Below are 246970 nucleotides of genomic sequence, written 5' to 3' on the forward strand. Positions count from 1 at the left end.
CAAACCCAAAGACTCTTAGTCTTAAACTGATGTTATAAAGACCACTTTATGATAGTGTTAGAATATAGCTAAGCTCTATAATAACACAGGAGGAGTTGGCCTTCTCCACTCCCTTGATTCTTTGGCTATCCAGATGTAGTAAGTTATTTTTTTGATGCTGATACTTTGTCTCATAGTCCCATGAGGTCTTCTGCAGACATTAATAGATCTCTCTCTCTCTCTCTCTCTCTCTCTCTCTCTCTCTCTCTATGCTCATCCCTCTTTTTTCCCCAAAATTTTATGCAATTGAAAATCATTTAGCAACAATCATGTATACTCAAGTACGAGTGTCTTTGTTTTTTTTTTTTTTGGGGGGGGTGGGGGGTAATATGACTTAGCTTTTCTTGGAACCCTTGTGCTTTGCCTACTAAAAGAAGAGTTCAAGCTTGTTAAAATAGGGAATCCCTTGCATTAGGAAACATACCATAAGCATGAAATTTGAAAGCTCAAAAGCATTAGAGAGGAGCTTACCACAAGGGCAACCCTGTATAGCATATTAAAAGCAACTTCATCATACCTCCACCACAAAGGTAGTCTTGCCAACTCCATTGACTTCCATTCTCCTCTTTAATTATTTTTTATTGTTATTCATTTCCTTCCATTCTTGCAAGACCTAAAGGATACATGTGTAGGGAAAAACAATAATGAGTGCAAACCTTCTTGGGACATTGATAGCAAACATTGATTTCTATGAATGAAAACAGATGTCGACTATGAGAGGCATGAAGCTACATGTCTTTCAAAAAAATTGCTTGGCAATCAAGCACGAGCAATATTGAAGCACATTTAGAGATATCTTGCCTCAATTTTCTTTTTTGATTCACTCCTCTATGCCTAAGAAAATGAAGCGATACAATCATGGAAGCATATGTTGACCACATGGTTGGTATAATGGGAGATGATGTGCATGGTCACACAATTGCCCCTCAAGGCATGGGTTTCACTATCATTGCAAGATCTTAGTGGATTGTACACTTTTGCTTCATTTTGGCAACTCTGTTTTGCTTAGTAGCTCCCAAAGGAATATGAAAATTTGCTAACATACATAAATATCCTCAAACACAACTTCAAAAATGGGTTCATTCATTGTAGTAGTAGAAGAATTTTCTTAAGCCTCACTTAACTCACTCTCCAATTGCCAACATGACAAAAAATACCATACAATAGCACTTGACAATAATAAACCTGTTTCACTCGTGTATTGAAAACCAATATCAACTCAATATCACACTCTATAAGGCCTTAGCTGCTATGGTATTTCCTAGCAATCAAGAGAACTTTTTTTAAAATACAAGTAACACATCTCCTTGCATTCCATGCACTAATGTGGTAGCTTCCTATGCAAATTGCTTTATTTTCATATGTAATAGTTCCTATCTCTTTTAGCACTACAAGTCTTATTCTTCTTGTAGTTTAGACAAGGGAGTGAGTTGAACACCATATGGCTATTGTATGGTAATGGGTTATTGACCACCACATTAAAAAATAGATAAAGCCATCATCTATGGACTTCTCTAGTTTGGACAAGTGAACCACCTCACATAATTGCTATTGAGACCATAATGTCAATGTAGGTCTAGCAAAAACACCAAGATGCGAACATGCCCTTTATTAAACACCAACATATAGTAACAACAACTATCCATTAATTTGGGTGAGAAATAGAAAGGGAAAAAGTTCCAGTAGTTTTATAGAATCAAAGCTTAATAATTTAATATACATTTGATTGGAAAGATAGAGAAAATGTGAGATTTAACTTTAGATGATACACATGCATTTTTTTGTAAATTTTCAAATGGTAGCACTATCTAGAAAACCCTCCTACAAAGCCTAAATGATTGAACAAAGTTTGATAATTCAAATCAAATAAATAAAAATTCAAAAAAATCAAGAGCATAAACTAAAATAAACTTTATTGTGTAGCATAGTCTTCCTTATGTTAGTCAAAGAAAGAGTCTTCATACATTTGTTTTTACTCCGTGAAGTCAATAAGAATTGTCCATCAATGGTTGTTGCAAAATCAAAGAAGAAATCCTTTGTAATACTTCACAAAGCCTATATAATGTAGTGACTTACATAGTTGGACTGGTATGGATGACTCCCATATTTTAAGGAGTTGCTTGCCAAAAGGGTGTGTTCTGGCTCCTCCCACTCACTAGGTGGCTCCTCAATTTATCACCTTGTTCATAAGAGTAATTCGAGGTAGTGGGGGCTGAGGACCCAAGATGGGTGGAGGCAATGGGAGGTTCTGAGCCCTATATTACCCTTGATTGGTCAGAGGGGCTTCTTGAATGGTCAACTGCCCCTAATTGGGTGGATTTGGTGGTGTGGGCAAGGTCAGGGGTAGCCTTTGTTGGTACATTGACTGGGGGATAACCTTTGGGTAGCAACATTGGGATGTTTCATGATCTCCCCATCAAGCACAATGGGCACAATAGAGTGATGGCCTAGCCTTAAGGTAGGGACGGGGGACACTCATCAGTCAAATAGTTGCCGATGTAGATGCCACACCACATGTTGTCTCCTCTTGAATATAGCTGAGGAGTGCTTAAACCTTCCCTCATCAATCCCCCCTTGAGTTGTTGGAATAACTGATTCAAAAAGTTAGTGGCAAACTCCTCAATATTTATGCCCTTGGTGGGCAGAGTTCTCTCCTTAGCTTCACCCACACCACCAACTTTACTATTTTGGGACACATCGGATGATGCCACGTGTGTCTTTTCTACTTGGACATTCTCTTTCATATTATCCCCTAGGTGTATCACCATCTTGCTACATATCTCAAAGGATGTGGGGTTCATGGCAAAGAGATGGCCATGGAGTTTGGAGTCCCACAACCCTATAAGGAAGTGTGGCAAGAGTTGTGCATCGTTCATCCTTTCATGTGGGTCACACCTAGAATTTAGGTGCTTGATCCGAGCAATATGTCATGAAGGGACTTTGTCTTCTTCTGCTTAACTTCATATAGCTAGTTGATAGGGCTACATTGGGGACCGTTGGGGATGAACCCCACTATAAATGACTTTCTGAGCATATCCCAATTGTTTTTCTCTTCAAGGTTTAGTACCCTATACCACTTTCCTCCCTTGCCATCAAGGCTCAATCCAAAATTTTCTCAAACCTGTCCACATGGGACACTAGATCACCTTGTCCCAAGAATTTGGTTATAACTTTTGAGCCCACTTGTGCCACATCATCATCTTCTTCTTCATCTTCACCATTTCTTCTCTTTCTTCCCAAATCTTGCTAAAGCTTGTTCTCCCTTAGTTCTCTGCCATTCTCCAAGCCCTTCTTGCCGGAGATACCCCTCGTCTGGGCGAACCTCCACCTGTAAGCAATTGAAAAAAAAACGTCTCTGCTGGCTGCCATTCTCCAAATAGTGCATTTTTCCGTTATTCTTCTATTGCAAAATACTCCTTGCTTGCTATGCCATTGCTTGAGCCCTCTTAGGAGTAGATGGGCGACTTTAAGAAGAACATTTTGAGTCATTTTTCAGCTCATTTGGTTTAGTAACAAAGGAGAAATCGTCAAAACTCAAGTTCAGACTGCAGCAACTCCCCTGGGCAAAACAGCATGCCATTTCGCACAACCTCTGTGATGGATCTTCTCTGGTATATGAGCTTTCTTTTGCTTTAGAAAGCTATCTTTTCTTTGCTTTGAAGAGTGAGATACAAGCCCTCCAAGTTCAGGCCTTTGTTTTGGACAGTTTTGACAAGGTTATGAGTGTGATGCTATATTAGATGCTACTTTAGCATTTCTAAGGTTTTAAAGTTTTGAAAAGCATTAGTACAACTATGGCTACAACTTTCTTTTAAGTTGCTATACCTGGATTTGCTTGGAATACTTTCATTTAGTCACCTCTATGAAGCATGCAAGTGAAAACATCATTGATTTGTAGTATGGATTTTGGTTGCAAGCATTTGCTACTCTAAATGCTTGTTTTTTGAAGCTCTTCAACTCTTTCTTGCCTTGTAAGAGAGTAGACACTGCCCATTCTAGGTTAGACCCTCTCATGGCTACCACCTTGAATATGGATAAGTTCAATGGTAAGGGTTTCCACACATGGCAGATGAAGGTCAAGTTTGCATTAATGAGGGAAAACCTCTGGGGGCTTGTCAAACCGGCTTCAACTTCTTCTTCAACAGCCTCCAATGCTAGAGAATCCTCAAATCTGACACACCCGGCAAGAGATCCTGCTAGAGAGGAGAAAGCCTATGGCATCATTGCTCTTGCCTTAGGAGATGACTATATTCATCACATCTTTGACTTAGAGTCTCCTTCAGAAGCTTGGCAGAAGCTTGACATTATTTTTGGTGCTAGCTCTCACATCTCAAAATTGTCACTTAAGATTGCTTTCTTTGAATTGAAGATGGTTAGTGGCACTCCTTTGGCTACCCATGTCAATTACATGTGGAGTCTCATGACTCAACTTGCTTCTATCAACTCTCCTATCACTACAGATGATGCTATGGCAGTGTTGCTCAAGAGTATGCCTGAAGATTATGATCATGTTGTTATCACTTTGAAAAATCTTCCTAATCCTAATCTTGAAGGTCTTATCGCTGCTCTTCAAGAAGAAGAAAGGCACATGGAACTCCAGAAAGGCAATGACATAGCCTATGCCATAAAAATCTAGAAGGGCAAGTTTTCACCTTGCAATCATTGTGGGAAGACTAATCACCTCTCAAAAGACTGCTTCAAGATCAATCCATGCAAACAGTGTGGCAAAAACACTCATCATGAAAAGTTTTGTAGAGCCAAAAAGGAAGCAACTTCAAAGTCAAAAAATGCCAATCTACTTTCAGTTGATGTGCGTCCACAAGATGAGGCATCCTATGAAGATTATGCTTTTTGAATCATCTCCATGTATGCTCCAGATCTCTCTTTTTTGTTGAGTCAAGATACTCAGCCCGGATAGTCCTCCAAAATGAATGAAATAAACTATTGTGTGTTTTGTAAACACCTCTGGTCACCATATGATGTAGGCCATGTGTATGTGTTTTTGCTCCATGGTACTTCCTGTAGACATTGTGTGCATGTACATGCAGGGGAGATAACCATTGGAAGGTCTTTTGTATCCCTTTTGTTTACCTTACACCCATGGGAACCCTTGCTAGCTTGAGATCCTAGGCATTGATAGATCCATGACCACCATGAGATGGCATGTGACACCTTGTGCTAGCTGTATCCTTGACATAGCCTGAGGCATTCCCTTGAGGGGGGGTATGTTGGGATATCTCAAGGTGTATGCCCCAAGCACACCTTGGTTTCTATGTGTGTGTGCTAGAGTGTTGGTAAACTGAAAGGAAAGCAAAGAGTGGACACAAACTCAGAATACTTGCATTATGGAATGAAGAAGAGTGAGGCCCTTAAGTAGGCACCTCATACATGCTCACTGACATCACTGATGACTTCAGAGCTCCACAATCATCTCCTCAATCTGCTCCTAGATTCTCTCAATCATCCTATGTGGCTTTCCACCACCTAACTGTCCTTGTGGGCACCTAATTGTGCCTCTAGCACTCACACATAGAAACCAAGGTGTGCCTGAGGCATACACCTTGAGATATCCCATCAAACCCCCCCTCAAGGGAATGCCTCAGGCTATGTCAAGGATACATCTAGTCTCATAGTTTCTCATGCCATCTCGTGGTCAAGGATAAATCTATGGCTAGGTTCACATGCTAGCAAGGTTTCCCTTGGGTGTAAGGTAAACAAAAGGGATACAAAAAGACCTTCCAATGGTTATCTCCCCTGCATGTACATGCACACAATGTCTACAGGAGATACCATGGAGCAAAACATACACATGGCCTACATCATAAGGTGACCAGAGGTGTTTACAAAACACACAAAACACAATAGTTTATTTCATTCATTTTGGAGGACTATCCAGGCTGAGTACCTTGACATAAAAAGAGAGATCTGGAGTATACATAGAGATGATTTAAAATGCATAATCTTCATGGGATGCCTCATCTTGTGGAGGCAAAATATCCATGTCAAGGCAAGGTCTTACCACATGGGCAGTGTCTAGTGCCTTATAAGACGGTACTATGATAGAACAAGTGGATCTGAAAATCATATCCTTCAAGAGAACAATTATTTTATCATCTCCATAGTTGTGTAGAGAAGCATATCTTAGGTATCTGACCTTCATCTTTTTCTTGTACTTGGAGTCAAATAAAAGTGCCATGAGAGGGTAGATCTCTGGCTTTGTAGTTGCTTCCTTTTTGGCAACCATTGTTTTGGCAATCTTCAACAAGGAAGTCAGGTTGGCATTTTCATCCTTTGTAGCATAACAAGGCATTGCTTTATGTTTTGGCTTTTCACATATTTTGCATAAGCAAGCCATGAGAGGGTCTAACCCAGATATTGGGCAGTGTCTTCTCTCTTACAGGGCTTAGAATAACAACTGAAATGCTTCAAAATATAAGCATTTAATGTAGCAAAGTCTTGTGACCAAATTTCAATCAATGATGCTTTCACTTACATGCTTTACGGAGATGGCTAAGATGAAAGCTTTTCAATCAAAACTAGGTATAGCAATTCAAAGCAAAACTGAAGCCACACTTGCATTGATGTTATTGAAAGTTTCAAAAAACCAAAAATGCTAGAATAGCATCTTATGTAGCATCTTCTTCAAAAACTTGTCAAAACTGTCAAAACCGAAAGACTGAACTTGGAGGGCTTGTAGCTTACTCTTCAAAGCAAAGGAAGAGGGGCTTTCTGAAGCAAAAGAAAGCTCACATAAAGATGAACTTTTGGTGTAGAGGTCTAAGGCGATTTCGCGCGACTTTGCTAGCTGGAGTGTCTTCAAAAACGATTGGTTTTTCTCTGTTTTTACCTTGAATATGCAGCCATTGCTGCTCAGATTTCAACAGCAGCTTGCTCTCAGTGTCCTCCAACACGGGCTGAAAGGAATTTGTAGATAGATAGGTACACAGGCGGAATTGCACGGATTTTCGTCGATCAATGTAAGTGATGGCATTTCACGTACAGTCGCAATTTCCTAGAAAGCTTGCAGCTGGAAGTTTGCCCATACTAGAGGAGTTTGCAGCTCAGAGGGTTGGGCAATGGTCGTTTGTAGGCAGAGAACCAAGCTCTCAAAGATTTTGGGAAGAAGGAGAAAAATGGGGAAGAAGAAGATGAAGAAGAAGAAGATGATGTGGTAGAAATGGGCTCAAGGGGGATCAAAGGGCTCTGATACCATGTTGGTAAACTAAAAGGAAAGCAAAGAGTGGACACAAACTCAGAATACTTGCATTATGGAATGAAGAAGAGTGAGGTCCTTAAGTAGGCACCTCATACATGCTCATTGACATCACTGATGACTTCAGAGCTCCACAATCATCTCCTCAATCTGCTCCTAGATTCTCTCAATCATCCTATGTGGCTTTCCACCACCTAACTGTGCTTGTGGGCACCTAACTATGCCTCTAGCACTCACACATAGAAACCAAGGTGTGCCTGAGGCATACACCTTGAGATATCCCATCATAGAGGCACAATTAGGTGCCCATAAGCATTGTTAGGTGGTGGTAGAAGCCACATAGGATGATTGAGAGAATCTAGGAGTAGATTGAGGAGATGATTGTGGAGCTTAAAGGTCATCAGTGATGTCAGTGATCATGTAAGAGGTGCATACTTAAGGACCTCACCTTTCTTCATTCCATAAGCAATAATTCTGAGTTTGTGTTCACTTCATGCTTTCCTTTTAGTTTACCAACAGTTAAGCCATCCTCACCCAGACACTTTTGGGTTGGGAGAGCCTTGAGGGCTTCCCAGAGCTCCTCATCTATGAAAGGCTCCTCCAGTCTGCTACATATGTCCTACGAGACTACTGTCAGAACTTGTCCCAAACTACCTCTCAGGCCACAAGACTAGCTAGGGTCATCCTCTCCATCTGAAAGAGCTAGCTGTAAAAATTTGTGTTCAGGTCTAAAATCTCATGTGGGTCTGTGTGCATGATGCCCTGTGAATCATGAAGATGCTGCAACTGTGTGCCTATCGATCGGGGCCCACTGGTTTGATAAAATTTCTTCGTTATCCTGTCCCCTTGCTGCACCCATTGGGCCCGGGAGGAAGAGAACTCAGCTCGCCGAATCTCCGTGTCTTGAAGCTCAATGCGAGCACTCTCGAACCTGTCCTTAAGCCACTAAGAACCTGGGTCCTGCTCCCTAAGCTACTCTATGAAGGCGAGGTCTCTCCTAAAAGCCCACTCATGCTCCTAAAGAGTCCTCCTCCAGCTAAGGGCATGAGCCTGCAACTCCTCACTGCTCCTTTGAATCGCATTGGCCACCCATGTAGCCTAGCCCTCACATGGTGTCGTCTCTGACTGCTTCCAAATCCCTGCTATGACCTGCTGGATCTCCTCGTCCTGCAAGAGGACCTTTGGAATGCAGACCCCCTTCTGGGGGAGAGTTTGGTAGGGCTGATCTAAGTGAAGTACTATTGGAGAGTGGTATGACATCGTGGTACCTATCAAAATCTCAGTAGAGCCACCTTTTTGTAGTCCTTAGTCCCCAACATAGAACCGCTCTAGTCTCTCGAGTAGTTCATTATGTCTCCTCTATCTGAAGGAGAAGAGGAGGCTGCCAGGTGTCTTGTTGAAATCTGGCCCTCTCCATGGTTCTCTGCCACCACTAATCATGAAAATGAACTACTCCCAGGTGCTATGCTTTGCTGCTGGCATCTCTGAGAAGGAGGCACCACCCTACTTGTCTTCCTCAATCTCCAAGTTGTTGAAGTCCCCTCCAACAATCCAGGAGTCTACATTCGGAAGACATTCTGATAGCCTCCTCCAAAAGGTTGAGCAGTGTTGTCTTCGCGCGTGAAGCTCAGCTAAAAGTTCACCTCCACACCATGGGCGTGCCAAAGGTCCATTCCCTGTGGCCCCATCCACTCGTCCATCATACATGAAATCTGATCTCCCATAATGGCATCAAACACCTCTGGAGACCACTTCTCCAACCCTATGGAGGTGAACTAGAATCTCCAAACAGGGTGTGTTTGAGAGCCCACTGCATTGATCAAACCCCCCTTTCGGGGTTGTAGGACCATGAGCATTACCTCTAGTGGTAGAGGATACGAGTCCAGAATCTCGAGATAGTTCCAGGGTCCTAACCTCCAGAAGTCTCGTGGTAAGGGATGCCGAGGCTAGAGGTTGGGAGCTGCTAGTTGGGAGGACGAGCCCCGTCCCTCTGGATCCCTCCCCGGATGGATCGGCTACTGCGATGAGGAGGTAGAAGGGGGCATCGTCTTACCCTTGCCCAAGGGCATCAAGGTGGAAGAACCTGCTCGGAGGTGGAGAGAGGGGAGCGGAGGGTGGAGGGAGGGGGGCGAGTGGTGAGAGTGATCATAGCAGGAGGGGCTGGGGGGGGGAGGGGGTAGGGGGAACCCTTGCCGGGGGGGGGAGTGGAAAGGAAGAGGGAGAGGGATCTGGAGGGGCAGGGGGAGGATAGGGACGACCGCATGCCCCCCCTACTATTGATCAAGCTCGCCAGGGCTCTAGATCCGCTCCTCTGAAGTCGATGTTGGGCTAGCATCGCATCTGGAGCTCTTGGGGCTCACTGCTGATGCAAGGGTGACTGCAAAGGCTGGGGGCCTCCAAAACGAGAGGATCCTCTGGCTGGGCAATGGCCCCTTCCGCTGGGGGATGTGGCTCCTACTTTTCCTCCTCAAGGGCCTTTGGGTCAACCCTATCCCTCTCTCTGCATTTGGCCCTCTGCTTGCGGCGCTTGCATGCTTGTTTGCTTGGTTTCTTTTTCTTTCTAACCTAGGTCCGATCCCCTTCATTGGGGGTAACCCAGGTGGTCTGAGACCCTTGCTGCTCCTACCTGAGAGGGTGTTGGACTCGGGCCTACTGACTCTGCCTACTCTATGGGGGTGGGGGGAACTCGACCATGGCCACAAGGGCAATCTCTGGCTAAGTGACCCATTAGTCTGCAATGAAGGCACTGGCCTGGTAACCCAGAAATCTTCACTCGCTGGCGAAGTGTACCCCCTTCAAGAGTCTCTAGAAGAATCAACTCGAGAGGGACTCTGGGTTCTTAACCACTAATCTGATCCTAGGGACCCGGTCATCAGCTACCATTACTGCAATCGAATCTAGTAGAGACTCGAGCACGATGCCAAATGCCCGACGAATGGAGGGGAAGATGGCTCTGTACTCCTTTGGGAGCCCTGGGAAGCAAAGCGTAACCGGGAAGCGGGGAACATGGTGTGTTGTGTCCATGTCCTCCACTGTAAAGCCATGGTACCAAAGAAAGAGGTACACCAAATGGGGGCCAAGGAGGATGGGGCTCTGCTCCACAAGTGTCAAGGCTATATCGGGGGAGCTCAGCTAGATGAGGAAGATGCCTCTTCCATAGATGGTGACCTCTTGAATGTGGTCACCCCTAATGCCAAGCTCGCCACAAGGATCCACTCTTGCACCTGTCTCCTTGTAGGCGTGGCCCACATTTTTGCCCACGAGCGCCTTGTCCTAGAGGGACTGAACTGCCTACTATACCTGCTGCTTGTCAGCTGGGGAAAGAAGAACCTTAACAGCTATGGGATTCGAGGGTGCTGCCATAGAGCCCCTCTAGCCAACCACCAAGGTTTTTCTTTTGCCTTAACAAGCACAAATGCTCCCACTATAGGTAGGAAGAAGAAAAAAGGGGAAGGGTGAGGAAGGGCTTCAAAGGGGGAGGCGGAGACGAGGTGGGGTGAAGGAGGGAGCAAGGACAGAAGTGGAAGAAGGATGAGGGCAAGGAGGGTGAGTGGGGACGGGGTAAGGCGTAAGAGGAGGGGGGACGAGAATGCGAGGAGGGAGAGAAGGAGGAAGATAGAAGAAGAGAAGAAGGGAAGGAGAGGGCAAGAGAGTGGAAAGGAGGTGGGGGAGGGGAGCCAGTAGGGGAGAGGGGGAGGAAGGCGGAAGAGGTGGGGGAAGCCAAGGTGGAGGCGACGGGAGGCAAAGTTGGTAGAGGGAGACGAGGTGATGGGAGGCAGAGGAGTAGAGCAAACGGGGCTGGCGAGGACGCAACGAGTGGAGGGTGGAGGAAGTAGAGGCAGGGAGGGCGAGGGGCTGCAGAGAGGGTGGAAGGGGCAGGCAGGGCAAGGCAACGGGGCAACTAGGGGGGCACGATGGCTCTCAGTAGCTCACAGGCAATGCAACAATAGCTCCATGGTGGTGCTGTAGTAGCTCTCCTTGTACCTTCATGAAGACTGCCTTTTAGCCTACACTTATGGGAAAATGGGTGCCCTGGAGGAGAGGTTTTATGCCTTGATGGAAGTGAGGGATTATGCCTCGACAAAGAAAGGGCTTACATTTTCCCTACAAACAATACAACACCTCAGGCTCTAATATAATGTTGGAGGATTAAGGGAAGAGTCATGGAGTGCACAGAGATGGCTAACTATATACTGTGTTGTATTGCAATGAAACCAAATATATACATGTTTGACCCTTAGGGTTAGGGGTTTGTCCCTGTACCCTATGTCAATGGTGAAATGTACACCATTCTCAACAAACATGAAATGCTAAGCTTAGATCAACACTAGAAAGGTAAGGATAAGATGGGATGAACCATGGTATATGCTAGTGGATCAAGTAGTTAGAATGTAAATAGTACCATAGCTTAAAAAATTTCACCAATCTATATAGTGGCACTCAATTGGCACACATACATAGAGAAAGTAAGCTACCACTATGGGGTTTATGCCCTCAATTGCTATAGTGGGGCTTATGCTAAGCCTATCAATCTATGATGCTCCCTCTCAAAACAAACTATTTTGTAAAGCACAATTCAACCTACATGGGTATGTGAGGAGTATTGTGTAGGTAGTCTTTGTGTTGTATGGACTCATGAAAATTGCTACTTTGGATGGACTAAGAGGCTAGAGAGGAGTTTGAATCCATCTTTGAATAGACAATGTGGAAGCCATAGATCTCAAAATACACTAAACATCTCAAAGCAAAGTGCTCCTTTAAATCAACCTCCTATAAGCTTCACAAAGTGCAGATGTAGCACTCTCCAAGGGTGCCCTTAGCCCATCTAGTGTCAATTCATAATCAGTGTGATGAAATGAGGAATCCATGTGTAACCAAGAGGATCAATGAAACTCCTTAGATATTTGTAAATAATGTTCTTTAAAAAGGCTGAGCTTCATGGGAATCTTGCTAGATGCTAACTAGGTGCAGTATATGTATAGCTATATGAGAGCCTCCCAGATGACTTAGTTTGCCTCATAATAACTAAGCAAAATGACAAATCCTAGAACTAAAGGACAAGGATAATCAAAACATAGTCCACATTCTTTTCAATTCAAAAGTAGTTTACATTTTGTTCATTCAAGCTACAAATGGCTGTGAAGACTATATGATTTCATTTGTCTCTCCCGAAGAATAATTGCTAAGACAAATTTGCTTTGATAAGCTACCTAATAGGGCAACTCAACACTTTAAAACAGAAATAATTTATCACAATATCAACAAGCTACACTATAGAACAAAACTTAACAAGGAAAAATTTGTATGTCATTAATACAACAAGAACATAGTCTGGATGTATACAAAACATACCCAAACTCATCTTTTCAAAATAGAACATATGGTTCAATTTCAATCTCACGATGATAATGACAAGATTGCAAACCATAAACCTTATCATGCATTACAAGAACTAGCTACTATGACATCCCCACCAATGTTATTAGTGTCCAACAATGGGTATAGACCATAGTATAACATATGCTCTGACACATACATATCCACAAATGCAAACATACTTGAGCACCAATTGATACAAAGGTCTTTGTATTGAGTTTCTATCAAACCTTTGGAGGTGAATTGAAAACCTAAACTATGACAAAGGCTAACAATGAAGGAGAAGGCTAGAAAAAAGTATTCCACATTAGATGCAACCAAAAGAGTTCTTAGGTATATTTGTGGTACATGGAACTATAGCTTTAGACATAATAGATCCATGAGCTTAGACCTCTTTGAATGACAAAAGGTGTACCAATGCTTTCTCCTTAAGACTAGGCTCTATTTCCTTGTCGTGGCAAAATAGAAAGCAATCAATACTAGCATTATCTCCTACTAAAGCAAAATACAAAGGATCTAGCAACGTTACATGTGAGGCATTATTGTTTGAAACATTACTCCCAAAACTTGAGATTCTATAGGGTGGTCCTACACACTTTATTTTAATAATGTGAGCAATATTCCATTGGCAAAGAACTTAGTGTCCATGCCTCCACAAAGCACATTGAAGTGCATATTGATCTTGTTCGTGTTTCAACCCAAGAACAAGTTGTAGAAATCTTTAGCTAAAAATGCTTGTGAAGGATCTATGATTTCATTAATTCTCCCCAAACAAGCAATTCTAAGTGAAATCTTAGACAATCTAGCTCATAGTGCAACCCACCACTTAACATAGAAATAATTTATCGCAATATCAGCATGCCGCAACATGGAAGAAAACTTCACAAGGAAGATCTTGCATGTAAACATATGCTCTCGTACAAATATATCCACACGACCATAAATTCTTGAGCATCCATTTATACAATGGTCTTCAGGTCGAGTTTTTACTAGCACTCCAAAGGTAAAGTACGGGATCAACCATGACAAAGGCTAGTACTAAAAAAGAAGGCTGATAAAATAGTACTCCACGTTCTCTTTTTATCAAGATAAAATACCTCTTGAAGACTATATGTCCCCCCAAGCGAGAATTTGTAGGAAAAGAAATGCTTTGACAATTAGCTTATAGCGAAATGCACCACTAGAGATAGAAATAATGTATTGCGTGGATGAAAACTTCACAAGGCGAAATTGCATGTCCAATATGATAGAAATCGTACATACATACATGCACACACACATACATACACACACAAATGCATGCATGCATACATACATACTTACATACTTGCATTCATACATAATACACACATGCGTGCGCAAGCACAAAAAAGCAAACAAACAAACATATATACATACTGACATTCCATCCTTGTTTAGGATCAGGAGCCCGACCGACTGGGGTCACAGTGGCCTTGGTTAGACACAAAGCTATGACCAGGAGATGTACCAGGACTACACCCTTGAGGGGGAGACAACATTCTATTGCTGACCTCATGCCTCCACTTCCACATCCTCATCCATCGTGATGTCATGTTGATGACGATGATGATGATGGCTATGATGATGCCAACGATGATGTTGAGATTGATATATATAGTTGGGATATGACTATGTTGTACTTAGGATTTAGTACTGCCATTTTGCATTTTTTGCATTCTGCATTGGTGTGGATGCTCGTTTAGTAGCTCCACTTTCACAACTCATTGTATTAGGTTTTTCACACTCTCATAGACCCATCGGTCTTCTGAAGGCTCTAATACACTTTCTTTCTTTCTTCTCTCTCTCTCTCTCTCTCTCTCTCTCTCTCAAGAAAGAAATATATATTAATGTTTGCAGGAGGCCTCACGGGCCTATGGGACAAAGTACGAAATCAAGTAACTCATACAAACCATTGTGGGCTGTGGGAAAGGGCTCACTAAGGCCCTTGCTGAGTACTAAAATGCTATACTAGTACAAAATAGCAAAAAAAGTAGCAAAATAGCATGAGAGTGGCATGAAGATATCAAGTGCTCAGAGCTAGAATCCCAAGTGCATGAACCGGCTCCACGTATCCAAGCTCCATGATGGCTCTCTAATGGGATGCAAAGAGCTTATGTATTTGCATTTGTCGGGATGTCTCCTGTGGTGGTGGAGGACGTGGTCTCCTTGATCTCTTGTCAAGGGTGATGCCTCGCCTCGGTTGATCTCCCTTAAGGAGAGCTGAAATAGGTCAGACATCGATCGTGTGTGCTTTGGTCACTTGTCGCATCATGTACGATCTCTGTGCCCCTTGTCTAGTAGTGCTATGTTGGCTCCCTCCACTAATCCATATATCTCTCATGTCGGCTAGCTCCTCCTCCTTTATCCCATAGTGCCCTGGGGCTGAGTCAAATGCATAAATTCGTGACTTGTCTCTGCGCTCGATCTACCTCGATAACTTGTGGTGCAGTGGTCCCATTCTCCTACTCTCTAATATGTCATAGTAGTATCTCTCTGTGTTGTCACATCTCCATCAGGTAGAGCCCAATACAGACCTAGTCCTGGAAATCAGTCGTGAGAGTGGGCCAAAGCCAACACGGTGGGCAGTCGCTCTCATGTGTCTCAGTGTAGAAGACCATGTCTCTATCAATGTATGTCTCCGAGAAACCACCTGGATTAGACCAGAGTGTGCCATTGCAATTTCACACTACAATTCTCAGTCCACTTTGTGTCCCTTTGGCCTGACACCATCATAATTCACCCTCTTCTTTCTCTTCCTTTTCTTCCTTCTCCCCCTGGTCCTGATCTCCTCTCCCTCAGATGATCACCCTACCATCTCTATCCCATTTCCCTGCTTCTCTCGCTACCATGATGTGTACCATACCTTCCCTCTGATGTTCCTGCTGTAGAAGGGTAAGGTCATCGTCTAGGTAGATCCGGGTTCCTTTCAAGGTCACCCTTGTGCTCATGAGGGTCTTCCTATCCATGGATGTTCGAAGTTTCATCACAAGTGGCCTTGTGGGTGCATCGGGCTTACCAACTCTCCAAGATGTCTCACATGTCAAGTTCACACCCATTTTGGTTGAATAAAGCATTTGCATCTACCATAGGAGTATCTCCTACTGTGAGGCCTTGGACAAAGACATTTAGGGCTTTACTGTTTCTCCTTTTATCCTCCTCTAGAGCATTTGAAATGAACTCTTTCTTGGGGACAGTAGTACCTTTATTGACCACATCACTCCATTCCAAGATTACAGCCTCTCCTTTCTTGATTTTCTGGGTGAATTCAGCATGTTTATCCTCTATAGTGTCTTGCAAGAATGCCAAGTCTTTTTTGAGTTTTTCATTCTTAGATTTCAGTTCATTTATGATCTTTCATCCTTCTTCTAATGCCCCCTTTGCCCCTGTGAACTGCTTCATTTGTTCCCTAATGATGTTCAGCTCCTCGTGTAGGGATGGCTTAAACTCCCTTTCATCCCCATGTGTGTTTGCTTTCAATTTTGCATTCTCGTCTTGAAGACTAATCACCTAAGCTTCCAAGCTCTCTATCTTGGATGTATGATAACTATTTTTCATGTCCATATCCCGCATCATATCCATCTGCATTTTCCCAATTTGTTTTGCCCATTTTGCATGCATTTCTTCTTGCCATCCCTTCATGTCGTCATTCATTTGAGCACATATGTTTGAAAGCTCATCTTCTTGTATTCTTCCAGTTTCTTTTGTAGGCCTTGAATTTCAGTATCTTGTAGCTTACATACCTCTTTGATAGTAGATAGGCATGCTTTGACATTCCCATCCTCTACTTTCTGCCCTTTGGTCCAAATTACACTGTATTTTCTTTCCTTGTCCCCTTTGGTTTTTTGATTGGGTGAGATTTCCATGGCCTCTTCTTTTTCTTTGATTTTTATTGATTTTTTTTTGCTCTTTGGAATGCCCACACACCTAAGGGCTGCCCATAGCAAGTCTTTCTTGATTTGATTCTTGGTTTTTGCAAGTCAGGAGCTGGTTGGAGCAAATTTATAGGGATGGAGTCAAGGCATGAGGGTTGTAAGGGCTGTGAACCCTGTCTTGGTCAGAGACCTCGTCCTGGCTAGATAGGGACTGGTGGCAGTCCCTTGACATTGGCGAGCCTAGAGTAGCCTTGAGCTTAGACACTAGGTATGGGGGGAGCCTAGTAGCATGTGCAGCCTGCACAAGCTCTTATGGCCTGCATTGCTATTACTGACTTCTAAGGGAGGCGTAACAGATGGCAGGGGTGGCACAGCAGCCCCAGGTGTCCTGCAATAGTTGGCGGTGGGCTTTTTGCGACGACATCAGCAGCCCTTGGAAGGACCCCTCGACGTGGAAAGTATCCAGGAGACCTGCAAGTAGCGCACAAGCCATGGATAGCGAGGCTACACACATGACACGATGGCTTAGGCCAGTGCACAACCCATAGCCCACAAAGGGTTAGGTAGAATGCACGACAAGGAAGCCTGAGGGTGGCGCAGCATGATGAGGGGCCTGAGGGTGGCGCAACATGAGCAGTGAGGAGGGGCTTGAGGTAGAGAGGCTGAGGAGGTGGAGAGGTTGAGCGATGGGTGAAGGTGGAGAGGCTGAGAGAGAGAGAGAGAGAGAGAGAGAGAGAGAGAGGAGAATCAAGCATACCCAAAAAGGTCCTCTAAGAATACAACACATTTCAATTCAATCATAGTCACTCACAATGGCAAAAGCTATAAGCTCCATCACACATAGGTAGGACTAGCTACTATAACATCCCCACCAATGACATCACGTCCCAACAATGGGTGTAGACCATAGTCTAAACATATGAATCTAACACATACATATCTACATACCCAACTTGAGCACCCATTTATACACACACATAAAAGCATGTTTAGACCATAGTCTAAACATATGACTCTAGCTAGGATGCGTCAATTTTACGAGCAAAAACCTATGAGCAGGTTTATCTGAGTGTGTTTTTCAAGAGATTTAAAAAATTGTATTTTTTTAGGAAACATGGTTTTTACACTTTTATTTTACTAGAAACTAGATCCCTTTATCATAAAAATATATAGACTAGTCACTCATTCATTTTTACATAACATAAATTTTCTTATTCATAGACATTCTTTTGTACCCCTGTTATCACCTTAAAAAAGTGTTGAAAAATAACTCCTTTAAGAAACATCCCTCATAATCACTCTCACTGTAATAATATTATACATATATAATTACTTATTAAACAGTTTTATATCATATGGAAATATCTTTTTATTGTTTTTATAGCATAAATAACAAGATATTTATGGACATCTTTCTAAAGAAGTTTAAATTACTATAAATAAGTATTAACTTGGGCTTATATATCACTCTCATAAAATACATGTAATGTTTAATACTATATATGCAAGATTTTCTAAAATCTAACCCCATTGCTGTGCTCAAATGGGGTTTTCCGATCAATTTGAGTGGCTAAATGACTATATTTGGACATTGGATGTGAAAGTTATTCGCTTTTAAAAGTGCCATCCACGATAGTTTTGCCAGCGAAACTACCTTGGAAGACCTACTTCAAAGGGGTTTCACTGGCGAAACTACCTTGATGGTTTGCTTCAATTAGTTTTCTTTGGAAAAGCCCTTTCATGAAGATAGGTTGAGAGAGGCTTTTCAATGTCACCTCCTATTAGGTAAAAGTTATAAGAAGGATCATAAGGGGATTTTCATAGAGAAGTCTACTCTACATGTGGGTTTCTTCAAAAGCCATCCCATTATGTTCTCACCATTCCCAAAGATTCATGTAAATATTTGTGTATAAAATAGGCATTGAAATAATACTTTGCATATTTCTAAGTGAAACTATGTTTTCTTCCGATCCATTTTTGCCATATTTTTGCATAGTTGGAAGCTTTTTTTTTCCTTCGCTCGGATGCTCGGAAGATTTTGCTCAGAAAATGCTCGTCCCCCTCTAGCACATACATATCTCCATACCCAACTTGAGCTTCCATTTACACATAAAAACTCCTTTAAATGGATCACTAATGCACACTCACAAATTTTCTCAAAAATTAAGGAGATAATCACTCTAGCACTTAGTGTATGTTCTCTTCCATTACTGCAAGATCCAACATCCATACAAGAAGCAATACTTAGGGATTATGGTGCTAACATAAACTATTCTAGGTAATACATATGATATATGACATTTCTATTAAACCACTACCTAAAATCTATTTATATTTTATTGCAAGCATTGGAAAATAATGTGACAACATACCATTTAAAGGGGAATTCATCCTTGCAATAGTACTCAGGAAAGTCATTACTATTACACCTCCATTTATAGGAAGCTTGGAGAAAGTCTAAACCAAAGAATGATTGCTTTTTTGACTTAAATCTACTCATTGCCATTACCAAATGTTACTTCAAAATATGCATGTATAACTATCTAACCTAAGACTTTGTACATCCCTATGGGACTAGCTTGTTTCCCAATACGGTGTAGCTTATATTGCTTTTGGTTTTAGTGCAATTTATTGAGAAGTTAAAGAGAATTCAAGATCTAGAGATGATAGAAAATTTTAGATATTTAGATACATAGATGAGATAAGGATGATCACTGTCCTTGATGCCTTTTTTTTTCTAAATAACTCCCAAACTTTCTCAAATGGAAATACCCCATTAGTTCTATCCTATCTAGTGCCTTGAAATAAAGAAAACAAATTTGAATTCTACTAGTTTTGTATATGGACCATTGTGGGAACTAAAGCCTCCTTTTTTAGTATAATGTCTACTATCACGAACTCAAGTTATCGTTTCCTTAGTAAGACTAGATCTTACAAGATTAGTACACTTGAATATAAATTCTGCTAGTGTATTCATGTTGATCCCTAGATCATTTGTTTGAAAGTCATACTATCTCAAGATATGTCTAGCTTACACATTGGTAGTAGAATCTTTGATGCATTTATGAAGACGACTAATTATAAATTCAAGGAGAAGGGATTCAAATAGTTATATAGCATAATGATTATCACAATTTCATTGAAAGAGGCTTCCATGCATGAAAGGGTTGAGATTTCTAGGATATGACATTAGCTTTAAAAGTTTGCCTCCCTTGATTAGTCTATGGAAACATATCCATTCCTATGGCAATATGAGGGGCTATTGGACCTCCTTGCCTTTAAAAATGAATGTGACCTATTGTGGATTTGAATATGGATAAGTGGGATCTCACACACATGCACACGAGCATGCACACATATGCACACACCACATACACACATACACATGGGTAGTTCACTTATCCTTTGATTTATATGCACTTTGATTAACATTGAAGAGAAGAAGGTTGCTTGGATACTTGCCCTAAGCTTTGAGTTTATTTGTTTAGGATTCACAAGTTGCAAGATACATGTTTTGCATTCAATTGTTCTAGGCTCCAAATTCACTTATTTTGAGTAGTACTATATTCACTTAGGTTCTATATTCTCTTGTTCTATATTTGAGTATTGGTTTCTAGATTTTATTATTTACAGTAGTACTATATTCACTTATTTTGAGTAGTACTATATTCACTTAGGTTCTATATTCTCTTGTTCTATATTTTGAGTATTGGATTCTAGATTTTATTATTTGGTTCTAAACTAACTTGTTCTAGGTTCAAGGCTCAATTATTTTGGGTTCTGAGCTCACTTATTTTGGGTTCACTTGTTTTCAGTCCTATTAATTGTTTTAGGTTTTGAACTCTAGGTCCATGTTTTGGGTTCACTTATACCAAGTATAGAGTTTACTTGTTTTCCATGTTTTGGGTTTACTTCTTCCAGATTCCAAGTTCTAAGTTCACTTGTTTTGACAACAAATCTTTGGTTCACTTGTTCCAGGTTTTGGGTTTAATTATTCCACTATTTTTATTCTTGGTCCAAGGCTCCATGTTCCTTGCTCCAATTTTGGGGATAACTTGATTCATATTCCTAGTTCTATTATATTGGATTTAATGAATTTGGGTTTTTTGGGTTCCTTAATTATGCAATAGTTTAAATGCAACATCACACTATAGTAAGGTTAATGCCGTGAGATGTTGCAATATAACATGGTGGGCACTACAATAATTCACCTAACCCTAACATTGATAGATAGCATTTAATGCTTCCAGCCATGTACCCACATTGCGATAAAAATTTCGCTCCGACATTGCAATAGATTTAGCACAGTGCCCATAGCATTAGCTAATGTAGTGCACGGGACGATGACCACAATGTAGTGCACATTGTGATAAATCTAATGTGATACCATGGAGATAGACATAATGCTAGGTTGTGCAGATTTAAAAAATGTAGTTCCAACAAACCAAACGTTGCAGTATCATCATCATGACATGTTGCATTATAACGCAGCACCATCGTATTATTCATAATGTAGCATCCAGTTAGATTCTTGTAGGGCTCCTGAATGATCACCTATACTGGCTAATTGTCTTACTTGTGATCACCTATGCTGACTAATTGTCTTACTTACATGCACCTTAACCTAAACCAAAAGACAACACTTCTGAAAAACATCTTATTTGGCCAAGTGCCCATCTTAACATCAGTTTAATCCATGAATTCAAACTTAGCATACACTCTGTACACTAACCACCTCAAGCTAACAACCTAAGCTCAGAGGATTCCATGAGCTTCAATAGAGAGATGGGTGAAAACCCAAATCTTAGGGCCTCTATGGCTGTCAATTATAGTTTGGTCCTATCCCATGCCCCCATTCCTTCTACCACAACCTTGCAGCAGCTGAGATAAACTTTTTACAAAATGATGGGAAGGTTTGGGTTGTTTGCCGCTCATATGATAGACCCATTTGCCAAGAAATCCAAAGTGCTAATGGAGCCATAGGGCCCACCAACATTTCTACTAGGATTCTAGTAGAGTGCCACATGTTATATTGAGAGATATCCCATATACACTTGGTATTCTAGTGTGTGTCTATCATGTCGATGATTGTAATTGTGTGTCACATCAACACGTAATGGAGTCTACATCAAGCTTATCAATGTGAGTCCTTTCAATACAGTACTTCCATTTCATTTCTATTTCATTTCATTATGTTTCCATTTGAGTATTATCTTCTCTCTCCCTCTGCCTCTCCACAGTGTTCCTTCATGTGGTATCAGAGCCATTTTTCCTCCTCTCTTACTTTCTTCCTCCACCTTTCTTCTCCTAGTCCTTTCCCTCTTGCTCCTTGCTCTTCCAAGGGATTAAGGTGAGGGAGGCCAAGAAAGAAGATCTCCTCTCCCTCTTTCCTCTTGGAAGGCAGCCCTTCTTCCCACAACCTTAGCTTCTTCATGTTGGCATTCCCTCCCACAACCCTCTCCACAAGCCTCTCCATCATTTTGGAGTTGTTTTGTGGGGCTGTTTTAGATTTTTGCTGCATTATCAACCTCAACTTTGTTGCTATCAACCTCGAGATTTTTGCCTTGGGATTGCTGCCATCAACTCACATTGCTACCCATGGAATTTCCACCTATTGCTACTGCTATTCATGCCTCAATAATTTTGCCATTTGCCTCAACGTCAACATGAGCTGTTGCCTACACTATTCTAGCTAGTTCGATGCCTTCTCTTTGCCATTTTTTGCCTTGACTACAAGCTCAGCTGTTGCTACAGCCCATACTATTCTAGCCTTTGCTCTGAGATGGCACTTCAGCTCGTATTGCTATGAAAAGTTTTTTTGGCAAAAACTTTCCAACTTGGCAAACCAAGCTGAGGCTTCTGCTTATGAAGGAAGGTGTGTGGAAGGTGGTTAATGGCAAGTCAAGAAACCTAAATTTGATGAAAAGAAAATTCTAGCATGGGAAAATCTCAATGACAAAGCTCTTTCTATCATTGATTTGGGTTTGTCTGATCACGTTATTCATCACTTGGATTTTGATGACACTACACATGAATTGTGGGACAAGTTAAAGCGCTTATTTGGTAACAAAATCATCAATTCTAAAGTATTTCTCAGACATGAATTCGTTAAGCTCCATATGAAGCATGAAGATTCTCTTAATGCTCATTTGAGTTATATGGAATCCCTCATCACTTGACTTGCTGCTTTGTACACCCTTGTTGGGAAAGATGATCATGTGGTTGTCCTCCTTTCCACGAGTGAGGATATTCCTCAGTATCATGATATCATACCAGCATTTCATGTAGCATGGGATATGTCCTTTGATGAAATGGTTGCAATGCTTCTCAATCATGAATGAAGGCACATAGATGTCCATAGGATAAGGCATTATATTCCAAGGGTAAAAAGCCATTCAAACCTTTCAGGTGTACGTATGGTAAGAAGCTTGGCCATATAGACGACTGTTGTTTTTAGAAGCTTGCCAAACAAAAATTCACCGAGCATGCTAACTTGGCTGCATCTACCACTAGTGAAGAAGAAGAAGAAGACACTCTGACTCCAACTTTTGCTCTCATTGCTCATCTCCCAAATCTATCTTTCCCTCAAGAGATAGATGAGGATGATGAATATGTCTCCTAAAATATGTCCATGAGCTTGATGTAAATGGGTATTCTGCCCTAGGTAGTCCCCCAAAAAATTTAATGTAATAATCTCTTTAAATTAACAAAAGTTCTCAACCTTGGATAGTCCTCCTACAATGATATTTTTCTATTTATGGTGTGTGGCTCCATGTCACCCTATTTTAGAGCCAGGAGGGGGATGCATTGTGGGAGCCATGTATTGGCTTTGATAGAGTCTCTTTATGGCCGAGTTCTAGGATGTTGGTGTATTCCTAGACCTATGCTCTAGTCATGTAGCCATGCTAAGACATTAGCCTCTGAGCCATGTTCAGTCTCAAGCCATCATTGTCATGTTCTATTCTTGGTTCCATTCCAGTAGTCCCTCACCTTTCCTTCATGGGGGGTGTTAGAACATAAAGTCAAGTTGAGTGTGTTTTAGTGTGTCATACTAGGAGTTATAGTAGAGTGCCAAATGTCATATTGGGAGATATCCCATATACACTTTGGTATTCTAGTGTGTCTCTATCCTATCTCTATCCTATATATGATTGTACTTGTCTGTCACATCAAACACATCAAGGAGTCTACATCAAGATTATCAATGTGAGTCCTTTCATTTTGGTACTTTCGTTTCATTTCTATCTCCTTTCATTATGTTTCCATTTGAGTATTATCTTCTCTCTCCCTATCCTACCTTCTCTCTCTCCCACTCCCTCTCCACCATGTTCCTTCATTGGGAACTGCTCAAAATTGAAAGACTAGTTTGATAGTAGAATAAATCATAGAAAAATCAAGGAGATGGAAAATCAAAATAAGAGATTGGCAAAATTTGCATCTAAGTCCAAGAAAGAGATCAAGAGGGTTGGCTTTATGAATATTTTACTACGATCTCATAATGTTTTCCTAGCATTCAACTATGTCACAACCACTTTTTCAAAGAAAGTTACTTTTGCTTCTCCTTCTCTATGGATGCCTTTAATTCGTACTTCTCTCCAATGAAATGTGGTCTCTGAGATACTCGTGGGTCCCTACGTTGATCTACAATGCATCCATGTAGAGTAAGGTTTTTGTGGGGAGTCCCAACAAATAGCCAATTTGGTTGTCTATATAAGCATCTTTCCCAATTCAATTTGAGGCCCAGATTATGTAGTAGCTTAACATGTTTGTCTCCTATGATGTAGAAACATTTATTCTAGTTTTATTCATCATGGCATCCCTACACTTTTGGATCCAATGGAAGCTTCTACTGAGAGTTTACAACAACAAGCAGAGATAGTCAAAGACCAAAGAAGAGAAAATCACTTGATTAGAAATGATTTTTGATCAAAAATGCACCTTGAGGGGGATCATGAACAAGCATGATGATTGTTCATGAGTAGATATGGCTTTCTTCTTACTCCCTTTGTTTTCAATATTTTGGTTCTTGCTTGTTCAATAGAAATTACAAATTGTATAAATAAACTAGTGGTCATGAACTTATTATGAGTCCTTTAATAAAATCAATCCTCACAATAACTCAAAATACGTATACTATCATTTGATTATTCTTATTATTCAATACTAAAACTTGCCCACATCTTAAGAAAGGTAATTTTTGAAAAGGTAAAATTTGCACATTTATATGTCATATATATAGTATGCATACATATTACAAGCTTTACATTTAATAGGTTTTGTAGCATATGGGAACTTGAAATCATCAAACAAGTATGCTTGGTTATGAAGTAGGCCTATGGGGTATTTGATCGATTGCATCTTCTATCGCAAAGCTAGTAGAAGTAATTAATGCATCATGAGAATTTCTCTCATATGTATAAAGCCAACATGACCCAAAAGATCTCCAATGCCAAAAGCATACGTAATACCCTGGAAAGGAATTCATCTATCTACATAAATTAGGGAATAAATCTTCTTGATTTCTCTTGCCAACATTAAAATATGCATAAGAGTCATGAAAGATATTAGTCACATAGTTATCAATCCAAGATGAGAAAAGGGGTTACGTATAGGGTTCGTGTTCTTAGAGATATAGGGTCAATGTTTTGACTTGGACAAGGTTGATGTTTTGACTTAGAAAAGTATTTTGCCAACATTGAGTTAGAAAATTCAAACACTAACCCATAACCATGTGTTATAGTATTTCTGGCTATATTTTTTACTTTTAACCTATAATAAACATAGGGCTTTCTTGTTGAAGCAAATATATTAAAGTGATAAATTGTGTGGTTTCACTGACATTGATTGCGCATGAAGAAGCCGCTCATAAGACTATTGTTAAGGATGATAAAACTATAAACCCTAGGTTTGATAACTTATGAATGTCAAATCTATAGTTTATTATACGTGTGATCATTTAAGTGATACTTTTAAGAATAAAATAATTGTTGTGTACCAATAATCAAAATTATATGTACTCATAGTTTATTTAAGTAATAAAATCCAAACATGATACTTCTTGGTACATATAGTTTACTGATATTTGGATGGGGGGAAAAAATGTGTGATTGATACCATGTTGCTAAGCAAGAGGGGAACCCATGATTGTTCAGTAGCAAGCTTTTAGCTTATAAAATTACTTTGTAATATTGCATCTATGAATGATAATAAATATTTGATATTCTAGGTAATGTTTTGTATGTGTTTTCTAGTAACTAGAGAAGTACATATTGGACCATTACTAGCTACTAATGCATTGAGTTAATGATTCAAAGAAAAATCTGTGAAATATGATTAAACAATATTGTACATATATTTTTTAGCTGGGCATAAATTAATATATTTATTATTTGCCTTGTGATATTTTAAGCTCATAGAGCTATGTTGAGAAATCCATCAAATTGTGGAAAAGGGATACGTCTAGATGTACTATTATTATTGGCTCTTTGCTTTTTGGAATATACAATTATAAATACTCTAGATGCGAAGCATGGACCACCATCTGACGGGGGTAGATTAGACCCCATGCTGCGCCGCTTTCTTCTCTCTCCCTTATGCGCACAGTTTCTTTGTTCATGCTTTTTGTATCAATACTTGAAATTGGGTATGGTTTAATTTCCATGTTTCAAGAAAGGGTATCAAATCCTGGATTACGCTCTAGGCCTATTGGGAAGGAGATTTGAATTTAAAATTTATGCTAACCCTACAAAGAGGGTATTTGCACTATGCAGCCTCAGCCTCCATGTCAAACATGGCTCAAAAGGCATCATCATTCCGTTATGCTAGCATTTTGGGGCTTGAACCTGATAGAGGAAGAATCAAGCTATCAATGCAATTTGTAAGAATCTCCCTACAGTCTATCTACAAAGGTCAAATATCTTATTTTTTATGTCACTATCTAGCAAGCAAGTCGCACCTTGTAGACTAGGAACTAGACTATTATAGTAGTTTACATCATATTCGAACAACTTGAACATAGCAACTGCATCAAGCTCACTTCTTTACATAAATCATCTCCACAGCATTCATGCTTCACTACTTAGTCTAAACATTTTGGAAGTTGTATATTGTTTTTGCACTTTATGATGTCTGAGCCTATACTTGCCCATAATAGCAGTAGGAGTTTGGGTAAAAGATGGAGGGCCATCAAAATATTTTGGCGGTAACATAATATTGTTGATTTCTATAGATCCTTGAATTCTACGGGGTGAGAGCTATACTGGTCTATAAAATTGTATGACAAGATGATATGAGAATTTGCTCTTACTCAAAAAATAAATAAAATCATTCATTATAGCATACCACCCTTCAATGAGGATTACCAAAAAGCGAGCAGAGAAAATCAAGCAGTGCCAAATAAGTGAGCAAGATTAAATAGGTTTCGAGCAAGCGAGCCCCTCATCCAGTATCTTATTCCTCTCAATATCATTGGAACAATTGATGTGATCATAAGTAAATCAAACATATTCCAATAATGAAGGCATGTTTGAAACTCACAAATTAACTTCTCTTTCATCCTCATACTATCACATTTGGGTCATTGGGGAGAGGTGAGACACAACAATACATAAAATTTATGATAAAAAAAGGAAACACTACTCAAATTGAACATCCACACATCAAGATAATGATAGATCACAAGGTAGAATATATGATTGAAAATATGTAAACATGATCATGTGCTACATATACATATCATGTCTTCCATGCTTGCAGAAGATCATCTATACATTTGATCCAAAAACATGAAAGCAAAACCAACTATGTCAAAAGAAAAAAAACACATTTTCATCATAAGGATTAATTTTGCTTAGTGAAAATACCTATGTAATATGGACAATATCATGCTTTGAAAAACTTAGGGAGACAAACAAGGATTTTATCCTTCCATACTTCTATTATGACCAATGTCTGAATGATAGTTCTATTAGAACTAGAATCGAATGCATCTAAACCACTATGTTGATTGCTCATCCAATATCCTATATACTATTATGTTAAACTTAATACATGACCACATACTCAAGCACAAGAGGAGCATGATTCAAGTGAAATAATTGGCAAAGAAATTCTGTAGATAGTATCATGCTACATCTAACGGAAAATATGCATAACGGAAAATATGCACTAGGCATTAACACACTTCTATTTCCACCCCTATAAGCAAACTCATATCCCGTAGTATGAAAAAATTTAAGGAAAACATTGCACTTAATGCATCAATTAAGCCAGTGGCCACTCATCAGGCACAATCGAACAATCATCATAGGGTCTAGTCAAGCAAGTTGAAGGAAAAAACCAAATATCTATTTGGATCCATGTCATGGTGTATCCACCAACCATGAGTAGCAAAAGAACCTATGGAAAAAGGAAACTCGGGATTATGCCACTCTACCATGATCAATTCCATGCTATAAATAAGGGAATACATAGTCGTTTTAGGGTACTTTAAGAATACATAGTCCTTACCACTAAAAAGGGATCCAATGCTATCTATTTGTATTCATAAAATCTTTATGAACATTATCATGTTCAATATAAGGATAGGAGCTAGCTCAATGGGTCTTAAACAAATATAAATACTATTCGAATTTTAATCTTATGCAAAAGATTTTTTTTAAATACACAGTAAAACTTGAATATACATACAGATTGGAATCAGTTCACCATTATAAGTATGTATTTAATAATTAAGTTGAAAATATTCCCTTAAAAAAGGGTAATAGCTCAATCAACATATCCAAAATTTACAAGAACTCATTCATACCATTAGAATGTTTTCATCACTTGTCATAAGTACTAACCTTAATTAGCGTTATGTATTTGGGTCAGAATAGTTTTTAGTATAGGATATAATGGAGTAATATATTTATGTAATATCTAGTGAGATCATAGTTTCTAATATAGGATAAAATGGAGCATAGAATAACATTGTCATTCAAAAATGATAATATACCTTCTTTGACCAAATACAAGTATTGAGAATTCGTAAAAAAAGTTCGTCATAAAATGCAATATAATGCGCCCATAATGCGAATGTGAGAAAGGGAATAATTTAACTATGAAATCAGGGATCAAAGTAGGAAATGGTCTTCTATGCACACATGTATGCTAAAGGTCCATCTAATACAATATTGGAAATTGATGTGAGCATGAGTGTATGCATCCATTGGTGATGTATATGAGTGTATGCATCCATCCATGATGTATATTATTGTACGAATACATGGTGCTTTATGCCTTAAATTATTTGTAGTGCAATTAATCACAACAATGTTGTAAATTTTTATAGAAAAATGCCATAACATTTTCATGTTGCAAAACACACCCCAAAAAAATTGGCATTTGTAGCTTTAATCCAAGCATTTCCTACAAACAATCGACTGCACTAACCTAAGCCAATTTTTTTAACATGACAGAAAATGCTACATCAACACTATCGTGATGGTAGGATGGGAGGAGGGAGCTGCAGAAGGAGGATCGAAGGAGAACCGAGAGGAGGGAGCAATAGGAGGAGCATGGAAGGCATCATGTGGGGGGGGGGGGGGGGGGGGGCACGGCCATTTCTCTACTTCTGTGCATAGATGTTGCATGGAAGAGATGTTGGGAAATGTTGCTAGTGCTTGGAGGAAGGAGAAAGAGGATGGAGGATGAAGGAGGCAGAAGAAGAGCGGGCGAGCAGGAGCACACGGGTGAGAAGGGGGTGCTAGTGGGTGGGAGGAAGAAGGTAGAGCTTGCCATCTAAGCGGGCAGGGATAGAGTAGAGCAGGAAGGAGAGGGAGTCGAGACCTGAGCGGTAGATGGAGCACACCTATTTTATAGAGAGGGAGGAGGGGCCGAGAGAGGGTGCACAGGGGAGAATCCACACAAGGGTGAGGAGGAGAAAGAGGGGGGTACACAGAGAGGGTGAGAGAGGGCGCACAAGGAGGTTAGGGTGGAACGCTGTAGAGGAGAGAGGGGACTGTAGAAGCTCACAAGAGAGGAGGTGGGAGGCTGAATGATTGAAACGTGGGCCCCAAGTAATGCAAGGGTGCCTACAAAGACATGAGGGGCGGTTGAAATAGAGGAGGAAAGCTAAAATTAGCAAAGGAGCTGAATATGGTAGCAAGAAGGATAAAAATCGCTACATTGATGCCAAATTAGCAAGAGATCACTAAACATAGCGAGTGATCACCAATTTTAGCAAGTGTCAAAAAATAATAAGCATTACTCCAAGACGTGATAGGTGACCATGGTATACCCAGGGTGACAAGGGTGTCATGGGAGTGACTAGATTGTTAGAGGAGAACCATTGACAAGGAAGTGACTAATTTGAACATGGTGGAAGGGGGTGACAAGGTTATCATTGGAATGAAGAGGTGACAAGGTTGTCACTGAGATGACGAGGTTATCACTAAGATGACGAGGTGATGAGGTTGTCATTGGGATGACCAAGTGACGAGGTTATCACTGCTATTATTACGAGGTAACAAGGTTGCCATTGGGATAATGAGGTAATAAGGTTGTCACTGGGATGACAAGGTGATGAGGTTGTCATAGGGATGGCCAAATGACAAGAGTGTCCATGGTAAAATGGGGTGACAAGGTTGTCACAGGCAAGACCAAGTCACCAAGTGATCATGGAGACACTAGGTGGCAAGGTGGTCATTGGAAGACCAAGGGACAAGAGTGTCCATGGGGTAATGGGGTGACAAGAGTGAAAAGGTAAAGCAGTTGCCAATGAGATAAACCGGTAACAAGAGTGAACATGGTGAAGTAGGGTGATAAGAATGGACATGGTGAAGCTGGGTGACAAGAGTGAACATGGTGAAGTAGGGTGACAAGAGTGAACATGGTGAAGCAGGGTGACAAGGTTGTCACTGGAATGACCCAGTGACAAGAGTGAACATGGTGACAATGTTGTCACTAGAATAAATGGGGTGATAAGAGAGAACATGATGAAGCAGGGTGGACATGGTGAAGCAGGGTGACAAGAGTGAACTTGGTGAAGCAAGGTGACCATAGTGGATATGGAGTGGACATGATGAAGCAGGGTGACAAGAGTGAACATGGTGAAGTAGGGTGACAAGGTTGTGACCCAGTGACAAGAGTTAACATGGTGAAGTAGGGTGACGACGTTGTCACTAGAATAACCGAGTGACGAGTGATCATGCTGAAGTAGGGTGCCAAATTTGTCACTGTGATAAACCAGAGTGTGAGAGCAGGGTGAAAGGGGATGGAGTGGGTGATAAGAGTGTTCATGGTGAAGCGGGGTGACAAGGTTATCACTAGAATGACCCAATGACAAGACTGATCAGGGTGAAGCAGGGTGACAAGAGCGAACACGGTGAAGCAGGGTGACAAGGTTGTCATTGTGATAACCAGAGTGAAGAGAGTGAAGAACGAGTGAATAGGGTGAAAGGGAATGACAAGGTTGTCACCTTGGAACCAAGGTGATCAAGGTGACAAGGGTAAACAAGTTGAAAAGGATGAGAAGATTATCATCATATGACCAAAGTGAAGGAGAAAATAGCACCCTTAAAAAAAGAAAAAAAAAGAGAGATACAAGAATCACCATAAGAGATATGCTTACTGAAAATAATACTTCCATACCCTTGATCCATTTATGAGTGCTACCAACCTTTTTCCTTCCAAGGTGGCCAAGTAGACACCACCACTTGGAATAATTTTGGTGATGTAGAATGGACCTGTCCACCCACTAATGAACTTAGGCTTATGCTTCAGGAACATATTAGAATGTAACAAGACTAAGTCACCAACTTTGAACTCCCTCTTTCTGAGGTTCCTGCAGGCCGACGATGTTCGTCCAAGGCTTGAAGATCCCATAATTGCTCAAGCGTGCATGCTTCCAAGTTTATCATCCATCTTTGCCATAACCCCAGTAGTCTTCATGTGGAATTCATAGGACATAATTGCCTCTAGGCTGTAAACTAGTTGAAATCATGAGTATCGAGTGCTCACCTTGTGTGTTGTCCTACAAGCAAAAAGAGCAGTTGGTAGTAGAATATCCCAATCCACCAAGGAATGGAGACATAAATGAGCCACAATATGAGACATGGTCTGATTGGAGCTCTTAGCCAAGCCATTGGCTGGAGGGTAGTATGAACTAGATATTTTGTGAATGATTTGTAGTTGGGTGATGAGGTTAGCCAATGATATCATTGAGAAAATGGGTACCTCTATCACTCATCAATTCCATAGGAAATCCAAACCTAGAGATGATTTGATCATACAAGAATGAGGCCACAACTTGAGTGGTACATGTCTTCACAGCCTTAGCCTCCACCCACTTAGTGCCATAGTCTGAAGCAATTAGGGCGTACTTGCCCTCTTCAAGTGGTAGGAGAGATGGGTCCAACAAAATCCAATACCCATATATAGAAGGGTGGTATAGGGTTGGATGACTGAAGGGGAAGGCACTCCCATCGGATAGGCCTTAGTTTACCTCTTTGACATTAGTCGTAGTGGTGCACATGAGCATAGTAGTCTTGGAACAACTTTGGCCACCACAACCCAGAGCGCATTATCTTTCTAGAATTGGCCTCTGGCGGCATCACCCCCCATTCTTGAGTGAGCCTCTTCAAGGATGGCTTGTTCTTCATGAGGGAGCATGCACTGCCTCAAGATGTGGTCTTTCCCTAGCTTGCATAGCTGTCTCGCAATCAGTTTGAAACGAGCAACCTCAACAATATGCCTCCGGTTTTGTGCTGGGGTTAGCCCTTTGGGGAACTCACCTGTAGACAACAAATGTACAATGTTTGCATACCATGGTGGGAAGCAGTCCACCACAAACAGGCACTCATCTTTTAGTACTGTGACACCAAACAAAGGAGGCCTGCATCTAGAAGGACATCATCAACTCCTGTGGTTGCTTCGCTTGAAGAGATCTGTGACAAATGATCTCTAGGTTGATGCAATCGTCTTGCTCTCACTAGGATGTCAAAGTCAAACTCTTGAAAACAAAGTATGCACTTAATCAATCCCCCTCTAAGCGTGCGTTTGTTTAGCAAGTAGTAGAGGGCTTGATGGTCAGTAATGATAATAAACTTACTGCCCAAGAGATAGTGCCGGTACTTTGCCATGGCATAGACCATGCCCAAGCCCTTGCATTCGGTGGTGCTATAGATTCTTTCTGCTCTGTTGACTTGCTTGCTTGCAGAATACATAGGTCTAATTTGTGCTCTTCCTCCGGTTGGGACAATATCGTGTCAATTGCTAGCCCACTTACATCTACATGTAGATGGAAAATGGCATCCCATTGAGGTTGCCACAAGATGGGTGTCTTCACTAGTTGGTCCTTGAGATTGTCAAACGTCAGTTGTTTAGGTGGGGACCAGATGAAAGACTATTTCTGGCAAAGGAGTTCCGTTAGTGCCACCGCTATGTCGGCATAGAACCGAATGAATCTTCTATAATAATCCATGTGTCCCAAAAAGGACTTGACTTCTTAGGGTGTGTGAGGAATAGGCAAGGTCCAGTATCACCTCCACCTTCATTGGGTCCATGACCATTCCCACCTCAACCAAGACAATGTGGCCAAGGAGAACACAAGGTGAGGAAGAAGCATTTGTCAAGATTTAAGCACAACCTAACTTCTTTGTACTTGTCAAAACGTTTTCTGCCCCTCGGGCCTTCAAGCAGAGCCGAAGCAAAGCCTTCATGCCTTCATTCATAGAGCCAACGGTTTCACTCCCCCTCAACTTACTGATGTGATCTGTTTAAACAATAGGTTCGAGGTGAGATGCATTCTTACCATTGAACGTCGAGAAGTCATCCAAGAATACCTCAAGAAACTTTTCGATGTTTCCTGTAAGAGTTTGGTGACAAGACATTGCTCCTCCTCCACCCCTGCTTCTTCTTCAAAAGTGCCCATTGCTCCTCCTCCACCCCTGCTTCTTCTTCAAAATCCTCTTCCCCAAGATTCACCGGTCGGTGACAAGTCCTACAAATTACCATGTCTATTTCTAGGGATGTGGATTCCAAAAGCAACCGAACTTCATCATTTGACCGATCTTGAACGGCCCTTGTTGCTGATTGTAACCATGGTCTACCGAGAAGTAGAGGATATGTCTTGCCACCTTCCGTCATATCAAGGATGATAAAATTGAATAGGAATGTAACTCCCCCAATCTTCATGTGAACACCTTTGACCACCCCATCTTCACCTTGTGTTAATCTGCCATGTGTAGTTGAAAATGAATGTCAGTTGACAATTTTAGACCCAATTGTTAGAGCATACCTCTCGACATGATATTCATGGCTGCTCCATCACCCAAGAAGACATCTTTAAGCTCCACCCCATTGATTTCCACCATGAGGTTGGGACTTTGTTCATACGTGAGGGCAACATAGCTGAGAAATTATCTAGTGTTACCCTGTCTTGAACCAGTACTGTCTGGTGTGGGCCTGCCCTAAACAGATCCCCTTTGGTGACCTTTTGGCATGCGATTCAAGAATGCAATAGTCTAATGCTTGATTTGTGGAGACAAAAGACAAAGTTGTCATAGGGTGATGTAAATTGTGAAGCACATATTTTGACATGGATTGAACGAAGTAACCTATAAGCTTCCTTGGCTGAGTACTCTTATATGATAGTAGCCATCTCTTTTTAACAGATCCTTCAACATTGACAATTTCAAATCTCCTCCATTTTTAACAGATCCTTCAACATTGACATTTTCAAATCTCCTCCATTTTAGAGCAACAAGACTGTCTTACCTCATTTCATTTGGATAGACATGAAATTGCCTCTTCTTCAACTTCAAACTACAATGCTTGCATGTGCCACAAATGCATTCAATGTAGTGCCACTGACGGCTGCCCTTTGGACAAACCACTCGGTCCCACATATAGCTTAGGCTACCAAACTCGACCTTTCTTGTGACACGTGAAGAGGATCTAGGTGACCTACAGACTATGCATTCATCGGGGAGATAGGGGCATTGATTCCCATGGAGCAATGCTTCAACATGACTAGATCTCAAATCATTTATAGCTTGCCGGGCCAGGTCAAAGTCTGTGTGTTTTGCAACAATAAACATTCATGTCTTTGAGTTTCCTGATGTACCAGGGCTTACAATACTCAAAGCTCCTATGTTCAATTGAAATGTCAGGATTCTAATCCATAAACTGAAAATACAACTCCATCTGCTGACCCAACATGCGAGAACAATAGTACACAGAGCCCTCTTTTTCTACTACTATGAGGAAAACAAAACAAAACACAGTACATGCTAAAACGTGGTCTAATTAAACTAATTAACCTACAGGAGAACAAAAGAATTTCAACCCCTGGACTGGTTTAATACAATCACATATAATGAATCTAATAATTAAACTAATCAAGCTACTAGCAAAATAAAATAATTTCAACCTTAGTGCTGGTTTAGAAAAGTCACAATTTCAACTATCGGATTGATTTAGGACAGTCACAATTTCAACCACTAGGCTCGTTTAGGACACGGTCACAATTTCAACCACTGAGCTAGTTTGGGACAGTCACAATTTCAACTACCAGGTTGGTTTGGTCTAATGGTCATAACTTCATAATCAGACAATAACAAGTATATTGCTTTTCATTTCTAAATTTCACAATTAAAAAATAACAATACATTGCTTTTCATTTTTGAATTTCACAATTAGAGAAGACAATATAATACATTACTTTTCATTTCTTTATTTTTGTTCAACCACAATTTCAATCAGTAACTATTATTTAACTTGAACTACCACCGGACTGGTTTAAGACAATTACATTAGGTCCAAGCCATCCTAGTCTAGAAATTAAGTGGTATATGATTCGAACAATAGAAAATTAAATTTAACTAATTTAAGTATTAAGAAACACAGTAATTTCAACCATTGGACTGGTCAACAACTAATGTTTAGGACAATCACATAACTGGTGTATGAGGTGAACCACTTTCTATTCAACCACGCTAGTTTAGGACAATCACATAACTGGTGTATGAGGTGAACCACTTTCTATTCAACCACGCTAGTTCAGATTAATCAGATAATTGGTGTTTGAGCTGAATCAACCACTGTTGCATGATGTCCCAACCACCGGGATGGTTTATGACAATAATAATATATTGTTGTTCTGTTGCGAAATATATTGCTATTAATATTCGTTCAACCATGCCGGTTCATAACAATCACATTATTGGTGTTTGAGCTGAATCAGCTATGGTTACATGATGTTCCAACCATCGGGCTAGTTTATGATAATCACATTAAGTCTGAGCCAGCTCGGATTAGAAATAAACAAGTAAACTATCACAAAACTTAATCACAAACAACCACCGGGTTGGTTGAGGCAACCACTGACCTATGTTGTTGAAGCATATGTATGATGTGTTCGTCAAATATCTTGAGTCCCTTCCACTTTCTACAGATTTCCTTACTTGGATAAACTCTTATACTTTCATGCCAAAACATTGTCTCTAGCAATGACTTCGACACTTAGGCTCTCTTTTTCTTGCGTTCTATTGAAGCCCACAGACTTCTCGGATCAAGATGCCCGTGCATTGCACTCTATATTCAACTGCTGGAGCCACATTGGTCCTTCTGATTGACAACATCTTTAACATTGTGTGCCCAAGCCATATCTCTTTTATTTTAGGGAACACCAACATAGCTAATATCACCCTCGTTATAGCTAGTTGATATAAGTTATGCAAATGTTTTACTTTTTGTAGGCCATTTCTCACGTTAACGAGCATTGCCTCTTACGCGTGCATCTCTTGAGGTGTGGGTGGGATTATCACTCTACAAACTTTAAGGTACAGGCTAAAGCTTGTGAAGACTCAAGACTAGTATTCACCTGAATGACCTAATGTTGCTGTCTCAAATGCTCCCACCAATAATGACACCACAGCTTGTGTTCTTCACTCCAATGGCATTGATTGAATACATGCATTTGCAACTGCTTCCTACTGTTGCTCTGCAAAGAATCTTCTTTCTTGTCATTGTTTCTCCATTTTCAAATGTTGCAAAAGTGTCTTCCATTGCCGTTTCGATACCGTGCCATTGCTTTCCTCAACTTCAATCCATTCCTTGTGCCTTGACCAAGCTTTTCAACTTTCCTGTCTCGCAGTCTCTATCTGCTTCTCTTGCAAGTCATGGAGAGCTTTATGTTGTCGTTGACACCATGGCGACGATCAGTGAGCCGCCAAAATAGACCTTCTAGAATAGAGAGAAGTTAGCTTGTGAGGCGAGCAAAGAATAAAAGACAACTTACCCGAAAGATGACATTGCCAAACCAAAGTTTTCACAAGTTCACGTCGAGGTGTGTGCGGGTTGCAAGGTAGCGATAGGCAAGTACCTAATATTCCAAGATTTGATGGAGGTGTGAATTCAAAATTCATAAGAGTAGCGAAATTTTCAGTCGCTAGTCTTTCCTGCTCATGCAATACATGTCAGCAGAATTGGATATTCCAAACAAGTGCAATGTGCTTCAAAACACAACTAGGCCAAAGAGCATACTATCGGGTTTGATATTGTGTATTATGAAATACAATAACCTTGGGCATGCTTATGAGCCATATAGCAAGCAAATGCATGGAAAAAGAAACAATTCAAATTTGTAAATAGTATTGGATTTATTAAAAGATCTTTGTACATGCACAAGTTGCACATTTTCTAATTCTTTCATTCTACGGTGAATCTAGATATCAATATTAACTATTAATGTTTTCAGACAACTATGAAGTAGTCCCACTAGTCCGAATTCAAAATTTTCAACTGTTTTGGATTTCAACAAATAAAAAAAAAGTTATGGAGCGTGTCCTCAAATGGGTGGTGCATAATTTTAGCACAACATTGGAGATCCATTAACCCATACCTAATGTTCTCATTTAGGTGTGTCCTTGGGTTGAGAAGAAGCTCACATAGTGTACTTTTGAACGATTACTTGGTTGCATGTATGTACATAACAAAATTTTGATGTTTTTAAATAAATTGCTATATCCTATACTCTTTAGGATGCATGCTTCACATGCAACATAGCACTTGTAATGCTTTAAGGATCTTGTTCATGATCATTATTCCATAATTTTTTAGTCCCATGTTTAAGTTTGGAATGTGTACTACAACTTGAAGACAAAGTTATCCAAATTCTATTGAGCAATGCATAAGTTATGGGTCATGCAAGATACATATTTCATCTCCCTTTCCATCTACACCTATGCTGCCTTTTCCATCACCTCCTTCATTCCCTATTACCTACTCATCCATGACTTCAACTCCGTCCCTCTCTTTCCCAACTGCTCTCCCATCCTCTTTAACCCCCACATCTTCTATGTTCTCACCCTTTCCCTCTGCAACATCGAGGCCCTCCGCATATGCAATACCATCTGTGTACACTTCCTCTATGTCTACATCAGTAGTGACTTGCCCATTGTCATCCTTCGTAGGAGGTGTTGTCGGTGTTGTCTCCTCTTCTCGAGCACCCACACTCATTATGGCTCCATTGGGACTCCCTCCAACTCTTGCATCTGCTTCAGCCTTTGAGGTGGGAATGGCCATTTTCAGTCCTGCAAACAGAGCTAGACTCCTCAAGTTACTCAACAAGGTCCACAAGAAGACTCAAAAGTGCAAAGGCCACCACCTCCATGAGGATGCGAAAGCTCATGTGAGGAAATTCCTCATAGCATGTAGAGCTAAAGTTGTGGAGAATGAGCATGCCTTCCTACACATCTTCCCTCATCATTGGAGGATGTTGCTAATGTATGGTATAGTTAATTTTCCCATGACCACTTACAGACTTGGACAAACGTAAGGGAGGAATTCTTATGCACTTTCAAGTTGGAAAAATTCAAACATATGATTGTCCAGGAGTTGTCCACCACTAATACGATGAAGCCTGGCGAAAGTATCTCGGAGATGGACATAAGGATGAGGATCCCGGCCGTGAAGATGTCTGTGTCACCCAATGATGTTGTCATGAAGGGGTGGTTTTTGAAGGCGTTACCTTGCACCATTGCTATAACGCTGGTCAAGAAACTCCTTGAGCATGCCTCACTACAAGACTTCTTGAGGGAAGCGGAGAAGATGGAATGGTCCCAGGTAAGTTCACCTCAACACCACACACTCAGACTGCCCAACTTTCGAGAGAAGAGGGCTCACAAGCATGGTAGCAACTCAAGAAGGAGTTAGAAGAAATCAAAGAAGGTTTGAAAGACAGAACAAGGGTGGATGGGCAGTCACCCTTTGAAGCTCAAATAAGAAGTAGTTTCGGGTGCACCGACTGCAAGGTTCCCATCGAAGCATAAGGTACCCACTCCGACCTCCTTTTGCACATTTTGTGAAATCATGGACATGATGCCTCTGAGTGCAGGTATCTTAAGGGGTTGAGGAAGCTTCTATCGGAGTATCCAACTGGGGAACCTCTGGTGGCTACAATCAACAGAGTTGCACCGACTACTTCGGGGCCAGTACCCCTAGTTTCAGCCCCTATGAAGGCACCTGAACCACCTAACCCTCCCCTTCTAGCCCCTTAACCTACGAAATGCCTCCCTCAACCGAGGAACGTGGGTCCGAGGTTCTTGCTTGCTCTTTTGGAGCAGATTGTTGGTGGCCACCTGCCAAACCAGCGGCTCCATCATGATCTGGCAGTTGTCTGTGATGTAGGCTACCAGGGTGTTTGTCAGGCACTTGGAGGAGGTAGATGAGTCTCCAGATTTGATCTAAGCTATGCATTTTCCTCGAGCAGTATCTCCCCTTGTGCGACTTTCTCCTTGAGGCGCGCATTCTGTTGCTCAAGCGCCTCAATCCAGCCTTGGTCTACCTAATGTTGCATGCCCGCTGCTGTGACATGTTGCTGTAGCTTCTGTACAGCCTGTTGCATGTTAACATTCTTCGTAGCAATGGACACCATAATGTGCTGGACCTTGTTTGTAAGGTCATTCTGACACACTGCAATATAGTCTGTCTAGAGCTCTGTGCGTGTCTGTTGCAGTTGAACGTGCATCTGAAGGAGTTCATCACATAAACTGTCCTTACTTCCTCGGCAGCTAGGTCACTTTTCGCCCTACGCAAATTGGTTGTTTGCTCCTTGGAAAATTTGATCACCTCCTCCCTGTACCTGGCTTGTAAAAATAACTTACATTCCAACACCTGGGGAGGAATCCAGTGGTTGGCAAAATAATCCAAGGATTGTGCTACGTAGACCATATTATCCCTCAGTACTTGCTGCCACTAACTCTCTATGACTATGCAATCTTAATGTTCATCTTTATTCAGTAGCGAGTCGAGAGGAAATGGATATATGGGCCCAAGGCGCTGAAGGTGAGTAGGAAGTGGAGACAAGGTAAGAGGATTGAGTGCTGAGCTAACTCCTTATTGCTCGGCTTTGTGCACGAGATAGTCACTTTTGGTGGTTCCCGATCCACTCTGTCCTCACCCGTCATTTCCCTTTGCATTAGGGATACCCGACTGGCTGTTGTGTTCTTGCTCCTTGGGGGTGCCCTTCTCGCTATCCCCCCCTGCATTAGCTTGCTCAGAGGTGTCCTTGTTACCATTCCCCTCTGGCTTCTTGTCTCCATGTTGTCCATTCGTGTGGCTATCCGTTTGCTCCTCGCAAGCTCCTAGCTCTTGTTGTTCCTCCCCTTTATCCTGGTGTTGGTCTTCGCCTTTGTCCTTCTATTGGTCTTCTCCCAATCCTTGTTCCCGTTTCCCTCCTTTGTCCTGCTCGGCTTCTCCCCTTCCCTATTCCTTTTCCTCTCCTTTGTCCTACTTGGCGTCTCCTTAATCCCGTTCCTTTCTCTCATCCTGCTCCTCCTGTTGTCCATTACCTTGCTCGGCTTGCCTCGGTTCATCTTGTCCACCTGCTCCCAAAGTTCATTCCCCTCCCATTGGTAGTGTGCCTAGCTAAGACACTCTCCCAGATGGAGCATACATAACTGGGAGCCGAGCTTACAATGGGTTTGCCCCTTGTTGACGGTTTGGAGCTGGTTCTCAAAAGCCTTTTCAAATATTGTGAACTAGTCCACATGGGGCTAGTCCTCTACTGCCATAATGAGCCGAGCACATACCCAACACTCTTCTTGAGCCGGATGAACTGGAACAAAAATCGACAGGTCATCTTTTCGGCCTTCATCTTTCGATTTGTTGATGAGGTAGCCCTGTGAAGATAAGTAACTATTTCCCTCAAAGAGCGCATCTCAGCTTTTAACATATGCCATCTTCTTGGGGTCAAACCGCTGCTTCATTTGGAGCAGCTCTAAAGTAATCATGACATGCGTGTCGTTAATGACGAGACTGTGATCATCCTCATCATATGAATCCAAGATCTCCTTAGCCATCTCCTCCTCATAGACATCCTTCCACTTGAGAATGCGATTCGCCACAAGAATACCAATGAAAACATCATCAGAGAATTCTTCAAGGGTGCACAGGAGAAATGCGAGAGCTACGCTTCTGCTTCAGACGGGTCTGATGATCTGCCATCACGATAAAGATGACAAACCTACACACAAAGAGAGAAGGTTGTGAAGGAAGTCACAGGTGAGTGATAGATTGGCTTGATGAGGACAAGAAGCTCAAAGGGATGGAGGGAGGCAAAGGGATGGAGGGAGGCGAAGGAACAAGAGCACAGAGTATTTGGGAGGTAGCTATTGAAGACAATGAAGATAACGATTGCGTATACTGAATTTGCAATTGGTATCGGTTTTGATCAGTGGAGCTTCTAATCAACTGTAGTCGTTTAGAATCTACAACTGCAGTGCCCATCAAATTAGTAGTTGCATGGATCTCCCTTACTTTAGCATGATATCTCAGCATTAATGAGTCCTTCAGGTTAATCATGCCATGTGGTGACACATGATGCATTTAGTTAAATTAAACAGCTAGCTGACATGCTTGCTTGTGAAAAATTCACCAAGGCATTGTCAACAGAGTGTTTTATCTCCAAGTTCTCTATGTGTGAAGAACTCGTTGCTTGGTATGGCTTAACTTTGCTTCCATTGTACAACTCGGAAAACACATTGCCTTCCAAGTCTGCGGGTTGCATCATTCCATTGTCATGAACTTCCACCAACCGATAGGGTCCATTCCATCCCAGCTTAAAATATGTTCTAATAGGCCCCAACTTAGGAGTATAAGTAATACTAGCAACCTTCTTCAAATGCTTAGGCACAATATGTCGATCATGCTAGTCTTTCCTTCTGCACTGTATCACCATCTGTGACCAAGCAACTCGGAGACATATCTAATCCAGGTGGCTTAGCAATCCAATTTTCCTTGATTGCTTTTGGCTCACCCAAATGATGCTCGATAGCTACTTGAAGATTCGAAACCGCAAATTCTAAGGGAACAATTGCTTCCAGGCCAAAATCCATACGAAAAGGTGCAAGGTGCGTAAAATCCGTTTTGTAAGCCCACAAAGTAGAATACAACTTGATGTCCCATTCACCTTTAGTAGATTGTATTGTCTTTGTGAGGATAAGCTTCAATGTTTTGTTAAATGACTCGGGTTCACCATTACCGCGAGCATAATAAGCATGAAAACTGTGTGCATGATTTTGAAATTTTCATTTTTAAGTACTTACATCATACCAGTGAGATAATATGCACCTTGATCACTGACAAGTTGGAGAGGACATCCATACCGGTAGATAATATTTGCATAGACAAGTTTAGTTGTTGTCCGAGCCGAATTATCTTCAAGTACCTTAGCTTCTGCCCACTTCGTAGCAACGAGTATATACTTCTTTTGAGTGAACTTTGAGGGTTTGAAGGGCCCAACAAAATCCAAACCCCAACATTGAAAGGCTTCCGAGCACCTGGTGGGTTGCAAAGGCATAGATTTTTTAGCCAATAATCGTCCAGTGCGTTGGCACCCATCGCATTGCATACATCTAGTTTGAGCATCTTCGAACAATGTCTCTCACCGCAAACCTACTTGTAAGACTTTTTGAGTAGTTAACTCACCTTGAAAGTGCCCTCTTGACAAGCCCGAGTGAGCCTCTTGCAACAACAACACTGTATGGTCATGAGGTAGCACCCATCAGCAAAAATTCCATCTGCACACTATCGGTATAGCTGTCCACCAATCAAAGTATATTTCTAAGCCTTAAGAGCTAATTGCTTGTGCTTATCTCGAGGCATATTTTCAAGGAATATGCCTTGAGTCAAATATTTGACCAAGTCAATAACTCATTCGCACAATAATCAATTGCAAACAAATAAGCATTTGGTAGTTCCATGTCAACTCCTTGCGGTTACTAGTAACAAGGACAAACATCAGTATCCACATGGGCCTTACTTGGTTTATGAATAATCTTGAAGTTAAACTCCGACAACAGCAGCATCCAACAAACAAGCTGTCCTTGAATGACAGTTTTATTGATGAGCCTTAACTTCTGCACACTGAAAACCATTCCTAGAGCTTCTCGTTCGGTGGTTCAAAGAGATACCCACTTTTTTGCATCTCCGAAAAACATTCTCAAGATATCCCAAGTGATCAATCTCTAAGGAATACATGCAAAAATCATCCAAGTAAATTGCAATAAATTTAGTGAGGTAATCTTTGAAGGTTTCCACCATAAACTTTTGAAAAGTGGATGGGGCATTCCTCAATCCAAACGGCATCACTTTAGTCGCACAAGCAACCCATTCTTAATAAAAGCATCTTTGCTTGATCTTCGAGAGTCACGAAAATCTGAGTATACCCACTACATCCATCCATAATGAGTACATCTCATGGCCTACAACCTGATTTAAAATTCCATCAGTAAAAGGTATGGGAAATGGATCTGAAACTAGCTGAGCATTTAATTTTTGATAATCCACACAGCTTGGAGTTTGCCATTTTTCTTAGGCACAACTACAATACAAAAAGCCAATCACTTCGGTCTATGGCATATATAAATCCAGCTTGTAAGAGTTGATCCAACTCGGCCTTGACTTGCTTGGCATAGTTGGGATTCATCCTATACCTTTGCTGTGGAATTGGCTTAGCATCTAGAACTAAAGGTATATTGTGCTGACATAGTTCATGAGGAACTCCTCTTAGATCTCTAAAATCCATACAAACCCATCCTTGTACCTGACAAATAGGTCCCTTGTCAGTCCGAGTTACTTGGTAAACAAGTTGGCACTTACCACTACCACTGTTGGGTGCTCTTATGTTCCCAAATTCAACTCTTATGTAGGTTTTGGAACTAACTGTTCACTTTTGAGATGCTTGATTGTTATTGATTCTTCAGCAATCTCTCGTTCTCCCTGAATGTTTTCTATATAATTGCTCAAAAAAAGAACCTACTGTGTGGCAATCTATTCATCGCACAATTTCTGCTTGATATCAACAGCTACTTGAAAAATGCCTATCTCACCCACATGCAGGATATGCAACTCCATTAACCAAGATTCAACGTCTTGCGGAAATGGATCTTGAACTTCTAGATTCCTGGGACGACGATAATCGGAACCGTTCGAGGATTGGTCGGTATACACACTTCTTGACCTTCTGTCTTGATGGTCATCTTGTCTATACCCCAATCATGGAGTAAGTTTGCACTTTTCAGCCAAGGTCTCCCCAATAGAATTGGATAGGCATGTTGCTCCATAGTGATCACAATAAAAGTAATTGTATAATAAATGCCACCTATCGAGATGACCACATCTCGTAGCATACCCTTAGAATCAATTGGTCGTTGTTCTACCATACACACTTGGAATGGCAATGGTTTATATGACTTGAACTTCAGTCTTTGGGTAATTTCTTCAGAAATGATGTTCATTCGTGATCCTCCATCCACTATTACATCTCGTATAGTCCGCTTCTTAATCTTGATAATGATGACTTAACTTCTTCGTCCACAACCAGTGTATCAATCACGAGCATGGTGGCTAAGATTTGAACTTCCTTGGGTCGCTCGAAGGACTCCTTGATCTGCTGAACAAAGAAGTTTCGACAATACATAGTTATTTGCATCAGCTCGGCAAAAGTTAGATTGACTTTGCATATTCTTGAACACTTCCCATGCTTGGGCTAGCGCTATGCCAGTTTCCTCTAGCATGACGGATTCTACTTCTTTAGAACCAGATCTTAAGGATTCTCCTTGCTCTGTAACAGAGCGCTGGAACTACTCAGGCATTTTGACTACTGGCACTTTCCCTTTCAACTCCCTTGCAATCTTTGCTGCCAACTCCTTCTATGCCTTCCAATTGATGTCCTTACCCGAAGTGTCGGTATCTTCAATTGTTGTCACTACCCCTTTTGATCGAGTAATTACTTGAACGTCAACTGTTTCTGGCAATTTAGCAACAACTGCTCAGCATTCTGGATTTATCTCTTTCCTTTCCATGTTCTTTAAGAATTATAAGTGTTCCACCCAGATTGGACAATCAGAACATAAGTACAAAAATTAACAATAGTTTATACTGAGAGCCTCATGGAGCAAAAATTGAACAAAAGAGATTACATTTATAAAAACTCGACAATTGCTGAGAGCCTTAGAGGCTAAAAGATTACATCCAGCGAGGATAACCACTCAGTGATCTCGTCAATGTAGAGCCCAAAGGGTCGGTGAAAGAGAGAATCCTTGATCCACTCTGATGGTGCTCTCCACCCAGTCTGATAAACCACCTGGGGCCCCAACTCTCCCTCTAATGGACTCGTAAAGGCTCGTAAGTCCCCATATCAAGACCTCTAGAATCTACATCTCCTGAAGTTGCCTTACCATACAGGCGCATGGGACAAAATCAAAGGCCTTTCGAAAAGTCTACAAAGCATGCGTAGACTTTTCGGCACCTCAATTTTGCCTCCTCAATGATGGCCCTCAAAGTGAAGATGTGGTCAAGGGTGGAGTGTTGTCACCGAAAACTTGCCTGTCCTAGAGCTCATTGCCCATGTGCCTCTGTTTTGACAAGTGATCTCCCTCTCTAGTACCAACCCATAGATCTTGGCCATAGTAGTGTGGCTGATCATAAGAGTTCGGTAATTCCACGTGTCAATGGAATCTCATGTTTTATGTATGGGCGCAATGATGGTGCTTCAAGAAGATGGGAACCCATGGCATATAGTGTGGTATAGGTCATCTGACGAGTGCTATCGAGGGGCTACCATCAATCTAGTGTTCTATCTCCCCACATCGAATGGAGTAGTCCTCATGTAAGTGTCCACCCAAGGTGGAGTCTATGCACTCTACGTCTCTACCGTGGCTTCCCCTTCCTCGGCTTATAAGATAAAAATTACACGACAATCTTGTGACTAGGCTCTAGTGGTCCCTCCTCTTCTCTCCTTTGTGCTCGCATGAGTTCATCCCTATGTCTTTGGGCCTCCAAGAGGACAACAGCAATACATTGATTTGGATGTGCAAGAACTATTTGAGTGGGGCGGAAGTGCACATTTGAATAGACAATGATACCGCCCATGCATCTCATAGTACACAGCGCATTTGAATACAAAGTGCTCTTTTGTCTCAGTGTCCAACATATTACATAAAGTGCAGATCTATCTCTCCCACGAACATCCTCTTTCAATCTTGTCTCAACCCATAGCCTATGACAAGATACCCAAAACTTCCCAATTACGATCCTCAATGCATGTGGGGGATGGATCTAAATGTAGCACAAGGGTTTGTAAACCTCTTCTCTGAGATCCACAAGCAACGATCTTTAGAAGATAAGTTTATTAAAAGCTTAGTGGGTATCCAAGTCTTGAACATGTGGACTGCTGTAATAAATCCTCTCTCATGACTCAATTCACCTCCTAATGGGTTAAGGAGAGGTGAGGTTAGCAGGGAGAAACGAAAAAGCCAAGGATGAGAGGTTGGAGGGTGAGAGGAGAACAAAAGGGTTTACATTTTGTGCTACCTCCTTCCAGTGATTGAGCTGCCAATTATTCAATTTTCTATCCCGCATGAAGCCCATTATAATAGGGGATCCATAGGTGCACGAGAGAGAGGACACTTGATTGCCTCCCACGATGAAGAGTTATGACATCTACTCACCTAAACTTTTGACTTCAGGAAAGGTGTGAGCGACTTGTGATACCCTTCAAAACCCTTGGGGCTCGATCCTACTATCACTAAAGGTGCACCAACAGGGGAAGAAAGATTTGATGCATTCTCAAACTATCACAAGCTTTTGAAAGACCGAATGGGTCTTATAGAATAAGCCAAAGATAGATATTTATAATGCACACACAATCTCATTAATGTGTATGCGACTAGTCAATCAAATCTTTTCCTCTAGCCTACACATTTGTTTATAATGGATGGCTATTTGGGATACTCTCGCTGCAAAGAATACATTTCCTAACGGGAGAATGTTGAAGACAACTAAGCAACCTTAAATCATTGACCTCAATGTCACCTACATTCAAAAGCTCTCTCTCAATAGTCAGACAACTCACTACTCTACCGCCAAAATTGAAGGACTAAATGTGACACGCATGAAGGTAATACATGAAGGTATACAAAGTGGAAAGCACTATGGGATCCAATTTTTTGAAAAATAGTTTCCTCCCTAGGCTATTAGATGCCCTTGGGAGAATGTAGACTAAGTGGACAGAGGGTAAACAAAATGATAAAAAAAGGATAGTGGTTTTCAAACGAGGGAAACAAAGGGTATTGTACCCTTATTTCCTTATGGAATAAACCTCAAAATCTCAACATGTGATGCTGTTACACCCCCCTATCTTCAAGGATAACAATTGCCACTTTCCCATGGGCCAATCCAACGTTGCTTATGGGATCGTAAACAAGCAAGAATCATTTGGAAAAAGATTGCTAAGATCTTAAGCATCTTTGCCCACCACCCTTTCTTTATGACTCGCAGATCAGTTGCTTGGCTTTTCCTTTTAAGTCCTCAGGCATTTTGTGAGAACATGACTCTTCTTGGGCTTCCTCGATTCAGTGACCCTTAGTTGCGTCATGCTCTTTGCATGATGTACCAACCTCATCTTTCAGCGCCATGCATGCTTCTATGGATTTCTCTTGGGAATTCTCACGAGCATCTCAACATGGCATATCTGGAGAGCCAAATTCACAGAGGCCTTAGATCATTCCCAAGCCCACCCCTCTCACACTTTGACGAATATTTGGACAAATACTTTGCATACGTCAATGGCCACTTGGATGGGCATACATGGGTCTTCCAAGGCTACCTCTGCTAGGAGGGTAAATTTCCTTAATAGGTGCAAAGGCTCCCCCTTCTTCTAAAAGTCCTCTACAGTGCTGAGATGGCATTTTCAACCGCAACCTTGGTTGTTCTAGCTCTTTTTGAGGAGCTTCTTTGAACCATTTTGAAGCTTTATTTCATGCAATTCATGTTGTATTTCTACTTTAAGCTTGTTGTCACCGTTTTGGTCATACCTAATATAAGTCTTTTTCATGGGGGGGAAAAAAAGAGAGCTATAAAGCCTCATGCTTGGTATATCCGAAAGGAGATGATATAGGTCTACATTAAATTCAACTCTCCTCATCATGTTGGGATGTGGCTATCAATATGAAAGACTAGGTGCTCTTAAGATTTAGAGCTCATTCCTACATTTAATACTTAGAGAGCTACACTAATTGAACAATATTAAAGAACTTAATGGACAGTTTCTAGTTGCAATTGTTACCTATGTAGTGTGATAAATATTTGAAAAGTTATTTGGACCATTCTTAGCTTCAACTTTCGGGATAGTAGTCTTTTGTTCGTGCAAAAAGCCTTAAACAAATACTAAGTTGTCATTTTAAGCTATAGTTAAGTGGTTATGTAGATTTTCCATGGCTTTATTTCATCATGGAAGAAAATAAATTTATTAAATTGACATTAGAATTACATTTGAATCTTTTATAAAACTAGACTAGCTCACAATTCAAATAAGTGAACAATGAACTTTTGAAAGTACTTAAATCCCATAGGATGGAACTCTGTTTGCAGTATCAAAAAGATGATCCCATATAATACAACAGTTAAGAATAATGATGTCGCAATAAAACCTATGGCACACTTACATAGACTTCATGGGTGCAGTAGTCGCAAGACAGCTTCCTTAACATTCGAGAACTCTCTGCTTCAAGCTCTGAAATATAAAATCTTGTGTTAAACAACTGCTATCACATAAACATAGAGAGACCAGAAATGAGTAATGAGAAAGAAATGAACTACAATGTATCTAAATTGAAGACATACGTACTAGAAGTACAGGGCAGACTAATGTTTATTAGCTTGTAGCCGCTCCATTCGTTTCGCCTCTTGCTGTAGATCTTCGACATTTCTGAATCTCTACAGCCACCTTTGAGATCAAGATAGAACAGAGGTCTTAGTCAATCACAAAGGACTCTTACAAGGCAGGCATCCTTGAAAGGGTGTTGGATTCACTGAATGATATGATCACTTGAGACATTTTCCTCAAGACGCTTCCTCATTCTGCTTTGCACAATGACTTCTTTAACTTAAATGATAACTCCATAGGTTTTAGAGTGCCTGTCCTTTGTGACTAGTTTAATTTAGTACTTCTTCTATGCTTTTTAGGACAAACCAGGAAGCTTGTTCTACAAACTGTTTCATTGCATTATTGCTTACCTTGACATAAGCAGGATGAGTACCAATAGCAGCCATAACCTGCAAAGACTCAGAATCCACAGAACACATAAGAGACCCACTTGAGTTTTACCCCAAAGTACAAAACATAACAGCCTAGATCACAAAAGCATGCAGCATCAATGTCCATCCACACCTTCAAAGCATTAATTATCATATTCATTCCTTAGAAGTTTAGAAAATGAGACCAACAGAACCACCTCATCAAACAAGGGTGCAGGTGGCAGGTCAAGTCAGAACAAGAAGGATAAAACACCAACACTTACATTCCAAAACAATAACGTCATGTACTCCAGATATAAAGGCAAGGGATCTCATCAAGTTTAGGTGGAAAGCAAGTGAGTCCTCCAGATAACGGCCATCTCTGAAGACCATTAGATATGATGAGGTCGTGTACTAGTCCCATCTCCAATAAGTGCCGCCCATAGCCTTGTCACCAGTGGTGCAGCCTCACAGTGTCTCACTATCCCAAGCTCAACTGGGTCATCTTTGATACTATGAGGTAATCTGATCCAAAGTCAAGCAAGCCCACTTGTTTGCTCCTTGTGCACACATTGAAGTCACGTAAGAAAAGGATCTCCCCTTGCCTAGAGAACTTCATGATCTCATCATATATCGTCTCATACGAGCTATGAACCTCTATGATGACTTTATGCGCATAGGATGATGTATCTGATAGAAAGTAAAATACTACAATGAAAACCAAGCATGTATCAAGCCGTTGAACACATATCCACATGTCCTGTGCATGCTCCTCCTTTCGCATCACAGATATATGTGGCCTCAAATGTGATTTGAAAAGAACTGCCACTACTCTAGAGCCACATATCTCGCTGTCACTCCTTATCTCCTTCCTATATGCCGACTCCCAGGTGTATCCAATCACTATTGGTAACCCTCTTTCTAGTCTCTCGTGTGTGAAAGACTCCACGGAAGCCTCTATTAGAATTATTTTCATATTCTAGGCAGTGACCAATGTAATGTCAATAAGTCCATTAGGAGCACTTTTTCCTCATCAGAGGTTTTTCCCCCTAACTACAGTTAGGATCCCTAGCCACAGTTAGGATCCCTAACTGCGAGAAAACAAGAGAAGAGCAAGAGTGTGCAAAGAGAGAGTAAGCTGAACGTAGTTCACTCCCCAAAGTGTACTGAACTGAAGTGACTGAAGTGAAGTACAATGAAAGAGATGACGGTTTTGTCTAAGTGACAAAACCCTATCTAATCACTAACCGCAGTTAGAGATTAGACCATGGTTAGGAGGAAAAACCTCTAAGAGGGAAACGTGTCCCTAAGTCACGTATTACATTACATTGGCCACTGCCTAGAATATAATGATAATTCTAACACCCCCCTGTAGTGCCAATGTGGTGTACAAGATAGTGATCAATCACCAAAAGGAGATAAGCTTAGGGCACTGCGAAATGCCTCAAACTTCTCACGTGGAAGTGCTTTGGTGAAGATGTCTGCAACATTGTCATGTGTTACAAAGATCATACTGCTCTCCCATGCATGCAACTTTTCTCTGACATAATGATAATCAACCTCAATGTGCTTTGTGCGAGCATGAAACACAGGATTCTTTGCCACTGCTATAGCACTCTGACTATCAATGAGAATTGGAGAAGGGCCTTCCAATATGAGACAAAGATCAACGAACAAACGTCGCAACAAAACACACTCAACTGTCGCTATGAAAGTTGCCATGTACTCAGCTTCACATGAGGAAGTAGCCACTGTAGATTGCTTCTTGCTCAGCCAAGAAATGCAAGCTTTGCCCAAAAAGAAACAATTACCACTAGTAGATTGTCTGGTATCATAGTCTCCAGCCTAATCTGAATCACTGTAAGCATGCATCTGCAAGTCACCCCCCTTGGGAAACATCAAGCCAAAAGACTTTGTGCCTTGCAAATAACGGAAGATGCGTTTTACAGCCTGCCAATGAGTTGTCTTTGGGCTGTGCATATATCTGCTCACCTGAGATACTCCATACTGAATATCGGGCCTGGTATTGCACAAGTATATGAGGCATCCAACAGCTTGGCTATAAGTGTGACATCCATTGATTCACCTACATCATACATAGTAAGCTTCAGCCCCGGTTCCATGCAATAGGCTTACAATCATGCATGTTGAACCTATCCAAGAGCTTCTGCACATACTTGGATTGAGTCATAACGATGCCACGCTTGTCTTGTATAAACTGGATCCCCAAATAAAACTTCAACATGCCCAAATCTATCATGTCAAATTCAGCTTTCAACTCAGCTTTAAAATCAGCAAATATATCCTCATTTGACCGAGCAGCATGTCATCTACAAAAAGAATGATGACCAAAATTTCCCCCCCATCCTTCTTGATGTAAAGGGTGCTTTCTGTGGGACTATCGTGTAATCCCTTACTTGCCAGGAATGCATCTATCTTGGCATACCATGCACGTGGGGCTTGTTTCAGCCCATATAAAGCTTTGTTAAGCTTGCAAACCTGAAGTGCATTGCCAGAAAGTTCAAATCCAGGAGGTTGTTTGACATAAACCTCTTCCTGCAATTCCCCATTAAGGAAAGCTGTTTTTATGTCCAACTGATGGACATTCCACACAAAATTTGCAGCCATTGTAATAACTGACCGTATGATGATCATCCCGGATGTAGGAGCAAAAGTCTCCTCATAATCTATGCCCTTCTTCTGTGCATAGCCTTTGGCAACCAGCCTTGCCTTGTACCTGTCAATAGACCCATTTGGCTTCCTTTTCACTTTAAAAACCCACTTGGTACCAATGGCATGCTTACCTGGTGGCAAATCCACAACATCCCAACTCTGATTTTTCTCTATGGACTGCAACTCATTGTACATGGCATGCATCCAATGCACGCTATCCTTTGCTTCTTCAAAAGAGTCAGGCTGTGTGTATCCTGTGGAGGTACAAAATCAACGGATGGCTGAATCGGGGCATGTGGATCGGGAGGAGGTTGCTGTAAATTCTGATTTTCAGCGGGGGAACCAAATACTATAGAAAGCATCCCCTCAAACACATCATCTGAAGAAGCTGGAGTCTGAAATTCAGCATGTGTATGTGCTGAATTTTCAGAGAATATAACATCTCTACTAAAAAAAATCTTGCGAGTAATAGGATTGTAGAGACGATAGCCTTTGCTTTGTGAACTATATCCCAGAAAAATGCATTTAAGTGCCTTATCTGACAACTTGTGTCGAAATTCCACAAGTACGTGGGCATATGCAACATAACCAAAAACTCTGAAATGGTCCATTGAAGGCTTTCTCCCATGCCATGCTTCATAGGGAGTGATTGTCCTCAAAGCCTTTGTAGGAGCCCAATTTAAAATATAGTTGGCACACATGAGGCCTTCAAGCCAAAACCTGTGAGGCAACTTCTTACCAAATGTGAGAAAACAAGAGAAGAGCATTTGTGCAAAGAGAGAGTGAGCTGAACGTAGTTCACTCCCCAAAGTGTACTGAACTAAAATGACTGAAGTGAAGTACAATGAAAGAGATGAGGGTTTTGTCTCACTTATTACATTACATTGGCCACTGCCTAGAATATAATTATAATTCTAACACTAACTACAATTAGTGGTTAGGATAAGGTTTTGTCACTTGGACGAAACCTTCACTCTCTCTCTATTCAACATACGTTTTCCATTGCTCTCACTCTGTTCAAGCTCCCATTGGCTCTCACCCTCATTTCCATCATTTGGTATAAGATCCTAATTAGCTCCCGGACCAGCTCTTGCTCCAGTCCGTGCACCCGCCGTCGATCTGACCGTACAATTGCCATACAACTGTATGTCTCTTGCTGCTGCCCGTCTGTACAATGGCACAGCAGTTGTTGTGCTGCTACGCAGCACCGTACATTTGCAGTTTACCGTACATATGTGTTCCAGCCCGTACAACGTACAGCGCTGTACAACCATACAACCGTTTTGCCTGGCGCTTCGTTCGCACTTGTTCTCTGTATAACCCTACTTGGCTTGTCTGTACCCTGTTGTACCTTTGCACGTGCCAACCGTACATTGGACGTAAAGTCCATACTGGACAGTCTGTTTCAATACATCCAATGCGGTACAGTCCATACACTCTGTATGGACTGTTTTGGGTTGTAGTTTTTCTTGGTCTTGAGCAGATTTGCGGCTTTTGGTTTTGCATTGCAATCATCTCCAAAATTGGGGCTTTCAGATAATTTGCCCTCTTTTGGATCCAATTTCCCTGAAGAAATTGGGGCTTTTGGCATTCGGATGCAATTTTGCAGTGTACAAGTTGTTTGGCATCTTTGCAGGCAGTTTTAGACTCAGATTGAGTGACATTGCAAACATTTGCTATTTTTTGCAGTGTTATTTTGGCAGATTTTGGCATTTGTAGGACATTTTGAGCCTTTGATTGGGCTGAGATAGCAAGATGTCATTGTGGGCAGACATTTCTTGCAGATTTGTGTTGTGCATCTCTAATCCCCGGAAGGGATATTTCTTGTGAGATTTGCTGCATTTTGTTTCCTTTGGCAGTTATGACCCAAAATAATCCCAACGATGTTTTTGGTGTCCTAGGATAAGTTGGATGGTACCAATTACTCTTTATGGAGTTTTATGGTACACGATCTTTTAATTGGCAAACAGTTGTGGGATTATGTCACTGGGGATGAGACAAGACCAGAGAATGTGGTTGCACCTGCCACCCCTCCTCAACAAGGTGGAGGAAGAGGTAGAGGACAAGCACTAGATGCAGTTGTTGCAGTTGTTACTCCCACACAGGAGCATAAGAGATGGGATTCTCGTGATGCACAAGCACTATCTAAGATTTCTCTTTCTGTTAAGAGGTTTATTATTCTGCATATTCGGTCGTGCGGGATCTCTAAGACAGCTTGGGATATTCTTGAGAGGTTGCAATCCGCAGGGATGCAAGAGTTTCATTCTTGAAGAGAGAGTTGACTCATACTCATATGGATGAGGGTGACTCTATGTCTGAGCACCTCACCAAACTTCAGGATTTGCGAGAGCAATTGTTGAATATTGATGAGACTATTCCAAGCTCAAAGATGGTTACTACCACTTTGAAATCTCTTCTTGAGTCTTATCTTGGTTTTTACACCTCATTGAACTTGTCTTTGCGGGGGGGTGGCAACCCTCTCACCTTTCATGAGTTGATAGGGAGGAAGAGCAGACACTGAAAAATATGGCCACACGTGCACGTGAACATGCCATGTTTTCCAAGTTCAAGCCAAGGGCAAAAGGGAAGCATAAAACAAATCAGCTTGCAAATCCGTCTAAGGCTGATTCTGGACAACCTTCACAAAAGGCTAAGAGTGATGCAGAGAAGCCCAAGAAAAAGGGGAGATGTCACTATTGCAAAAGTTGCCAAAGTTGAAAATGAGACAGGACTCAAAGTACAAACACTTTGCACAGATAAAAGGCAGGAGTATATTTCTCATGCATTTAAAGCTTATTTGCTGGAAAAGGGCATTCATCATCAGCTTACAGTGAAGCTTACTCCTTAGCAGAATCCTTCAGCAGAAAGGAAAAATCGCACTCTCATGGAGATGGATAGATGCATGCTTACAAGCAAGAAATTGCCTTACAAATTTAGGCTTGAAGGTCTCATGTGTGCCAATTATATCTTCAATCGTGCTCCCACGCACGAGGACATGATCGCGACGAGCAAAATAAGGCCCTCATGAGAGCCTATGGCAGAGCTAAAGGGCAGCGATTTGTTGTCTTATTTGACATGGGGAGTTGAGAAGACGTTATCTCCTCTCAACTCGCCGAAAAATTAGGGTGCACTTTAGTACCTCATGAGCTTGCGGTGGACAGGTTCACACCTAGGCTACGCACTTAGCTCACACACAAGGCCGACATTTTTTCCTTTTTCAGTTCAAAAGGCCTTGTTTCAGCGTGACTTCGACCTCACACCTCTTTTAGGTTGCGACATGATACTGGGTATCCAAAGGTTCTGAAAATTTTCACATGTGCTCGATTGACGGCAGAACTCCTTCACCATTCTAGAAGGACTAGCTCTACTTTGCTTGGTTGAGGCTTTGGGGAAGGTGGTTTGTCCCCTTGCTCTACTGGCAATGCTAATAGGTTTTGTGCACTGTGGGACACGGATAGGCCCACCTCCCCCACATGAGGCTTTACACATGGAAATGCAAGCTATGCCTTCTCAACATGTATTTTTCAAGTTGAAATGGGGTAATTTTGCAAGAAAGTTTGATCACATGCAATCCGAGTGTCCTTAGCTTCTACAGAAACCTCCCCTCCAGCTAGTGCTCCTAATGACTCTTCTTTGCCAAGGATGGTTGTTATGCCATGCAATCATGGTTCTAGGGTTGGAACCCCTCCTAAAACCAATGACAAGGGTACAATGAAAGGCATATTTGCCTTCTAAATTGGTAGATAAAACAATAGTTAATGCGGAGAAAGGGTTATCTCCTTCTGATTGGCAACATCCCATGAAATCATTTAAGCGAATTGTGGCTAGTAAAAATCAGACAAAGACAATCTCCACCTCTAAGGAGGCCTCGTTAGGTGTTGGTTTTAGGGTTGGCAGCCTTTGGTCTGTGGTGGTTAGCTCAGATCCATTATTTTTTATGAATATGCTAGCTCAACACATCTTGGTGCAAATATGTAGGTTGAGTCCTGAATTTTGCAACTCACATATTTCTCATTTATATATGTACATACCGATCAAATATTTTTCATACAATGTTCAAGGCCTCTGTAACATAAATAAATGAAGGCTAGGTGGGGACTTCACTGAAGGATTCCTAGTCTCCGTCTGTTCTCCCACATCCAAGCAGCTCGTGCTGTTCGCAAATGTGCCAAATGCGCATTGGTGTATGTCCGATGTCAACTATATTCAGTGCAGCCAGCTCCTCCTTTGGGGCAAACCATGGCCGATCTGATTCATAAGTTCGAGATATTATGCTTCAGGACGATCCTCCACCACAACTTCTGCCACATATACCCAAGGACCATCGGATTGAATTAGTCCCAGACTCAACGCCTCCCAATAAGTTTTCTTACCGATTATCTAAGACTATGGAGGCAGAGTTAGAACAATAGCTCACACAGCTATTACGCACTAGGTTTATCCAGCCATCCTCATCACCTTTTGCGGCTCCAATTCTATTTGTCCAGAAAAAGGATAAGATGGCACGACTATGTGTTGACTATAGGGCACTCAACAAAATCACCATCATCAATAAATTCCCCATGTCCCGCATAGAGTATATCTCAGAACGCTTGAACAATGCTAAGTATTTTTCCAAGATAGACCTCAAGAGCGGTAAATGCTAGGTCTGCATATTCGATGCTAACATCCAGAAGACAGACAGAACGATTCGTAGTCATGCTGTTCGGTCTCAAAAATGCACCACCAACATTCAACAAGATCATGTTGTGGGTGTTCGCTGAGCATATAGGAGTGTACATGTTCATCTTTCTAGATGATATCTTAATCTTCTCAGCCACAGCAGAACAGCATATATGGGATGTGTGGAAAGCTCTTCAGCTTTTGCGTGACAATCAATTATATCTCAATGCCAAGAAAAGTGAGTTCGGCCTGATGGAAATCCAATATTTGGGTTACATCATCAGAGCCAATGGCTTTCGCTTGGATCCTTAAAAAATTCAAACCATCACAAGCTAGGCAGTCCCCATGACAGACCAAGAGATCTGATCTTTCGTAGGGCTTTCCCAAGCCTACAATTCACATATGCCCGGATCCTCCACTACCTCAACAACCTTAACCGACTTATTAAAAGGGGTAAAGACTCATCGACAAAAGATCTCCGTGACCGGTGTAGCTTTGGATGCCTTCCATAACCTACAGCGGTTGGCCACAACAACTCCAGTAACAAAAACCGCATCATGGGATGATCCATTCAGGTCAACACCGATGCCAGCAACGTAGCGATCAAGGCAATCTCACAACAAGAAGAAAGACCCATGACATACTACAGCAGAAAGCTTAACCCTAATGAAAAAAATTGCTCAGTCTACGACAGAGAATTACTCGACGTTATCCACGCATTAAACAATGGAAGCCGTTCCTTTATGGACGTACCTTCACAGTCAAGACACACCACCCAGCCTTAAAGTGGTTGCCGACATTGCCTAGCTCCCATTGGAACAATCAGCAATCCCAATAGAATCAGATCTTCTAGCAGTCCAAGGGCATGATTCAGTATGTCCCTTGCAAGAATATCCCCACCATCGACGCTCTCAACAGGAAAGCATCCATTCAGACCATAGAAAAGGGCATTGTACTAGAGAATAAAGGGAAGGACCTTGTCTCGATGAAAACACAATACGCGGACTCCGTAGAGTTTGGCACTCAATATCAATTTGCCTTGACTCTTGCGTCCGGCCATTATTCAATTCAAGATGGATGGTTATTCTATAAGCGAAGACTTTGTGTGCTCAAAGACACTTCTTTTTTAAAGGATATTTCCATAGCAAATGTGTTGCTGAACACAAAATTGAAGTACTTGCGGCAAGCTCTACTCCATGACGCCCTCACAAGTGGCCATCGAGGCATCAATAGTACATTGGAGAAGCTAGATTGGATATTTTTACTGTCCTAAAATGCAGAAGGATGTAGCTATGTGCAGAGATGCCAAATCCGCCAAAAGGTAAGAGTGTCCCATCAAAAGGCGGCAGGATTGCTTCAACCCTTACCAATTCTAGAAGGTCCTTTCCAAGACATCACGATGGATTTTGTGGGACCCCTTCCCGCATCTGCAGGTACGCGAAATACGCAATGTCTAACCATTGTTAATCGCTTTAGTAAATTTTGTATGCTTATTCCATGCAAGCAGACAGCCAATGCAAAAGACGTAGCCGGCTTATTTATCAGGTATTATACCCGATTGGAGGATTTCCACAGACCATTATCACGGACAGAGACTCCAAATTCACCTCACATCTATCAAGGGCTCTCTAGGCAGCAAAGGGTGGGGAAGTGAGCCCAACCAGCCAGCCAACCAGTCGGATGGCTGGTCCCCCCTATTTAAAGGGGGGACTGCTGCCCTCATTTGTCATCCAGCTCCCAGCAAAAAGCCTCAAGTCTCCAGCCCAGTGCAGCCCTCAGCCCTTCCAAAAGTCCCCTGCAAGACAGCAACCAGTTCAGCAGTCCCTAAGGGTGATCCAGGAAGGTGTCCACGCACCACCATAGCCCGGCTCAGAGTTGAGGTTTGGGTTTCCTGTTTCAGCAGCTTTCTTTTACAGATTTTTTTCTTCCCTTCATCTCTCACACTCACGCAGCTCCGCTGCATGCACAAGCCTCTTCAATAGCCTTCCACAGTGGTCCACATCTTCCATGTGGGCCGCATGGTCTTGGTTGAGGTTTGGGTTGCGTCTCAGGCATTTGTTGGTCAGCTCTCTGTATCGAAGGGTCATCCTCAAAATTGCCTCCCGAGCTCTGTGAAGGAGTGTCGGTTGTATTCTTTAGCGGTTCTCAAAGTATAAAGTAACTTCTATGGGGAGGGGGGCCCTCAGTGGGTACATGGACCCAATCTGGTGTCGTCTACATTCTCTCTCTAACCTATTCTCTCCCTCCCTCCCTCCCTCCCCCCCCCCCTCTCTCTCTCTCTCTCTCTCTCTCTCTCTCTCTCTCTCTCTCTATCTATCTATCTATCTATCTATCTATCTATCGATCTTGGTGCATACGCATACGCCTTGCACAAAGGTTTAAAGAAGGTCTTGCTGCGCATTACATGATCATTCACCGTTGCATGTTACAGTATTAGAGAGGGAGATCAGCAGCTACACAGAGGCACACGGCCAACGGGCTCTAGGGCAAGCAGGATTCCAGATACAACACTGCACTAGACCACATCTTCACACTATGGGCCATCATTGAGGAGCCGAAGTCGAGATCCCAAAAGTCTACGCCTGCTTTGTAGCCTCCCAGAAGGCCTTCAACATTGTCCCACGATCTTGTAGAGACTTCAGGAGATGCGGATTCCAAAGGTCATGATTTGGGGGTGATGAGCCTATACAAGTCTGTCAGAGGGGGAGTTTGAGCCCCAGGAGGCCTGCCAAATTGGGTTGAGAGAACAATCAGAGTGAAGCACGTATGCCCCCTTCCACCGACTCTCTTCGAGCTCTAGATTGACGAGATCACATCCTTTATACACCACCTAGGACATGAGGGATCAGTGCTGGCTCATTTGATGATACAGATATTGCTAATGCGGATGACATAGTCCTCATATCATCTTCAACAAGGACTGCAGTGGCATTTGGAGGCCTTAGAGTGTTTCGCAAAGAGAGACTTGACAGTCAACCTTGGGAAGCAAGGATGAAATAGATTCAAAGGAGACATAGGAGCACTTCCTATGTTCTTGCCAAGTCTACTACGAGATCCGAGGATGGCACCATTGTCTCTTTCAGAACAAGCACCGCTTTGGAACAAGCACCGCTTTGGGCCACGCTCTCAGTTGATCCACTTTCATGACCAAGTCAGCCAAAGGAGACATAGGAGCACTTCCTTTGTTCTTGCCAAGTCTACTACGAGATCCAAGGATGGTACCATTGTCTCTTTCAGGACAAGCATGGCTTTGGGCCATGCTCTCAGTTGATCCACTTTCATGACCAGGTCTGCATTAGGCTCTACTTGATGCAGATGCAGCAACACAAAGAGACCTCATTACGACAGATCACACAGCGCGAGGTGACATTGTCACATGAGACAGAGATAGATCGAGCTCAGTGACACGTCACAATTTGTCTATGCATTGGAGTCAGCCCCAAGACATAGTAGAGCTAAGAGGAGGAGGAGGAGATAGCCGAGATGAGGATAGCAGGATCAGCGGGAAGAGATGGTGTGGAGTGGCAGATCCAAAGACACACAAACCACACACACTCCAGAGGTTGACCGAAGCACACACAATGAACATTCACCCCATCCCAGCTCTACTCAGAGGGTACCATCCAAGCTGAGGCGTCACTCTTAATATGGCACACCGAATACAGAGATCATGGAGATTACGACCCCTGCCACAGTGAGAGAGGACCCAACAGACATAGATACAAGATATCTTCGCATCTCACAAAAGTGCAACCATGGCACCTGGCACCTGGCTACGCACTAGTTTTGAGTTTGAGTTTAGCACTTAGCAAGGGCCCCAGTGAGCCCTTCGCCTCAGCCCATAGTGGCTTGTATTAGTTACCCTTGGATTGTACTTTGTCTCATAGTCCCATGAGCCCTTTCTTTCTTTCTTTCTTTCTCTCTGCCCCCCTCTTCCATGCCCTTGTCTTGTTATGGTCTCCCCAATATTTAAATGGGCAGCAAATTATTAGAATTGTTACAAATCTATAAGTTTCAACATCTCAGAGCAATGGCAATGGCAGTGGACCGCACCGGATGTACAACAATTTATCTATGCTGTTGTTGGAAGTAGTGAACATGGTAATCTAAGGGCCTCTATAAATAATTAATTTTTGACAATGGGTGAAAGCACTTGGCGAGTCGTACACAAATGAATGAGTTTGCGAAGTTGGCCATTGTAATCAAAGGAGACAAATAAACAAGTTCATAAGGTTGGAGTATTTTAAACATACAAGAACAATCTTGTTGTTTTGAAAAGGAATACTTAATGACATGTACTAATAGCACAAACTTTTACAGCGCCCAAGAAGAAGTGTTAGAGTCTGCTCATCCAAGGACACTCCCTTTAGCTTAACTTTTATAAATAAGAACCATCTTCTAGATAAATATTTCTCCGTCTTTTAAAACTATGCCTATAATTAAAATTTATAAATTGTTGAAAAAAAAGTAATACGCAATTTAATTAAAAATTAAGCTGCAACAAAATACAAAAGTACTGACCGTCTCAAAGCTTTCACCGAAAACACTCAAGCGTACAATTTGCATCCCTTTGCGGACTTTTACACCTTGATAATAATCCTCAGTCCCATAAACAATTGCACTTGTTGCTATTAATTGATCCCCAACATCTATTAGCCCTGATTTGTCAGCATTGCCATCTTGTATTACTTCAGCAATAAAAATATTACCAACGTTGTCCTCCTCTAGCACAATACCTGCACTAAGGATAAACAAGAATGGGGATTTCACAAAAAAAATAAGATCACACATATCATCTCTCTCCGAACTCAATGTCCATGTGATAGAGACTACAAACCAAGGGTTAGTTCTAGTGATGCTAGGGGGAGTTTGGGGATATATAGAGCTAAAGTGCACTCTTTGCAAGGAACCATAAGTCAACCCCCATCTCATTTGTACCGCATGTTTGGACGTGACTCCACTCTCTTCAAGCTCTTTCCTTCCCATCTTCATTGGGGGGAATTGTGGGATATATGGTGCTAACGAGATATATAGGGTCAGCACTATTGCTAGAGATAGTTTGAAGATACATAGGGCTAAAAAAGCAGTACTCGGAGGAAACAATGTAAGTCAACCCCTAGATCATTTGTATTGCACGCTTGGAAGTGAACTAATTCTTCCTATATTCATCTCTAGTAGACTACTCCCTTCCCACCAACCCCTCCTCTCTCTAACTACTCCCTTCCTACCACCCCAACCTCTCCCTAACTACTCCCTTTCCACCATCTCTCTCATCATATCCCTCTCTAATCATACTTCCGACTCATCCACTTTCATGATTGGGTCTGTATTGGAGTCATATGATCAAGATGAGATGATACAAAGAGACGCTACTACGACAAATCAAATAGCAACATGCATTGACAGCACCACATGGCGCTGAGGTAGACCGGTCACAACGACATGTACAGACTTCTATGCATTCGAGTTGGCTCCGAGACACAGAGTAGTGGAGGATGAGGAGTTAGCAGACGTGCGAGGAGGATGGATCAACAGCCAAGGGCGACATAGCACAACCGAGCGAGGGATGCAAAGGCCATGCATGACATAGAGAGCGACCAGAGCACGCTTCAACCCGTCTATGCCCTCCTTGGAGGAGATCACCCAAGACGAGTTGTCATTCTTGATATTGCTTGTCAGATATAGAGGTCGAGAAGACCACGCCCTTCGTCACAGTAGGAGACAGCCTAACAGACACAAAACCGGGATATCTTTGCAGCCCACAGGAGAACTACCACCATAGTTCTGGGTTTCGACTACTGAGTTTTTGTCTCTGAGATTTTTTTGAGCTATATAGTTTAGCTTAGCATAGCACTCGGGAAGGGCCTTAGTGAGCCCTTTGCGTCAGCCCTTTGTGGCTTGTATGAGATTTTATTTCCATTTGTTGTACTTTGTCCCATAGGCCCATAAGGCCTTCCAAGGAACTCTCTCTCTCTCTCTCTCTCTCTCTTTCTCTCTCTCTCTCTCTCTCTCTCTCAACGGTTCCATGATCATACAGTTCCATGAAGCTCAAGCACGACTTTCGGCTTTACGGCGCAGGTCAGCCCTACGAGATCAGCCAGCGATCTCAATGGATGAGGACCTCACCCCACTACAGGTTGAGGAGAGGCGCTCATTGTTGCAGCAGCGGAATCAGGCCCACAAGAAGGGGAAGTGGGTAGTAGTATGAGATGGACGACTTCTTACAGGCCCCTGTCGGGCATCCATCCCCCCTCCTACATAGGGAGACGGGGTATATGAGACTCAGATCTCCGAGACCCTATCCAACACCATTTGGAGCTGTAATGGTACCTTATGGTCAGAACCAGGGAGCTTCTCGGAATCCTACACAGGTCGCGACATAGTCTTTTACACAGACACATCATAGTCCAAAGCACCCACTACCAGTTGTCAACGGGTACACATGGAAGTCTGCTTACAGAGATGAGACTAGAGACATAGGGGGGATACGAGGATCAGGAGGAGTAGTAGTTCTTTACAAATCCACCCTTCTAGGGATCATTTTAGTAGAGCAGAGGGATACACATTCCAAGTTTCTTTGGATCCGAATTCGACACGTGACAGCCGAGATCTGTTTGTCGTAGTATGCTAATTCCCTCCCAAGACAACACATGCTAGAGATATTTGACATGAGGCTGAGACATCTCCATTTGCAGCCCTTTATCAATCCATTGTTGATTTCTCAAGCCGCAGAGAAGTTCTCCTAGTTGGGGACTTCAATGCGAGGACAAAGACCCGTCAGGTACCACTCCTCGACTTCAGGGATGATTCCATTTTACTGCCAAATATTGACCTTGAGGGTGCAGGTATACTACGGGTTTCGTTTGACAGACGAGGTCCGATCACATCTTATGGGCACGCCCTATTGGACATCGGCAAGATGCATGATCTCATTATTTATAATGGTCTTGACAGATGGCCCGCCTCAGGTCGTCTCACATGCTTTCCACATGGGGGAGGTTCTAGCATTGTTGATTACATCATGGGATTCCCTGCCTTCACATCTCGCATCACTGACTGTAGCACCTCTTTCTCCAGGGGCTGATCATACCTACCTATTCTTTAGCATTTCCACTTCCCGTCACATAGCACCCTTCACCCTACTGAGTTCTTACTCCACCTATCATGATATACGCTTCGACCACAATCACTCACCTATTTACTCAGGCCGTCTATACATACTTCTCAATTATAATGACTTCATACTCCTATTAGAGGACCGCGCTGCCCTGATCACCTGCTCACTACACGAAGCTGCCCTCCATGCTCTCCCTCACACCACTCGCTCCACCTGCCCACCACTGCCTGGGACCGTACCCTGTAATAGTTGGTGCGATGATGAGTGTAAGACTTTATGCCGTCAACTCAAAAAACAGTCTTTCAAGAGAACCAAAGACGCTACGCGAGCATCGTGGACTCGTACGTAGAAAGAAACTAGATTTCGTATGCCGGAACGAGGAGGAACTACTAAACATATTGTTTAGTAACAACTCTAAGGACTTTTGGCAGAGATTTCTTAAGGGACGGTCTATCTCACCACTCACCGATACTCAGGTTTGGTATAATTACACATGCACACTACATGACATCCCAAATCAGCCTGTCCCTGACCTCTCACATTTGCCACACCCCACTTCTTGTACCCTCTTCACTAAGGGGAGAGTGAAGGACGCTGTAATGAAACTTCATAATGGCCGAGCGAAGGATCATGAGGGACTATGCACTGACTTCATTGCACCTCCTAGTCCCGATCTTAGCAAAGCTTTTTAATGAAGCTATTTGTTTGGGGTTTCCACGCACCTGGATCATTAACACTATTTCACCCATCCACAAGGCAGGGAATCGCATGAGCCCGGAGAATTACAGGACCATTATGATTGGACATGTCATGTCCAATATTTATGCATCAGTGCTTGATTCCAAGGTCAGCCGATTTGCGGAGTGTCGAGGACTTGAAGCAGCAAGACAAGCTCGGTTCCCGCGTGATAATGGAACCATGGATCATATTCTCACGCTCAGATGTATCATCGAGGAGGCGAGGTCACGAAAGCAAAGGGTTATTGTTGCTTTGTGGATTTCCGCAAAGCATTTGATATGGTTCCGAGATGTTGACTATGGCAAGCAATGGAAGCTCAAAAAAGGAGGGGACAAGGAGAAAAACGAGATGCTGTAATAGATTGCTGCAAAACTGAAAGTGGAGGGAGCGAACATAAAAACCCCTAGGGCTAACTGTCCTAACTAGACTAAGTGTCCTAACTAACCTAGGTGGTACATGTACTAACTGTACCAATAGTCCTAACTGACTATAACTAGGCCTACAAGACACACACCAAGGAATAAGTGGCACCTATGGATAGTCCATAGAATGGCCTACAAACTGTTAGAAATGACCCAACAGAGGGTACGCAGAGCGGAAGACTGATAGTAATGCCCAGGAGCTCACACAATGTGATGTGGGGTGTGGAATCGCAAACTTCTTTAACTTATGTGCATAGATGTGCAAGCCAGTAAATAGACAATGCTCAGAAACAAATATAGAAGCAACTCTTTATATTTCCGTCCGTCCACAAAGTAGGACAGGATACAATACCAAAAGGTCCTTCTTCTACAAGCCTAGCACTTCTAGATCTTTGAGCCCACGTGCTCCACCTCGAGCATATGTAGACTCTCTGTCCAGAGTGTTCTTCTCTACCTTACTGCCTGTATATCAGCCTAGGTAGGCAACCCCTGCCAAGCTTTGTCTGCAGCACACGTCCTCTTGGTCCTCCTGAATGTATGCCCCAAGATAGCTGTTCCACTGCTCCAACCTGCTTGTGAATAGCTGCTCCAGAAGATGATGATCTCAGCAACCTTCTGCCCTAGAAGACAGTCTAGATTCAGCCTCTCCCTGGAGCTAAGTCTGCAGCAACACCTCTCTCCTTCACTTCCTGTGTAGAGGCCCAAGGATGGTGGATATGCTGCTCCTTTCTGCCCCTCCCAAAGCTGCTCAGCTGGATGATGAAATGAGGTCTGAGGCCTCTCCTGTTATAGGCCCCCAAGGGGCTGTCATAAAACCAGCCAGCCAGCCTCATCCTGGCCGACCAGACTGGCCAACCAGTCTGCTTGCTGGCCGACCTGGTTGGCTGGTCCAACCAGCCCTATATAAGGGCCCTAGCCAGGCCCTTTTGGGCTGCTGCTGTCCTGCCATCAACAGGCCCTTGTGCAGGCCCCAAACCAGCCCCGCACGTGTGTGCCTTTGATGGTGAAGTACCCCGCCCTGTGCCGCCTTCATACGGCCACTCCTTGCCTCTGTCTGGAGCTCCAAATCGTCACTGATCTGCTCCTGGACCTGCTTCTGCCAGTCACCTTAGCCATGGTGCTGATCCATACTCCCAGATGGCTCCAGGTACTTGTCAGATGTGCTGCCCACATGACAGCCATGATGCTGTCCATGTGGCAGCCCCTTTCTCTCTTTTCCTGTGAGGTACTGCCCATGTGGCAGCCCCCTCTCCATGTTATTTCCTCTAGGCATGCTGCCCACATGGCATCCAAACAGATGCCCATGGGACAACTCTTGCCCTAGGTCTCCCTCCCCCATGCTCTCCTCATATGGGGGCTTACAGATGGGGAGGTGACCATACCAGCCCGAGGTGCCTCCTTCACTGCATAAAGGGCTTTTTTCAAGCGGCATACCTTGCTTTCAAAACCTTCAACCTCAAAGCCAGGAGGTTGGGAAACATAGACCTCTTCCTGCAAATGCCCATGAAGGAAAGCTGTCTTTATATCAAGCTGATGTACCTCCCAATGAAAGTGGGCAGCAAAGGCAATAACAATGTGAATAGTAGTGATCCTGGAAGTGGAGCAAAAGTCTCCTCAAAGTCAATGCCATGTTGCTGAGCATAGCCCTTAGCAACAAGACAGGCTTTGTAACGGTCCACTGAACCATCAGCTTTCCATTTAATTTTGTTAACCCACTTAGTTCCAATGGCATTCTTGCCAGGAGGCAAATCACACAACTCCCAAGTGTTTTGCTGATGGATCGAATCCAATTCAGCTTGCATAGCCTTCAGCCAACAATCATTCTGAAAGGCATCTTGATGACATAATGGCTCTTCATTGCATGCTGTAGCAACCTAAGCATAAGAAACAAAACTAGCATGCTCTTTCCGGACAGCTGCTCTAGTACGGGCTGGCAGAAGAGTATCTTCTTTGCTGTCTTTTTATGTGTCAAGGAGCCAACGGGGTACCTTTTTGGGCTCCTGTTCTCACATGCACTGAGGATCGCTATTGGCCAGATGCAGGTTTCGTCCCATCAGCTGAGGATTGAGACAAGGAGAGCAACACGTTTACCCAGAGAGCAGCAGATCTGTATGCTATGCACACTGGGAGTGATTAAGACAGAGAAGCACTTTCTCTGCATCTACCCAGCCTACTACGAGATCTAAGGGCGATACCACTGTCTCTACCGGGATGGGAGAGGCCTCGACCCACTATCACAAATGATCCACTTCCATGAATAGGGCTGCGTTGGGCTATATTTGCTTGAGATGCGCCGACACAAGGAGACCCTGCTACGAAAGATCAAAGAGCAGCAAGAGGAGGCGACCAAACCACAGGATACAGAGGCTCACCAGACACAGCGGAGGGTTACAAATTTCTATGTCGTTGAGTCAGCCCCAGGACACAGTGGGATGGAGGAGGAGGAGCTAGCTGATATGTGGGCAGTCTCGATTTCTGAGAGAGGGGGGCAAGGGATATATTTCGTACTTGATTTTGCTTGAGCTATTGAGCTTCTTTATTTTCAGCATAGTAGCGTGACCTTTGCTCCAACCCTTTGTGGCTTGTATGAGTTCTTTCCCTCTTTGGTGTGTTTTGCACTTCGTCCCATAGGCTCGCGAGGCTTTCCACAGACGTTAATCTCTCTCTCTCTCTCTCTCTCTCTCTCTCTCTCTCTCTCTCTTTGCGGGGGGGGGGGGGGGAACAGGAGTTCCCCACCAAGATCCACTTCTACCGTGACCATTTCTTGAGAATATCAGGGGAGGGACTCATCATCAGAGCCCAGTACCTTGAGGACAAAGAAGTTTCGCATGCATTGAAGATTGCTATTGGTCAGATACAGGTCTCATCACATCAGCAAGGGATCAAGACAGGGAGAGCTGCAAGCATACCTAGAGAGCAACGGATCTACAGATTATGCACACTCGAGACAATTGAGACAGAGGAGCATTTCCTATGTGTCTGCCAAACCTACTATGAGATCCAAGGACGTTATCACTACCTTTTTCAGGAGGGGCATGGCTTTTGGCCCACTCTCTCGACTAATCCACTTCCATGATCGAGTCTGTCTTGGACACTATATGATCGAGATGAGACGACACATAGACACACTACTATGACAGATCGGACAGCAGCGTGCATTGACAACGCCAAAGGGCATTGAGGCAAACCAATCACAGTGACGTGTCACAAACTTCTATGCATTCGAGTCAGCTCCGAGACACAGAGAGTGAGGATGAGGAGATAGCAGACATGCAATGCAAGGATCAGCAGCAAGGGGCAACATAGTATGATCGACTGAGGGGGATGCAAAGTCCACGCATGACACGAAGAGCGACCAAGGCACGCACGATCGTGGTTCGACCCATCTCCACTCTCCTTGGAGGACATCGCCTGAGATGAGGTGTCACACTTGAAATTGCTCATGGGATATAGAGATCGAGGAGACCAACTACTTCTCTTTTTTACCTTTAATTAATCCTAACCCAAAATAACCCCACAGTGGAGACTACCGAGGCTAGCTCTAGATTCATCCAGACGACTAGCTGAGGGTGGGGCAAACACATGGTATTCACTTATATCGACATGGTCTGCTAGACGCGGGATTCAGATGGACACGCTCCCCCCCTTTTAGTATAGTTTGGATGCACCCCCAGAGTTGATCCCGCGAGATGAGATTAACAATATCATACGGTTATATCTTCTCCAGCTCCACACGTCTCGGGCTTGGGGGGCAGATCAGGAGCTCCCCCCCAAGACACAATTCTACCGCGACCATTTCCTGAATGTCTCAAAGGAGGGATTCATCGTTAGACCCCTATATCTCGAGGACAGAAAAGTCTCACATACACTGAGGATTGCCATTGGGCAGATGCGGGTTTCGTCTCATCAGTTGAGGATTCAAACAGAGAGAGCAGCACGTATACCCAGAGAGCAGCAGACCTGCACGCTATGCACACTGGGAGTGGTTGAGACAGAGGAACACTTTCTTTGCGCCTGCCCAACCTACTACGAGATCCAGGGACGCTACCACTGTCTCTATCAAGATGGGAGTGGCTTCGGCCCACTATCACGATTGATCCACTTCCATGACAAAGTCTGCATTGGGCTCTATTTGCTGTAGATGTGCCGACACAGGGAGGCCCTGCTACAACAGATTAGAGAGCAGCACGAGGCGAACACACCACCGAACACAGAGGCTGACCACACACAGCAGCACATCACAGATTTTTATGCATTTGAGTTAGCTCCAGGACATAGGAGGAGGAGCTAGTTGCTATGATGAGTGCAGAGAGATGCGAGCCCACCTCACACGGGAGCGAGCCTTGGGTCAATTGACGTCACATGAGGCACAGATCTTTCAGTGGTTGACACACTGCAAGAGACGAGCCTTCCTCACACATAGGATGGATGAGATCATCAGATCATTTCGAGAGGGAGACCCAACCACTGGGTGGGGATTTGTCTCGGAGAGGAAGCCACCCATCCCCATCACTGATCCGGGCGTGTGGCACACTTATGCATGCTCCTTATACGATGTCCCGAGGTAGACGCCGCCAAACATGTCCTCTATGCCCAAGCCCACTACCTGTCATCTATTCACTACGCAGAATATGTGGCCTGCACTTTGTCGACTCCACAACCGGAAAGCACAGGATCATGAAGGCCTTTAGACAGAGCACTTCACACATGAGCAGGAGGTCATAGCACCGATCCTTGCACATATGTTTAACCTTACAATTTGTCATGGCTTCCCACCAGCACGGACACCACTACTATCGTACCGATACACAAGGCAGGAGAGCAATAGAACAAGCAAAGTTCGCCATGACACCTCTCCAAGTTGATGCCATCTTTCAGACAGTGAGTTTAATCCACAGAGTTTGGGACTTACCCCATTGGAAACTTCCGAGGTTGGCCCTAGAGTCATCTAGACAACTCGTAGAGAGTGGGGCAAACACATGGTATGCATGCATATCTACATGGCTTGCCAGGCACGGTATCCAGATGGACAGGCTCTCCCCCTTTCAATATAGCATGGATGCACCTCTTGAGTCGATCCCGCGAGATGAGATCAACCATATCATACGGCTAGACCTCCTCTAGCTTCATACCTCCCGGACTTGGGGGGGGGGGACCAGAAGCTCCCCACCAAGACCTAGTTTTATCGCGACCACTTCCTAACAGTATCAAAGGAGGGATTCATTATCAGACCCCAGTATCTCGAGAATAGAGGAGTCTCTCGTGCACCAAGGATTGCCATTGATCAGATGCGGGTTTCGTCCCATCAGCTGAGGATCGAGGCAGGGAGAGTAGCGGGTATACCTAGAGAGCAACAAATTTGCACGCTATGTACGATGGGGACAGTTGAGACAGAGGAGCATCTTCTTTGTGTTTGCCCAGCCTACTATGAGATTCGGGGACGCTACCCCTGTCTCTACCTAGAGGGGAGTGGTCTCGGTCCTTTGTCACGACTGATCCATTTCCATGACCAGGTCTATATCAAGCTTTATTTGATGGAGATGCGGCGACATAGGGAGACGCTTCTACGACAAATCAGAGAGAAGCAGAGGATGGTCAGACCACTACAGGAAATAGAGGGGTGACCGGGCACAACGGCACGTCACAGACTTCTATACATTTGAGTCAGCCCCCGGACACAGTGGAGTGGAGGAAGAGGAGCTAGGCGATATTAAAGCAATCTGGATGAGCAGCCGGCACAGCACACCAAGAGAGGGGCGCAGAGGCCACATGTACCACAAAGAGCCCCCAGAGTACTCTATTGAGGTTCGACCTATCACAGCTTTCCTCAAGGGAGACCGACAAAGACAAGGGGTCACTCTAGACATAGCCCAAACAGTCCAGAGAGCGAGGAGACCGCATCCCCCACCGCAGCACGAGACAGCTCAACAGACGCAGATACGAGACATCTTCACAACCCACCAAAGAGCCATCACTGTACCAGGCTTCGGTTTCGTCCCAACGCCTGGATAGATTGATTGATATGGCCCACTCTGCAGCCGTAGTTGACTTTGTCTGTCTATGATTATGATTATGATTATGATTCTATTAGCATAGACTAGTACTCAGCAAGGGTCCTAGCGCACCCTTTGCTTCAGCCCACTGAGGCTTGTATGAGTTCGCTTTTCTGCGCACTTTGTCCCACAGGCCCTTGAGGTCTCCCGTGGACGTTAGTTCTTTCTTTCTATGCGGGCAAACTGGATTACCGAGAGAGGATTGCAGAGGCTGTCCACGACACGAAGAGCGACCAGAGCACACTCAATTGAGGTTCACCGTATCACAGAAGGGGACCACCCGAGACGAGGGGTCACTCTTAACATAACTCAACGGGTTCAGAGATCGAGGAGACCACGCCCCCCTCCGACACCCCAGCATGAGACAGCCAGACAGACTCAGATTCAAGAAATTTTCACCGCTCATAGACGAGCCACCACAGTGCTGGGTTTCAAATTCTGAGTTTCCAATTCTAGTTCTCAGCTTGCTCCACATAGCAGATAGCACATGATATGATATGATATGTTTTGTACTTGACTTTTCTTGAGCCACTGAGCTCTCTTTATTTCAGCACAGTACTCAACAAGGGCCTTAGCGCGCCCTTTGCCTCAGCCCGTTGTGGCTTGTATGAGTTTTACCCTTTGGTGTCACTTTGTCCCATAGACCCGCGAGGCCTCTTGTGGACGTTAATATATCTTTCTTCTTCCTCTCTCTCTCTCTCTCTCTCTCTCTCTCTCTCTCTCTCCCCAAACCTGCTCACTCTCTCTCCTACAATTCATGTATGCTAACAAAAAGTCACAAATGAGAAAAGCATCAACGACAAACTGAAAATAGAAAGATGCCTTACCGAGAGGTTTGTTCAATTCAACTCTTATCCGAGTGCAGCCGATAGGTGGAAGATCAAAATCCTGTTCACCATCACAAGAACCAACTTTATCAGGTTCCATGATCGCTTGGAGTCCATTGTGTTGCAAAGGAAGCACAGGTGACTGAGGTACATGAAAACCTCTACCGCAACCCTTGGCTACACAAAACACTTTGTCTCCAAGGCCTCCTTTGGCTTTCGTTAAGGAGTCCCTCCAAAAACCAAATCCTGGTTCTGCAACCCAAAAAGGCAGGGGGGGGGATCATAACCAGAGCGCCAAAAATTCAAAGCAAGTAAACCACACGAGCAATAGACTAAACAGGAACTTCATAAACAAAGTAGCAAAGAAACTTATGGATGCCAATATTCACCTCCATCACCAATTTACATAGTGCTACATCTAACGAGACCATAAACTTGCTTGATACTTGCCTAAAATTTGAGCTGAATAGAATTACTATAATGAGATGAACCTTTCCAACACTGCAATACACTCAACAAACACACTGTTTCAATTTTTAAAGCATTATTCTTACTATCACAAAACAATTCTTGCCTACACCTCCAATTTGTAGAAGTGAAGGCTTGAAATGTGTAGTCCTTCCATTTCTGATGATACTAAAACTTGAAACAATAAGAAACCTTCCAAGAATTATTAATAGGAGCAAGAGTAAAGTTAAAACAATCCAGATTACTCTTGGGTACTTTATTACACATATACCTTTGTAAGACTAGAATAATATACCTTTGTAAGACTAGAATAAGTCCAATCATACAAATTTAGATTTTTTGTTGTTCTAAAGATCAAAAATCTACACAGAAAAGAAAAGAGAAAATAAAAGAGAATATGAAAGAGAAGAAAAAAGAGGTAAACAAAAACTTTTAAGAAAAACAAAAGGAAGACATACTTAGCAAGCAAAGCAACACTTATGTCGTCATCAGTGCCCAAGCATAAGCAGCTATACTGTGTTTCTAAAGACCCGCGGAGTCTCTTGGGCAAACCCAGTGCTTACTAAAATATGTCAAATAAACAAAAGAGAAAGAAAACAAGAAATAAAGAAGAAAGGAAGCAAGTGACTAGGCAAAAATAAACAAGCAAGTCAAGAAACAAAATCTTCCAAAAAACTGGAATATCACTCGTTCTCTCTCTCTCTCACTCTCACTCTTATTTAAAACATAAAAAGCTAAATGGTCCTTTACACTTATGTATTGTTTCCTACAAAGAGTCAAAAATACATTTCTAACTTAGAAAGCACAAGCATACTCAAACAAACTCTCTTTTGAAACTAAAAGAAAAATGGGCTATTCAGCTCCCTGCTTTTTGTTTTCAACTTATGTTCAATCATTCTAAACATACTTAAGGCCGATACACCATAGATAAAAGACTTCATGTTTAAGATTGTGCGTACTTTTTTCATTATTTTCCTTGGATTATACCTCTTGTGTAATAGTGAAGTGATCAAATTACTACACTGAGTGATAAAAGACTCCTTAGTTGTACAAAGGCGGGAAAATCTATGGAATTGGGAAGAAATGACTCCATATTTTGCCAAATCAGAAATGTTTGAGTCAATGTGAAACATTTTTATAATGTGTAAACCACTATATTTAGATTGTTCACGTTTATCATATATATCAACCTCTAATCCTATGGTAGATTGAGAAATTCTAAGATCTAAGAAAACACAAGAATCCCCTCTTGAAGTGCAGTTCAGTTCACAAGAGTCACGAGGATAGATTCCTTCTCCAAAAGCACTGGCGTCTTTGTACATAAAGTCTTGAAAGTTAGGAACATCTGGTACAAATAAATCATCTATAAAACGCCTAACTTGGCTAAGCTTATGTAAAATGATAGGGCAGGTATTGATAGAAATAAGACGTTGCATAAACTCAAATTCATGAGTGAAAAGATAAAAGTTTGCTAAAAAGACGGCACAATTAGTGCCCATGGGGATTACTATAATTTGTTGAAACAAAGAATCACCTATTGTGATGTAAAGATTATCTAAAAGAAAATCTATCCAAGAGCAAACATCTTCCACACTTACTACCTTTGTGTATCTTTTCTTTTTAGAACCTATGTCATGATCTTTATTTTTTAGCCACAAGAAGTCAAAGCATAAGGCTATTTTCTCAACTTTTAGCACTTTGCATCTATCTTTGTCAAATCTCAAATTTGCAATCCTCTGCTCCAGGTACCCTACCCCCTCTCAGTCCAATGACCCCTTTGTCCTCCTCATATAGTGGCTCACAGGTGGGGCCATTGACTTCTAAGAGTTGAATACAAGAAGGGCACAGCAAATGTGCTTGCAGCTGCCTTGTTCCAGATGTGGACTTACACATTGTCAGTTTTCTCAACATACTGGACACCTCTAAGCATGTCTCTCTAGACCAGACACATTGTAGAGGACCAATGACCTTCCATCATCAACTGAAAGCACAAGTCATCCTGATGCGAAGATATACCAGGATACTACAACCATTTAATCAAACTTCAGCATGTGCACACAAGTATGTAGGAGACATTTGAAACCAAGAGAGAGGACACTCAGATGTACAGCCAAAAGATCTCATATACGGATGTAGAAATCAAGTACAAAACCTGTCCAAATATTAACCAAAACCTGCAGCATATGCTGGCTGAGGTAAGCACACCCTCAATGGCATGTATGCTGCTGTAGCACCTACTGTGGCTCCTCCTGAACTGCCACATGCCATTGCAGGCTTCAGTAGCTGTTCATGTGTGAGTGCACTCACACAATCCCAGTTGCTCTCCCTGATCAGCACACTAGAGTGCCAAAGAATGCTCACTGACTAAACTGAATTGTGCCCCCCCGAGGGGAGCTTTTTATAGGGCACAAAGCCCATCTGGATCAGCCGACTAGGGCCCAGATCTGACAGACCAGGTCTGGCCAACCAGCCCTCAACCGCCTGATACTCTTACTCAGAATGCAGACTGGCAAGTCTGTAGAACCATAGACCAGGGTCTGCCGACCCAGTTTGTAGGAGATCTGGCAGCAGCCAGTCAACCTACCTGCTGCTCCCTTTTCCCCCTTCTGGCAGGGCGTTGCCCCAGCCTAAGTGCCCTAATCCAGGGCCAATTTCCATCCCTTTGTGCTGATCTGGGTGGCCAATGTAGCTGTGCCAAACCTAAAACAAGAAGGACAACAGTGCTCCCCATGGTGGCAGCCTGCTTGCTGCCCACATAGCAGATCCGTTCATTCCCCTACATATTCCCATGTGGCACCAAATATCCTGTGCCAACATGGCACTTCTACACCCATTATGTTGTAGGTGTCAAGCCCCTTTGTCCTCTTAATATGGGGGCTCACGGGTGGGGCAGTGACTCTTATACTCCAACACAACAGTCTTTCAAGACTGGATACATAGCATTCAACAGCAATTACTCTGAGACATACTTAACCAACGTCTTTCCCAAGACTTATCATATAAACTCTGCTCAAATTTTTCATAGGGAAGGCAGCCCCATGGTGAAATGGCAAATACTCTCAGACATACTTAACCAATGTCTTTCCCAAGACCTTCCGATCAAACTCTGCTCAAATTTTTCATATTCATAGGGGTTTGTAAGGCCCATATGTCTGCCGTAGGAGAAAAATCATCTCACTCACCACCAACATTCTATATTGTGAGTCCTATCTCGGAACCTCAATAAGCCCTTATTCATTAGAAACTGAAGATGATCTTGACATGACATGTCCCACATGTTTGAAAATATGCGCTATTTAAATCGTGTTTACTCCTATTTCACAATGCTCGTCAGCATCTCCGGTTGCCTTGGAATGATCTGTGAATGGTCTTTTGCAGCTGTCCAAAAAAGGAAGCAGGCAAATAAACATATGAGGTATTTGGAGTATAAAGAAGGACATTTTTGTGCAACTACAGCTCGACAAGAATAGACATGCCTCGTTGAAGGGTAACACCAACACCAAGCTGGGCCACAGGTATTATGGCCCCTATATGATCATCTGAAGAGCTTGGGAAGTGGCACATCCATTGGACTTACCACCCACTTCAAATATCCATGCCATGTTGAATTCATGTTCCACTTTCGTACCCACATGTGGGCCAAAACATGAAAGTCTTTTCCATGCTCCCACTTATGGACGAGGAGGGCCACATCCTCTATATTCCCAAGGGGAGGGGTTTTAGAGATCAGGTTTTTTGTATCAAGGTTTGCATATAGTTTCTCATCAAATGAAAGGACAGACCAGAGGAGGAGAAATCGCGGCAGCCTAAAGCATTGTGCATGATCAACCCCACCTCTTGGTAGATTAATGAGAAGCATTTGCTACAATATATGCTCCTTATGGAATAAGCACCATCTGTAAATTTGAGGGCAAAATTCTTTGAAAAAGGGGATATCTGTAATTCGGGGGGAATCAAAGCTAACTTCATGGGGCTAGCACCCGCTATATCAAGCTCCTTGCTCTCCCTTTCCGCCCCAATGTTCCGTCCTCATCCCCTCATCCTCCCTTCGGATTCTCCTCTTCCTTATGAAAAGCACAATTGTTGGCCTTGTCACCCAGCTTCTTCTCAGCTCCTCTCGCACATATGCATCCAAACACTTTGAGATGCAAAACACGTGGCTTCTTCCTTGAACAAGCCATCAGCTTGTCCCATCTCTTCAACACCTGGCTATCTGAATGAGATGTATGGTCTTCCTCAGAGCCACTCCATCAATTGCAGGAAGCTGTAAATCGTTGCAAAAGCTTTAGCAGCAAGTTTCTGACTATCTCCTCAGGAAACACGCCTAGACTTTCTTGGAAAGACGAAATAACTTATTCCCTCTAGTTGTACATGGCATGCCTCATGACAAAAGCTGCTCGAGCAACTACATTGACCTACTCTTGGAGCTGCGGTTGATGTGCCACCTTTGGCTTCATCTCTATCTCGTCTTTGTCATCATGTTTGTCTTTGTCTTCAGCTTTGACCTTGACCCTGATCTCAGCTTCATCCTTAGCTTTGGTCTTGCAAGTTAATCTGACACGCCTGGGTCTAGTGGTGGATCTAGGCCACAGGAGTGGCGACAGAATTGAGCCACCATTTGTGGGAACAAACTTCAGCTTATTGCAATGGACACGAAGGCTGGCTGTACAAATAATTCCTGCGCCTCTCAAGCTCAAGAAAGGTTCCACAAAAATAACTACCGCGTGCGTACCCTCACGGACGAATGTCATAGGTTGAACAACTCGTGATTGGCGACAGAGTACCCTCGCGAACGAATGTCATATCGTCCCATTTCCATCCAATCTAAGACTAACATAGGAGTAGTACTCTCGGTATTCACATGACTACATACGACCACCATTCCGGAAAGCTATTAACCAAACTTAAACCGATTGAATCTAAGATCCATGGACTGTGCTTGAACTTCGGAATCTTTGAAGGAGGTTAGCGGAGGCACCCATAGGATTTTTCAAGGGACAAGGAAGAAAACTTACAAGCTGATAAACAAGCATGACTTCTTTTACTTCCATTGGAACGAGAACAGCTCGTTTCCGTATCGACACAATGGCTAAGGACGTTACCTGTGTAAACGAGGAGGAAGCCACGAGGGGAGTACGCAGAAGCAGACAAGGCTGAGGTGTGCTGGCATTGCTGCACTACACTCCACATTGTGGCCTGATAACACAAATTCGTATGGGTAATCTTGGACTTGAGTACACATTGCAATTGCAGATGTGGTTGTAAAGGATTCTATTATCTCTGAGTGAAGTTATGGTGCGAGAAGGTGCATGAAATTAATTATCCCTTTAGTGAAATTATCGTCCGTGAAGGTGCATGAAATCAATTTTGTCAATTTATTTGTTAGCACTGGAAATTCAAATAAGAGTGGAAATTCAAATAAGAGTTTCAATCCTCCACTATGGGAGTACCTCTATGGAGACACTCCTACTAGTCCCATACATTTAAAGAAGGGAAATTCAGTCGTGTGTTTCAAGTTGCCATTTCAACGCCCAATCCATTTGTGTTTTCTATTACAACAAAAGACCTTGCTTTACCACCATACTGGGAGGCAGTGCCCACACGCACTTGTGCACTCTTGTTATATTTTTTTTCCTCTCGTGTAGTCTACATTAAAGTCTTCTAGTATGAAAGTATGAAAGGTTTTATCTATATATAGAAAAGTTTCTTGCAAGAGAGTTAACAACTTGTCTCATAAGATGGTGGTTTGTAAACAGAAACGACGTCAATTTTTTAAAGCATGTTCGTTAGGATTGTTGTTATTATAATTTTATTGCCAGGTAATGTTGTTATTGTCTCAATATTAGATTTGAATGAAGATGGAAAGAATCAATTAGCATTGTTAGTCCTCATTTCTTGAAGGCTAGAATATCCAATGCCATCAAGGTATATGTTGATTCTATTTCTGGTAATGTGTTTTTAACGACAATCTAGAGTTTAAACTATGTATGATGAAATGATAGAGTTTGGAATCATAATTTTAATGTACTCAACCTTTTTATTTCAGCTTCAATGATCGAGTGTAATGAATCATAATTTTAATGTACTCAATCTTTTTATTTCAGCTTCAATGATCGAGTGTAATGAGATGAAGATTTCAACTTCAATGATTGAGTTTAATGAGATGAAGATTGTAGCTAATTTATTTATTATACATAAATTCTTTATGCCTTCGACTTTAGAGAGACTCCTTTAGGTTCCCAGACTTTGAAAATTTCCCAAAATGTATTAATTATGAAGAAAGAAAAGTGGGGGTATAAGGTTTTTCATGCTCTAAATTTAGACCATGATTTCGTGGGATGACAAGCAACATTCTGCCATCACACATAGGTCCGCTCTTTTGCTCTATCACCGCTTCTAATAGATGGCTCGTGCAAAACAACCCATGCAAAAGTAGCACCTATTGGCTGTATCATCCTGGAGATTTACACCAATACTACTTTAAGACCACTAAGAACATATGTGATCTCTACAGTGATGAGAAAGGAACTGGGTTCAGCTTCTAAAATTTTCCATTCTTTTGTGAAAGGATCACATGTCATAGCCTAGAATATTGCATGGAGTGGATATATATGAAGTCATAATAGCTTTGTACATTTGCTTGCACTAGTAGTCTAACACAACTACGAAATTATAATGCATGATCTTTTTGCTGCTACTGCAAGCATAGTTTTTATTACATATGGATTCTTTATTTAAGACCTTTGTAGCTATGTGCTAATAGTGCTACTATGCTCCTTCACGAGTCACCTTTGCTAGGAGTTTGCCATTTTGTCTTCTTCTTGTCCTATTGCACGTGGCTTCTTGCTTTTGTGTGCCTTGGTGTGTCCAGTGGGTTTAATTGCTATTGTGTGGTTCTAAGGGTGGTCCTAAGTGGGGTTACAGGGTGGCATGAAACCGGATGTGAACCATAACATAAGGATTGAAAATGGGACTGCAACATGGATAGCAAACAGGCTACCATGTCGACAACACAAAGAAACAACCACCTGACAGATGGTGTAGCTCTTGGAGGGCAGATTTAGCATGGATATGCTCGTGAGGCTACCCACAAATAGACATGACCTTATTGCACAAGGAAAACATAAAGGAAAGGCTGTGATGAGGCCGTGATGATGTCAGCCCTAGTATGGATATCTACAGCAATCTATATAGAGCAGTTTGGAAGGGCTCTAAGGCCTGAAGGAGACTTGAACAGGTGCAAAAGGGCAGTAGCCTAGATTGCACAAGGTGTTGGGGGCCAAACAGACCTAAGAGGGGTTGGGTTTGGGTAGCCCTGGCTAGCAGTGGCAGCCTATCACTTGGGCAGGCAAGGCCAACCAACCCTCTACAAATGTGCCCCCACCAAGGGGGGTAGTTACAAACTCGAAATTCAGTTGGGTGGGGGGGAGGGGGGGCTGATTGGGTCAGCCCAATACCCCCTACCAAGTCAACCAGTATGGAGGGCATTTAGCCCTATATGAAGGAGGCATTTGGTCTCACTTGGCATCCACTAGAGCAGCAACAACAAAGCTAGTAAATTTGGAGAAGGAGGAGTAGCCTTCCTTGGGCCTACATCCAGAAGGAGAAGGAGGGACTAAGGGCTGCAGGCAAGGAGTTTGGCAAGGCTGCACACTTAGGCTAGCATCTAGGGTAGTAAGGTCCAGGGATCGGCACACGGTGACTAAGTCTACAAAGGGTCAGAGAGGACCACATGGGCGCAAGGGTCTAGGGGTGTAGAGGAGATAGTAGGAGAACTTTTGGTAAGATTAGAGGACCATGGTGTGGTGGGACTTTGGATCTCCCTTTTGTATTGTGTTCTATTGTGGACGGAAATATATCTTTTGTGAATTCTATATCTTTCTTGGATAACAACTTATTTTCTAGCCTGCACACAAACACACATGGTTGTGAAGTACACATAACAAAAGAAGCTTTGGATTCCATAGTTTAATACTTCCACGTGTAATTTTTGGGATGCTCTTAAGTCTTTCATTGCAGTTAGATACCCTCTGTATGGGTCATTTCTAACACAATTGTGGAACAATGGTGAGATTAGATGGAAATCATGGCTTGAAGTTGAAAGGTAATTTAACCTTAAACAACATGGACAAAGAAAATAATTGAGTTATGGTCAAGTAATGTCACTCAGCAACAACATGCAATCTCAATTGGACTATGAAAGAGAGTTTAGCTAGATTGGCATGCGCGCGCATGTGTTGTCATTTCACCAAAAAAGTGTGTGTTGTCTATGTCGTTCTGTGGTTCATATGTTTGCTTTGTCCACCTACTATGCACGTGGTATGTGCTTTAGGTTCACGAGTTCGTGTGGTTGGTTTTGCGCATGGGCAGCTTGTGGGTTTGAGGCTTTGCTAATTTGTTATATTGGAGTTCAATAATGTCATTGTCTAAGGTTTTACTTTTTTGTCTTAGTAGCATAACATCATCACTAGTGCTATGATGTTTGAAAATTCCATCTACCCCATTTACTCGACCAATGTTTGCTGCCCATAATTTTAATAACGTACCTTATTTAACTTTTTTATTTTGGGATAAACCTTGAGTGTCCTTTGTTTGAAGGTAGGTGGTTCAAAGTCATGTTCTTAGGGATAGTGACAATTGAGTCAAATGAAAGATTGTGTCCAAATGCTTGAGGATTAGCATGATTGTGTTCTACACTAAAAGAGTATCAAATATGTCTTTACATCTTGAAATTTGGGTAACACATAAAAAGTAACATAATTTTGAAAGGAGTTGGTTTTTTATATTTTAGTGTATTTTTTGTTTTAACCCCTCTCATCCAAAAGACCTTCCCCCTTAGGTCTCATACTATGAAAAATTTGTACAAATTTAAAATATTTCATATTTTCAAAGCATAGACTTTATGCTTTATGGTAGAGAGGACTAGAGATTCTCATACTTTTCCCTTGCATATTTAAAATTTTGTTAGGAAATTCATGCATATTATATATGGACCTTGTCCCCCATACCCTAGATTTTGGACGAGAGTAGTAAAATAATACATTTTGAGCTAGTGCCCTAGGGTATTTTTCAACCAAGGCTAACTCATTAATTACCAAGGATATTTAATTAATACAATTTGTACTTGAGAATATAATTGGCTCATTGTGGATAAGTTTTCTCTTAAGAGCTAGTAAGCTTTAGTGTAATTAGATGTAGATATATGGACCTAAACTCTTTAAATATAGTATGCAAATAGATAATAGAGGATCACTTGGAAAGGGTTGAAGTCTTGCATATAGAAGGATAAACAATGTTATTATTTGCTTTGTCAAACACAGAAGTAAAGGGTTGAATTATTGCTTATAAAAGGAAAAAAAGTACTATTATTTGCATTATCAAATAGAACATTCACAAAGATCCTCGCAACTTTTACTAAGAACAAATGCAATTATATGTCCCTTTTACCCAAAAAAAAAAGTAAATTTCCATGCAATTTTGCATGATGCTTATTTTGCAATAAAAACCAAACCAAGTAAACATTTGACTACTCATTAAAATTAAATGTGGACATTGATTGGGACCTCATGCTTCATTCAAATAAACATATAAATGAGGAACTTAAGAAGAATCGTAGAAAAGAAGATGGTCGAAATGAACATGTCAATCCCACACCTCTATGAATTTTCTAGAAGACTACATTGATGTCTACTAAATAAATAACATCTTCACAGGCTTAATCTAACAAAGTGTTTATTTTTTGATGATATCATGCACAATAAAATTATGTATATAAATGAAAAAATACATTTTTCCCTCTGCAAGGGAGCTACTACTAGGAAAATGTTTTTGCTTCTACTACTTATCCAAGGCCCAAATATATATTATTGCTAAAGTAAAAAAATATATCCAAACCAAACAAATCCCTTGGCTCTTTTCATGGCATACACCACTAAAGCATCTTATAACATAAATGGTATAGTCATCCAATTGGCTCAGGTATTACAAAGTGAAATCTCTCTAGATCACCTACTTAAAGGCAAAGATAGCACAAGGAAATATTGCTCAAATTCGAGAACTCATTTATTGCGCATTCAAGAATGTATTTCCAAGATTTCTCATCCTCAAAGATTCATTGTCAAATACGGAGGGTTTTAACATTTCTTTTAGAGATGTAGTCCTTGTGTTATCAACCTTTGTTAGGTATGAAGTGCACTAAGAAGCTATAGCATAATGGTCTAGGATCAATTGTATGTCCATGTTTAAAAACTCACTTTTGGATTAATGTGGTATGACCCTTTAAGAAAACGTTAATTTTGTAACAATAAATTGTAGAGGCATGCGACATTCATGTTTTGATATTTTTATGTAATACAACCAATCAACAAAAAACATAGTGTTATTAAGATCTAATTCACTTGTATGAGCAAGTGCTCGTATAGAAAGTTTGATATTTTTTAACGTTTATGTTGTTGAAAATGCTAACAGGTAAGTATCATTATCACATCCAAAGGATATTTTGGATAATGAAAATGACAAATGGATCTATGGTTTTAAAAACTAAATATGGCATGCTTTTGTGTTGAATTCTTCTTATTTCTTTTTGAAACAAGTTAGAATCATAAGAGTATACTTCTCTATTAAAGCAGTAACCATCTCTATTGAGCCCTTGTTGTAAATTGGTGCACCTTTGATCCATAACAATTCATGGTTGTGTTGACTACAGTGGTTGAAATTCAATAACAAATAAAAATTTATTAGTTTTCCTAAAATGATTGCTCTTTTACTATTTACGTGAACTTTTTAGTTCATGGGAATAGTAATGTGCACATGTTAATCGGTCATTTCTAGTTTTTTTTGGGGTAGTATTCAATGTTGCTTTTGAAGTCCTTTACATTTACTTCATGATGATTCAAAAAATGTAAGCAGTTTATGAAGAGATTCCTTTCCATTTGTCAAATTATTCTGGAACTTAAGCATGTACCTATCAAATTTCTATCTCAAAGATATTCCAAGGCCAATTAGGCATCCCATATAATGCACATCTAACCAATGTGCAACCATTTAAAAGCAAATTTTCATGATCGACTAGGAGGATCATCCCACAAGAGCCAAATAGTTGTAGCCTTGGCTTCATTCACCTTAGAACCATAACCATAGCAAATTCATCAAATATTGTAAGGGCATTCCTTGTAATTTCTTCAATACCTAGCAACAAGCTTGTGTTATCATTAGCAAAGTACGGAGAACAACAGGTAGAACCATCAAGTAATGCAAGTCCCTTCAAGATACCAGAATTCAGATAATAATCCAAATGGCATAACAAAGGTTTAGTAGCCATGGAAAAGAAGCCAAAGGATAGCCCTCGTGGATGGTTCTTTGTAATCCAAATCTCTTATATGATATCCATTAAGCGACGCTATAGCATAAACATGGAAAATAATGTGGTTATCATTTTACAAAAGCCACTACCAAACCCAAGTTTCTCCAGTGTCATAAGAATAGAATGCTAGCTTATCCTATCATAAGACTTTTCTAAGTCAAAATTAAGCATAAGAAACCTTTCATTCTACACAACTACATAGTCAATAGCCAACATTACATTCATAACCACATCATGAATATTTATTTATAGAATAAAACCATATTGACATTGATGTATTATACGGGCAAGAATAAATTTCACCCTATGTTGTTAAAGGCCTCCAATAACCAGGTAGATAACAAATTGGGCTCTTGGGGACTACTTTAATAACACCCATATTGAGATATAGGAGGAAGTAAACCTGTCTAAAACACCACTCGATCAAATCAATGAAATTAGATGCACACATTTCCCAGTTATGCTCAAAGAACTCCTTCAAAAAATTGTTAGGACCTGGGGCCTTTTTAATAGCCATACTCATAACGATATATCTGATTTTAGTTTCAGAAAAGGGATGCCGCAAGTGAATGGCCTCGTGGGGCAATACTTTGCACTGCAGATTAGCTATAAAATCCAAAACACACCTTGCATAATCAAGCTGAGGCATACGACGAGAACCTGCAATACTTGAAAGATCCTCAGTGAAAACCTCAACTACCATGGTATCATTATGCACTAGATTACCTTCACTATCTTAAACCATTTGAATATACTTCCTCATTCTTTTCTCTTGAATTTTATTGGAAAAAAAAGACGGCTACCTATCGCCCTCTTCAATCTTTATTAAACCAACTTGGATTTTAGTACTAGCCAACTTGCGATGCTCAATATGCCAAAGGAACTACTCAACCACCACAATTACTCTAGGGAGAATAGGATCTTTTAGCAATCAGAAAGCACTGAAATCAAACAGTCCTCCTTGATCCATGTGGTAGACTTCCCACCAACGTGGAATTTTTTGATTCTTTTCTTACCGCACTTCTTCCCAACCTTGGTTACTACTTGCATGTAGCTCGCCCACCTTTTAATAGGATTTTGAAGCCTCTCCTCACCAAATGGCAAGCATTATGCACAGCTCTATCAAAATCAACTTATCCTAGAAAGGAAGTATTAAGCTTAAAAGGAAGAGGGCCCTTAGTTGAGGAAGGTGGGGAAGCCAAATCAAATTGAATTAGCAGAGGCAAGTGATACAATGACATTACCTCCTTTAAGACACAACCTTGTATACTTGGGTCGATCCACCATCCATTGCTATAAGTAGATTTTGTCAATATGAGCAACATGCCAGGAAAATTCAATATGTCTATTGTGCCATGTCAAAATTTTCAAGGAGCTTCCCCTGTCAAAAGTAACCAATAAGCCAACATGCAGATGAAGACAAGCTCATTCCATGTGCTCTCTTCTTGATCGGACATAGATACACCAAGATGTAAACGATCAGAAGGATTAGAAAGCACATAGGTGAAAAGGCTAGCTCCTAACAATATGTGGGTCAAAGCGTGATTGAGGCCACCGTTACTTGGTGCGAAGTTCGAAAACATGGAGCTATCGTATAGTGTTCATATAATAGACCTATTTTAGAGCTTTTCAATATTTTATAGGCTTCTTGGAATATGCTCATGGCAGCGCACACATGATCATTGAGTAGTGTGCTAGCCCGTGTTTAGGTAGTTCTTTTTTGAATTTCCACATGTATTTCTTTTAAAAATATGATTGCTTAGGTTTGATATAACCCTCCCTCCCTCTCTCTCTCTCTCTCTCTCTCGCTCTCTCTATAATTGCAATGATGCAAATTCTAATATTGAAAATGATTGTATTATCAATCGTACAATATATATAGAGTAGCCGATATGTATTATACAAAAGCCAAATTGTAAAAAATTTATACACATATAAAAAATGATTATATTATTGATTGCCCAATATTTATAGAGGGAGCCAATACGCATTTTACAAAATGCATGGCACATGAATTCAAGAGTTGTTTCAACAACTCTAAGGAATGCACATGGAGCCAATATGCATCACAAAAAAAGCACAACACAAGGATTATAGGGCCATTTTAGAAACTCTACTATTTCAACAACTCTAAGGAATACATATGGAGCCGATATGCATCACAAAAAAAGTGCACCACAAGGATTCCAGGGCAAACACAAAGATAGCCAATACATGCATTCAAAAAAGCATGACACTAGCGTTCATGGGCCATTTTCTAGGAGGTATTCTCGATAGGCAACTTGAAGGAACACCTCCCTATATGTCCTCATTACTTTGTTGAAACTGGGAAGAGATCCAAACATGACTATAAAATATCTTCATTGCCTGTTTGATTCATATAAATGAAAACTCCCAAGCTATATGCGAAATTCCAATCCCATTGCAAGTGGAATAGGGTAATTGGCATACATATGTCATGGCAATAAAGAGCCACGACCTTGCGGGCACTTGTTGATATTATAGGGGCAAGTCAAGGGCATTTAACAACAAAAGATAGTAATGCGCAGAGTCTGTAGGAATATAAATATGTGTAAGATTTTAAACTTCTACTTACATTCTTGCAATGATGGAGATGAAGGATGAGGGTTGAGAGAAAGGACGAGTGCAAAGGGAGGTGGCTACGGAGGACAAATGTGCAGATGGAGTTGGAGATAAGTGTGGAGACTGAAGGGGAAGCCGAGGTTGGAGAAGGAACGGAAAGACGATGTTGGAAACAGAGGGGGAAGAAGAGGTTGGAGACAGAGGACAAGTATGCGTGGCCCGTATTATTGAATTGCATGTAGAGTCCTTGTTATGTAGAAGTGCCCATTGTGCGTATAGTCTAACGACCACTATGGAAAAAATTAGTTTATTTAAAAAGCCATGTGGTGCAAGCGAGGCACCACAATGGCTTGGTTGGCCCAAGACAAGCATATGGCTACCTTAGCCTCATGTGTTCCATGCAATCTTTGGAGCATCTACGAAATCCATGAAGAATCCTTGTGGGCCACCATGCTTGTCATTGTGCTATAATATGGGAATCCTTGTTATCATCATATCTTGACCATATCTAGTAGATTTGCATGTTCTATGCTATCGAGCATGATCGTACTTTGATTCATCATAGTGTGTAATTAAAACCAAAACAATGGTCCACATACTCCAATGTTGTAAACTAGGACCTCAACCACGACGGTGTCCCATCTTGATGGCTATGTTGTATAAGATGATATGCATCATGAATTCCATGTTGTGGACTAAGTGAACCCCTCTTAGATAACTTAAATGAGTATAGGGTTTCATGTGATCACACTTAGCATGACCTTGAGCAAGAATGGTACATCCTTTGTTATGAGAGTATCTATTAAGGTTGAGAGAGGCAACCAAGATATAAGACAAGGAAGAACATGGTGCTATAGTTGGTTCTACATGACATATTTATCATCAAGTTGTAGTACCCACATTAGAACTACCATGACTAGCATACCTATTTCTTAACGAATCATTAACTGCCATGTGTTTGATGCTATAAGCAGAGAAGTAGCTAATATATTGATTATAATAATGCCATATTAACCATAAATTGTTTGAACAATGATGGTGCATAGGTGTCCTTTCTAATGCCAGACATTTACAACCATATCATGTTAGTTGCCGGTTTTTACGATTTGGCCCTTGCAGGTCATTGATGTCCCTCATGATGGGCTTAACTCCATTGTCTTTTATCTCTATTTTGTGGTTGGTATCTTGCTCTTGGGCTTGAGCTCCTACTTCATAATAGCCCCTACTTGTTTGTCTTCCATTTGTGTTTTGAGGTCGGTGTCGTGGTATTGTGGATGAGCCAATCCCTCCATTAGTTCAAAGACTTATTCTCTAAGTTCACAATTTCCAATTGTCTAATAAAAAATTGTGATTCCATGCTTGCCAGTTTGTTCCCATCATGCTCCCTCCCTCCTTACTACCTCTCCCTAGCTTGTTCTCCCTTTACTAGTAGATGCTTCCCACTACCTCTCTCCTTCTCCCTCTCACAAGCTGCTCCCTTCGCCCATAGCCTGCTTTCCCCATCGCCTTTTCTCCTTCTCCCCCTTGCAGGCTACTCCCACCTATGGCCTACTTGCCCTAATTCTCCCTTCCTGCTTGTGCACAACCCCACCATTCCTTTTCCCTCCCACAACTATCTTTCCCCATAGCTCTTCTCAGCCTCCCACATTTGCAACCATTTAGCTCTCCACCAGTTTCTCTCTAGCCCCATGAGCCTGCTTCTCATCCCCCACAGTTGTCTGTCCTTCCCTTTGCAATTGCTTCTCCAACCCCTACCCACCCCTCTCCTCTCATCCCACTCTCAGCCCTTCCCTCCTCTTCTCAACACCTCCCTCCCAACCCTTCCCTCTTAGCCCCACCCCCTCCTCATTAGTCCCTTTCTCTCCCTAATAATATATGGATTTTATAAATTGTTTGAGTCAACCTCGCACCTTTGATTAATGAATGGACTCCCATTTAGCCAATCCTTGACCCCTTCCATTGGATATATATCTATATATATATTAAATATATCTATATATATATATATATATATATATATACTGAGAATATGCATGACTTTCAAAAGATGACTTATTACCACTTCAAATGGATGCTGAGTTTGAGAGCTCCACTACCCTCTTTGCATGCATCCATGCGTCCCACCCTTCCAGGCCACAAGCTAGGGACTGGATGCTCATCATTGCCTTACTTGTGAACCTTGCCCCTCGCCTTTTTGATATTTTATTGTTGGGATGAGGCTTCTTTGAGGTGGCTTTTGATTTTCCTAGGTTGCTAGCACAGTGCTCAAGGCTAGCCCCTTGGTGCTTGGTTCTAGGAGGATATTTCTTACACCCTTCACTCTGGCAGATCACACTCTCTAGAGCACATTGGGTGTTACTAGAAATTTAAAAATGTAAGGTTGGTTCTCAAAGTTTATACCCCGAGCCTAATGGAGGGGATCGTGTCCTTTTCTGGAAGGAAATTCTCTATTGGGCCCCCATAGCAGACTCATTGATTATTGGAGGGGACTTCAACATGGTGGAGTTTCTGTGAGGCAAAAATGTGGGTAGAGAAGGTGGCATTCATGCCTTGGAGAGAGTAGCTTGGTATGCATTTTGTTTCTAATTTAGCGCTAAAATGCCTAGATAGATGATTTGACACTTTGCCTCATTCGCTCCTATTCTTGTGCTAAAACAAGTGAATGCAAATGCCCATCCATGCATTCATTTACATATTTTATGTTGATGATTGGGCATTGGATAGAGGTGGCTTAGTATGCATCACATCAGGGGTCTCGGTGGTGGTTATGATGACTTTTGAGCCTCATTTGAGATGCTGCTCTGATAGTATCTATATTCCAAATGCCTTGTATGTAGAGGAGGGCCTCACATGGGGATTTTTTTAAAGATTTGGGTGTCTCATTTACTGGGTGGGCTATCATCACCTTTACATGTGGTAGCATCCCTCTATGGTATTTGTGAATTTTTACCATACCATTGCTAGTATCAAGAGACATGAGATTCTTAGACAAGAGACTGGTCTTCGATAGCAGTTAGTGGCCTTGTAGAGAAATTAGTAGAAAAGGCCTACGATGCTTGGATTCAAGAGCACCTTGTTGAAGGTAAGGGCTCATCATCAGGTTTTTTTAGATCAAAGACAACGTATGCCTTTCATGCAGAAGAGTCCTTTTGGGATTCCAATGGGAGGACTATCAATAAACACTTATTCTCTACACTTGGCCTGAGACACACTTATAAACTATGAGGAGGTTTTACACTGAGATCCTGATGTCGTCTTACACATAGTTGTAGATTTTTATGCCTTCCTCCTTTGAGCTAATCTTGACACGCGTGTCAAAGATAATGCCAAATATAGAGTTTGGCAGGGTACTCTAGCATTGGTGAAACTAGACACCATTGTCTCACTTGATCCATGTTTGTAGTTTAGGACTGCACTTCTTGCCCTTCACAAGGGCGAGTGCTTGAGCTTAGATGGGTTGACACCCTCCTTTTTCATTGTTTTTTGGGACATGATTGGGGACCATGCTACCTCAACTGTGCAGGGCATTTGGGACTTTGGTACTATGCTTGATTCCATTACAAAGGGTCTCATTCATCTTGTCCTAAAGGGGTGTTATGCACCTTTAAGAAGATTTTGGCCAAATAATTTTTGATAATATTTTTCACATTTTTGGGAGGCTTTGGATTGGGCTTTGCAAAGTGGCAAGAGGCTAGCCATTTTATTCTTAGATTTCCACAAAGCTTGTGACATTTTTTGGATGGTACCATTCTACATTATGGATTTTGAGATGCTTGGATTAGAGGGGTTTGTTCTTTGTAAATGTCAACTTTCAGTCCAATGCTTATCAGAGGGAACAAAGGGAGAGAGATTCGAATTTCAAGATCAATTTAAAGGAATGCCCTCTTGGCTCTTTCGTGATTTTTTTGTGTGGTTGAAGCAATTACTATTTTCTTGAGATCTTAGGATGACATTATTGAGCTAAGACTTCCCATGAGACAAGATGAGGAGATCTTAGCAAGCTTGCAGATAAGATTGCTATTTTTTTGGATGCAACTCCACATAATCTCACTTCTTTTAGGGTAGGCTTGGATTTATTTTGCTATGTAGCTAGAGTACATATAAATTTGAATAAACTCGATGGGTTTTTGGATTAGTGATGAGGGCACTCTAGATTGGGGGCCTGATTTCTCTTTCACAAGGATTCAAGGGTGTGTTTCTGTCCGATACTTGAGCTACAATGTTAGTGTGGCCTCCACACTTTATAGGGTGGTTGTGGTTAATCAAGTGCTATTGGCCACATCATGGTTTATTTGCTCTTGTTGGTGTGACTCTAGGTATCACATCACTCGAGTCAAATGGTCTGTATGGAATTTTTAATGGAGTGGTCTAGATGGTTTGGCAGGAACAAGAACAAGGGTGGCACGAGAAACTTTGTTCTTCCCCGTGTGAGCTGAAGGCCTCAATATCATTGATCTTGACTTGTAGTGTAGGGCCTTGTTGTGCAAGGTGGTGGTTAAGGGAAATTTTCCAGGATAGGAACCCTAGAAAGGTTTTTAATTGGATGCAGATAACCTTCTTCTCCACGTGTGGGGATTGGATGAATAGCTTACGATGGATTTTCACACATACGCTCATCTTAGGGTTCCTTCCTCCCCCCTTATGGTTGCTATCGTGAAAGCTTAGGGAAGCTTTAGGACCACTCTTCAGAGAGTTCCCCCTTCCTCTTCGAAAGAGACTAATAGGGAGCTTGTCTGAAGACATGGAAAATCACTTGTACTTCTCATTATATGCAATGGTCTAGATGGAAGAGAGGCCTTGCTTCCTTTAAGGGCTCTTGGAAGGATTTCAAAAACCTTTCGGATGGTCATAAATTATAATTCGTAAGTCACTTCAAAGGAAGTGCAAGGAGAAATTATAAGATGGATATAGCCATAACCTTGGATTGGGTCACTATAGCTCTACTCGGCTTGGGGCTTTTACGAGGACATGTATTTATGTATATGTCATTGGACTACAATGAGGTTCAAACGGGGATGTTTTGGTCTTTGATGTTCACTCTCGTCACAGGTTGTCCAAGTCTATAGATGCAAATATTTAGGTCAGGTGGAGCAACGTTTCTTAGCTTCAGGATGGTATCAAGACCCTAACCCAGATCACATTCCCTTGGGTCCATGGATGATTTGGTATGTGGAGGCATCCCAATAAAGTATTAGCAGTTGGACCCAGGGGAATGGGAGTGAGAACTCACATAGGGCACCTAGAGAAGAGCCTCTCGTCCTTTTGATATGCTAGATGGTCCGTAATGCTAGGAAATTTTAGGTTAGCCTTGAAAGCTGGAAGTCCACTAGAGCTCTTCATTGGAATCATTTTTAGAATTGTGCGGACTTGCATGAGGAGACGCGGAAAGACCTGTTGGAATTGAAAAATCACTCTTTTCTTTTGGCTTTCCATTCATGAGGGGATTGTAGTAAACCAATGGAGGTCCATGTTTGGGGCAAGCCCTACGTGACCTCATTGCCTTTTGTTGAGGCGGTTATTCAGCACTGTCTATGAAATTGTAGACAGGCGAGGGTCATTTGGAAGGGGATTGCTAGTCTTTTGAGTACTTTTATTCATTTGCCCTTCTTTTTGACTTGGGGTTGAGTGGCTTGGCTTAAGCATGACTCTTCTTGGGCTCCTTTTGTTCGACGACATTTAGGTGTAGTCATGCTCTTTGGATGATGTTCCTTGTCTTCCTTATAGACATGCACATGTTGTGGTGGATACTTATTGGGATATTTTGGCAAGTACATAGCTTGACATATTTGGAGATCTACATGCATAGAGGCCTTGTCACACATTGGCTAGTATATGGATAGATGCTATACACACCTTGATGGCCATTTGGGTGAGCATGTAGAGGTCTTCTTGGGCGGCTTTTGTCGGGAGGGTACTTTTCCTCAGGGATTGGTGTGGCTTCTTGGATGTGCAGGGTGGAAATGAGAGAGAGAGAGAGAGAGAGAGAGAGAGAGAGAGAGAGAGAGAGAGAGAGAGAGAGAGGGAGGGAGGGAGAGAGGGAGGGAGGGAGGGAGGGAGAGAGAGAGAGAGAGAGAGAGAGAGAGCGAGAGAGAGAAAGCGAGAGAGAGAGAGAGAGAGAGAGAGAGAGAGAGAGAGAGAGAGAGAGAGAGAGAGAGAGAGAGAGAGAGAGAGAGATGATTTCCAGGGAAAATAATAATAAGTGTAACTTGGACCAATCATAAAAAGGAAATAAAATTTTGAAGTTGAAAATGCGAATTTCGATTCTTGGAAACACGCATCTTCACTCTCCAAGGGTAGGCCAAAAAATCAAATTGGACGAGGAATGTTTTCAAGGACTCCTAAAATAGAGTCGTGCTACATGCAACTTTTGTTGCAAATGTGTGAAGGGTCTACACAACAAAGTTGTTTCTTTATTGGGATTGTAGGGTGCTAGTGTAGGTTGCGGGCGATGCTGTTGTGCAAAATGCACAAGGGGAAATAGTACTTGCCTAGGCGCCCATGAAGAAAGAATTGAAGGGCTGTCATCCAACTTAGACGGATTGTATCCCAAAAAAAAAAACATTTGGCATAAGGGGGCCGCCCAATTGCATGGGTGCTTGAACAGGCTGCCGACGAAATGCTTTGATTGAGGCTTGAACTTGGGCCATGTAACAAAGAGGCATTAACTCTATTCACTCTACCAATAGGTCGTAGTTATCATTAACTTGACATCTTTTTCGGTATATGTTTGCCACTGGGTTGTGTGAACCCCACGACCAGTCGCCATCCCCTCTTCGTGGGTGTTTGGGGGGTGGTTTGAACCCACCCTTAGAGGGCATTCCCATGTAATCACGCAGATAGAAGAGAAGACCAAGGCTTCAAAATAGGAGTTGGGCGAGGAAGGTGCTATCAAGAAATGTTTTTGCGAACGACCTTCAGTATTGGCCGCAAGAGAACAAAAGAGGCGGGCATCCGATTTCCACGCTGATTGCCACGAAAAATTCCGACGTTAATGGCAAGTGCTAGAACCATGGTCCAAGGGTCTAAAACTCTATTTGAAGGCAATCGAGATGAGGAAAGAGCGTGGGAATGCTAATTTCCCTAAGATTTTTCATTTGCCCTTTAGAGGAAGCCGGTGGGGCCTATTTGCACACGTGACAAAGTGGGAGTGGAAGAAGATAGGCAACGTGGGGAAGGGAAGCCGTTCGGATCTCCCTCTCATTGCGCAATTGGCGCATGCTCTGCTGCTGCTGCTGCTGCTGCTTCTTGTGTTGGAGCATTCTCATTGCTCGTCGACTCCGGCGCCATGTCCGCGACTTCTTCCCAGCAGCTCTGCCCGCTCCCTCTCCCAAAACAAGAGCTTGCCAATGGTTCTAGCCTGTGCACCCTTTTGCGGCGTAGCGGAGGGTCCCTCAAATTTCGTCTTTTGCAACTGCGCTCGCCGCGCCCCTCCGAAAAATGCACAATTCGTGCCGTGGCCAGCGAACCTAGGCCAAAGCAAGTCCATGAAAATGGTGCGAGCTGGTTCGCTGCTCCGATTTGCATGCGTATTTTTGCTCAGTTCTATATCTATACGAGGAGCAATCGTAAAGCAATACGTGGCTGCGCAACGTCTTCTCATTCCAATAACATGTCCTCTGAACACTGCTTTGCATTCCGCTTATTGATGTAGGACCCCCGTCCGGTCGAAGTCCGTGTGGTGCAGACGCAATGTCCATTGTTTCCAACATCACATACCATGCAGAGTACACGCCTTCCTATTCCCCCTTCAAATTCGAGCTGAAACAGGCTTACGTTGCAACAGCTCAAAGTGTCCGAGACACGCTCATACAACGTTGGAATAAGACGTACGAACTTTTTGAAAAAGCAAATCCAAAGCAAGCCTATTACCTCTCCATGGAATTCTTGCAGGTTGGTAACACGAAGCAATGCCACATGTTAGCCCTCTCTTAGTATCTTTTGGCAGCACTGAAGTACTAGGTTGCTGTTTCTATTGCTTTAGCGGGGGTTGATTTTCATCCCTCATTTTAAGTAAGACCGTAACTCACGTCACTCTTTCATTTAGCAATGCGGTATCTGGATTCCTTGGGTTTCCATGTAAAGTTTCGGAGTGAAAGGACGCTTATTAGGACCTACCCTCTTTCTACTTATTGTCGATGACTTAGAGAATCGATTCTCCTCCAAGAATCAGATTCCTGAAATAAATCACTTTAATGTGCATGCAAAGATATGCAGTGCTGCTACTAGCTAGCATTGCGATCAAACGCATTTGGGAAATTTTCATTGCAACCGTTGCCAAACGTTTGGCCTTTTGCGCGATCTGGGCCTCACAAAGCGGGCGTACCGAGCAATGTTTTATGTATGTTAATGTCTATCTTGTATATGTTTTCGACTTGTGCAGACATGTGACATCGATGATCATCTATGGGTCATGGTGTATCAGATTGCTAGTTTTTACCTAGATACACCTGGATACATGGTCCCTCTCAATTGCTACTATCTAGATCATTTAAAAAACAAAAGATTTAATCAACTAGGAATCCTGAATATATTGATTGCTTATTGTTGGTTCTTTTTAAGAGGCAAGGGCTGAATCATATGTTTTTATAAGTCCCTGCATTTTCTCATGTTTTCAGTATACTATGTACGTTATTTATTGGACTATTATAGCACATACAGCTAATAAGAGAGTTCAAAAGCAAATGCATTTGGAAATATTTGGCAAACGTTTCCAACCGCATATGCAAGCACCTGCTTTCTAAACATGTTCGCTAGCAAAGAAGGAAGTGAATATAGTTTAGAACCTTTGGAAGGGCTCTGCAACTCACCCAACCCACAAGCACCGCTTTCCAAAGATGTTCTGCTGGTCAACCTATTTTAGAACTATTGGAAGACCAATGCAAAACTCACCCAACAAAGCAAATGTGAATAAGACAAGGTCACGATATAGGGTCAAGCAAAACGAGGTCAATATAACATTTGAACGAGGAAAACAGTAAGTGGTGTATAGGATCAAGGGAAAACAAGATCACTATCACATTTTGAACAGCTTTTGAACTTTATCGAAATATCTTCCGCTGGTGCAGAAGCCCCAACAGCTAAAAGAAAATCGGAGTTTAGAACAACAAAAATCTGAATTTGTATGATTGCATACATTCTAGTCTTGCAAAAATCTGAATCTGTATGATTGCATTCCTTAGTGGCGTGCAACAACCAAAGCACTCTGACTATCAGTGAAGATGACGGTAGGAGCAGTCTGACATGCACAAAGATCTGCAAGTAGCTTCCGAAGCCAAACACACTCCACTGTAGCTGTAAAAGCGGCTCTGTACTCAGCTTCACAGCTAGAAGTAGCAGTTAACTGTACTCTGCTTCTTGCTGAAACAAGAAACACATGAAGTACCAAGGATAAAACAATTGCCACTATGTGACACACGAGTGTCAAAACAACCAGCCCAATCACTATCAGTGAACCCATGCATGACAACTGAAGTATCAGCCCCATAAGGACTAAATGAGTGCCTTTAAGATATCTGAAAACACGCTTCACGACATGCCAATGGTGCATAGATGGGCTAGGTTATGACAGCCATAACTGAAAACCAATTGTTTGAAGTGAAGCTATGAGGTCTAGGAAGGAGGGAAGTGGTGATGTCCAATGGGGCTGGAAGGGTCCCCCCCCACCCTTTCCCCGTCTCACCCGGAATGGAAGGTTTTTGAGTGAAAACACCCGATGGTTGAGCAATATTTTAAAAAAATGATGCTCAATAAAGAATAGGAGTGATCCAAGCTTTTGATGCAATAAAGAATGGGAGTGATCCAAGCTTTTGATGCACCCTTTCACCCTTGCCATTTGTTGATGCTAATATCTTTTCTTTAGTTTTGGTTTCTGAAGAGCACTGTTTTTGGCTGAAAAACCTTTCTAAAATTTGCCTTTGTGCAACATAAGAGGCTTATCAAATCAAAACAAATTTAGAGGGAAAATGTCACATGCATCCACACTAGGATGCACGTGAACACGACGTTAGTGTGCTACCTTGTGTGTAATTAAGCATAGGAAAGAGACCATTAGTTGCTGTTGTGTCACCAGGACGTGAAATTCTGGACCTTAGGGAAATTCACGGTGAATGGCCTTTTGATGACTTAAACGTTAAATGGCAAGTGCAATGTAATTTTTTCCATGGGCCAAGGCAAGGGACTGAAGGTTAGAGAGGGGTAAAAATCCCATGGCCTTTTGATGACTTAAATGTTAAAAGGCAAGCTCAATGTATTTTTTTCATGGCCAAGGCAAGGGACTGAAGGTTAGAGAGGGGTAAAAATCCCTTTTGCTAAATCAGGCTCGGAGGCCAAGTTTGGATGAGGTGACTTGTAGGACAAGCAAAGTGAGGCAAATTGTAGGACAAGCAAAGTGAGGTGACTTGCAGGACAAGTAAAGGCAGCTTTTTCAAGATCTGCTTTCTAGAGGCAGCTTTCTCCAAAATTAGATGACTTGGGGGTCAAAAAAGCCATGGACGCCTAGCTTTTCTAGGGCCTATAAACTTAGGCCAAGGGCGATTTCGGAGGAGATTTGCCAGTGCGCATCTTTTTAGAGCCCATCAAGAGCGCCTGGTCACTATTCGCTCTTGTTCCAGAGTCCATCTGATCAGTCGCATCTTCCCAGAGCCTTGCCTGTTGGCTGTTCACATCTTCCCGGAGCTGTGTCAGAAATTCGCATCTTGCCAGAGGCTAGTTTTGCTGATTCTCTTCTTCCCAGAACCCCTTATTAGTCGTCTAGTTGTTTTTCAACTTCCTGGAGCTGTCTCCTGTTATTTTCGCCTGCCAGAGTGCGAGAGATTGCTCTAGACAGATTCCCCTTCTTCCTTGCAGCTGTTCCAGGGTTGCCATAGCCTTCAGATCAGCCGATTGCTCCTTAAAAGCTCTCATACTGCCTCATAATCTTCAGATCCTATTGCCTTGTTGCAACTAGCCTTTCTTTGTGCCAGAAACAGCCAAGGTTGGTTGTTTTGCTGGTCTTTGTCCTGCCAGTATTCCCTTTCTTGCCAGGACTTCCTTGAAGGGTATCAGAGCTGCCAGGTTAGAACATCAGCTAGAATATTGACCAAAAACCATCCCTCCTCACAGGTTGTCACAATATTAGTGTTACATCACTCAAAAGCATCATAACTATGGCTCCTCACTTCAACAGTGATCTTTGGACTCAAATCAGTTTCTAAGTTCAATGGAACTCTTATATAAGGCATTTGAGATCTTGCAAACCCCCTTTCTTTGTATGAAGCCCTTTCCTTTGGCAAAACCGCAAAATTTTGACAAACCAAAAAGGGTCATAACCTATGTGCTTGTATATGGAGAATCTGAGATCATGTGGAAGGCAAAAGTAGTTGTATTTTGACTATTTTGTGCAGTATTAAATCCACAAAATATTTTTGGCACCTAGAAAGGGGGAGATGTGGAGGGCACCAAAATCTGGCCGACTCCTCCTTCTTTGGAAGAAGGGGTAATTTTATGACCACCTAGTCAAATTGATCCTAAAACCTTAGTAAACTAATTGGGCTTTTTACTCAAACGATGTACCCATTCCACCCCCATGCCCTCTCCCCCCTCTCTCCCCGCCCCCCCTCTGGCTCCCCTCCTTAGACTTATATGGCTGGAACTGGGGACAAACATCTTCACCCATACCAACCTTTCCTGCCCTAGCTAACCTGTAAACAGGTCTGACCAAACCAGCTGCTTTCTTTAGTGGTCACATCTTGTGGGGGTCCACATGTGGCCCTTAGCTCATACTGATGGTTTGCACTCAACGTGAAACTGGTCTTTGGAAACTCCAAAGGGCAGTGAGCAGATAATAACCAGCAAATACTTAATTTCCAGCCATTTAGAAAATTATTACAGCCAACTAGAAATAATAATAGCCAAACAAATAATCACAGAATAAACGCAAGGAGCTAGAATGCCCCTGTCGTGAAGCTGGACACCAAATTGGCCCTAAAACTTAGCATTTATTCATAAGGCATCCAAATACAAGAAAAGCACTATCGTGCATCAGCCCAAAATCAGCCAACTAACTAGTCCGATCAAAGGCACTTCCGGCCTACTATGCATCAGTTTCAGTCTCAGAAAGGCATCCCAGTCTAGTGCCATATCCCATGGCAAATGGCAGGGGAAGGGCTGCCTTTATAGGCTACCCTGCACCCCTCCCTAGGCTGGTATTTATGAGGCCTAGGGCTGGCATTTATGGGGCCTAGGGCTGCCTTTATGGGCCAAGGGACCAGCCAACCAGCCCCAAAAGCCCTATATATAGGGGGCCTCCAGGCCCTCTTTCCTCATTCAGCTCCCTCCTGCCTTCAGCCTCCTACAGCTCCTCTCTAGCCTTGCCTTTGAATAGGGTGACACTCCCCAGCGGTGGCCCTCTTACCAGCCTCAGCCCTTGGCATCAGTTCAGCCCTGTGGGAATGGTGTCACGCAGCACATCAGACGGGGAGTCAGGACAGCAAATGGAGTAAGGTTTGGGGTCTGTTTCAGCAGCTCTTTTTAGTTATCTTTTACAGTTTTACACAGCTCATTCTCAGCTCTTTATTTCAGTCATCTCTTAGCTCTCTTATAGGATCTATCACTCCTAGCTTTCACTCTCTCACTCACGCAGTAACCTTGCATTCCAGTGGACGGCACAAGCCTCTCCCTTGCCTTGCAGAAGCATCCTACATCGTCAGTGTGGACAGCATCAAGGTTTCAGTATTGGTCAGCGTTGCCTCTCAGGTCTTTGTTAGAAATGACCAGACAGAGGGTACGCACAGCGGAAGACTTATAGTAATGCCCAGGAGCTCACGTAGTGTGCGTGTGGGATGTGGAATCACAAACTTCTTTACTTAATGTGCATCACATAGATGTGCAGACTCATCAATAGACAATGAACCAGCTAGATATAGAAGACACCAAAACTTATATATTTCCGTCCAAAAATCTGGACACAATACAAAAGAGATAGATCCAGAGTCCCACCAATGGTGTGGTCCTCTGATCTCCTGGAGATGCAGAGCAGGGCTCTTCTGGGCAAGTTGGTGGTTTGTGGCCTCACCCCAAGTGTAGAGACTTTCCGTCCAGTGTGTTCTTCTCCACCTTACTGCCTGTGAATCAGCCTAGGTGGGCAGCCCCTGCCAAGCTTTGTTTGCAGCACACAGGTCCCCTTGGTCCTCCTGAATGTAGGCTCCAAGATAACTGTTCCACTGCTCCAACCTGCTTGTGAATGGCTGCTCCAGAAGATGATGATCTCAGCATCTTGCTGCCCTAGAAGACAGCCAAGGTCCAGCCTCTTCTTGGCTAAGTCTGCAGCACTTGTTGCACTCTCTCACCTCCTGTAGATAGGCCCAGAGAGTAGACTCCCTGCTGCTCCTTTCTGCCCTGGAACTGCTGGCTATGCTGGATAATGAAATGAGGCCTGTGGCCTCTGCTTTTATAGGCCCCAAGGGCCCCTTGAAGTAACCAACCAGTCAGCCCTAAATGGGCCGACTGGCTGATCTGTTTGGGCCGACCAGTCTCCCCCAAAACCAGCCCTTTAAGGGCTCCAAAACTAGGGCCCTTTGGCCCACACTTCTAGGGCTTTTGGCCCTCCAATCTAGGCAAGGGCCTAGCCTATTTAAGGCATGCCTCTGCCCACTGGCAGCCCCATTTGCTGCTCCACCAAGCCCCAGCCATGTCAGCGCCTGTTCACCCTGCTCTCTTGACCCGCCTGTACCGCACCTTTGCTCCAGCCTTCTGGTCATCTGCATCTGCTCCGTACCTTGCTTCCAGCCCTCCGTACTGGCCCGTACAGTTGTGCTGTCCACCTGCACGTCTGCTGCAGATACTTGCAGCCCAAAGACCTCGCTCCAGGCTCTCCAGGATGCTCTTGAGCAGTGCTGCCCACATGATAGCCTTGCTGCTGTCCATGTGGCAGCCATCTCTTCACTCTTGGCTGTGAGGTGCTGTCCATGTGGCAGCCCCCTCTCTTTTACTCCTCTGGGCATCTTCTGCCCTAGGTCTCCCTCCCCCACGCTCTCCTCATATGGGGGCTTACAGATGGGGAGGTGACCTTTCCAACATCTTTGGGTGTGCTCTACGTGTGCAGAGTGAGCTCTTCAGAAGCGCTTTCCATGCTCTTTCGAAGAGTGTTCTTTGTATTTCTTAGTTCTCCAAGTATAAAGCAAATTCTCCCCTGATTGGGGGAGGGGGCCCTCAGTGGGTACAGGGACCCAATCGGTTGTCAACTCTACTCTCTCTCTACCCTCATCTCCTTTCTCTCTCTATGGTGTACAATGCTAATTCCTCGCTAAAGGTTTAAAGAAGGTCTTGCTGTGAATTACACGATCAAATTACCATTGCATGTTACATTGGTATCAGAGCTTCAGTCTGTATGCAGCTTGACTACCGTGAGTGTATGGTTGTGTTGAGATCCGGAAAGGACACACAATCAAGCGCCATGGAAGGGTCAGGAAAAGATTTCAACCTTGAAGACTTTGAAGAGGAGAAAGACTACCAACAAGATATGCTTCCACCAAGTGCTCAAGAAGTGATGGCGAATCTTCTAGAGCAGAATCGGGTCCTCCTGCAGCAACTCTAAGAACATTATCCCTGTTGATAAACTGAAAGGAAAGCAAAGAGTGGACACAAACTCAGAATACTTGCATTATGGAATGAAGAAGAGTGAGGTCCTTAAGTAGGCACCTCATACATGCTCACTGACATCACTGATGACTTCAGAGCTCCACAATCATCTCCTCAATCTGCTCCTAGATTCTCTCAATCATCCTATGTGGCTCTCCACCACCTAACTGTGCTTGTGGGCACCTAACTGTGCCTCTAGCACTCACACATAGAAACCAAGGTGTGCCTGAGGCATACACCTTGAGATATCCCATCAAACCCCCCCTCAAGGGAATGCCTCAGGCTATGTCAAGGATACATCTAGTCTCATAGTTTCTCATGCCATCTCATGGTGGTCAAGGATAAATCTATGGCTAGGTTCTCATGCTAGCAAGGGTTCCCATGGGTGTAAGGTAAACAAGAGGGATACAAAAAGACCTTCCAATGATTATCTCCCCTGCATGTACATGCACACAATGTCTGCAGGAGGTACCATGGAGCAAAACATACACATGGCCTACATCATAAGGTGACCAGAGGTGTTTACAAAACACACAAAACACAATAATTTATTTCATTCATTTTGGAGGACTATCTAGGCTGAGTACCTTGACATAAAAAGAGAGATCTGGAGCATACATAGAGATGATTCAAAAAGCATAATCTTCATGGGATGCCTCATCTTGTGGAGGCAAAATATCCATGTCAAGGCAAGGTCTTACCACATGGGCAGTGTCTAGTGCCTTATAAGATGGTACTATGATAGAACAAGTGGATCTGAAAATCATATCCTTCAAGAGAACAATTATCTTGTCATCTCCATAGTTGTGTAGAGAAGCATATCTTAGGTATCTGACCTTCATCTTTTTCTTGTACTTGGAGTCAAATAAAAGTGCCATGAGAGGGTAGATCTCTGGCTTTGTAGTTGCTTCCTTTTTGGCAACCATTGTTTTGGCAATCTTCAACAAGGAAGTCAGGTTGGCATTTTCATCCTTTGTAGCATAACAAGACATTGCTTTATGTTTTGGCTTTTCACATATTTTGCATAAGCAAGCCATGAGAGGGTCTAACCCAGATATTGGGCAGTGTCTTCTCTCTTACAGGGCTTAGAATAACAACTGAAATGCTTCAAAATATAAGCATTTAATGTAGCAAAGTCTTGTGACCAAATTTCAATCAATGATGCTTTCACTTACATGCTTTACAGAGATGGCTAAGATGAAAGCTTTCCAATGAAAACCAGGTATAGCAATTCAAAGCAAAACTGAAGCCACACTTGTATTGATGTTATTGAAAGTTTCAAAAAACGAGAAATGCTAGAATAGCATCTTATGTAGCATCATCTTCAAAAAGCTTGTCAAAACTGTCAAAACCAAAAGGCTGAACTTGGAGGGCTTGTAGCTTACTCTTCAGAGCAAAGGAAAAGGGGGTTTTTAAGGCAAAAGAGAGCTGTTATACCACAGAAGGTCCTCTGGGAAGAAGAGGGGAAAAAACGCGTCAGAACTCCATAGCTTGCCCCTTCAAAGTCGACTGGTTTTTCACTGATTTCTCCTTGAATATGCAGCCATTGCTGCTCAGATTTCAGCACAGGATAGCCCAAGGCATGGAGAATCTACCCCTGAAAGGAATTAGAGGAAGATGAAGTGTGGGGTTCGCCCCTTCGAGTTGGATTTCCAGCAGGAAGGGTGTGGGAAATGGTTGAGAACCGGAGGAGAACAAGCTTAAGCAAACTTTGGGGAGAAGAGGAAAAGGAAAGCAAAGAGTGGACACAAACTCAGAATACTTGCATTATGGAATGAAGAAGAGTGAGGTCCTTAAGTAGGCACCTCATACATGCTCACTGACATCACTGATGACTTCAGAGCTCCACAATCATCTCCTCAATCTGCTCCTAGATTCTCTCAATCATCCTATGTGGCTCTCCACCACCTAACTGTGCTTGTGGGCACCTAACTGTGCCTCTAGCACTCACACATAGAAACCAAGGTGTGCCTGAGGCATACACCTTGAGATATCCCATCAATCCCAGCTAGAAGAAAGCGAAGATAGCTGGACCAAACAAAACAACGTCTGGAGGTAAAAGAAGCAGAAAAGCGGCTGGAAGAAAGAGGAACCACAGAATTTGAAAAACTGCTCTTGTTGATGCGTGAGGAACGCAAAAATAGGAGGCATTGCGATGCGCAAAGCTCGCCCAAGCAGAGAGGCAACAAAAGCTAGACCCAGAGGCGACGCTTCTCCAACACAAATGGATGTTAGCCGCTATGCAGGCAAGTTTGAGCGCAATAGCCGTCACCACCACAGCTTTGTCATCGACAAAGGTAACACCACTCACTCGGTCCACTCTAAATTTTGTTAAGTATGATGGTAAGTATGACCATTCAGCAATTTTGCAATCTATTCACCTGTGTGCTGCCCTTGCAGAGCCTGTTGCTGCCAACATCTTAGCCCTCATCCATGGCCTTATACTGCTTTTAGGCAGCCCTTCCATGTACCCACATGTCTTGCCCACATGGCAGCCTGCATGCTGCCCATGTGGCAGCTATAGATTTTCTTTCTGCTATCTGCACCCGTGGCATCCTTTTTCTCTGTCTACATGGCAACTCTCTCAAGCGCTTCTCTGCTAATGATCATCCTCCCGCATGTCCTCCTCATTTGGGGGACTCACAGGTGACAAGGTGACTTCTAAATCCCAACATGGGGAAACAATCCCAAGGGTGGAGATGGGGTGCCTTTCTTAAGAAGCTTGTTGAGGGTTTTGATATGGATGGAGGGCCTCTCTTCCAACATATGAAACAACAATAGGGGGAGCTTTAGTTGGAATGTGGGCACTTTTTCGAGGATGTTGCTGAAATTCTCTTTGTTGTATTACAATCTCCATTATATTTGATAAACCACTAATTTGGAGTATCCTAGTGGTATTGGATCTTGCCTTTTCTTCATGATCCTTTCTTGGATATCGACTGTGTTGTCTACCTATACTATCTTCTCTTGTTTCATTGACTTCATTTGTGTAGTGTTCATTTCATAAACAATCTAGCCATAAGCTTTAGTGGGTGATGATCAATACGTATTGCCTATTCATGCCAGTTGTATGTGTTCTGCATGTTGGCTACGTTTTGGAAATGCTTATACGTGTTGATGCCGTAACCCTTGAGCTGGCTCTAAGGCTTAACCTAGCTTAGGGTCAGGAGTAGTAGTGGAGTGGCTCGGGCTAGGTGGGAATTGAGTAGAGGGAGGGAGTGAGGGACATGAGTGGAAGCTGTATAGAAAGAAAGAAAGAAAGAAAGTTTATTAAAGTCTTCAGAAGACCGATGGGTCTATGAGACTGTGAAAATCCTGATACAACAAGCTGTGGTAGTGGAGCTACTAAACAAGCATCCATACTAATGCAAAATGAAAAAATGCAGAATGGCAGTACTAAGTCCTAAGTACAACATAGTCATGTCGATGGTCGACTATATATCAATCTCAGCATCATCATCAATATCATCATCATCCTCGGCAACAGCAAGATATCAGGATGGATGAGGCAGTGGAGGCATAAAGTCGGCAATAGAGTGCTGTCGGCCACTCAGAGGTGTGGTCCTGGCACATCTCCTGGTCGTAGCTCTACGTCTAACTAGGGCTACTGTGACCCCCGTGGGTCAGGCTCCGACTCTAAACAAGGAGGGGATGTCTCCAAGTGTAATCTGTGTGTCGACCTCTGTTTGAGCTGTCGGGTCACGGGCTCCGGGTCACGGTCATGTCGAGGCCTCGTCTCGTTGGGGTCCATGTGATCTAACTGAAAGAACTCCGTGATAGAGCTCTGAGAGGGATCAACCGAGGAAGAAGTCTGCTCGTGTCTCCGTGCTCGAAGTATCCTCTCGTGGTGTCTAAGTGCCTCATGAATGAAACCTGCCAAACACCGCTGGTCTGGGTAGGAGAGGAAATGGGCTAAAATCCCATAACTATCCTTGAAGAGGCAGTGGAAACATCCTCGGATCTCATAGTACACAGGACATCTGAAGATGAAATGCTTCTCTGTCTCAACCTTGTGTATGTCACACAGTGTGCATATGCGAGTGTGCATATGCGCCGCGTGTGCATCTAGGGGAGTCACATGTGTGTGTGTGTGTGTTGTTGGTGTGTGTGGTGTGTGTGAGTGAGGTGGTGAGGCCGCCTGTGCGTGAGCGTGAGAGAGGTTCGATCCTGTCGTGAGAGAGAGAGTGTGTGGTAGCATTGGTGTGCGTCTCCTTTGGAACGCTGTTTTGCACGTCTCGTGAGAGGTAACAGAGCTGAGCGGAGGAGCGCCTCGCCTTAATCCCCCTGCAGGTTTTTCTTCCCCGTACGTTTTCGTACGTTCCGTACGTCCGTACGGTCTTCGTCCCTGCGCAGATCTGTGTGCAGGCCGTACTGTCTCCCTGCTCTTCGTCCTCTTTCGTACAATGCAGAAATACTCTAACCTTTCCGTACAGATTTCGTCAGCCTCTCCGTACAGCCTAGTCTCCTTGTCAGTTTCCGTACAGCCTAGCCCTTCGTCAGTTTCCGTACGCCCAGCCTGTACCGTACCACTTTCGTTCATTCTCTCCTAGTTTTCGTCAGTTTCTCTATACAGTTCAGCCTACGTACAAATTTCCTTGGGTATTTTTCTGCAATTCATCATCGTCCGTACAGACTTCTCTGTACAACCCCGTTGGTGGTCTGTACAGCATAACCTGCTCAATCCCTTTCGTACTTCATCCTCGAGCTCCTTTTCTTACTAAGTCATGGCAGAGTATTCATATGAAAAAACCTTTCAAAAGGAGCGTTCGGCTCCCTGCAAGAAACAAAAGCAGGTTGAGGGTCAGCATGACCCGCTGCATGACACGATTGAGGCTCAACTAGTATATGATGTAATGCATGAAGGATTTGCAGATACGAGAAAAGAGTGTAAAGACTCGGTTCCTTCAGTTGGCCTCATGGTTGAGGTCGATGAAATTGTGGATCCAGTCAGAGAGTATGCCAAGAATGCAGTCATATTATTCTTTCCAGGCCGGATGCCACCTGCTGCAGAAATAGGCAACTGGCTGACACGCACATTGGCTGGCTCTTTTGTTCGTAAAGTACATTATGCAGCCAGGGGTTTTTTTGAGGTTATCATGGTGGATGAGATCCACAGACTAATGCTTTTGGAACATTCACCTCTCTTTTTTGGGCAGCAAATGGTGCATGTCTTGCCATGGTCTCCCACAAGGGACTTTCAGGCTCTAATCCGACATAGATGCCCAGTCTGGGTTGAAGTTGTTGATTTTCCCCAATGCATGGCTTCACTTCTGCCCAAAATCGCAGCCTCTTTAGGTAAAGTGGTCTGCCCACCACGGCCAAATGGTAATTCAAACAGATTTTGCATTCTTTGGGATACTGATAACCCCACACGGGACTCTTACTCAGTCACGGTGAATAATGTGAACATGGGGAGTGCATTTTATAAACTCAAATGGGGTTTATTTGCAGGGGCCTGCTTTGAATGCAAAAAGTTTGGACACATGGCTTCACAGTGTCCACTGAACCAACATAAAATACATCATGCCTCCTTGCCAGTCCACATGCCCACTAAAGATGCTCCTACTCCAGTTGCCAACAAAAATAAAAGCAGTAGACAGCATATTGGGAGTCAAGATAAAGGCAAAGATTCAATAGCCACCAATGCGAATCTTACTTTACATTCGCCTCCTGCTACTCAATCTTTGTCCAAAGGAAAGCAACCTTCAACTGATGGCTGGCAGAGCCCAAGAAAGGTTATATCTGCTCGAAGAATTCCACCCCCCCGCACTTGGAATGGTGCCTCTTCTAGCGGAAACACCCCAGAGATCAATACAGGAATTGGAATTACATGGGCTGCAGTAACAGCCAGCAGAACACTCTTCCCTGAAGAAGACGTTGCTGCTTTGCTGTCCACTTCTCAGGCGACTACTTCTCAGGGGCGAGGCCTCGACCCTGAGATAGAAATGCAAGGCTGACCTCATACATTTTGCTGCTGTACATAGTTGTTACATTACTATAAATATCTGTATATATGACTGCTCACATCACCTCTTTTACACTCAATGTCCAGGGCATGTGTGACAGTAGGAAATGGAAATCTGTGTGGCTGTACATCAACAGATTTCAGCCTGACATAGTAGCATTACAAGAGCACAACCAACATATTTATGCAGGCAAGACGGGACACTACTGTGGGTATGACATTTTCTATGCTGGGGAGCACTCTTTCTCAGGGGTTGTCCTTCTGATTAAACATGAGCTTCAACCAGTCATTGCATTAAATGATAACAAAGGCAGATGGCTTGTTCTCCAATGCATTATAAGAGGAGAGGTGTTTGAATTTGCTTCAGTTTATGCACCTCAGTCATCCCGAGACAGAACTGTAATTTGGGATGCTATGCAACAATACCCGTGGAGATCTCATGCCTACATATGTGGGGATTTCAATAATGCTCCACAATAGGGAGACAACACTTCCAACCACGATCATATGTTATCTCCTGAAAGGCATGCCTGGTCTCAACTACTTTTGCATTTGGATCTAGTTGACCTCTGGAAGGAATTGCAGCCTCAGTCACTAGGCTACACTTTTCAACATAATGCTCTCTCTGCTTATAAGGCACGACTGGATCGTTGGTACAGTGTTGCTCCACAACAAAATGGGGATTTCGCATGCAAAATGTGGATTGACTATGCCTTTGTGCATTCAGACCATGCACCACTATGGCTGAGATTATCTTTTCATAAGATGCCAGATGATAGATTGCCACAAAGGCGACATCTAATCATCAACAACAGTTATTTGCAACATGCTGAATTCAAGGCAATGGTTACTGAAGCAGCTCATTGTCTTTCATCTAACAGCCATTTTCATGTTGATGATGCCTGGGCTTCTTTTATTTCTAAAATGCAAATGGTGATTAGAGCGTATGGCAAGTCTTACATGAAGTCGCTGAGGGAAACCATTGCTCAGGCCAAGTCTACTTGTCAAGACCTCACTGAACTCAGTCATCATCGTTCGTTGTCCATGCATGAGCAAACCACATTATGTCAGGCCAGACATTGTCTTAAACTAAATGATCACAGGAAACTGGCAAAATGGGAGACTAGAGCAAGACAAAGAGCCTTCACAGATAAAGGTTGCTCTTCCAAAGAAATTTTCAAGAGTTTGCATCAGAGGAGAATCAAAACAGAAATTTGCAGAGTGCTTATGCCTGATGGATCATGGACTACTTCACGGTCACAGCTTGCCTCCGTTTGTGTGCATCACTTCTCTCAGCAATTTGGCTCTGAAGCTCCTCCCTCGCAACAGGTTTTGCTTGCACGAAATTTACTGTTGCAAAATGTTTCTCCAATCATTTCTCCTACTCAAGCTTTGGAATTGGAGGAACCCTTTACTGAGAGGGAACTGTCAGATGCCATCAAATCATGTGGCAGATGGAAATCCCCTGGATGGGATGGCTTGACAGTCGAGTTTTTTCTAGCATACTGGCCTCTTTTGAAGCATACATTACTATCTATGGTAAATGTTGCATGGCAACATCAGAAAATGCCAGACACATGGAAGAGAGGTCTTGTTAAACTCATTCCTAAAAAACAAATTTGTGAGTCTTTGGCTGATTGGAGACCCATCACTCTTATGCCCGTAATTTACAAAGTCACTACTAAAATGATTGTAGCTCGGCTAAAGGGGTTTTTACATGATGGGTTGCATCCTGCGCAATATGGTTTTGTTCCCGTAGGCATATCACTGATAACATTGCTAATGCCTACATTGGAATTGAATATGCCAAATACACACAGCAGGATGTTTTGTTATTGCAAGTTGATATTGCCAAAGCTTTTGATACAGTTCAGTGGGATTTTATTTCATCAACTATGCAGGCTTTGGGTTTTGGCACAAAAATGCAGCAACTCATCAATTGGCTATATCAAGATAGTGAAGCTGCCTGCATACTTTCAGGAGATATTTCTCCATCCTGGACTCTTGCTTGCTCTGTCAGACAAGGATGTCCACTGAGTGCTTTACTTTTTGCCATAGCCACTCATCCACTGCTTCAATATCTGGATCACCTCTTGGACACTGACCAGCTGCACGGTTTGGAGATCTTTGGCAGTCGCAGCATGATTGCTCAAGCATATGCTGATGATTCATTCTTAACTCCAAAAAATACTCGGGCTGATCTGTCCATGATCATGCATGCTCTTTCTACATATGGATTGGCTGCTGGCCTTCGGGTAAATTTTCAAAAATCAAAATTGTTGCCTTTACATGAACAGGACTGGCACAACCTTTTGTGGCCTGGGGAAATTGTCCCTGCTTCTCAATTCATTCGACATCTTGGTTATCCTTTAGGCTGGGGACTCACCCGTTCACAACAAACTGATTGGGTGCTAGTAAAGTTGAGGGCAAAACTTGAATATTGGAAGCTTGCAACTTGGCCATTACATGTTCGTCTGCGAATTACACAATCCATTTTGATAGCATACATACAATTTTATCTGCCTCTTACTATGTTCACTAAGGCAGATTTAGTTTCATTTATGTCAGCTATCATGGAAATTTTCTGGCGTTCAAAACATGGCAAGAAAAGTCTCAGATTACTCTCCATGCATCGTCTCTATTCTCCAAAGATGCACGGGGGTCTGAACATTCTTAATATTCAAATGCATTTACTTGCTCACAGGGGGAAAATGATGATGCAGTTTCTACAAGGAGATCAGCCTTGGGCTTTTATGATTCGCTCTCTCTTATTACATCTTCATACATCTGCTTTTGGGAATTGGCAGCTTACTCAGTGGGAATTTTTATTTGGTTCTATCCAAGGCAAGATCAGAGGATGCCCTTTTGTCTCTTCTCTGCTTCTTGATTGGAAACACATTCTTTCCCACTTGGAATGGAAAGGCAGGGACTCTCTCTTGGGCAACTCTTTGAGGGAAGAGAATCTCTTTTGGTCTAAAGTATTCCACCCACCTTTGGCCATACAAGAACCCCGACGTTCATATTTTCTCTCCTTCAAAGGCATTTCATCTGTGGCAGATGTACTTCAAGATGATGGCACAATTCTATCTTTTTCTTTGGCTGCTCGCAAATATGGCCTGGGAGCTCATTATCGTCCTTTATGGCATAAAATTTCAGCAATGCTCCAACATATCACAGTGTCATCATTGTATAGAGTGTTATTACCTCCACCTTGGATTTCCAACAGAGCAAATACTGTTTGGCATATGGATCGTCCAATGAAGTGGTGGAGAAAAAGGCTGCGTCTCCTTTGGCATTACAAAGTCCCTCTTCGACAACAGCTTTTCCTATGGCGAGTTCTCCTTGGCATTTTTCCATTTGGACAGTTACTCGCACACAGACATATTGCTTCAGCTATTTGTCACAGATGCTCGCACTCTACTGAATCAGTGCTCCACATCTTTTGGTCCTGTCCAACTACTTCTGATCTCATTGCTCTCATCAGACAGAGGCTTCGACAGCGATTTCCTACTGTTACTTTTGGCAGATTTTTCTGGCTGTTTGGATTTCATCCCCAGAGACAGGGTTTTGATTTATTTTTTGTATGGGTGCGATATTGGACCCTATGGACTTTATGGATGGATAGAAATCATAGAGTCTTTGGTGATCCATTATTTTCATCCTTCCTTTTTTTCAAACGATCTCTGCAACAATCATTCTACGATTGTTTTCAGACTCGTTTGATTGATCAGGATGTGTATACGGCCTATACTGAGATCTTTTCTTGAGTAGTAGCTACTTCGCTTTTCGAAGCAGCTATGAATGTAATTATTCCATAGCAATAAAGATTTCTTCTCACAAAAAAAAAAAGTGCATATGCGCCGCTCCCTGGGTAGTCGCTCTGCTCTGCCGCTCTCAATGCGAAGTGTGTGTGAAGATATTGGGCTTTTTGGACCATCTGGCAGGATCACAACATGCGATATTTTGGGAATCTGTTCTTGCAATCTTATGAATATTTCAGACTCTCCCTACGGCAATCTATCTATGATGCTTGCCATCAAGGAGATCTTCCTCAGTCATGTCTGGAAATAGTTTTTCTTTGCTTTTGATTTCCTATTGAGGCTCTCTGCTTTTTTGAGACCCTCATGTAAATTTTGCTGATAATATGATCATGGATTTACCAAAAAAAAAAAAAAAAGTGTGTGAAGAGACCCAGAACTACCCAAGAGAGATCCTCAGTGAGTGGGGTAGGTGAATCTGTGTGTATCCCGGTGGGTCAATGAAACCCTCCAGTGTGATATGTAAGAAGTGATCTCTGTAGAAGCTAAGCTTCACTAGGAGTTCACTCGGTCCCAACCAGGTCCGAAAAGTGTGTAGCTGTAGTAGATCCTCACGGATAACCTGGTTGACCTCGTGTGATAAGAGGGGAGAAAACGGAGCATCCATGCTATACTGGAAGGGAGGTAGTCTATCCATGTGGAGCCCTAGTTGCTCAAACCATCTCTCTGTATGTGCATACCAGTACCTCTGATCTCCTCCTGCTGCAAGTGCCATAGAAGAGGATAGAGCTATCCATGGTAGCCTGCTACGCCCCGAGGTATAATCCCCATATTTCCTAACTCGGTACAGATATGTGATGACCTGAAATGCAGCATCTAGCTGTAAAGGGGGTGACCCAAACTCAGCCTGAATGATCTGGTGAGGAACGGATGACTTACCATGAATCATCTGTGATAACATGAGAACCTGTAGCCGCTCCACATAGGGCCACTCTGTATCCGACAAGTCTGGCCCCCAACAAGGGCTGCCGTACATCCCCGCTGGGCGAGCCAAGGAGTCAAAAAGCAACCTCTTGGTGCGTGGATCCTGAAAGTGCGAGTGGAAGCACTGCCTCTCTAGTTTGGCCAATGAGGCATACCCTCTACTGAAGCGTGCCTGCATCGCGGGTCTCATAGTGAAGCTCGGTCTAGAGAAGATAACCCCAAGATAAGTGTATGATGAAACTATCTCAATAGATGACCCCGCAAATGTGAACTGCTCTTGACTCATGATGGCTCGAGATGTATTGAAGATCATGACCTTGTTTTTACCCAGGTTGACCTTCAAATCACGAGACTCACAAAAGGACTGTAGTGCGTCTAGGTGTCTCTGAAGCCCCTCTGCTGAGGAAGACAAGAGAGCCACGTCATCTGCATAGAGCAAAATCTGGATCAGCGTGCCCGCAAGAGAGCAACCTACACCCCCCTATGTCTGCATCACTGTCTCAAGCTCGTCAATGTAGAGGCCAAACAAGGTAGGCGACAAAGGACACCCTTGTTTGACCCCGATGGTACTCTCGTCTGTCCACCCAGATCTTGCCCGAACTCTGTTAGAAACTCTCTCGTAAAGTGCCATGACAGCCGAAATGATCTCTTGGTCATAACCCAAGTCTTGTAGGCGCTGGATGAGGTGGGCTCTCTGGACCGTGTCAAATGCCTTGCGGAAATCCACAAAGCGACAATAAACCCTCTGCTTTCGTGACCTCGCTGTTGGAATTATATCTATAATTCAGCAGTGACCAATGTAATATAATAAGTTAGTTAGGGGCACTTTTCCCTCTTTTAGAGGTTTTTCCTCCTAACTGCAGTTAGTTCACTAACTATGGTTAGTGACTACTAAGGTTTTGTCACTATGACAAAACCTTATCTACACTACTTTGTGTTGTACTCTTTTACACACTCTATTGAGCAACTACAGCTTCCTAGCTTACGACTCTCTCACACTCTCTTGCTCTCACTCTCTCACACTCTCTTGCTCTCACTCTCTCTATCTATCTCCATTCCTTCATATGGTATCAGAGCAGGTCTAAGAGTCTAGCGCTCCTTGCTCCTCCAAGCTTCAACCACAACCTCGACTTTCAGCCTCAGCAAATCTGCCCGTACAGTCCGTACGACTGTACGGATTTCTATCGCCCGCCGTACAGATCTGAGTTTTCGTACCTGCAGCCGTACCACGCCGTACGCCGTACAGATCTGACTATCATTACGCCGTACAGCTTCGAGCTTTTGTACCTGCAGCCGTACCTCGCCGTACACCGTACAGCTCCGAGCTTCCGTACCTTGTCGTACCTGCAGCCGTACTGCGCCGTACCTGCAGACGTACATCGCCGTACCAGTTTGTACTGCTCCGTACCAGATTGTACTGCGCCGTACCAGTCGTACTTCGCCGTACAACGCAGTACCAGTTTGTACTGCGCCATACATCGCAATCTGTGCTGTACCGTACAGCTTGATCCTTGGCAGGTGATCTTTGACAGGCTAAGTTTGCAGACAGCCATTGTTTGGCTAAGGATTCTGCAAGAAAATTTGGGGCATTTTACAGATTGAAGCCATTGCAATCATTGGGCAAATTTGAAGCTATCACAAGAGCAAAATTGCAGATTCTTCTGAAATTTGGGGCTTTTGTATTAAAATTGCAGATTTGGGGCTTTTGACATTTTTACCCCTTTCTGGCTGTAATTTCTAGCTACAAATTGGGGCTTTTGTGTTTGGAGAGCATTTTTTGGAGTATTCAGTATATACTGCCTTTATTGGAGTGTTTGGAACACTTTTGGCAGATTTTGGAGAGTGTTCTATGCTTGGACAGATTTCTGACAGCTCAAGTGCAGAAATCTAAGTTGCTTATACAGCCCGTGCTTGGGTGTGGTTTTTGGGAGTTGTGCATTTTATTCCCAGTAAGGGAATTCAGCTTTGTATCTGCTTCAATTCTTTTTTTCAGATATGGCCCATCAAAATCAGAATGATTTTCAGTTCGGTGGTCTTTCTCAGGAAGACAAATTGGATGGTACCAACTACTCCCTCTGGAGTTTCATGGTACGTAATATTCTGATTTCTCGCAATCTATGGGATTATGTCAATGGGGATGAAATCCGACCAGCAGATATTGCACCTGCTACCCCTCCTCACCAAGGAGGTGGAAGAGGTCGTGCACAAGGTGCAGCTGCAGGACAAGTTGTTGGTGCAGCTACAGTTAATACTCCTGAACAAAAGAGATGGGATTCACGAGATGCCTTAGCTTTGTCTTGCATCTCTCTTTCAGTGAAAAGATCAATCATTCCGCATATCCGGTCGTGTAAGACCTCCAGGGCAGCGTGGGATATTTTGGAAAGCATGTATGCAGCACGGAATGATGCCAGGGTATCTTTTTTAAAAAGAGAGTTGACAAATACACATATGGAGGAGGGTGACTCCATGTCAGCCCACCTCACTAAGCTACAGGATCTCAGAGAGCAGTTGTTAAATATAGATGAAATTATTCCTGATTCAGAGATGATTACAACCACTCTGAATTCTCTTCCTGAGTCTTATCTCAGCTTTCATACTTCGCTGAATTTATCATTGAGGGGGGGTGCAAATCCTCTTTCTTTTCATGAGCTGATAGGACTTCTGCTTCAGGAAGAGCAGACCAGGAAAAATTTGGCTTCACGTGCAGGTGAACAAGCCATGCTCTCAAAATTCAAATCAAAAACAAAGGGACAGGCAAAAACAGCAGCAAATCAGCCTTCCACTGGGTCAGGACAGCCTTCACAAAAGGCTAAAAGTGATGCAAGCAAGCCCAAAAAGAAGGGTTTCTGTCACTACTGCAAAAAGCCAGGTCATCACATAGCAGAATGCAGGAAAAGGATTGCAAAGGAAAAGAAAAACAGCTCAGGAATGGCTGTTTCAGATTCAGCCCCTTGTGCATCTGACAGTGGGGATGCTGCAGCCAACTTTGTTGGTCAAGATTATGCCTTTTTATCTTGCATTTCTGATTCTAGGTTGGCTGTTCCAGATGCTCGGGATAGTACAGCTTCATGCAGTGATGACACTTATGCATTTTTGACTTGCAGTTTTGACTCTCCTTCAGATGCATCTGCTTTCAGTGTTGATGAAACACTGAACATATGGTATTTTGACAGCGGTGCATCCAAGCACATCACTTCGAGGAAGTCTCTTTTTACTTCCTTGCATCCACCTCCTGTTGGTAAGAAAGTCACTTGTGCCAATAACTCCTCATATTCAGTACGTGGCACAGGAGAAGTTGAGCTCACTGCCATTGATGGCTCAATTTTCAGACTTTCTGATGTTTTATATGTGCCTGGCATAACCAAAAATCTCCTTTCAGTGTCCACTCTTAACAGAGATGGATTTCAGGTCATCTTTGAGGATGAAAAATGTGCTGTCCGGGACAGGGAAGCTAACAATGCCTTAATGTTATCTGGTACTCTGCTGCGTGGGCTTTTTCAGCTTGATATTTTTCAGAAAAGAGCAGCTCATGCTTTGGCAATTTCTTCCCCTACAGTTGCCATGCAAAATGCAGAATTATGGCATGCCAGATATGGCCACATGCATTACAACAGCTTGATGACACTTCAGAAATTTTCAATGGTTGATGCATTGCCACCTCTTGCAATACCTCCTCCACATGCCTGTGAAGGGTGCATTTTAGGTAAAATGCATAGATTTCCCTTCAAGAAGGATGGTTCAGTTAAAGCTGTTCGCAAATTGCAGCTTATACACAGTGATGTCTGTGGTCCCATGAGGACTCCTTCATTGGGTGGTCATCTCTACTTTGTCACATTTATTGATGACTACTCCAATTTTACTTGGGTTTATGGGCTGAAAAAGAAATCTGAAGTGTTCACAGTGTTTAAACACTTTTCAGCCATGGTTGAAAATGAAACCGGGCTCAAGATACAGATATTACGCACGGATAGAGGTGGGGAATACCTATCTGCAGAATTTGATTCTTTTCTCAAACAAAAGGGTATTGTGCATCAGCTCACAGTCAGGCTAACCCCTCAGCAAAATGGCAAAGCTGAGCGCAAAAATAGAACCCTCATGGAGATGGACAGATGTATGCTGAAAAGCAAACACATGCCTCATAAATTCTGGTTAGAGGGTTTGATGTGTGCCAATTACATTTTGAACAGGGCTCCCACTAAGGCTTTAAAAACAAAAACTCCTTTTGAGGTCTGGAATGACAGGAAGCCTTCAGTGGATCACTTCCGAGTCTTTGGATGCCTTGCCTATGCACATGTGCCAGTTGAATTTAGGCACAAATTGTCAGATAAAGCCATCAAATGCATATTTGTTGGATACAGTGCAGAAAGCAAGGGGTATCGTCTCTACAATCCTGCTACACGCAAAATCATTGTAAGTAGAGATGTAATATTTTCTGAAAATTCAGCTTACACTCAGGCTGATTTTCAAATGCCTTCACCTTCAGAAGATGTATTTCAAGGGTTGCTACCCATTGCTTTGGGTTCCCCTGCTGATTTTTCTGATCCAAATCAGAATTTACAGCAACCTTCACATGCTTCAGTTCCGCCACGGGATGTCATGCCTCCTCCACAGGAAGTGGAACAAGTGGTACAGCAAGAAATTGCAGACATACATGTAGCAAAAACAGTCCCAAACTGGCTGTTACAGACTCTCCGGGAGAGTAAACTTGATGCTCCGTTACCTGGCAGGACTCGCAGTGCAGCAAGGCACATGGAAGGTGCTAATTCAGTGGAATCAGCATATGCAGGTACTCTACTTGATGAAGAGGAGCCTGCCACATTTGAAGAGGCACAAGGTAATGTGCATTGGATGAATGCCATGCACGATGAGTTGCAGTCCATTGCCAAAAATCAGACTTGGGATGTTGTGGACTTGCCACCGGGTAAACATGCTATTGGCACACGATGGGTATTTAAAGTCAAACGGAAGCCAGATGGCTCCATTGACAGATATAAAGCCAGGCTGGTTGCTAAAGGCTATGCTCAGAAAAAGGGCATAGATTATGAGGAGACTTTTGCTCCCACATCCCGGATGACCACCATCCGCTCAGTAATTGCAATGGCTGCACATTTTCAGTGGAATGTTCATCAGTTGGACATCAAAACAGCCTTCTTAAATGGGGACTTGCTGGAAGAGGTGTATGTCAAACCACCTCCGGGTTTTGAAATTACAGCAAATGCACTTCAAGTCTGCAAGCTTAATAAAGCTTTATATGGGCTGAAACAGGCCCCTCGTGCATGGTATGCAAGATACATGCCTATTTGACCAGCAAGGGGCTGCACAATAGTCCTACTGAGAGCACCCTCTACATCAAGATGGATGGGGGGGAAATATTAGTCATCCTTCTTTATGTTGATGACTTACTGCTCACAGGGTCCAATGACGACAAAATTGCAGATTTCAAAACTGATTTGCAGACCCACTTTGATATGTCAGATTTGGGGCTGCTTCATTTTTATTTGGGGATCCAGTTCTCTCATGAGAGACGTGGCACTGTTATGTCTCAGTCCAAGTATGTTCAGAAACTTTTGGACAGATTTAACATGCAAGAGTGTAAGCCCATATCTACTCCTATGGAACCGGGGCTGAAACTCACAATGCATGATGCAGGAGAATCAGTTGATGCCACACTTTACAGTCAAGCTGTTGGATGCCTCATATATCTCTGCAATACTAGGCCTGATATTCAGTTTGCAGTATCTCAGGTGAGCAGGTATATGCACAGCCCTAAAACTATGCATTGGCAGGCAGTTAAGCGCATCTTCCGTTATTTGCAAGGCACCAAGTCTTTTGGCTTACTATTTCCCAGGGGGGGTGACTTGCAGATGCATGCCTACAGTGATTCAGATTGGGCTGGTGATTATGACACTAGGCAGTCCACTAGTGGCAATTGTTTCTTTTTGGGAAAATCTTGCATCTCATGGCTAAGCAAGAAACAATCTACAGTGGCTACCTCATCATGTGAAGCTGAGTACAGGGCAGCTTTCACAGCAACAGTGGAATGTGTCTGGCTGAGACGTTTATTTGCTGATCTTTATCTGTCTTTGGAGGGTCCTTCTCCAATTCTCACTGATAGTCAGAGTGCCATTGCAGTGGCAAAGAATCCAGTGTTTCATGCTCGCACGAAGCACATTGAGGTTCACTATCATTACGTCAGAGAGAAGTTACATGCAGGAGAGATCAGTATGATCTTTGTGTCCACACATGACAACGTTGCAGATATCTTCACCAAAGCACTACCACGTGAGAAGTTCGAGGCATTTCGCAGTGCCCTGAACTTATATCCGTTTGGTGATTGATCAGCTTTGTACATGACATTGGCACTGCAGGGGGGTGTTGGAATTATATCTATAATTCAGCAGTGACCAATGTAATATAATAAGTTAGTTAGGGGCACTTTTCCCTCTTTTAGAGGTTTTTCCCCCTAACTGCAGTTAGTTCACTAACTATGGTTAGTGACTACTAAGGTTTTGTCACTATGACAAAACCTTATCTACACTACTTTGTGTTGTACTCTTTTACACACTCTATTGAGCAACTACAGCTTCCTAGCTTACGACTCTCTCACACTCTCTTGCTCTCACTCTCTCACGCTCTCTTGCTCTCACTCTCTCTATCTATCTCCATTCCTTCACTCGCCTCCTTGATGATACATCTGAGCGTGAGAATGTGGTCCATGGTTCCATGATCACGCCAAAATCTGGCCTGTCCTGCTGCTCTAAGTCCTCGACACGCAAGTCTGCTAACCTCGGAGTCAAGTACTGATGCATAAATCTTGGACATGACGTGTCCAATTATAATGGTCCTGTAGTTCTCCGGGCTCATGGGATCCCCTGCCTTGTGGATGGGTGATATAGTGTTAATGGTCCAAGTGTGTGGAAATCCCAAACAAACCGCTTCGTTAAAAAGCTTTGCTAAGGTCGGGGCTAGGAGGTTAATCCCATATGCAATGAACTCAGTGCATAGCCCCTCATGATCCTTCGTTCGGCCATTATGAAGTTTCATTACGGCATCCTTTACCCCTCCTCTAGTGAAGAGGGTGCAAGATGTGGGACGAGGCATGTGTGTGAGGTTAGGGACTGGCTGATTTGGGATGTCATAAAGTGTCCGTGCATAATCAAACCAGATCTGGGTGTCAATGAGTGGAGGAGGGGACCGTCCTTCTAGAAATCTCCGCCAGAAGTCCTTAGAGTTGTTACTAAACAAAATATTCAGTAATTCCTCCTCGTTTCGACGAACGGCGTCTAGTTTCTTCCTCCGTACCAGTCTCTCTCTTCAGGTAGCGTATTTGGTGCGCTTGGAAGACTGTTTTTGGTTTTGAATCTGAGTCGACGGCGTAAGGCCTTACACTCATATCGTACCAACTATTACAGGGTACGGTTCCAGGGGGTGGTGGGCGGGTGGAGCGGGTGGTTGTTGGAAAGGTCACCTCCCCATCTGTAAGCCCCCAAATGAGGAGAGCGTGGGGGAGGGAGACCTAGGGCAGGATGTGCCCCAAAAGAAGAGAGGCGGGTACCTGGCTGATCTGCAGGAGCATAAGGCTGAGCAGAGGACAGCAGTAGGGACCCAAGAGAAGAGACCACGGATGACATCAGCAACAGTACGGAATAGTACAGAGCTGAGGCGTACACGTGGCAGATCAGGAAAGCAGGGTAAACAGGCGCTGACATGGCAGGTCAGGAGCGTAGGTGTACGCGGCTGCATGGGGCCTGGTACAGCAGCAAATGGGGCTGCCAGTGGGCAGTGGCATGCCTTAAATAGGCTGGGTCCCTGCCTTGATTGGAGAGCCAAAAGCCCTAGAAGTGTGGGCCAAAGGGCCCTAGTTTTGTGAGCCCTTAAAGGGCTGTTTTGGGGCAGACTGGTCGGCCCAAACAGACCAGCCAGTCGGCCCATTTAGGGCTGGCTGGTCGGTTAGTTCAAGGGGCCCTTGGGGCCTATAAAAGGAGAGACTTGTGGCCTCATTTCTTATCCAACATCCAGCAGAAAGTGGAGCAGACAGGAGCAGCCTGAAGGCATTCCCTTTGGCCTCATCTTGGAGGTAAAGGAGAGTTGAAGGAGTGCTGCAGACTGAGTTCCCTAAGGGCTGGGACCTTGGCTGTCTTCTAGGGCAGCAAGGTGTTGTGATCATCATACCTTCTGGAGCAGCCATTCACAAGCAGGTTGGAGCAGTGGAACAGGGACCTGTGTGCTGTAGACAAAGCTTGGCAGGGGCTGCCCACCTAGGCTGATTCACAGGCAGTAAGGTGGAGAAGAACACACTGGACGGAAAGTCTACAGACGCTCGGGGAGCACGCGGGCTCGAGTCTAGAGATAGCCAGTAGATAGGAGAAGGACCTTGTGGTTAGATCAGAGGACCACACCGTTGGTGGGACTCTGGATCTATATCTTTTGTATTGTGTCCATAGTTTTGGACGGAAATATATAAGTTTTGGTGGTTTCTCTATCTGGCTGGTTCATTGTCTATTGATGAGTCTGCACACCTATTTTATGCACATTAAGTAAAGAAGTTTGTGATTCCACACCGCACACGCACACTGTGTGAGCTCCTGGGCATTACTATCAGTCTTCCGTTGCATGTACCCTCTGTTGGGTATTTTCTAACATGGTATCAGAGCCCAAGTAGGAGGCTCACAGGTGTGGGAGCCTGAAGCCAGGGACCTTGCTGAAGGATGACCCTGATTCAAAAGCCCTAGGGAATCGACTTCCACGATTGGAGGATTGTGCCCTTGCGAGAAGGAGGGTGACTTAGGTTCAGTCAGGTGCGTTTAAAGTTCGCGGTCCAGGTTATCTGGAGATGTACTTTTGTTGCAGACCTTGCCAATGGAAGGACGGGTTGAAATAAACCCTTTGAGCATGGTGCCTGGAAGACTCCAGGTTGTTCGCTCATTATGAGGGGGACAAGTGGAAGATCGTAGAGGTTGGATTGCTCGAGTTCGAAGGTAGGAATGTGACGGAAGATGGTGGTGCCAGGAGGTGCTACCAGAGATGGACCTGTGTACTAGGATGGTGTGCGGAACCGGACTTGGTGGAGCAGGAGCCACTGGATGAAAAGCCAGGAAAAGATTTCGACATCAAAAAGTTCCAGAGGACTACGACCAGGGAGTTACTGGAGCATCTTCATCGACGTGTTGGCATTGGGCCGAGATGTGTCGGTGAGAGGGGGTGTTGGAAAGGTCACCTCCCCATCTGTAAGCCCCTAAATGAGGAGAGCATGGGGGAGGGAGACCTAGGGCAGGATGTGCCCCAAGAGAAGAGAGGCAGGTACCTGGCTGATCTGCATGAGCATAAGGTGGAGTAGAGGACAGCAGTAGGGACCCAAGAGAAGAGACCACGGATGACGTCAGCAACAGTACGGAATAGTACAGAGCTGAGGCGCACATGTGGCAGATCAGGAAAGCAGGGTAAACAGGCGCTGACATGGCAGGTCAGGAGCGCAGGTGTATGCGGCTGCATGGGGCCTGGTAGAGCAGCAAATGGGGCTGCCAGTGGGCAGTGGCATGCCTTAAATAGGCTGGGCCCCTGCCTTGATTGGAGATCCAAAAGCCCTAGAAGTGTGGGCCAAAGGGCCCTAGTTTTGTGAGCCCTTAAAGGGCTGTTTTGGGGCAGACTGGTCGGCCCAAACAGACCAGCCAGTCGGCCCATTTAGGGCTGGCTGGTTGGTTAGTTCAAGGGGCCCTTGGGGCCTATAAAAGGAGAGGCTTGTGGCCTCATTTCTTATCCAACATCCAGCAGAAAGTGGAGCAGACAGGAGCAGCCTGAAGGCATTCCCTTTGGCCTCATCTTGGAGGTAAAGGAGAGTTGAAGGAGTGCTGCAGACTGAGTTCCCTAAGGGCTGGGACCTTGGCTGTCTTTTAGGGCAGCAAGGTGTTGTGATCATCATACCTTCTGGAGCAGCCATTCACAAGCAGGTTGGAGCAGTGGAACAGGGACGTGTGTGCTGTAGACAAAGCTTGGGAGGGGCTGCCCACCTAGACTGATTCACAGGCAGTAAGGTGGAGAAGAACACACAAGACGGAAAGTCTACAGACGCTCGAGGTGGAGCACGCGGGCTCGAGTCTAGAGATAGCCAGTAGATAGGAGAAGGACCTTGTGGTTAGATCAGAGGACCACACCGTTGGTGGGACTCTGGATCTATATCTTTTGTATTGTGTCCATAGTTTTGGACGGAAATATATAAGTTTTGGTGGTTTCTCTATCTGGCTGGTTTATTGTCTATTGATGAGTCTGCACACCTATTTTATGCACATTAAGTAAAGAAGTTTGTGATTCCACACCGCACACGCACACTGTGTGAGCTCCTAGGCATTACTATCAGTCTTCTGCTGCGTGTACCCTCTGTTGGGTATTTTCTAACAGTGGTGTGGGGAAAAGCGTGAATGGCAGCCTTGTGTAGTGAGCGGGTGACAAGGGCAGTGCGATCCTCTAAAAGGGGTATGAAGTCAATATAAGCGAGAAGTATGTACAGATGGCCAGAGTAAGAAGTTGAGTGATCCCGATCAAAGCGTATATTGCGGTAGGTGGAGTAAGCATTGAGTGAAGGGATAGAGCGAAGGATTGTGCTAAGCAGAGGGTTGAGCTAGAGGGAGGGAGTTGGGTCCAAATGAGAGGGTGAAGGGAGAGGGAGAAAGAAAGAATTATACCATCACAAAAACCCAAAATGGCAAATGAAACCAAACTATCAAGTATGGCATGCTCGTGCACCCAAAGATGTCTAGTACAGCTCTACATATATAGCATGCTTGTACACCAAGAAATGTCTAGTACTCTTCTATAATACGGAAGATACGTGTCATAGATGTGGAATATAAAAGAGTTTGGTAGTGTCCCTTGAGCCCTTGTCGTCTTTGGTAAATGTGTGAGGTCTTTATTTGTCACTCTTTTGTCTACATGGTGGGTCTCAAGCTTGGGCGTTGTGAGATAAGTTCACATAAAGGATTATGGCACCATGGGGCAGGTAAGTCCATGGTTACTTATAAGTAATTAGAGAATTGAATGTACTACTGAGCTGTGCAGCCTAAGCTTGACACCCATATAGAATTACGTTAACTACCAATGTATTGTGTAGGGATTTTCTATGTCTCAACTCCAAATGTGTGAATTGTAGAATTTACTTTGAATAAAGAATGCTTTAATCCCCCTTCACAATCTTCTTTTCACAGAAGCATTCATTTGTTGTTGTTTGTGAATTCTAGACACAAGTAGTTGTATGATTGAACTATCTCTACTTCTTTTTCCCAAAATATGTTTGCATGGTATCCCAATGGTCATGGTTTGAGTGAGAGAGAGCATAGCTGTGAAGGCTGAGCCTGTATATGGATTGGGGAGTCAAGTCACAAATAACATACCATTCAATGACTTGGGTTGGACTTAATAGTCTCCCATACTTCTTCATTTTTTGACCTCTGGAAACCTTACATCTTCTAGCACATTTGCTCTTATTACATTGCTTGAGCAGTGCGGTATTAAGGGTTTGGAATGCCAATTTTCTTCTATTCGTTGGGGTATGGTATAATGTGGCATGCCCATTTCTGGCTTCTTGGATAGATGAACCATCTTGAGTCTCCCACCTACAATAGATTATCAATTTGTTGAATTTCCCCCTTTGCCTGATATTGTGTTTTATTGTGTGATGTGCTTTATACAAGATTGAAATTCCGTACGCCCTCTTTTTGAGATGTAAGATGTATTCCATGGTTCTTGCAAACAATTGAGCCCAAATAGGAGAGAAGGTAAAGAGTGTTGACTTCTACCGGTTTGCCAAATAGTGGAAAGGGAGTGACCAATCTGCAAGTCTTAAAATTTTTTGACAGGAAAGAATATTATGAGGATGATAATAATGTAAAGGGTTTTGTAGGGCGTGATAGTCAAGTTGTACATCAAGCAATGCTTTACTGTGGTTGCATGTTTTCTTATCCCTCTCCCTATAGTCTCTTGTTATAAATCTGGCCTTTTTGTGCTTCTGCAAGATGTACACTGCACAACTGTGTGTCAGATGAAGGATTCTATACAGGGATGTTACACTTGACAAAATACAAAAAATTTCATATTGTTTGTAAACTCCATCGTGGTTGAGGTATTGCAATCTGCTGGAGTTAAAGATGGTCATGAAACCTTCAAGAAGTGATTGAATGTAGCCTTTTTATGTCATGATTGGGGTATCAAAGATTATCGCCGAGTAATTGTGACTGATATATCCGTGAAATGATACGCAAGATCTGAGAGTCTGAATCAGTTATGTGTAATCGTGGAGGAATTTGTAAGTTCATTATCTCCTCAATTTGTGGCATTGCAAATCGTTATGGATAAATCATCTTGTTCTCTTGGCATTCAGCCCATGTGGATGTAAAAGTGCTAGATCGGAGTGAGTGTTTGTCTTTCTGTTGTCCAATGCATTCACTCTTAATAAATGATGTCTGCAACCTTTTTCCAATTTTTGCAAGGAAAATACAATGCCAAATCTGGATTCACCTTAGTTTTCTATTCTTTCATATGTTTTATTCTATTACTGTCCGCTTAGGCTTCTTATCATTTGGCTTCTTATCAGGTCAGGCTACCTAACAGTCCATTCCGCTTCTGTGGCCATGAGAGTTGTAGTGTCCTTCAACATGTGTTTTGAGCTGGACAATTGCCATAGGATTTTAAAAGTTTTTAGTGTTTGTCTACAGGGGAGGGCTCTACTCAATGCAATTGGAAACCTTGCTTTGAATGATGCTTATGCACAGGCCCTACTCAAACTTGGCCATACATTAGAGAATGTTTCCGAGCAGGTCTGTAGTCTTATTCTCTTTGTGATTGGCATCCATGGTTTGGATTCTTTTATTCTGCAGTCAAGTAATGGCTTCTCTCTGATCAGGAGCCTGATGCTGCTTTGGGAAATGGGGGCCTTGGACGGCTTGCATCTTGTTTCCTAGACTCTCTTGCTACCCTAAACTACCCTGCATGGGGATATGGGCTTCGCTACAAATATGGATTGTTTCACCAGAACATAACAAAAGAAGGCCAGCAAGAAGTAGCTGAAAGCTGGCTTGAGGTGACTAAAAACTCACAAACTTTATCAATACATCTAGTTTGGTGCCTTTGCTTTCAATGTTCTTATCAATCATATTTTATTTGACATCTATTTTTGCAGCTTGGGAATCCTTGGGAAATTCCTAGACATGATGTATCGTACCCTATCAAATTCTTTGGTGAAGTCGTTCAGGGTTCTGATGGTAAGAAGCAATGGGTACAGACTGAAGTTATTAATGCTGTTGCATATGATGTTCCGATTCCTGGATACCAAACAATGAACACAATCAACTTGCGGTTATGGTCCACAAGTGTGCCGCCTGAAAGCTTTGATCTTCAAGCTTTCAATTCTGGCAATCATGAAGAAGCAAGCAGAGCTCATACAAATGCAGCAAAGGTATCTTTTGTGAGATACTGATTCTAGCTCAGATATGTTATGGTGCAATTCAATTTTACTGATCTTCAGAGTCTTGTTAGTTGAGTTGCTTTATAACTTTCTTTTTGTCTTTTGTTGGGCGTGTTGGTGGCTTAGATTTGCTACATTCTTTACCCAGGCGATGACACAGTCGAGGGCAAGATACTGCGTCTGAAGCAACAATACACTTTGTGCTCAGCCTCACTTCAAGATATTATTGCTCATTTCAAAAAAAGGTCCATTGGCAAGGTGAACTGGCTGGACTTTCCCAACAAAGTTGCTGTGCAGATGAATGACACTCACCCTACCCTTTCAGTGCCAGAGCTTATGAGGATTCTTGTAGACGTTGAAGGATTGCCTTGGGAAGAAGCATGGAAAATCACCCAAAAGTGAGTACTGGGAACTCAATTATGCTGCCACATGGTTCAGTCTGGTTCGTTGGTTTAAATAACTCTAATCTCTATTGGGAATGCCCTTGTATCTGATTTTACCATATTATTTGATTGTAAGGATCTTCAGCTGCTAGTGGGCCATATAAAAGGCTCCAAATTATGCGTTGCACATTGAAATTAAGTGTAGTTAGTGGAATAAGAAGGGTTGTTCATCTGCATAGTTTGGTTCTTCGATAGCATGGATGAGTTTCTTCTGTAAATTTTGGACATTTCATCATTTGCTTGCCTGCTTGACTTATCCCAACAATGTTTGTTTTTGTTGTACCATTTTGGAACAACGCCTGCAGGAAGATGCAGAGATCCATATCTTGGCTAAATATATTGTTTGGGTCAATATTATGGAATTACAAGGATTCTAGCAAGTATTTATTCTAGTTTGTCAATATTTGAAAGCATTTTGTATTTTACCTTTGAGTGATTTATCCATGATAGCTTTCACAGTTGTTCTGCCCTCACATATACTTACACATGACTCACTTTTATGCAACTTTAAATCGTGGAGGCAACACTCAAATTTCAAATATGATGTGTTTGACATTGCAACACATTTTGTGAGGTAGGATATGTTTTCATTTTTTGGGTTTTTTGACACAATGTTACATACATGAGGAACTTTCCATACAATACCCCATTTACAGAATGATGGCATGGTGCAGTATGCAAGTATGTACCACAATATCATTTAAGGCTTATGGGGCAACCTATGCCACATGTTAGTTTATTCACATGACAATCCATGTGCATGTCAATTTTATTGATGTGGCAACCTAGTGAAGACCTTGGCTCGTCGCTTAAAGCCTTTGCTGCCAGATATCATCAGAGCTACTCAGACAGGTTTTGTCCAAGATCGGAGTATCTTGGATAACATCTTCACCTTTTGGGAGGCCACTCACTGGGCGCAGGAGAGTCAGCAGGAGATTGCAGTTCTTCTTCTCGATTTTAAGAAGGCTTATGACAGGGTGGACTGGGGTTTCTTGGAGGGCACTATGAGGAGGCAGGCTTCAGTGATAGATGGATTTCTTGGGTCTCCTCACTTTACTCTCACTCTTCTAGTAGGATGGTGGTTTGTGGAGGCAGAGGACCGGCTTTTCAGCTATCCAGATCAGTACGACAGGGATGTCCGCTTGCACCTTACCTTTTCCTTTTCGTAGCGGAGGCTATGGGATGCTTTATGCAGGCTACCAGTCATGGCACTTTGGGCCTTTATCTGCCTATCTGGTTGGAGCAGGAGCTTCTGGACACTGAGTTTGCTGATGACACGGCACTGACAGTCAGAGGAGATGCATATAGTCTTGCTACTGCTGCGGACACAATTGACAAGTTCTGCCTAGCCTCAGGGGGACTTGTCAATTGGAACAAATCAAAAGGCATCTGGACTGGAGCTCAGCAGGATACCCCAGCATGGGGAGGAGACAGAGGCTTTGTGTGGATACCCAGAGGCACCTCCACGAGATATCTAGGCTTCCAAGTTGGCATTGAGGTGTCCCCGATGCAACAGTTTGTCCCAGTTCTTGAGAGTATTGGGAGGAAGCTAGCCTACTGGAGTACGGCTAGACTTTCTTTGGCCGGAAGAGCGCAGGTACTCAACTAGGTTCTACTTGCGACTATGTGGTACGTTGCGTCATGTTGGTGCTTTCATGCTGACTCGATTCGCCAGGTGAGGAGATTGCTTCTGAATTTTCTGTGGAGTGGTGGTGATGGTTCTGAGGACACTAGGGCCAGAGTTTCATGGGATACTATCACTTTACCCTTCTTGTAGGGAGGACTTGGGGTTCTTGATCCAGAGATGCAGAGCAGAGCCCTTTTAGTCAAACTTCTTATTAGAGGTTTGACTCCAGGAGATCAGCCGTGGAAGCAGTTCCTAGTGCATGGGATTCATCAGTGTACCCCCAGAGCAGCAGGCTAGTGGGCAGGTAGAGTCAGTTGGATCTTCCTGGCAGACCCGCATTCTCAACCTTCCTCACCACTGGTAAAAAGGCTTATTCAGATCTGGGATCTTTTTCGACAGCACCTCATCAGAGCAGCTCCCTCCTCCAGAGAGGAAATTGCCCGACAACCACTTTACCATAACCCCCTGGTTCGGTATCAGGGATCTTCCCTTGGTATAGAACTTAGGACTCCCTTGGCCAGTTGGCATGCTCAGGGGGTTGTGACAGTTGGAGATTGGTTCAGGGGAGGTGTGGAGATTTCAGAGGAGGTGATCAGAGATAGACACGGGCCACTTAGACAGATTGCTGCTACCAGATTACTGATCATGAGAGCTATTCCTCAGCAATGGAGGGTTATACTCACAGATCCTGCCTATGTTCACCCTATCTCTACTTGGTCAGGTTGTTTAGTGAGGCTGGGCTATGCATCGGAGTTCGTTTAGGACCGGCACCGTTTATCTATTTTGAGGCGGACTTCTCTCACAGATTGTATCCCACTCAGCGCCTGGATCGGCAGGAGCTCCTTTGGCAGAGAGTCAGGGTCATTGGTTGCCTGGGTAAGGAATGGGCCACAGATCCTTCCAGGTCGACCATTGCAGAGGATATTAGATGGAGACTTTGGATTTTTCAGGGTCGACCTCTTGCGGAGCTTGACTGGGACCCAGGTGAGTGGGCATGGCCTGCTCCGATGGCAGGTGATCGTCCTCTTTCCTTTTTCCAGTACTCGATGAGGGCAGGTTACAGGTTTCAGCAGAGAGACTCTCATCACCTACCATCTGCCTCCCAGCATTGGCGCGCACAGGGACTTACTGCAGAGCTCTTGCTGAGCTATTGGACTCACTTTTGGGGCATCAGTAGAGCCAGGAAAGTCTGCTACTTTCTTTGGCTCACTATACATAGAGGCATACCCGTGGGTACTTGGCTTCAGCAGATGGGTAGACCCTCCTTGTGTATGCGTTGTCAGCTTGTAGAGGAATCTAGTAAGCATTGTTTATGGAGCTGCCTCAGCTCTAGAGTGGTCTGGATAGGTATCTTCAGCTTGTTCTCATATGTTACATCCGAGTCTTTTCTCTTGACATGGGGCGCTGTCCTTTGGGGGAGAGGATCTGGAGCCTTTACTCTCTTTGAGTCAGAGCCATGAGACCACGGTTTCTTCATGCAGCGTCGCCAAAACGGGGTCCCACAGAGGCCAGCATCATGGAGCCACAGGATTTGCTTTTGGTATCTGTACCAGCTCAGGATTCCCTACCTACTTCAGCTGCAGGGTCAGCCTGGGAGATCATTTCCAGCATTACCCTATGGTGGATATGGTGTTCGCGATGTTCTTTTGTCCTTGGGGGCCATTTATGCTCGGAGGCTGACACTCTCGCTTCCATTTGGGTGGAGATTATCTTCACTCTCAGGAGTCAGGGGGAGCGGTGTACAGGCACCTCGTTGGCAGCTCGTGGGAGACTTATATCCTTTATGAGGACATGGGACTGCTCCTTGTTTTTTCATTTGACCCCTTTTGGGATGTCGTGGCATTTGAGTCCACCACCATGGCTTTTTTGCCACATTGTTGAGGCTAGGGATAGAGTACTTTCTCTCCCACCTGTTGTATGATTTGTTTAGAATAGAATATATCACTCTTTATTTAAAAAATATGTCTATGTGTGAGTAATTGGCCAAATGGAAAAATGCCAAGTAGGACGCGCCAAAGGAAAAGCTGTTGCCGAAGAGGGACTTTATAATGCCAAAGGAGACGCAGTCGCTTTCTCCACCACTTTAGTGGGCGATCCATACGCCAAACCGTATTTGCTCTGTCAGAAATCCAAGGCGAAAATAATAACACTTTATACAGAGATGACATTGTGATATGTGAGAGCTTCAAAGGACGGGCTGAAGAGGAAGAAGAATGTAAAATCCAATCCTCAAGCCTATTCTGAAGTTCCAAATGAGGTACCGGCAAGAACAGTTGAAGCATTGTTGAAATCCGATGCCATAAAGGACGATAATGAGCTCCCAAACCGTATTTGCTAGCAGCCATAGAAAAGGATAAAAGAGTGCCATAATCCTGAAGTACATCCGCCACAGAAGAAATGCCTTTGAAAGAGAGAAAATAAGAACATCTGGGTTCTTGTATGGCCAAAGAAGGGTGGAATACTTTAGACCAATAAATATTCTCAGCCCTCAAAGAATTTCCCGACAAAGAATCCCGGCCATTCCATTCCAAGTGGGATAAAATATGTTTCCAATCAAGAAGCAGACGAGAGACAAAAGGGCAGCCTCTGATCTTGCCTTGGATAGAGCCGAATAGGAAATCCCACTGGGTAGGCTACCAATGCCCAAAAGCAGAAGTATCAATATGTAATAAAAGAGAGCGGATCATGAAAGCCCAAGGCTGATCTCCTTGCATAAACTGCAACATCATTTTCCCTCTGTGAGCAAGTAGATGCATTTGAATATTGAGAATGTTCCACCTCAGAATGAAGCTCAAATGCTAAACCCTACTTTATCAGATGCAGCTTTTTCATCGAAAGATACGGATGTTGATTTAGCTTCTCTGCCTTTGCTGCTTGTGCCAGAGTTTTCTTCTGTCCGGGATGCAGAAGTACCTTTTTTACTGGAATCTTTTCATCCCATGTTACAACAGGTTTTTGAATCTCTGATTCAAAAATTTCGGGTACCAGCCTATATCAAGAAGAATCACAAGGGCAAAAAACAGCTTGTTTTTATTGATGGTGTGGATTCATCACTGCATCAGTTTTTATAAAGCAACAATTTAAAGCTGGAGGCTGCTGTGTTTGATGCTCCTCCAGCTTGATATGTCACTTTTTACTTGACTACCTCATGACTTTTGCTCTGAGGTTTTACTTGTAAAAACTTTTTCCTTGTACTTATTGGTGGGTTTTTACCTCTTTTGAGGTTTCCCACATAGAAATATAAAGATTTCACTAAAAATACTTTAAAAAAAAAACTCTGTCTGTGTGTGTGTGTCTGAAAGGGAGCGATGGAGACATGCAGTGGGAAAAGATGCAAAATGGAGCTTGATGCGCATTGGATGGGCAAATCCCAAATCAAGATCCAAAGTAGATGGCACGGGCTGCGTCATATCCCACAAAATGCAAAGACGAACATCACGGGAGGCTTGCAAGAAATCCTATCTCGGAACATGAAGAGGCCTTTTCAAAAAAGCTGCAAGAGTTGGAAGATGCTGAAGAAGAGGCACAAGCAGCGCTTTGAGAGTAGTCCAAACCGGACAGTGAGTCAGATTGGTTGCAGAAGGATCGAAAAGTGGATCCCAGGGCATGACATAAGCGAAGAAACCAGCCCCAGGAACACCAGCATGACTGACAAGGTGCTCTACCACCTCAGTCGAAGAGCAGTGGGCATAGTAAAATCCTTTGCCCAGAAAGACAAAGGAAGAAATACAATCCAGACCCACTGCAACATCAGCCCAATGACGAAGTTGAGCTGAAGATAAAACCCTGCGCATGAAATAGAGGCAGACTCCAAATTACTGAGCTTGCCGAAGACTAGAGACCAAAAGGGTAGAATCCAAGGAACAATTAAGCGGGAAACTCGATGAAGGAACTTCTATGACAGAGGCAGAGCACAATTGGCGAAGAAGATCCAGATGGAGGGAAGAAGAAGGGCCATCGGAAACATCCAGCTTTGCCAATTTGATCAAAGGTGAGGCAGACAAACCACCATGCTTCCGCCGAAGAAAAACACGAGTAGGAGGAGCAAAGGCAGAAGGAGGCACTGAGGCAGAGAAAAGAAAAGAGGAGGAAGGAGGCTGTGCAGTTGACCGTACAGCATGTACGGATGGCCGTACAGCAGGCACGAAAGGCCGTACGGGGAGGTGCAGCGAGCACGGGAGCTATAGGGGGAGGGGTACGAGGGGCAGCAGGCTGCATGAAAATTGTACGGAAGGCCGTACAGCTGACGGCAGCTGTACGGAAGACAAGGTAGGCAGCAGGGACGGCGAGGGTGACTGGACGGACGGAAACAGGGAGGAAGACGAGGCTGGCAGGGCAGAAGAGCAGGTCTCCATCGCTCACACACACACACACACCCTTTTTTTTTTTAGTGAAACCTTTATATTTCTGTGTGGGAAACCTCAAAAGAGGTGAAAACCCACCAATAAGTACAAGGAAAAAGTTTTTACAAGTAAAACCTCAGAGCAAAAGTCATGAGGTAGCCAAGTAAAAAGTTACATATCAGGCTAGAGGAGAATTAAACACAGCATCCTCCAGCTTCAAATTGTTGCTCTGTAAAAACTGATGCAATGATGAAACCACACCATCAATAAAAACAAGCTGTTTTTTGCCCTTGTGATTCTTCTTGATATAGGTTGGTACCCGAAATTTTTGAATCAAAGGGTCAAAAACCTGTTGTAACATGGGATGGAAAGATTCCAGTAAAAAAGGTACTTCTGCATCCCTGACAGAAGAAAACTCTTGCACAGGCCTCAAAGGCAGTGAAGCTAGATCAACATCCATATCTTTCGACAAAAAAGCTACATCTGATGAAGTAGGTTTCAGCATTTGAGCTTCATTCGGACGATCAATCTGAATAAGAGCAGGGGCAGTATCCTGAGAGAGAGCATGCATGTCATCCTGTAAATGGCCCTCTGCAAGGGGTACATCCATATCCTAAGTAGAAGGAAACTGATGGTGCTCAACAAGGGTGCAATCCTGAGCTTCTTCAACAAGAAGAAGACAGACTTTTTTTTTGATAATATCTTGTGCAGTATATTTTTATGCTCATAAATTTACATGATGGGAGGTCTCCAAAATGGAGAGTATCCCAAAGATCAGAAACATAAAAAGAAAAGCTCCATGCAAGAAGCATCCATATCACCCTCATGGCAGGCATCATATAAGGATTGCCGCAATGAGGCTCGGAAAGATTCATATGACTTGTGAATCTGCCGACCCAAGTATGCCAAATTATGCTCACTCCAGATTGTCCAAAGAGCCCAATATCTCACCCAAGAGAGAAATAGTGAGTATTGAGACAAAGACCTCATAAATCTGCCAGAGGACATTAAGTCCACCATGCATCCTAGGAGAGCACACCATTTCCATCTTCATCAGTCTCAATGCTTTCACAGCAGTTTTTGTCCTCCATAACATCTCCATAGCTTGAGACATAAAGGCTGAAATATCCCTAGAGGACCAATGCAGCAAAGGCAAATAACACTGGACATAGGACATTACAATGGACTGTACTATTCTGAGCCTGACATGAAGAGGCCAAGTAGAAATCTTCCAGTATTCTAGTTTATGTTGAAGTCTTTGGAAGATCCATTTTAGTTGCTGCTTCCTGGTGATATGCCACCCTATGGGATATCCCAAATGCCTGACTACATCTTTGGAATGCACTCACACACACTACACACACACACTTTTTTTTTTGGTAATATCCTGTGCAGTATATTTATATGCTCATAAATTTACATGATGGGAGGTCTCCGAAATGGAGAGTATCCCAAAGATCAGAAACATCAAAGAAAAGCTCTATGCAAGAAGCATTCATATCACCCTCATGGCAGGCATCATATAAGGATTGCCACAATGAGGCTCGGAAAGATTCATATGACTTGTGAATCTGCCGACCCAAGTATGCCAAATTATGCTCACTCCAGATTGTCCAAAGAGCCCAATATCTCACCCAAGAGAGAAATAGTGAGTATTGAGACAAAGACCTCATAAATCTGCCAAAGAGCCAGAAATGTTTCCCAAATCTGTGACTCAGGAAACGGAGCCAAAGGTAATCTGAAATTCTCCTAAGGAGGACCCTAGAACACGGGCAGTGCCAAAGCAAATGAAGAACAGTCTTTGAAGGAGCCTGACATCTTAAACATGTGGATGGTGCAATGCGACATTTAGCAAGTGTGATCCCCACTGACAATGTGCTTGTCATACATCTCCAAAGAAAAAGTCTTTGTTTCAATGGCATTTTACACTTCCATAACATCCCGAGATTCTTCTGCCACCATGAGAGGGGCTTCCTTATATGCCACAGAGAATTAGCATATTGCTGAATCCATTGAGCAGGCTGAAGAAGTCTGTAGGCTTTGATCGAGGTTAAGGCAGGAAGAGGAACAGGATGAGTGCAGGTAGCAGAGGGTTGCAATTGCCAATCCATAAGCCTGTCTGTGTCAGCCACAGGAGGAACAGGTAGAAAAGGATGTAATAAATCAGCAATTTTCTTCCATATAGACCTATGATGCATTCCCAATGCATAGGAAGCAGTGGCCTGAGGAAAAGATAAGACATAGCCCTGATCATTTACCACATCAACTACTACGCACACACTTTTTTTTTTTGGGTAATATCCAGTGCAGCATATTTATATGCTCATAAATTTACATGATGGGAGGTCTCCGAAATGGAGAGTATCCCAAAGATCAGAAACATAAAAAGAAAAGCTCTATGCAAGAAGCATCCATGTCACCCTCATGGCAGGCATCATATAAGGATTGCCGCAATGAGGCTCGGAAAGATTCATATGACTTGTGGATTTGCCGACCCAAGTATGCCAAATTATGCTGCTCCAGATTGTCCAAAGAGCCCGATATCGCACCCAAGAGAGAAATAGTGAGTATTTAGACAAAGACTTCATAAATCTGCCAAAGAGCCAGAAATGTTTCGCAAATCTGTGACTCAGGAAACGGATCCGAAGATCAACTACTACACACACTTTTTTTTTCGTAATATCCAGTGCTGTATTTATATGCTCATAAATTTACAAGATGGGAAGTCTCTAGAAATGGAGAGTATCCCAAAGATCAGAAACATAAAAAGAAAAGCTCTATGCAAGAAGCATCTATATCACCCTCATGGTAGGCATCATATAAGGATTGCCGCAATGAGGCTCGGAAAGATTCATATGACTTGTGAATCTGCCGACCCAAGTATGCCAAATTATGCTCACTCTTAGATTGTCCAAAGAGCCCAATATCTCACCCAAGAGAGAAACAATGAGTATTGAGACAAAGACCTCATAAATCTGCCAAATAGCCAAAAATGTTTCCCAAAATTGTGACTCGGGAAATGGAGCCGAAGATGATCTGAAATTCTCCCGAGGAGGTTCCCAGAACACGGGTAGTGCCAAAGCAAATGAGGGACAGTCTCTGAAGGAGCCTGGCATCTTAAACATGTGGAAGGTGCAATGCGATGTTTGGCAAGTGTGACTCCCACTGACAATGTGCCTGTCATCCATCTCCAAAGAAAAAGTCTTTGTTTCAAAGGCATTTTACACTTCTATAATATCCTGAGATTCTTCTGCCACCATGAGATGGGCTTCCTAATATGCCACAGAGTATTAGCATCTTGTTGAATCCATGGAGCAAGCTGAAGAAGCCTGTATGCTTTGATGGAGGTCAAGGCAGGCAGGGAAACAGGATGAGAGCATGTAGCAGAGGGTTGCAGTTGCCAATCCAATAGCCTGTCTGTGTCAGCCACAAGGGAAACAGGTAGAAAAGGATGTAACAAATCAGCAATTTTCTTCCATATCGACTTATGGTGCATTCCCAATGCGTAGGAAGCAGTAGCCTGAGGAAAAGATAAAACATAGCCCTGATTATCTACCACATCATGTATATATCTGATTCCCAATTTCATGAGATTGTATGCCCAAACAGGTTCCTGTAAAGCAAGTGGAATGTCAAAGATGGCACTCCAATGAATACTTTCTTTCCTCATTGAGTTTGTCGCCGAGCAATTATCAGGAGCCCATTTGATCTTAGAAAGTACTTGTTTCCAATCAAGTATCAGAGCAGTAGAGAAAGGACAGCCAGGTATCTTCCCTACAAATCTCCCAATAACAACCTCCCAATGATCAGTAGTCCAATGTCCATATGCAGAAGTCCTCATGTTGACACACATGGATGCTATCATACAAGTCCATGGCTGTTGTTGGCGGAAAAAAGTATGGAGCATAGTCGCCTTCCTTGCAAGTACATGATATCTTATATTGAGGATATTAAGTCCACCATGCATCCTAGGAGAGCACACCATTTCCAACTTCATCAGTCTCAATGCTTTCACAGCAGTTTTTGTCCTCCATAACATCTCCATAGCTTGAGACATAAAGGCTGAAATATCTCTGGAGGACCAATGCAGCAACGGCAAAAAGAACTGGACATAGGACATTACAATGGACTGTACTATTCTGAGCCTGACATGAAGTGGCCAAGTAGAAATTTTTTAGTATTCCTGTTTATGTTGAAGTCTTTGGAAGATCCATTTTAACTGCTGCTTCCTGGTGATATGCCATCCTATAGGATATCCCAAATGCCTGACTACATCTTTGGAATGCACCACCTGACCTGGCCAGAGAATAGAATGCCAGTCACATTGTTTCGGGGGAAGCAATTTAGATTTGTCAAACTTAACATGCAATCCCGCTGCCAATCCATACAATGATAGAGTGGTCATAAGCATGTGAACTTCCCGGGGAGAGTTCTGTGGCATAAAGAAGGAATCATCAGCATATGCTTGTGCCAAAAAAGATGCAGCCCCAGGGATTTTAAGACCAGTCATTTGTCCTATGGTTGTAAGATGATCAAGATACATTAAGAGGGGATGGGTCGCAATGGCATAGAAGAGAGCACTAAGAGGGCAGCCCTGTCTAACTGATCTACCCAATGTCCACGACCGGGATAGATGACCCCCAAGAATGCACTGAGAAGTAGAGCCAGAATAAAGCCAGTAAACTGCATTTGCTATCTTTGGACCAAAGCCCAACTTTGTCATGATTTGAAAGATAAAATCCCATTGAACAGTGTCAAATGCCTTAGCAATATCTACCTGCAATATGAGCACATCTTGATGCGAGTACTTAACATATTCAATTGCAGTCAATGCATTGGAGATATTGTCATGGATTTGTCTTCGCGGCACAAACCCATACTGATGAGGATGAAGGCCCGCATTCAGTATCCCGTGAAGCCTATACACAATCATTTTGGCAATGAGTTTGTAAACTATAGGCATCAAAGTAATAGGCCTCCAATCTGACATATGGTCACATAGGTGTTTTTTGGGCACAAGTTTGACTATGCCATGCTTCCAAGAGTGCGGTAACTGATTTGCTTGCCAAGCAACATTGATCATTTGCAAGAGGACATCTTTCAAATCATCCCAAAAAGAAATATAAAATTCCACCATAAGGCCATCCCAGCCAGGGGACTTGTATTTGTTGAGGTGGAACAATGCATTATCAAGTTCTGTATCAGTAAAAGGTCTCTCCAAGGTAAGAGCATCATCCATTTCCACTATTTCATAAACATATTGGAGGAATTCAGTCCTCGCATCAGTCATTTGATTTGACGGGGAACCAGGAGCAGATAACAATTTCTGAAAATAATTTTGGCATTCATCTTGGAGATCAGAGAAAGAGTGCATCCAAGAGCCATCTAGCTTCCTTACCCTTAGACATGAGTTTTCTGTCGAGTAGCATGCAGGCCTTGGAAAAAGGCTTTTGATGAGCAGCCCTTATCCGTGAGGGGCTTCGATCTTGCTCTAATCTGCCATTTGTGCAATTTCCTCTGATCATTAGCAGTCAATTTTATCCGAGCATGGGAAAGGGAATCATTTTCTGATTCAGAGAGAGGCCTTAAATGTGAAAATTCCGTCAATTGTTGTGCTGTCCTTTTTGCCCATTTAACCTCATTCCTCCATTTAGTCATATGCCAGTTTCCATACTCCCTAATGACATTCCGTATATGAGAGACAAAGCTGTCCCAAGCATAATCCATGTCCTCCTGGGCATGCAAAGGCAAGGGATGAATTGCAAGTCAGATCATTTGCTGGAAATAGTGATGTTGGAAATAAGCCTGATTAACATGTAATAATTGACTGGAAAAAGGTGGCAAATCATCCAGTGGCATACCAAGGTGCAGATTCATCCATAATGGGGCATGATCTGACAAGCCCAATGAGAAATCTATGAGGAGATGAGGGCTAAAATCTGCATATTGTTGTGGGTAAAACAAGTACCATCTGTCAAGCCTTGCCCAGTATGTAGTAAGTGCATAATGATGAAAAGTATATCCAGGCACTGACCCTTGGAGAAGCAGCCATAAATCTTCAGCTTGCACAAAAAGAAGCATGCTATTCCATTTCTGCCTTTCCGATGATAGCATATGAGATCTGGAAGTAGTGTTATCTCTTGGCAGAGGGGAATTATTAAAATCTCCACAGATGAATGCATTAGATTTCCATGGATATTTGCTTAAAGAATCCCATAAAGAAGCCCTGATGGCAGAGGTCTGGGAGGCATAGACTGATGCAAACTCAAGAATATCACCATTGACATTACATTGTATGACCATCCATCTGCCACTGCTGTCATTGAAGGCTAACTGAGGCTCCAGCTCATGTCTAACCATTATGCATACACCCGAGTAGGCAGTGGTACCATCATAGTATATGTCATAACCATCAAAATAATCATGATGACCAGCCTTAGAGTGTTGATTATGCTCTTGCAAACAAACAATATCTGGCTGCATTTTATGTACATAATTGCATAAAAGCCTCCACTTTGAAACATTGTAGAGGCTCTGTACATTGTATGTAAAGCACTTAAGTGTTTGATGCATGAAAGAGGTATATACAGTAAAGTATAAGTATAGAACAAGATGTCAGAGAGGCAAAGCCTTTGCTTGCATGGGCTGCGTTCCCTCATGATCCATAAAAGAAATAGCATTCTCCCCTTCTTCAGAATCACATATGGGGATGCCCTTCTTCAAAACCTCCACCCAATTTTGAAGGACAGGAGCTGAAGTAGAAGCCTGTCCTGGTGAGGGAGAAGAAGCATCCCATTGACGAGATTGAAAGGGGCGTTGCTTCAATACAACCACCTTCTTAGGTTGTTGAAAACCATCCCGATCAGTTCCCACAGATTCCTTCATCTTTTCTTTTTCTTTATCTTTTCCTTTTCCAGCAAGTGATTGCACTTGATTAATTGGTTTGGCATTCTTTGCTCCATTTCTATTTGCTGTCTTAGCCTGCAAATTCTCATTCTTTTCCCGTATTTAGGGCGGCAAGGCATTGGGAGGGGGCTGATGCAGAACCATTGGGCATTCAGAGGCTAGATGTCCAAACTTATGGCAAGCAAAACAAGCTCCTGCAAACACACCCCATTTCAATTCAAAATACTTTTTTCCCAAGTGCACTCCCTCAACTTCCACTGCAATAGAAGGAGGGGTAGGTGTATCAGTGTCCGAGAGAATGCAAAACCTGTTACGGTTTCCCATAGGGCGTGGAGGACAAATGACCTGTCCCAAAGAAGCAGCCAGGCCTGGCAATTCTTCATGCATATAGTCCGGGAAGTTAACAACCTCAACCCATACAGGACAGTGATGTCTTATAAGACTTTGATAATCCTTGTTTGGGGACCAGGGCATAGCATGTACCATCTGCTTCCCATAAAAGAGGGGAGAAAGCTCAAGTAGCCTGTGCTTGCACAAAGCATCTGATAAATGCACCTCATAAAAGCCTCTAGATGCAAAATATACTCCCTCTACAAAGCATCCTCCAAGGCTGGACTTGATCCACTGTGCAACATCACTGGCTGCTGGGATTTTTCCTGGAAAGAAAATTAATATTGCAGTTTGAGATAACTTCCTGACAGGATTCACGAGGGATGGCAATTTCAATTTGTATGTGACCTCTGGAACTGGTTTGCCCCATTCCTGTCGTGACTCTGAAAGTCATCCTTAAGTGTATCAAACACGTATTGAGCTTCCATAGTAAGTTCATCATCTTGTGTTGCAGGCTGTGAAGGGCGGCGCTTAGCTTCTGCAGGTCTTTCTTTTCGAGCATATGTACAAACATCCGGACCTGAAGCCATAATTGGAATACGACAAGGCAAGAGGGATTGTATGAAAAGGTATAGGATCTAAACAAGCGAGACAAGGACTGTACGGAAAAATGCAAGAGCACGACTAAAGATTGTACGGAAAAGGTACGGGATTGTACGGGCAAAAACGGGATTGTACGGGTATACGGAAGAAACTGTATGGAAGGAACTGAAACTGTATTGGGATGTTGACGGGGCACTGAGAGACTCACACACACACACTTTTTTTTTTTAGTGAAAGCACATTACTATATTATTAACATGAAATCAATGTACATGACATTAGACTCCAAAAGAGAGCCTAATGGAAGAACTCAAAAACAGTCAGAAAACACTTCAAGGCTAGTAGCATCCAAGTCCCTTGCAACATAACTATCATATAAAGATTGCTTGAAGGACATTCTGAAGAAAACATATGCTTGAGGAAATTGTTGACCCATCCTAGAATGCAATCTCTGTGTCCAAATGGTCCATAGTACCCAAAAACGAGTCCAGTGAAAGAAGAGGAGGAGTGGAGACATCTGAGATGAGAAGCATCCAAACATCTAGAAGAGTTTCCCGAGTCTGATAGAGGGAAACCGAAGCCGCAGCAAATGAGAGACATGAGTGATCAATATCCGAGAGTGCGGGCAAGACCATAATAGATGAGGAAATGTCTTGCGGTGACGAGAGCAACGGGGGCAGGAAGGGGAAGCAATGTGATGTGCTGCCAATTTCACCCCAAATAAAAAAGCTCCCACTATACATCTCCTAAAGAAAAGCCTCTGTTTCAATGGCAATTTGGCTTTCCAAATTTTCTTGAGTCGTGATTGCCACCAAGATAAAGGCCTATCCAAATTCCGAAGAGTGTTGGCATGCTTATTAATCCATGGCAGTGGAAGAAGAAATCTGTAGACCATCGAGGAGGCCAGATTATGCATTGAAAGCGAATGGGTAGCAGGAGATAAGGAAGTCAAATTCTAGTCCAGTCATCTGTCCTGTACAAACAGTGGAGGAACAGGAACAAATGGCTGCAACATAGTTGAAAGTATTCTCCAAATGGACCTATGATGCAGACCCAAGGAGAATGTCTTGCAAGCTTCTGGAAATGAAAGCATATAACCTTGTTGATCCACAACATCTCCAACAAATCTTATGCCTAATTTCATAAGATTATATGCTTTAATAGGTGCTTGTAAAGCGAGAGGCGATTCAAACACCTTGCTCCAATGGATGCTTTCCAAGCGAAAAGAATTACCATGATGAGAAGAAGCACCTGTCCATTTAGCATAAGAGAGAATTCTCTTCCAATCATGAATAAAAGCAGTAGAAACAGGACAACCAGGAATTTTCCCATGAAATGTGGTCATGATTTCTTCCCAGTGATCTGCAATCCAATGCCCATATGCATGGGACGTCATGTTTCCACACATAGCTGCTAACATAATAGCCCATGGCTGTTTTTGCTGAAAAAAATCAGCAATCATAGTGCTCTTTTTTGCCAACATATGAACCTGAAGATTGAGAATATTCAGCCCCCATGAGTCTTGGGTGAACAAATAGACTGCATGGGTAGTAGTCGCAAAGCCTTTTTATGAGATTTGCTTTTCCAAAATATCTCCATAGCCTGGGACATATAGGAAGCCAAATGCTTAAAAGACCAGGGAAGAAGAGGCAAATAAAATTGCACATATGCCATAATGATGGACTGTACTATCCGAAGTCGAACATGTAGAGGCCAAGTGGACAAATGCCAGTATTCCAGCTTCTTGTTGATCTTTTGAAGCACCCATTTGAGCTGTTGTTGTGGGGTAATATTCCAGCCAATGGGGAATCCTAGATGCCTCACAATAGTATGGGAGGAGATAATGTGGCCTGGCTAGAGAAGTGCATGCCAATCAGCTTCTTTCAATGCTAGAAGTTTTGATTTCTGAAAGTTGATATGCAGTCCAGCAGCTATGCCAAAGTATGCATCAAATGAGAGAGGTCACTTTGAGAATTCCTGGGCATAAAGTATGAATCATCAGCATATGCCTGTGCAAGAAATGATTGTGCCCCTGGAATTTACAAGCCATGAAGCTGCCCTGTATCTGCAAGATGGTCCATATGCAACAGTAACGGATGGGTAGCAATGGCATACAGTAAGGAACTAAGAGGGCAACCCTGTCTCACTGAGCGGGTCATAGTCTAGGTTCTTGATAACCCACCACCAAGCAAACACTGCGCTGTGGCATGAGAATAGAGCCAGTAAATAATATGGACCAGCCGAGGGCCAAATCCCAATTTATGCATAGTCTGAGAGATAAAATCCCAATGGACAGTATCAAATGCTTTCGCAATGTCCACTTGCAGAATAAGAACATCTTGTTTGGAATATTTGGCATACTCAATTGCAAGCAAAGCATTGGAGATATTGTCAGTGATCTGCCTTCTGGGAACAAACCCATGCTGCCTGGGATGAAGTTCTGCTTGCATAATGAAGCGAACCCTGAGGAGAATCATTTTGGCAATGAGTTTGTAAATAACTGGCATAAGAGATATGGGCCGCCAATCAGCCATCGTCTCACACAACCTTTTTTTGGGGATCAATTTGACAAGGCCATGTTTCCAAGATGGAGGAAGAGATTGTTCTGCCCAAGCATGATTGATCATTAGAAGAAGAGTGTTTTTGAGATCACCCCAAAATGCATGGAAAAATTCAATAGTCAATCCATCCTAACCAGGACAGCTGCTTTTACGTAGATGACTCAAAGCATCATCCAGTTCATTAAGCATAAAAGGCTGCTCCAATGCATGAGCCTGTTCCCGAGACAATATAGGCTGAACATGCGTAAGAAATTGAGACCTGGCTGCATTCACTTGCATCAAATGATCAGGCTGAGGAGAAAAGAGATGCTAGAAATGACTAGAACATTGCGATTCCAATTCTGATTTGGAGGTGGTCCAGGTGCCATCATCTTTCTTGGTCCTGCAAATATCCTCCTTTCGCCTATCCGCATGGAGACTTTTTAAAAAGGCTTTGGAGGAGCAGCCCTTATCCAAAAGGGGTTTCATGCGAGCTCGGATTTGCCACTTCTTTAATTTGCGAAGATCATTCTGATGGATGATATGAACCGCATAAGCACAAGAATCCTGTTCAAAAGAGGTAAGCTGCCTATGAGAACTGAGTACATCCATTTGTTGCTTGTGAAATTGAGCCCATTTCAGCTTAAGCCTGAGGTTTCCCATGTAACTCCTTCCATAATCTTGAATAACAGCTTGCAAGCGATGAGCAAGACTGATCCAAGCAAAATCCATGTCCTCCTGAGCATGTAAGAGGAGGGGGCGGATAGCCACTCTCACCATGTTCTGAAATTTTTGATGAAGCAGATAAGCACTATTAACATGGAGTAGGCGACGACCAAAAAAAGACATATCATCTGTCAAACGTGCTATAGATAATGTCAAGCATACTGGAAGGTGATCAGATAGCTAGAGGGAATGATCAACTCATAGTGCACATGCAAAATTAGCTTACTGCTGAGCATGCAGCAAATACCATCTATCAAGTCGAGCCCAGGAATGAGTAAAGGCATTGTGATGATATGTATAACCCATATCTCTGTCCCTTGTTGAGAGCCATAGATCTTCTGCATGCAAGAATGAAAGCATATCTTCCCAATGTCGAAGCTCAGTGGGGGTCATATGAGAACGATGAGTGGTATTGTCTTGAATGGCAGGCGAGTTGTTAAAGTCTCCACACAAAAAGGCATTGGACAGCCATGGATATTGTTTGAGGGAGGCCCACATTCGAGCTCTAGTCGCAGAAGTTTGAGAGGCATAAACAGATGCTATTTCATAGAGATCAGCCTGACAGATGCATCTGATCACCATCCATCGACCCTGGGGGTTATTGTAAGCAACCGTGGGCTGCATATCATGTTTTACCAGCATGCAGACCCCCAAAAAGTGCATTGTACCAGCATAAAAGATATCATAACCAGCATAGTGGCCTTGCTGGCCAGCCAAGAAGTGTTGGTTGTGTTCCTGTAAAGAGATTACATTGGGGTGCATTCTATGTACATAATGCCAGAAAAGTCTCCACTTATTGACATTGCAAAGACCCTGAACATTGTATGTAATGCAAGTAATTGAAGTAGACATAGAAGATATGTACAGTCAAACCAAAAAGCATAGTAAAGGTATAAGCTGTCAGGCCTCAGCCATGACATCAACATCCACCTGGCCTCCTGGATCATTAGCTCTATGATCCTCATCATGGTCACATACAGGGATCCCCCTTTTTAACACATCAACCCACAGTTGAGAAGTGAGGCTGTCAGCAAGGGTAGAGGTCTGACCAGGGGTGGAAGTTGAAGCATCCCAATGGCGAGATTGTAACGGTCGTGGTTTGAGTGAAATACCTTTTTGGGTTGCTGCCAGGCACTCTGGGGAGAGGCATGAGATTCTGAAATTTTGCCCTTTCCCTTATCCTTTTGCTTGGCTGAAACCTGAACCACATTTTCTTTGGGAGAGACAGATTTAGATGCCACATCACCCAGCTTGGTAGGCGTAGCCTTGGGCCCCAGGCCATAAGTTGGGGGGGAAGTATTTTATGGAGCAATAGCTGTAGGTGGGAGCTGATGCAGGACTGCAGGACACTGTGAGGCTAAGTGGCCAAACTTATGACATGTGAAACAAGCACCTGCAAATACACCCCATTTCAATTCAAAATATTTTTCACCGAGGGAAACATCCTCCACCTCTACCGCAATGGAAGGAGGGGTTGGGTGATCTGTATCCCAAAGAATACAAAACCGATTGCAATTACCCGAAGGACGGGGTGGGCATACAACTTGCCCCAAAGTAGCTGCCAAACTTGGTAACTCAGCCCTCATATAATCCGGAAAATCCACTACCTCAACCCATACAGGGCAGTGATGTCGAATGAGACCGTGATAATCCTTATTTGGCGACCATGGCATGACATGCACCATTTGTCTGCCATAGAATAGAGGTGACATCTCCAATATCTGCTAACGATATGAGGCATCCATAAAGTGCACTTCATAAAAACCTCGAGAAGCAAAATATACTCCTTCAACAAAGCAACCTCCCAACAAAGCCTGAACCCACTGAGCCACATCATTTGCTGAAGGTAATTTTCCTGGAAAGAAAATGATAACTGCTTGCTGAGAGAACTTTCGGAGAGGAGCGACCAATGAGGGCAGCTTCAGCTTATACTTTAAGGCCGGGGGAGGTTTGACCCACTCCTTCCGACTATGGTGAATTTCATCTTTGAGCATGTCAAAAACATAGTGAGCATCTACAGAGGCTGCAGTAGAGAAGTCAACTTGCTGTCTTTTGGAATCTCGGGACGAGTCCTTTCGGGAATAACTTTTGAGCTGGTCTTCCATGGAGGTAAACAGGGCAAGATTGATGAAATAGCAGGAAAAAGCAGAACTGTTCAGAAGGTTTTGTACAGGCAGAAAGTACGGAAATAGTATGGGGCAATCAGTGCAGATTGTACGGACTGTACAGAACCGTACATAATGTATGGATGTACGGAGGGGGCTGTACGGAAAGAGCTGAGCGGTACGGGAGTGCTGATAGGGCGCGCAGAAGCACCTCGGAGGAAGAAGATTGAACGGGGATGCTAACAGGGCACGGGAAAAGTAGGCTGTACAGAAAAGGGCGAAAAAGTACGGATATCCGAAAAGAGTTTCAGAGAAGGTACGGCAAAGCGATGAAAACAGTGGCTGAAAGGGTCAAGGCTATGCAGGGAAGTGCCGGGCGAGACCGTACGGCAGTACGGTGAGCGTACGATAGCCGTACAGTTGTACGGACAGGCGAGGAGTCTGTACGGGACCTTGTCGAGGCTCGTCTCGCTCCCCTCACCACCTCTCTCACACACCAAGAGCCACACACACACACACACACACACACACACACATACTTTTTTTTTTGGGTAAAATCCAGTGCATTGTCTTTATATTGTCATAACTTTACAAGAGGGAAAGTCTCCAAGATGGAGAGTATCCCAAAGATCAGAAGCATAAAAAGAAAAGTTCAATGCAAGAAGCATGTATATCACCCTCATGGCAGGCATCATATAAAGATTGCCGCAATGAGGCTCTAAAAGATTCATATGACTAGTGAAACTGGCGGCCCAAGTGTGCCAAATTATGCCCTTCCCAGATTGTCGAAAGAGCCCAATATCTCACCCATGAGAGAAAGAGTGAGTATTGAGATAAAGACCTCCTAAATCTGCCAAATAACCAAAAATGTTTCCCAAATATGTGACTCGGGAAATGGAGACGAAGATGATCTGAAATTTTCCCAAGGAGGTTCCGAGTAGACGGGCAGTGCCAAAGCAAATGAGGGACAGTCTCTGAAGGAGCATGACACCGTAAGCATGTGGGTGGTGCAATGTGACGTTTGGCAAGTGTGATTCCCACTGACAATGTGCCGGTCATGCATCTCCAAAGAAAAAGTCTTTGTTTCAAAGGCATTTTACACCTCCATAATATTCAGAGATTCTTCCGCCACCATGAAAGGGGCTGCGTGATATGCCACAGAGAATTAGCATATTGATGAATCCATGGGGTAGGCTGAAGAAGCTTGTAGACTTTGATGGAGGTCAAAATAGGCAGAGGAATAGGATGAGAGCATGTAGCAGAGGGGTACAATTGCCAATCCATAAGCCTGTGTGTGTCAGCCACAGGAGGAATAGGTAGAAAAGGATGCAAGAGATCAGCAATTTTCTTCCATATCAACCTATGATGCATTCCCAATGCATAAGAGGCAGTGGCCTGAGGAAAAGATAAGACATGGCCTTGATCATCTACCACATCATTGATGTATCTAATTCCCAATTTCATGAGATTATATGCTCGAACAGGTTCCTGTACAGCAAGTGGAATGTCAAAGATGGCACTCCAATGAATACTTTCTTTCCTTATTCAGTTTGTCCCCAGCGATTATCAGGAGCCCATTTGACTTTAGAAAGTACTTGTTTCCAGTCCAGTATCAGAGCAGTAGAGAAAGGGCAGCCAGGAATCTTCCCTACAAATCTCCCAATGACAACCTCCCAATGATCAATAGTCCAATGGCCATAAGCAGATGTCCTCATGTTGACACACATGGATGCTATCATACAAGTCCATGGCTGTTGTTGACGGAAAAAAGTATGGAGCATAGTCGCCTTCCTTGCAAGTACATGATATCTGATATTTAGAACATTAAGTCCTCCATGCATCCTAGGAGAGCACACCATTTCCATCTTCAGCAGTCTCAATGCTTTCACAGCAGTTTTTGTCCTCCATAACAGCTCCATAGCTTGAGACATAAAGGCTGAGATATCTCTAGAGGACCAATGTAGCAAAGGCAAAAAGAACTGAACATAAGACATTACAATAGACTATACTATTCTGAGCCTGACATGAAGTGGCCAAGTAGAAATTTTGCAATATTCCAATTTATGTTGAAGTCTTTGAAAGATCCATTTTAGCTGCTGCTTCCTGGCGATATGCCATCCTATAGGATATCCCAAATGCCTGACTACATCTTTGGAATGCACTATGAGACCTGGCCAGAGAATAGAATGCCAGTCACATTGTTTCAAGGGAAGCAATTTGGATTTGTCAAAGTTGACACGCAATCCCGCTGCTAATCCATACAATGATAATGTGGTCATAAGCATGCGGACTTCCAGGGGAGAGTTATGTGGCATAAAGAAGGAATCATCAGCATATGCTTGTGCCAAAAAAGATACAGCCCCAGGGATTTTAAGACCAGTCATCTGTCCTGTGCTTGTAAGATGATCAAGATACATCAAGAGGGGATGAGTCGCAATGGCATAGAAAAGAGCACTAAGGGGGCAGCCCTGTCTGACTGATCTACCCAATATCCATGACCGAGATAGATGACTTCCGAGAATGCACTGGGAGGTAGAGCCAGAATAAAGCCAATAAATTGCATTTGCTATCTTGGGACCAAAGCCTAACTTTGTCATGGTTTGAGAGATAAAATCCCATTGAACAGTGTCAAATGCCTTAGTGATATCTACCTGCAATATGAGCACATCTTGATTCGAGTACTTAGCATATTCAATTGCAGTCAATGCATTGGAGATATTGTCATGGATTTGTCTTCGCGGCACAAACCCATACTGATGAGGATGAAGGCCCGCATTCAGTATCCCATGAAGCCTATACACAATCATTTTGGCAATGAGTTTGTAAACTACAGGCATCGAAGTAATAGGCCTCCAATCTGACATATGATCACAGAGATTTTTTTTTGGCACAAGTTTGATTATGCCATGCTTCCAAAGGTGCGGCAATTGATTATCTTGCCAGGCAACATTGATCATTTGTAAGAGAACATCTTTCAAATCATCCCAAAAAGAAATATAAAATTCCACCGTAAGACCATCCCAGCCAGGGGACTTGTATTTGCCGAGATGGGACAATGCATTATCAAGTTTTGTGTCAGTAAAAGGTCTCTCGAATAAAAGAGCATCATCCATTTCCACTATCTCAGAAACATATTGAAGAAATTCAGTCCTCACATCAGTCATTTGATTTGATGGGGAGCCAGGGGTAGAGAACAATGTCTGGAAGTAATTTTGGCATTCATCTTGGAGATCAGAGAAACAGTGCATCCAAGAGCCATCATTGTCCTGTATGGGTTGAGGTTGTTAACTTCCCAGATTATATTCATGAAGAATTGCCTGGCCTGGCTGCTTCATTGGGACAGGTCATTTGTCCTCCATGCCCCATGGGAAATCGTAACAGATTCTGCATTCTCTGGGACACTGACACACCTACCCCTCCTTCTATTGGAGTGGAAGTTGAGGGTGTGCAATTGGGGAAAAAGTTTTTTGACTTGAAATGGGGTGTGTTTGCAGGCGCTTGCTTTGCCTGCACAAGTTTGGGCATCTAGCCTCTGATTGCCCAATGGTTCTGCATCAACCCCCTCCTAATGCCTTGCCGCCCCAGACAAGGGAAAAGAATGAGAATTTGCAAGCCAAGGCAGCAAATCGAAATGGAGCAAAGAATGCTAAACCAGTTAATCAGGTGCAATCACTTGCTGGAAAAGGAAAAGAAAAAGAAAAAGAGAAGATGAAGGAATATGTGGGGACAGATCGGGATGGTTTTCAACAGCCTAAGAAGGTGGTTGTATTGAAGCAATGCCCCTTTCAATCTCGTCAATGGGATGCTTCTTCTCCCTTACCAGGACAGGCTTCTACTTCAGCTCCTGTCCTTCAAAGTTGGGTGGGGGTTTTGAAGAAGTGTATCCCCATATGTGATTGTGAAGAAGGGGAGAGTGCCATATCTTTCATGGATCATGAAAGCATGCAACCCATGCAGGCAGAGGCTTTGTCTCTCTGACTTCTTGTTTCATACTTATACTTTCCTGTATATATCTCTTTCATGCATCAAACACTTAAGTGCTTTACATACAATGTACAGAGCCTCTGCAACGTCTCAAAGTGGAGGCTTTTCTGGAATTATGTACATAAAATGCAGCCAGATATTGTTTGTTTGCAAGAGCATAATCAACACTCTAAGGCTGGTCATCATGATCACTTTGGCGGCTATGATATATATTATGCTGGTACCACTACCTACTCAGGTGTATGCATAATGGTCAGACATGAGCTGGAGCCTCAGTTAGCATTCAATGATAGCAGTGGCCGATGGATAGTCATACAATGTAATGTCAATGGTGACATTCTTGAGCTTGCATCAATTTATGCCTCCCAGACCTCTACCATGAGGGCTTCTCTATGGGATTCTTTAAGCAAATATCCATGGAAATCCAATGCATTTATATGTGGAGATTTTAATAATTCCCCTCTGCTGAGAGATAACACCACTTCAAGATCTGATATGCTTTCATCGGAAAGGCAGAAATGGGATAACATGCTTCTTTCTGTGCAGGCTGAAGATTTATGGCTGCTTCTACAAGGGTCAGTGCCCGGATATACTTTTCATCATAATGCATTTACAACATACTGGGCAAGGCTTGACATATGGTATTTGTTCTATCCACAACAATATGCAGATTTTAGCCTTCATCTCCTCATAGATTTCTCATTGGGCTTGTCAAATCATGCCCCATTATGGATAAATATGCAATTTGGTACGTCACTGGATGATTTGCCGACTCTTTCCAGCAGATTACTGCATGTTAATCAGCCTTATCTCGGACATCAATATTTCCAGCAAATGATCAGATTTGCAATTCATCCCTTGCCTTTGCATGCCCAGGAGGACATGAATTATGCTTGGGACAGCTTTGTCTCTCGTATACAGAATGTCATTAGGGAGTATGGAAACTGGCACATGGCTACATGGAGGAATGAGGTCAAATGGGCAAAAAGGACAGCACAACAGTTTACTGAATTTTCACATTTAAGGCCTCTTTCTGAATTAGAAAATGATTCCCTCTCACAAGCCCGGATCAAACTGACTAATAATGATCAGAGGAAATTGCACAAATGGCAGATTAGAGCAAGAATGAAGGCCTTCATGGATAAGGGCTGCTCATCAAACACACACACACACACTTTTTTTTTGTGAGAAGAAAGCTTTTATTTCTATATAATAATTACATTCATAGCTGCTTCAAAAAACGAAGTAGCTACTACTCAAGAAAAGATCTCAGTATAGGCTGTATACACATCCTGATCAATCAAACGAGTCTAAAAACAATCGTAGAATGATTGTTGCAGAGATCGTTTGAAAAAAAGAAAGGATGAAAATAGTGGATCACCAAAGACTCTATGATTTCTATCCATCCATAAAGTCCATAGGGTCCAATATCGCACCCATATAAAAAATAAATCAAAACCCTGTCTCTGGGGATGAAATCCAAACAACCAGAAAAATCTGCCAAAAGTAACAGTAGGAAATCGCTGTCGAAGCCTCTGTCTGATGAGAGCAATGAAATCAGAAGTATTTGGACAGGACCAAAAGATGTGAAGCACTGATTCAGTAGAGTGCGAGCATCTGTGACAAACAGCTGAAGCAATATGTCTGTGTGCGAGTAACTGTCCAGATGGAAAACTGCCAAGGAGAACTCGCCATAGAAAAAGCTATTGTCGAAGAGGGACTTTGTAATGCCAAAGGAGACGCAGCCTTTTTCTCCACCACTTCATTGGACGATCCATATGCCAAACAATATTTGCTCTATTGGAAATCCAAGGTGGAGGTAATAACACTCTATACAATGATGACACTGTGATATGTGAAAGCTTCAAAGGACGGACATATGAGGAAGGAGAGCGTAAAATCCAATCCTCAAGCCGATGCTGTATTTCTAAATGAGGTATCGGCAAATACGGTTGGAGCATTGCAGAAATTTTATGCCATAAAGGACGATAATGAGCTCCCAAGCCGTATTTGCGAGCAGCCAAAGAAAAAGATAGAATTGTGCCATCATCGTGAAGTACATCCGCCACAGATGAAATGACTTTGAAGGAGAGAAAACAAGAACGTCGAGGTTCTTGTATGCCCAAAGGTGGGTGGAATACTTTAGACCAAAAGAGATTCTCTACCCTCAAAGAGTTGCCCAAGAGAGAGTCCCTGCCTTTCCATTCCAAGTGGGATAAAATGTGTTTCCAATCAAGAAGCAGAGAAGAAACAAATGGGCATCCTCTGATCTTGCCTTGGATAGAGCCAAATAAAAATTCCCATTGAGTAGGCTGCCAATTTCCAAAAGCAGATGTATGAAGATGTAATAAGAGAGAGCGAATCATAAAAGCCCAAGGCTGATCTCCTTGTAGAAATTGCATCATCATTTTCCCCCTGTGAGCAAGTAAATGCATTTGAATATTGAGAATGTTCAGACCCCCGTGCATCTTTGGAGAACAGAGACGATGCATGGAGAGTAATCTGAGACTTTTCTTGCCATGTTTTGAACGCCAGAAAATTTCCATGATAGCTGACATAAATGAAACCAAATCTGCCTTAGTAAACATAGTGAGAGGCAGATAAAATTGTATGTATGCTATCAAAATGGATTGTGTAATTCGCAGACGAACATGTAATGGCCAAGTTGCAAGCTTCCAATATTCAAGTTTTGCCCTCAACTTTACTAGCACCCAATCAGTTTATTGTGAACGGGTGAGTCCCCATCCTAAAGGATAACCAAGATGTTGAATGAATTGAGAAGCAGGAACAATTTCCCCAGGCCACAAAAGGTTGTGCCAGTCCTGTGGATGTAAAGGCAACAATTTTGATTTTTGAAAATTTACCCGAAGGCCAGCAGCCAATCCATATGTAGAAAGAGCATGCATAATCATGGACAGATCAGCCCGAGTATTTTTTGGAGTAAAGAAAGAATCATCGGCATATGCTTAAGCAATCATGCTGCGACTGCCATGGATCTCCAAACCGTGCAGCTGGTCCGTGTCCAAGAGGTGATCCAGATATTGAAGCAGTGGATGAGTGGCTATGGCAAAAAGTAAAGCACTCAGTGGGCATCCTTGTCTGACAGAGCAAGCAAGAGTCCAGGATGGAGAAATATCTCCTGAAAGTATGCAGGCAGCTTCACTATCTTGATAGAGCCAATTGATGAGTTGCTGCATTTTTGTGCCAAAACCCAAAGCCTGCATAGTCGATGAAATGAAATCCCACTGAACTGTATCAAAAGCTTTGGCAATATCAACTTGAAATAATAGAACATCCTGCTGTGTGTATTTGGCATATTCAATTCCAATGTAGGCATTAGCAATGTTATAGGTGATATGCCTACGCGGGACAAAGCCATATTGCGCAGGATGCAACCCATCATGTAAAAACCCATTTAGCCGAGCAACAATCATTTTGGTAGTGACTTTGTATATTACAGGCATAAGAGTGATAGGTCTCCAGTCTGCCAAAGACTCACAAATTTGTTTTTTAGGAAGGAGTTTAACAAGACCTCTCTTCCATGTGTTTGGCATTTTCTGATGTTGCCATGCAGCATTCACCATAGATAGTAATGGATGCTTCAAAATGGGCCAGTATGCTAGAAAAAACTCGACTGTCAAACCATCCCATCAAGGGGATTTCCATCTGCCACATGATTTGATGGCATCTGACAGTTCCCTCTCAGTAAAGGGTTCTTCCAATTCCAAAGCTTGAGTAGGGGAAATGATTGGAGAAACATTTTTCAACAGTAAATTTCGTGCAAGCAAAACCTGTTGCGAGGGAGGAGCTGCAGAGCCAAATTGCTGAGAGAAGTGATGCACACAAACAGAGGCAAGCTGTGACCGTGAAGTAGTCCATGATCCATCAGGCATAAGCACTCCTGCAAATTTCTGTTTTGATTCTCCTCTGATGCAAACTCTTGAAAAATTCTTTGGAAGAGCAACCTTTATCTGTGAAGGCTCTTTGTCTTGCTCTAGTCTCCCATTTTGCCAGTTTCCTGTGATCATTTAGTTTAAGACAAAGTCTTGCCTGACATAATGTGGTTTGCTCATGCATGGACAGCAAACGATGATGACTGAGTTCAGTGAGGTCTTGACAAGTAGACTTGGCCTGAGCAATGGTTTCCCTCAGAGTCTTCATGTAAGACTTGCCATAAACTCTAATCACCATTTGCATTTTAGAAATAAAAGAAGCCCAGGCATCATCAGCATAAAGATGGCTGCTTGATGAGAGACATTGAGCTGCTTCAGTGACCATTGCCTTAAATTCAGCATGTTGCAAATAACTGTTGTTGATGATTTAATGTCGCCTTTGTGGCAATCTATCATTTGGCATCTTATGAAAAGATAACCGCAGCCATAGTGGTGCATGGTCTGAATGCACAAAGGCGTAGTCAATCCACATTTTGCATGCGAAATCCCCATTTTGTTGGGGAGCAACACTATACCAGCGATCCAGTCGTGCCTTATAAGCGGAAAGAGCATTATGTTGAAAAGTATAGCCCGGTGACAAAGGCTGCAATTCCTTCCAAAGGTCCACTAGATCCAAATGCAAGAGTAGTTGAGACCAGGCATGCCTTTGAGGAGCTAACATATGATCGTGGCTGGAAGTGTTGTCTCCCTGTTGTGGAGCATTATTGAAATCCCCACATATGTAGGCATGAGATCTCCACGGGTATTGTTGCATAGAATGCCAAATTACAGTTCTGTCTCGAGATGACCGAGGTGCATAAACTGAAGCAAAATCAAACACCTCTCCTCTAATAATGCATTGGAGAACAAGCCATCTGCCTTTGTTGTCATTTAATGCAATGACTGGTTGAAGCTCATGTTTGATCAGAAGGACAACCCCTGAGAAAGAGTGCTCCGCAGCATAGAAAATGTCATACCCACAGTAGTGTCCTGTCTTGCCTGCATAAATATGTTGGTTGTGCTCTTGTAATGCCACTATGTCAGGTTGAAATCTGTTGATGTACAACCACACAGATTTCCATTTCCTACATTGAGTGTAAAACAGGTGATGTGAGCAGTCATATATACAGATATTTATAGTAATGTAACAACTATGTACAGCAGCAAAATGCATGAGGTCAGCCTTGCATTTCTATCTCAGGGTCGAGGCCTCGCCCCTGAGAAGAAGTAGTCGCCTGAGAAGTAGACAGCAAAGCAGCAACCTCTTCTTCAGGGAAGAGTGTTCTGCTGGCTGTTACTGCAGCCCATGTAATCCCAATTCCTGTATTGATCTCTGGGGTGTTTCCGCTAGAAGAGGCACCATTCCAAGTGCGAGGGGGTGGAATTCTTCGAGCAAAAATAACCTTTCTTGGGCTTTGCCAGCCATCAGTTGAAGGTTGCTTTCCTTTGGACAAGGATTGAGTAGCAGGAGGTGAATGTGAAGTGAGATTCACATTGGTAGCTACTGAATCTTTGCCTTTATCCTGAGTCCCAGAATCCTGTCTACTGCTTTTGTTTTTGTTTGCAACTAGAGTAGGAGCATCTTTAGTGGGCATGTGGACTGGCAAGGTGACATGAGGCATTTTATGTAGGTTCAGTGGACACTGTGAAGCCATGTGTCCAAACTTTTTGCATTCAAAACAGGCCCCTGCAAATAAACCCCATTTGAGTTTATAAAAAGCACTGCCCATGTTCACATTATTCACCGTGACCGAATAAGAGTCCAGTGTGGGATTATCAGTATCCCAAAGAATGCAAAATCTGTTTGAGTTGCCATTGGGCCGTGGTGGGCAGACCACTTTACCTAAAGATGCTGCAATTTTAGGCAAAAGTGAGGCCATACATTGTGGGAAGTCAACAACTTCAACCCAAACCGGGCATCTGTGTCGGATTAAAGCCTGAAAGTCCCGTGTGGGAGACCATGGCAAAACATGCACCATTTGCTGCCCAAAAAAGAGAGGCGAGTGTTCCAAAAGCATTTGTCTGTGGATCTCATCCACCATGATCACCTCAAAAAAGCCCCTGGCTGCATAATGTACTTTACGAACAAAAGAGCCAGCCAATGTGCGTGTCAGCCAGTTGCCTATCTCTGCAGCAGGTGGCATCCGGCCTGGAAAAAATAATATGACTGCATTCTTAGCATATTCTCTGACTGGATCCACAATTTCATCAACCTCAACCATGATGCCAACTGAGGGAACTGAGTCTTTCCATTCTTTTCTCGTATCTGCAAATCCTTCATGCATGACATCATATACTAGTTGAGCCTCAAGAGTGTCATGCACCGGGTCATGCTGACCCTCAACCTGCTTCTTGCAGGGAGCCGAGCGCTCCTTTTGAAACGTTTTTTCATATGAGTACTCTGCCATAACTTTGTATGAGGGGGAGCTTGGGAATAAAATACCTGTAAAGGGGTAGTGAAAACCACAGGAGTATCCACAGGAAGCCCACAAGGGAGGGGGAGGAGAGTATAGCTAGTGGGGAGAAAAGTAGAGGGAAAGGTAAGATTTTGGTGAAAAAAAAACAGGGCTGTTCGGGAAGACAACGAAGCAAAGAAACCCCAAAAGCTTATACGACAAGAGGTGCTGGGCTGTACGGACTACGACGAGCTGTGTTGAAATATGCACAGGCTGCACGGGGGGAGGCTAACTGTACGGAAATACAAGGCAGGTACGTAATCGTACGGTCGTACGGACACCGTACGGCGATCGTACAACGTACGGACGAATCTGCGGAGGGTACTTGGCAAGGACGAAATACCAAAACACGTACACCTGGCTGAAATCGCATAAAGATACCGTGGACTATACACACACTCCAAGGGGCTGTACGAAAGATTACGGAAGAGCAGCAGCAAAGGCACGCCTGTACGGAGCAGCTGAAGCGACGCTGGGATCTGTACGGAAATTGCCGTACGATGGCTGGAGGGCACCGGACGTTGACGGGCAACGAGCTCTCACCGCTCACACCTCTCTCTCTCGTCACACCACATACACACACACCACACACTCTACAACACACACACACACACACACACACACAGATATTTTTGAATCACACACACACACTTTTTTTTTTTTGTGAAACCAAGAAAATTATATTATGAAACATCCATTTTACGTCAGGGTAGTGCTCGAGAAAAGAGCCATTGCCCTATCCATCAAAAACAATAAAAGAAAAGCTGAATGCAAGAAACATCCAAATCTTCCTCATGTAAGGCATCATATAAGGATTGCCGCAATGAGGCTCGGAAGAACTTATAAGGGTGCTGAAGGGGTGAATTTAGATATGCATGATTTCGCTATAGCGAGAGGGTCCATAAGGCCCAGTATCTGATCCAATGGAAGAAAAGAGGATACTGTGACAAAGAAGCTGAAAATCTGCCAAACATCCAGAAAAACTTGTAGAACCTGTGTGCAGGAAATCTGAGAGATAAAAAATAGGAGATCTTGTCCAGAAGGTCTCATAGAATATGAACAAAACCACAACAAATGCGGAATAATCTTAGGAGTATGATGACATCCTGGACAAAGAGGAGAGGCAATGCTTCTTTGAGCCAATTTCACTCCCACTGGAAAAATACCAACAATGCATCTCCAGAGAAAGAGTCTCTGCTTCAATGGCATTTTCAACTTCCATATCAATTTCAATTTTCCTTTCCATGAAGCTAAAGACTTATTTAGATGCCAGAGAGAATTAGCATGATGAGCAATCCATGGAGGAGGTAATATCAATCGATAAGCCTGTATGGAAGTCAATAGATGCAAAGGCTGAGAGGATAATCCTGGACTTGAAGATTGAAGATGCCAATCTTGAAGCCTCTCTTACATCCAATGTTGGAATCAGAACCAAAGGGAGTAAGAGATCTGCAATAGCTTTCCATATAGGTCTATGATGCATCCCAAGATTGTATTGTTGGCATGCTGCCGGAAAAGAGAGAATATGCCCTTGAGTATCTACCACGTCATCAATGAACCGGATGCCCAACTTCATTAGATTGTAAGCTCTGATTGGTTGTTGTACAGCAAGGGGAGAGTAAAAAACAGCACTCCAATGAAGGCTTTCCATTCGAAGTGAGGAAGCTATAGAAGCAGGATGGGGAGACCATTTGATGCGAGAGAGCACTTTCTTCCAATCCTGAATCAAGGAAGTAGAAAATGGACAACCAGGGATTTTACCTTGAAATTTGCCAAGTACTACTTCCGATGGATCAACTAGCCAATGTCCATAAGCATTTGTGTGCATCTGACCACACAAAATTGCCAACATGATTGATCAAGGCTGCTCTTGTTGAAAAAAGGTCTTGAACCACCATGCATTCTTGGTGAGCAAAGCTTTTTTATGAAGCTTAGTTTTCCAAAAAATCTCCATGGCTTGAGACATAAAACAAGAGAGATCTCGAGATGACCAATGTAATGGAGGAAGGTAAAATTGGACATAAGCTAGAACAATGGACTAGACAATTCGAAGCCATACATGCAATGGCCAAGTGGAGATCTTCCAATATTCTAATTTGTCCTGAATTTTGTTTAATACCCAAGATATTTGTTGCTTATTTCTGATTTTCCAGCCAATGGGATAACCCAAATGTCTTAATATGTTTTCCGGATAAATAATCTGGCCGGGCCATAGGATAGCATGCCAGTCACAATGCTTGAGAGGCAAGAGTTTTGATTCTGAAAATTAATTTTTAGACCAGCTGCCAACCCAAAATCAGAGAGGGTATCCATCAATAGGCGAAGCTCCAGAGGACTGTTCTTTGGCATGAAGAATGAATCATCTGCATAAGCTTGTGCAATGAAAGGCCGTGAACCAAGAATCTGAAGCCCCACTAACTGTCGAGATCCATATAAAGAAGCAAAGGATGTGAAGCAATAGCATAGAACAAAGCACTGAGAGGGCATCCCTATCGAACTGATCATTCCAGAGTCCAAGACTCAGACAAATGATTAACACCCTCAATCTCAACTGCAATAGCAGGGGGGGTTGGTCTATCAGTATCCCATAAGATGCAAAAACGATCTTTATTACCTGTGGGACAAGGGGGACAGATCACTTGTCCCAATGTCATCGCTAAGCCTGAAAGCTCTGTTCGCATGTAATCTGGAAAATCAACCGCTTCAACCCATACAGGGCAATGATGCTTGATGAGATTCTGGTAGTCCTTATTAGGAGACCAAGGCATGATGTGTACCATTTGACGACCAAAAAATAAAGGAGACATTTCTAGCATCTTTTGTTTTGTCAAGGCATCCAAGAGATGAACTTCTTAAAATCCTCGGGAGGCAAAATAGACTCCTTCTACATAGCATCCACCTAGGAGAGAATTCACCCATTGTCCCACATCATTAGCCGAGGGTATTAAGCCTGGGAAAAAGATGATGACTGCAGTTTAAGAGAGCTTCTTCAGAGGATGCACAAGAAAAGGCAACTTCATCTTGTAAGTGAGTTCTAGAGCAGGTAGCATCCATTTTCTTCTACTTTGTTGAAAATCCTGATTCAACATGTCAAACACATAGGAAGCATCTTCAGATGAAGGAGCTATGGGGGGTAGAGTTTCCCTTGATTGTCTTTTAGGTTCAAGAGAGAGTGCTCTCTTGACATAATACTTGCTTGTTTCTGCCATTGAGGCTAGTCAATTCAGCAGGAAGAGTCAGATCAGAAAAAAGGGGGGGGGGCAGCGCTATTTCAACAAGGCACTGAATTTTGATAGAAAGGCCCGAAACTTGTTGCGACAGAAGGCTTGCAGGAATACTGCCTTACACAAAAGGGAACACAGAAACCTGTAGCGAGGCGCTTGGAGGGTTGAGAGGGCAGACAGGATGGCAAAACAACGAGGAGTTTTCAGCGAGCAGAGGTAAGGGCTGCGAATTGGCTGGAAACGTGAAGCAGGTCGTCGTGCTCACATACAAACAGAGAGCTGGATGGGATGCACACACAAATGGAGAGCTGGATGGAACGCACACACACAAACGGAGAGCTGCAGGAGGCTGGAACGAAGCAGGAAAGAGACCAAACGGAGCTCTAGAAAGGTGGCTGTTCACAGCGAGCTAGCGCAGGATCTTGCCATAGGGTCCAAAAAACCCAATATCTGACCCAGTACAAAAATAAAGAGTAATGGACTAGGGTTGTAGGAAGTCTGCCAAAAAGCCAAAAATGTTTCCCAAAAGGAGAGTTAGGGAAACGAAGGCGAAGCGACATGGAAATTTTGCATATGAAGGTCTTAGTGCTGGAGCACATCCAAAACAAATGAGGCACCGTTTCAGAAGGGGCCATGCATCGAAGACAAGAAGCAGATGCAATCCTTCGTTGAGCCAGAGTGACCCCCACGGATAAGGTTCCTGTAAGACAACGCCATAGGAAAAGCTTTTGCTTGAGAGGCAATTTGCTCCTCCATAAATTGCGGAGATTCTTTCGCCACCAAGCAAGTGACGTTGTTGATGCTACTGGTCAAATGCTTTCCTTCCCTCAGGCTGGAATCACACACACACACACACAGACACATAAATCACACTCCCTATGGTGATCCCACCTTCCCTAAATTTAGTTTTTTAAAATATCTCTGCGACAATCTTTCTTTGATTGTCTGCAATCCCATCATATAGATCATGCGGTCTTTTTGTCATATAATATTGAGCTCCCCACTTTGGGGGCTAAGATTTTCAAGAGAGATAGAGATAGAGATAGAGAGAGAGAGAGAGAGAGAGAGAGAGAGAGAGAGAGATGATATGACATGATTCTATTAAAGTGCATGTGAGACCCTCAGGATCAATGGTATGATTCTATTGAAGTCTGTGTGCGCACGAGAGAGAGAGAGAGAGAGACACAGAGAGAGAGAGAGAGAGGCCAGCCCTTTGTATATGCTTCTATAAATAAAACAACTAGAATGAGAAAGAGAGATAGAGGAGAATTGAAGGGCCTTTTTACTGCAAGTGGGCGCTGATGGCTGCTTGTTATTTCAGAACTGTAGCCTACACAAATCACACAGTGCTTCCTGAGGCCTTGGAGAAGTGGCCTTTGGACATCATGAAAAAGCTTCTGCCGCGGCACGTTGAAATCATAGAAAAAATTGATGAAGAGGTGACTTACCTTACGTTTATATAATTAGAAATAACACAAGTCAGTTCTCCATTATTGAAGCATTGCATCTGGTTTCCTGTTGCCCCAAGTGTTTTGATTTTTTTGGTTTGGGTATATGCAGTTTGTTAGATCGTTGATTGAGGCTGAAACGTCAAGTGATAAAGATGAGCTTGAGAAGAGAGTTAAAAGAATGAGAATCTTGGAAAATGTGGACTTCCCTTCATCCGTGAGAACCTTCCTCACCAAATCAAAACAAGTACAGGTGGATGAGAAGGTGGAGGACTCGATGAAAGAGAATTTAAAGGATGAAAAGGATCTAGACAAAAAGGATGCCAAAGAAGATACAATTGAGAAGCCTGAAGGAGCTGCAGTTAAGGCACCAGCATTGGTACGCATGGCAAACTTGTGTGTTATTGCTGGACATACAGTGAACGGTGTTGCAGCTATTCACACTGACATTGTTAAAAATGAAGTTTTCAAGGACTTTTACAAGGTTTTTCCTTTATCCCCTTTCGTGACAGTGTTTATGATCGTGTAAAAACATGGAGAATGCCCTGAGATTACTTGATGGTCTGTATGGTACCAAGTTCATGCATTACATTTTGTTGAGATGCATGTATGTAATTTGGAAAGCACATGGATGAATTTTTTTAAATGGAAAGAAGCGAAGAGCGAGGGATTTTGCATCATTATTGATTGGATTCTTAGGTGAGAAATGGTAATACGTTTTATTGTATGGGTTGATATTTTCATTATAATCAGTGTTATTGACTGCCATACACACTGCACGCCGCATATAAAGCATGGTTGGGCAACACAGTTGGCACAAATGGAATAAGCGTATGTTCCAGTGATGACCTGAAAGTAAGATATCATTAATCCTCCATTGTGAATCACGGCATAGTGGAGCATAAGAATTTGGCGGTATATTCTAAAGCTAAAGAAAGATAAAAGTTGGGATTACAGCATATGTAATAAAACAAAAAGGATGACAGTGACATGTAGAGAAGATGACAGAAGAAATGATGTGGTCATGCAGTTGGTCGTATAAATCCTTTGATTGTGGCTTATTAGTCAGGTGGCAGACACTGGTGATGAGTTGGGGGGTGGTTGCGTAGAAATTTTTCCTAGTTACATACTCCAGTAAAGGAATATGTTAATTTTCCTCTGTTCCATAGTATGTGTTAACAGATATGTCCATATCTCCGAATACTTCAAAATTTTCAACGTTCATGCTCACTGATGGTTTATTTTCAAGAATTCTTTAGGTAATTCAATACTGTAAGTGTTCTTGGTTTGAACCTTCATCACATTAAATTCTCCTTCTACAACTGCCGCTTTATCTATCTCTAATCCATCATTGTATACGTGATACTTTAAAGTCTCCAGTGTATTACCTTTTGCCCTGATCCTTTTTACCTTTGAAGAAGCAGAGGCATAACTTTGTTGAGTGGGAGGTTTTGCCTATTGAATCAGTCATATGGAATACTCCATGAGATCTGGCCTGACAGCAGGAGATCACATAGTACTTTTTCACAGGAGGATGTAGTTGTGGGAGATGCCACATCTCTGCCTAGCGACACCTCACCCCATCCAACGTACTGTCCTTGCAGCATCTTGATGCATGCTCCCTCATGCAGCCCTGAGGATTCACAGAGGCTAGCAATAGATCTTGGGATCCTAATGGGGCCCACACAAAGCTCATGCTACTCCTGATTGAAATATGGCTTATGATATGAGACTCGTGGCATGACATGATAGGATCCACTCCATTTTTTGAGGTAGCCCATTGGAGGTGTGATAGAGACCTCTAGTTCCCTCATAGGGGATATACTCTCATAGTCAAGGGATCCTGGAAATGTGCCTGGAAGCAATATTACTGCAGTCGAGCAAGAGCTCGCTGACCGCTGGTAAGCCATGCTCTGGCTCCATGAATCATCATGAGTATGGTTCTATGAAAAGTGCACCTAGATAAGTGGTACTAGGATTGCACGGTCTCCACCCCTCGGCAAGTGAAACTATATCGATGCAGTACTGCCTTGGTATTATTAACGTTGATTGTCAAGTCTCTATCCTGCAAAAGACCACATGGGCCTCTAGATGTCTTTGTAAGCCTATTGCCATTGAGGAGGATATGAGGATGATATCATCTCTGTATAATAGTATCTGTATGATCAGGTTGGCAAGCAGTGATCCCTCACCTCCAAGGCAGTGAATGAACATTATGATCTCTTCAATGTTGAGCCAAAAAAGGGTCATTGAGAGGGGGCATCCTTGCTTCACTCCGATTGTGCTCTCATTCCAATCAGACAGGCCATTGAGGGTTCGTACTCTCCCTCCGACTAACTCCTATCAAGCCATCACCCCTCCAAATCATGACTCCTATAATTTGCATCTCTTGAAGTCTCCTAATCATACAAGATTGTGGAATTGTATCAAAAGCCTTCTGAAAGTCAACAAAGTAAGCATAGACTTGATGGGATCTTTCTTGCCTCCTTGATGATGGCCCATAGAGGGACGATGTGATATAGAGTAGAGTGCTTTCTCTTGCACCTAGCCTCATCCAAAACCCACTACCCTTGTGCCTTTGTGAAGGTACCGATCTCTCTCTATTTTTAAAGCTTAATCCTTAGAGTGCAGTAGTTCCTAAAATCCATGGGGTCCCTTGCTTTGTATATCGATACGATGGTGGTGGTACTCAAAGTGCGGGAGAAGCCGTGGCGCACTGCATTATTTAACGTCTGTGCTAGGATCGGGACCAAGACCTGCCACCCATGCACAAAGTTCTCCATCTATAATTCCTCATGGTCCTAGTATCTTCTATTTGGAATCAGTGTAGTGCAGCTGACACATTGCATGTGGTAAACAAGGTGGATGCAGTGGGCCTAGACAAGCATGACATATTAGGTGTGTCTGGTCTTGAGCATCGTAGAGTGATGTGGCATTCGTATGCCCAATTTCCAGGTTGGTGATGAAGATGGGTGGCTTCCCCTCTGATAGAAGCCCCCCATGCAATGGTGGAGTCCCCTCTCCAATTAGAGTGGATAAAATTATCTAGCCTACGTGAGAGGAAAGCCAACCTCTTATGGCTATAAGGTGGCGTGAGATGTGTTGTGCCTTGGTCGTCATCGAAAGCCCAAAGCGGACTTGCTTGTGAGGTGGGATCTCATCTCTCGGCACTCAGCATCAGACCATGATTTCTGGGGCATCTTTTCGGCTTGGGGGCATCCTATGGATAGGAATGATCTAGAGGTAGCACCTTGAACCACTGATACAAGAGGGTATGAGGCATGGGTGAGGTCTACAAGATGGCATCCTCTTGAAAGTTGATGATTTCTTCTTGTATATCCTTGGTCTTAGAATTAAATCCCTCAAGTAAGAGAACCTCTCTTGCAGTAAACATCGATGGATATTTTCATACAATACTAGAAAAGATGATAGCCATTGATTTCTTGCTAAGATCCTTGCATAATCGGACATTTTTGGGGGGAAGTAGCATGCTATGATGTAGATGTCCATAGGTGAAGTTCTCTTAAGGCAGATCCAAATATGGTGGGCATGGTTATCTTCGTCGACAAGATGTACGGTTGTAAATGTGAGCAGAACAAGGTTGCAGCTCTTTGTGATCCTTATACCCCCTATCTATGCAGGGTCTTTTTGGACACACACGTGTACCAATGTATTGGAGATAGGCCCCTCTTTGGGCATTGATATGTTTTTGTGTAGACTACAACATTCTTCCCATGGAAAGTCTCGGTAGAACAATGCGGTGGCGACATAGAGCCCTGTTGCAATGAGATTCCTCTTGAAGATACTTTGCTCCTTTATAGACAAACATGGAGATCAAATCCTTTCAATAGAAGGCTATATTTTGTTTCAATTAAGCCCAGATTTAATCCATCATGTTTTGTTGCTCAAGCTTCTTTTATGCCATTGAAATTCTTTTGAGAGATCCTCTTACAGCCCTTCCCCATTTCTCCAAGCATTCAAACCTCTCTTTGAATAGTTCTTGCCCTTTTAACCTTGGGAACCATTTGATAGTTGATTACGTATTTGAGTACTTTTCATTGACCGCTTTTTACAATACCTCCATTGCCAAAACTATTTTTCTCAACCTATAGGAGTTCCCTAATTGAAAGTACCCAATTGCAAGGCTTCTTCTTGTAAGTAGATGAGGTGAAGATACTGTGGTAAATAATACTCATCTACTCACTTGGCTTCCATTGTAGGAAACTGCTGAAAGTTTGGAAGTTATCCGGCCTCATAAAGCCCTAATCTGCTACTTGCATCCCTGTACCAAAGAATCTGCTTGAGAACAAGAATCTCATCTTCAACAACTCCGGACTGTTCTTTGTCGAAAGGAGATGCTGGAGTTGATCCCTCATAATGTATCAGAAGGCTGAATGAATAATGTTATGGATCTTCTAGTAAACACTTTGGTGAATTGAAACCTTGCTGATCTGAATTTAGAATGTAGATTAACATCACAAAGCAAGCTTGACATAGATAATGCAATTTCCAACTTGTGTCTTCGAATTTTCCATGTAAAGCTTCACCAACGCCTAGTTGCCCTCAGGTTCAATTTTCCAAGGTTGCATTGGCACTCCTGTGACTGGATGATATGCTCTGTACCTACTTAAAAGCTACCTAATGGTCAATTTGGTTGGTTGCAAGATTCAGGAGGTGTCTACCATGAACAATCTCAAATGGAGATGTGTATAAGTAGTGTGATCATAGACAAATTCTAGTATGGGTAAATCGGTCTCCCATAACTATGGGTGACCATGAACATAAAATGCAACTATTTTAGTATGGGTAAATCTGTCTCCCATTTCTGTGGGGACCATGAACATAAAATGGAAAGCTCCAGACTTACTTGCTTTGGTGTCCACTTCCACAATCACTTCCTTCTTAGCAGTTTATACTTCAATGTGAACAAGATCTTTGACTGTAGAGACTAGCTGCGGGGTAGGGGGGGGAATCCTTACAAGATTTTACAGCCTCATCAATTACTGCCTGCTTACTAGGCCCTTCCAGAACGTGAAGTCGAGCCTTTACTTCTGCCAGTTCCAATCGTAGCTCTCTCACTGTCTGCTGCAGCTAAAAAAATCTGATCTTGTTGCCCAAGGATGGGTCGTTTTGAGCGTTCTTGTTGGTAATTCCGTGCATATGGAGAGGGTGTCATGGCTACAATTGTAGAATACCTAGTCCTGATGGAGGTTGAAGGAGTTGAGGGGGACTTGGAGGAGAGGGTAGGCCAGTCCATAATTGGCTGTTTGTTGAACCCCCTAGCTGAATCTAACCCCCCGGGTTGGGTTGGTTGACGGGCTAACATGCAATGGGCGACGAGAAGAGATGAGATCAGCCGAGGTGGCGAGCCGACGTGTTGAAAGAAAGAAAGAAAGAAAGTGTATTATTGTCCACTAGAGGCCAAAATGGGCCCATGGGACATCAAGAACTCTGCATACAAGATAGCACAAAATCAACGTGCCCCAAAGAAGAGGCATCGTCGAATATCATCTAAGTGCTACGCAATATAATGCAAGTGAAAGTACATAATGTCAAATCTGAGCCTAAATACAGAGTAAACTAGATGCAAGGAAACCGCCCCTGGGTGCAAAATGGGGGGGATGAGCACAATATGCCAATGCAAAGATACAAGTCCAGGTGTCACGGAGTCTGAGAACCAAAATAATACTGGAAATCCTGTCCATCGACTCTGCCTCCTGCTATGAGAGTACAAATCTGGGCAAAGGTGAGGTGAGCGGCTGGTGGGGCGAGATCTCCATGAGTAAGTCTCCTCCGAAATGCTGCCATCATCCTGGATCGTCTGGAGATGAAGCGGCGAGTACGTCCCCTATGTAACAAGATCCTGCGGCGTCTACAAACCATCTCATATGTACATCCACATGGTGGAGGCATGTGTCCTGTGTGGGCTCTGCCGTCCTCGTGCTCCTCCTGGTCTCTGTCCTCTGGTATGGCGTGTGCCTGAGCTCTATGAGGCTGGGCTCTATCACGCTCCGGTCTGTGCTCTCTGAGGTAGTCTCGCCGAAGCATAGTGGCCTCCCTGACATAAAGGGCTAGGCAATGCTGATCCTCGTAGTCCATCACTCGTGAGAGAGGTCCAAAGCCATCCGTGAAGAGACAGTGGAATCTACCTCTGATCTCATAATATAGCGGGCATCTGCAAATGAAGTGCTCCTCTGACTCCACCTCTCCCATGGTGCAACAGGAGCAGATCCTGGTCTCTTGGCCTAGTCGCCGTCCATCCTCCATGCGTCGCATCCTACCAGCCTCTATCTCGAGCTGATGCAAAGAGACTCTAAGCTGGCCGAGGGCAATCCTCAGTGAGTGGGACATGTGGGTACCTGTATAGCCTGGTGGGATGACAAATCCATCCTCTGAGATCCGAAGGAAGTGGTCACGATATGTGGCCATCTTCACCGGAAGCTGTGTGGGATAAATCCAAGTGCGATACGTATGAAGCTGTAGCAAGTCTGCTCTCGTGACCTGGCTAAGCTCGTGGCGAGTCAACTCGAGATGAGGGGCATCTATGCTGTATCGGAACGGAGGCAGTCTATCCATGTCTAGTCCAAGGGATATGAGCCACCTAGTGAGTCTGAAGTACCAGCAGTATCGGGTCCCTGATCGTGCCAACTCCATAGAAGATGCAAGTGCTAACCATGGCAACCGAGCTCTGCCTGCTGCTGAGTCTCCAAACTCCCTGACCCTGTGCAGATACATGACCGACTGAAACGCTGCATCCAATGCAAGGGGAGTAGCTCCAAACTCTGCTAGCATGATCTCGTGCGGAACTGTAGCCTTGGCCCTAATGAGCCGAGAGAACATGATGATCTGTAACCTCTCTACTCGTCTCCAATCTGCAGCACCGAGGTCTCCTGCCCAGAAAGGAGCTACATACATCGCAGCTGGTCTCACCACTGTATCAAAAAGCAAGGATTTCGTATCGGGATGCTGAAAGTGGGACTGAAAACACTGACGCTCAAGATGAGCCAACGAAGCATACCCTTTACTAATCCTATCTCGTGCTGCATATGTCATGGTGAAGACCGGTCCCCTGAAAACTGCCCCCAAATAAGTGTACTCTCTAACAAGCTCCATGGGCTGTCCGTCATAAGTGAAGCAAAACTCATCTGTGCTGTAAATACAATCAGAGGTGTTGAAAACCATAACCTTGGTCTTGCCAAGGTTTACGGTCAACCCCCTGTCCTGGCAAAACCTGTGGAGTGCCTCAATATGTGCCTAGAGGCCCTGAGCAGTAGAGGAAATGAGAACCACATCGTCTGCATACAGGAGGATAGGAATGGAGGATCCTGAGAGAGTAGAGCCCACACCGCCTGTCATGTGTACAAACATCTCTAGCTCATCAATATATAATCCAAAGAGAGTAGGAGAGAGCGGGCAGCCCTGCTTCACCCCAATCGTGCTGCATACCGACTGATGGGCTGAGAGAGAGAGAGAGAGAGAGAGAGAGAGAGAGAGAGAGATTATAGTCTTTGGAGGCCTTCGAGGCTTATGAGACAAAGTACAATCACATACAAGCCATTGTGGGATGAAGCAGAGGGCTCGCTAAGGCCCTTTGCTGAGTACTATACTAAACTAAGCTCAAAACCTAAAAACCTAAAAACTACTACTCAATCTCAGAGTCAAAGCTCATAACAATGCTCCAAGGTGGCTCTGTTGTGAGCTGTGAAAATATCCCGTATTTGTGTTTGTTGGATCGTCTCTCGCTATGGAGGGGGGCGTTGTCTATGTGATCTCTATATCTAGTGGGCCATGTGGAGAGACGCCTTTGCTCGAGCAATCCCCTCTGAGTAGAGTTGTGATGGGCTGAACCTCCATCCTACATACCTTGGTGTGTCTCTACATCAGGTGTGGTCCCTATGTTTCTGGCTACATCCCTCCTCTTTGTCATCTCATCCTACTGACCCATGCTGCCCGCATATTGTCAATCTCCTCCTCCTCTACTCCTCCATGTCCAAGGGCATTCTCGAATGCATAGAATTTTATGACGCGACGTTGAGCTCGATTTATCTCTGTCTCCCATGGTATTGTCCCCTCCTACTATTTAATCTGACTCAATAGGGTCTTTGTGTTGTTGCATCTCCCATCAGATAGAGGCCAACGTGGACGTGGTCCCAAAAGTGAATCAGTTGGGAGAGATGCCCAAAACCGTGCCTTTCCTGAAAGAGATAGTGACTCCTCGGATATCATAATAAATTGGGCAAGTAAATAGGAAATGCTCGTCTGCTTCTACGTCCCCCAACATGCAAATTTTGCAGATCCGTTGCTCTCTATGCGTACCTGTGGCTCTCCGTGCCTCAATCCGTAGCTGATGTGCGAGACCCACAGTTGTCCGAGGGCAATCCTCAAGGCATGTGAGGCTCACTTGTCCTCCATGTACTAGGGTCTGCTAATCACTCCATCCTCCAATACTCCTAATAAGTGGTCGTAACAGAACTAGATCTTGGTGGAGAACTCTTGGTACCCCTCCCTCTCCCCCCCCCCCCAAAAAAAAAAGAAAAAGAAAAAAAGAAGGAAGTCCATGACGTATGGATCCAGAGTAGGTCCAACCGTATAATACGGTTGATCTCATCCCGTGGGACCAAGCATTGCATGACTTTATAACCTCGTCAATGACTTCCTTCTTACCAGGTCCTTCCAAGACTTGAATTCTAGCTATGGCATCCATTAGCTACATCCTCAGCTCTCTCACTTGATCCTGTAGGAAGTAAATTTGTTCATGATATCCAAGAATTGGTCGGTCAAAAAGACTACCTTGTTCATAGATATGTGCATACGGGGAAGGCGTCCTAGCTGCCACTGTGGAGTATCTGGCTTTGTTACTAGAGGCTGCTCGAGTGGAAGGGGATTTTGAAGAGGAGGAAGGTAGGTTGGGCCATGCTTTGCTAGCCATATCTCCTGTTACCCCCTGGCTGAGCTAACCCCTAGTTGGGCTGGGGGTACAGCCCAGCTAGGGGTTCCTAATTCAAGAGCTTGCTACAACCAGCTAGGGGAGCAGGGAGCAGAAGTGGAACGGGAGCAAGAGGTACGCGCGTACGGGTATAGATGGGAGCGGGAGCAGGTGCAGGTACGGATGGGAGCGGGTACGAGCGAGAGCGGGTACGAGTGGGAGCGGGTACGGATGGGAGCGGGAGCAGGAGCGGGTACGGACAGGATGCCTATGATGGCACTGTCCTAGATGTTCAGAGACTATTTCAGTCAACCGAAAATTGAGAGAGAGAGAGAGAGAGAGAGAGAGAGAGAGAGAGAGAGAGAGAAATAAAGATATATTAATGTCCACAAGAGACCTCACTGGTCTATGGGACAAACTGCACACCAAAATCATCAACATCCGTTAGAGACTCAGAGTCCATGGGGGAGTATAGCAGCTCAACCCCAAATTATTATAGCATAACTACATTCACATACTATATTAAAGGTGGTTTGAATAACATCAGTTTAAGATAGAGAGTCTTTGGGTTAAGGTTTGAAATCTCTAATGAGTGCTTGCCTGTCTCGATAAACCACCCATTTACCTTCTTTCCTTGCTTGTTTCACTTTGATTAGTTCATTTGCCCCTTGTTTGAGTCAGGTCGAAGTGAGCTCTTCAGATATCCAAATCCTAGTACCCTTGAGCTTGTTGGTTTGTCTAAGTGGCTGTTTCTCTTCCTGTATAAGTAGCCCAATATTCGGGGTCAATAAATGTACGGTAGTACTCAAACTTATCTCTGTTTTCAGCTGTTTGCCATTTCCTGTGTAGTGCATTCAGCAGGTCATGATGAAAGGCATCCTCATCTACCTCCTCTGGAGAGTAGTCCAAGTACCTCTCTACCTCCCATTTTTGGAACCATTTTTTTAAATCTAGTGCCCATCCAGAATCCAGATGCCAAAATCTTACCCTTATTCGTCTTTTGGGACTTTTGACTTTCTACCCATGCCCTCTTTGGCAGCCTTTCATTATTCATGCGAGAGAGAGATAGAGAGAGAGAGGCATTGGGCATTGTTTATTATGTTTTTCCTTTTTCGATTTTATTACAGCCCCTTACACTCTTGTTTGGTTACAAAAATGCAGGTTTGGCCAAATAAATTCCAAAACAAAACCAATGGTGTAACTCCTAGGCGATGGTTACGATTTTGCAATCCTGAATTAAGTCGGATAATCACTAAGTGGATTGGTTCAGAGGATTGGATTCTCAAAACGGAGAAGTTGGCTGAACTTCGACAGGTGTTCTTGCAATGTTTTTCACGGTCATGTAGCTTTTAAAATTGCTAAGCATCGTGATTCATATTCTCTAAATAAGAAATTGATGTGAATAGAAAATTGGCATCGACATTTGTTCATATTGCTTTTTGTTACATGAAGGCAATCATGACTAATTTTCTGTTGCCTTTTCTGTGTGGGACTGTTTTTCTGTCTTTACTAATTATATGTTGCCTAATCCTATTTTTAAAGATTGTTAATGTTTTTTGCGGTTTTAACTTTATTTGCTATCAAAGACTTTAATCGACTCTCTCTCTCTCTCTCTCTCTCTCTCTCTCTCTCTCTCTTTGTCTCTCTCTCTCTCTCTCACTCTCTCACACACACTTTTTCTTTTTGGTGGAAATTTTTGATGCTTCTCTTTCTCACACACGGTCTTTTTTTTGGTGGAAATTTTTGTTGCTTTATATTACAGAGTCACTATCCCAAAATGGGATGTGACAACTCTCCCTCTCTCTCACACACTCTTTTTTTTTGGGTGAAAACTTTGAATGCTTTATATTACAAGGTAGCTATCCCAGACACACACAAACACACACTCCCTCTCTCTCTCTCTCTCTCTCTCTCTCTCTCTCTCACACACACACACACACACACACTTTTTTTTGTGTGGTGAAATCATATATTTCTCTATGGGAAACCTCAAGAAGAGGAAAAAAGCCCACCATGAACTACAAATGTTGAAAAGATTACAAGTATGCTTTTGAGGAGAACCTCAGAAGTCTGCTATGAAAACATTAACTTAATACAAGTCATTTGAAATCACAACAGTCTGCTATGAAAATATAAACTGATTACAAGTCACTTGGAGGAGGATCAAGCAAGATATCCTCCAAGGTAAGATTGTTCGCTTGCAGAAAACCATGTAACGGAGTAACATAACCATCAATAAAGCAAAGCTGTTTTTTACCCTTGTGGTTCTTTTTTATATAAGCTGGCAACCTGAACTTTTGAACCGCAGGATCGAAAACTTGTCTCAACCAAGGATGAAAGGATTCCAGTGAAAAAGTAACATCTATATCCGGAACTGAGAGGCACTGCAAAGGTTCCTGCATTGCAACAAACTTCTCAGTAGGAGTATGAAACTCCAAAGAGAAGGGAATATCTGCATCCTGAACATTTGTATCTTGAGCTGAAAAACATTACAGATTTTCCTCCACTTCTGGCATAGCATCAGAATTTTGCAGCATTGATGCATCTGACATAACAACTTCAGTCTTTGAAGTAGAAGTAAGAGCAAAGCAGAAGGAACATGATGTTCTGGCACTGTAAGGAGTGGATCCGGAACTGCTAAAACAGCAAAAGGATTGGAATCTTTGACCAACTTATCTCCCTGAACTTTTCTCTAACTTTAGAGGGTCTAATAAAATGCCTGACTTCCTGTATGCTGGAAGAAGAAATAGGAACAGCAGGAACCTGAACAGGAGGATCAGAAAGCTTCTGAACATAAGCTGAAGAGCAAGGAGAAGGGCATGCTCTAGCAAAATGGCCTAATTGGCGACATTTATAACAAGCATTAGGAAAAGAAGCAAAATGAAGAGCAATCCGGAAAGGATGAGACAATCCAAAAGTTCACTTCCAAGCATGAAGGAACCAACTGCTCCATATCCCAAAGAACACACACCCGTATATCTCTGCTTGTGACCAGAAAATCCTGCTTTGGAATGAAAAGAACACAGCCTAGCAGAGCTGCAAGAGATGGCACATGCTATATGAGAGGAACCGGCAAATCTTTGAGGGTAATCCAGACAGGGAAAAATTTGAGGAGCGAGCGGCAAATCTTTGAGGGTAATCCAGACAGGGAAAAATTTGAGGAGCGAGCGGGTTGGATTAAACAAGGGATCCCAAGGCATAGCAACTACGAAATGACCGGCCCCATGAACTCCACCCAAGGTAAGTAAATGAAAAACAGTGTCCACAAAAGCACAACGAGCAAAATAAAACCCCTTTCCCAGGAACACAAAAGATCTAAGCTTCCCGGCACCCATTGCAGCTGAAGACGAGGCTTGTAAACTAGGCACTGTCATGACTCTTCCCATAAAGTATAAGCAGACACCAAGTTGCTGATCTTGGCGAACTCTTTGAAGCAAAGATTCAGGGGAGAGAGATCATCATAATGAAAGTCCATTAGTGGAAGGCAAAGTCACCGAATCAACACACAAATGACACAGCAAATCTTGCTGAAACGAGGAAGAGGAGAAGGCAGAGGAATCAAACTTGGCAGCCTTCACCCCTTCCGAAAGTGATGAAAATACAAAACCCCTTTTCTTCTTCCGAACGTAGTGAAAAGCAAGAGACGTAGAGCTGGAATTGTCAGGAGAGGAAAAGGGAAGAGGCACAGCAGGGATCGAAAAGGATACAAAGGCTGGCCTGTAGGAATCTAGAGCAGACGGGGTGGCAGCAAAAGGAGACTGAGCAGAGGAAAAAACATATGGGGCAGAGCCAAAAAGCAGAGGAGAGGAGGCGGGCTGAGACTGGATAGAGGCGGACTGCAGCAGCTCAGAGACGGATGGCAGTGGAAAGGATACGAACTATAATGGGACAGATAAAACCGATGCAGAGGCTAGGTAGAATGTGGAGGCAATGGGAGCAGGTTTAGAAGAGGAACATAGGGGCATGCTAGAGCCGGAGGCTGTCAGGGCAGATGATAAAGACTCTATCTCTACTGAAAGAAACTCTATTCCTTCTGTTGACACAGATCACGGTCATCCTTTTCACTTTCCCCGGGTTTTAACACATGAGCCTTAGAGGCCATCAGCTCTGGACAAACTCGTCCACCTTTTGAGTTTCTCTGATCTCGGTCATTAGAGCACTCTCTAATATCGTGAAACTCAGGTTGTGCATAATGCGAGACAACACATCAGCAACCTTATTGTCTTTTCCTCTTCGGTACCGAATCGTTAAATTAAACTCTTGCATGAGCTATGCCCACCTAGCTTGGCGGCCCCTCAAGTCAAGCTGTTTACAAAAATGTTTCAGAGTATCATGATCCACATCCACATAAAACTCTGAACCATACAAATAATGCCTCCATGTTTTCAGAGCATGGATAACAGCATACAACTCCAATTCATGAGTTGGCCAATTCCTTTGAGAGGGAGAAAGCTTCTTGCTTTCAAAGGCTACTGGCCTTCCCTCTTGAAGGAGAACTGCTCCTACCGCAATGCCACTTGCATCGGTTTCTAGGAACAACGGTTTCTGGGGATCAACTATTTTTAACACCGGTCCTGCGACCACAGCTTGTTTATGGTGTTAAAACTTTCTTGTTGATTCTGTCCCCAAATAAAAGGTACTTTATCTGAGGTCAGATCAATCAATGGCGATACTATTCCGGAATATCCTTTGATATGCCTTCTATAAAACTGGACAAATTCCAAGAATGATCGCAACGCGGTCAGACTCTGAGGGATTGGCCAAGTTAGTATCGCAGCCACTTTCTTCGGATCCATTTCTACCCCCTGTGGAGTAATTATGAACCCTAAATATTCAAGCCTAACTATACACAGTATAGTTTTCTTTTTATTTACATAAAGACTAGCTTTCCTCAAAGTACTGAACACTACTCTTAAGTGTTCACGATGCTCAGTAATACTTTTACTGAATATCAGGATATCGTCAATAAAATGTACTACGAACTTTCCGATATACGGACGTAGCAAATCATTCATAAGCATGACGAATGTCGCTGGAGCATTGGTAAGTCCGAAGGGCATTACCAAAAACTCATAATGACCAAACCTACTCCTGAAAGCGGTTTTATGCACATCCTCGGCTCTAATCCGGATTTGATGGTAGCCACACTTAAGATCTATCTTGCTGAAAATCACGGCTCCATGTAACGCATCAAGCAAATCATCAATCCGACCCATCGGATATCTGTGCTTAACAGTGATATTATTCAATGCTCTGTAATCTATATAGAGGCGAAACGTATCATCCTTTTTCTTCTTTAATATCACTGGCGAAGCAAAAGGTGAGAAACTTGGTTGAATCTGCCCCAACTTGAGGTATTCTTCCAGTTGTCTACGCACCTCCGCCTCTTCAGCAAAACTCATTCTATAGGGAGGTCTATTTACAGGTTCAACCCCCGAGATCAGTTCAATCTTATGTTGAACTTTCCGCTCTGGAGGTAACCCATAAGGTAGTTCATCCCTAAAACATTGAGAGAACTCCTCTGTTATAAGATTAGCCAGCTTGGCCATCTCACCACTTTGCATAACATCAGTGCTAGCCGAAGACTCATCAACCGGCTCTATCGATGCTGTGCAAAGGAATAAAAACTCTACTTGAGCTTTTTTGATTTCCATCACGGAAACCAACGGTCCCTGAGGTATATTATCCACTGACTAAAAGAGGTCCCGTACTCGTTGACGAATCACGTTCCTGCAGCAAAGGTGCGTCGATCCTACGCCTTCGCAGACGAACGTCCACGTCACGAGTGCTGTAGCGCCCAGGCCATCACCTTCCCGTGGCTTCATATTTATCTGGTCAGCCACCCAGTACCGATGTCGAAGGACTACCAGCCGCTGCCTTACGTGACCCCCAACCTCCAATCACGAAACAAAAGCCTTGTGCGTCGTAGATAACGTCCCAATTCGTCAAAGGCCCGTATGAGATCTCCGTCAAGATAGTCTACGCCAAACGATACGTAGGCCAATTTGTCCGTCGTCACCACGTTACACCAACTGTCAGTCCGTCGATTAGGCGCTGAGGTCGTTCGACAATCCCACTTCCATCTCGTTCGTAGCCTCGGCTCTGATACCAAATAATAAAGACTCTATCTCTACTGAAAGAAACTCTATTCCTTCTGTTGACACAGATCACGGGCGATGGCATCTGTATTTTCCTCCCAGCCTACTCTCGTAGATCACATGTGTTTTGATTAATTCGTTCTTTTTTTGTTACACCGTCAATCAACCAGGATCTCTGTAAGCTAGGCCTTAGCACTCAGAACTACCTAGTCAATGCCATTTCACCCTCACCTAGGACCTTGGCAGTTAACTGATAAAGACTCTATCTCTACTGAAAGAAACTCTATTCCTTCTGTTGACACAGATCACGGGCGATGGCATCTGTATTTTCCTCCCAGCCTACTCTCGTAGATCACATGTGTTCTGATTAATTCGTTCTTTTCTTTTCCTCATGCATATCCACGAGACCCTCATTTCCCTAGATAGTTCCCCTTGCCAAATGTCGTCATTTTAGCCTTTCCACTTGGTGCACCTTTTACCCCTCTCTTGGGGCACATTTAAAACCACTTGCCCCTTGGTATTATTGCACATTTAGGTGCACCTAGGCCTTAGCACTCAGAACTACCTAGTCAATGCCATTTCACCCTCACCTAGGACCTTGCCAGTTACTTCTCTTGACCATTTCATTTACGCACATTAACTATTACAAAAGTTGGTCATCTAAGAGAAAATGCCCACCGATCTTTCCGAGGTCATGCTATCTCGGCTAGACCATAACAGCAGAGGAGGAGGTCGCCATCGCTCCTCTCCCACACACGTGTTGGCCATCAAGAACACACACACACTTTTTTTTAGTGAAATCTTTTATTTCTGCGTGGGAAACCTCAAAAAGAGGTGAAAACCCACCAATAAGTACAAGGTGAAAATTTACAAGTAAAACCTTAGAGAGGAAAACTCATGAGGCAACCAAGTAAAAAAATACATATCAGTTGGAGGAGAATCCAACAAAATATCATCCATTTTCAAATTATTGGCCTGTAAAAACTGATGCAAGGGAGTGACAGTGCCATCAATAAAACAGAGTTAATTTTTCCCCTTGTGATTCTTCTTAAGATAAGTGGGTAGCCGAAACTTCTGAACCACAAGGTCAAAAATCTGCTGCAACCAAGGATGAAAGGACTCCAAAGAAAAAGGAACATCTGGATCGGAAGCTGAGAGGCTCGGTAAAGGATCATGCATCTCAACAAGCTTCTCAGTGAAAGGAACATGAAACTTCACAGTAATATCTGCATCCTCAAAAATAGTATCTGGAGCTAAAGGAGACTGTAGATGGTCTTCTAGTGGTTGCATATCATCAGAATGGTGCAGCATTGAAGAAGAATCAGACAGATCTACTTCATGTTAGAATTATAGATATAATTCAGCAGTGACCAATGTAATATAATAAGCTACTTAGGGGCACTTTTCCCTCTTTTAGAGGTTTTTCCCCCTAACTGCAGTTAGTTCACTAACTATGGTTAGTGACTACTAAGGTTTTGTCACTAGGACAAAACCTTATCCTTTGTACTCTTTTCATTCTATTTAATTGCAACTACGTCTTCAGCTTCCAAGCTTCCTACTCTCTCACTCCCTCTTGCTCTCACTCACTCCCTTTCCTTCATTTGGTATCAGAGCGGGTTCAAGTCCCTCGGGCTCCCTGCTCCCTGTGTGGCACCCCTAAGCCTCACGTTGTCAGCTTGCTCCAACCTGTCCGTACAGTCCGTACGACTGTACAAAATCCTGACGTACGTCGTCCGTACAGATCTGCTCGCCGTACAGTTTTGCCTGCCGTACAGCTCCGGTACAGCCTACGTACTGCTTCCGTACAAGTCGACATACCACGTCCGTACGTTTCGAAAAAGGCGTCCGTACATCTCCGTACAGGCGTCCGTGCATCTCCATACAGGCGTCTGTGCATCTCCGTACAGGCGTCCGTACATCTCCGTACACTGACCGTACAGTGCCGTACAGGGTGTCGTGTCTGTCGCAGGAGCATCGGTACACTCCACCGTACTGCCGTACACACTGACCGTACACAGTTCGTACAGTCTGTCCTTGCAGATCTGCACCAGTCGCTGTCAGCCTCGGGTGTTCTTTGACAGGCTCATTCTTCAGAAAACTACAGTGTGGTGCAGTTGTTTTGGAGTAAATTTGGGGCATTTTGTAGATTGCAGACATTGCAATCATTGTGCAAGTTTGGAGCTATATCAAGAGCGAAATTGCAGATCTAGTCTGAAATTTGGGGCTTTTGTTCAGAAATTACAGATTTGGGGCTTTTTTGTAATTTTGCCCCTTTCTGGCTGCAATTTCTAGCCACAAATTGGGGCTTTTGTGTTGGGAGAGCATTTTTTTGGAGTATTCAGTACATACTGCCTTTCTTGGAGTGTTTGGAACACTTTTGGCAGATTTTGGAGAGTGTTTGATGCTTGGACAGATTTCTGACAGCTCAAGTACAGAAATCTAAGTTGCATATACAGCCCGTGCTTGGCTGTGTTTTTGGGAGTTGTGCATTTTATTCCCAGTAAGGGAATTCAGCTTAGTATCTGCTTCAATCTCTTTCTCAGATATGGCCCATCAAAATCAGAATGAGTTCCAGTTCGGTGGTCTTTCACAGGAAGACAAGTTGGATGGTACCAACTACTCCCTCTGGAGTTTCATGGTACGTAATATTCTGATTTCTCGCAATTTATGGGATTATGTCAATGGGGATGAAATCCGACCAGCAGATATTGCACCTGCTACCCCTCCTCAGCAAGGAGGTGGAAGAGGTCGTGCACAGGGTGCAGCTGCAAGACAAGTTGTTGGTGCAGCTACAGTCAATACTCCAAAACAGAAGAGATGGGATTTACGAGATGCCTTAGCCTTGTCATGCATCTCTCTTTCAGTGAAAAGATCAATCATTCCGCATATCCGGTCGTGTAAGACCTCCAGGGCAGCGTGGGATATTTTGGAAAGCATGTATGCAGCACGGAATGATGCCAGAGTATCTTTCTTAAAAAGAGAGTTGAGCAATACACATATGGAGGAGGGTGACTCCATGTCAGTCCACCTCACAAAGCTACAGGATCTCAGAGAGCAGTTGTTAAACATAGATGAAATTATTCCTGATTCAGAGATGATTACAACCACTCTGAATTCTCTTCCTGAATCTTATCTCAGCTTTCACACTTCGCTGAATTTATCATTGAGGGGGGGTGCAAATCCTCTCTCTTTTCATGAGTTGATAGGACTTCTGCTTCAGGAAGAGCAGACCAGGAAAAATTTGGCTTCACGTGCAGGTGAACAAGCCATGCTCTCAAAATTTAAATCAAAAACAAAGGGACAGGCAAAGACAACAGCAAATCAGCCTTCCAGTGGGTCAGGACAGCCTTCACAAAAGGCTAAAAGTGATGCAAGTAAGCCCAAAAAGAAGGGTTTTTGTCACTACTGCAAAAAGCCAGGTCATCACATAGCAGAATGCAGGAAAAGGATTGCAAAAGAAAAGAAAAACAGCTCAGGAATGGCTGTTTCAGATTCAGCCCCTTGTGCATCTGACAGTGGGGATGCTGCAGCCAACTTTGTTGGTCAAGATTATGCCTTTTTATCTTGCGTTTCTGATTCTAGGTTGGCTGTTCCAGATGCTCGGGATAGTACAGCCTCTTGCAGTGATGATACATATGCATTTTTGACTTGCAGCTTTGACTCTTCTACAGATGCATCTGCTTTCAGTGTTAATGAAACACTGAACACATGGTATTTTGACAGCGGTGCATCCAAGCACATCACTTCGAGGAAGTGTCTTTTTACTTCCTTGCATCCACCTCCTGTTGGTAAGAAAGTCACTTGTGCCAACAACTCCTCATATTCAGTACGTGGCACAGGAGAAGTTGAGCTCATTGCAATTGATGGCTCAATTTTCAGACTTTCTGATGTCTTATATGTGCCTGGCATAACCAAAAATCTCCTTTCAGTGTCCACTCTTAACAGAGGGGGATTTCAGGTCATCTTTGAGGATGACAAATGTGCTGTCCGAGACAGGGAAGCTAACTATGCCTTAATGTTATCTGGTACTCTGCTGCGTGGCCTTTTTCAGCTTGATATTTTTGAGAAAAGAGCAGCTCATGCTTTGGCAATTTCTACCCCTACAGTTGCCATGCAAAATGCAGAATTATGGCATGCCAGATATGGCCACATGCATTACAACAGCTTAATGACACTTCAGAAATTTTCAATGGTTGATGCATTGCCACCTCTTGAGATACCTCCTCCACATGCCTGTGAAGGGTGCATTTTAGGTAAAATGCATAGATTTCCCTTCAAGAAGGATGGTTCAGTTAAAGCTGTTCGCAAATTGCAGCTTATACACAGTGATGTCTGTGGTCCCATGAGGACTCCGTCATTGGGTGGTCATCTCTACTTTGTCACATTTATTGATGACTACTCCAATTTTACTTGGGTTTATGGGCTGAAAAAGAAATCTGAAGTGTTCACAGTGTTTAAACACTTTTCAGCCATGGTTGAAAATGAAACCGGGCTCAAGATACAGACATTACGCACGGATAGAGGTGGGGAATACCTATCTGCAGAATTTGATGCTTTCCTCAAACAAAAGGGTATTGTGCATCAGCTCACAGTCAGGCTGACCCCTCAGCAAAATGGCAAAGCTGAGAGGAAAAATAGAACCCTCATGGAGATGGACAGATGTATGCTGAAAAGCAAAAACATGCCTCATAAATTCTGGTTAGAGGGTTTGATGTGTGCCAATTACATTTTGAACAGGGCTCCCACTAAGGCTTTAAAAACAAAAACTCCTTTTGAGGTCTGGAATGACAGGAAGCCTTCAGTGGATCACTTCCGAGTCTTTGGATGCCTTGCCTATGCACATGTGCCAGTTGAATTTAGGCACAAATTGTCAGATAAAGCCATCAAATGCATATTTGTTGGATATAGTGCAGAAAGCAAGGGGTATCGTCTCTACAATCCTGCTACACGCAAAATCATTGTAAGTAGAGATGTGATATTTTCTGAAAATTCAGCTCACACTCAGGCTGATTTTCAAATGCCTTCATCTTCAGAGGATGTCTTTCAAGGGTTGCTACCCATTGCTTTGGGTTCCCCTGCTGATTTTTCTGATCCAAATCAGAATTTACAGCAACCTTCAAATGCTTCACTTCCGCCACAGGATGTCTTGCCTCCTCCACAGGCAGTGGAACAAGTGGTACAGCAAGAAATTGCAGACATACATGCAGCAAAAACAGTCCCAAACTGGCTGTTACAAACTCTCAGGGAGAGTAAACTTGATGCTCCGTTACCTGGCAGGACTTGCAGTGCAGCAAGGCACATGGAAGGTGCTAATTCAGTGGAATCAGCATATGCGGGTACTCTCCTTGATGAGGAGGAGCCTGCCACATTTGAAGAAGCAAAAGGTAATGTGCATTGGATGAATGCCATGCACGATGAGTTGCAGTCCATTGCAAAAAATCAGACTTGGGATGTTGTGGACTTGCCACAGGGTAAACATGCTATTGGCACACGATGGGTATTTAAAGTCAAACGGAAGCCAGATGGCTCCATTGACAGATATAAAGCCAGGCTGGTTGCTAAAGGCTATGCTCAGAAAAAGGGCATAGATTATGAGGAGACTTTTGCTCCTACATCCCGGATGACCACCATCCGATCAGTAATTGCAATGGCTGCACATTTTGAGTGGAATGTTCATCAGTTGGACATAAAAACAGCCTTCTTGAATGGGGACTTGCTGGAAGAGGTGTATGTCAAACCACCTCCGGGCTTTGAAATTACAGCAAATGCACTTCAAGTATGCAAGCTTAATAAAGCTTTATATGGGCTGAAACAGGCCCCTCGTGCATGGTATGCCAAAATACATGCCTTTTTTACCAGCAAGGGGCTGCACAATAGTCCTACTGAGAGCACCCTCTACATCAAGATGGATGGGGGGGAAATCTTAGTCATCCTTCTTTATGTTGATGACTTACTGCTCACAGGGTCCAATGAAGAAAAAATTGCAGATTTCAAAGCTGATTTGCAGACCAACTTTGACATGTCAGATTTGGGGCTGCTTCACTTTTATTTGGGGATCCAGTTCTCTCATGAGAGACGTGGCACTGTTATGTCTCAGTCCAAGTATGTTCAGAAACTCTTGGACAGATTTAACATGCAAGAGTGTAAGCCCATATCTACTCCTATGGAACCAGGGCTGAAACTCACAATGCATGATGCAGGAGAATCAATTGATGCCACACTTTACAGTCAAGCTGTTGGATGCCTCATATATCTCTGCAATACTAGGCCTGATATTCAGTTTGCAGTATCTCAGGTGAGCAGGTACATGCACAGCCCCAAAACTATGCATTGGCAGGCAGTTAAGCGCATCTTCCGTTATTTGCAGGGCACCAAGTCTTTTGGCTTACTATTTCCCAGGGGGGGTGACTTGCAGATGCATGCCTACAGTGATTCAGATTGGGCTGGTGATTATGACACTAGGCAGTCCACTAGTGGCAATTGTTTCTTTTTGGGAAAATCTTGCATTTCATGGCTGAGCAAGAAACAATCTACAGTGGCTACCTCATCATGTGAAGCTGAGTACAGGGCAGCTTTCACAGCAATAGTTGAATGTGTCTGGGTGAGACGTTTATTTGCTGATCTTCATCTGTCTTTGGAGGGTCCTTCTCCAATTCTCACTGATAGTCAGAGTGCCATTGCAGTGGCAAAGAATCCAGTGTTTCATGCTCGCACGAAGCACATTGAGGTTCACTATCACTACGTCAGAGAGAAGTTGCATGCAGGAGAGATCAGTATGATCTTTGTGTCCACACATGACAACGTTGCAGATATTTTCACCAAAGCGCTACCACGTGAGAAGTTTGAGGCATTTCGCAATGCCCTAAACTTATATCCGTTTGGTGATTGATCAGCCTTGTACATGACATTGGCACTGCAGGGGGGTGTTAGAATTATAGATATAATTCAGCAGTGACCAATGTAATATAATAAGCTACTTAGGGGCACTTTTCCCTCTTTTAGAGGTTTTTCCCCCTAACTGCAGTTAGTTCACTAACTATGGTTAAGGTTTTGTCACTAGGACAAAACCTTATCCTTTGTACTCTTTTCATTCTATTTAATTGCAACTACGTCTTCAGCTTCCAAGCTTCCTACTCTCTCACTCCCTCTTGCTCTCACTCACTCCCTTTCCTTCACTTCAGGCATCGAAGCAGCAACAAGAACCGGATCACAAGGAACCTGTAAATCTGAAACTGTAGGAAGAGGATCCGGAACTGATAAAAAAGCAAAAGGATTCGAATCTTAAACCATCAGAGATGCCTGAACTTTCTTCCAGACTTTAGAAGATCTGAAATGCTTGACATCCGGTGTACTGGAAGAAGGAACAGGAACCACAAGAACTAGAGCAGGAGGAACAGAACTCATCGGAGCAGAAGTAACAGAACAAAAGAAGGGCATGCTCGAGCAAAATGTTCCAATTGGCGACATTTATAGCATGCATTAGGAAAAGAGGCAAAGCGGAGAGGAATCCGGAGGGGATGAGACAATCCAAAATCCACATCCAGAGATGAAGGTATCAACTGCTCCATATCCCAAAGAACACAGACCCGGATATCTCTATTAGCTACCAAGAAATCCTGCTTAGGAATAAAAAGAACTTGGCCTAGCAGAGCTGCAAGAGAAGGAACATGCTGGAGTAGCGGGACCGGCAAGTCTTTAAGAGTCACCCAAACAGGACAGAAGTGGAGAAGGGGATCAAAAAGAGGATCCCAAGGCATAGCAACTGCAAAGTGACCTGCTCCATGAACTCCACCCAAAGTAAGCAAATGGAAAATAGTGTCCATAGAGGCACAATGAGAATAGTCTATAGAATAGACTATTTAGAAAAATCAGAAGCAGTGGGAAAACACCTCTAAAGAAGATACATCCAAGTCATCCTCACAACAAGCATCATACATAGATTGTTGTAAGGAGCACGCGCGCACACACAACCTCAAAAGAGGTAAAAACCCACCAATAAGTACAAGGAAAATTTTTCTTACAAGTAAAACCTCAGAGCAAAAGTCATGAGGTAGCCAAGTAAAAAGTGACATATCAAGCTGGAAGAGGATCAAACACAGCATCCTCCAGCTTCAAATTGTTGCTCTATAAAAACTGATGCAGTAATGAAACCACACCATCAATAAAAACAAGCTGTTTTTTGCCCTTGTGATTCTTCTTGATATAGGCTGGTACCCAAAATTTTTGAATCAGATATACTCCTGCATCCCGGACAGAAGAAAACTCTGGCGCAGGCATCAAAGGCTGAGAAGCTGAATCAACATCTGTATCTTCCGATGAAAAAGGTGCATCTGATAAAGCAGGGTTTAACATTTGAGCTTCATTCTGAGGATCAACCTGAGTAAGAGCAGGGGCAGCATCCTGAGAGAGAGCATGCATATCATCCTTTAAAATGCCCTCTGCAAGGGGTACATCCATATTCTGAGTAGAAGGAAACTGATGGTGCTCTACAAGGGTGCAATCCTGAGCTTCGTCAGCAAGAGGAAGATTTGCTTGTGATTTATCAACCTTCCTCTAGTAGTGCTTCGGAGCAGTAGAAGGCTTCGCCAAAGAAGCCATAGTAGAAACCGGAGGAGAAGGGAGAGTAACCTTGACAGCTGAAGAAGGAGCAGGAGGAGTGGGCTTGGATGTAGAAGGGCAATCACGTGCAAAATAACCAACCTGTCGGCACCGATAACATGCAGTGGGAAAAGATGCAAAATGCAGCCTGATGCGCATCGGATGGGCAAATCCCAAATCAAGATCCAGAGTAGATGGCACGGGCTGCGCCATATCCCACAAAATGCAAAGACGAATATCACGAGAGGCTTGCAAGAACTCCTGTCTCGGAACATGAAGAGGCCTTCCCAAAAAAGCTGCAAGAGTTGAAAGATGCTGAAGAAGAGGCACAGGCAGCGCTTTGAGAGTAATCCAAACTGGACAGTGAGTCAGAAGGGTAGCAGAAGGATCGAAAAGTGGATCCCAGGGCATGACATAAGCAAAGAAACTAGCCCCAGGACCACCAGCACGACTGACTAGCCGCTGCACCACATCAGTCGAAGAAGCGTGGGCATAATAAAATCCTTTGCCTAGAAAGACAAAGGATGAAATACAATCCGAACCCATTGCAGCTTCAGCCCAACGACGAAGTTGAGCGGCAGAAAGAACCTTGCCCATAAAGTAGAGACAGACTCCAAACTGCTGAGTGTGTCAAAGACCTGAAACCAGAAGGGCAGAGTCGAAAGAGCAAACAAACGGGGAACCTGATGAAGGAACATCTGTGACAGAGGCAGAGCATAACTGATGCAGAAGATCCAGCTGCAGGGAAGAAGAAGGGCCATCTGCCGATTTGAAAGAGGATGAAGAAGGCAAAACACCGCATTTCCGTCGAATGAAGACTCGAGCAGGAGGAACAAAGGAAGCAAAAAAAACAAAAGATGGTTCGGGAGTTTGTACGGGCTGTATGGGCGGGGAAAGGTGTATGGGTTTTGCAGGTACGGGTTGCACGGGCGGGGAAATCTATACGAAGGGCTAAACCGAGGCTGGGTAGATAACTGCATGGGCCGGGGGGGCTGTACGGACTATACCGAATGCCGTGCAGCTGACGTGAGTTGTACGGATGGCAATGAAGGCTGCAAGGTGGAAGATGGGGGCTGTACGGGCAAAACGAGGGAGGGAACAGAGGGGGACGGAGGGTGGACTAGGGCTGCGCAGGCTCCAGAGCTCGCCATCGCACACTCCGGCACACACACACACACACACACTTTTTTTTTTTTGTGAAACCAATATACTTATATTATGAAACATTCATTTACATCTGGGCAAAGCTCAAAAGAGAGCCAAAGCCCTATCCATCTGAAGCAGTAAAAGAAAAGCTGAATACAAGAAACATCCAAATCTTCCTCATGTAAGGCATCATATAAAGACTGCCGCAATGAGGCTCGGAAGAACTCATATGGATGCCGAAGGGGAGAATTCAGATATGCTTGATTGTGCTGCAGCCAAAGGGTCCATAAGGCCCAAGAACTGATCCAGTGGAAGAAAAGAGAATACTGTGACAAAGAAGCTGATAGTTTTCCATACATCCAGAAAAACCTGTAGAACCTGTGTGCTGGAAATCTGAGAGATAAGAAATAGGAGATTCTGTCTAGAAGGTCTCTGGAATATGAACAAAACCACAGTAAATGCGGAATACTCTCAGATGAAAGGTGACATCTTGGACAAATAGGTGAAGCTATCCGTCTTTGAGCCAATTTCACCCCTACTAGAAGAATACCAACAATACATCTCCATAAAAAGAGTCGTTTCTTCAATGGCATTTTCAACTTCCATATCAATTGCAATTTTCCTTTCCACCAGGCTAATGACTTGTTCATATGCCATAGAGAATTAGCATGATGGGCAATCCAGGGAGGAGGAGGTAATATCAATCGATAAGCCTGTATAGAAGTCAATAAATGCAAAGGCCTTGAGGATATGCTTGTATTTGAAGACTGAAGGTGCCAATCTTGAAGCTTGTCTCTGACATTCAATGTCGGAATCGGAACCAGAGGGAGTAAGAGATCAGCAATAGCTTTCCAAATAGGTCTATGATGCATGCCCAGATTGTATTGTCGACATGCTACTGGAAAAGGGAGAATATTTCCTTGCATATCTACCACGTCATCAATGAACTGGATACCCATTTTCATAAGATTGTAAGCTCTGATGGGATGTTGAACAGCAAGGGGAGAGGAAAACACAGCACTCCAATGAATACTTTCCATTCTTAGTGAGGAAGCTATAGAAGCAGGATGGGGAGACCATTTGATGTGAGAGAGTACTTGCTTCTAGTCCCGAATCAAGGAATTAGAAAATGGACAACCAGGGATTTTACCTTGAAATTTGCCAAGTACTACTTCCGATGGATCAAGTAGCCAATGTCCATAAGCATGTGTGCTCATCTGTCGACACAAAATTGCCAACATAATAGACCAAGGCTGCTCTTGTTGAAAAAATGTCTTGAGCATAGTGATCTTTCTTGCCAACACATGAAATTGGATGTTTATTATATTCAAACCACCATGCATTCTTGGTGAGCAAAGTAAAGCTTTTTTATGAAGCTTAGTTAAAATCTCCATGGCTTGAGACATAAAGGAAGTGAGATCTCGAGATGACCAATGTAATAGAGGAAGGTAGAACTAGACATAAGCTAGAACAATAGACTGGACAATTCGAAGCCGTACATGCAGAGGCCAAGTGGAGATCTTCCAATATTCTAATTTGTCCTGAATTTTGTTTGACACCCACGACATTTGTTGTTTATTGCTGATTTTCCAGCCAATAGGATAACCCAAATGTCTTACTATATTTTCCGGATAAATAATCTGGCCTGGCCACAAGATAGCATGCCAGTCACAATGCTTGAGAGGCAAGAGTTTTGATTTCTGAAAATTGATTTTAAGACCAGCTGCCAACCCAAAATCCGAAAGGGTATCCATCAAGAGGCAAATCTCCAAAGGACTATTCTTTGGCATGAAGAATGAATCATCTGCATATGCCTGTGCAATGAAAGGTCGTGAACCAGAAATCTGAAGCCCCTCTAGCTGTCCAGTATCAACCATGTGATCCATACAAAGAAGCAAAGGATGTGAAGCAATGGTATAAAGCAGAGCACTGAGAGGGCATCCCTGTCGAACTGAACGTTCGAGAGTCTAAGACTCAGACAAGTGATTCCCTATAAAGCATTGTGCACGCGCGCGCGCACACACACACACACACACATTTTTTGGTAAAATCCAGTGTATTTATATTCTCATAAATTTACAAAATGGGAAGTCACACACACACACACACACACTGCACATGTGCACACACACACACTTTTTTTTGGTAATATCCAGTGCAGTATATTTATATGCTCATAAATCTACATGATGGGAGGTCTCCGAAATGGAGAGTATCCCAAAGATCAGAAACACGCACACTTTTTTTTTTTGTGAAACCAGTAACTATATTATTAACATGAGATCAATGTACATGATATTAGACTCCAAAAGAGAGCCTAATGGAAGAACTCAAAAACAGTCAGAAAACACTTCAAGGCTAGTCGCATCCAAGTCCCTCGCTATCATGTAAAGATTGCTTGAGGGACATTCTGAAGAAAATATATGCCTGAGGAAACTGTTGTCCCATCCTAGAATGCAATCTCTGTGTCCAAATAGTCCAGAGTACCCAAAAGCGAGTCCAGTGAAAGAAAAGGAGGAATGGAGACATCTGGGATGAGAAGCATCCAAACATCCAAAAGAGTTTCCCAAATTTGATAGAGGGAAACCGAAGCCGCAGCAAATGAGAAACATGAGTGATCAATAACCAAGAGTGCTAACAAGACCATAACAAATGGGGAACTGTCTCACGGTGATAAGAACAACGGGGACAGGAAGAGGAAGCAATGCAACGTGCTGCCAATTTCACCCCAATGGAAAAAGCTCCCATTATACATCTCCAAAAGAAAAGCCTCTGTTTCAATGGCAATTTGGCTTTCCAAATTTTCTTGAGTCGTGATTGCCACCAAGATAGAGGCCTATCCAAATTCCAAAGATTGTTGGCATGCTTATCAATCCATCGCGGTGGAAGAAGAAATCTGTAAACCATCGAGGAGGCCAGATTATGCATTTAAAGCGAACAGGTAACAGGGGATAAGGAAGTCAGATTCCAATCCAGCAATCTGTCCTGTACAAACAGTGGAGGAACAGGAACAAATGGCTGCAACATAGTTGTAAGTATTCTCCAAATGGGCCGATGATGCAGACCCAAGGGGAATGTCCTGCAAGCTTGTGGGAATGAAAGCACATAACCATGTTGATCCACAACATTTCCGATAAATCTTATGCCCAGTTTCATAAGATTATATGCTTTGATAGGCCCCTGTAAAGCGAGAGGCGATTCAAACACCTTGCTCCAATGGATACTTTCCAAGCGAAAAGAATTACCATGATTGGAAGAAGCACCTGTCCATTTAGCATAAGAGAGAATTCTCTTCCAATCATGAATAAAAGCAGTAGAGACAGGACAACCAGGAATTTTCCTTGAAATGTGGTCACGACTGCTTCCCAGTGATCTATAATCTAATGCCCATATGCATGGGACGTCATGTTTCCACACATAGCTGCTAACATAATAGCCCATGGCTGTTTTTGCTGAAAAAAATCAGCAATCATAGTGCTCTTTCTTGCCAGCATATGAAACTGAAGATTGAGAATATTCAGTCCCCCATGAGTCTTAGGAGAGCAAACAGCCTGCATGGGAAGAAGTCGCAATGCCTTTTTGTGAGATTTGCTTTTCCAAAATATCTCCATAGCCTGGGACATATAGGAAGCCAAATGCTTAAAAGACCAGGGAAGAAGAGGCAAATAAAATTGCACGTATGCCATAATGATAGACTGTACTATCCGAAGTCGAACATGTAGAGGCCAAGTGGACAAATGCCAGTATTCCAGCTTCTTGTTGATCTTTTGAAGCACCCATTTGAGCTGTTGTTGAGGGGTAATATTCGAGCCAATGGGATATCCTAGATGCCTCACAAGAGTGTGGGAAGGGAGGATGTGGCCTGGCCAGAGAAGTGCATGCCAATCAGCTTCTTTCAATGCTAAAAGATTGGATTTCTAAAAGTTAATATGCAGTCCAGCAGCTATGCCAAAATCATTCAGAGTATGCATCAAGTGAGAGAGGTCAGTTTGAGAATTCCTGGGCATGAAATATGAATCATCAGCATATGCCTGTGCAAGAAACGGCTGTGCCCCTGGAATTTGCAAGCCATGAAGCTGCCCTGTAGTTGTAAGATGGTCCATATGCAACAATAATGGATGAGTAGCAATGGCATATAGTAGCGAACTAAGAGGGCAACCTTGTCTCACTGAGCGGGTCATAGTCCATGCTCTTGACAACCCACCACCAAGCAAACACTGCACGGTGGCATGAGAATAGAGCCAGTAAATAATGTGGACTAGCCGAGGGCCAAATCCCAATTTATGCATAGTCTGAGAAATAAAATCCCAATGGACAGCATCAAATGCTTTAGCAATGTCGACTTGCAGAATGAGATTATCTTGTTTATAATATTTGGCATACTCAATTGCAAGATATTATCAGTAATCTGTCTTTTGGAAACAAACCCATACTGCCTAGGATGAAGTCCTGCTTGCAAGATAAATCGAACCCTGAGAACAATCATTTTGGCAATGAGTTTGTAAATGACTGGCATAAGAGATATGGATCGCCAATCAGCCATTGTCTCACACAACCTTTTTTTGGGGATCAATTTGACAAGGCCATGTTTCCAAGGAGGGAGAGATTGTTCTACCCAAGCATGATTGATCATAAGAAGCAGAGTGTTCTTGAGATCACCCCAAAATGCATGGAAGAATTCTACAGTCAATCCATCCCAACCAGGAGAGCTACCTTTACGTAAGTGACTCAGAGCATCATCCAGTTCATTAAGCATAAAGGGCTACTCCAGTGCACGAGCCCGTTCCGGGGACAATATGGGCTGAACATGCATCAGAAATTGAGACCTAGCTCCATTCACTTGCATTGAATGATCAGGCTGAGGAGAGAAGAGATGCTGGAAATGACTAGAGCATTTCGATTCCAATTCTGATTTGGATGTGGTCTAGGTGCCATCATCTTGCCTGATTCTGCAAATATCCTCCTTTCGCCTATCCGCATGTAGGCTTTTAAAAAAAGCTTTGGAGGAGCAGCCCTCATCCAAAAGGGGTTTCATGCGAGCTCGGATTTGCCACTTCTTTAATTTGCGAAGATCATTTTGATGGATGATGTGAACCGCATAAGCACAGGAATCCTGTTCAGAGGAGGTGAGCTGCCTATGAGAGCTGATTAAATCCATTTGTTGCTTATGAGATTGAGCCCATTTCAGCTTAAGCCTGAGGTTTCCCATGTAACTCCGTCCATAATCTTGAATGACAGCCTGCAAACGATGGGCAAGACTGATCCAGGCGAAATCCATGTCCTTCTGAGCGTGTGAAAGGAGGGGGCGGACAGCCACTCTCACTATGTTCTGAAATTGTTGATGCAGCAAATAAGCACCACTAACATGGAGCAGGCAACGACCAAAAAAAGGCATATCATCTGTCAGACGTGCTATAGATAATGTCAAGCATACTGGGAAGTGATCAGATAGCAAAAGGGAATGATCAACCCATAGTGCACATGTGAATCTAGCATACTGCTGAGCATGCAACAAATACCATCTGTCAAGTCGAGCCCAGTAATGAGTAAAGGCATTGTGATGGCATGCAAGAAAGAAAGCATATCTTCCCAATGTCGAAGCTCAGTGGGGATCATGTGAGAACGATGAGTGGTGTTGTCTTGGATGGCTGGCGAGTTATTAAAGTCTCCACACAAAAAGGCATTGGACAGCCAAGGATATTGTTTGAGGGAGGCCCACATTTGAGCTCTTGTCGCAGAAGTTTGAGAGGCATAAACAGATGCTATTTCATAAAGATCAGCTTGACAGATGCATTTGATCACCATCCATCGACCCTGGGGGTCATTGTAAGCAACTGTGGGCTGCATATCATGTTTCACCAGCATGCATACCCCCCAAAAGTTCATTGTACCAGCATAAAAGATGTCATAACCAGCATAATGGCCTTGCTGGCCAGCCAAGAAGTGTTGGTTGTGTTCTTGTAAAGAAACTACATCAGGGTGCATTCTATGTACATAGTGCCAAAAAAGTCTCCACTTATTGACATTGCAAAGACCTTGAACGTTGTATGAAATGCAAGTAATTGAAGTAGACATAGAAGGTATGTACAGCCGAGCCAAAAAGCATAGTGAAGGTGTAAGTTGTCAGGCCTCAGCCATGACATCGACATCCACTTGGCCTCCTAGATCAGTAGCTCTATAATCATCATCATTATCACATACAGGGATGCCCCTCTTGAGCACATCAACCCAGAGTTGAGAAGTGAGGCTATAAGCAGGGGTAGAGGCTTGACCAGGGTGGAAGTAGAGGCATCCCAATGGCGAGATTGTAACGGTCGTGGCTTGAGCGCAAATACCTTTTTGGGTTGCTGCCAGGTTCCCTGAGGAGTGGCATAAGATTCTGAAATTTCGCCCTTTCCTTATCCTTTTGCTTGGCTGGAACCTGAACCACATTTTCTTTGGGTGGGGCAGATTTAGATGCCATATCCCCCGACTTACTAGGCATAGCCTTAGGCCCCGGACCATAAGTTGAAGGGGAAATATTTTCTGGAGCAATAGTTGTAGATGGGAGCTGATGCAGGACTGTGGGACACTGTGAAGCTAGGTGGCCAAACTTGTGACATGTGAAGCAAGCACCTGCAAATACTACCCATTTCAAGTCAAAATATTTTTCGCCCAAGGGGACGTCCTCCACCTCTACCGCAATAGAGGGAGGGGTGGGGTGATCTGTATCCCAAAGAACACAAAACCGATTTCGATTACCCGAAGGACGGGGTGGGCATACAACTTGCCCCAAAGTAGCTGCTAGGCTTGGTAACTCAGCCCTCATATAGTCCGGAAAATCCACGACCTCAACCCATACAGGGCAGTGATGTCGAATGAGACCATGATAATCCTTATTTGGCGACCATGGCATGACATGGACCATTTGTCTGCCATAGAATAGAGGGGACATCTCCAATATTTGCTGACGATTCGAGGCATCCAAAAAGTGCACTTCATAAAAACCTCGAGAAGCAAAATATACTCCTTCAACAAAGCAACCTCCCAACAAAGCCTGAACCCACTGAGCTACATCATTTGCTGAAGGTAGCTTCCTTGGAAAGAAAATGATGACTGCTTGCTGAGAAAACTTTCGGAGAGGAGCGACCAAAGAGGGCAGCTTCAGCTTGTATTTAAGTGCCGGGGGAGGTTTGGCCCACTCCTTCCGACTGTGATGAAATTCATCCTTGAGCATGTCTAAAACATAGTGAGCATCTACAGAGGCTGAAGCAGAAAAATCAACTTGCTGCCTTTTGGAGTCCCGGGACAAGTCCTTCCGGGAATAGCTTTTGAGATGTTCCTCCATGAAGTTAAGCGGGGCAAGATTGATGAAGAGGCAGAGAGAACTAGAGCTGTACAGCAGGGTTTGAACAGAGCAAACAGCACGGGAGAAATAGGGAAAACAGTACGGACAATAAAGACTGTACGGACATTACGGAAAGACAGGAGTGTACAGATTGTACGGAGTGCTGACGGGACAGACAAAGGCTATACGGAACAAAATGAGTATGGCAGAGATGCTGACGGAGGGCAAGGGGGCTAGACTATACGGAGAGGCGGGAATGTACGGATGCACGGAGGGGCTTCAGAAGGGATCAGCGAAGGCGATGCACACACACACAACTGGAACGGGATTGTACGGGATTGCGCAGGAAGGAGCGGGCTTGTTCGTACGGCCGTACGACGGCACCTGTACGGCGACCGTACAGGTGTACGGACAGATGGGGGAGTTGTACACACACTTTTTTTTTTTGTGAAACCAGTAACTATATTATTAACATGAGATCAATGTACATGATATTAGACTTCAAAGAGTGCGTAATGGAAGAACTCAAAAACAGTCAGAAAACACACACTTTTTTTTTTTTTTTTTGGTGAAACCAGTAACTATATTATTAACATGAGATCAATGTACATGATATTAGACTCCAAAGAGAGCCTAATGGAAGAACTCAAAAACAGTCAGAAAACACTTCAAGGCTAGTTGCATCCAAGTCCCTCGCAGCATAGCTATCATGTAAAGATTGCTTGAGGGACATTCTGAAGAAAACATATGCCTGAGGAAACTGTTGTGCCATCCTAGAATGCAATCTCTGTGTCCAAATAGTCGAGAGTACCCAAAAGCGAGTCTAGTGAAAGAAAAGGAGAAATGGAGACATCTGGGATGAGAAGCATCCAAACATCCAGAAGAGTTTCTCAAATCTGATAGAGGGAAACCGAAGCCGCAGCAAATGAGAGACATGAGTGATCAATAATCGAGAGTGCTGACAAGACCATAACAAATGGGGAACTGTCTCACGGTGATAAGAACAACGGGGGCAGGAAGAGGAAGCAATGCGACGTGCTGCCAGTTTCACCCCAATGGAGAAGGCTCCCACTATACCTCTCCAAAAGAAAAGCCTCTATTTCAATGGCAATTTGGCTTTCCGAATTTTCTTGAGTCGTGATTGCCACCAAGATAGAGGCCTATCTAAATTCCAAAGATTGTTGGCATGCTTATCAATCCATGGAGGTGGAAGAAGAAATCTGTAGACCATCGAGGAGGCCAGATTATGCATTGAGAGCGAACAGGTAGCAAGGCATAAGGAAGTCAGATTCCAGTCCAGCAATCTGTCCTGTACAAACAGTGGAGGAACAGGAACAAATGGCTGCAACATAGTTGTAAGTATTCTCCAAATGGGCCGATGATGCAGACCCAAGGGGAATGTCCTGCAAGCTTGTGGGAATGAAAGCACATAATCATGATGATCCACAACATGTCTGACAAATCTTATGCCCAGTTTCATAAGATTATATGCTTTGATAGGCTCCTGTAAAGCGAGAGGTGATTCAAACACCTTGCTCCAATGGATACTTTCCAAGCGAAAAGAATTACCATGATTGGAAGAAGCACCTGTCCATTTAGCATAAGAGAGAATTCTCTTCCAATCATGAATAAAAGCAGTAGAGACAGGACAACCAGGAATTTTCCCCTGAAATGTGGTCATGACTGCTTCCCTGTGATCTGTAATCCAATGCCCATATGCATGGGACATCGTGTTTCCACACATAGCTGCTAACATAATAGCCCATGGCTGTTTTTGCTGAAAAAAATCAGCAATCATAGTGCTCTTTCTTGCCAGCATATGAAACTGAAGATTGAGAATATTTAGTCCCCCATGAGTCCTAGGAGAGCAAAGAGCCTGCATGGGAAGAAGTCGCAATGCCTTTTTGTGAGATTTGCTTTTCCAAAATATCTCCATAGCCTGGGACATATAGGAAGCCAAATGCTTAAAAGACCAGGGAAGAAGAGGCAAATAAAATTGCACGTATGCCATAATGATAGACTGTACTATCCGAAGTCGAACACGTAGAGGCCAAGTGGACAAATGCCAGTATTCTAGCTTCTTATTAATCTTTTGAAGCACCCATTTGAGCTGTTGTTGAGGGGTAATATTCGAGCCAATGGGATATCCTAGATGCCTCACAAGAGTGTGGGAAGGGAGGATGTGGCCAGGCCAGAGAAGTGCATGCCAATCAGCTTCTCTCAATGTCAGAAAACACACTTCTTTTTTTTTTTTTTTTTGGTAAATCCATGATTATATTATCAGCAAAATTTACATGAGGGTCTCAAAAAAGCAGAGAGCCTCAACAGGAAATCAAAAGCAAAGAAAAACTATTTCCAGGCATGACTGAGGAAGATCTCCTTGATGGCAAGCATCATAGATAGATTGCCGTAGGGAGAGTCTGAAATATTCATAAGATTGCAAGAACGGATTCCCAAAATATCGCATGTTGTGATCCTGCCATATGGTCCAAAAAGCCCAATATCTGACCCAGTTCAAAAGTAAAGAGTAATGGACCAGGGTTGCAGGAAGTCTGCCAAAAAGCCAAAAATGTTTCCCAAAAGGAGAGTTAGGGAAACGAAGGCGAAGCGACATGGAAATTTTGCATAGGAAGGTCTTAGTGCTGGAACACATCCAAAACAAATGAGGCACCGTTTCAGAAGGGGCCATGCATCGAAGACAAGAAGCAGATGCAATCCTTCGTTGAGCCAGAGTGACCCCCACGGATAAGGTTCTTGTAAGACAACGCCATAGGAAAAGCTTTTGCTTGATAGGCAATTTGCTTCTCCATAAATTGCGGAGATTCTTTCGCCACCAAGCAAGTGATTTTGCCATATGCCAAAGAGAATTAGCATGTAAGTGAATCCATGGTGACGGCTGGAGGAAAGAGTATGTCGTGCTAACCGTTAGGTTAGGAAGAGTAACAGGACGAGAATTGGAGCCCACCGGGTGTAACTGCCAATCATATAATCGGTCCCTGTTAGATAAAGGAGGGATGGGAAGAAAAGGCTGCAGTAATCCACTAGCCATGCATCAGAGGTCAGAAAACACACACACACACACTTTTTTTTATAGTGAAAACTTTTGATTGATTATATTACAAGAGTAGCGACCTCAAAATGAGGCAGCAGAAATTACATCAGCTGAAACTCTCAGTGTATACTAGATATACATCATTATCTATGGAGCGTTATTGTCCATAAAGTATAGAACGGTTAAAAAAATGATAAAGTATAGTCCGTCTGTCCATACTAGAAAATGATTGCTGCAGAGAACGCTTAAAAAAGCCAAACAAGGAAAATATAGGATCACCAAAGACTTTACAGCTCCTGTCTGTCCATAAACTCCAGAGTGCCCAATAGCGAACCCAAACAAAGAAAAGATGAAACTGTGGTCTGGGTGGATGAAAACCAAAGAGCCAGAAAGACTTCCCAAAAGGAATAGTCGAAAATCTTGCTCGCAGGCGCTGCCAAAGAAGATCAATGAACTCACGAGAATATGGACAAAACCATAATAAATGAGGCACAGTCTTCTGAGAAATCAAACATCTGTGGCAACAAGCAGGAGCAATGTGTCTATGAGCCAACAAATGTCGAGGTGGAAAAATGCTCAGAAGCACTCGCCAGAAGAAAACTTCTTGCTGAAGAGGAGCTTTGTAGGCTCAAAGACCACTTGGCTGGGCGATGCATTCGCCAAATAGAATTGCCTTTCTTTGAAACCCAAGGTTGAGGCAAAATGATTTTATGCAATGGAGGCACCATAATTTGAGATAGGCTCAAAGGGCGAGAAAAGGACCGTGTTGAAGTCAAAGTCCAATCCTCCAACCTATCCTGAAGTTCCAAAGGAGGAATCGGAACAAAAGGGGAAAGCATACAAGCAATTTGTTGCCACAAAGCACGATAATGAGAGCCCAAGCCATAGTGTGTAGCTGCCAGACAAAAAGGTAGCATAGAACCATCATCATGAATAACATTAGCAACAGAAGTGATGCCCTTAAAAGAAACAAAGTAGGAACGGCGAGGTTCTTGTAAAGCTAGTGGAGACTGAAAAACTGTCGACCAGTGAATGCTTTCAGCTCACAAAGAATTACCCAGCAAAGACTGTCGACCATGCCATTCCAAATGAGAAAGGACGTGCTTCCAATCAAGAAGCAAAATGGAGACCAAAGGGCAGCTAGGCAAAGTGCCATCGATGCGACCAAATAAGAAATCCTAGTAATATATTTGCCAATGACCAAAGGCAGAAATACTCATATGTGTGACCGTAGATCTAATCATAAGAGCCCAAGGCTGATTACCTTGTAGAAATTGCAGCAACATTTTTCCCCTGTGAGCAAGGATATGCATCTGGATATTCGTGATATTCAAACCACCATGCATCTTAGGAGAACAAAGCTGATGCACTGAAAGCAGCCTGAGACTTTTTCTGCCATGTTTGGAATGCTAGAAGATTTCCATAATGGCAAACATGAAAGAAGCAAGATCTGCCTTGGTGAACATGGTCAAAGGCAAATAAAGTTGAATATAAGCCACAAGGATGGACTGCACTATCCAAAGCCGAACATGCAAAGGCCAGGTTGCCAAATTCCAATACTCTAGCTTTTTCGAAAGCTTGACCATCACTCAATCAGTTTGTTAACAACGAGTGAGACCCCCCCTCCCCACACACACAAACATTCTCTCTCTCTCTCTCTCACTCTCACTCTCTCTCTCTCTCTCTCACTCTCACTCTCTCTCTCTCTCTCTCGCCCCACCAGCCGCTTTTGCCCAGATTTGTACTCTCATAGCAGGAGGCAGAGTCGATGGACAGGATTTCCAGTATTATTTTGGTTCTCAGACTCCGTGACACCTGGACTTGTATCTTTGCATTGGCATATTGTGCTCATCCCCCCCATTTTGCATCCGGGGGCGGTTTCCGTGCATCTAGTTTACTCTGTATTTAGGCTCAGATTTGACATTATGTACTTTCACTTGCATTATATTGCGTAGCACTTAGATGATATTCGACGATGCCTCTTCTTTGGGGCACGTTGATTTTGTGCTATCTTGTATGCAGAGTTCTTGATGTCCCATGGGCCCATTTTGGCCTCTAGTGGACAATAATACACTTTCTTTCTTTCTTTCTTTCTCTCTCTCTCTCTCTCTCTCTCTCTCTCTCTCTCTCTCTGCATGCCCCCCCCTCCCTGCGTGTGTGCATGGAGCATTAGGCCTCTTGACTCCTAGATTTATCACATAGAGCAAACAGGGGTTGACCGCAACAGGTCTAGGATACACCCCAAAGACACTAGTACTATTACAGGGATCCTAGAGGGGACTCGCACAGAGCATAGCTGACTCATGGATGATGCATGCTACGTTTATAGTGTAGTCCTGCTTCTATGTCAAATCATAGTAGACCTTTAGATGTGTACCGTGTAGTAGACTCCTCTATTTTCCATGTTAGGGGTGTTTTTTGTAATGTAACTAGACTAGGTCTCATAGATCTCTTTGGCCTTATGCAGGCGTTAACAAATCTCTCTCTCTCTCTCTCTCTCTCTCTCTCTCGCGCGCGCGCGCGCGTGTGCGTGCCCCTCCCCCCCCCCCTTCTTCTCACACCTAATTGACCATCCTCTTTGCTACCTTTGTTGCTCATACTTTTACTTCTCTTATGTTGAAACCTTCTTAAGCATGCCTATGTTTTGCTAGATGAGGTAACTTGCCCTTCATCACAGCTTATAGAACAGAAATTAAACAAATGCACCTGAATACTGTTAGGTTGCTCTATTTCTTGATATGGTTCCCTTATTTGGGGTATGTCGACTACAAAATGAGCCTAAGATTTTTTGAGTATCTTGCCCTTCATCACAGCTTATAGAAAAGAGGTTTAAACAAATTCACCTGAATACCATTAGGTTACTTTTTTCTTGCTATGGTCCCCTAAATTGGGCTACATCTACTACAAGAGTTAAGATGGACTTTACAAAGCTTGTTAACAGTGACTTCCATTTTTTCTTGTTTGACCAAGCTGTCTATATTGCTTGAAACCATTGCAGTTTGCTGATAATAAAGAGCTACAAACTGAGTGGAGGCAGGCAAAGAGAGCAAACAAATTGAAGCTTGCATCTTACATAAAGGAGAAGACTGGATATGTCATCAATCCTGATGCACTTTTTGATATACAAGTGAGCACACTAATAGTATGAACTATTAGTTGAGCCGATGCTTAGATTTCATGGCATGATAAATCCAAGGGTTATTATGTATGTTAAGATAATGTGGCATGCTTATTTTTGAGATTTTTTGAAGGTGAAACGTATCCATGAATACAAGCGGCAATTTATGAACATCTTAGGTTTAGTTTACCGCTACAAGAAGATGAAGGAGATGAGTCCTGAGGAACGTAAGGCAAAATATGTTTCTCGGGTTTGCATATTTGGAGGAAAAGCATTTGCGACCTATGTGCAAGCAAAACGCATTGTGAAGCTTATAGCCGATGTTGGCGCTACGGTCAATAATGACCCTGAAATTGGAGACTTGCTGAAGGTTAGTTCTTGCTCATTGGGACTCTTTGGCAAAAGTTGCAATACTGTGTTCTTCTATGGTGTTTTGTTGTGTCAGCTAACATGTCAGAGCCTAAAAAAGGAATGACTAACTTGTGTCAAGTTTCAGAAGAAAACCAATTCTGTTTTTGATAGATGGATTTCTTCCTCATTGTGAGATACGATTTTCTCCATGCATTGCACTGTATTTTCCGTAGATGCCTCATGTGATGAACTGCTGCAGGTAATATTTGTACCAGATTACAATGTAAGCGTTGCAGAAGTTTTGATCCCAGCTAGTGAGCTGTCACAGCACATCAGGTATTTCCAATGCAATCCTCCTCTTTCATAGCTCTTCCTTTTATGCCTTTTGATAGGAACACCTCTCTCTGTGCTACTTCTCTTACGTCTTTTGATGTAAAGAAAATCTTGAGCGCATGCTATTGGTTTATCTTTCATGGGCTGTGTATTACTTTTATACTGTGTTTATCTAAAGGCTAGACTGAACCATCTCCTGTAGCGGCAGCAAGATTTTGGATGTTCTCTAATTTTGTAATTTTATGTCATCTCAATTATAAAAGGAAACTTCTTCTGTTGTGAAACGTTACATAAGTTGGGAACATAAATTCCAGTGAATTCTTTGTAGGATTTAGGATGGACAAGCTCACTTTATTGAAAAGTTCAAATCCAAAATTGCAAATTTTCTTGAAGCTCTTTTGTGGCTGGGATATGCCAGGGCAACATTTGTATGGAGGTAGATGTGTTATGCCATACGTCTGCCGTCTGTGGACTGTTTTGCAGGCTTGTAGGGGGTTGCCATGGACTGATGGACTGATAGAAGCTGGCAGTAGCAAGCTTCTATAGGCCAGCTCTAGGGCCATTCAATTCCATATTTTGCTGGTCATGCTCTGACATGTCATCAATAGCCAAATCTTCAACTGTCATAATGTCACCTGAAGGAAGGAGACCCTAGTTTGACAGAAGGAGATTCAGAAGAAGCACATATATTATACAAACAGCTAGCATAGTGAATGGTTGTGAACATATATACTTGCAGGGTAGTAGAGCTTGTGAAAGCATGTATGCTCTTCACATTCAACTTAAATGCGGGCATACATGCAATAACCTTTAGACATACAACATACATGTATGCATACTTGTCACAGCCTCCTTGTGTTGATAAGACAATTGTCATTTTATATCATGGCGACTACCGATTATATACTCGTCACCCTTCTTGTTGGGGTGCCTTCTAAGCAATAAGGATGAGTCATTTCTTTGCTTCTTGATAACTCTACACATTGTTTGAGCCGTGAGATTTTTTCACCTTCCAGGATAGTGATGGATTTGAGCTAGTGTGTATGGTGAATTGCTGACCACAAGCAGTTACCTAGTCTATTACAGTAGCACATAACGGCATTTTGCATCTGTAACTCTAGGAGTTTGGCAGAAAGTGCATGATCCGAGACCCAGTCCATTAAGTAGGTTGTGGACAGAAAGGTAGAAAATGGGAGTTTTCATAGGTGCAGCAGACTCAACCTTAGTTAAGTATCCTTTGATATGTAAGTATCTACCATTTGATTAGTGGTTAATCACTCAATAAATTAGGTGTCACATGTTAGAATGAGGATTATTTGGCTGAATTTAGCCCTTGCTTGTTGCTTTTGGTGATTGATCTAGAAGGAGATTCTCTGTGATCAATATACCTATTTGTCAGAGTTTTGATCTATTCTCTTGTTGGTTCACTTGTTGTAATTTCATCCCTATGGACTCTTAACCACCAAGTGGAATGCAATTGGAAAGTGAGAAGAGCCTGTAATTTTCAGGAGTAATGTTTGTTTCACTTGTTTTAAAAAAAATGAAATGTTTAATCATGTTTGAAAAAATCTTTACACTTGCACACCTAAGTGAATACAAGAGGAGACAAAAAGAATTCTGTCATGGAACTGACAGTCCAACAATTTGGATGGATGAAAACTTGTTGCAGATATGATAACAACTCCCCTAGGTGTGGGGCAACTTGAGATAGTGACCTTGGGCCTTTGATAGTTGTCGGTCTGCAGAGATTCTACCTACAATATATATTGAGAGCTCGCATGACTAAAGTCAATATAAATTTGGATTAGGCCTATGGGAGGGGATTGTAGATATATATGTATCACCCTCGTCAAATGTGCAGAAATATGGGTGTAAGAAAAGAATTTTGCCCTTGTGGCACTAGAATTAACAGGACTATTCCACATATAAAAACAGTATAATGTTTGTATACCATTGCGTAAGAGTCATCTCTGTGAACATCCTAGAGCCCTGTGGAAAGGACACTAGGTGACCCTTGGGCACACAGCCAGACATGTTGCATATGTGATTGATGACTCTCATACTTGAATTGGCAAGCAGCTTATACATGCAACCCACATCTATAGGTAGTGGAGCCTAGGATATTCTCCTAGTTTTGTTTCAATCCAAACTTTCAATTCAGCTCAGGGCTATTTTAAAAGCTCTCATCCTCGTCTCTTCTGCATTTACTTTAAACTCAGTCTTCCTGATGCTTATGTGACTTCTGTATGGTCAATCAGCCATACAGGGGCTAGGGGCTATACTCCAGATACCATCATGAATAGAAAGATGCTAGTTTATAAAGCAAAGAAAGCACAATACGTGATGGTCACTGCCCCAGATCCTAAACCACAACATCCAAAGGGGAAATTGCGAGCAATATTTTTGCAGCATAGAGGTACATGATCATTGATTGCTTATGACAATAGGTGGAGCTAGATGTTGCTATGGCTGTTCAAAATTGTGATAAGAGTTTTCTAATGACCTAAGGTTATTCATGTATAGAGTGATGCTTAGAGAGGATACTAGAAGAAATCATAAAACTCAAGGGAAACAACATAACAGATGTCGATATTAGATTTTTTTCTTCCAATATTTTTTAAGAACTTCCTTAGTCCCACCATGATTAAGCTTGGTGAGAAGCACATTGACATCATGAGATATGATGTTTGTTGGGACAAATTGAGGTTAGTGTGAGCTTTGTGTCACCACATGGTGGTTAGTGTGACCAGATTAGGTGGTAGAAGGTTCTATTAGGTGTGATTGAGAGATTCATGGGTCTGATTGAGAGATCAGTGGAGAAATTGGTGGATCTGGAGATGCTCTTCCTTGGGCAAATGCATTGTATCAGTTGCCTTCATAAGGGCATTTCTACTCATGAATAAACACGTCTTTTTCTTCATTGTTGGTACCCTCCATGCTTTCATTGCTGCTTGATCATGTGGTATCACAGCCACTCCATCCTCCTTGCCATGCTATTCAGCCGTGTCATCATCTTTCTCATCACTCTCCATCTTCTTCCTCCATTCTTCCCTCTTCTTCCCAATTTTTACCTATGCAAGTTCTCCTTATTTGCTACGCCATTTTCCACGCCCTTTGAGCCCAAGCACCCTCATGATGGGGCGAACCTCTGGCTAGGAGGATTTTTGAAATGCTTGCGTCCTCTGCCCGTGCAGACACAAAGACCAGTCTGCGCCGTTTGACGTAATGCGACCTGCTGGAACGATATCTGTCTAATTCCTCTTAGGAGAGGCTGGGCGACAGCTAGAGCTGTCTCCAGTTCAAATTTGAGGAGAAATGGTCCAGTACTTGAGGTGTATTTGCAGAAAAACCAGTCGAACTGGAATGACTTCTCATTGACGACATGTCGTGAATTTGCGCCTACCCTCTGGTGTGGGAGTCCTCTGGTAATAGAGTTTCATTTCTGTGCTAAAAGCCCTCTGAAAGTCGACCCCATCAGTACGAAAATGAGCCTCCACTTTTCTCTGTTCTCTACAAGCATTTTTGAGCATTAGATGCTAAAAGCACGTCTAAATATGTGCTAAGGGTGCTTCATTGACAACATATTTCCAAGATTCAATCTGCTCTCTTATAGGATCAACTCAGAAATTCAGCATACTTATAGAAGTGATTCAAAGTTGAATTCATGAGAATTCATCAGGATGATAAACTCATTTGATTGTGTTTAGTGACATGTTTGCTCAATGGCCACCTCTTGTGAGTCTTCTAACCTTCAGTGCATCAGAGTAAAGAAATCTCTCAAGAAGAAGCCCAAGTTTGTGAATAGAAGGTCCCAAAGCTTCCAACCAAATCTCAAGTTTCCTACTACTATCAGTGTGCAAAGAACCTTGGTTTTTCAGATTTACTTGCTTGCAATATGCATTTATATGGTGATGGTTCTTTCTGAAGAGTTATTAAAGGGATTAGACATTGCCATTATTGGTATGACCTTCCCTATGGCTACCGAGACAAAGATAGATAAGTGTGAGGGTGAGTGATGTCACACATGGCAGAGCAAACTCAAGTTAATTCTCATGAAAATAAATTTGAAATATTACTAATGGGAAAGAGAAGAAACCTACTACTAGGAAAGGAGAAGCATTGGTTACTTACGGATGAAACGGCATTAGCTATAATTGCGCCTGGGTTGAGTGATTCCTTTATTCATCACATTGATGGTTGTGAAACCACACATGCTGCATGGAGGCACCATGAGATTGCCTTTGGAGCACAGGGAAAATGTTCCAAGTATAGTCAGCTCATTAAGTTCTTTGATCTGAAGTTGGATAAAAGAGAATTAATATCCTCACATTTAAACTCCATGAAAAGTATATTGACTCAGCTAGCTAGCATCAAGTTTGATCTTGAGGATGACATTGTGATTGCTATATTGCTTAAAAGTTCTAGTGATGAGTATGGTACCATTGTAACTACTCTCACTAATCTACCAGAGTCCAGTTTGGTAGATATAGAGGCATCCCTCTTGGAAGAAGAAAGAAAGATCAAACAAAAGAATGACTACAAAGAAAGTAAGGCATATCTGGTCAAAAGCAACTTCAAAGGATCTACAAGCAAGAGCAAGATGAAGTGAATTTTTGTAGAAAGCTTGGTCGCTTTGAAAGGAGTGCTATGCAAAGAAGAGACTTTCAGCAAATCTTGTGGAAGAAGCATAGAAAGAAGAAGAAGAATCAAAGGAGATTAAGGCTTTCACTGCTTTTACCACCCTGGTCAATCTTAATGAGGGTGATGATCCATTTATCTTCTAAGGTGTTTTGTGTAGTCAATAAGGGTTCTTTGTCCTGGGAAGTCCCCCTTAAATGATTGCTAGTCTTATGTGCGAGTTAGTTCCTTGTCAGACCCATGCATAGTCATTGCTCATTCTCCCAGTTGTAAACCAAGAGCCATAACCAGAGTGAGTCACAGGTTCAAGTCATGAGTGTTGTTACTAGGTGTGAACAAGCCTTGAAGCTTCCCATGTACTTCTGTGCTGCGGTGAGGTCATCAATGTGTGAGGGGATATGTTGGGGCAAATTAATGTAATGGGGTTGTACCAAGGGGTGCAAGGTCAGTGTGAGTTTGTGTGTCACCACATGGTGGTTAGTGTGACCAGGTTCCGTGGTAGAAGGTTCTATTAGGTGTGATTGAGAGATTCATGGGTCTGATTGAGAGATCAATGGAGAAATTTGTGGATCTGAAGATGCTCTTTTTTTTTTTCCGAAAAAACAGTGCTGATTATATTACTTCGAGAAACAAGAATACATGGGGTCAGTTTTGCAGCTGACGGGGCTGCGTTCACAAAACGAACGCAGCCCTAAGAGGAATCAAAAACTCTCTCTCTCGGAGGGATCAAGCGGGTGTGAATAAAAAGCCAGAGAGGCGGTGAGTAGCGCCACTGAAGGCCCTGAGATGTATGCTCGAAGAAGAGGCTCTGCGTATCCCAATCTCGGAGAAAACGTCTCCGCTTCTCCCGGCCGACCCGGGAGTCCCCCTGGATCTGGTCCCACTGACCTCTGAGCGTGTGGATAATCTCGCTCTAGATGTCAGCCATGACTTGGGCAGTCGAGGGGGAGGTACCTCCGAGGATCTGCGCGCAACTCGAGGTCCAAATGTGCCATCCAACGATGCTGCTAATAATCTCCGAGACTAGCTGCCTCACCTAAGATCCTGTGTCCACCTCTGCCAAATGTTGCGGGATGCCCTCAAGCGGCCCCCAAGTCCCCTGGGTGACGAGGAACATAGGGTCCTGCGGGCCTGCCTCGAACATCTGGTGATAGCCAGGTATGGTGCTACACCAGCAGAACGTGCCCCAAGTGATCAAACCTAACTCCGGTTCTGCACGATAAGGATCCCGAAAGCCCTCCTCCACACTTCCTGGGCGTGAGTGCAGCTCCACAGGCAGTGTTTTGGTGACTCCTCGTCCTCATGACAAATCTGACAGAGTCCCTCCTGACGAAACTGCCGCAACCAGCTCCCCACTGGAAGTCCCTTGTGGGCGAGTAGCCAAAGGAAGTAGGAAATCTTTCGCGGCCGCCAACTCTCCCACAAGGCCTTCCAGAAGGCCTGAAGAAATAGCCTGGAGATACCCTGAGCATACCAACTGGGCCGCTAGGTGGGCGGTCTACTCTGCATCCTCCCGAGAACACTCCTGTCGAGTTTCGTACTGTATGCGAAGAAAGGGGTCGGCCCCTGGTCTGCCACAACCTCTGGCCATCTCCACTCTCCTGGGTCCCAGTCAAGCTCTGAAAGGGGCCCGCCCCTCCCAAATCCAGAGGCGCCACAACTGCAACTGATCCTGCTCTACTCTAGGATCGACCTGCCAAACCTTCCCTAAGAGGCCTACAACGTGAACCCTCTACCACGAGAGAAGGGGGTCAATGAGCGCACCCTCTCTCCTGAGTCGGCCGTCACCCATCACGACGAAGGAGACCGAGGTGTCGGCTAGCCGACCTGCGACAACCAGTGGGATGCCACGGGGGGTGAACTGTCCAAGCCAACGGGCATCACCAGGCATGAGGATCTGAATCTCCGGTGGTACCAGCTTGCCGGCAGGAATCGCTCCATCTATCTCTGTACGCCTCACCTGAACTCCTCGGACGCCCCCAGCTACGGCTGAGAGTGCAGCTGTCTCCAAGTGCTTGTAAGTGTCCCTCCAAACTCGAAGGGACCGAGCGGCCCCCGCATCCAGCCATTCCACAAGATATGCGACCTCTCCCCCAGCTGAAGGCCCGAGACATCCCTGACCTGACCGTTCCAGATGAGCGGCTGGCGGTCGATCTCCTCCTGACTGCTAGGAGGCGACTGGATGAGGCTGAGATGAAGTCGCCTCCAAACCGTGAGCAGGCTACGAATGAGCGGGGAGCGGGGGCGAGTAAGCGGTGCAAAGGTAAAGATCCACCTAAGGGACGGCAGCCACTCTCCTCCTCGGCACGGGGTGCAAGAACTGATCCCCTGCTGAAGTAGCAACTTCCACGTTTGCCCCCCCAGGGTCCCGCGGATAACTAACTTGCCCAGCAGGGCCTGACTCTGGAGCTCTGGATCAATGACTCCCAAGCCACCCTCCGCCTGCGGAAGAATGACTGTTTGCTAGGCTACCCTGGCTCTGGTATCTTTGAGACCATCCCCTCCGGACCACAGGAAATTCTGAACCATCCTCCTGAGCTGTGCCACGCAAGACCGCGAGAAGCACCAACAAGAGGCAACATACCAGGCCGTGGCGAGAACCTGATTGACCACAAGGGCTCGACGTGCAAGAGAGAGCTTAGCAGTGCTCCAAAAAGCCAGCTTCCGTCGTATGGAATCTAGCACTGGGAGAAACTGCTGAGCTGGCGTGATGTCCAGGCCAACCTGAAAACCGAGATATCTAGTAGTCTGCCCCCGTGGAATCCATCTGAAGCCCGAAAACCTCCCCCACTGTGAACAGGCCCCTGGGTCTGTGAGAAAACCAACTGATTTGTTCCAGTTGATTTTCGCACCGGCTGCCGAACAGAAGACCTCTAAGGCGAGCCTCACCCTCTCCCACGTCATCTCATAATCCTGTACATACAGCGCGGTGTCATCTGCATACTCCGAATCCAGGAACTCAGAGTCCTCCCTGATGGGAAGGCGAACACCCCGAATCCCTGTCGTCCTAGCTCGAAGATAGTGCGTCATCGCCTTGGCGAAGAAGAGAAACAGGTAAGGAGCAAGTGGGCAACCCTGATACACTGATCTCTCCAAGCGAAATCACTCTCCCATCCTGCCGCCGATGATAACCCTACTGGAAGCTGTCCTGTATAACGCTGAGATGCCCTGAATCCAGCCCATTGGGAATCCAAGTCTCTCCAGAGTACCCTCCAGGAAGGACTAGTCCACTCGATCGTAAGCCTTCTCAAAGTCGAGAAGTAGGATGGCTAAATGAAGCCCGCTGTGCTGAGCCCACTCCGTCGCCTCTGAGAAGGTGAAGACATTATCCAAAATACTGCGATCCTGGACAAAGCCTGTCTGAGTGTCATGGATGAGGTCCGGAAGTAGTGGCCGAACTCTGGCACTGATCATTTTGGCAAGGATTTTGTAGGCAGTGGTGAGGAGAGTGATCGGGCGCCACTGACGGATCTCCTGCCGATCTCCCCCTTTCGGGATGAGGCAGATCAATCCCGAGGAGAGGCTCTCTGGCATCTGGCCGCTGCTAAAAATCTTCTGGAGAGCTGCAAGAAGGGGCTGATGGATCTGATCCCAGAATGAAGTGAAGAAAGCTCTAGAGAGCCCATCCTCACCAGGGCATTTTTGCCCATCGATAGCCATCAGAGCCTCCTGCATCTCGACGGTGGTGAACGGGGCCATCAGCGTCGTGTGCATGCTAGGCTGAACAAGGGCCGGAGTATGCCTGTACACCTCCTCGCGGGAACGTCTGGTGCAGGGGGCAAGCTGCTCCTGCTGGAAAAGAGTCCTGTAGAAGTCGGTAGCCAACCCCATGACCTCCTGGTCGGTAGTGATATGACCCTCCGTTGTCCTAAGACTCCGGATCTGGTCTCCTGCCGCCCTCTGACCATGCGTCCTGAAGAACTCTCTGCTCATCTTGTCTCCCTTCCTAGCCTAGTAAGAGAGGGAGGCGTGATAAGAAAACTCCGAGCAACGCTGGAGAGTCTCCTCAAGAAGGGCTCTGGTTCGAAGGGCCTGGTTAGGAAGCTCCTCCGAACCCGAAGCTGCCTACTGGAGCCGCTGAATGGAGGCGAGGTCCCTATGAAGAGCTCTCTCTCTGCCCCACCACTCCTGACGAACCTGAAGGGTTGCTAGCTAGGAAATCTGGCTGGACTCCTGCAGAGCCTGAGCCACTGTCTCTGCCAGATCCTCCTCGCACTCGCCCCAATCTCTGTCCCAAAGGCTACCGATACGACTGCACACCTCCTCCCTGGAAAAGATGGAATCAGGAATCCCGCATGAACGGGGGGCAAGGGACTGAGCTGCTGAGTCTAGAGTCAAGAGCACTGGCGCGTGGTCGGAGAGCGTCGTCCCTGGCACTACACCCACCTGACCACCTCTGCCGATGGCCCAATCACTGACATAAATCTGTCCAATCTCTCCAGGAGTCTGCCCCCTTCCCTGCGGGAACCCCACGAGAAGTCCAAGCTCCCTTGCCATCGGCGGAAGACAGGGTCTCTCCAGCTGTCCCTCCCTCCTATCGCAAAGAGAAAGGAGTCCCAAGTGGTCTGCTCTGCCTGAGCTATGCCTGTAAACTCTGGTCCTGTGCCCTGCTGGTCCTCCATGGTCTCGAGATTGTTGAAGTCTCCTCCAACAATCCACGAATCCATGACTGGGAGAAGCTCTGTAAGTGTCCTCCAAAAGGTGGCTTTGCGTCGGAGATCTGTGGGTGCATAAATGTTGAGGACTCCTATTCTGGAACCCTCCAACTCTAGGCCAACCCACATCGCACGGCCTGGGATCAACGTAGGCATGCATCACCCAACCAAAGTGGGAACCCAGGTCCCTGACTATCGGTCGCAACTCAGCAGCAAGGCCTGGAAATACTAGCGTCACTGGGTGGCGAGGTATGCGGAAACGAGCATCAAAGTCTGCTGCGCTGAATCCTCGGTACCAAGGGACTATCATGATGATCTTCCCATCCACAGATGTGGGGGAAACAGCAATCAGGTTGCTCGCAACTTTCGCAGTGGAGAGTTTGAGCCAGAAGATGCCCCTTCCCATAAGGGCCACCTCCTCAATGTGGCTATCCTCTAGCACAAGGGTGGATTGTAGCCAATCCCTGATGGCTGGCCTGGAGGGAGAGTGTCCAATGACTCTGCCATAAACTGAGGTGTGGGCAAAGTCATTGGCAGCCTGTTTCACCAAGGAAGAGTGCTGCTCTGTCAGAATAACGTGGTAGGCTAATGGAGAGGGGGGGCCCGGCTGGGCCTCCGGTTCCGGGCAGGGGGCTGCCATACCGCAGAGACAAACTGCGAGAACTCCAAAGAGGAAGAGGCTGCCACCGAAATGGAGAGATAGACGAGAGGTGGAGCCTGGGGTTGGATGAGGGAACGAGGCTCACAAAGTGGCGACTCCTTCAACCGGACAAGGCCAAGCCAGGGGGAGATGTCGTCGAGGCAGCAGGCGGGCTGCCACACGAACTGCAGCGAGCAGGGGTCTTCGAACACCTGGGCGAAGCTTCGATCAGCTGGGCGGAGCTTCGAGCAACTAGCCGGGGAGACTCCTGAGCAACGAGCAGGTGGCGGCAGCGATGTGCTGAACGGCAAGCTCTGAGCGCGGCAAGGCTCTGAACGGGGGGGGGAGAGGCAGCTTGTGCGAGCTCGATTAGGAGGTAGGCGACGGAGAGGGAGAAGCAGACGCGCGAGGAGTGGGGGGTGGGGGGGGGGGGAGGGAAGAGGCGATGGCGAGGCGACGGGCGAAAGAGGGGGTCAGGGGGAGGTAGTCGCGATGGCGAGGAGGAGGGGGACTCGCAGGAGCTTTCAAAGACGGATTTTCGCTATCTGAAGATGCTCTTGCTTGGGTACATGCATTGTATCAGTTGCCTTCATAAGGGCACTTCTACTCATGAATAAACACGTCTTTTTCTTCATTGTTGGTACTCTCCATGCTTCCATTGTTGCTCCATCAATGTTTACAGAAGCACAGAAGCGAAGGATATTACTTGGAATGAATAGGGCAGTAGATGAGAATCCATAGGAAAGAGCAAAATTGAAACTAGTTATATTTTTATTCAGATTCAGTGCGGTACTGATCAATGAAGACCTAAGGGTTCTCAGCCTTTGCTTAAATTGAATTCGAACTTTTGCTACAATTTCAATTCTACCTCACCATTTTGGATTGGACATGCTGATTGTGTAGGATGTCTTTTATTAGATGCAGGACACTGTGTCAGAGTTGTTGGATGATTTTGGCTAGTCCTTTTGAAGGTTGAAATTTGATCTTTCGAAGATCAACATGAGCAAGCCCACTTTTTGTTGGAGTTTGGTAGGTTACCTCCCCACCTGTGAGCCCCCAAATAAGGAGAACATATGGGCAAAACTGAGAAAGAATACAGGGCAGCCACATGGGCAGTATGCTGCAAGTACTGCACACAAGACTATCAGATGGCTGCGACTGGAGCAGCATCAGTCTGGAGCAGAGGAAACCCTGCAATGAAAGCCAGATGGAGCTATGTCTGGGATGGACGGCAGCAAGCATTGCTGCAGGTCTGTGCAGCATCCAGGACCAGATTCGAGTCCTTTGGAGGAGAACCACTGCTTGGGATTAGGCAGGAGATAGGTGCAGTGATCTGGACTGACACGTGGCAGCAAGGGGACTATTCCAGGGGTGGTTTGGAACTGGTCTGCAAGCAGCAAACAGAGGAAATACCTGCACAGCAGACAGCTGCAACAGGCGTTGTAGTTAGGTACACTTTGGAGCTGACAGTCAGGTCAGGGCAGGTCAAAACAGTGCAGCAGACATGCACAAGTACCAGGACTGCCACGTGGCGGTCAGGTGCCAAAGGGGCGAGTGAAAGGCAGCACAAAGAGGTCGGGCCAGTCTACAGGCTGGTCGGCTAGTCTGCAGGCTGGTTGGGTTTGTAACTCGGAGGCATCAATGACAATATTTCCCATGCCTTGATTGCAATAGAATATGCAAAATATACTTCACAGGATGTTTTATTTATGCAAGTGGATGTTGCGAAATCCTTTGATACTGTTCACTACCGTGTCCAAAATGGGTTTTGGATCTAAAATGATCCATGTCATCTATCTTTTATATTCAGCTTCCACTACTCAATGCATACTTGGCAGACACTTGTCTAGGCCTTGGACTTTGTTCAGATCGATGCGGCAAGGTTGTTATATGCCAATGCCATTGCTGCACATCCAATGTTGTTATATATGGATTATCTCACTGATTTGGGACAACTGCATGGTCTTCAACTACCTGGAGCTCAATCTTTTTTGGCACAGGCATATGCTGATGACTCTTTTTTCATGCCCCAAAATACTCCTACTGAACTTAGGCTTCTCATGAGTAGTCTTTCTGATTTTGGATTGGCTGTTGGTCTGCATATTAATTTTGACAAATCTATGATTTTTCCCTTGAAAGCTTGCGATTGTCACTCGCTTCTTTGGCCTGGTCAAATTTTGCCTCCTGGTCAGATTGTCAGGCATTTGGGCAATCTTGTGGGTTGGAATATTACTATTAAGCAGCAAATGGTATGGGTATCTGACAAGCTTTATCAGAAATTGGATTACTAGAAACTATCTATATGGCCTCTGCATCTTCGCCTCAGAATTGTACAATCCATTGTTATGACTCATGTTCAATTCTATTTGCTGGTTTTACATTGGAATTCAAAAGACATCAAAGCTTTCATGTCGCATGCGATGGAGCTTTTTTGGAAGACAAAATCGTGCAGGAAGGGTTTAAGGCTGTTAAGAATTCCTTATGTATGTTCTCCCAAGATGCATGGGGGTCTTAACATACTTAACATTCAGTTTCACATCCTAGCCAAGAAGACTACTATGCTTCCTACCTTTTTTCAGCAAAAAATGCCATGGTCTATCATGTTGGCGGCCATGTGTATGAACATGAGGACACAAGTTGATGGGGATTGGATTACAGATCATTGGGAGGTGGTCATTGGTAAATTTCAAGGCATTATTCTGGGCTGCCCTTTCTCATCTTCTTTAGTACAGGATTGGAAGTGAGTGCTTTCTAAAGTTAAATGGTCTCCTGCCAATTCAGCTCAGCCCAACTCTCTTCGTCAAGAAAGCATACACTGGAGCTCAGTCTTTGATATGCCTCTTGCTTTATAGGAACCAGTTCGGGCATACAATCTCATGAAGCTTGTGGGGTTCATTACATTGACGTGTTGTGGATGTTCAAGGGAATATATTATCCTTTCCAGAAGCCTGTCGTCGTTTTCCTCTTGGTATGCATCATCGATCCATATGAAGGAAAATAAGTGATTTATTGCAGCCCCTTCTCCCACGTCCTCCATCTGATGAATCTCATAGACTTAAGATTGGCACCTCATATCTGCTACTCCAGGCTTACGCCCACTTTCTTTGCAGGCTATTACTTCTATGAAAGTTTATAGGTTGATTTTGCCTTCTCCACGGATTGCTCAGCATGAGAATACTCTATGGCATCTACATATATCTCTTTCCTGGTGGAAGTGAAATCTTCAACAATTATGGACAAATAAACCTTTTGCACCAGGATTATTTCTTTGGAGATGTTTGGTGGGTGTTTTTTCAGTGGGTGTCACTTTGGCTAAGCGCAGGATTGCAAATCCTCATTGTTTGAGGTGTTTCAGTTCTTTGAGACTATTCCACACATCTTTTATGGCTTTGTCCTCGGTCCAGAGACCTCTTGGACCGTATTTCCCACTATCTTCGACTGCGTTTCCGTGCATCAAATGTGTTACACTCAATGTACAGGGTTGTTGTCATCATAGAAAGTGGAAACTTGTGTAGATGTATATCAAATAATTGCAGCCAAACATAGTGGCTTTGCAGAAACATAACCAGCACATATTTGTTGGTCACACAAGACATTTTGCTGGTTATGATATTTTCTATGCTGGAGAGCACTCTTTACCAACAATACATCTCCAGAAAAAGAGTCTCTGCTTTAATGGCATTTTCAACTTCCATATCAGTTTCAATTTTCCTTTCCACCAAGTTAAAGACTTATTCAGATGCCAAAGAGCATTTGCATGATGAGCAATCCATGGAGAAGGTAAAATCAATCGATAAGCTTGTATGAAAGTCAATAGATGCAAAGGTTGTGAAGATAATCCTGGGCTTGGAGACTGAAGATGCCAATCTTGAAGCCTGTTTCTTACTTACAAAGATGGAATCGGAACAAAAGGGAGTAAGAGATCTGCAATAATTTTCCATATGGGTCTATGATGCATCCCAAGATTGTATTTTTGACATGCTGCCAGAAAAGAGAGAATACGCCCCTGAGTATCTAGCACATCATCAATGAACCAGATGCCCAACTTCATGAGATTGTAAGCTCTGATTGGTTGTTGTATAGCAAGAGGAGAGTGAAAAACAGCTCTCCAGTGAAGGCTTTCCAGTCGAAGAGATGAAGCGATAGAAGCAGGATGGGGAGACCATTTGATGCGAGAGAGCACCTACTTCCAATCGTGAATCAAGGCAGTAGAAAATGGGCAACCAAGTATTTTACCTTGAAACTTGCCAAGTACTACTTCCCATGGATGTACTAGCCAATGCCCATAAGCATTCGTGCGCATCTGGCCACACAAAAATGCCAGCATAATAGACCATGGCTGCTCTTGCTGGAAAAAAACCCTACACATAGTGATCTTTCTTGCCAGCACATGAAATTTGATGTTTAGAATATTCAAACCTCCATGCATTCTTGGAGAGCAAAGCAGGTCCATTTTGAGCAATCTCAAAGCTTTTTTATGAAGCTTAGTTTTCCAAAAAATCTCCATGGCTTGAGACATAAAAGAAGAGAGATCTCAAGATGACCAATGTAATAAAGGCAGGTAAAACTGGACATAAGCTAAAACAATGGACTGGACCATTCGAAGCCGAACATGCAAAGGCCAAGTGGAGATCTTCCAATATTCAAGACATTTGTTGCTTATTTTTTATTTTCCAACCAATTGGATAACCCAAATGTCTTACTATGTTCTCCGGAGGAATAATCTGACCTGGCCAAAGGAGAGCATGCCAGTCACAATGCTTGAGAGGCAAGAGTTTTGATTTCTGAAAATTAATATTTAGACCAGCTGCCAACCCAAAATCTGAAAGGGTATCCATCAATAAGCGAAGCTCCAGAGAACATTCTTTGGGATGAAAGAATCATCTGCATAAACCTGTGCAATGAAAGGCCGCGAGTCAGGAATCTGAAGCCCCACTAGCAGTCCAGTATCAACCAGATGATCCATATAAAGAAGCAAAGGATGTGAAGCAATAGCATAGAGCAAAGCACTGAGAGGGCATCCCTGTCGAACTGACCGTCCTAGAATCCAAGATTCAGACAAATGATTCCCTATAAAACATTGAGCAGTGGAATCTGAGTAAAGCCAATAAATGACATTAACTATCTTTGGCCCAAAACCAAGTCTAATCATGATTTGAGAGACGTAATCCCACTATACGGTATCAAATGCCTTTGCCACATCCACCTGCATGACCAATACATCTTGATTTGAATATTTGGCATATTCCATTGCGATGAGAGTATTGGAGATATTATCATGTATATTTCTTCTTGGAACAAAACCATATTGCCTGGGATGAAGACCATCATGAAGAATATCCTTTATCCGAAGAACCAACATTTTAGCAATAAGTTTATATATAGCAGGCATTAAAGTGATGGGCCTCCAGTCAGCCATAGTCTCACATAGGGGTTTTTTGGGCACAAGCTTGATCAAACCATGCTTCCAAGCTGAAGGAAGATGTTGATGCTGCCAGGCTACATTAATGAGCTTCAAGATTGGACCTTTCAATTCAGCCCAGAAGGCTACAAAAAATTCAACCGTCAAACCATCCCAACCAGGGGATTTATGTTTACCCAAATGTTTGAGAGCATCATCCAATTCAATATCTGAAAAAGACCCTTCCAGCAATGAAGCTTTTGGCAAAGAAACAATAGGAGTAACGTGAACCTGTGGAGATCACGATTTGGGGCTGATCCCACTTGTCCTCGCTGTCACTCTGCAGAGGAGTCAGTGCGACGTTGCCTTTGGGACTGCAGTCAGGCGAGTACTATTTGGAAAGGGGTTGGTCGGATACTCAGCATCTTTCATACTTCCCCTTTCTTCATGACTTGGGGCTCGGTCGCATGGTTATCCCTTACTGGGCCCCAGGTGTTTTATGAGGGTGAGCCTTCTTCTTGGGCACTCTCGGTCCGCCGGCAGGTGATTGAGCCTTGCTCTCTTCAGGATGTACCACTTACTCCCTTCAGAGCTTCTCATGCTTCAGTAGACACCTCTTGGGAGATTTTGGCTAGCATTTCCTCTTGGCACGTTTGGAGAGCCAGATGTACAGAGGCCTTGGATGGCACCTAGATACACCCATCAGAGGTGTTCACGGGTATTTGGACTAACACGGTTCACACTTTGATAGCCATATGGGCTAGCATGCAAGGCCCTTCACGGGCAGCCTCTTCTAGAAGGACTATATTTCTTCGAGTTTGGAGGGGTTCTCCCTTTTTCTCAGAGGTTTCTACCAGATTGAGATGGCACTATCAGCCTCAATCCTTTCTTTTTGGCTCTTGAGCTTTTCATGCATTGCATGATGTATCCCGTATGGAGCTTGCTCTAACGATTTTCTTTAATACTTAATAGAAGTCTCTTTTTGCAAAAAAAAAAGAAAAGAAAATTGGGCAGAGAGATGTGGATCTAAAGAGAGCTGAAAACTAGAAAAGGAAAGCTGCTGAAACAGAACCCCAAAACTTCTACTCCAAGTGCGGGCTATGGTGCTGCCCTCCTGGAATCACCAAAGCGAGTGCTAGGTATGCTGCTGTGCTACAGGAGGAAGGTCATGATGAAGGACGAAGCTCAAGCTAGCAACATCACCTCAAGGACAAAACAAGGTGAAGGCCAAGATCAACGGCTGATGGTAAAAGTGAAAACAAGTGTCTTGTTGATGGACACCATTATCGATGAAACATATCCCAACCCTTGGGATAAGGCCAGGTGAGGGCAAGAAGACGCTACGCTAAAGGCACGGCTTGAGGAGGGTATAGAGAGGTAGGTTCATGATTAGAGGGCATTCTTTGAGAGGGAGATTCATTCGGGAGTGAGAGCGTGGAGTTGTAGCAAGAGTTTAGAGGGAGGGCTCTCTCTAATGGGTGTTTAGTGTTGCTTCTATCTCCTTTGAAGCTAGGCTGTGTGCATAATGAGTCGTAGTATGTCGTGCGTAAATGAGTTAGAGTGATGGTGGAAAGGTGAAGAGTGTAATGAAGAGTGAGAGAGAGTGGTTGAGCAAAGTTGCAAGTTCATTCTGAAGGGATGTGGCTATTCTGCACAACTAAGGACATGTAGAATAGGTTACTTCCTGTCGTATAGAGCCTAGAAGGTGGATGCCTAAGCGTGAGAAATGAGCAAGCAAGTGAATGATGAAACCTCAATGCCAACGAGGGAGGACTGAATGAAAGGTGAAGTCCTTTGAGACAAAGCGACGGTGAACTTCTTCTGTGTTGACACTTATATTTCTCTCATCTGTTTCAGCTGGTTCCTTCAAGAAGAGCTAGTGCAGGGGAAAGGGACAGACCGATAGTGGGGCTCAAAATAAAGCTGGATAGGGGAGGCCAATCTCTGCAACCAGCAGAACAAGGGCTGAAAGGGATACAGCCAGGGGGAAGAGGATCACTGATTGTCCCAAAGGCATTTTGGGGGGGGATTGTCTCTGCAGTATGATCTGCCATGGCAGTCGTGAAGTTAATGTTAGTTGCCTCCTGTCCATGAGAGTGTGCTCAGGTTAATTTTAAAATTCTGGAATGAAAATTTTAAGGAAACTGACTTATACTCAATGGCACATAGACCCTCTTACAATTAAGCATGCAGTTCTTGGCATGGAAAGAAACATTGAAGTTCTAATAGCCTGCCTTTTTCTTTCACTTTTGGTCTTTTAAATTAATGTTTGTTCGTTCAAATTTTTGTCTTTCACACTATAACATGTAACCAAAAGGTCTTGTTAGGTTGAAGTTCTTGAAATTCTTTTCCAGGGGGAACTGAACCGTTCTATTATATTGGAGTGTAAAGAAGTTTCTCTTTTTGACCTTCTTGGTTGTAGTGCTGTCACCTGTGACTGAAAATATGGTTTTTTTCTCCTTCTTTGTCTACCTTGGAGCTAGTTCTTTATAAAAAATATTTTGGTGGAGCTCAGTTTGTTATGATGTACAATTTTGAGGTATTAATTTTCCATTGTTAAGGGAACAGCTTGCCAAACAAAAAGGAAGTTTCAATGGAGAGGTTTTCTATTTACTGATAGCTTGCCTAAATATGTGCAGCACTGCTGGAATGGAGGCAAGTGGAACCAGTAATATGAAGTTCGCCATGAATGGCTGTGTGCTGATTGGAACGTTAGATGGCGCCAATGTTGAAATTCGTGAAGATGTTGGAGAGGATAACTTCTTCCTGTTTGGTGCTTATGCTCATGAGATAGCTGGTCTCAGGAAGGAGCGAGCAGAAGGGAAGGTATTGCATTCTTTCATTGTAATGTCTCAGATTTGTAAAGCCCTGCTTGCAGAGGAGACAGTTCGCTCAAGTGGAACAAGCATACTGCTGATTCTATTGCAGTATCAATGGCTAAATCCTACATCGTTCTTGCCTGTGTTGCAAGATTGTCTTGGCAAGAGGTTCATGTTCAAGTAGTTTTGTATTGCTGATTGTGCATAGCAGGAATATAAATAGATACCTACTTCAAGATAATAATCACCATAAGACAATTTTATAACTTTTTAGACTGATACGAGGATGGAAGTATTGGACAAGAGAGTTGCACTCATCTTTTAAACTTGGCATGCCCTGAATTTTATAGCTGATGTCTATATAATTGGGATGCTGTAGTTTAAACCAGACCCAAGATTTGAAGAAGCAAAGGACTTCATCAAGAGTGGAGCATTTGGGGACTATAATTATTCAGGTCTCTTAAGCTCACTTGAAGGCAATGAGGGTTTCGGGAAAGGGGACTACTTTCTTGTGGGAAAGGACTTCCCTGCTTACATTGAATGCCAGGATGACGTTGACACTGCTTACAGGGATCAAGAGGTATGATGGTCTATTGGTTCCTGTTTTCATTTGTGCACTTTTTGTAGTCATGTGTTTACTTTATAATAAAATACATTGTTTCAATTTTCGTTTTGCCAATGTTCAGCTCCTTACAGTACATCATGCTATTGCTTCCATAGAGGATGCATGGTACAGGTTTGGTGTAACTTCCTTTGGGCTGAGTTGAATGTTAGATGTGATAGTAGGGCACATGTGACTTGGTAAATGGTGATTCTTCATTAGTGTGAGAGGAGGCTTTTTATCATTGGTCTAAGTTGTCGAGAAGAGCCCTCTTGGGTAAGCTTATTGTATGAGGTCTCTCTCCAAGCCTAGATCCCTAGAAGCTTCTCTTGTGGTACAATCTCCTTAGGAACATCCCTAGGTATGGTGAGACTTGGCAGCCCTTATATAGATGGATTTCTTTGAGGCTGCCTTCCTTATTGTGAAAAGCCTACTCTATTCCAGGTATTCAGCTATATTTTTCTCATATATTTATTATTTGCGCACATGTTTACGAGTCACATTTGAGTATTTTTGTGAGTTCTTTGTATATACATATTGGCCTGTTATCATAATCCAATCGTCTACACTAGCCATCTACACATATGGTGACATCATCTCCCATGGTTTATACACCATGATTTATTTTTCCATGGTTTGTACACAGTTTGTTGGATGCGGGGAGCAATGGAAGGAAGGTGGAATGCAAAAGAGGAGACAACAAGGTTAAAGCAATAGAGTGTACTTGCAAATGGATAATGAGAAAATGCAAATGAGGGGTCATATAGACCCAAGTACACCCTAGTGTCCTAGATGGACCATGTGTTCCACCTAAATGTATTAGTTCTCCCAAGTGGACTAGGAGTCCTAACTGGACTACAAGGCCAGGCCAAGGCTAAGTGGCAACAAATGCCCTCCACGGCATGGTTGAAGTATCCTGGATACATCTCAGGTATACCGAGAAAGTAAATCATGGTTGCACATCTTCATTTGTGATGGATATAGCATGATTTTTTGATAGTATAGGGAAAGTAGAATTCGGGTGACAAATGGTTCCAAGTGTAAAGTTTGCCGAAAAGCTTCAAACTTGGGTCAAGGTAGAGCCTTTGTGAAGAATCTACTAAGTTATCCTCTGTGGGAATGTAGGACAACTGTGTATCTCTAGCTGACATTTGCTCTCGAATATAGTGATAGTGTACCTCAATGTGCTCGGTACGTGCATGAAAGACAGGATTATGCGCAGTGCCAAAGCACTCTGGTTGTCAATGTAGATCATGGTAGAAGATGCATGGCTGACATTAAAATCTACAAGTGACTTGTGGAGCCAATACACACTCTATATAGCTGTGAAGGCTACCCCGTACTCAACTTCACAACTACAAGTAGTAATTGTAGGCTGCTCCTTGCTGAACCAAGAAACAGTTGCTACTGTGAGACACCCTCGTATCAGAACAACCAGCCCAGTGAGTTCCCAAATGTTGCATGCCTTTCAAGTATTAAGAGACACGTTTCACTGCCTGCCAATGCTGTCTACTGCGCATGTGCATGAACCTGCTTAATTGGGATACTGCATACTAGAGATCAGGCCTAGTGTTACATAAATATATGAGGCTGCCAACAACCTATTGGTGAAGAGTAGTGTCAAATGGGTCACTCCCATCCTCTAAGGACAAATGGCCGCCAAGCTCGAATGGTGTAGAAACTACCTTGCTCTCTTTTTTCTCCAAGGTATTTCTTTCTTGTACTAGTTGTTCTTTATCAAAGGAGCCATCATATGTTTTCTTTTCAGTATTTTCTACAATATGAGTAGTAGCTGTCTCACTTTGAGACAGCTGTGAATGTACATTCTTCTTAATGAAAGGTTCTTTTACCACAGAAAAGAGTGAGCTGTTCCACTTTGGACAGCTTTGAATGTACATTTTTCTGAATGACATATCTGTTTTACAAATAGTGTGTTAAAGAGCGCATTCAAACGAGCTCATTAACATGCTTTTTAATAGGCTCTTTACGACAATCGTTTTATGACTGTCAGCATGCATGAGACATAGATTATCTTGCCTTCTTGTCATATAATGATGTCTTCTAGTGTTTGTAGTTCTTAGTCCCTTTCTTTGGGACTGTTTTTTATAATATAATAACAAATGGATTTCACCCCCAAAAAAAGTGTGTGTGTGTGTGTTAAAGTATATTTGGGCTTGTGAACTCCCTCTTCAATACCAAGTTTTTCTTTGGCGAGTTTTGCTTGGAGTTCTCCCCTTTGAACAGATTTTGGCATGCCATCATTTTTCGCCTACTCTTTGTCCACATGTCTGATCCATATGGGAGACTATGCCTCACCTCTTTTGGCATTGCCCAAAAGCTTGTGATTTCTTCTTGTTTTTGCAGCTAAGGCTATAGGTGCCTTTCTCTACTGCCTATTTTTGCAAGACATTTTGGTTCTTTGGGGTTCATCCTATTAGGCATGGGTATGGTCTCATGGGGTTGCTTAGGATGAACTGCTATTATCTCTTCATCTCATGGGTTCGCTACTGGGCACTTTGGACTGGAAGGACTGGAATCATAGAGTCTTTGGTGATCCGTTTCTTGCCAAGTATTCTTTTTTTTGGGCGTCCTTGTGGCAATCCTTCTTTGATTGTCTGCAATTTAAGGATATTGATTATCTTGTTTACTAGTGAATTCTGATATTTTCTGAGTTTGTAGCTCTAACGTTGATTGCTAAAAAGATAGAGCACTATATTGCCTTTATAACTACTATAATCTCTTCCGTATCCTCACCCCTATCCCAAACACCAGACACCATAGACTCCCTCAACCCTGAAAGTCTTCATCCCGGACAAGTTCAAAGCAAAACACATCATTCAAAAGAGGTCGTGCTGGTGGCAATGGTAGATTAATCCACTCTTCCTCTCTTACATATGCTAAGACTGACCAAATACGATCATGTACTTCAGAATATAAAATTTTTACATGTACATCATTACCAAATTCAATGCTCTGCACAGACGGGCCCAACTCCAAGATCAAGTAGATGAATATACAGTTTCCTGTTTCTTTTTCCTTTAGTACTTATATCCACTCATCAAACTCAACATCTGTACAAAGACTCATCCAGAGAATTTCTTCTGGGAGGTCTTGTATCGCTGGTAACACAACACCCTGTCACTCTTCATCATTTACATGCAATAGTATGTGCTACATACCTTGTGTTTTAAAGTTAAGGACTTCTACATACTGAAAGTTCCAGCTGAAGCACACTGTATCATACTGTGAATCTAAACAAAAATACATTTTTTGTTTTTTTCCTTTTCCTTCAGTAACTCCTCTACCGGTATCACTCTATCTCCTTCCATAAAAATAACACATTTTGTACACAATGTACTTTGGATATTCAATCCCCACATATGCATTCGCAATATTATTTGTATTGTGTTTGTGGGTAATGGACCCATACTAAGCAAGGTCTATACCCTAATGCAAAAAAACTTTAGTATGACTCACTATCAATCTAGCAGCCAGCTTATAGCTGATTGGCATGAGTGTAATGGCCCTCCGATCTGCAAAGGATTCACACAAATGCTTCTTATTAGGAAATAATTTAATCAATCCTTTTTCCAAGTAGCTGGCATATGTTGGGATTCTCAAGCATGATTCATCATATATAATAGTGCGGATGAAATGGAATCCCAATAGTGCAAGAAAAACTCCACAATAAGACCGTCCCATCCCAGAGATTTCCATTTGCCACAAGGTTTGATAGCTACTTTCAATTCTTTATCATCACAAGGGGACTTCAATTTGGATGGCCTAATGAAGAGTCACAATAGGCCTGGCATGTTGAAGAAGCTCCTGCCATGCCGACATCACAACTGATGATGGAGAAAGAACATTCCCAAATTTTGTAGCAAAGTGGCTAACCTAAGCGCAAGTTGTGCATGTGAAGATGTCTAGCTACCTTGGCATATTTCACCTAGCAAATATTATCACTTTGCCTCATATAGTGCAATCCTTTAACAAAGACCTTTGAAGAGCAGCTCTTATCAGCAAAAGTCCTTTGCTGGTCCTAGTTTCCCATTTCTCCATCTTCTACGATCATTCATTCCCGAATGTGGCTAAGTTCGGTCTTGCCAGGTGCTTTTAACCTTTGCATTCTGCCCGTCGCACTTGCTCTGTACAACAGCACCTACAGCGATAGATCCGCCGTACAACGGTACTTGTGCCGTACAACCGTACCTGCACACGAACTTCTCAGTACAAGGTACCTATGCCGTACAACTGTACATGTGCAGAAACTTCTATGTACAACTGTACCTGCGTAGGAACTTCTCCGTACAAGGTACATGTTTTCCGTACGATCTTCTGTACATGTATACCTACAGATCAGTCGTCAGCAGCTTGTACCAGCTTTCCGTACACATGTACATGTAGAACAGTTGATCGTACCGCTTGTACTTGCTCTGGGTATTTTGTATACTTTCACACGTGTGAATCTACCTACAGGTTCCGTTTTGTCTTTGGCTATGAACCAGGTTCTTGGTTCTTGCTTGCTATAACCCTTTTTGGGTCTCACTGCAGTCATCTACAAACATTTGCAGTTTTGGGGCTTCTGCAGGACATTGGCAAATTTGGGGCTTTCAGTTCTTTTCACCTCCTTTGGTTGCAATTTCTTGCAAAAATATTGGAGTTTTGGGATTTGGTCTGCAATTTCTTGTTTAGATTGCAGTACATTGGGTCAGATTGCAGGACATTAAGTTACATTTGTAGGACATTGAGTCAGATTTGCATACATTGGGTCACATTTGAAAAATTTCAGCAAAATTTGGGGCTTTTCTGCATTTGCCCTCTTTTTGGCCTACTTGCCCTCAATAAATTTGGGGCTTTTGCCAAATTTGCTGTTTCTGCACTGAACATTGCCTGTCACAGTCACATTTGGGTCAGATCTGCATTTGCCCTTTGATTTGGGTCAGAAATTTGCAGATATTTGCTGTCATTTTTGGGACAGCCAGCTTTTTGCAGTGATAGCCTTGAGGCTTTTGGGTTTTCAGGTTTTTTTCAGGGTATCATAGTTGCTATGGCTGGGAACAATCAAGATTTATTTGGAGTTCTTCGTGAAGATGATACGTTGGATGGCACCAACTATCCGATGTGGTCTTATCTCATGAAACATGTTCTTGTTGCAAAGCATTTGTGGAATATTGTTTCTGGGGCTGATCTGAGGCCAGCCAATGCTACAGTGGTTGTTTCTACTGCTGGTCCTTCTGCAGGGGGTACTCCTCCTGATGCCTCTTCCTCTAGCACTTCGGCCGCTGCTCTTCCAACTCAAGAACAGTCAAAATGGGATGCAAGAGATGCAAATGCACATTCATGCATTGCTTTATCATGCAAGAGAATCATTATTCCACACATCCGGTCTTGCAGGACAGCAAAGGATGCTTGGGATAAATTGGCTTCTCTCTATCAGATTCGCAATGAAGCTCGTGTTGCATATTTGAGAAGGCAATAACAGGAAGTGAATATGAATGAAGGTGAGTCAATGGATGCATATTTGACAAAGGTCAAGGACCTCATGGTACAGCTTGCCAACATTGATGAGGTGGTGCCAAATTCACAGCTTGTCAGTACCACATTGAATGGACTGCCAGATACATATCAAGGGTTTGCTACAACCCTTCGATTAGTGGCCATGGGTAATCCAGACCACTATTCTTTTGACCAGCTAGTTACTTTGCTTTTGCAGGAAGAGCAAAGTAGAGCTAACAGACAAGCCATTATTCCTGATCATGCATTTGCTTCACAGCAGACAGGAAGAGGCAAGGCTTTCAAGCCTATGGGCAGGCCAAAATCTGCGCATAGCAGCTGCAATTCCTCTATACATAGCAGCTGCAATTCCTCCCATGCATCTAAAAATACAGCAGATAAGGGAAAGAAGAAAAGATGCAACTATTGTCGCAAGCTTGGACATGACATTTCAGAATGCAGGAAGCGCATTGCTTCGAAGAAAAAGAAAGCAGGATTGACAGTTAATGCCTCACATGCTATTGAATCCCATGAGCCAGCAGATGCTTCACATGCACATGCTCTTCAGGATGATTGGGCATGGGCTGTCCATTGCTCATTTGATCCCTCCAAAGCTGATGCACTCTTTACTGCTAATGATGCTCAGTCCTGGTACTTTGATAATGGTGCTTCCAAGCATGTCACATCCTGTAGATAGTTGTTTCATTCTCTAGCTAATGCACCTCGAGGGGGGACTGTTACATGTGCTAATAATGCTTCATATGCTGTAAAAGGAGTTGGAGATGTGCAGCTCACATCCATTTCCAGCCATCCTGTCACTCTGACAAATGTTCTTTTTGTGCTTGGCATTGAAGTCAACTTGATTTCAATTTCAGCAATTGCTACTTCAGGTTTTAGAGTAATTTTTGATGGCTACAGATGCCTAGTATATGATCTTCGTGATGACAATGCCATAGTTCTCACTGGCACTTTGCAAAAAGGGCTTTATTACCTTGATCATCATCCAGCTGCACTTGCTATTTAAGCATTGGCTATTTCAGATTCACAACTTGCTGAAACTCATCTTTGGCATGAGAGAATGGGCCATCTCAATTATAGAGCTCTTGCAAAGCTACATTCATAGCAGATGGCAAATGATGTACCTCAGACTCACACAGTTTCCAAACATGTGTGTGAGGGTTGTCTTTTGGGTAAGATGCATCGATTTCCTTTTCAAAAGGATTGTCCCAAACTCTCACAAAGGAAATTGCAGCTAGTACACAGTGATGTCTGTGGCCCAATGAGGACAAATGCCATTGGAGGATACAAGTATTTCATGACTCTCACTGATGATTTCACAAGGTATTGCTGGGTATATCCTTTAAAGGCCAAATCTGAAGTTTTCTTATGCTTTCAGAGATGGCTGAATATGGTTGAGAATGAATCAGGAAACATGCCGTCTTTCTTTTGGAACTGGTTGTCCTTCTTCTGATCCTTACCCGCTGTGTTGTTTGACTGCTGCGGGGCTTTGGAATCTTTCTGGACCTACTTGGGCTTTCCCCCATTCAGCATCATCTCCTAATTATGTGCGAGAGTCAGCGCCGCTCGTAATTCGGCGGGTCGAAGGTTCGAATGGTAAAACGTATGTTCGTGTCCAATCCTCGAATGAATTAAATCTTGGTGCTCTCCGTCACGCCCAACTGTTGTGCTAGTGTGATGACCTTGTTACTGTATGTCAACATAGGCAAACCATTTTGGGAGAGACGAGCGAATTGATTCTCCAAGTTAAGCAGATATTGGGGTGGGAGGAAACGGGCTTTGAGGTCGGCCACAAACGTTGCCCAAACGAAATTCATCTTAAACATGTTTGGGTCAGTATGCTTACTAGCCCAATGCCGCCACCAAGTCACCGCCTCACCTGTAAGATGAGGGGCTTCAAGGTGGACTTTATCTTGCTCATCTTGAATCCGTGCTAACAGAGAATGAGCTACAAACTGATGAATAAACTGTAAAATTGCTGAATGGTCACACTTACCATCATACTTAACAAAATTTAGAGTGGACCGAGTGAGTGGTGTTACCTTTGTCGATGGTGAAGCTATAGCGGAGACGGCTGCTGCGCTCAAACTTGCCTGCATAGCGGCTAACATTTATTTGTATTGGAGAAGCATCACCTCTCAGTCTAGCTTTTATTGCCTCTCTGCCTGGGCGAGCTTTGCACGTCGCAGTGCCTCCTCATTTTTACATTCCTCACGCATCATCAAGAGCAGTTTTTCAAAATCTATAGTTCTTCTTTCTTCCAGCGGCTTTTCTACTTCTTTTTCCTCCAAACGTTGTTTTGTCTGGTCCAACTGTCTTCTGCTTTCTTCCAGCTGGGATTAATGTTCTTCGAGCTGCTACAGCAAGACCCGATTCTGCTCTAGAAGGTTTGCCATTACTTCTTGAGCATTTGGCGGAAGTGTATCTTGTTGGTAGTCTTTCTTCTCTTCAAAGTCTTCGCGGTTGAAATCTTTTCCTGATCCTTCCATGGCGCTTGATTGTGTGTCCTTTTCGAATCTCAACACAACCATACACTCGCGGTAGTCAAGCTAGATACAGACCAAAGCTCTGATACCAATGTGCAATGGTTATCTGATCGTGTAAAGACCTAAACTATAAGATGGAAACACTTAACCTACTATTCTCTAGTGGGTACTAGTGAACAAGAACTGACTAACTGACTTGACCTAAGGCTAAGAGACTGACCTACGTAGCTTGTGCCTGACTGTCCCTGGACAAGGGCTCACAAAGGGGTCACATCATACGACAAAATCTCCTATCTGAGAACTATAATGTACTTGTCGATGTAGCCAGTGTGTCACCTTGCACCCAAGTGTAGGGGTGCATGTGACAGTGGCTTTGAGCATACAAGGCAGTTTGTTACTTGATGACATAGAGGTCAGGGGCTGTTCATGATTGATCTTGACATGGGAGATTTTACCATGGGCTTCTTGAAGGAGAGGCCTTGCTATGGAGCTAGACGGTGAAACTGGAGCCAGGGGAGCTCAGTTTGCACTCAGGGAAGCTAGAGGCAGCACGAACTGGTGGCTGCAGTCATTTTCCGGCCGAAGGGAGTTCTACAGGTGTCTAACCAGAGAGTCTTCCAGGCCAGGGAAGGGCTGAAAAGACTGATAACATTGGTGTAATTAGAAAAATGTTTTTGGTGTTTGAAATGAACTACAGGGTGAAGGCAATTATTGTACCATGACATGTGCAGTATAAAGTAATATTCAATGAAGTTACAGAGGAGAGGTGGGTTCTTATTCCACAGATAAGAGACGAGGTAGCTGCAGGATTGGAGTTTCCCAAGAGCCAGTGGCCAAGAGATCTGTTTTATGAGATAGATATGATACCAGAATATGAATTTTTCTAAGAACTTAAAAAAAAAAGACTTCTAGAGTGTAGATATTGTATCAGAGTTATTTGAGTGTTTAATTTAATTCTGTTGCATGTGCTCTTTGCAGACGATGTCTGTCCCCATAGGAGACATTGTCTCATCTTTTGGGCATTCCCCAAATCTCATGATTTCTTCTTATTTCTACAACAATGTCTACATGCATGCTTTTCTACTAGTTGCTTTGGCAAGCTATTCTGGTTGTTTGGGGTTCATCCTCTCAGGCAAAGTTATAATCTTTTCTTCTCTTGGGTTCGCCACTGGGCATTATGGACTCTATGAAAGGATCGAAACCATAGGGTCTTTGGTGATATGTCTCTTGCCATGTAGTCCTTTCTTTGGGCCTCCTTATAGCAATCGTTCTTTGATGGCCGTAGGCTCGGGATATGGTGTATCCTTCTTTCTTATCATGTATTGAGATTTTCTGCTATTGTAGCTGAATGTCCTTTTCTTTGGGACTGTTTTTTGTAATATAAAGCGTTGTTTTCACAAAAGAGAAAAAAAATGTGTGTGTGTGTGTGTGTGTGTGCAGGCGCGTGCGCGCACGTGTGTGTGTGAGGTGTGGACTGGAAAACTAAGCTTCATAAAAAGGCTTTAAGGTTGCTCAAAATGGACTTGCTTCACCAAGAATGCAGATGTGCACAAATGCTTATGGACATTGGCTAGTTGATCCATCGGAAGTAGTACTTGGCAAATTTCAAGGTAAAATCCGTGGTTGTCCATTTTCTACTTCCTTGATTCAGGATTGGAAGCAAGTTCTCTCTCACATCAAATGGTCTCCCCATCCTGCTTCTATAGCTTCCTCACTCAGAATGGAAAGCATTCATTGGAGTGCTGTGTTTTCCTCTCCCCTTGCTGTACAACAACCAATCAGAGCTTACAATCTTATGAAGTTGGGCATCCGGTTCATTGATGATGTGGTAGATACGCAAGGACATTTTCTCTCTTTTCCGGTCGCATGTCGACAATACAATCTTAGGATGCATCGAACTATTTGGAAAGCCATTGCTGATCTCTTACTCCCTTTGGTTCCGATTCCAACATTGAATGTAAGAGACAGGCTTCAAGATTGGCACCTTCAATCTTCAAGTCCAGGAATATCCTCTCAGCCTTTGCATTTATTGACTTCTATACAGGCTTATCGATTGATATTACCTCCTCCTTGGATTGCTCATCATGCTAACTCTCTATGGCATCTGAATAAGTCATCAGCCTGGTGGAAAGGAAAATTGCAATTGATATGGAAGTTGAAAATGCCATTGAAGCAGAGACTCTTTCTATGGAGATGCATAGTTGGTATTCTTCCAGTGGGAGTGAAATTGGCTCAAAGAAGGATTGCCTCACCTCTTTGTCCAAGATGTCATCATACTCCTGAGAGTATTCCGCATTTATTGTGGTTTTGTTCATATTCCAGAGACATTCTCTCAGATTTCCTGCACATAGGTTCTACAGGTTTTTTTGGATGTATGTTAAATTATCAGTTTTTTTGTCACAGTATTCTCTTTTCTTTTAATGGATCAGATACTGGGCCTTATGGACCCTTTGGTTGCAGCGAAATCATGCATATCTGAATTCTCCCCTTCAGCACCCTTATGAGTTCTTCCGAGCCTCATTGCGGCAGTCTTTATATGATGCCTTACATGAGGATGATTTGGATGTTTCTTGTATTCAGCTTTTCTTTTACTGCTTTTGATGGATAGGGCATTGGCTCTTTTCTCGAGCACTGCCCTGATGTAAATGAATGTTACATAATATAATTTTCTTGGTTTCACCAAAAAAAAAAGTTGTGTGAGGTGTGGAGAGAGAGAGCAGCTATGGTGATTCTGGTTTCCTGCACGCCCGTATGAGGCTCCTGCCAGGCCCGTTTTGCCTTTCATACCACTCCGTACTTCTGACGTATGCCTTGGTAGCCTGCTTGCATTCTTCTTTCTCAGCCTCAGTTGCCCGTTTTTGGTCTGGACTGTATGGATTTCAGCCATACAGTCCCGTACTATTGTACGGACTTGTCTCCAGCTTTGTGCAGCTAGTCTGTCGCCTTCTCCTCCTCTCGCCGCCCTTTTTTTGCTGTTTTCGTCATCCCTCATCGCAATTGTGTGTTGTGTGTGAGTTTTTAGGGTGTTCTTTGGGGCTTTTGTCGCTCTTTTCTTCTTCTCTTGGGTTTTGTACTTTTCTGCTGCTCGACTCTTTTCCTAACAGCCTCTATCTATAATCTTTCTCTATCTACACCTTTTAGTCCTGTTTCCTCTTCGTTTGTTATATCGATCTCTTGCGTTTGTTATATCGATCTCTTGTGGGCTTTTCTTTGTCATCTCTACTTATACAGGAGTTCATGGCTACCACAAAGATTTACACACATAAGAAACAGAAGCTGGATTTGGGTCAGGATGACCCTGGGCATGTCTCTGTGGAAGCCCAATTGGTTTATGATGTGATGCTTAAGGGATTTGAAGATACTCGTAAGGATTGCAAAGACTCTGTCCCCACGGTTGGGATCATGGTTGAAGTTGATGATATTGTGGAACCTGTTCGAGAATATGCCAAGCATGCAGTTATTACCTTTTTTCTTGGCAGGATCCAGTTGCAGCTGATGTGGGTAATTGGCTGACACGAACTTTAGGTGGATGTTTTGTTCAAAAAGTGCACTATGCAGCCAAGGTTTTTTTGAGGTTTTTATGGTGGATGAATATCATAAGCAGATGCTTTTGGAACACTCCCCACTTTTCTATGGGCAGCAAATCATGTGGTAGATCAAAATCTCCTGGTTGGGATGGTCTCACAGTTGAATTTTTCCTTGTATATTGGAATCTTTTAAAGTCTCCTTTGCTACAGATGATAAACACTGCTTGGCAAAATCAACATATGCCGGATTCTTGGAAGAAAGGGCTGGTAAAGCTTCTACCCAAGAAGTCAATTTGTGATCGTTGGCTGATTGGAGGCCTATCACTCTAATGCGAGTCATTTACAAGATAATCCTCAAAATGGTGATTGATCGTATCAAAGGATATCTGATCTGCATGATGGCCTACATCCAGCACAATATGGCTTCTTTTCTCGTAGGCATATCACTGACAATGTTGCAAATGCAACAGGATGTTCTATTATTGCAAGTTGACATCGCCAAGGCTTTTACACCATTCAATGCGATTTCAAAGTAAGGACCATGCAAGCTTTGGGTTTTGGTCATAAATTGCAGCATGTTGTCTATTAGCTTTATAGTGAAAGTAAAGCTGCATGTATATTGTTAGGAGATATTTCAGAATTTTGGACACTCCGTTGTTCAGTCCGCAAGGGTTGTACTCTTAGTGCCATCTTATATGCCATAGCAACTCATCCTATGCTTCAATATATGGATCATTTGGTGGCGACAGAGAGATTACATGGTTTGGAGATTCCTGAAAGCCGACCTAGAGATTCCTGAAAGCCGACCTACTATTGCTCAGGCCTGTGCAGATGATTCTCTTTTAATGCCGAAAAACATTGAAAGGGATGTCTCTGTGCTTATGCAGGCTCTTTCTTTATATGGGTAGCCTGCTAGCGTTCATGTCAATTTTTAGAAATCTCACCTGTTGCCTTTGCATTCAAAAGACTGGCATAGTCTTATATGGCCAGGGGAAATTCTTCTATCCAATCAAATAGTCCATCATCTTGGTTATCCTATTGGGTGGAAGATTACTCATCGCTAACAGATTGATTGGGTCCTTGCAAAATTCAAAAAGAAGCTTGAATATTGGCACCTGGCTACTTGGCGTCTACATGTTCGGCTCCGAATTGCTCAATCTATCTTGGTGGTATATATCCAATTTTAATGTCCACTGTTATATAAATTTTTTGGCGTTCAAAACATGGCAAGAAAAGCTTGCGCTTACTTCCTTTACAATAGTTATGTTTGCCAAAAATGCATGGGGGATTGAATATTCTGAATATTCATGTGCATATCCGTGCTCATAAGGGGAAAATGATGCTCCAATTTTTGCATGAGGATCACCCTTGGGCTGCTATGATGCGTTTTTTGCTTCTTCAAATCACCAGGCGTGACTCTTTACATGGCAATTCTTTGAGAGCTGAAAGTATTCACTGTTCCTGAGCTTTTTCTTCACCGTTGGCATTGCAGGAGCCCAAATGATCATACTTTCTTTATTCAAAAGGGATCTCCTCTGTGGCTGATGTCATTCATAATGATGAGACTCTTTCATCATTTCCATTGGTTGCTGGAAAGAACTTTCTTAGCACAGATTTTCAAGCATCATGGAATGTCGAAATCCATGGCAAGTGACCAAGACCTGAGGAGGACCAACCTATTTGGAAAATGTGCGATGAGCAGCAGATCTGTTATACGGACTGTTGCACAGAACCATACGGTTGATGTACGGCACTGGCAGAGTACTTTGGTACAGCGCTGTACGGATGGAACCCTGCAGGAGTACGGTGAGCAGTACGGCTGAATTGTACAGGAGCTGAGCTGTATGGCGGAACTGCAGCAGTATGGCGGGATCGTACAGGCCTGACGTGCAGGTACAGAATCCGTACTGATGTATGGATGGCAACAGATCTCATACAGACAAGAGGATCTCGGGCAGGAAGCAAAAATGGTGAACAGGAGCTAGGAGCCTGGGCAAAAGGAGCTGGTCCAAGAGCTTGTCCTGCTCTGATACCAAATGTGAACAAAAGGAGAGCATGAGTGAGAGAGAGAGTGAGCTGAACGTAAGTGTACTGAATAGTGGACTGAAATGAAGTACAAAAGAGAAGTGAGGGGTTTTGTTAACCGTAGTTAGGGATTAGACTGGTTAGGGGGAAAAACCTTATAGAGGGAAAAGTGCCCCTTACCTACTTATTACAATACATTGGCCACTGCCTAGAATATGATGATAATTCTAACATATTTGTCCTACACTGAGATTTTCTCTTGATGTATTTTCCAGCTATGTATCTTTTAGCTTCCCAGTTTTGGGCTAGCTACCTTGTAATATAAAGCATTCAAAATTTTCACCCCAAAAAAATGTGTGTGTGTGTGTGTGTGTGTGAGAGAGAGAGAGAGAGAGAGAGAAAGAGAGATAACCCTTTATTGGCTCTGCAGAGATGGACAAAGATGTCAATTTTGAACACAGCTGGGTCTTACATGTTTAGCAGTGATAGAACAATTCATCAATATGCCAATGACATTTGGGGAATCAAACCTCTTCCAGCGCCTTAAGTTGTCAGTGTTTTGCCATCTTGGTGCTGGCTTTGGTATCACCAGATCGAGGGCTACCTCAGGATCTAGAGTTCAGTTTCAGAGCTTGTTTAATTGCAATTGCTTTATGCTTTTGTAGCAATAGTATACACGAGTATGTGGAAATTGTGGTCTCATTGCTCAACTATAAAGCTCATATTGTGTTCCAGTGTGTTTGAGTGGCTTGTGTCATGGCAACTTTCCATTTTATTCAGCGAGCTAATGCAGAGGACAGCAGCATCCTTCAAGGGGCATGGCAGGAGGCTCATGAATGAACTCATTGAGTTCTTTGTAGCCCTGTTTCTCCTGTTTGGTGGGCATAAGACTGTTGTTCTCCATATATGTTTGTAATTTGGATAGCTAAGGATAAAGCTTAAAATAAAGTGACCCTCAGTGGGTGGGGGCTTAGGCCATACCTTGTTATGGTTATGGCTATCCTGGATGAACATAACCAGTGCGTGGTTTGTTTTTCCTAATAAAGTACAAACCAATGAGATGACATGCCTGGCACCTATAAGTGAATTTTGCTGGAATCTAAATATTCTAAGTTACAGAGCTTTCCAGACTCCGGATTTTATGGTTGTTTGAAAAGGAGAATATAATAAAAGAGGAAATTTTCTCTGAATAGACCTTTAGCCATTTAGCTACAGGAAAAGTTCCAGACTTCTGGGGGAAGCCTTGTATGGTGTGAACAAGCTTTAAGTGTTTGGTACTCTTGATGCTAATGCAATTTATCCTTCAATAAGGGGGAAGAAAAATCAATAAGGATCTACGATACATGCAGAAATGCTGCTTATAATTTCTATGTTTATGGAAAAGATTCTGCTTATTTTTAGCTACCTGATACACAGCTTAATGAAGGCAAAGTGAACTTTGCAAGGAATCTGATATGACCGTCCCAGGACAGGTACATCGATTTATTTGAGCAATCTCAAATGGAATATTTCTATCAAAATTGGAAGTTGGACTGAAATTTTGTGATCATGAGCTTCTTATTTGCCATTTACTGCATGGGGTCTTTTGCACAACTCCAAGGACCATAAATCATCCTTGAAGGATGCATGATCACTGTGAATATCTTAAGAATTGTGGTTCAAGTCATCTAGAATTTTATTACAAAATTTTTCATTTCCAATTTCAGGGTTTTCTAGATCCATATGCTAAAAACTCGTCAATTTTGGATGGCTGTTAGTACAAATTGTGATTGCAGCGTTAAAACAATTCAATGGCTGCTTAAATCCAAGGTTTTAAAGGGAAACTAACCATGGTAAAGATTGAAAGATCTCTTTATTCATTCTTGATCAATGAACAAGAAGTTTGAGAAAAATGATGAATAAAAGTTTTAGCATTGGATTCAATTATTTAGGTAGAAGGAAGAAAGAGACATGAAGGAGATGTGAACCTTGATCAATGAAGAAATTGGTGCTTTACCAACTACATCAAAGTGATATTGTATATAGTACATCTTTAGTGTGCTTTAAAAAATAAGAAAAGTGATATTGTATATAGTACATCTTTAGTTTGTTAATATTGTTCCAAAAGGGTGTCATAATAATATTAAGAAAAATATACGACCTATGGGCACCAGCATTTTGCTTCATGTTCTAATATGATGCAGAATATGTCAAGACAAACCATGTTTTACATTTGAAGGGATTCACATTTTGCTAACAGTTCTAGATAAATACCGAGTGTTTGTTCGACCAACAAATTACAAGGAAAGAAATAGCAAAATGGTTTTCCTAAAGACCAACAAAGAGTTTTTATTTCACAAGGTGCCTCACACAAACTCTATGTTACAAAGAAGTTAAAACTCAACCTAGCATATCAGTCAGAGATGAAGTATTTTCTTTAATGATTGGTGGTAATATTCCAACAGCTAGATGTTGTAATGCCATGCAAGATCTAGGGGAAGCAAGGTTTGCATTAGCATGTTAATAATTAGATTAGTTGGAGGAGGTGAGTAAATATTCTATAATTGCTCGTCATATTTAAAAGCTAGAAAAAGATACCTAGCTAGTGCAACTTACTCTTCCTTACATGTACACCCATCTCAGAAGATCTAGGATTTCCAATGAAAGCTAATCCTACATCTTGAACAAGCTTAAAGGACCAAAGAAAAGGCACTAAAAAGTTGAGGACGTTAGGTTGCCAAACAACAAATTTGATCATTGTATGAAAGGAGAAACTTACCTTTAGGGACACATGGTTTTTTCCAAACACTCTGCAACAAATGCACGAAATAAACTCATCAAGACATGCAATTGCAAGATTATATTGGTAGACACTTGCAAGACCTTATGCAAAATGTCTTGACTCATTTGGGATCTAAAGCTTTTTAAAACATTACATTCTTTTTTATCCTTTTCTTTTTCGCAAAGAAGATATAATTTATTTTAAAGAACCAAATGGATTTAGAAAGCAAGAGCACTTAGGACCGAATGCTCTTTAGGATCTGGTAGGCTACTTGGATGTCTCTAGAGCCCTTCCTAAATCTTGTAGGCTACTTTGATGCCTAGATTCCTTCCCAAAGAACTCTAAAACTTGTGAAACAAACTCATGAATATTTATAATTTTAGATTTCTTGAACTAGAATTTGTGTTATATTTGTTAGTGACAGCATCCTACGGAAATTTATTGACATGATCGAATAGAACATCAACTTGTTCTCGACTTCCCAAATCATGTGATTCACTCTCGCATGGACAAGGCTGATCACCCTATATATTGCATTAGTGAGTTTCCCCTTGTCTCCTAAAACCAATTGCTTCCATGTCAAGAAGTCACATAGCTTCGTCTTTCAAAACCATCTATTTATCATCTTCCAAATAGGATGAATTACAATATATTTCCAAAAGATGTGAAAGTGTGATTCTATGCCAACCTTGCATAATGATGTGTTTCCACTTTCAAATGTGGTCCTTAGTGGGCAACTTTCCAATCAGCACCCTCCACAGCATGAAGTTAAACCTTGTTGAAGGCGTTGCACCACACTCTCTAATAATGCTCGTCCCATAGGTCGATCCACCTGCACATGATGAAGTACTCTTTGCACATAAGGTTGACATGCTCCAACACCTCCTACATGTAGCTAAACAAGTAGTGGTACAAGTTTTGCTTTATGGAGTGGAAGTTTGGGTGGGTAGCATATCTCAAGCCTCTTGGATCGACATTGAAAAAGTGCAAAAATTTTCCTTTAGATGACACTAGTGAGCCCCTTACTCAGTGATGCTTCTAGAAACTAGCCTATGACATCATGCGGGTGTACAATTATGTGATGAAGGTTAAGAGAATAGAAATGCATTCTCTACCAGAGTACAATTGGAATGCAAGTTGCAAAGTACAAAAGACAAACAAAAGTAAAATTCTCTCTCCTACTTGGGCGCGAGACATCTAAAAATGGTTTGAAGATAAGGAATATAAGTTTTCCACGGGTTTTCCATCTGAGGATATGCTACTTGTGGACATTGAGTCATATCTTATGGATGTGCTTAAGATAAAATGGGAAGAGGATGCAAATAATAGCAAACCAGATCATTATTGCACGCACATCAATTCATGCAGGTGCACCCACATCAATGCAATCAAGTGCCCCCAACCAGATGTTGTCACTTCCATGCCATCCAAAGAAACATCAGGTGCACCCACCCACATATTTTCATTCCCGTTCGTCCAAAGCAAGGCGATCTATTGCACTTCTTTGTGCTCACTTCCATGATTTGCCCATTGAAATTGGCGTATGGTCAATCTTGGTAAAGCCATGGCTATGATGTTCAACACATTCAAGGCCGTCATGCATCAAGAGTAGTACAATTTCAACCCATTGCCAATGGAATGGAGTTCAATACATCTTATACATATCTAGGAGTGCTCTTCTCTAGCCTTTTTTTCATGATGAGACCAGCTTTGCAAGATTAATGAGCAAGGGGCACACCGCACTTGCCAAGCTCAAGCACTAATACTTTCACTCTCATGCCACAATTCTAGTACCAAGTCTATTCTCTATGACTCTCTAGTGTGCATAATTGGTATATTTGGCAATCTGTGCTAACGCCCTAACTTAGTGGAGGTAAATTGGGCTTGAGTGGAGAGGCTCTAGGTTCTATTGCTTGCACAGACGATCCATAGTAAGCCATGAGTCCCACTGCAAATCATCTTGGCAGGTTGCAATCACTTCAACTTGATGCAATATTCCAGCTGCCCTTCAACTTTAGAGTGCTGACAAAAATTCAAAACAAAGATCGTTGTACAAATGGATGCTCAAGTATGTGTGGATATATATGTATGAGAGCATATGTTTATACTATGGTCTATACCCATCATTGAACATTGAGCATATGTTTGTAGATGCATGATAAACTTTTGAGAAGCTTGCAATTCAAAACTAGGTTTCTTGGACTTCACTAATGGAAACATATGATGATCATGGTCTTGGTGAGGATGCATTTAATTATCTTGAACATATGACATAGAGGGATTCAATACAACTCCCATCATGTTTATGCTACTTGAAATTTCGTTGTAGCATAAGAGCCATAGCTAAGAGTTGAGAAACACTTTAGGGTTGTCAAAAGGGACCTTGGTGGATACATATGCCAAATGTGCCTTAACAAGCTACTAATTTAAGATGTAGTCCTGTGGGGTGCCCTAGTAGCAAGATATGTCCTTCTAGGAGAAAGTGGGATTGTTTCCATATGCTTGAGAGAATGAGAGGAGTAAAATTAGATGGTTTCACATCTTCTATTATGCTTACTATTTGTAGTCACACGGGTCTAAAGAATAAGGCCTAGAAGTGCCTCAAGGCCACTAATCTCACAATCACATTATTTGTTCAAAAGTTGTTTCTATAAGCATTAAGGTGTCTAACCCTTAAAATTCCACCACTAATGTCATCTTCTTGATGATTGATGCACTTGGATTACACAATAAGCAAGAATGATTCCATGCACACTAATATTTGGTCTATGATTAGACTTCACTCATATGAGAAATGCATAATATAGATAGAGATTTTTCCTTCAGCTTAGCTCAAATGGATCTCACTTTAGAGTTTTGGGTAAAGAATTATGCCCTAAAAAATATTGATGTTGATAATGCCAAAGATTGATGCCAATAATGCAAATTTTGCCTTTAGCAATGCCATATTTGTTTTCAAAAATTTAATATCGTAAAAAATGAAAAAGTATGGAAAATAAAGGGTATCTTGAAAGGTACGAAAAATAAAGGCTAACTTGAAAACCTTGATATTGACAAATTTTCCTGAAAAATACACTCACCTAGATTTTAAGGAGTTAATTCTTGATTTTGACATTTTTATTAGATCTACATTTAGGCTCACTCAATAAACTTAAAATAGGCTCACTTGGGTGAGATTGAAATAGATCGCTACTATTTCCCCATGTTAAAAAAACCTCCTCCAAGATGGATGTAAGAAAAAAAACTCAAGACATGTTGTTGGATGACTTCTTGAGCAAGCCACTCGATCCACATGGTCTTTCTTGACCTTCTGTTGGAGAGAAAAGCATATAAGCCATTAGTACTCTTGCCACATGTTCAAAGGAGCAAACTTGCTTTTCCTTCATAGACTATTTTTCCTCACTTCATGAATGAATGCTTACGACTTCTACAGCTTGGTTTTACTTCTTACAAAACTAAATACTTGAGTTTGTTGAAATCTTCTTACTATATATACAAGCTATGTGCTTTGGTACTTGCCACCTTCTCTCTACTCCTTCTAGCTACTCCCTCGTTTCTATACAAAAGTGTTAATTGCAAGTCACTAGGCTTTCATGGGTCCTTCTCAACACTTTCTATGCTACTATAGGTCAAAATGGGCTACTAGTGTTGCTAGCATATGGTTTTGCCCATGAGATGGTTGAGATTCTTATGAGCCAGTGCACACACTACCTTTTATTAGTGTTCTTGCTATAGAGACATTACCTATTGTGAAACGTCTTGCTACCTAAGTTAATTGCTTACACTCTCTTCAATAAATTCTTGAGGATTGAGAAGCAGCTAACATAATTTCACTCTCACTCTTAGCAATAAGAACATGGCCCAAATTGAGGTTTATTTCTCACACTTGGTTATAAGAACATAGCCCAATATCCATTTTATCTCTCACCCTAAACAGAATGGTGTAGTGAAATATAAGAACTAGATCATTGTGTAAGGAGTATGATGTAGATCAAGGATATGCCATAGAATTTCAGGATAAAAGTGGTATACACTATGTGTAGTTGATCAATATATTGGCAAAAATGCTTTATGTGATATAGAGGAAGCTTGGACTAGACACAATCAAGTGTTTAGTCCTTCAAAGTTTTTGGATCGATCTTTGTGCCAATAGATAATGGGAGATAAGTTTGTTGCTAAAAGAGAGGTATGCATCACAATAGGTACCCAAAAGAACACAATGCATATAAGCCACATAATCTTGTAGCTCACAAGATATTTGCTTCATAAGGTGTGATCTTTAATAATAAAGTAAAGCAATCTACATGCCATCATGGTAACATAGATATTGACTATGTGAGGCATACAAAGATATGGTGCATGATGTTATTACTCCTCTTTGGACACATTGCCACATAGACAATTTCTATGGATGGATTTCCTTTGCTGCCTATATGCAACATGTAATTCATGAGTATGGAAATAACTACATCCATATTCTCAAGAGAAAGTTGCCAAGGCTTAAAGCAATTATCAGGTCTTGATAGATATAAGTCAATTTTGGGAATTGTCTCATGCTGAGGCTACTTGTCTACGTCAAGCTACACATTTCCTACAATGTAATGATCGTAACATTAAAGATACCCTCTCAATGCTTTGTTTAATGCAATAGCTATTCATCCTATCCTTCAGTACATGGACCACTCAGTAGTATAGGTGCTTTGCATGGACTTAAGATACTTCGAAGGTTGCCGCCGCCGTTGATAATGCGAGCGTATGCTGATGATTACTTCTTGATGCCCTAGAACAATGAAAGGGATATTTCATTCCTTATGCATGCATTATCTCCGCATGGTTTGATAACTAGTCTACAAGTAAAATTTTCAAAAGCCTACTCTTCTTCCTTTGCATATGAAAGATTAGCATCATATATTATGGCCAGGGGAGAGTGAATGCTTAGGAATTCTATTGCCTGGTTGTGCTTCTTACAAAGCTCATCACTTGAGTTTGTTGAAATCTTCTTACTATATATAAGCTATGTGCTTTGGTGCTTGCCAACTTCTCTCTACTCCTTCTAGCTACTCCCTCACTTCTCTACACAAGTGTTAATTGCAAGCCTTATGGTTGCTAATGCCTACCAAAGGGTTACTAGGCTTTCATGGGCCCTTCTCAACAATTTATGTGCTACAATAGGTCAAAATGGGCTTAATACTACTAGTCTTGCTAGCACATTGGGTTCCCTGTGAGATGGTTAGGATTCTTATAAGCCATTGCATGCACTACCTTTTATTAGTGTTCTTGCTATAGCGATCTCACCTATTGTGAGATATCTTGCTATTTGTCTGAGAGGGGGGGGTCCTACCACTTTCAAAAGTGTTACTGGAGGCCTAGGGCCACTGGTAGTAGGGAAGTGCCACTGGTGTCATCGATGGTGCATGCAGGACGATGTCAATGACAGAACATGTGAGGATGATGGTGTCACCAAAGATGCGAGCGAGTGCAAGAGTGATGAAGGCCTAGCAAAACAAAGTTACAAGAGCCATCCTTCAACATGAAGGTAAGAGAACTCAAGCCACATGACACAAGGACCGTCATATCGAGTGAAGGGGGATGAAGAGGGAAATACACAAGGAGAAGGAGAGCTACAGTTGCAAACAGAGATGGAGGGAAGCGTAGTATTTAGAGTAGAAGAGAAGCACACCAGTAGGACACCACAACATTACACTAGGAGAGCTCATGACTCAAACCTCCTTGTCACTCTCGTGTTCCCCTTACAATCATAGAATGCCCCTTTCCCTCCTTTCACTACCCCTTCATCCCCTCTGCTCCTGTGGAGGTGTGTTGGGGACCATATTAACGGTTGAACATTTATTAGTGGAAACAATGATTGTACTATTAGCTTGGATTCTTGGGTGAAACAATTATTATATTATTGATTGAAAAATTGGAGGACATGACACCATAAATTCATGCCTAAGGTTGGGAAAAACAAGAAGGAATGGAATGATTAAAAAAAGGAAATAATGCGTAGTTGCATGGCAGTAGCATAATGTTTGCATTCCTCTTCTTGCCTCAAACTCTACATCATATGTGTGGAAACCCCCCCTTGGATTCGTATATTTAAATATTCATCCTTTTTGTAAAAAACATTTGGACCATGAAAAAGATAGTCAATATTATTCCATTCAAAGAGACCATTATGTAACCACTCATGACGAATCTAAAGCTATATGATGTGATAGTGAACAGGGAGTTGCCATGGACTCGACGAGACTGGAGTTGCATCATCCTCTCTTTGAATTTTGTATACTAATAGTGCTCATGCATCCCCATGTGAAATATGATATTAGTCCTTTATCAATATACAAAATTCAAAGATCATGCATCCACTCATGACAAATCTATATGTGGATGATGTAATATTGAACGGGTGGTTGGCATGCACTCAACAAGGCTAGAGTTGGTAAGAGTGCTCATGCATCCCCATATGAAATATGATTGTAAGGCCCTTTGTGTGGCCTCAAATCTTTCATTCTACATTCTATTTTCTATACATATTTCAACAGTAATGATTTCACAAGCTTCTTCAACCTCTAATCATGAATAGAGAAGAGATAAGACATGGATTATTGTAACCATTGCATGCATGCATTTATTTGTTGTAATGTCATGCATGCAATTATTAACAGAGAGAAAACTATGCATGTACTTAATGTAGACCCGCTATAGTTCTCACTAATGGCTGCCTCACATCGACTCTCCCTCTCCACTCCACCCCTCACGTGGAACTCCCCTTGCCAGCATCACAAATGGCATAGAAGACTCAATCCATCCTTCTCTAACCATCGCTCCACTCTTTGTTGCTGCCACCTCACCACTTCTCTCCTCTACTCCACTCCTCATTAAAGGTCGCATCTCCATCCCTCCCTTTCCTGCTTACTCCTTCCAGCCGCCTCCACCCTCTTATTGCCCTTCATGACTGCCTGTAGCCTCCTCGCCTCCTTGCTTCCTCACCTCCTTGCTTCTTTGCCTTCTCACCTCCTTGCATACTGCTTGTTGTTGGCAATTCCAAGACCATACCTCCCCTCATTGGCTAGCTCCTCCACTCCTTGCATCATCCTTCCCCTCATTGGTAGGCTCCTTCAACAATGCACTCTCCCTCGTCGACTAGTTTGAAGGCCATGTAGATCTGCAAGATTTCGATCTTCCCTCATTTTGGTGTCTCCAATGAAAAGCTTGGGGGTCTTGTTTTTGGAGGGGGCAAGCCTGAAAATGGCAGCACATTAATGCGCTACCATTTTTGTGCTTCTCTCACCCAAAAACAAGACTTGCAAAGCCCTTGCTTAAGCTTGAATGAGCCTCTTGTTTTTGGGGGTATAATGGTAGAAAATGGCAATGCATTAACATGTCGCCATTTTCGACCATCACACCCCCAAAATCAAGAGACTCATTTAAGCTTAAGCAAGGGCTTTGTAGGCATTGCAAGTCTAGCGAATGAAATCAATCAGATTAAGAATTGGCAAACTCGATTTGGGAATGGTTAGAATTACTTTGTCTTTGAATAATGCCTTGGATCATGGGATGGGGTCCCATGAACCTGTTGCATGTGATGACAAATGGTTCTGCCCTTGACTGAAGGTGACATGTGTGTAGCAGTAAAAGGAAAAAAATGTGGATATGATAGCCCTCATGGAATCTCTAAGGGGTCTTGATTTTGGCTATGATTTGCACATTCTAGCACTTGAGGCATACATAAATTTCTAGCACTTGAGGCATAAAGTGGCTCTGCCCACACAATGCTGCCAGCTACAATCCAAGCATCAAGCAATCTCATATTTTGTATCCAGAGACATCATGAGGGGTAGATCCTCTTTTTGCATGTATTGAAAAAATAAAATGTATTCAATTATTATATTCTTCCTTGCTATATGAATGCTCTTAATGCATCCAAATTGTAGAACTACTTCAATACTACTGCTTAGTTATATTGTATAATAGCCTCCATACGTATGCTCATGAGACACCAAAAAGGGGCCTGGCAGCCCTAAAATGGCAGCGCATTGATGCATTGCCATTTTTGGGATGCCAGGCCTTTTTTTAAATTGTCTCATGAGCATAAGAACAAGCACTTTTGTACCTTACCTTTCTTTGCAATGGGGATCTTGATTTTGGGGGGTGTATGCCAAAAATTGATAAACAACATTATTTGATGCATATAGTCTTATTAAATGGAGAAAATAGGCATGAAAACCATCTAAATTGGCTCTTGCCGTTTGATTTGATGTATGACATGAACCCATTTGGATTTATAAGTCCAAAGACACGGGGTCCTAATTTTAGGGCCTGAATGCTTGAAATAGGCAGCGCGTTGACATGGTTTTCATGCCTATTTTCTCCATCTATCAAAACTGTATGCATGAATATATACATCAATATATACATACGTACATACATACATATATCTATGTATATATATATATATATATATATATATACACACACACACACACACATACATATATATACATATATAGATATGTATGTATGTACATACATATATATACATACATGCAACAAAAGTAGGACCCCATTGGTTGCCTATTTCATGCATTTTGTTGTCTTATGAGCATAAGAATGAGCACTTGTGTTCCTTACCTTTCTTTGCAATGGGGGTCTTGATTTTCGAGGATATGCCAAAAATTGATAAACAACATTATTTGATGAATAGAGTTTTAGTAGATGGGGGAAATGGACATGAAAACCATCTAAATTGTGTATATATATATATATACATACATACATATATATACATATATAGATATGTATGTACATACATATATATATATACATACATGCAGCAAAAGTAGGACCCCATTGGTTGCCTATTTCATGCATTTTGTTGTCTCATGAGCATAAGAACAAGCACTTGTGTTCCTTACCTTTCTTTGCAATGGGGGTCTTGATTTTCGGGGGGTATGCCAAAAATTGATAAACAACATTATTTGATGAATATAGTTTTAGTAGACAGGGAAAATGGATATGTGACATGACCCCATTTGGATATGTAAGTCCAAAAATATGGGGTCTTGCTTTTAGGGCCTGAATGCATGAAATAGGTAGCACGTTAACACGTTGCCTATTTCAGGCATTTAATGCGCTGCCTATTTCATGCATTCAGGCCCTAAAAGCAAGACCCCATATTTTTGGACTTACATATCCAAATGGGGTCATGTCATATATCAAATCGAATGGCAAGAGCCAATTTAGATGGTCTTCATGTCCATTTTCTTCCTCTATCAAAATTATATTCATCAATATATACATATATGCATCAACATATACATATATACATAGACATACATACACACACACTTTTTTTTTTGTGAGAATACATACACACACACACACACACACACACACACACACACACACACACATATATATATGTATGTATATGTATGTATGTATGTATGTATATACGTATGTATGTATGTACATACATACATACATACATAAATCAAAAGTAGGACCCCATTGGTTTCTTATTTCATGCATTTTGTTGTCTCATGAGCATAAGAACAAGCACTTGTGTTCTTTACCTTTTTTTGCAATGGGGGTCTTGATTTTGGGGGGGGGTATGCCAAAAATTGATCAACAACATTATTTGATGAATATAGTTTTAGTAGATGGAGAAAATGGACATGAAAACCATGTAAATTGGCTCTTGCCATTCGATTTGGTATATGACATGACCCCATTTGGATATGCAAGTCCAAAGATACGGGTCCTGCTTTTAGGGCCTGAATGCCTAAAATAGGCAACGCATCAACACGCTTCCATTTGTTGCCAACAAATGGGGTCCTACTTTTGAGGCCTAAATGCATGAAATAGGTAGTGTGTTGATGTACTACCTATTTCAGGCATTTAGGCCCTAAAAGCAGGACCTTATACTTTTGGACTTACAAATCCAAATGGAGTCATGTCATCTATCAAATCGAATGGCAAGAGCCAATTTAGATGGTTTTCATGTCCATTTTCTCCATCTACCAAAACTGTATGCATCAATATATACATCAATACATACATATATGCATCAACATATACATACATACATACATCAAAAGTAGGACCCCATGGGTTGCCTATTTCATGCATTTTGTTGTCTCATGAGCATAAGAACAAGCACTTGTATTCCTTACCTTTCTTTGCAATGGGGGTCTTGCTTTTGGGGGGTATGCCAAAAATTGATCAACATTATTTGATGAATATAGTTTTAGTAGTTTTAGTACACACACACACACACGCACACACACACACATATATATACATACATATATATATATGTGTGTGTGTGTGTATGTATATATATATACATATATATGTGTATGTATATATATATACATACACATATATATATACATGTATATATATATGTGTATGTATATATATATATACATACACACACACACACACATATATATATATGTATATATATATGTGTGTGTATGTATATATATATACATACACATATATATGTGTATGTATGTATATATACATACATAAATATATATATGTGTGTGTGTGTGTGTACATACATACATGCATGCATGCATGCATGCATACATACATACATATGTATTATATATATATATATATATATATTATACATATGCATATTTGATGCATACAATTTTACTAGATAGGGAAAATAGGCCCCACTCTAATTTTCGTGGAGAGACCCAACTAGACAAAAAGAGCAAGTCCAGGGGGTTGCTAGGGGCACCCTCAACAAATGGAGATGCCCACTCTGCAATTTTAACACCAATTTTGGGATGTAAATTGCATAGTTAGGTCCAAAAAAAGTTGTCAATTCTTGCATTAAATATAGGGTGGTGAATAGATCCTATTCCATCATGGGGCCTGGAGAAGATGGAGGGGAAAAATTGAACCTCTAAAAAGACTTCTTTTATTGGTCTATGGGGACCGGCTCTTACCAGTATTGAGAGTGGACAAGACAACTACTACCGGTGTGATATGGGGATCTCCAAGTCTCAAGTTTTGGGATCCATGAAATTAGATCATGCTGATGGTAACTCTAAGAGGGTGCAAAGGTAGGCAACATATTCTTTATTATAGATAACTCAAATGCAAGGTAGTGAAAATGCCAAGAGAGTGGCCAAGTAGCAATCATTTTGAGAAGGGAGATGATGATACTTTGTTGTGTTATGTAGGATATTAATTTGCATTAAATGTGAGACATGTTAGATATAAGTTTGTAAAATCCTAAGCCATGAACTTAATACATTAAATATTCAAGCCTAAATAATAGTCGTGAATTTAATACATTAAATATTCAAGCCTAAAGAAGCATTAATCAAGACCTAATGCATCGTACCAGACTTTGGCCGCAACCTTGTTCCATACACTTGCCAATGCAAGGCCAAATTTTTCATTCCTAAGAATATGTGGAAAGACCTTATGTTTGGCCACTGGCATATGGCCAAAAAATTTCATTCTAAAGAATAGGTGGAATGAAATTGTGTTTGAGAAATACAAATCAATGCTCAAGTTTGGACATAAATAAAGGTATCCTTTTAAAGATATTGGAACACATGAGAGAAATAATATTGAAGATACATGAATTTTTAAACATACTATTAAAGACAAATGAACATATAATGGATGAAATCCTATTGATGATACTTGAATTTTCAATAGAACTGTCATTCAAAAGATTTAATGGAATAAATATAGCTTTAATACATTATCCCTTTTACAAGGGTATTTGAATTTGAGCCTTGAAACATAAGAATAAATCTATGTTGAGATATAGTGATTTGTTAAGGATGTGTGAAACTTATAGTAAAAGTACTTACAATGGAATGGATTATATCGAAGATCCCAGTAAGGACATGTGAACATATAGTAGAAGAATTCTACATAAAAATGAGTGGATCAAACTTAATGGCTCAAACGCAAAAAAGGGTGATGGTGCAACCTAGGGGCTACTCTATGACACTATGGCAGCAACGTTGTAACTGTCAAAGGTAGTGCAACTTTTTTATCAAGGAAAGAGACACAAACCACTCCACATGACCTAGGTTGCATCGACTTGTTTCTTTCATGGATAAAAAGTGACCCTTAGGTGATGCTATAGCACTCCCTTTTTTAGTCCATTATTATAGCACAATTGGGGCCTTTTGACCTAATACTATCTACCCATCAAATATTTATTGTAGATGTTAGGGGTGATTACCAAACTACTAGTAGTAGTTTTGTCACTACCATTAGTAATTTTATTGGGATGTTCCTTAATGGTAGTTCTCCTACTACTATAGTCCTAATCCCAATGATAGTACATATACTATTATTACGACCGTCCAACTTACATCATCAATTAGACCTATGAATGCATATATATAGGTCTATCTAGATCTATACCTATTCAATATAGTAAATCACCTCATCCAATGCATTTGCATTTATTTTTGGTCCTTTGATGTACTTTGAAAGTAAGGACAATGTGATTTCATTATCATTTGCATTCTTGTCAAACATGAGGAGCTAGAATGCATAAGAGTTGGGAGGCACATTGTAATTTGTGTGCAGATTTGAGCCATTGAATAGCCTATTGATTCTTATTGTTTTCGTTCTTATTAAATCCTTAATTTGGTTATTTCACACGGAACATCACCATATCAATTCAGATTGTTTTTGTTCTAGTGATGTCCTATCGATTCTTATTGTTTTTGTTCTTATTAAATCCTTGCAATAGTTCATTGTGAACTGTAGCCGTAGCATAGTCTAGGGTTGATCATACACGATAAATGGGTGCTTACATTTAATATATTTTTGAGAGTTAGAGCGATAATGGCTGTAGACTACAAAATCATCGCTTTCAATAAATTTGCCAAGATTCCTGTGATAAAAGGAATAATTGCTATTGCACTAACAATAAAAGAAAACTATCAAAAGGCTGACACAAGGCTCGAAATTACGCTAGTGTTACTAGGCTTAATAGTCGTAGGCTAGTAGTAGTACTAGTGTATTTACTAAGTAGTGTGCGTGCCTCTCCTCATTAAAATTCATAGTCTTCAAAAAGATATAATACATAAGTCAAAAGTCTTCTAATTAGTTTTATCATTCTAATGTTGAAGCTGACTTAAATTCATAGTCTTCAAAATGGTATAATACATAAGTCAAAATCTTCTAATTAGTTTTATTGTCCTCATGTTGAAATTGACTTTCTCTTCCTTTGTCTCCTATGAGCCTCAAATTTTCAATCCATTAATCTCTCAAATAATAAGAATGGTCTTATATTAAGAGGTGATGATATCTAAAGTGTTCTACAAATAGTAAGAATGGTCTTGTATTAAAAGGTAATGATATTTCAAGTGTTCTACAAATAGTAAGAATGGTTTTGTACTAAGAGGTGATGATATCTCAAGTGTTCTACAAAACTATTAGGTACCTCTTAGTGGCTGAAGGGAAGGGGTGATGATATCTCAAGTGTTCTACAAATAGTAAGAATGGTTCAAGTGTTCTAC

At 43.0% G+C, this 246970-nt stretch overlaps 2 protein-coding genes across 7 annotated transcripts; one reads left to right on the forward strand and one right to left on the reverse strand.

Annotated features, from left to right (window-relative positions):
- Window positions 1-48348: 48348 nt before the first annotated feature.
- On the reverse strand, window positions 48349-77333 carry LOC147901525 (uncharacterized). Of its 5 annotated transcripts, none has more exons than XM_087375149.1 (7): window positions 77289-77333; window positions 77146-77241; window positions 71576-71827; window positions 60940-61076; window positions 49084-49122; window positions 48695-48793; window positions 48349-48580 (listed from the first exon to the last, which is right to left on the reverse strand). In XM_087375149.1, exons 2-6 carry the CDS (start codon window positions 77231-77233, stop codon window positions 48722-48724), a joined length of 588 nt encoding a protein of 195 aa, XP_087231275.1. In that variant the 5' UTR covers window positions 77234-77241; window positions 77289-77333; the 3' UTR covers window positions 48349-48580; window positions 48695-48721. The 5 variants fall into 5 exon arrangements, with proteins under 5 accessions (XP_087231275.1, XP_087231276.1, XP_087231274.1 ...); XM_087375148.1 differs by lacking the exon at window positions 77289-77333 and adding an exon at window positions 77259-77287 and having other exon boundaries at window positions 48361-48580; window positions 60940-61154; window positions 77146-77197; XM_087375145.1 differs by having other exon boundaries at window positions 48364-48580; window positions 60940-61154.
- A 15846-nt stretch (window positions 77334-93179) lies between these two features.
- Window positions 93180-232178, forward strand: LOC147901526 (alpha-1,4 glucan phosphorylase L isozyme, chloroplastic/amyloplastic-like). 2 transcript variants are annotated; one of them, XM_087374334.1, is made up of 15 exons: window positions 93180-93481; window positions 93640-93878; window positions 124016-124117; window positions 124204-124380; window positions 124480-124755; window positions 124891-125162; window positions 159305-159422; window positions 159544-159810; window positions 169519-169671; window positions 197577-197705; window positions 197830-198066; window positions 198307-198383; window positions 216354-216540; window positions 216913-217113; window positions 231114-232178. In XM_087374334.1, the coding sequence occupies exons 1-15, from the start codon at window positions 93274-93276 to the stop codon at window positions 231228-231230; spliced, it is 2760 nt and encodes a 919-aa protein (XP_087230460.1). In that variant the 5' UTR covers window positions 93180-93273; the 3' UTR covers window positions 231231-232178. The 2 variants fall into 2 exon arrangements, with proteins under 2 accessions (XP_087230460.1, XP_087230459.1); XM_087374333.1 differs by having other exon boundaries at window positions 93181-93481; window positions 159544-159915; window positions 231114-232176.
- The last annotated feature ends 14792 nt before the right edge of the window (window positions 232179-246970 follow it).

The sequence above is a fragment of the Dipteris shenzhenensis genome, chromosome 5 (assembly GCF_047967505.1).
Source record: "Dipteris shenzhenensis isolate YYH24624 ecotype China chromosome 5, Dip_SZ_1.0, whole genome shotgun sequence".
NCBI lineage: Eukaryota > Viridiplantae > Streptophyta > Polypodiopsida > Gleicheniales > Dipteridaceae > Dipteris > Dipteris shenzhenensis.

What these genes read in the sequence shown, in the direction of transcription:
- LOC147901526 (XM_087374333.1), top strand. Translation starts at nt 93,274, where the DNA reads ATGTCCGCGACTTCTTCCCAGCAGCTCTGCCCGCTCCCTCTCCCAAAA. An exon ending in TAGCTGAAAGCTGGCTTGAG is followed by an intron (nt 124,381 to 124,479) that starts GTGACTAAAAAC and finishes CTATTTTTGCAG; the next exon opens with CTTGGGAATCCTTGGGAAAT. An exon ending in CTGCTTACAGGGATCAAGAG is followed by an intron (nt 217,114 to 231,113) that starts GTATGATGGTCT and finishes TTGGCTCTGCAG; the next exon opens with AGATGGACAAAGATGTCAAT.
- LOC147901525 (XM_087375146.1), bottom strand. Translation starts at nt 77,233, where the DNA reads ATGTGGAGTGTAGTGCAGCAATGCCAGCACACCTCAGCCTTGTCTGCT. An exon ending in CTTCCTCCTCGTTTACACAG is followed by an intron (nt 71,828 to 77,145) that starts GTAACGTCCTTA and finishes TTTGGGTTGCAG; the next exon opens with AACCAGGATTTGGTTTTTGG. An exon ending in TCGGTGAAAGCTTTGAGACG is followed by an intron (nt 49,123 to 60,939) that starts GTCAGTACTTTT and finishes GAGTCTTTGCAG; the next exon opens with GTTATGGCTGCTATTGGTAC.